This window comes from Xylocopa sonorina, chromosome 12 (assembly GCF_050948175.1).
Source record: "Xylocopa sonorina isolate GNS202 chromosome 12, iyXylSono1_principal, whole genome shotgun sequence".
Taxonomy (NCBI): Eukaryota; Metazoa; Arthropoda; class Insecta; order Hymenoptera; family Apidae; genus Xylocopa; species Xylocopa sonorina.
Genome location: NC_135204.1, coordinates 9,976,346 through 10,223,023, shown reverse-complemented (window position 1 = coordinate 10,223,023; position 246,678 = coordinate 9,976,346). Strand labels below are relative to the sequence as shown.

At 51.2% G+C, this 246,678-nt stretch overlaps 2 protein-coding genes across 4 annotated transcripts; one reads left to right on the top strand and one right to left on the bottom strand.

The window, feature by feature from the left end:
• Positions 1–4,111: 4,111 nt before the first annotated feature.
• On the bottom strand, positions 4,112–83,934 carry LOC143429940 (uncharacterized). Of its 3 annotated transcripts, none has more exons than XM_076905808.1 (5): positions 83,891–83,934; positions 8,718–9,048; positions 5,345–8,437; positions 4,926–5,263; positions 4,112–4,822 (listed from the first exon to the last, which is right to left on the bottom strand). In XM_076905808.1, exons 2-5 carry the CDS (start codon positions 8,959–8,961, stop codon positions 4,244–4,246), a joined length of 4,254 nt encoding a protein of 1,417 aa, XP_076761923.1. In that variant the 5' UTR covers positions 8,962–9,048; positions 83,891–83,934; the 3' UTR covers positions 4,112–4,243. The 3 variants fall into 3 exon arrangements, with proteins under 3 accessions (XP_076761923.1, XP_076761925.1, XP_076761924.1); XM_076905810.1 differs by having other exon boundaries at positions 4,112–4,816; XM_076905809.1 differs by lacking the exon at positions 83,891–83,934 and adding an exon at positions 69,470–69,541.
• Hbg2 (alpha-glucosidase) lies at positions 37,766–117,483 on the top strand. The gene is made up of 2 exons (XM_076905831.1): positions 37,766–39,471; positions 117,474–117,483. The coding sequence occupies exons 1-2, from the start codon at positions 37,787–37,789 to the stop codon at positions 117,475–117,477; spliced, it is 1,689 nt and encodes a 562-aa protein (XP_076761946.1). The 5' UTR covers positions 37,766–37,786; the 3' UTR covers positions 117,478–117,483.
• Positions 117,484–246,678: the final 129,195 nt, after the last annotated feature.

Below are 246,678 nucleotides of genomic sequence, written 5' to 3'. Positions count from 1 at the left end.
TGGAAACGTTGCATGTAACAACGTTTCCAACCGGGAGCCCAGCATTTCAACCAGGATCGAATCCCGTCTTACAGCGGAAGGGTAATTCCGTTCGCTGGGACTTAATCGCGGCAAAGCACGTGCTGCAACCGAAACAACATCTACCCAGCTTGAATTCGAAGGGATCGACCACTCTCCGACGACTCTCGTCCCTCCGCCGCCGCTCCCCGGCTGTCTGTCTGTCTCGTCTCCGAGGCGTCGAACGGAAGGGCGGGCCATCGATCAAATTCGAGGAATCTAACTTGTCGCTGGTGTCGGTGAAACTTCGGAAGTCGGTGCGAAATTCAAAGCTCTGAACCGAACTAATACACTTAACGGGGCAAAACTGAGGGGGTGGTTGCCGTAACGGGGGAGCGAAGATTGTCTGGTTTCTAACGGTAAACTGACAGCAGCCTCGAGACTGTAATCAGTCTTCGCTCGATGCTGATTTCGTGGTTCCAGTTTTCCGATTGCTGGGTAATCCGGTTTGCGGGGATCCAGCGGCCGCGTTAATTACCCGATTCGAGTTTGATCTCGCGGCGAGAAAGAGCGCGCGGTTGCTTCGATATTCTTGCTACGTCCGAGTTTTCCAGGCACCCAGGCAAAACTCGAATCGCACCGATCGAAATCGGGAACGCGATAAACGGTCGAAGTACGTGATTTCGAACGAGGCCGCGTAATCTCACCCGGAGGAGGCCTCTCAGTCAGCCAGCCAGCGGAAAAGTCCCGGGACGTAATCGTGATTCGAAGGGAGAAGAGTAATTCGGTATCGAAACGGCGAGCGGACGAGACATCGATCGGTTGGTCGTCGAGCAGCAGCTAACCGAGTTGGCGTCGAACACGGCCCGACGCCGAAGACAATCGCGCGTTGCATCCGTTCGTTCCCTCTGCGGTTCGAGGATTCTTTCCGAGAGAAGTTCCAACCTCTCCGGCGAAAACAAAGGACGTTTGAAAAAGTTTCCCAGAGTTTTTCACGTCCGACGGGAGAAATCCGAACGAGAGCTCGCTAATTTCATCGCACGCGCTGGCTCGTGAAAATAAGTAGCCGACTTTGCCGGCTATTTTTTACCCATCCCAGAGAAGGGGCGAATCTATGTGTATATCGTATATATCGCGACGGGACGATCGATTTCCTGAGCCGGGTAAATATTCTACGATGTCAAGGGGCGGTTCATCAAAATTTCATCGACGAGGAGGGATAATATGTGACGCTCGGAGGTATCGTTATTTTCGTCGCGCCATGTCGAGATAGTTGTAGATCTTGGTATCGGGCGATGCTTCTATCGGCTCGTTTCTATTCAGCCCGGCTGGCACGATAGACCGGCTTATTCGTGCTTCGACCAAGTTCGGATCAAGCGATTAAGGCCGACCTCAAACCGGGATCAACCCACGGTTACCGGTATAATTGGTACTCGCTTGAATTTTTATGAGATACGAGGGAACGCCTCGAGCTTAGTCGAGTCTTGTTCGCATCGTAACAAACGGAACAGAAGAAACGACACGTTCAGACGGGGAAAAACTACGACTTCTTGGAACCACGGCTGCAATTTCCCAGTGAAACGAACGCGTTATTTTCAAACGGTCTCGTTAAATCGCGTGTTATGTTGCCTCGCAAAGCAAATTCCCGGTTTTAAAAACGCGCGGAGCACGATGGCTTAAACAGTTTCAATTTGCGTTAAATGCGATGCCGCGGCTGGTTTTTCTTTGAAAGTAACTCCTCGCGCTTTTACTTGCTTTAATCTGTATAGATCTTGTTGTAACAGACGCGCTGTGTTTTAACCTGTTTCCACTCTCGACTTTCCGTGCGACGCGACGCTTCTAAAGCACAACGACTCGAGTGGGTTTCTTCCGACGCTGTTTCCCGATTCCCCCTGTCGCGCGTCCTCTCGCCGCGCAATCCAAACCTGGTTGCTTGTCCCGCGGCCTTTCACCGTAAGCGCTTCTAACAACATTGCAATTTCACCGCGAGTTTCGCGCAGCTACACGTGTCTAAATAAACCGAGAGATACCAGCGTACACGAAATCGAATCCGAGTCGAAATCGGTGGATGCTCCTCTGCGCGGTCCATCCGATTGCGGGATCACCCCTCCAGAAATCTGAAATCCGTCCTTCTGCTCGCGAGACCGTCGTGCTCGAGCAATCGAGCACAGCTCTCGACTCTCTTGACACTGTCGGTGCATTTTTCGCGCGCGGCATCCGCGCATTTGAACGTATAGCCACGATTAATGATCCCCATTTGGAACGCGGCGGCACAGAATGGTGGCCGACCGATGAAGCGCCGCGTCAAACGAGATTAAAGAGCGAAACGAGAGACGTTTGGACAGGTCTATCAGTCGAGAAAAATATGTACACTGGCCGTGATTTTCGTGCCAGTTTTTGCCCGTTTATTTCGCGCAATTTCCCTTCCTCCCGCTTCCCCTCATCCTTTCTCCCGCCATTCATTTCGATCGTACAACTTTACGATTTCCGATCGATCGAACTCGGGAACACCTTGGGATTCGGGAGGAATAAAATATAGGTTAATCAGCGAGAAATATAGCAGAGAGTACGGGGGTGAGTGAGATTTTTCGCGGAGACGTTGGAGAATTTATACGGGGCCAGGAAGAATCCGGTTCGAGTTGCAGATATTCCTACGCCCCGTTTATTTCTGGGATTCCAAAGGTCCACGATGTTTCAGGCGTCTTTCTTCACGAGTGTTCGCCGCGGACTTTTACGGAATTCTTCTCTCGTATTCTCCGTTCTGTGCTGCGTTAGAGGGATTCGCGCGAACCTGTTGAACAAATAACGTGTAAACAGAAATGACAACTTATGGGATTGAACACCGCACCCTCCTTAGCTAAATCGTTCTACGAAGCGCACGAGATATCGGCGGATAGAACGTTCTAGCTAAACGAGAGGCGACAGATAAGTAGAAGCGCGAAGAAGGTGGTTAGAAAAGAATTTGCATTTTTATTACAGTGACGTACGTACGTATATGTTACAGTAGTACACAGTGTGTGGTACATCTGAGATCCGTCGCGATGCAATTACAAACATCGACGATGCAGAAGCGCGGATCCTACTCCGTTACCTCCGTTCAGAGCAGAGGTTTACTCTTCGCCGCTTGGACTGCAATTCGCTGGATGTTACGCGTCGCGGGGATCTAATTTCCAATGTATTCCTGATAACATCCGTGTGTGGTTAGCCTATGGTACATAGCAAAGAGACGAGAACGCTCGTCTCGAGGAGTCGCGGGTACGGGTGTCCCGATGTGACGAAGGGACGCTATCGAATCGGGAATCGCCACCTCGAAGGTATCGTCGTCGACGAAAACCCGCGCACTCTCTCTCTCTCTCTCTCTCTCTCTCTCTCTCTCTCTCTCTCTCTCTCCCTCTCTCTGGGCTTGATTCGCTCCTACTAGGTCGGGCCAAGCGGAATCGATGCGCTTTCGATCCTAATTGAACTACGTATCGCTAAATGATGAACCCTTCGAAACAGTTCACATCCTATGTACAATAGAAACGCGGCACGTTGCCATTGGCGGCCCCGAGCGATCCCTGAACGACACGCGCGCCCTGTTTCATCGCTCGACCGGCGAACAGCGAGCGGGTCCGATCCAAGAATGCACTTGCGCGAAACGACGCGTCGCATTGTCCGTGTTGCAGAGGGGAAGCCCGGTTTGCCGGGCCATTTAGAAAACACAATGCACCGATGCGCCGTTCCGCGTGTCCGAACGCGCGCCGCTACCGCGACGACGCTCGCTCGTAAATCGCTCGGAGGACGTGACGGTGCCGCGTGACAAACTTCTCCGCTGATCGTCCGTGGTACCGTTTCGCGGGACAACTCGCACTGAACACGCACTCGCCGGCCGCGCTGCCTCCTCGCGGCTCGCCGGCTAAAGCTACATCGAGAGTAAAGTATTAAGATCCGTAGAAAATCACATATAAAATGCTCGGTTAACTAGATCGATCGTTCACTTGGCATTGTTCGCGCGCGCCACGGCGCGCGTCGATTGGCTGGTTTCGCGACGCTCGCGTCGCGATTCGTTGGAAATCTTCGTTCCTCGTTGATCGTCCCTCGGACGAGGGGTCGTTAGGCTGATGGATCGCGAGAGGGTGTGAAAAACTACCGCGAGTCGCGAGTGTTTCGCGTTCGACGACAGACCGCAGACGGTGAGTGGAACCGGGCCGGCTGGGTCTGCTCAAACGTTCGAAACCTCCACGAGTCGGGAGTTTTTTGGCTTGTCTCATACGTTCAGGTTCGTGTTCCCCATGTTGTTGACGAAGTTCGAGTGTTGCCCCTCCTGGCTGACCTGGCTGGCCTGTCTGGCGGCGTGCCCGGCCTCCCCGCTCTGTATGCTGAAGTGCCTGTAGGAAATGTACTCCGGTGGGATCGGTTGGTCCCGTTTCACCGTCTCCCGTTGCTTCTTCACCTTGAGATACCCGAGGACGGACACGAGTAGCAGGAAGACGACGAATCCCATGCAGCAGCCGACGATCAGGCCCAGACGCCTGGTCAGGAAGCTGCTGACGCTACCGACGTCGCCCATCGACGATCCGTCGCTGCTGATCACCGCGTCCGGTGCCTCGAGGGTCTTCACCTCGGTGCAACGGCTGGTGGACGAGTCGACCATTTGCGTGTCTGACGATGGTTCGAACGTCTCGTGGTTCGAGAAGTTGAACTGGTCCACCGTGTCCTCTTCGAGGCGTTGGTTCATCCAATTGCCCAAACCGAACACGCAGATCAGGTAGCGGGTGTTCGGAGACAGCTTCGACAGTTTCGTGGATCGTGAATTCGGCTCGAGGATCTTCGCTCGTATCTGAAACTTATTAACGATCGCGGGGAAAAACGCGTCGGTGTCGTTAAAACGGTCGAGCATCGGATAGGTGTTTAAGAACGCGGGAAGGGCGGAAAAGAGTTCGTACTACCTCCTCGACGTCCTCCACGGTGTGGTAGGCCACCTGGTAGCCGCGAATACCCGAGTGATTTCTGCTCTGCCACGATACGAGAACGGAGAACGGTTGGATGTCCTGAATGGCCAGTTTCAAGACGAGGGGGGCAGAGCAGAAAGCGTGCGGGTCCAGCTCGAGGAACACCAACCCCCTCAGTTCCGGTGGCTGTTGGCACCTGAGCAATCCGCTGTCCACGTCGTTCATTCGCAATCCGCCTCCTCGATTCCGACCCACCCCGCCGCCCACCAGCTTCTGATGATCTCGCAGCCATTCCCAGAGCTCTTGGGACTCGCAGTCGCAATGCAGCGGATTCTCTGTAGCCGAAAGAAAGTTTAACGCTCGCGACGCGCAGCGATCAGAAAAGAAAAGCGGGTAACGATATCGACGAGAGTTACCTTCGGCGCGCAGGCTTCGTATTTGCGTCTCGAGCGGTCGAAAGGCGTTCAGTGGTAAATTCGCTAAATAATTCCTACTAAGATCGAGGATTCGCAACTTCTTCAATGGCTTGAACGCGTCCGGTGAAATTGAGGATATCCAGTTCCCGTAGAGATGAAGCTCGGCCAGATTCTCCAGATGCTGGAACGTACTTTTACCGACACCGCTGATCTGATTGTACGATAGATCGAGCACCTGGAGAGCCTTCAAGTCCGGCGGGAAGTCCTCCAGTTCTTTCAGACGATTGTGCGTGAGATTCAGTAGCCTGAGATGCTCCAGGCCCTTCAGTCTCTCTTGTGGCAACAGCTCCAACTCGTTCATGCTCAGGTCCAAGGTCAGCAGCTCGAGCAGGCTTCGAAACGCGCTAGGCGACACCCTCGAGATCATGTTGTTGCCCATGAACAGATGCATCAACGCTGGGAACGCTTCGAAGTCCTGGCTGGTGACGATCGTTAGATTCGTTCCGGATATGTGTATCTCTTGCAGAGCGGGATATCTGGCCTTGGAACTGATCTCGTGTATCCTGACCAGAGGATTGGCAGTGATGTTCAGCCAGGCCAGGTTCGGAATATTCTGCGCGGACAGGGCGACCGCGGGTATCTGGTGGAATTTGTTCGCGGCGAGTTCGACCTTGCGGAGGAAGTTCGAGCGGGCGAAGAAGTTCGCCGGGAGGGCGGTTAGGTGATTGTGGCTGAGGTCCACCGATATCAGCCGTGAGAAATTGACGCCGGCGAACCCCGAAAGGGACATGACGTAGTTACCGCGCAGATCGAGTTCCTGGAGGCTGGTCAGTCCGTTCAGCCGTGAAACGTCCACGTTCAGGATCACGTTGTTCGCCAGCGAGAGGAACTCGATCGTGGTGGCGTTAGTGAACACATCGTACGGTATCTCCTGGAATCTGTTTCCGTCCAATCTGACCTCTTTCAACGAGTCCAAACCGAGGAACAGCAGCCCGGGTAGCATTCGAAGCAGATTGTTGCTCAGGAAAAGTTTGCCGAGATTCTTGTTCTTCGAGAATATCTCCGGCGGCATTCTGTAAAGCTGAGACGAGTCCATGGCCAGATGTTGGAGGGACGGCAGTCCGTCCAACGAGTTCCCGTTGATCTGGCTGAAATTGTTGTAGGATATCCTCAAGACCCTCAGTCCCGGGATGTCGAGGCGATCCAACGCGGAGGCGGTCAGGTGGTTGTGGTCCAAGTTCAATTCGTAGAGGTTGTTCAGTCCCCTGAATGCCCCGTTCTCGATCACGCTGACGGTGCAGTTCTTCAGGTTCAACGTTCTGATCGGCAGACCCTCTTGGAAGATCTTGTCGTGCAGCACGTTCAAATGATTGTTGGCCAGGTCGAGGACACGGAGCCGTTTCAGAGCGGTCAACGAGTACGGGTCCAAGCGTCGCAGGCCATTGTCCTGTAGGTAAAGCTCCTCGAGCTCGTGCAGCTCCGAGAAAGTTCTCGCTGTCACGTGGCTCAAGCGATTCATGCTCAGCTCGAGGAACTTGAGCGCCTGCATCGGCTGAAAGGCCGTGTCCTCGATTCTCGAGATGGAGTTATTCGTCAGATATAATCGCTCGACCAGCAACAGGTCCCGGAACAACGGCGCCTGGAGCCGGGTTAATCTGTTGTGGCCGAGCCACATGATTCTGACGGACGCTTGCCCTCTTAAAGAGTCATTGTGCAGGACACCGAGGCCGTTGTTGTCTAATTGAATAGAGACCAACGAGCTGCCGCTGTTCCCGTTTTGTCCCACGTCGTTCGACACTTGAAACACGTCGCCCAACACCGCCAGTAGATTACCCTGAAGGTTCACGTGCTGCAGGCTGTGCAGGGACCTCAGGGCGCCCGTTTCCATGTCGGTTATCGCGTTGTTCTGCAGATGCAGCTCCAACAGAGACGGCAGAGGCGCGAAGACGCCCCGTTTCACTTCCGTAATCTGATTGTCCTGGAGCCGCAGCTCTTTCAACGACTTCGCCTTCGCGAACGTCCCGACTTCCAGCTCGCGAATGTTGTTACCGTCCAGCGACAACGTGGATAGGTTCTCGCAGTGCTCGAGAAAGTCTCGCGGCACCTTCTCGATGTAGTTCCCGCTCAAATGTAGCTGCGCGAGTTGGCTCAACGTGGCCAGACCCCTCGCGTCGATCCTTCTGATCGCGTTCTGCTGGAGATACACCACCGACAAACTCGTGCTGCCTGCGAACGTCTCCGCCGGTATCTCGAGAATGTTGTTCTCCGCCAGGAACAGCTCCTTCAACTCGGGCAACTTGGAGAACACGCCGCGGATGTAATGGATGTGATTGTGGCTGAGATCGATCGACCGTAGCCTCTGGTTCGCTCTGAACGTCGACACGTCCAGCGACACGATCTTGTTGTGGCTCAGATCGATCGACTCGAGATCGATCAACGATATGAACGCGTCCTTGTCGACGAACTCGACCGCGTTGTAGTAGAGCGACAACGTTTTCAGGGACGGACAGCACCGGAAGCAATTCAACGGGATCTTCTTGAAATTGTTGCTGCTCAGATCGAGAAAGTTGAGGGCGTCCAGCCTCGAGTAGCCGTCTTCCGGTAGCTCGGACACCTCGTTCCAGGCGAGTCTCAGCGACGTCAGATGTTCCAACCTTCTCAGCGAAGTCATGGGGAACACTCTGATCTTGTTCTCGGCCAGATCCAGGTCCGTCAGGGTCTCCTCGAGGCCGGCGAACGCGTACTCCGATATTTTTATTATCTGATTACCCTTCAAGTTCAGCTTGATCAGGGAGAGCCCGTAAAAGCTGTAGCTGGGCAGCTCGTGCACCAGATTCGTCTCCAAGTTGAGCGCCTTCAGCGAGCTGAGGGTCGCCATCGCCTTCTGCGGCACGTGGGGCAGTCGACCGGACACCAGTGCCAACGATTCCAGACTTTTGCTCAGCCGTTTGAACGCGTCCTCGCTTATCTCGCGGATCGCCGAATGGGATATCTGCAGATGCCTGATCTGAGAGCCGGCTGGGAAAGCGGCTGCTCGCAGTTCCTCCACCTTTCTGTCTAGCTCGTAAACGCTTAGCGATTGAACTATCGCTCCTGGAACAACGACGGGAAACATGATTTTTTTCCGTAGGAAAACACGCGACTCGAGAACGACCGCTTAAATACGAGGACACAGTCCCTGAACGTACTCGGACAATTACATCAGCCGCGTTGAACGCGGTCTCCGGTCAGGAGAAAGGACAGGAAAATCCCGTCCGGCGGAAACGAAATCCCTTGTTTGTCCGAACGCGTATTCCATCCCGTCATAAAGCATGCCCGTATATATATATATGTGTATGTATATATGTACGCGAGTACATGCAGAGGTACATACCTTCCCCATCAGCGGCGTGTATTACACCGGACAAAGCGGTCCTGAGGGACTCCTCGGTGGCCCCGGTGCATTCCAGGAACAGTTCGTCCTCGAAATTGTAGCAAGGACAGCCGGGTATCGTGTCTGGCGGCGGGCACTTGGCGCTCCTTGTCTCCTGGGCCGCCATGCAGGCCGCCAACACCACCGAATAGATCAAACGAAAGTCCCACCACTTGCGTCTCGTCCGCGGCCACGTCGTCCACATATTAATATTATCGCGCCGCTCCGTTCCCGGCTCGTCCCGATCCGCTCATCGTTTCTCGCGACGACCCTCGGTGTTGTTTCCGCGCCCCTGTAAAACGAGCATCGATGACACTTTGTTCATCAGCGATCGTTAAATAACAGCTGTCGAAATATTGGACGAAGATCGTTACGAGAGGTAACGGTTAGCGTGCGCGTACGGTGGCTCGAAGCCAAACATCGTCGCGAGGCTGATTTCCGTTTTTCACGCGTCGCGTTTGCTCTCGCACGCAGACTGGGGTTGATCGCCCCGCAAATGGCGGGTTAACCGTTCCTGTCGCGTGCTACGCGACGTCGGATACATTCGCGGGACCCGTGTCTTCTTTCAACCTCGGTCTTCCATCTCGCGTTTCGCGCGCGCGCCGCGTCGACTAAGAATTCGGTACGAGTGGAGTTTGGGCTCGAGGCGGGACAATGAATTCCCCGGTAGCCTGGTTGAATCGCGAACCGCGTGTCGGTAAACGATTTTCGCACGAGCACGCGCCGTTCCCGTGGAATGGAAAGAAGCACGCGTTATCGACGAGCGAATGCAAATGCGGGGTTTCGTGACGATATTAACGGCTCGGTCGCAGCGTGCTTTCACTTTTATCCGCGTACTCGAGATCTCCGCTTTTTCTCTGGCAATCTATACGAGCGGGGGAAAGAGAGGAAGAGAAAAATAAAAAAAGAAGAAAGAACTCGCGTGGCCTAGATGGATGGCTGGTGTGCGTGAAGAAATATTCCGAGAAAATGTTAATGCGTCGATAGGGTTGATAAAAACAGTCGGCGTAATACACGCACGCGAACTCTCTCATGCGTAATTCCCCAACCCGCGGCGTATACTTTATTTTATTTCGCAGAGTCGACGATAAGTGAAACGATCAATAACGTTCGGTAATTGGAGTACAATCGGGGTAACGTCGAGGTTACGAACCCGCGTGTACTACGTTTAATAAGATACTAGCCGTGTATCGCGCATTTGCATAATGACGATGCCAATGGCTGGATAGCGAGCGTGTGCGACGCGAAAAGTAGAATAAATCCATTATTGCTCGGACGGCCCTGAAACGAAGTTAATGCCCGAAAGTAGATCGAGGTCGCAGCGCAACCGAGGTGGAAAGGTGAGAGAGCGGAGCGCGATCCGCTCGGTGGTACGAATTGAATCATACCCGGCGAGCGGGATTGGTTTCCTCGATGAGTCGAGTTACAGAGATTTCAGTAGGATCCCACCGTTCAGACAAATACCGAAACGAGAGCTGTACTTGACACGACACAGAGGTACAAACGGGACTGTACTCTTCGAACTGGTCTATCGACGCGAGCTGTGTATAACCATTCGTTGTTAGGCAAATAGACCCGGCTTACGCTTCATCCGGGGGAATAAAGCTTCGAAGCGCGCGATACGAATACAAAAGTTACTCTTACCCGGCACGAATAAATACATTCGCCGGCAATGATATTCTAGTCGGCGTCCCGGGTTTCATATATCAGACACGGGCTCGTGCGCTTTCGGTTCCTTCGGGTCGTGCGAAGAATCATGATCCCCGAAGATCAGCCGTTCGTAATTTAATGTCCGTGGTAAATCTTCGGATGCCGTCGCGAGCACGGTGACCGGCTCGAAAAAATATGGCCAGCTCGGTTGAACGTCGGACAGAGTTTTCGGGCGGACCGCTGCTCGCCAAGGGGTGGCTGGGACGGGGTGGCGTCGCGCGAAAGGTTACACGTAAGGGCGTGTTCGGGAATACGGGGACGGGCTCGTTGTAAGTTTCCTCCAGGTTATGTTCTACATCGAGTTACGGCGAGGCAAGTTTGTTAGGCGGCGTGCTTACCGCCGGGTTAGCTCCGCTAGGTCAGAGACGGCGGTGAAGTAGAAAAATCAATATATCCTCCGCCGCTTCGTTCTCCGGCTCCGCGCGTTTTAATTAATGCACACGCGTAATGCCAGTTTTTAATCATTAACGCTCGCGTGCGACTGCGACCGAGGCCTAATTACGCACTGCAACCTGCTGTTTATTTAATACGACGTTTCTTTTCCCTCCCCCCCCCCCCGCTTACCTTTCCTCTTCTCGGAGCGGCTCTCGCGTGACCGCGATGCTCGACGTTGCTCGAGACGCAAAGTGTTTCCTATAAATTTCGCATCCAAGCGGAATCCGGATGGATCTTAAGTTTCCCTCTTTTACGTCGCGCCTTCGAATTTCGCACCCCTTTCTCGCGCAGCGAGTTCGCGAAGTTTTTTACGATCACGAGCTGGTCGGAGTCGTTAGCAGGCGTTAAAAATTACGAATAGGAAGAGTCTCTATCGACGAGAGGGGAAAAAGGAAATCGTGGACGGTTAGTTCGCAGTTCGTAGACGGTCAAGTAGAAATTGGTAACCGAGAGTTTCTCGTCCAACCACGACGAAGAAACGCGCACTCTTCCTGGAGCGTTTAGAGTTGAAGCCGTAGCCAGGACTTGGTCGGGCAGTTTTGAATAAAAATTTTCCAGCCAAAGTACCTCGACGGGGAGCTGTTTAACTTCACCGTAGCAACGCGAGCTACGCTAACCGGATTTCCATAAAGTTGTACTCGTCCTCGCGGATTTCAGCGACGCGCGGCGTGGCGCGCCGCGTCTCAGTTTCTGGGGCTTGATTACAATTATTTAGGAGAGCCGAGGACCGTTCCGACTGGCACACGCACGCTGCCCGCACACGCGGCCGTCTTAATGGCCGTGTTATTACATTCCTCGTTTCGCTGGCTATTAATGCTAGCAGAAGTGTACAGGTGTCGCGGGAGCCAGGGCGATACGCAGGGGGCACCTCGTCGTAGCTTGTTTCGCGTCGAGAATGCGCATCGTATAGGGACGGACCGAAATATGGCAGGATTTAATAAAGGACACCGGGCTTCCTGCGTGCACGTGTGCGCGCGACGGTGAACCCAGGCAGAGGCTACATTGCGAGAGACACTAGTGGCGCATTTAATTAAGCGTCGCTGCGACGCTTAATCTCTAAACTGCATTCGCCAAGTCGAAACGCTCCCGGACGAAATTCTGTGTTTTCGTAGCGGTGTCTTCGGTCAGCGGTCGGCAATCCCGGTTGTTCCCGATTCGAATCTGACCCAGGACGACTTACAACCTATCCGTACAGCCGTCCAGCGACTCCCGAATGGAGAGATCGATAAATATTGACGCGATATACTGCACTTCGACGGGGGGTCCTCCGTACGAAACGTAAATTTTAATATGTGCCAGCTCGACGTTCCTGATAGACTCGCCTATCTTCGTCTCGCCGTTATGAATATTGTCCCGAAGGTAAACCTATCGATCCTCGTCGAGTAGGCGCATAAAACACAGCTGAGATTCTTATGGCAGGTACTCTGTTGCGCGAGAACGAAGTGCATCTCCGACAGCTTGCATAATTCATCGGGCGATACAGAGGAATGGTAGCAACGGTTACGAAAATCAAGGCGGGACGAATCGCGCGCGGGCGAAAACAGAAATTCCCGGCTGCAGAATAAACGGTAAGTTTTATTTAGGCGGTGATTCATCGAGGTATCGAAGTGCACTTGAGCTTCCATTACCAGAGAGTTTCGTGAACCGGGATTGACTTTGCGTCGGAGGAGCAAGTTTCAAACTGATTGGAATTAGGAAACACCGGATGAGCCTCTACATTCACGGGAGCGGAATTCATTACTGGAATTTCGATCGATCGACGCGGGGCCTCGCGCCCTTCGCGGCGTAATCGGTACTCCTGGACAAACCTACGCGACAGAAAGAACCGACGAACGTCGTGACGATCGATCAGCGTCGTCTCGTGTCCCCGTTGTCTCGATCTTCTTATCCGCCACCCGTTTCATCCCGTATCGATCTCGCGCACGGTTGAATCCGCGAGCGTTTCCCCACAATACACGCTGCTCATCTTCGCTACTCCAGCGTCCCGAGTGCGTCGAGTGCTGTGCAAACTTCTCGGTTACTTCTCAGTACCCGGTGAACTAGTTTCACCAGCGATAGATTATTAGAATCCCGGTACGGCAGCCGAGTTACAACCCCTCGCGTAATCGGGGCAACGTTAGCAGCGTCGTTGCCGCAGCCGATTGTTAATGGCCCGCGATCGTTCCAGGACGCATCGTATCGATAAAAATCGAGGGAACCAGCGGGGTGTACGTTTCGATCAATCGACGAGACGATTTCCACGTGGAACGGGGGGGTGATAGTTGAAAGGGCGAATGGAAAATCGGGAACACGAGGGCGGTATCGGATACGCGCGGGTAACTTTGCCGAAATCCTTGATCCTCTTCATCGCGGGCGAGCATTCTCGATGAAACCGGCTCGTCCATTGTATCCACTTGAACGTTCGACCGCGCCCACGTTCTCGTTCGGGCGCAAGCTTCTCAATTACTTTCCGATCAAAGCTCGCGGCGGAGGTCCATCGCCGATTCGCTCGTGTGATCAGGGGGGCATCGATTCGCGTCGCGGCGCTGGGTCCGCCTAGTCGCGGTCTCGGGACGTTTCGGTCCATTAAGGCCGCAGGAAAATTGAATTCCGGCGCGGCGACGAGCGCGCAAGCTCGGATTAAATCGTTGCGGTGCACGGTCGAAACCGCGTTCGCTAATGAAGCGCTCCGCGTTGAATATAAAAGAGGCGGTACCCGACTACCCTCCCGACCTTTCCGCGACATCTTCGAAACCCTCGACGCTGAAAGAAAGCGCAATTAACTTGCTCGCCTTTGCGCGGTCGATTCGCCGCGATAACGGGTGCCCCCGTTAATGGAACGTTTCAGAATTTGTCGTGCAATAATTGTCGGGGCAAGAGGAGCGAATGTACCGTTCGCCGCGACGACGATTCCCTTTTCTCCAGGTCCCATGCTTTAACGTCAGCTTAACCGCCGCCAGCGTTCCTCGCGCTGTCGGCCCTTTCGAGAGGGCGACGTACTCTTTTAACGTCTCGCCGACGAAACGCGTCTCGCGGACGAGCCGCCGCGCGCAGAGACGTCTGACGAGCCACCGAGTGGCTCGCAGTTGTTCACCTATTTAAATAAGGTCGACGATGGTAATGAGAATGCAAATGCGACGGCACGGTCGAGCAGGCACCCCGGCGCACGTCACGGGATAATAAAAGGGAATGTCGCGGTCCCTCTTCCGGGTTCACGGGTACCCGAAGACGCGTGTCTCTTGTCGAGGGGGGGGGGGGGGGGGGGGTGCAGGGTGGCGTAGCCCTGCGAGCTCGACCGTGGAATTTCAATGGGGAACGGCTGGAATCGAACGTTCGTAGACCTGAATCCGGGCAGCCTCCGCGTCGGTTCAGCGCGGCCATTCTCTCGTATCGAGATCACTGGGACGTCGGTCTTTGTTGCGATCGGAATTATTAGCGGAACGTATAGTCGCGGGTCAGTGGTGCGGGTCTTTTCACTGTCGTAGAAATTAGCCGGTTTTCCGAGCTCGAGGAGGGAACAATTATCGGTGGTCGCGGTTGAAATTGTTGGAGGATATCCTCGATACCGTGGAGGATGCAACGCGGAAACGGTGATCGAGTTCCGAGTTTGATTCGCGCGGATTGTTCCAACCTCTGTTCCATCGATTATTACGGGAACCAATTGGTGGGAATAAACAGTGAGGGGGGAGGGGGAGGAGTTAAGTAATAGCCTGGCGAGCAAACTCGGTACGATCAGCCGCACAGCGGTTTAGAGCGTGGCTCGCGGGCTCGCTCGAGGTACGGAATTTAAGAGATCCGTCGCGCCGGTTCCCGTAGCCAATATCACCGGCACACCCGTAAGCGATGGCGAAAAACCGGTTTTCCAGGCCACGGGACACGATTATCCTCTTAGGGGGAACGAATCCTTACGACACCGGCGAAAGCAACCTTCGCGAACGTCGACACGAAGCTCGCAGCTCGCGCCGGCTGGCCGATTATTAAAAGTTAAATGGTACTCCTCGACAGACGGTCAGAGGACGGGATGGCGAAAAAGGTGGGGCGTGGCCTGGATAGGACGGAGGTGGGCTGGCTGTAACTTCCTTAACCTCTTTGCATAAAATTAAAGCTAATCATATTCATTTCGCTAGCGCAGTTCCTCGAAATTCTTGAAACGCTGCCGGGACATTACGGGAGCCTGAATTTATAATGACGGCAATGAAAATTTGTACGGAGAGCTCCGCGGCGGGGGGTTAGTTTTCTTGCTGGAATTTCGGTCCCGCCGTTGCGACGATAATTAGGTTGGAGTCTCTAGACGCGACGGATAGCCGAGAAGCTCGCAGTGTTTGTCACGGAGATTTCTAACGAGCAAACGCGCGCGTTCCGCGCACGGTTGCGTATACCTGTTCTCCGGGTACCGTAATCCGTCGCGAAGTTCGAGCCATTCGCCGCGCTTGTCGCGCGATCAACATTTCGCGGATATATTCTTCGGAGGTTACCACGCGAGGCGTCGACACTTTGAAGGCGGCTCGAGGAGGACCGAACACTGGACGCGAGCGAGGCCTCGAAATTCGGGAAAAAGATACGAGGACGCCACACGGTCTTTGAAGTCCGTCCGTGGAAGCTCCTTTGAGGCGCGGCAGGCACGCGCGGCAGACGCGACGGAATTCCATCGGGAAGACGCGCCGCGCGGAATTATGAAAAATATTCCTTTCGTTAGCCATCCGTGTCGGTCGTGGCTTTTCACGTGAAAGCTGCTTGGGATTCTTCAAAGGGGCGTAGACAGCGCCAAGTTAATACGCGAATCTTCTTACCGTCCGTCCGTAGGAGGAATTTGTGTATTCCCGTTAATAAGAAAAAGGAAACGGGAGAGCGAGGGCTGGTCGCGCCGAAACGGTTCGCTCGCTCGAGAAAACCGGAACGGGGCGAGGATAATTGGAAAGAAAGAGGAGGGATATCGGCTGATCTCGATTTCGAGAGGCCAAGTAAAGGAAACTGCCGTTTGAATAATTTCAACGGAGGAACGGATCGACCGTGGAGGAATTCTTTATAATTTCCCTTTTGTGCGCCGTTATTTCGACGATGGAATTTACTTAGGTACGCGCGCGCAGCTATCGTGAATTAGCGGCGTTAATTGAACATTTTCTTGCGAGCCGTGGAAGCTGTCGGGCTGGGACGAAGGGGAGAAAAAAGGAGTCGAATCAATCGTTCCGAGTGCGACGCCGGGCGAGGAGAGGGGAAGGGTTTTCTGATTCCTCCCGAGTCCGTTTCGTCATGGCCGTCGTTAGCTAGCGATAAATAAAAAATCATTCTCACCGGGGACTGCCAGCCAGCGAAAGGTGAATTAAAAGCATCGCCGAGAGGAACATTTATCACCATCCGGGAAAATAATTCGCGTTCCACGACGTTGCTACCGATCGATCTCGCATTTTCCGACGGAACAAAAAGTTACAGCTTCTTCGTCGTGCTTTACCGTTCAGTTACGACTCCTTCGACACGATCCCGGCCCCTTTCCATCCGATTTAGAAGGGAGAAAACGTCGAGATACGGAAAATGTAGCGGCGCAGCCGGAGTAGTAGTAACCGTAATTGGTCAGACGAAGTAGGCTTCCTTTTGAAACGAGAGACTCCAAAATCGATCGAAAATTACACGTTTCTCTTTGTTCCCTCAACTTTTTATCATCAGACGTGGCAAAGCATGCAGCTGACGTCTTGTCCGCGCGACCTTTCAACCGTTGCGCCACCATCGAGGAACAAAGGGTACGTTTGTACTCGGGGAAAAGTAAAAACGCGAGGGACGATGTTTTAAAGAACAATTAATTCGGTTCGTTTTGCGAAAAGGCTCGAACCCGTGAAGTTAATGGAAGAGGTTTTATTACTCGATAATCGAACAACTTTAAAGGCAATTAACGTAGCAAAAGTGGGTCGCGATATTGTAACGACGTTAGCCTCGGACGATGGCCCGGTGGAGCGCGTAGAATTTTTATTCCGCGGTCGAAAGTTGTTAGCTCCGGTACAGGGAGCACGTTTGAATCGCAGAAAAACATCGTTCGACGCGTGTAATTTTTTCATTCTACCTTAATAGGTGTCCTACTTCCCGTTGCTTTTTACACCCTCTGACCACACGGCCTAGATCGGGTAGGCCGCGCCTGGCGCGAGATATTATTTCGCCGCGAGCTCGAGGTAAAAATTTACGAAACGTACGCGTGGTGGAAGTTGTACGGTTCTCGGTTTTCTTCGTTCGACACGAACGTACTACGCTGTACGAAACCAATGTTTCACGCGTTCCGCGAGAAACAATGATATTTATCGCGACCTCCGACCCGGTTATTCTATTTACTCGCTCCTTCTCTTTATTCGTTGCCTTCCGCCACGGCCCAAGTAATTATCGCATTCTTCTTTTCCTTTTACTCCTTTTTGTTTTAACTCCAGTTGAGTAATGGCGTCGCAGACCGTCGACGTTATCGTACGTAAACGCGACAGGGAGGTTCTCAACGTTGGCAGCTCGAAATCATGAACTACCCGGTGACAGGTATTAAAATTTCATTTGACAAAGGACGAGTTAGTTAGAGGGGAACCGAGACCGTTGTTATCGTGCGGAACTTTGTTGCGGGTTTGTTCAATGGGACATCCGTTTACGAATTTTCAACTAGACGGAGGAACGTTTCCTCAACTTCGGGGCAGGTGAAGGATACCCAGCTGGCTGTATCGATTTTCCATGCCGTGTCTTCGGGCGTGCATTAATAATATAACCCCGATCTCTCTCGCCCTTTTTAAACCGCGCGTAGAAGCTTTCTCGTTTATTCGTGGAACGTTGACACGACGAAACTTTCGGAACGGTTCGATGGGAACGAACGTTGTAATTGCCGGGCGAAGTGGTTAACTTTCCCTCTTTTTTTTTTTTTTTTTTTTTTTCACGGCGCAACGAAACGGGTTGCGTTGTAACGCGTCACGATGCAGCTGCACAGCTGATCCCACGATGGTGACACGTTGATACCGCGTATCCTCCATGTTACGCTGAAAACAATCGTTGCCCGTGATTCGCTTTGAATAATGGCTGTCCCCGTGAACGCTCGACACAGGTTCTACACGATCGGGCCGAGTAGAATGATATGGGATCGGGAACAGCTGTTGCGGAGGCTTCGCGTGTGCGATGAGCAGAATTCGAAAACTTGGTCGCTGCCAATTGAGGCTCGCTTGATGCACGTATTCAACGAATGAATCCCGGAGTAACGGTGAGGGTCGAGTGAAAGAAGACGTCGGGATATCAGCGCGATGGGTTAGGAGATCCTGACTTACGTTGTATCCGATTTCTCGGTCGCACAAAGCCTTTCACTCGCAACCCATCAGCCACCGGAACCAAAGCCAAATTCAACCTCTCCCCAGCTATCGCTGGGAGAGCCCCGTGTTACCATTCCAGAGAAGGTATTAACCGTACGTTCGTAATTCATACGGAGCGGTGCTCGATGAAAGGCTTAAGTAATCCCACTGAATAGCCGGCAATTTACCGGACCGACGTATCCTCCCTAAGGACGGGGCTGGAAAATAGTTTCGCGGGATTTAATAGATGCACCGGAAACCGTATAAAACAGCGGGCGTGCGACCAACGGTTGTACCCGGCTCGGCTGAATGCGTAATTTCACCGGAGATTCAACGCGCGGTTCAACTCGCAGCCGCACTCGTACGGGTAGGGGGCTAATAAAATTACGGAGCACTTTGGCGACGATTTTTACACAAGTTTAAGGAATCGCGAACGATAGATTTGTGCAGTCTTAACGCGGCCGTGCCAAGATCGATATACCAAGAGTTCGTAGACGTTTGGCGACCTTATCTCCGGTACGTGTTGAAATTTAATCATCCCGGACTACGGCTAAAGCTTACCGATCCTGGTGTTTGCGCGCGAGATTCATACAGGCAGTTCCGTCGGTTATTTGCCCCTCGATCTTTGTCATCGATATTACATTAACCCGTAGCGGAGCCGGAGGCCCGTCCAAGCCGAATCCCGTCGACGTTGTTCCACGCGTATTACAAACGGCGAGGCTCCCCGAACGCTCAGCCAACCTCCCGACGCGTCGACGCTTTTATTTCTCGATTCCTTCCACGGACGAAGCTATCGCGTCCCGACGAGACAATCGCAGATCGATGGGATCGTTCGCGTCGAACGAGAGAAACAGAAATTCGCTTCGGAAGACGGAATCCAGGGGGGAAGAAAGGTTCTCGCCAACCGTTCATTCACGAACCGCAGCCGTTCGCCGCGATCAGAGTGTATCTGCGGACTTTACGAGTGTCGGAAATTTTGTCGACTTTTCCCAGTAGATGTTCCGCGAGGTAGAGATAGAGAGAGAGAGAGAGAGAGAGAGAGAGACAGAGGGCTTAGGGAACCGAAGGGCGGCGGTGGTGGCGGCGGCGTCTCGCGATCCTGGCCAGGCGGGCGTGAAATCCTGGAAGGACCGGATCCAATCTGCTTGTAAAAGCAGAAACGCCACAGAGTGTGCAGTCAGTCTTCCTCCTCTGCGCGGTCCTCTCTCTCTCCTTTCTCTTTGGCCCTCTTCCACTCGTAAATCCGAGACGAGCCCGCAATCTCGATGGATTACGTACACTCCGGCGCGATTTTACAGTGCAACAGGGAGCCGGGAGGTCCGCAGATATCCCTCGAAACTTCCTAAGTCCGGCGACGTTGAGTCCTTGTCCAGTAAATTTCCAAGGATCCACTCGCGTTTCCGCCCCGATGCCCGCCGCACGGGGATGACCTATTCCGCAGCCGTTCCGCGTACGCGATACTTTCCGCGTGGCCGTATCGTTGCGCGATTCGAGGCCAACCCCCCCACGGGGGATACGTGTCGGGTCGGAGCGTTATTATGTAGAAAACTGGGTGGTTTAATTGCGAGGAAGAGAAACTGGGCCTCCTCGTTTCATCGACGCCGGCAGCGATCACTCGTTTCCACCGATCGAGCTTCGAGTGCGCGCCCCGTCCAATTAATCCTCGCTTCTTTCCGGCCCAGGGGATCCGATCGGCCGCCTTGCTTCGTTATCCGCCCTTTTTATGCCTGCCTTCGTTATAATTCGATAATTCCCGTGTTTGCCCTGCCACGGCTTCGAAAGCGTTCCCTCCGCCGTCTGGATAGAAAACTTTCCACGTAATCGTAGAAGGGCTTTGCTCGCGGGAAAAGAATTATCTCTGACGATCGTGCCGAGGACAGTCGTTAGATACGAGAGGGATTGTTTTGCGACCAAGATTCTCTCACCCCTCCCCGCCATCGTGTATCCCGGATTCACCGGTTAGATTGGAAGGGATTTTCGAAACAGGATGGCCCTAGTGGAATCCTTTGGTCGCTCGTGATTCGATTTTGTCCCGGCGTGTCTCTGATACGATCCCGTAGAAATTATCTCTTTCCGTACAACGGTCCGTCGCGGAGTTATTTACAGAGAGAAGAACGTCACTCGTGCCGGCGGATCGAAGTGGGATACGTAGGTATATTTGGAAGCTCGACGAGCAATCGTGTCAAGTATCTCGGAATGTTTCCCTGTTTTATGGATCCGTAAAAGGAACGAGAGAGAAAAAAAAAAGAAGGGAGAAGGAAAGAAATATCGCGGAACGATAAAGTCGAGCACGTAGAATCGCTGACGGCGACGTGAACGTGGTTATCGTAAAAATTGCGGCCAGTCGAACGCAAAGATATTGAATCCGTGGACGTGGCGCTGTTCGAGGACCGACTGATTAACGCAATTAGGTCGTAATTGTTGTGCAACCGCGAATAATTTATAATTCGAACGTAGGCAGTGCCCGGCCGAAAGCTTAAGTATTCATTCCGCGCGCGCGCGCGCGCAATTTAAGCGCGTTTTAATTAAAACTTTCAACCGGGCGACCTGTAATTTAAACTTTTATATTCAGAAGCGGTGGGCAAAAATGTGTTTCATCGTCGAAGAAAAAAACGTCGGCCGCGAACGGTTAAACGAGAGAGCCAAGGAAACTGGTCGTTTCCAACGAAATCTCTTCCTCCATCGTGCACGTTTGATTGTACGTTTCAATTCGCGCGTGTTAATTACTCGCCATGATAAACGACGAGTGTGTACGGCTCTTCGTTTCCTATGCAGGATCCATCCGAGGACAGACATTTTATTCCCGTTCGTATCGCGCTAATGACGCGCGTCATTTGGCGTTGTCGTAAAAAAAAATTCACGCTCGTTAGAGGCTCTCCTCGTTTTGCGAAACTTTCCCCAAATTCGACTCCCTCTTCGTCGAGTCCTCGCCGCTGGTTAAACTCCCCGTGTCGTTTGTCGCGAAACGCACGTGTTCCACGCGATCGCGTGATAAAGTTGGAACGATTCGTAGACAAATAGTTTTGCAAAGTAATCGAGGAACAATTGGGAGCGATATAATTTCGTTGGGAATATCGTTGAACACTCGTCGCGAGGTAGAAATAAATTCGTTAGGACGCGTTGCGTTCCGAAGGCGCAACTTTATCGTTTAGAGGGTTCTGAGCTTTGGAGCTAGCTTATTTTCCAGCCAGTGGAAGATTAAAAATTGCTTTGTGCTCGATGCGGGAACTTTTTCGTATAATGCGCGGAACGCTCGAATGCGTAACGAACATCCGCGCCCGTCCCAACTGACGGGAAGAAAGTTTAAATCCCTTTTCCTATAAAGAATCCCATTCGATGGATTAACAACGATTAATACTCGATCCGGTTCGCCTCGAGCTGCTATCCTGCAGATTTTTATCGAACGCATCCAACGAGCCACTAATGGTAATTACTGAAATCGATCACGAATGTCTGGTTAGCGAAATGCACGCGATATTATCGAAACATTATCGGGTTGATCAGATTTCCATTAGCAAGAGAGAAGTAAAAGTACCGCAGTCGGGGACACTTTCGACGGAATGGCGCGGTGAAGTCCACTTTGAACAAAAAGGCTTTCCCAACGAAGACCCATCGAACGATCCCGTAAGAGGGATCCAACGAACGCGGACGTGAAATTAAAAACACCGTCAGCAAGTGTTTGGCGTTCTTCCGGCTCCACGACCCTCGGAATCCTCCTCGAGCTGCCAAACAAAACCGAAAGAGCGTCCTTAAATGCGCAGCCTTTCAAGCGACCGTTTCAACTGTTCCTGTTTGGGTGGCTGCGGATGGTCCGTCGCACCCTGCCACGAGCAGAGGGCTCGGTTCCCTATCGTCGGACAAGATCAGCGCCGGCAGATGGCTCCCGTGTCCTTCTTCGCTGTAGTCATGTTTTCGCGGTGGCGTGCGATATTTACGGGAAGGGAGAGAAGAGAGAAAAAAAAGAGATGCGGCTCCATTTTAGATTTAGGTCGCGATAGAACGCGCGATGCTCGGACGCTTCTCTCGCCGGCCTGGTTGTTTCCTCGCGCGCTGCTTATCTTCGCGGCAAACGATCTTCCCTTCGGACGCGCGTCGGGGGGGGTGAGTTTCTTTCACGCGGAGAACGGAAGAGACAAGAAAGTGGCAAGAAAGAGGAAGCTCGTCGGAGCGGAGTCCCCGCATGGAAAACATCCGTGAAACATCCGGCCGCGAGTCTTTTATATGCGCGCGGCGTAAGCACCGGCCCGGAAACCGTCCGATTTCCGTCGCGATAACATGTTTTCATCGAGCCTCCTCGTGGACGTGGACCGGTTGAAAGGATCGGGACGAGAGATTCGGAATCCGCGCGGAATATCTAACGATTTTAGTGCTTTCGGATTTCAGCCTCGATCTCAGCCGAGAAGAGAGAGATACGCGTACGCGTAAGTACCGGTGGGTGCAATTCCTTTTTCGTGCTCGTACAGACTTGACCGGCGAGTGTAGCTTCATTTTTTTTAATCGAAAATTGGATTCTCCAGCGAAACCTGACCTCCTCGTACGATAATAATCCGAGGGTTCGTCGAGGGCTGGCTTCATCCACGGGCTGGTTCGTATTCGCCGGTGGAAATTACGAAAATCATTACGGCTCCGTATCTCTTTGATCTCGTTAACGAGACGCGACTAAAACCGCGACTGCTCGGCGCTCGCTAACAAATTAATAGGAATCCGCAACCGTGTTATCGATTTTTCGTAGCAGGCCACCCTCGCTCCTCGTCGCTCCTCGTCCTTCGTCGGTTACAAAGTAACGCGTCTCAATTTCGCCGCGCGGCTATTCTCAAAACGCCGAATCGTCCCAGCGGATCGATCAACTTCACCCGATCCCGCTCTATTCATCATCTCGAGCTTCCTGGCTATCGGACGCCGCGGGAATTCAATTTATTCTCGCAAATCGCGCGTCGCGGCGGCAACGGATTGACAAACGAATAAATGAGCATCGAGAGATGTCCTTTGATGCGAATCGATTCCCGTTTCACCGGGCCGCTGTGACGCGCGTCGAAATTTTAAATAACCACCGATGCCGTTTATCGAACTCGATACGACACGCGTTGTTCGTCAATTATCGAACGATTAATTACTCTTATTAACAGGCGGCGGTGTCCCGGCACCCGCTCGTGTCATTATCAGAATCGATCGTTCCTATCGGTCCCGGTAAAGTATGAACGAATCATCCGACAGAGCTCCACTTTCCACCTTTCGTATCGCGGGAGGCGAGTAACTTTAGAAGATTTAACGGCACCATTAGCGGAGAAGTAAATTAGCCGCTAAGAGGTCGGTTGGCTGGGAGCGTGGCCTCCCCTTTGTCACGGATCGCTTAATCCGGGATGCCTTCTCCACCGATCCAACGAAAAAAGGATATTAATTAAGCATCGTTATCGACGCGAACCTGTTATCATCCGACTGTCGACGGGGAAATTGTCGAATGATCTCGTTTCCAAGAAGGTTTAAGTCCCCCGCGGAGGACGAGACAAAGTCCCCTCTATCCCGGTATCGGTTCGCGAGCATCTTTGAGATAGTTGGCGCCTGCGACGAACCGAAAGTTTATTAGCGGTCGATGAACCCTGCGACAAGCTCATCCTCGTTAATTACCATCCGACACAGTTTAATTGTTCGAAACGTGTCGGCTACCTCGGATAGTTTGAACCGCCGGGGAGTTTTAAAAGGATTGGATAATAGTTGTAATCGGCGAGAGACGCGCGGGGTAAACAGGGGTTGGGATCTTACAATTCGAGGCAGTCGCTGTTAACGATGCTGGCGCGGCCGCGCGGGGGTCGCTTTTAATTCCCCGATAATTATCTAAAACTTTGCCCAATTAAGAACGGCGAGTTTAACTTGGGCTTAATTCTCCAAGTGAGCAATTGCAGCGGCTGAGAATCGCCAGATACGTCAACCGGAAACTAGTCCAATTTTCCGGGCAGATGTTACGAGTCGCCCGTAAACACCCTCTAACGACCAACTAACCGGAGTATCTGTCAACCGAGTTAACTATAAAGTATTAACTCCGCACCGGGCTCCAATTCCATCTCGGCTGGTTTTATTCGGCTGTTAAAACGAAACGCGAACTCGTTGCCACGCCTCTGCCCACGCCATAATTCCTCATGATCGTCCCGTTGCCCCACCGGCGCTTCGGTGTCGTCCGAAATGTAGCATTAATTGAACACAGCCGCGGCAATCGTAAACGTGTCCATTCTCCCGCGTGCTTCCGCGTACCCGGAGGATAAGCCAACGCCGCGGTGGATGGTCACCGAGAGACCATGGCGCGCGGGTTCTAGGCGGGTAAGATGGAGCAAGTGTTCTCGCTTGGATCATCCCTTATGCTCCACCCGCCCCTCTCTAAACGCCGTTGGCTCTGAATCATCGGACACGTGTGCCAACCGATAGATCCGTGCACCGTCTTCCAGCGCGGGGTTTTACGCGATAGATTCGATTTGTACCAGCGAATAAGTCAGCGGCAGTGTCGATGTAAGGCGCGCTATCGGCGCCATACGTTTCCGGGCGCGACGGCGGAATGTAAATTTCGCGCGGCGCCCCGTCGCGATACGCAACGGATGTCTTTAATTTATAACGCTGCTCGCGGTCGCGAGATTTACGGGGGGGCCGCCAGACGCTGGAAAATTCTCCCCGCGAGCCGGCAATTAATTAGTTAATTCCGTGGGAAGCTGCCGGGTCGCTCGATTGCCCATCGACGATCTCTCTTTTCGAACTGGATCCGAATCGCCGCGAATTAAGACGTCCTCGTCGGACATTGAAGAATACTCGACCGATCGGAGTGCTTGTCTTGATCTTCGCCAGGCTCGCCTGCCTCGACGTCCCGATCCATTTCGTTCGACCTCGATCCCTTTGCTCCGCGTACGATGATCGGTGCCTGGAAAAACGAGCGAGCGCTCGACGCCTCGAACCAATTCCGCCAAGCTGCAGCACGTGACGCGTCGGTTCGCCGAGTTTAATTAGTAAATTTGCATGGAACCGGCTTCCATTTTAATCATTCGAGACCGAAGTTCTCGTCCGTATCGCGGAGGAAATAATCTTCGATGCGATATACCGCTCGCTTGTATTAGTCTTTGATTACCGGATGGTCGGATCCGTGGTACCTCCGTGACGGTTTTACGGGGCCGTATAACCCGACCGGACCGTGGCGCCTCCTCTTTCGCGACAAAGTTCCCACCGAATCTAGAACGCTGTAAAATAATGGACGTCAACGGAGGAAGGTTTATCACCTGTTTTACAGCGTCGGACGTGGAACTCGCCCCCTGGCAATTGAATCTTAACTGGCGCGCCATCAACGATTCACGAGCGTGGAAAAAAGCTCGGACGAAAGTGGACGATTATTCGAATCGGCCGGTGAAAAGTGTGTGCCTGTTTCATTTGAACGTCCTTTCAAAATCGCTTCCGAGTTTCAATTTAATTGCGCCAGCTAATTCCACCCAGCTGGACGTCGAACGTTTCGCTCTGCAGACAGAAACGGGGTTACCAGAATCGAGGTGGATAATCCCGGAATGCATCTTCGCGGTTCGCTCTCGCTGGCAATCGGTGACGATAAATCAATCGATCGGCGACGTCGGTTCGATCGATTCGCGAAACGTTTGCCGCGTCGAAACGCGTCGGAGCCGGACTAGTCGGTGGATGGACAAATTACAGGGTTGGATTAATAAAGGGTGATGTAGCATCTTGGTAAACACTTGGAATTAAATTCCCCTTGTAAACTGTAGGTATAGTTTGCATAGCCATTACGGATCCTCCCGAGCCACTTTGCCGTTTCGCCTCAGCGTCGTCCCATCCCGGTTCCACTCTCCCGCGCCTGTATTAAATTAGTAGCCATTGCTTTATAGCTTCCGTAGCTGCGCGCTGCGTGCTTGCGATTGTTAACCCCCGCGATGATATTTGCCCCAGACAGACTCTCGACGACGATTCGGGGCGTCGATTTAAGAATTCGACCGCTCGTCGACTCGATCGTAATCGAATCGCGTATCGTTTAAAAGCTGCGCAGATTTTCGTTCGCAACCTGCACAGGATTAAATCCGTGCCTCGAATCTGTCAGAGACGCGACCGTATTCCGCGATGGAAACATTTGCCTAACGGTCATCGGCGCGCGAGTCCCATAAATCTCGACGGGGGGTTCCAACCCTTTCACTGGCCGCGCGCACCCGGTTCGACAAAGACGAGCGCGCCCGTGTACGCGGAGAAATACGAGGCCCGGGTTCCTGGATATATCGCGATCTCGATGATCTATCCGCCGTCCGTCGCACTGGCCGAAAACTTTTTTCGCTCCCGTCGTTCTTTCGTGAATAACGATTATTCCGCGCGGGACGAGCCGTTCTCTTTGAAACGCGTAATAAATGCCGGTTAAACAGCGCCGCGCGACGGTAATACAATTCCCCTCGAAATTGTGTTTCGTCGTGCAAATTGAACGGGCGCGATCCGCGTGTTTACGCGGGGCGTTAAAACAAATGCTCGGAATAAGTTGCTCCATCGGTGTCATAGCTCGCTATTAATTTCCAGTTATAAAGTGCGCACGGTTTTGTCCACGGGCGGCGAGTAAACAAGTCGGGTAATATCCCGAATGAAAATCCGCGGTTTTACGATCGTCGTTAAACGAAACGGAGAATAAGAGCGCCGGGCATCTATTCAGACAGCGATTGCGGGAGTACAAGGCTCGCTTTGCATTCAGATTGCGCGTCCGCGGGTGGTTCACCGAGCCGAAGACACCAGCCCCGAGTTTGTTTCCGGTTATGAGGGCCCTACCCCGCCGCGCGTCCGAATTCAAACCTCGCGGGCCATTGTTCGAATTCCACTCGAACGCGTTACTTTCCCAGCCGGTCTACTGGCTGGCTGGCTGGCTGACTTTCCATCTTCCGCTTGATCATCTCGTTTCCGCGCGTATCGCCAAACGAAATTAGAATTCTCCGGTGAAATTGGTGACCTCATCGTGGCGAAGTAAATTACGATCGACGCAAAGAGAGGTTAGACTAGATTGGCATCGATTCTCGAGGGAATCACAGTTTTATTGGGTCGACAATGAATGCCATTGTTAATGAAAATATCGCTGCTACGAGCAGTGGGTCCTGTTTGCTCGCCGTTGCAATCTCTTAGGCGAGCTTCGAGCGAGGGAATAAGAAAATACTACGCGCACAGCCGTTCAAAAGTATATCCCGTTTCGATCGATGGTTCGCGTTAAAGCGAACCTCCCGCGAATTCGAACAATCCCGCGCGTCGAAGCCGCAGGAATCCTCCAGCGGTCGTAAATTTCGCTCGCGCAATTAAAATTCCGCGGGACGCGCGGAGAGGAGTTTGCGATGAAAATTGTCCCATTACCCTCGTTGAACGAGCCGTGGCTGGTCGTCGCGGTGGTTTTTAAAAGGTACTTCTAATCGAAAAGATCCGACTTGCAGTTTTTACTCGACCGCGTAAATAACGCGCTCGAACGGTGCCGCGAGTTACGCGCACGTCCTCCGACGGAGGCCGACCGGAGGCGCGATCATTAAAAATTCCAGCGGTGTAAGCGGAGATTAGCGTCGCGGGCAAACCGCGCGGCATTTCGTATGCAAACTAGAAAAAAATGTAACTGCAAAAGTAAAAAGTTTATTGGAGCCAGCCACGAGTGGCGGCGGCTCCCCCGCGTGCGCGTCTACGTATGGCCGTGCGTGCCAGCCGACCTGTTTCCTGGGGAGATCTCCATTCCTCGAACGATCGTTCGTTAAAACCGGCGAATAATAAAACGAGCAACTTTGTTTCGCCGTGGAAAAAGGACGTGGCCCGATAAAAAACGATAGCGTTTTAACCGGCGCATCGATCACCGATCGAGTGGTAGGTTATCGAGGACCGATATCGTTTCGGAATCTCATCGAGGAGCGTAGCCGTCCCGCTAAAAAATTGCGAATAATTCATGGCCACGCGATCGACTCGACCAGCTGCAAATATCGGTGGGGGTGGCCGCGGACGAAACAAAGCATCGTTCTCCACGGCAGTCCACTATTTTCCGCCGCTAGTTTCATCGCGTGCAATCTCCGTAATTATCTTGCCGTCGGTCGGTTTCGCGCCGGTCGATCGATGCCATCGACACCGATTGTTGCCGGTTGAAACGACCGCGTGGATCCGCGCGACGAAATGAATGAACGACGATTACGAGACGAGCGACGAACAGAGCCCCTCCCCCCTCGCCGCCCCTGGTTAAATCGATCATCGACCTTTTCTTTTTCCTCTCTTCCCTTTTCCCTCGCTTTTTTTTTCGTTTTTCTTTTTTTTCTTTTTTTTTTCGTCGAGCGTTAACCAGACGATCCGACAGTGAGTTCCAACCGCCACGTGCGAGTGTCACGCACCATCGGTATCGCTAATTGCGCCAACCATTAAGGATTCTCCAATTTGCACAATAAATGGTCGTTACGAGTGCCGAGGTTACGCCGCGCGGCGGCGTTATTTAAAGCGCACTTCATCAACCGGCGAGGCTTCCTCTTTTATCGCAAATTAATTAATCCCAGCCAGTTTCCATTAAAACCGCGGGAGCCACGGGGAGCCTGCTTTGCACCGATCCGGGTTCAAAGCCTCTGGCCGCGGCGTGGCGCCCGCGCTCGCCTCCGTATGTTAATGTTTCCCGTGGGGTTCGATTAATTTCTTCGATGCCTGCGGTCGACTCGCGGAGGATCAGACACGCGCGTGTTCCGCGTCGTTTTCCCAGCGCCTTTCACCTCCTACGCTCTCCTGCGTAATACCGTGTAATCGACGCTTCATCTTTTACCGTCAGCCTACCCCGTCCCCATCCCCATCCCCTTCGACTCGTTTAAGGCGCTCCCGATTTATCTTCGATCCGTTCTACGAATCATTTCCGCGACGTTGAAAGAGCACGTTTGATATCTAGAATACGCGAGAGTGGCGATCAGTGGCGCGGAAATGAAAGCCCGATTAATTATCGGAAATAAGCACCGCTATTCGTTCGGCTGTTGAAACCTGAAACGCTAACAGAGTGGGTTACTGGGTGTATAATGTCTCTCCCACCGCGGACGCGTCGGTCGCCTTTCGTTGCGCCTCGGTCGTTGTTTCATTAATAAATTCGTTTCGTAAATTTGATTGGTCCCGAACCGATTAATCAAATATGTCACGCGATATATCCATAATGCGTCGCATATTTTATTAAGCATTAAACGCGTATTTATATTTCCTCCCCGATCGCCATATTAAGCATGCAGCATCCTATTTATCAAAATTTATCGGGCTTTAATCAATACCGTGAACGAATTTACATCGGGAGTTGTCATTAATTTAACGTGTCCATTCCACTCGACCCGAACGCGCACCCGTCGTCGTTTTATCGTACCGTTCACTTCATTATCTCTTATCGAGCTCTCTTATCTCTTTAATCCGCGTAATCGGTATCGCTCGAAAGGATATTTTTTAATCCGCCATTAAATCTCGCAACTATCGTACGGTAAATTCTCGTTAACCCCGGGCTAATTGGACGGACGAGGGTTTTCCAAACATCCGGCGTAACAGGACCTCGCGAGTTACCCCCGAGAGAGGCGCGTGCACGAGAAAACCAGCGCGTCTGTTTGTCTCGCGCGAACGTAACAGCACGCGCACAGGAATTTCATACGTAAGAGAAGAAGAATCAGCGGAACAGTCCCACTTGCTTCGCCTCGTCCGGGCTTCAAGGGTGTACCTTTTTACCCACACCCCTCTTTCATTTTTCCGCTGGCGCACTGAAAACAACCGTAGTTCCCGATTACGCAACTTCAACCCACCTCTGGCAGCCCTCTGATCTCTGTTCCCGACTCAGTGGTTCGTTGTTTGAAACCGCTGCCCAAGACGGATGAAAGGATGGTAGAGCGAAAATCTTGCGGCGAGCTTACCCCGTGGATCCGATTGCCAGGTTCAAAGTTTCGAGGGGCCGGCTGTTTTAAACGTTCGAAACGCGAAGTCGAACGGATTTCAAAAGCAAAAAGGGAACGATCGATCTCGAGTGCACCTCGAACTAGTTTCACCGTTTCACGTGGATCGGCAGTAAGTCGCGCCGCTGTTGCGTTCGACTCGCGGGTCGCGGCTTACGAGACTGCTCGATATCCGAAGGATAGCACCCTCCCCTTTATTCGCTCGGCTGATCGATAGCGATTTCCTTCCGCGCGGCAGCTTCGACCGCGACCGTTTATGCAAATTACCCGCAGCCTTTAAAAGCCCGCGAAATTGGGTTAGCCTCGCGGGGGCATCTAACGATTTCGCCGTCACGAAACCCTTGCTGCTTATTTCTCAACGTCGTAAACCCATTCGGGTTAAACGGATCTCCCTTTTGTGCTTCGCCGCGCGTTTTCTCGCTGCGCGAACAATTCTCGTCTCAGCCGCGAACACGTATATTCTTATTCGAAAACGTCGAATAACGTCGGAGACATCAAAGGCCGCGTTACGTTGTGGAGCTGTCTGCGAAACGTTCCCGCAGACGTAACTGCAATTTCGTTCGACGAAATCGATCGAGAGGTTCGCGTACGCGTACCACGGAACGCCCGGAAACGTCCAAGTTGCAGCTCGACGCGTATTCCCAGCGGCGCGAGCGGTCCCAAAATGACTACGTGCGCGATTCAGTCGCTCCTATTGCATCGGATACAGTGCCGCGTTCGCGGAAGATATTTCCGCCATAACGAAACGATTCGCGCGTTTGCAACCCTAACCAGAGGCTGGTTACGCGCGCCCACCCTCGCCCGCCTTCACCCGCCGGTTGCCAGCAGCGTTTCGGGAGCAGGGTATTGTTTAATTAGAACGCTAACTTGCAAGGACGTTTATGAGAGCCAATCTCTATCCAACAATGCGATTGTGCCTAATAATCGCCCGATCTCGTTTGCAAACGGCGAGGAGCACGCGTGGAATAGGAGAGATCGGGAGACTGCGCGTGTTCTACAACTCTCAAAGGGTGCAAGCGACGCTTAATTAAATCGTGATCAGTCTTTTTTACGCGTCGTTCGATGAGAAGAAATTATTGTCGATTACTCGCGCGCAGAGAGAAATCGATGCCGGTACTTCCCATTCGGGAACGAGAACGCGAAACGATCGAAAAGAAAAGCCGACGCCGGAGAGAGAGAGAGAGAGAGAGAGAGGGAGGAGGTGAATTAGAGGTCCGCGAGGAACAAAAAGACGAGGAAGAAGCTTTAATTTGAACTCGATATAAAAAAGAGTACAATTGCTAACGATGTACGTTTGGCTGGTTGTTAGGAAAACGCCCTGCAATCAACAGCTTCGAGCTACGCCGTGGGACCGGGGAAATCGAGCGCGATGGCTCGTCGGGCGATTTCGATTTTTGCCCACCCGGTTAAATGAGCCGCGGCGCATCGGGCGTCTTTTCGGAACGATCAGCGTCAGTGAATGGGAGGGTGGCGGCTGTTGGCCATGGCTAATTGCCTTTTCCACGGCTGCTTTCCTACCCCTAAATGGTATTAACGTTTGCCTTGATGTCCGCCGATTGACGGATGCGCAGCGAATTCCGTTTGACGTCCGGCACCTACCGTGCTGGAATGCCAGTTCGCAGCCTGGAATCCGACCATTTTACGCTGCAACAGTAATCGCGTGCTCCTCTTAACTACCAGCCACGATCGATGATTACCGTTCGATCTTCTTAGTCTCGACGGCTCCCGGTGATTTGTCCGATCACGCGAGTTACGATTGATTACGTATCGATGAAAGAATCGCGACAAGAAATTCCTGATACTCGAACGACACTCGAACGATAATCACGCGCGAAGCTTCTACCTTTAATCCGATTGTGTAGTCGACGATATCATCGAGTGTTCGTAGTTAAGCGGAACGATGATTAAGAAATTGTTTATTCGTAGATAAAACACGGATAACGGCGGAAATCAGGCACTTCCCGACAGTGTGATTTAAAAATCCTCGCTCTCGACCGGAGAAAAGCTGATAGGCGCGTTGGACGCGATTGAAAGCGAGCGCGAAGTGGAGTTGCAAGGTTTCAGTCGACGGGAAGGGAAATCTTTTCCGCGAGGACAGAACGAACCGAAGGGCGTTAAGGTATAGGGCACGGTTCGCCAAGGTGGCTCGTCGAGCAGCAAAAATGCGTGAACAGGCCTGGTAGCCGCGGGGTGGTTCAAGTGTTGCACCGGCAGTGCGTTTTAATTATGGCCAGCGTGCACTCCTCTAGCAGCACCGACTCTGCACTCCCCTGTCGCGCATACCTCGCCATTAGACCCGAGATTATTCTTACTAATTATTTTAATTACGCGTGCCTGCGAACGGCGCCGCGAAACTGAATAGGTGAATAATCCACCGAGCTTCGGTTAAATGCAGGCTTAGCGATACAGCAGGCTAAACTCGCAATTGGTCCCTTTCAAACGCGAGACGCAATCCACCTCTCACCGAAGAACGAGTACTTAACGCGTCAAAGAAATCGACCATCGCTGTACGCTTTTCGTTCGTTCGATACGATATCGGTCCCGAGTTACACGTGAAATCGACGAGGCGGAAGTTTCGATGCCGAGTACCCTCGGATCCCGTCTCGATATTACTTTTCTTGCGTTAAAGCGGTGCCTGCGATGCAAGAAGTTTCTTAATTACGCGTTTCTCGGATCCCCGCGTGATCCATTCACGGTTCGAAGATATTTTCGCCGTTGCCTCGGGGAGTTGCCTGTTAAATACGCGTAATTTTCGGTGTCTAATTAGTGGGCGAAATTTCATTCCGCGTACGCTGCGTAACATTCTTTCGTACGCTGTGTACATTTCTCAAACCTCGTTAATTCCAACGCGAAAATGTATGTATATTTTTCTCTCTCTCTCTCTCTCTCTGTCTTTCTCTCTTTACCAACACCGTACTCGAAGTTAAACTCCAATTAGATGAAAACGTAACGCGGGTATCGCTCGACACAGTCAGCCGGCAGCGAGGTGCAAAATTTTCGAGATGAAAACCTCCGCGGTCGGAACGAGGCGGGCCAACCTGGAGGAGTCTTCGCGACCGGTGTTCACGATCGAACAAATCCATACGCGGGTAGGGGGGGATCGATTCGTCTCGATCGACGCATCGCGACGCTCCAGCTTTTTGCGAACGCGACGATCGACGCCCGTGTAGTGGTTTTATCCCGCGAAATGTCTCATCCCGGCCGCGGGAAGCGATCCCGCAAACCCATTCAGACGCAATTCCGTCCCCCTCGAGTAAGCGGGAGAGCCCCCACGAGCATCGCCCAGCATTTTTCGCCGGTGGCTCATAAATATCAAGCTTCGCACTCTCCTACTCCAGCCGCGAGCAAAATTGACGGACGACGAGAGAAAATGCTCCGCTGAGCGAAGGAGCGTTTCGTTTAATCCACGTCGAACGACGCGTCGTTGAACGGTGTCGATTTTCGCGACTTCTGTTTCGTCGAATATTGAAAATCGACCGGGTGGGCCCCGAAAGTTGCTTCGTCGCGACGTCGGAGAGCGCAATGGCGAGGAACCGAGGTAACAGTGCGAAGAGGGTAAAATTGGAACCGCGACTGCGTCAAGAACCGCTGTATAAAGGACTGGCAATATTCGCGGCTCCTCGAAGAAGCCGCGTTATCGTGGAATTACGGTGGACGCCCGTTATTCGTACGGTGGCCACTTCGCCGGCACAATGTCTCGTCCCAGCCGGCGAGAGAGGTTTTGCGGCGAGGAATTCTTCGCAGGTAACGAAAGCCCCGCGAAACGGTCGGAGGAGGCATTGCGCTCGCCGCCGTCGCCGTCTCATTTCCCTCGGCTACGAAATTCTCCTGTGCCGCTACTCGCGCGCGTCGCCCGAGTCCGACCCGGGTGTAATGAGCTGCCAGACATTGCTTTAGAGTCACTTAGAACCAGTCCTGATGAAATACCGGGGAACAACGACCGCCAGCTGTCTCTGATGAGCTACGGACACAGACCCAGCCTCTTTACCCTGAATGGGGAACGTAATTCGCGTACCGAGCGCAGCCTCGCGCATCGGTACCGACGAACGCTGCCAGGCAAACGGACGGGAGAATGGTATTCCGTGCATCGTCGAAGATTCCCGGGGAACCTACCGTAGCGAGTTATTCGGTTACCGGACCCCTGACGACGTCACGTTTCCTCGCAGGTTTCGCAGTCTTTCAGCTGGCTCGCATCGTATATTCCTCTTGCTTCGCACGAGCTAGTAGCGCGGTGCTTGTTAAAATTGCCGACGGATTGGACGGCGGATTCGCTGTTTCTCGTCTAGTTTACGAAGGCGATCGGAGTTTGCCAATTGTCAGAGGATACCGGTAACAGGTTACACGGTCCCGCGTACGCCGTTGCAATCATTCGAAGAACGTGCTTTCATTTAATTTCATGGCATTCCAACTATGTTGACTCACCGGATGGACTAGCGCGTACTGAAAATTTAATTGGGATCGCATTGCCCGGCTGCGTGTTGTGCTTCCGATAATAATGCATGCACGGGTTAATTAATTTGTAGCCTGCGAATGCTGGACTGTTTAGCATTACGCGTGTAACGAGTCGACGGTTTTCCGCGTGCACAGCCACGGGGACATTCTCTTTCGTTCCTGGCAATTTGTTCGATGTCGATCGGGTCGTTAAATACGTTTCATTCGTTCTACGTACGCGCAGTCGGAACGGTTTCAATTTTTCCGAGTGGTTTCCTCCGACATCGTCCAGGTGCCCCTGAGAATCTGTCTTCGTTTCTAATACACCGACCATCGTTTCGCTTGTTACGCTCTCTTTTAATCGGCGATTATTCAATTTCACGTCGTCACGCGATAACCATGGGTTGGCGACCGCTTGGAAGTTCATCGAAAAATGCCTGGTCTGCGGTGGATGAGAGCGCCGGCGGAAAAAGGGGAGACGCAGGGCAAGCGAGAGTAGGAAAGGGAGGATTCCCCCTGGAAAGAGTCGTGAGACAGAGTCCTGTGGAGTAGCTGGCTACAACCGCGAACGAGGGCTAATAACCTAGGAAGTTAATTACGGCCGTAAACTGCGAGGGGGTTGTTTGACTACCCCTCCGTAGCGAGGGTGGCTGACATAACGTGGCCTCGTTACAACGGAGCCACGCCAATCCCTCGTCTGCGTTGCGCCCCTTTGCGAGGCGATCGGGCATCTCCAAGACCAATTTCTACGCCGCTCTGCGCGCCGTAAATCTATGAAAATCGACTCTTGCATTTTTCAATTGAACAACAACGAAAGCGTTGCGAAATGATTTTCTCTTTCCCCGCGGTATGGAACGAAATCGCGCGGATTAACGGATAATTGGAACGAGAAAGAACATACAGTGGATGGGAAACTGATAGTTACGGGGTTGAGCGCGAACGCTTACGGTATGAATGATTCATCGTTCCAGTGAAATTATCCCAAGCACCGGCGTGAACAATAAATGCACGCAGTTCGCAATAAGCCGCGAAGAAAATTACGCGCATAAATAATACCGGGGGTGGAGGCGGAAGTTTGCTACCGTACCGCAACGCCGTTTCCACGGGGGTATCGCGTTGGTCTTTACCAGCCGCAGCGTCTACGTACGCGCATCTTTCAGCGTAAATCACGCGTGTACGAGTGTCGTTCGGCGATGCGCATGCGGCCCCGTTTTATCGTTTCCGTATACCGTGCCCAAAAATTTATTAAAAGCCGTGGAAGCGTTCGCGGTCGAAAAACTAACGTCCTCTACCGTGGACGTACGATCTCAGCGAGCTAATTAACCGAGAGAGAATGAGTGAGAGAGAGAGAGAGAAAAGAAGAGGTCTAATTAAGTTAAGAAAATCTACTCGTCCGGCGAGTGTTATCCGTATCTACAGAATTCATCTTCCGTTCTTCCGGCCCGTCTAAATGAAATCCCTGCGGACGAACCTTCGCGTAACCGTAGAAAAAGATCACTTTTCCGACAAGGGAAAAAGGTTTCCCGCGCGCCGAACCGTATTTCCGGTAATCGACACGGGCCGTGTTCCTGTGGATCGAAAAAAAAAAACAACACATACAACGCGTGTCAAAGAATACTTTGCGAGCGGTTCAAAAAACCGTTTCCTTTATTCACGGCGAGCGAACCGGTTCGACGCGGGAAAAATAGGCGGCGGATCGTTTTTTTTTTTCTCCTTCCTTCCCCATCGCGACTGGACCGCGATACCGTTCAAATTTGATGAATATTGGCAGGCGTGTAGGCGCGGGACTATCTTTTTGCGTGGATTGTTTTAAACTGCTCGTACAGCATCGCGCGAAAGAAGGAAAATCGATCGAAAATTTCGGTTTTATCGGGGGGGCCGGACATTTTGATGAATCGTTTCGGGGGCGTTGCGCCGATCGAAAACCGTGCTACGCGGCTCGGCACCGCGAGCCTTTAAAATCGATCAAACCTTTTCAGTTTTTCTATCGAACAACTTTCATCGGATTCTTTGTTTCCACCGCGATAGTACCAACGATCGGTTCATTGTTTCCTTTTTCTGTTCAATTAAGGAGAATTGTTATTGATAATACCATCCGCGGTACGCCTCTGTTTGGAATGCGCATGGAAATTGGTTTCGTTTTTAATCCATCTCCCGTACGCTGCATTTCATTCAAGGTTGTTACCCTTCTCCTCGTTACCAATTTTGATCGTCCAATATCTACATGACGAAACATAAACAACAGTTATTCCGTTCGATTGAATACCTTTTTTTAAATCCATTTTTTGAAATGACGCGCGATTTCCATTATCTTTTCCGGGGGACGATCTATCCATTGAATTTATTCAGAGCGTACCTAAACACATTAAAATTAATTTCTCGCTCGGATCGCATCGATTTCGCCGAAGGTGAAGCTGTGTTCGTGATTCATAATAAAAGCTGCCGCTTCTATTATCATACGAAATCCTTCGATCTCGAGGCCACCGCCACCGCCACGTTCGATCAGAGACATCATTGTTACATCGCCGGATTCGATGTTTCGTGCTATACCGGTCGAACCGCGTGAATTTCCGGTTCACGCGCCGATAATCGATTCCCCGCGGAGCCCGAGGGGGTGGAATACGGCAAGTGACGGTGACGGATGGCGAATTTATTCGCGACAGCGGTTCCCGTGTCGTGTCTCGCGCGAGAGAGACTTAAATTGGCCCCGTCAGAACGAAAGTAAGAAACTGGCTCGCTCGGAGAACGTGCCCGCCCGTATAATTAGCCACGGGCTGCGATAACAGTTACGGGGCTGGCACGCATAAGCACCCCGTACACGGGCTAGATCGCGCTGGCTTGCCTGTTTACCGCTCCTCAAGTGGCCTCGCGCACCTTGAAAAGCCTTACCCGCTAGTCGATGTTGCACTTCGTCTACCGTTGCCACCGTCGTCGAGGAAAACCGAGACACTCTGCACGCGTTACTGCACCCTTACTCCGTGCTCTTAACGAAAGGATCAACCACGACGATGTAATGGAAACAGCCGCGAAGGCGATTGGTTTCGCAAAAAATGCCACGCGAACTCTCGATACCGTTTGAAAATAACAAGCGAGCACTCGAGCCAGTTTCGATTGCACGATTCCCTGACAATCGTCGAAAACAAAGATATCTTATCGATGACAGTGGAAGAAACCTGGCATCTCCGCGTGATTATTCCGTTTATCCTCGTTTCTCCGAGTGTTATAAAAGATCGATCGTGTCCGTGCTTCGGTCAGTCCGTCTACCATGCTTCGATTAACGATCATCGCGTGCCTGCTGATCGCCGGCAGCAACGCCAGCTACGGCTGGTGGAAGAACAGCCTGGTGTACCAAATCTATCCCCGTAGCTTCAAGGACAGCAATGGAGACGGTATCGGTGATCTGAACGGGATTACCAGCAAGCTCGAGCACATCGCCGACATCGGCGCGGACGCGATATGGCTCTCGCCGATCTACACGAGCCCGCAGGTCGATTTCGGTTACGACATAGCAAACTTCACCGACGTGGACCCGTCTTACGGCACGTTGGCGGACTTCGACAAGCTGGTGTTCAAAGCGAAGTCGCTCCGGCTGAAAGTGATGCTGGACTTTGTGCCTAATCACAGCTCTCACCAGCATCCTTGGTTCAAGAAGAGTATACAGAGGATCAAGCCGTATGACGAGTACTACGTGTGGCGCGACGCCAGGATCGTAAACGGGAGTAGGCAGCCGCCGAACAATTGGCTGAGCAACTTCCAGGGCTCTGCTTGGGAATGGAACGACGTCCGCAAACAGTACTACCTGCATCAATTCGCCGCTGGCCAGCCAGACTTGAACTACCGCAGCCCAGCGCTGAACCAGGAGATGAAGAACGTGTTGAGCTTCTGGCTTAACCGCGGTGTCGATGGTTTCCGCGTCGACGCCATCAACGTTCTGGTCGAGGATCCGAGATTCCTCGACGAGCCAAGCGCGAACAGGACCGACGTTCCCAAGGACGACTACGACAGCTTGGTTCACGTCTACACGGCAGATCAGGACGGTACCTACGACGTCGTGAGCAGTTGGAGGAAGCTACTGAACGATTTCTCGAACAGAACCCATTCCCAGTTGAAGCTGCTACTGACCGAGGCGTACACCTCGCACAATTACACGCTCAAATACTACAAAGCCGGCTCGGTTCCCTTCAATTTTATGTTCATAGCGAGTCTGAACAATCAGTCCACCGCGGCGGACTTCCAGAAACAGATCCTCGATTGGGTGAACGATCTGCCAGCGGATAACGTGGCGAACTGGGTCGTGGGCAATCACGACAACCACCGAGTATCCGCGAGATTCGGCAGCAAACGGGCCGATCAGATCTACATGCTGGCGATGATGCTGCCCGGCGTTTCTGTCGTCTACAACGGCGACGAGATCGGTATGGAGGACAGATGGTTCACGTACAACGAGACCGTCGACCCGGCTGGCCGCAACGCCGGACCCGCCAGGTACTATCTCAAGTCCAGGGATCCGGAACGAACGCCGTTCCAATGGGACAACACCACCAGCGCTGGATTCTCCAGCAATCCGCGCACCTGGCTACCCGTCAACAGTAATTACAAGGTCTTGAACTTGGCGCGTCAGAAACAGGATGTCATTTCCCATTACAAGGTGTTCAAGGCGATGTCAGCGCTGAAGGCGAGGCCTGAGATCTCCGACGGGAGCTATAAAGTGGTCGTGCTCAAGGATAAGGTTTTGGGTGTTGCGCGCAGATTGGGCAACAACTTCGCCGCCCTTTTAATCAACTTCGCCGACTATCCGATCAACGTAGATGCTAGGTACGCGTTGAATCTTCCCAATGTCGTAAAGACTTACACTGCCAGCGTTGGTTCCAATCTTCGTCCAGGTGCCTTCGAATTCTCGAATTCTATAACTCTTCCTGGATCTGCATCCGTCGTCTACGTGAACAGCCAGTAATTTTCGTCAACTATCTCACGTTCGATAAACCGTAACGTTGTTCACATTGTCTGTAATAAGTAAAATAAAAGTATTTTTTCCGTGAAATTTCTTCCCTTTAGATTTGCTTCTATTTTAGCGTCTAATTCCGAGATCGATAATATATTTGCGATCCGTTCCCTGATAAATCCACACACTGTTCGAAAGTGGCTGGGAACTTTTGACGGTGTATCGGAACTTGCACGAAAATTTAACGATCCCCCAGCACCGCAAGTAACAAACTTCCATAATTATTTGCACCACGAACGACAAAGCTCGTACAAGTTCGTAGATGCATTAGCGATGCCCATCGACCCTTAAATGAACCGCTTCGACCATCCAACGGGTCTATTATTATTTTAAAATGTTGATTAATCGGGCATTATAATTTTTATCGCCCCGCGTCGCGTGAGAGTCTAGACATCGTCGAGACACGAACTATCGAAATTATAATATAAAAAACCATACTTTACTGCGTTCTCATTCTGCGTTGATCGCTCTGGCGATAGCGGTAATGACGATGACGACGACGACGGTGGTGGTGAAAATAGAATTTTTTTTTGCCTGCTACCTTTGGGGTTCGCGGTGGCTGAAAAACCCATTTCGACGACCAATCCGCGGCCTGTTGATCGACTGTTCTCTTTCGAATTCGACGTGATCGAATTATTTATCAGGGTGCTTTTATATCGAGGCTTTCATGAATTTCCAAACATTCGTAGAATAATTATTAGGGGGATGTTAATTCCGGCGCTATCGCTCGATCGTGTCTTCGAAGATTTCTCCTGGCTCCGCGAAATCGTTATCTTCGAACGGCATTCCCCGTCAGATTTTCACGGTTGAACCCTTCGTCCGTAAAGTGCAACCCTTTCAGATAGTTAACGACGCTGGGGTGCGGAATAAACCAGTCGAATAAGTTGCCGGTGCCGCGCGAACAGCCTGAATTCCTAGGAATTTTCCATGAAGTCGGCTAGCCGTAGAGAGAGAGTGGAGAGCATTGTTTGGTCGTTCTTGGAAGATGCCACCAGCGACCGAGAGTGAGAAAGAGAGGGGGAGAGGGAGCGAGGCCGCGTACGCACACGAGTGGAAATTCTCAAGTTTTCATGCAGACAGCCTCCAGTGTGTACAGCCGTGGAGCCGCGGCGCTGCGCCAATCACGTTGAGTGCACATTCTTCAACCTATCCTCCTGTTCCTTGTTCCCGTTATTTCTCTTCCTCTTTCAGACGTCGCCGAGACACTCGGAAGAGATGCGCCCCCGTGCACACCATCGGCTTCATTTGTGTACACGCCGCGTGTACATATATTCGCATCGTGCTCTCCGCTCGCTCCTGTTCAGAATCGACGTAGACGTCTCCTTCTCTCCTCTCTTCATTTTTCTCTCCTCGTCTCTCTCTCTCTCTCTCTCTCTCTCTCCCTTTCCCTCGCGCTGCTCCTTTCCTCGTCGTCCATATTTTTCCAGCATCGCAACTTGCTTCGACGTTCCTCCTCGAGATCCATCCTGACACATGAGTGCTTTGTCTTCCATCCCCCTCGGGACATTAAGTAGCAATCGTCGCGATGATCGCATTCTCTCGATCGTCGTTAGAATCGTCAGCTCGTCTCGCCCATTTGCGAGGATAAAATCGCACGCCTAGACGACCGATATAATAACGCGAACGCTTCTACTTGCGCGTATAGCTATACATATTTAAACACGGCCCGCAAAATTTCATCCCCGCCGGACCTGGTCGGATCGCAGTCATCGCTGGCGTTCCAGCGTACGCTCGGCAATCTGTATCAAATATTTTCACGCTGAATGTCCCGGAAGTTTCGTCTTATTTGCCGCGCGGTAACTTACAGGTTCTTAATTAATTCGCGGTCTCGTCCCCGGGACTTCGCCGTATCCGGGTGACGCCGGCGGCGTCTTCCTCTCTTTGCAGTTGCTTTCGACGCCTGTTTCCTTCCACTCACCCCGCGGACCGTGAATTTTCGCCCAAGAACTCGCCCTTTCAAAGGATTACCAGTCGCTGTGCAATCTTCCACCCCTTCGTTCTTTCCCGCCTCCGCCTTCGCCTTCTTTTAATTTCATCGCTCTCGCTCAAATAAGGGGCGGGTGTCGCGCGACGGCTACGCGTAATTCAGAAAAGTGTCCACGTAGAAACGCTTGGAACCGATTTCACGGCAGATCGAGTAACCCTAAGAAGATAGCCGAACTCACCCCTGCGCGGATCCTATTCGGGGATGATCGTGCTTCGCAGGTCGAACGAGTCGTCGTGTTGCTCGACGCACGCTCCGCGACGTATCTGTAACATTGACACCGGGTGTACAGCTTCTCACGAAATCTGGAGTCACCGTTGCCTAAGCGGCGGTAAAATTTCGTCGACACATCGACGCGAACAAGGCGAGGCTCGTCGTTGGAACAACAATGGCACGGCAACGGGACAAGTTTACCTTTCAGCCGCTCTGTATAATCGCGGCCGGTTCATTCCCCCCTACTGCTTCGAACTGCAAAATCCATCAGGGTGAAATTCATCGCGACGATCGTCGACCAGAGCACGTGCCCCCACGCGTTTTCCAGGATTCAGCGACACCTTCGGCACGGTTCGACGATAAGCTATCGTCATATCGACAAATAGTAAACATCGATCCCTCGATTGTACGCCGGTGGTCCGCAAGCGTGCGAAACCGTCCCCCGCGATAGCCTCCGGCTAGGCTTGTTCGTTTCCCCGATCGCGGCTACGGCCCGGCACGGACGGTATTGGCCAAGCGGATTTTATGCCCGCCATCCGAATCCAATTACGCTGAATAATTTATCGGCGAATCACAGACGTTAATGACGTCGGCCCGAATTAAGCGAGCTTTCGAAAAGTGCGACGAGGATCCGGAGCTGTCGCCAATTAGTATTCATGTCGCGGATAAAGTTCCCATTTTTACGTCGATCCGCGGCCAGCTCGATTATCCGCGCTGCCACGCGCATTTTCGATGCCCGCTGCCCAATAACCGGCGATCCGTGCTCGCGCGTTCTTTATTGCTTTCTGATCGCCATCCCAGCCCTGCTTTTCACCAACGTTACGCTTTCCCTCATCCATTTTCTACGGCGTATTACCGCTTCGAAGTGTACACGTCGCTCCAGATGCCCTACGAGCATCCACAGTTCCGAGAGAAATAAAGTAGACCCTTAGTTTTTCGTAGTTGTTGCGAAATCACGAGTTTCTTAACGCGAAATCACCCGTCATTTTCGAAGCCCATCCGGACAGGGGTAGAAGGGGCGCAAGAAGTTTGCCAGGGCGCGGAAGCGATCGTTCAATGTCGTCGACAGGGTGCGAGGGGGCCCTGGCGCAAAAACCACGCGGCGGATGCACCGCGCCCGTTAAACCGGAAACGTTTCAGCGGAATTCGGCGAAACCTGGCCTCCTTCCCGGGCCAACCGAGCTAAGTGGCCCCGAAATTGTACCGAACACCTCCCGCTGAAGTATTGGCCGCTATTTATCAGTTAACTTCTCGGTTCCGTCCGACGCCATCCCCGAAAATATCGCTTAGTCAGGGCTATGTCGAGGGACGCGGGTTAGTCGGTAGTTCCAGGCAGATATATCTTTGCGCTTCTTTCGTTTGACGTCGCACCGGAGGATGCCTGGTTCGGAAAGTTTTAATGATTCCTGGCGAGCAATCTGCTCGGCTCTGCGACAGGACGATGCTCCAGGGAGCTGATGGACTTTCGCTGAACAAACGGTTTGATTTTCCTTCGAGCTGCCTCCGCCACTCGACCGTCCTCCGACCGATTGTCTTTGGATTTTTAATCCTACGATTGTTGAGGAAAAGGAAAAAAAAAAAAAGAAAGAGAGTTTCTCTCATCGTGGATTATATTGCGTTTCCATCGAAAAATGTTCCAATTCCGTGACAGGATTAAATCGAATTGATTAATGTCCCACCGTCCGGTTATTTCCCCGTATCTCGTCTGGTTGTAATAAATATTTTTTTTAATCTCGCTCGGGATAGAATCGAAGTCTCTGCCCGGGAAATGCAACAGCTTTTTATATGTACAGAAATGTACCCCGGGGAATTGAAACGTTCCCGCGGATACGCGGTAACTAGCGGAACGCGCTCAGTGATTTTTGCGGATCCCGGCACGCGCAAACGTTTTTCTCATTAATGAAATTCAATTTCTCCCCTGTCGCCCGGTTCATTATTTCTCCTGGCCGAGTGCCGCGCGTTCGCGCGCTTTGATTGAACCCGCGCGACCGATAAGAGCGGCCGATATTTTTAACGCGTTTAAACATCGCTCGTACGCGGGTGTTCGCGCGTAAACACGTTCGCGTCGTACGATTCCGCTCGCTCCTCTACCAGGTTTATTAGCCGATCGGGAAGGTAACGAAATATCGATACTCCGTCGTGTTTCAGCGGCGACGCGGCTCATCGGTAACGAGCAAAAGAAATTCCTGGCAACGTTCGCCGTTCCATCCGATCGTAACGCAAAGCAATATCGACGCGTACAACATGCCAATTAACCGGCTAATTGAAAGCGTCACGTGATGCATTTCGTATGGCTTATCGCGGGGAAGAAAATAGACGGACGGGTGGAAACGGTAGCCGGAAACGATCGTACGGAATATAGCTCCGCGCGGCCGTTTTTCAATTCGCTTTGTTCGCATGAGAGCACGCACGAGCGGCCCGTTAACGAACTTTCCTATCGCGTTAAAACATTATCAGTCTCGCTCTCGTAATGTCGTAAAGCAACTTCGGGGCACGGCGCGTGCATATTGTCGCTCCGACGCTTTTATGGTTAATAGCCTCTCATTTAATTATCATAAACGCTGGGAGGCCAGCGAATTGCCAGACGCGGGGAACTTTTGTTTCGAACGTCGTGTAACGAAGTTACGGCTGTTCACTGAATGGTCTTCCTTTCTCTCACCCCCCCCCCCCCCCCTCTCTCTCTCTCACGGTCTCTTTGAACATCGCCGTTTGTTTCGACGGGATACGAACGAGCAACTACCGACAATTTCATCCGACGATTCCGCTTTCCGTCATTTCGTTACTTTAATCTCGGCTTGGCGGGGGCGTTCGTTACAATTCGCGAAACGCGGTTTGTTAACGGACTCGCGAAATCATTGTTCTCCCATTTTTGGTTAGATAACGTGAAACGTTTCGCGTCGCGCTCTCTTCAGGATCAAGGGAAACACGGAAATACCACGGTACAAAATGTGCGAGTCGATCGAACGCGCGAACGAATCGGTTCTCCCGCGACCGCAGAAAAAAAAAACGCCCCCAATCAATGCCGGGGATTTCCCCAGCGCGTGGTAAAAACGGCATTGTTGCAAGGGGACGGGGGAGCGGTAGGAAATTTGCGAACGTGCCCGATCTAGACGCGGAGCGGGACGCGTGCAACTGGACGCAGACGTGGTGGCTAACTGCATTAGCTCCGTTCCCGGCGGCCAGAGGGTCCTTTGAGGGTGGCGTGACAGCCGAATACCAATCAGTTATGTCAATTGGCCCCAACAAAGTAATGAATGGTAATTGCGAGTCACCGTCCGCTCGCACGTCCGTCCGTTCCCATCTCGCGGCCACCCGTTTCGCACCCTTCCACGCGCGATTCCATCAGCCAGCCTGTTTCCACCCCTTTTCATCGGGGGCCCTCTCATCGATTTTAAATCGTCTAATCGGATTCCGCTGGGAACCAGCCGGGGCAAAGGGCACGGTAATCGTTGGCACGGGCGCGGCCGTACGATCGAGGCCACCTTCGAGCCGGCCATCGTGAAAAGTTTCTCCGCTAACTGTTCGCGCCGTTCTACCCCCTTTCTGCTCGACGCGACGCGACGTTTTATTCCGCCGGGAACTCGTTTAAATATCGGTTAAGGCAGTGACACAGCCGCCAGCCACGTTCCACTCGTTACGTCGAGGAACAGAGGGCCACGTTTGGTAACTTTATGACAACGTAGGAAATTAGGACTGGCTGCGGGAAGGGGGTGACGCGAGGCACGTCTGATCTCTTTCAAGGGTATATATCACTTGGCTGGGAAGAGCCGAGAGCTTTAGGTTGATCGATACGTTCAGCTTTCGAAGAGCGACCGCCCGTTCGAAATCGCGGAGCAACCGTATACTTCGTTCCATTTATTTCGCTACGCAACGCTGTCCCGCGTAATCCTCCACCGGATTCGTAATTGCCGACGCTTCTCTGAATTACGCGCGCAACGATAATTTACGCGGCCGGGGTAATCTCTGGCCGCGTCGAGTTAAAATCTTACCGCGGAAAAGAGTAATCGAGGACGCGCTCGTTATTCCCGCATTACACCCCGTGGTTGGTAAAAGCAACCGTACACGCGCGCCGCGCGTTGGATACAAGGGAGAGCAAGGTCGCTGCTCCTCTGCCTACCTGTTATCTGCTAATTACGCGAGGTAATTACGCGTCTTGCATGTCCAGCGGTCGCGTGGCGTGGAAGAAAAACACGATCTCGTCTGGGTGATTACGCGTGTCGCACCTGTACGCAACTACCCCGGTGTTTTACCGCTGGCAGCGAAGCGCGAGTAACGCGTGCGAGAGCATTTTTTTGATCCCCAACCTCGCACCGAACGCGCTCTCTCTATCTTCCCCCTGGCCAAGGGTGCGGCGAAGCGTTTGATACTTTGTTCGCACTTTTTTCTTACGTTCCTTTCGTTTTTCGTTGGAACTCGGCCACGTAATTACGCGGGCAGAACTTCTTAGTTTAATCGGGGTAATTAACGCCCGCGGGGTAACCGTCTAATAATTGTTTAACAGCCACTCGCGCGGCTTCTACGCACCGCCGGGCCACCCCGTTAATTGTAAACAACGGTTCCATCGCGGTTTTTCTCCCGGGAGTGTGTGTGTTTTTTTTGTTTTTTTTTCTCTCTCATCGCTCCGTACGTCCCAAGCATCGGTGATTGCTCGTGGGTATTGATTTTGTACACGCGGAAAACTGGTCAGAATTCCCGATGAATTTCCTTTTTTCCATCGGGATGATTGGATCCAATACGCGGCTTTCCTAAAAACTCGAAACGAATTCACTGCTCGCTCGCAAAAAGCTACTTACCGCGCCAGCAAAACTTCGCCAATAAAGCTTAACGTCGAATCAATCGAAGGCTCGATCGTGGTTCGGTAGAATCGATCCGGAGCCACTTAGCAGTCGACACTGTTTCAATTAATCCCCCTTTTTTTCTACTCTTCCGAGATGATCGAGACTGCGTGGAGAAAGAAACGTTCGTTTCGTCCCCATCGCCAGGAGGGGGTTGAAGATTTCGGTGGAGTTTCCGGTGTTCCTCGTAGTTTGCGCGTCTTACGGGCCATCCCCTATCCTAGAGGACGACGTCTCACCTCGTTTACCGACGTCTCGAAAGGCATCGAGACGATAACGCGGCACCTGAGCCACCGAGATTCTCGTGATTGCTTGCCAGCCACTCGATTTACCGATCAACGCTCGTCCTCCGTTTGTTTCTTACGTCCTCCCGATCGAGGCTCGTTTCTTCGTCGACCGCTCTCCTCTCGCACATCTCCCGTTTCGCGACGAATGGAAAAGAGGCGCGCGATTTACCTCTCGCTGAACGATTTAATGCAATTGTACTATTTTCATAGTCGAGCTGGATCCGTTTCAGGAATTACGTGGCGAAGTTACGTTGAGAGCCACTCGAGCATTCAGACTTTTATCTAATCAAGGGTCTTAGAATTCGCAAATCTTACCGTTCCGTTAATTAATACTCCATTCACATTGCGTAACGAGGCTCGAGTGCCGAGCGAGCAAGGAAACAATCGATTTTTACTTTCAATCGTGCTGATAATAGCACGGAGGGAATTTTCGTTCCTTTGAAGTATATTCCGGGACTCGCTGCTCGAGTGTCGGGTTGACCCAGATCAGAGGAAAAATGCAACGTTTCTCTTTTTAATGTTCTCGCGTGCCACGATTAACCCTCGTCGTACGTTTCGTGTTCGAATCTCGCCAAAGCGTTAGATCGAATCGCGCGTTTCTAGAAATAATTCAGCTTTAAATCCCGACATTCTTTTTTTTAACGCGCCGCTCTACGAGCATCCGTCTCGCGGAAAATGTCACGACGACCGGCGAGAGTACACAAATCGAAATATCGAATGGATTCGATCCCACCCTGTATACGAATTAGCGCGAGCATTGGGACGCGAAATTCCACCCGGCCGTGATTCGTTCGAACGAAACTCATGAATTTCCACGGGCTGTCGCGAGATAATTACCCGAACCGTTTCGTTTCGACACTTTCCCCTGGCGCGGGAAGGAATCGGAATCAACGAAATGCGGTCCGCAGGCTTTTTCACCGATCGGACGGTAACGCTGATAACGGCAGCGTCGATCGAGAGAGCAAAAAAAAAAAAAAAAATCGTAAAACCCGTATCGCTCGCTGGGATCGAGTCGCGTTATCGATAACACGATGCTTACGCAACGACAACGCGACGTCTATCGGCCGTGCGTTGTTTGTCGTTCGACCGAATAAACAACGCCGCGATAAGATCGCCGCGATAGCGATTCTGGCGTACTACACGCGATATCGCGCGGAAATCTTGTCAGCCCGCTCGCGATCGCGATCGGTGTCCGTTTAATTGCCAGAACACCGGAATCAATTTATCGAATCGCGAATCTGTCGACATCTAAACTCGGAGTTAGATCGATTCTCCCAGATCGAAGGAGTCGACGAAATTTTCGATGACCAAGCTTTTTTTTCCAGCGCAACGCGATTATCAACCGATTTAATCGGACCGTTTACGCGCGATTGTTTCTAACGTACAGACCGCCAGGTTGGTCGAGTCGGTGAAATTGGCCGGACGTTCAGAATTCGGGAAAAATGTAACGCTGCCAACGCGGACGGACCTGGTTTTCGGTGATATCCGTAATATTGCGGTGAATTACCGGGATGGGAAACGCGAAATTGCGGTGCGTTAATCCATTTACAATCGGAGCGAATTTCGCGGCCATTTTTGTTTGATGAAAGCAACAACGAGTAAATCAACGGCCGGGGATCGTATCAACCGGATCGATCTGCGTTTCGATCACGATTACAATAAATATCGTCCAGTTATAATTGTACATTGGAAAATTACGCAATGTTATCGCTGCGGGAGCACTTTCCACTTGCGGGAAATCCCGTCGATATCACGCCGCGGACGACAGAATTATGTTTGTGTATTATCTCCGGCCGATATTTATAAAATTACGCGCTGGTATCGATTTTCCGCCTCGCCTCGAGAAAAATACGGGATCGTATTTGTATTCGAATGCGCGGCTGAATCGCGATCGTTGATACACCGTAATAGTCGGAGCAATGTCGGCTGTCTCGTTTCCCGGGATGAAAATAGGGAATCACGGCCAGGGACGGGTCTCAGCCAGCTCCGGAGGAGGAACACATTGTCGCGATCAATTTACCGTTTTCACTTCGGTCCCTTGGAACGTCGTAGAAAAAAATTCATGGAACGGCCCCGTGGAATCCGTCGCGCGATCGTTCCGAGCCAGTCCAATCTCGTCAGTACGAATTCGAAACGTTGAAACGCGCAAAAAAAGGGGCCGTAAAGTTCGCGCGGGCTAGCCCCGGGGAAGAGTATCGTTTCTTTAAATCTTGAGCGCGCTCCAGACCCGACAGCGGTGGATTTTCGTCGACGGAGATTTCACCCGTTCGGAATCGTCGTTCCTTTTTACGCGCGCGGCTCGTACCCCGGCTTGATCCCCGTAACGGCCGACCAGGATCGCTAAACCTTATCGAGCACCGTTCGCTTTATAAACATAGACTCCGTCGAGTGTACCTTCGCGTGAAATACCGTACGACCGAGGGCAGAACGAGGAATGACGTGTAATTTGTACGGGTTCCGTGTAAGCGAGGATCGCGTTGCCGCGCCGGTTTGCTAATTTCGGTTCGAGACCGTGACGAGGAAAAGGCACGGTGGTGCTGTTGCTGCTCTCGAAGCCAATATCCAAGTTTCGTAGGCCTCGTATTTCTCGGGTCCCGGCTGTGCGCTAGGAAAAATGGGTGGTCCGTAATGAAAAAGGAACGCGAACGTACACCTATGACAGAGGGCGGTTTGTACAGTTTGGGAGACGCGTAGGCGTGTGAGAGTGGCACGCATACTTGGCACCTGGTACCCCGGGTGAAACCGTCGCGAGAGCGAGCGGGTCGACGGTAAGTGCAGCCGTTCGACGGCAATCCCCCTATCGAGTAGCTGGGTTCGTGTAAAGTGCTCGCAAATCAGACCCGATAAAATGGTAATCGCGGCCTTGGAAGGAGCGGCGCGTTAGACGGGGGCTGGCGAGAGAAAAGAAAACGGGGGTGCGAGGTCCTCGCCCGTCGACAATTCCTTCCGACACGCTGCCAATCAATGCTGCGGCGGAAAGTTCCTGCTTTTAAGAACACGCCACACTCTTGCACGAGCTGCATGGGAAACGCACGAACGCTTTCACACGGGTTCCTCTCCCCCTTACTTTTTTCCATCGCGAGGAAAAGAAAAAGAGCGGTTATGATGGCCATGATGGATGCGTGTTCGAGGATTGTTTGTACATTGGAATTACAGCGGGCATGCCACCGTGTCGGCGCTGGTGAAAACGGGAACGGTAACGGGGATGGGAAACGCTGACGTTTTTCGAGCGGAGGAAACGCGATGGAACCGAAGAAGTCGCTGGAAATATAGAGGTCCGGTTAAATAGCCCCTCGCTGCGAATCGAGCCGGTATGGAGTGGCCAACAATGGATACTCTTTCTCGTTTCGGGCGTGTTCCCTCAGCGGGCGGAGTGAAATATCGTGCGGGAGTAATGAAAAGCGACCAAGGATTGCGGGGAAATTCTCGAGGGGACGCGTACGTGCGATGAACTCGGGCTCGTGCAACGAGGGAAGCTCTCCTCGCCACTCGGACCGAGGGAAAATTTCCATTTTTTTCATCGCTTCCACGAACGCTTTCCCGTGCCTGGTTTCTAACGGTCGACGAAATCGCGACTAATTTCTCGCGTTAGCAGCAGAGTTCCAGAAATTCCAGCGTTAATCTCGCGGCGTACGGATCGAGCGGAAAGTTCGGGACGCAACTATTTCACCGAGTGCAACGTGAAACTCGAGCAGCCGGTACGTACACGTAAGGAGCGATGTACGTTGGCGGCATCGTAGCGGCAAGTTGGACAAGTTCTATCGGCGGTCGGGTTAACGCGTGCATCTATATGCGGTGTGCATGCACGACGCGTTGCATCGCGGTTACTGCCGTTGGTGGTGGTGTTGCACGCGCGTGTCGAGCGGGCATGGCAGATCGGGCCCGGGCTATGACAATCACCGTCAAATTGCGCGCGACGCGAAACAGGCGTGGCACCCCGTTCGGTTAACTATAACTAATTCCTTGATAATTGTCGGGGCTTTGATCTGCACGCCTACACTCAACTTCCGGCCTGACGAGATCGCCATTTACGTACCGCGCCATACGCCCGCCAAATTTACGACCCTTTTTCGTTCAGTTCGTTCCCTTTGCCGTGCTAATCGCTCGATTAGTTTTAAACGATGACACAAATTTATGGGGGCCAGCGGCGTATAAACGTCGCGCATAGAAAATTGCAGCTCCGACTAGTTTCACCGTCGAAATAGAAGTGTCTGCGATAAAAATACAGGCAGATTTTCGTTGCTCGTCCGTGGTATTTTAGGTATTAATCGATAGAGCGTCGCGTTGAGGAACGTTGCAATTTGCCCGGTGTGCTCGCGGATTGAAACAACAGATGGACCGTTGTGTTTAAACCGGTGCGAAAAAGATCGAATTGTTTTTATATTTGTTTCCCGCCGGCGGGTTACGAGGAAATTGAATGAAAATATCAATTCCGCCGAGAACGGCTCGCCTCGATCATTAGGTCGGCCAGCGAACTGCTCGCCGACATTCTTATCGCGCCCCTTAATTCGATGGAGTTCAATTTTTTCCCCGATGAACCTCCGACCTGAATTTTCGACGATAAATTCGTTTTCACGGCGTGACTGTAACAAGTTCGAAGGTTTCATTTGTTCGAAGGTTTCTTCGTTCTTCGAGGGTAGAAGGGGAGAGAATCAGAGAGAGAGAGAGAGAGTGAGAGAGGGAAAAGAAGTTGAGGGTTGATTTGTTAGGAGTCGCTGAAGTAACCACCGCACAGACTCATGTAGCACATTTTTCATTTCACGGAACGCTTTCTTCGATTCCCCTTGAAATTTCATCTCGATAACTCGATCAATTAATGAAGTTGAGATCGATCGAATCCCCGAGATAAGCTCGTCACGATCAATGAACCAGTCGGTGAACCGGTTGCGCAATCGTGCAGTAATCATTTAAGAAATATCGCGCTGCGTCACGTAATTGTTCGACGCGAATTAATTCGATATCGAGCATGCACGATAACAAGATGGGTTATTTATTCCGGAAGCGCGGAATTCATCGCTCGGACGGTTCGTTTCCATTCCGTCGTGGAAAATTCTCATCAACGAGGGGAGCGGTTCTTAATCGTGATCCACGGGCGACGCGACGTGGTTCTGGACCCGACGTAACCCGATCAGAGGCAATCGGAAGCGGCGTTTATCAAGGTGAATTGCTTTCGATTGGAACGGAACGAGCAGGCAGAGAAACAGGGCTCCTTCTTATCTAAGCGAGAATTTCCGAATGAGTTGAGACGAATGGCTCGGTGGCTTCTGTCAGAATTGCGCGGGGAAAGGGGCTGGGCACCGCGGGTCAGGGTGAACGAACGTACACCCACCGCGAACAGTCTCGCCGGATGAGACCCTCGTGGACCTCGACGGGAAGTGTTCATCGACGGAACGAGGCTAACGCGTTCGTCGCACGTGCGCTGGTTGTATAGTTTATGGGCTGTGCATAAGTTGCACGTACGTGCTCCTACGCAAATTTCGTGCCGAAGGTGATGACGAAGCAACCCCTCGCGGGTGCTGCCAATGAAAATTTTACAAACCGACCCCGCCTGGACCGTCTTTCATTCGTAATCGAGGCTCCCTCGCCTACGAAACTTTCCCTATAAATCAGACACAAGTGGATTCTAGCGCGGGTTTTTATTTCGTCAAATTACACTTGTTTCTATCAATTTTACAGAGACGACGCTTTTCGAAACAATACCTGCCAAGCGAAATAACGATTCCCATTATTTGAACCGCGTTCCGGTGCAACGTTTATTGGTTTTCACTTCGTCCACGGTAGAATATATATCTCTATGCTTTCTACCTTCTCCTTAGCACGTTCGTTCTCAGCGTTTTCTCCATGATTTATGCATAATTTTCTACGATTCGATATCTTTATTACGAGAGTTTCGGCAATCTGGTTGATTGATCGCGGCCGAAAGCACACACCTGCCGGCTTATACGAGTGGCCGCTTTAAATAATCGCAAAATTATTCGCGATATATATATACATGTATATACGTATAAATTATCGATCACCGGATCGCTGCCAGTTACTGGCGTCTCGCTGCGATTCGGGTCACCACTCGGATACAACGTTTCTACCCGGGGTCAGTTTGTACGGTGAGCGTCAGCGTATTCCAGCGGATACACGGTTCCAAGTCGATGAAATGTCTGTAATTTCCGGCCACTATCGATCCTTATGTTTCTGCCGAAGGTATGTTTACAAGAACGCCGGAAACCTGGATAGAGAATCTTGCCGGGTAACCGCGAAATCGAACCGTTACATTTTCTCGAATCGTTTGTCTCGAAACGGAAAATCGAACCCCGTTTCGTCGTCCACTCGCGTCGCTCTCGAGAACCAACCGCGTTCCCCGTGGATTTGTCAATATCTCTTTCGAACGTTCGAGAGCCGATCGCGAGAAATAACGGGCCTCGAGTCGGTGAAAGGCATAGAAAGTTGTCTAATCCGAACGGGGGTTTATCGAGGGACGGGAATCGAGGTCGAACGCATGAAAGTGACAGCGGATTATCGAGCGTTAAAACGTGGGAACGCGATCAACGGCGCAATACCGGTATAATCTCGATCGATACCGCGGGAACGAGCAATAATTCACGATCGGAGATCGCCCAGTCAGCCCTAACACAATAACCACGCGTCGCGACTCGCGGATCGAATAATACTCACCCCCTCGGCGTATTCCGCCCCTCGCACCCGGTCCGTCCAGCTACCTCTATTAAATTCCCGATTAAAACGCGCGAATACAGCGTTTAATATTTTCCCAGCGCGCGGAATATTCATAATTCTCGCCGGTTCGACTGGTCTAGGAATTATTTGCCGAGCAAATTCTACCGACCATCGGCGTTTCGCGATATTATCTCGCGGCCAAATTGGCCGCCACGGGAGAGTGGTGTTTAAGGGATATCGAGAGAACTGGATGGCTCTTGTTCCTCTCGCGGGAGACGCGGTTCGCCCTCGTCGAGCGAATTACGTGCCGCGTAAACAGCCCGTGGAATTGTCGGATGCAACTCGCCTACCCATCCTGGACATCAATTACGCAAACTCCACCGATCTCTGGATATTGCTCCTTGGAATTCAGCTACGCTCGTCAAACGCCCGACAGGTTAACGCGAAGGATTCAACGATCGGCTATGCTCGCAGAGGGGGAACGCGTTTTTTACAATTATCGCTATTTAATTAATCCAGCCGCCCCCCCTCGATGCTACCCTTAAACGGCGCCGTGTTCTCTCGAATTCGCCGGCGATTTCTCGAGGACGGCGGCACGTTCGTCCGGTTAAATTGAAATTTGTTTGCTACGAAACGAATGAGTCGGTTTGGCCTGAAATTAATCGGGTCGGACCCATCCCCGATGCCGGGCATTCAATTACACAAATTCAATTACGCGGCTGATATTTCAAATAATCGGTTGAACGGAAGACAATATCAATCGCGCGCCTTGCTTTAGCATTCCTGAATCGCTGTCCCATATCGAGTATAAACTCGATCGGTACGGCCGCACGTGAAACGACCCCGCGCTTTAATCGTCCTCGTAATCTATCCCTTCCCGTCGCGAGCCCTGTTTTCTCGCTTAATCGCGTTAAAAGCGCACGATGTATTGACACACCGGAAACGGTACCCACTTATTCTGTCCTTTGCACAGCGTCGAGCGCGCTGTACAGAGAAGGAGACGTAATGCTACGTAAATAGCTCGATCGCAGGAACTTTGACGAGGGCCTCGAGGGCTCTATTCGTGACCGATTCGCGCACGGAAAGGATTTCTTTATCAGCCCGGAATTACGATACTCTCGACTAAGGGGAGAACGTTCCGCGCGACGATCCGATTTTTGCATAAACGCGACACGATAGAGCGTAATTTACGCGATACGACGTCCGCGGTCAAGACAGTAGAAAAAAACCTTACCCCTCCACGGGGCACGAGGGATATGAATAATGCAACGACCGAATCGTAATTCATGAAATTCAGATGTGTTTATGTAAAGAACATATTACGTATTAAATTTCGCTTATTCGGTTATTAATATTCCAGGGCACGCGGAATTCGCCCCCTCCTTTCCTCCCTTTCTCTCGCTCTATCCAACCCCCGCCTCTAACGGATAAAATAGACCGCATGATTTGAATAATTTTAGAATACCATCGACCGGGCACGGTCGCTGTCATATTTTCCGATCGAATCGACGTTCCACGGACGTTCGTCGCGCTGGTAGTCGCGTTAATAATCGCTCTTCGCCCTATTCGTCCCTCTAATTGACATCAAGACAGTGACACGTTTCGCTCGACGAGCTTCCGATACTTATCATTCAATCACGCTCTAGATTCGATTTGTCTCCGCGCAGGTAAGGTCGTCGTGGGGGAGGGGAATTCGTGACGATAACCGCGGATTTATTACCTGGAAATAAATCGAGGAATAAACGAGGACGGTGGACGAGGAGCCCGTCCGTGGCGAGCCGGTATCGGAGGACCTCGGATGGCCATTAAATCGCCAGCAGGTGGCGGAAGGGGCGGTCGATGATCGTTAACGAGACGCAAACGTGTCGAGCAAACAGCGGGAGAACATAGCGGAGGCGGCACGACGCGAGAAACAATGACCGTCTGTCGGTTGCTGCTTACTTTTCAGCCAATTCGAGCGCGACGGTGTTCCCCTCGAGGGGCGACGGCTCGTCGCGTGAATCAAATATCCAGGGAGACAGGGCGAGCTCGCGCGAGGGGTGGCTCGGTTCGTCGAGGAGACACGCGTACAGTGGAACACACCTTGTCGAAGGTTCCGTGCGAAACGTCTACACCTCGAGCCCGGGAACGCGATAATGTCGCGTGTAATTAATTCGACGAAGGGGGTGCTGCGATACGTTGTACCGATCCGCGAGGACGCAGGCGGGGGTTGGATCGATTCCGTTGGGTCGGTCGCCGCGCGGGTTTGCGGAGTATGGATTTTGAAGTTCGCGGTGTTTGCCGCGCGAGCGTCGATGCACTAATAATGGGTGCTTATTAAGGCTGATCGAGGTGTGGCTGATCGGAAGGAGTCGGCTGCCTTCGCCCCTTTGTGTAACCCTGCATTAGTAGCACGACGCACTCCGCCCTACGTGCTCCCTCGGGCTGCCGCCTCGGTTCTCCAGCGCACTATCCATGCAAATGATTCTATTCCAGACTCGGGAGATCATTGTCCGTTTCCGTTCAATTCTATCGGCTGAGAAAAATAACGTTGCCCGTGTCCACGGGATTATCCTCTAGCGCGACGATACTGAAAATTTCACGGGGTTTCCAATTTGCGGATCGTTTCATAAATTTGCCACGGCTCGAACGGATGCGTTGGCAGACTCGACGAGAACGCGTGGAAAGTATTATTTGTCTTACGTAAGAGAGAGAGAGAGAGAGAGAGGTCCTCGAGACACATCGCCGCGTGCATTCTTGTCTGTTTGCGCAACAATTCTCTTTTCACAGGAGACGGCCGGGCTCCCAGCGAACGATGCGACCGTGATATCGCGGCTCTTTCACTCCCCCTGCTGTACACATCGTCATTTGCGATATTACAGTTCACAAACTGTCCGGTAGCGAGGTCCTTTGAGATGTCATTGTTCCAAAGCAGTTCTATGCGGAATCGTGTGAACAAAAGGGGGCCGTATTCGCTTGCGCGCTGTTTGCGATAACAGTATTTGCCTGCGGCCTTACTTCGCCGTCGTGTATTTCACCGTGGCACGGATCAGTTCGAGGGGAAGAGAAATTGAAAGAGAGAAGAAAGAAGGACGGGGGTTTGAATCGCTGGGGTATCGAGCTCGCAACCAACGCCAGAGATTAAGAGAGTTCTGATTCCTTCGACCAACGACCGTGCACCTTCCGTAGCGAGGGGTCTCTCCCTTTAGAATCCATCGACGTATTTTCCGACATGACCGGCTGAAAAGTGAAAATTAATGAACGCCGGTGCTATCCGAAGAGTAACTAAAGCTACCCAGATGTATCGCGTGACACTGGGTAGCGTTACCCGGGAAATCCGATTAAATAAAAATCACCGAGTATCCGATGCGAGATGAAAAGAAAAATGAAAAAAAGTGGGAGTCTGCAAACTGATCAAAAGCAAGATTATCGGATCGAAAAAAAAAGCAAAAATCACGACAACGCGGAAATCCGATTTCACGTTAAAGTGGGAAAAAATCGCGCTCAAATATCGTAGAATCGGGCGACGGCGTTAAATCTCGATATTTCAAGTTTTACAAACATCGCGACGGAGTCTTAACGGGAAGTAGACCACCGGCAAGCTCGCCGCTTTAAAAACGGACGAACACGACCCAGTTTCGGCTCGCAGACCCCATTTCTCGGCGTTCTCGAGGTGGACAAAACCGGTTGCACCGCGGCTCGCGTAGTTGGACCGTGGATTCGAAGCGCGTGAAATCGGAACTGGTCCGTCCCCGTCCCGCGGAAGCAATTTTCGAGGTTTTAGGAATTCTCTGCGCGCGCGCGCGCCTCCGGGCGTGCCCTTCTAAGCGCGGAAGTTATTAAAGTTTTTGCAAAAGGCAATTACTGTCCGGCTAATTTTCGTTCCTTCCACCTGTGCTCGTCGAGAGGCGCGGGTTCTTGCGCGACAAAGAATCGAGCGCGAGTCCTAGCTGCTGAAAAAGGCTAGAGATTGTTTCACCGGCAAACTTTTAATGCCGGATAATTGCGCGACGGTCACTCGACGGCCCTTTCGGCCACGTTTCTTATTTCGAAATTGCTAATCCGTTTAAAAGTTCGCTGTCCGCCGGAGATTCATCGGCGTAAAATCACAGGTGCGAGTTTTTTGCTCGGCCGACCGTTTCCTCTCGGTTTTGCGCAGCCCCGTACCGCCGTCCGATGGAAACTGTGTCGGGCAATTATTTATTTCGCCAACCGGCTGTGTCGCGTAACACAGCTACATCAGGTCGATACGGTCCCAGCGATTTGCGTGAAAGAGCGCAGATTGCGTCGCGTTCGCGTTCCAAGACGCTTAACGCTGAATGCTTTCGGTAGCCGTCGAGAAAAAATCGCGCATCGATTAATTAATTGCTCGCGGGAGTGGAGCGGAAGCGAGAAACGCGGTACGCTGCGAGAGTACTATAGAGATTCCGGGAATATCCGTGGAGTGGGCGGGGAAATTTATATTATAGATATTTAACGTCGGTAAAAGCTGCGTAGCAGATGCATTCCGGCCGGATCGGAAGATTAAAACGAAGATTAAACGCTCCGTCTACGGTGGAGTACGCCGTTACACCCGGCAGCTGGCCCTTTATTCCCTTATTATTATCCTAAGCGGGATCGCGATATTTTAGAAACGTCCGATAAGGTCGGGGTAATTCGCGTTAATGTTCGTGGGCCGTCGTTAAAACGATCCGTGCAAAGATACAACTAAATACTCGCGGTGCCTGTGCGACCTCGAGTCCCCCTAGAAGCTCCTTACACCGAGTTTTATCCAAATTAAGTTATTATCCGCAAACACCGATGGGACAGCAGCATGGCGGGTCAACTTAACGACGTTCTTAGAGCCTGGCGAGTTCGTAGCCCGCTTAATTTCTCGCGAGCATGCGGCGCGTCGCTGCAGAAATCGTCGCCAGATTGGAGGGACGCGCGACGCCGCGTCGACCCTTGGCGCGAGGACGAGTTCGTCCGGTCGCGCGAAAATAACCGCTCGACGAAAAAGGGCCGGGAGGAATAGTCGTCGGTCGACTAGGTCTGGTTAATCGAATCAGAAACTAATTTTACGGCAGGCGAGCCGGTTATTATTGGCCTTGCTGCGCTCGCCTGGGGAGCTAAACGACTGTCGTTCGCTCTCGTCTCGCGAACCTCGCCTGCGCCAGGACGGTCGACGCGCAATACCGGCTCGTAAGAGGCAGGCAAATGAGATTTGACGGATGTCCCGGACCAGGAGAGCCACTCCGTCGCATTAGTACCGGCTGTCTGACTGTCAGAGGGTGCGCGAGGGGCTTGGTAATTAGTCGACAGGAACTTTGACGTCTCTAGACGGATCGCGTCATTGCTACCGCGGCCCTCTTTGGTCGGCTTACGCGGTGGCACACGCCGTGGGAAACGGAGTGCGAGAGCCGCGGAGGTTTCCACGAGGGCTCTACGGGTCGCGTTCAACGACTCGTCGAGAACGCGGCATCACCTGACGCGGTGGTGAACGTGGAAAACGTTTTCCCGGCTGGTTTCGGGAGTCGACGTGTTCGAGGGATCGGCTCCGTTTTGTTCGCTGTCCGTTCGCAGTCGATGGAGCCCCGTCGAGCATCGAACTTAGAGGCAGGCGCCACGTAATCCCATGGGTGTTCCACTTTTCGGTGTACCTTCGCTCTAAAGTCGTAAAGCGTTCGACGATTCATTTTGTCCCTGAGCCGGAGGGAAAGTATGGTAATTGATAGCCGATGGCTCGGAAGTTTAGTGAAAATGTTCGAGTTTCAAATATATGGCCGCGTGTGTGTGTGCGACATGTGGTATAATCCGGGCCAGGGAGTGTTTCCTGAATCTTATCATATTATGGCACGATATCGGAAATTCGACGGTCTGTAATTTGTCGTGCTGAATTATGCATGTAAGCGCAGGGGAGAGCAATCTCAATATTTGCCGGAGATCGGATGTGATGCATTTCGCTGATTTTTATTACGTTTAACGGGGCCGAGCGCGAACTTCGTGGGGGTTATTTGCATAGCGTCAATACCGTGTGCCGTAGAAAAAAAAAAAAAAAAAAAAAACGAGCAGAAGAGTGAGAACAAATGTCAAGTTTGCATTATACATATTTTCGTAACGTCGATTTAGCATCGGTTAAACTGTTGGAATGGAAAGTTGGAGCGCAGCTCGTTCGAAAGTTTGCAAATCGCACGTCTACGGGGGTAGAGTGGAAAGGTAAGAAAGTTGTCGGCCCGTCCAACGGAAGGAAGGAAATTGAATCGCTGTCCATCGGGCAGGTTCGCGTTCGGCCAGCAGCTTTGTCTATTACGGAATTTCCCGCACGACCGGTGCAATTTCTACGGTCGTCCCATGAATATGCAAAATCCACGCTCAAACAGCTCGATGGCTAGACGACCGGAGGGAGGGAATCACGGTTCTCGCGGAATATTTTCGAAAATGGGCCGCGACGCGGGCAAATAAAACCTGCACCAAAAGCGCGAACTATGTTTTTATTCGTAGCAAATTCACGATTTGAGTTGGCCTCGCGCGAGCAGGCCGTTCGACGGGAGTTGATAAATGATATTTTCAGTCGCAAATTTACAGAATGTCAGTTGACGCGAGGGAAATCTAGCGCGATACGTACGCTGTACCTCGTTCCCCGTACGATGGAAGAGAAAAGGCGAAACTTTTATTCCGCTTCTCTCTTTTAATACCGTGGAACTCTAAATATAATGCCCTCCTTGGACGTGCTTCCGGGCAGGACTCTCCCCGGAATCTTAACTTCCGCCCGTGTGATCTTCCACCCTCCTCCGGCCGGCGTACAATATTCGCCGAACCCCCTGTATATTTACGGGCAGCCCCTATCGTCGCGAACTTCCCGTGGAAAATCGGGGAGAAAACTTTCTTAATTATCGACGGATGAGCTATAAAAGGAGCGGGGTGTAAGTTTCGGGGGTTGGCCGGACAATCGAGGCTCGGGCAGTGACCGTGCGGGTTTCACGGAGCGCGAATTTCACCCCCGTGCCCGGTGAGAGCCACGAAATTAAAGAGCGGCCGTGGCACCGAAAGGCGGCCGGGGGAACAGAAAAAAAGAAGAGAAAAAAGAGAGGCGAGCGGGCGAGTTCGTTGAAGCGAGAAGGGCGGGAAAAAGGGAAGGGCAAAATCTCGCGGCAGTCAGCATCCGTGAGGAATAGATCGCGCGCTTTTGGTGGGGGTACATTATAATGAAATCGGTTTTCGCTTAGCGCGCTTTCAAGCAGCCTTTATTAAATCTGTGATTCCGCCGTTTTCCTTTCTCTCCTCCGTTTTTCACCTCTCCGTCTCCGTCTCTCCTCGCAGGCCAGGCACTCTTCTTTTTTCATTATTATTCTCGACTACATTCTCGATAGACGATGAGAAAGAGCAAGAGAGAGAGAGAGAGAGAGATGGAGAGAGGTGAGCAGGTCTTTCGAACTGTCTTTCACCTCCCTCCAAAGTCGGCCCAGCTCGTCTTCTCGAGGATCTTCGTCCGGATTTACAATGGGAATTCGTATTATACCTTCCCTGCCTTTCGCCTGTTTCCCCGGCGGATTGTCGTCGGAACGACGAACAGAGCCGCGAATATACGACTCTCCGAGAGATTGTACCTGACTTGCGATTTTTATGACCTTCCGGTCCTCTCAAAAATGAAAAAAGGGCGTGGGGATGGGGGTGGAACATAAGCGCCACGGTACGAGGGTATCCTTCAACGGGGCCGGTTGTGATAACTTATTAAAAGCCAGGAGAGGAAGTCGTCGCGAACGAAGCGCGTTCCCACCCGCTTTTTCCCCTACTTCTTTTCCATCGACCAAAACGATCCTCTTTCTCAGCCGCGAAGCAACCTTTCCGCGACACGACTCGAGAATTACCAGGCTTTCGCTGGCAGACTGTTCGCGGCGTGTCGCTAAACCAACCCTTACGCATCGCCCTCGCGCTTTCGTACGCGGCAGACGCGATGCCAAGAAACTCGAGGACCGCGCGAGGAAGACGTTCCATCGCGACACGGCGTGGTGAAATTTCCCAGACAGAAAGATGGGGAAAGAGGGAGGAGGGGAGGGGCCAATGCGAGGCAGCTAAGTGTTTGGCGGAACAATGCGTTCGCTTATTGAATCCGGCCGTGATTTATGCATATCGGGGGACCGTTTGTCGCTTTCCAATTTGCGCGTTCGCGCGGACAGCCGTGCGCGAGCCGGGAACGCGCAAATCATTCCGCGTTGGCGTGGAAAAACTGCACGCGAAATCTGTAGCTTTCCGGCCTCCAGACGGTGCTTAACGTGTCGAAGGATATGAGAACGTGGCCCGATATTAAACGTCCGCTTAACGAACCTTTATTAAAATCCAATGAAACCCCGATCGTTTCGCGCCGCCGTAGCAGCGGTACGCGCGTGCGACAGCAGGGGATCAAATTGGTTTCGCTGGAGGGCGCAGTTGCTTTTTAAATTCCGCAGGAGTCTGCTCGACGACTAGTCGGACGGTTCGCGCGCGAATACATAAATAACGAAGGCGAACGTGCCGGTTGTTGGGAAGCGACACGACAATTGTCGCCGGCTTTTATTCCCTTTCTTTCCGCGTCGATCTTATTACCGTATCCCGTCGCTTTTCATTTTTAACCGATGCCGGTAATTGGCGGTCTTTTTCATTCGCCTCCGTTTCGCGCTCTAACTTTTTCCCTTTCACAGAGTTCACCCGGTTTCTGCCTTTCGATCTTATCGCGCACGCTTACAGCTGTTCGCGCTACGAACGCGCGCGTACAGCCTTCGATTTATTATTGTTGCTCGCGTTTACCGCAAATTCGGTACAGATTACTCGGGATTATCGCTAGCGAGCCGCGTGACCATTTTGTCACGCGCGTAGCCAGGTCCGCGCAGCGTGTATTTATCATTTTGCCAGGGAAACCCATAACGGGGCGTGAAACGCGCGCCATACTTAAAATTCTGCTGACGCGCGTCCCGTTCCTCCTCGGCGACAAATTCTTCCGTGGATCCTTGACGTTCGGGGTTAATCGAGCACGTCGTGTCACGGCAGTCGCGGAATACTGTTAACTGCAACAACGACGCGGCCAGCCCCGCCGCACCCTTTCTGTCCGCGCGGGGGTGTCCGCTATTATACGGGCGGTCGCGTGCGCGTCCAAGCCGGCGCGCATCTCCGTTACTCGTGATTTAATGGAAAGTGAAGCAATCTCGACGTTCACCTTTGTCGGTATCATCGCACTGTCCCCCCCCCCCCCCCCAGACTATGTCTTTCCTGCTCTCTGTGAAACGATACACAATTTTCTCCCATCGTCTATCCACGGTGCCTTTCCACGGTCCCCTCGTTTCGCTTCGTTCGTTTGCCTTACCTTTTCCAACTTTCTCTCTCTCTCTCTGCCTCCCTCTGTTTCCATCTTCCTCTAAGTACGGGCTTAACTCGATGCGAGCGTTGTTCGCCGAGAGATGCGACTTAGCCTACGAGTACGGTAGATTAGTTCTGAATATATTTGGCCAAGCTAGAGCCCGCGAGACTCTTCTGATTGCCTTGAATATTTGACAGCGTACAACCCCGAAGGAGTTGCGCCATCGTCGCGTTGTATGCACCAGTCGCGAAACCTATTGGCACGCATCCATATTTCATTTCGAGGACACAATTTGCATACGATAACTTCGTTACACGGCGGATCGTTTGGAAATGGAAAAAGGTGTCCCGACCCATCGATAAACCTGGACGATCGCGCGACGCGTTCCGTTCGCGGTTCTCCGCAGAAACGCGCGGCGTTAAAAGCTTTCCTTCGTCACGCGACATATTCGTCATTGAGAGATCGTTAATTAGGTTTAATGAACGCGTTAACGCAGGCAAATGCGCGGCCAGGCGCACCGTGCACAATGCGGGATACTATATACCATTTCCCGGGTATACGTAATCGCTTTAATCTTTCTGGCACATTAAATATTCCGAATTACCCCGTATTTCTCATCTCCCGACGATGAACCGCGAAGGGTCGCAACCGACTACATTCTTCAGTGTCTCGCACCAGGATCGTTTAAGCGTTCTAATATACACCCTGTGAACAATGCCGAAATCCTCTCCACGGCTATTCAAAGAATGCTTTAATCTCACCGTTCTGACCCGAATATCTTTTTTTCCGCCCCGTCTCTCGCCGGACCGCGGATTTCAGAACGAATTAAAGGACGCAACGTGGCAGCATTAAAAGGAATCCGCGATTCTCACCCGCGGTGTCTCCTGACCGCGGTCACAAAGTTCTCGAATATTAATAGGCGGGTGTCGGGGTTTCCGCGGAACTTTTATAATCTGCTCGCCGTATAATATTATACCAGGTTGAACCGCGGACATTTATCGAACGCGAATTTCGACCCGCCTCTCTACCCGCTCGCGTTTAAAATTTCAGCAACCAGGCTTGAACGAGTTTAAAAATGACCAGGTATTACCGGAACGCATCGGAACCAGGACAATGGTTTCCCACGGTGATTCAGCCGTTTCGGATTCTTCGCGAGAGCCACGCGCCATTATCTATCCAAACGGAAATGGATCCTACTGAATATCTCTCGGCATCGCGAAAGATTTTCCTCGCGGACACACACCGGCGGGGGGTGTCGTTGCTCCTTCGAGCGTGATGAGAGGACGCCTCCGAGTGTGACGCGAACGGAAGGAGGCCAACGCGAGAACGCTATTCACGGGTTTTTCATAAAAACGATCGATCATCCGTCCAGCAATTTGTGTTGACTGAACACTCTCGGTGTTAAGGTGCGCGCTGGCATTCGGCGCCCGGGCAGGCTTTGCCGTTCGCGTAACAAAGAAACGCGATCCGCCGCGGCGGTTCAATTTCTCGGCGTCTTAGCGATTCAGTTTTCGTGCAATTAACTCAGATTTATGCGATGGAAGCTTTTTCCTTTCCCCTTTGAATCAATTTCGCGTTCAGGGTGGGCGTCCCCGGCGCGGCAAAAAGCGGCCGCAAAATGCGAGCCTTTTAACGGGATAATGCCGACGGTTTCCCCCGATATTATCGTTAGACGTTAATGCCCGTCAACGTTTGCCCGCGCTGGGCAACGCTTAATAACACAGTCTGCTGGCTGCGCGCCGCGGCAGAAAAGAATCGTCTAATGACGTAATTAAGAAATTTCAGCCGTAAGCGAACCCACCCCGAGCGTGGCTCGAGACGGGGACCGAGGCGCGCGCACTTCGCCCTTTTCCTCGGACCCTATTTACGCGCGCGCACGACGCGCAAACTTCTCGCCGTTGTTACTTAAAGCGGAGCTTTTAAACAGCCACGAAGAGAATGGAACGGACGGTTCGACGGTATTTTCCGTGCGGACCAGTATTTCTCCGACTGGGCCGATTGTCTGTCAGTGGAACGAACACGCCGGACGCCCTTTCACCATACCGTACCCCTTTGTCCCGCCGATTCTTCTTGGGTTCCGCGCTACGCGTCGATGCTCTGAAAGGTCCTCGTACATTCCGTCAGACGGGAAACAATGCCCCCCAGCATCGACGCCGGGCTATCGTACGATAAATGAGTCTCGCCGCGGTTCTCGCTGCAATTTTTCTCGTTCACCCCTTCCGTTACGAGCACCGCGACGTTCCCTCTCGCCCCTGCCGCGCCTCTCGTCCCCACGAGAAATCAAGAAGTCAGAATTTTCACGGGGATCTAAAGTCCCCGCTGGAATCTTGACGGATGGCGACGGGTCGATGCGACTGCATATCGATCTCTTCGACGGCCGTTGCCACAGGCGTACGTGCCAGCGACGAATTTACAGCGTACAGGAGTGTACTCGTGCCCGAAAACGGCGAGTCGGGAAAAGACCGCTTCCCACCAACCGGCATTATCATCGAAATCGAGCGCAGACGGCGTTAGGAACAAGAACGCCTCCTTCCACGGGATTATCATTTAAATTGGCAATCGATACTAGTCCTGGATTATTCGTATTCGTCCTCTGTCCCCGCCCTGTTACTCACCCTCTCTCTCTCTCTCTCTCTGCCCTTCTCTCGCCTAGGTTTCGTTCAGCCTACCCGCAACCCGTTCCCTTTTTCTTTTCGCTCGTTTCCCGCGTACGTACCGGGCCAGCTGACCGTGTACTTATTCTTCATCTTGTCGGATTAGATGTTGTCGCGGCTAGAATTTATCGTCGCGACGTTTCCGAAACAGGCAAGATAAATCTTTCCACCGTGGAAACGTTAACGGGGTCCTAGTCCGTGGGATTCGATGTATCGCGCACGCTCCATTAATCGGCGAGTCGCGCAAACGATTGCTCGCGTTCCTTTCCGAGTTCTTTCGCGATTTACCCACGGATGAACGCTCGGTCGGTGTCACGATTCGGCTATTTTTCGCGTTCACGACTGCATTTGCGCCGCTCGTTGTTTCGAATTAACCGTCCAGCGACGCGATTCGCCGTCGTTCTTCACCCTCCGATTCGGAACGTTCTCCAGCGCGTCTGTCAAAGGGTCGGTTCTCCAATTAACCGTGAAAGGCGAGGTTCGCGGCCAAGGCATACGCGTGACAAAGCCGCCGTATCGCTGCTGCTATGCGCGCGATGCCAGGACAAATCTGAGCTCGAGCACTGCAATCGGTACCGGTAGCATTTGATCCGGTTACTGCCAGACCACGCTGACGAATTCCATCTTCCGTCCTGTAATTCCGCGACCGATACCAGTCGACCGTTTGGTCGCCTTTCCACGACGAACATTAATTTGGGGGATTACATTTCGTTCCGTTCCTCTTCCGCTGCATTTATCCGGTTTTGTTTCGCGCGAGACATTTATCAGTGCGGCGGCGGCGGCACACGTACGAGCTAAGCGGGCCGCGTATTGTTTAGCGGAACGAATCAGGTATTCCCGATAAAATCGGCATTAAGTTCTTATTTTTATACCGCCGTAACTTTTATAGGGTTTTTTTCCTTTTTTTTTTTAATACCGAAATAAACTCTCCTTGAATGGAGCCTGGTAAAATATGAAATTCGAACAGTTGGAGCGGTGTAAATGGGCTTTGCGGAACTTGCGGTATAAAACCGCTCGGGAGCGTTCGAAAAAATAGCGCCCCTTCTAAATACGAAGATAGAAAAACAGATAAAAAAGAGTGAACGGTTAACGATCCCACGTTCCCGGAGCTAATACGCGCTGTGTAACATTCTGTATGAATTAATGGTACTGCGGCAAAACGTTTGAATATTTATAATCGACGAATAAATTATTGTCGCTTAAATACCGGCGTTTCATACGTGTAACGAATACCGACGACTAATTTGCGATTGTAATTACCGGCGCATCGGGAGGGTTGTCCATTAAAGCCCTTAATTCGTTTCCCGTTTGTTTCGTTTCATCTTTACGATCGGTTCTATTCGCCAGCCGTGAAAGGGCAATTATTTCGATTTCGCGACCGGTGGATACCGTCTAATGGGATGATAATTTGTTAAAAAATCTCGCGTGAACGCGCTCGTTCGCTGGTGGGTGTAGGGAGAGCGTGGAACAAATGAGGCGAGATTCGCAATTTATTGATATCGTGGAAACGGTATCGTGAAAAATTCGCGTTTCACGCGCGAAGGATCTTCATCGAAAGAAAGGTGCTGCTTCGCTACGAAGTCGCGAAGAAAGGTGCGAAAAAATGATCCGTTCGCGGTTCGCCAGTTTCCACCTTGAACGAGGTGCACGTGGTCGGCAAAATATATTACAACTTTTTAAATTACAATTCTTATCGCCGCTGTGTACGCGGCAGGGTATCATTAATCCAGGCGCGAAGTAAAATTCTGTCCAATTATTTCGTCGGCGGTTCGTATTTCCCGACTTATTATTTCTTTCGCCGCGAAACTTTCAGTTCATTCTGCGTTAACGTCGTTGCGATTCTTCCTTCCTGTCCATGAATAATTCCAGCGGAAGAGGCGCGGGGCAGGAGAGAAAGAAATCTGATCTTGCGTCAACGGTCGACCCCCCTCGGTTTGCAATTATTCAAAAGATTTTATTACTTGAACGAGGCTGGGGAAAAAAAATTCGATCGAGCACGGGCGGAAGTTCCGTCGACAAGGCTTCCGCCATGCGTTTTACGAGTTCGTTGGGGAATTATTGATGGCGAGACGCTGCGAATAAATTCGTTCTGGGGATTAGTTGCTCCGAGTTTTGAACCAGGAACGTTTCTCGCCGCACTGCCGGAACTCGAATAATTAATGACATTTAGAAACATTTTTCCGTCGCAACTTTTTCGACCGACACGATTCGTAACACGCTTTCGCGAGTGAAACCGTTTCATTGTTTTAATACCAACAGACGCGACGACGAAAGTTGCTAGCATAAAGGTAGAGACGATTTCCGTTTCGATTTCTACGGGCACCGATGGTGCCTTACACCGCCAGGGTTCTCGCGAGTTCTTTTTCTCCGCAGGATTAGGTCAACATTTTTATCGGCAATGCATCACCACCGTCCGCACTGCGATCGAACGGCTCGAAGGCTGCAGTGATTTGTGTTTCTAATCTCGGGGAGGTGCCCCGAACAAAACGGGTGGATAGACGTATCGACTGTAACGTGGAGCGCCAGGCAAAAAGCACCGTCGATAGAATTGCGTTGTCAACTTTTTTCGCGATCGGACGAGAGCCCGCCGCGTTCTTCGTTCCCTTCGATCGACCTGCTTGAAAACGGTCCCGCGTCCACCCCGCGCGGACTGTCCGATGCTTCTAATTGCCCAGACTTCGTCCAGTCGATACCCGTTTGCGAACCGTTCGAACGAACGGATCAACCGAGCAGCGGAAGAAAAGCGGTGGCCGACCGCGGCTGTCACGAGAATTGCGTTCTCGCGTGCGGCTCGATAACGCGGTCCCAGGTACGCCGTGACAGATACGAATCGCTATCGGCGGAGATCGAGGAATGTCTCGCGGTGCCCAGAAACCGGCTGGTTTATTCCATTCAGATCGGTAGGGAAAAAGCGGCGGGGCTCGAGAGGAGGGTGACTTTGAAGGGAAACACGGCCAAGAAAGTGTGTCAGTGTTGAATGTGTATCGGACTGAAGGAACCGGGGCCGGTTGGATTATTTCTCCTCCCTCGGTTGCGTTTAATAAACTCTGATCACGCGACGCAATTACTTCCTTCCGAAAGTGGAGGCACGAGAAAGCAGAAGTGGAAACGGAGAAAGGAAAAAACGGGTTACCGTCGAACGAAGGAATGTTTCAACGTTCGAAATTCAATTCGTCGAGAGGCTCGCGTCGACGGTGGATCTCGCACGAGTGCGCGAGATCTAAATAGCAAGTCTAGCGGGAGTAGGTTAAAAATTGGCAAGTGGTACGAGTCAGGCACGGGAGGGTCACGGGTTTCGCTGGTTACGTAACCAGCCCACTTGAATTGATTTTTTAAACCGTGTATTTATAGCGTAATCGTCTATAAAGTCGAGCACTGGGTAAAAGTTCGAGGAAGCTCGAACGTGGAAGGGATACGCTTGCGAAGCTAGTGGTACGAGTCAACCATCTCGTAGGAAATCAGAGGCCGCTTCGCTTGCCGCGGATCGTGCCATTTTCTTCCACCGATCGACAGCTAACGGTGGAAAAGTTTCGCGACGAGCGAAACGAGGAACGCGAAACCCCGACCGTGGAACGATTCTCTTCAAAGGAAATGGAAAAACCAGTCGCGGATCGGATGGCGTCGAACGCGTCGCGTCCCGACGCGCTTCCTCGCCCTCCATCGTCACCGAATTCGAGACAGGCCTAGGCTAAAACCACGATAACTCGTTGCACAGGCTAATCAAATCCCGGAAATGGAGCAGCGAATTTCGTTAGAGCAATTTCCTAGCCAGCTGACGGGGTTTTTAATCAAAATATCACCACAAGTCACCACCACTGGCGGCGTTCGCCACCTTCCTTCGACCCTCCATCTAGAATCGAACGGGGGCGACATCGATAACCAGGTTTAACCGGTAACCGCAATTCGTCGCACAGCACGTGTTCGTTTCGCTACGCGAGACGCGTGAACGCGTTCGCGTACAGAAAATCCGTAACGGCGGAAATCGTATCGATACCTCGTCGAATAGAGCCATTACCTCCAGTGGTCGTCGATGGTAGGGAACTCGCGTACACAAGCAACCTCGATTAAGCACAACACCATCCACTCGAACGATCGAAAATCCGGCGATCGTCCGTACTATACGTCGGATGTACCGTTTAATTCGACATTTCCCGCGGTTCGACGGTAGGGGTCCGCGATCTCGAGGGGTGCACGTGGTGCCGCGTCGCGCGCCCACGCTAGACTGGCGCTCGCTCGGTCGCTCGCTCGGCCGTCTGACTCGTCGCTGACTCTCCCTACTGCGTGGTTGGCCGACCGGCTGGATGGCGGGGTGGGTGGGTGACTGCATGGCAGGAACGCTTGCCGGAGCAACCCTTTCCCTCTGTGTTCTCTCCTTTCGCGGGCCTGGATGTTGCACTCGGTCGCTCCCGTGTTTCGAGTTCACTGGAAAAACTTTTCGATTCGATCCGCCGCCGTTGTTTCGCCTACGAACCGGCGGGGTGTTCGTTCCGGATTTTTCTGCGCGCACCTCGACCGTGCTCGCCCCCGATTCTCGTCGAGCGCACGTACGCACGCACGCACGCACGCAATTTTTCTATCGACCAAAGTACATTCGAGAGAGAGAGAGAGAAAGAGAGAGGGAGATAACCACGGTAGGCGACGGAGCTACTTTTGAACCGGCAGCAGCGCGCATTACCATTCAGATCATTATCCACGAGAACGTGGCTAGGATTTGTACGGAGATCTTCGTGCGTGCCTCAGCGTCGCGATCGAATTGACTTAATGACACTTTGATCTCGCTGCTCCCCGGAATTTAGTTTCGCAGAATTTCGACGATGTTGCGGCGATGTTGAGTGCGGCTGCCGCACCCCCGCACCACTCGTGTGCACCGGTGGCTGGATTTTGGTACGCCGTCGCGATGCTCGCGCTGTTACAAGCGAACGCGTTGGGAATCGCGTTGCATTCGTCTCTTCTAAGTGGCATGCAAATTATTGACTGCAAGACGGGGATGGGGCAGGGGGATTAATTAACGCTCGTGCGAGAGTTGCGTTTTGGTAATCTATCCTAGGAGGAAAAATTTAGCGAACGGTCCGTGTTGAAATAATCGCCGGCGACGGAAGGTGGAACTTTCCTTGGGCGAACGTTCTTTCGACTACATCTCCATCGAATTAACCGCGCTCGCAAAGAGGAAACAGTGGAGCGGAACAGGAAGTCGTACAATAGAAACTAGCCCTGTCTCGTGCACCGACTCTGCTGAACTCGCAATTCCCATTACTTTGAAGTCTCTCGCGGAAGGATATTTGCCTGTCTGCCGCGCGTCACTCAGCCCCTTTACTATTCCACGGCTCCTTAACGCTTTTCGCCGAGCTGATCGTCGATCAACGTAGTAACCTTTCACCCGATCCAACCTATTCTACCTGGCGTCGATTCGCGTGGCTTCTGAGAGGCTGTTGCCCGTTCCTGATACGATTCCCAGTTCGCTGCAACAGCCGTCGAAACGATTCGCGTCTTTAATCGGAGTCATCGATGGCAATTGGACATACGATAACGTGGAATTAAAGGGAACCGTGGTTGAAACGATTACTGGCCTTTCAGGGTTTCGCGGGGACGAAAGAACATCGCCTCGTCCTTTCGCGAGGGCTTTTATTAACTGCGAGAAGACACGAACTGCAACTGTTAGAAATCTTCCTTTGGAATGCAACGTGATCGAATCAGAAATTAACGAAACTATCTCGGATGGATACTCGTCACAGGGATCGTAACGGTACGTTGCTCCTCGAGCTTGCAAAGTTCCCTTAAGTTATCGACGATCGTCAGATACCTAGTGCCTCCGTCGTCCCCGCGTTAAATTAGAATTCCACGGTGATAAAATCGTCCCGTAACAGCATTTTTACGCGTCGAATCTCGTCGCGGCGAGATCGAGATCTCGGTGGATCTCGTTCGCCAGGGGAGATCGCGACAGGGTGCTACGAGCGCTGCCAGTCAGAGTTAAGCGACCCCACAGCCGCGTTCCTCGATTATCGATGGCAACGCGATCGTGAAATATTCAACGTGCAATTACCGACCCGACGTTTTATCATGCAAAAATACTTGTTCGTCCGTCGATCGACACGAATATTGCGACGTCGTCCGTCAAGATCGGGGGATCGCATTGATGTTTCAATCGCGATCGTCCTCCCTGCCACCCCGGCAGAAACGTGTTTTTCCATCGCGCGGCATGTACCAACGACTCCCGAGACTCTTTTCCATAAATTACACCGTTCCAAGTGGCTAGGGAATTGTTGCCACGTACGGTTACGGAAAATCGATAGAATATTGACGAAATGTCAACCGGGACGGCTGAGAGACTAAGGTCTAAGGCCTGGGGTCGATCAGGGTGCAAGTCTGCGAAGTTTGATGACTTCGTCCGCGCCTATCGTCCCGCGAACGAAACCCTTCGCGTCGAAAACGGTGAAAATAATCCGGGCATCGTCGAAATCGTACGGACTTGAAATTCGTCGGTCGGTGTCATCTGGGAACGGAAACAGCAGTTTTTCAGGGGATCGGGACGGGGCGCCATAAATCGCGAGGATTTCGCGGGAGGTGGACGGCGGACGTGTTCGTTTCGGGGGACTTCCGTCGCGGTGTAGAAGAAGGACCGCGGTTTGACGCCTTGATTTCGACCGGCTCGATGATCGTCGCGTGACAAATGGCCGTGACGCGGGCCCGGTTCGCGCCTGGCCGCACGCACACGCCGGCACAATTAATGGGAATCCTTGGGGTGGTCGGGCGTGAGGCGCGCGCGTGGCCCATCGAAAATATATCGCGGACGAATACGAATCGGTGACGCGAGGCGCGACGTAGCGCGACGCGTGATTTACGGGTATTCGGGAATTCGAGGAAAGGAGGATTCCAGCAGTGTCCGCGTTGTGCACGAACCTCGATCCCCTACTGCATTCGAATCCCCTACTGGTCGTGACTTCTCGTGTAACACCATGGATTAGCGAGAATCGAATCGTTCGACTTGGAAAACTTAAATCGCGCCCGACTATGCGTCGAGTCGTACTACTTAGGAGCGTCACGCGTGTATTCCATGGGTCGCGCGCGTCGTCGCCGTGAAATCGGTGTCACTGGTACGTTACCGTTATGGCTGTCACGCGGTTGAACAACGGTGTTCCAGCTGACGAGCGGTATTAATGGCTGACAGGGGTAAATTAGCAGGCAATTCAGGAGGACTCGTACAGCGGGACGGCGATACGTTCGACACGCGAATTAATCACGAGCAAAACATTCGATGGGTCTCGGTACCGATGTCGATGCATTCAGCGCGACAAGCACAGGATGAAATGCGGAAATGGAAAGGATCGACCCCCCGTTCAGCCGCTATAGTTGCAACGGTACCGCTGCGTTCCTTTGCCGGGGAGGGTTCAAAGCGGCGAACCTCTGAAAGCAACGAGAAAAAAACAAGCTGAAAAGCGGTAAATACACTGCCGCATCGGGATCATTATCAAACAGCTGCTGCTGCTGCTGCTGCTACTGCTGTTGCTGCTCGAGTCCCGCTATTCACTAGCCCATGAATGCGCCCTCTGCAAAACCTTGCGATAATCCTATGGCTTATATCGATTACCCTCCGTGGACCCCGCGGTATATCGTTCGCGCTTGTTTCTCAGGGCGTGAAACAACCGGCCTAAGAAGGATTTGTAATCCGAGAGCACGGATTTTAAGGCAATCTCCGGACCGTCTACCCTTGATTAGCTCCACGGTCGGGGACAGGATCGTACTACCGAGATCCGTTTAAAAGTTGATTCAACCGGCTAGTTACCACCCTCTCCGATTTCGTTTCACCTCGCGCGAAACCGTAGAACCGGTTACCCGTCTCGAATTCCCATTGACCGTGGAAACGCGGCGACTTATGGGGAAAATGTGTCGCCCCGTTACCGGTTAAAGCTCCCGCGGACCGAAATTTTTCATCCCTTCGCTCGCGGTCCAGTTCTGCCATTTAAAGCTAATCAATTTGGCATTGTTACCGCGGAAAATTGACGCGCCTCGCGGTTTAATCAATATTTGAGGATTATTGGATATGAAACGGCTCTTGCTCGTATTTACTCGCGCACTGTAAACGATAAATATTTACGGTACTGTTATTTTATTGATACGCCTGTGCATGGCGCGCGGCGGACCCCTCGATTGGCCGATCGAGTTCGAACCGTGTATTCCAGAAATGCCGATTCCAATATAGGGAGAGAGGGAGGGAGCCGGCGGAAAAATTACAAAAATTCGCCGCTGGAATCTAAAATCAGGTGAACGCGGGCGCGCAATTAACGCGGGACGGGGGAGCGGAATCGCCTCGATGGAATACTGATTCGTCTAATCAACGGAGACAACGTCCGAACTCTTAGAACACGGATACAAACACGACGGGTGTTTAATCACAGGCGTGTTACACGAAACGCCCTGGGACTCGAGCGCTAATCCTTAACAAACAAGAGAATCGTTTGCGTTGCGTCTTCTCGCGCACCTAAGGCGCGGATTTAAGTTTGCACGAAGCTTGATTGTCCCCACCCCCCGGGGCAATTAAGCGACGCTAATTTTCCCAACGATACCCACTCCGTCCCCGTACCTTTTATCGTATCCATGTATTTCTTAACTTCTCCCTCTTTGAATCTCCGCCTCGCTTTTTATTTCGTTTCGCCGTTCTCTCTTCCCTTCAACAGTTTTACCGCGGTGAAACGCGATCCAAAGAGCGAAACTTTGCAAGTCTCCCCCGCTCGCACCCGCTCGAGGTGTACGTACACGTTAAACGCCGGCAGATTTCCAGTCGGGTTTCCGAGTTTAATTCTAATGCGCCGAATATCGGGAAACAGGGATACCGGCGTCGCGAAATTTCACCGGGATGGCAACGATCCGGGGAGTAACTGCATCGAAAACACTTGGGAAATTTAGCTAACGGCGGATTTCGCGACTCGATCTGGTTTAAGATTCGCGTTTAATTTAGCGCGCTTTCAACAGACACGACGGGGGAACTTAGCAGCGAGAATACCTGGGACGCGAGACACGCTCGCGGAATCGTTCCGCGTTCGATGAAATACGAGCAACGATGAATTCAATAGCGCGGCGCCGTGAATGGGTTTCATCGAAACTGGCAAATAAATAGATGTTTTTGGTCGACGTAGTTTTCCTATCCCCCGTCCACGAGGACGCGTATCGTTCGATATTTCGAGAGCACCTGGGTTCCACTTTCATTTACATAATACCCGGAATGAACGAATTTAGGAAAACATTCGGCGGATTACAATTTTTCAGCCCGATTGTCGCAAATGTTGCGCCGTTCGTTCGCGTTCTCCGATCGAGCATTTTTGCCACTGGCATTTATACTTAAAATGTCGTCTGATCCAATGGGAACGGTGAGATATGATGGGCAACGATTTCGATTTAATTCCATTCCGGCCGCGATTATTTTCGCTCTGATAAAAATAAAAATGTGTACGCTGGAAGACGGAAAGTAATTCCTGGAATAAACTCTGCAGAACTATGTCATTCGGAGCCGAAAATATCGCGGTCTAATTACGTTAGATCGCGCGAAAAAACACGTCGTTACGTTATGTATACACGGTTCGATGTAGGATTTTCTAGACGCCCGGGTAGTGGTAACTGCGACTCGGAAATAAGATAAGACAATTAACGTCAGTTCTCCTGTCCATAAGAAGGGGTTCAAGAATCCCGGAATTAATGGAAAATCACGGCGATGGTATCTCTGGGATGCGTGGAAACCATTTTGAGAAGCAGTTGGACTAATTTCCCGAGGCTGCCGGAACGGTGCTCGACTTCGGGCACGGCGAGATGCGAGGTGCTCGAAAACGGCACGTCCGTAATACGGGTAACCGCGAAATCCAGTTTCGTTAATACAAGAAACCGCAAATTTCACTCCGGCGGGCAAGAAATCGCGCGCTTTAATCCGCCGTTACCCGCGGAGCCCCGAAATTTTACGAGTCGCGCGAAATAATCCCGATCCTCCCCCGGAAACCGATGCAATTCTTCGAGGACGCGGCTCGCAGCCGAGCGGACCACGAAACCGAACCAGCGTCAAAAAGCGTTCCTACCCTGAATTTAGACTTCTCTTGGTCGTCGAGAGAGTCGTTTCATCGACGACGCTGCTCTCGCGCTTTCCACTTTAAAAACTATTCACGTCCAAGGCTGAGGTTTCCCGGCCGTGGGCGGCGATATTCTTCGCGGTCAGCCGTGGAACCGTTCGGCATCCGTGTCAAGGATGCGCGCGTCATCTCCGCGCGCACACGTCGCTGGTTGGATCCAACGGTCGTGATCGCGTATAATGCGTTCCAGGCAGCGGGTATACGACCCGAAATCTGGACGCCGATAACATACGTACACGTACATCGGGCGTACACACGGCCGACTGCACACGCATTTGCATCTGGCATCCGTGGGCGCAGCCCGCGCGCTACCCCTACCTCGTGGATATGCATGAGGGACAGAGGGTGAAATTTCGGGCAGACTCGAAGCGCTCTCGTGAGCCACGGTACAACGTCAAGGACACGTGTCCGACCACCCTCGAAATTGCATCGCCCGCGTTTGCTTCCGTCCCGATGCTCCGACGGTTCAACCCTTCGTCTGACCTTTTTTGTATTTACGGCGTAACGTCGCGTCAGTCGCCAGTCGTTCGCTCGAGAAGGGGAGGGAACCACCCCCGGCTGCTCCACTCGTTCGTGACTTTCGAACATTCCGCCGAGCCACTTCACCCGGGAACTTGTTTCGGTAATCCTGAGGCGAGCCGCTGCGTCGTTCGCGTCCTTGATTAGTTGTTTAGGGAACAGAGGCACGAATTCGGGATCGGTTCATTTTTCGATGCGGTTGGCGTACGTCCTCGGTGTCGTCGCTCGTTCCCCGGGCTTTGGGGCGGATTCGAAAACGGTCACGACACGGACGAAAGGGACGGGAGCGTTTTGCAGATGGGTTGACCAGTTTATCGTCTCGTTTTCCGTGAACGTTCATGATATTATACTAATTAAACTAAACGGGACGAGGGTAGTTTAGCAGGAGGACGCGCACGCAATCTCAGAGAACGATTTATCGTTATATCTTTCGTCCGACTAAATCGACCGACTTATAATTACGTTAGCCAGGCAATCGGTTCGTTTCGTGCCAAGGTTCATAAAAATTTATTCGAAATAACTCTTCAACCTTCCGCATCGGCATAAGCGTTCCTTCCACGAATTGAATGGACGAACCGATGAAAATTTATTTCCTCGTATTTTTCCGTAATTTTTAATACCAAGCTATCTTCTCTCTCTCTCTTTTCCTCTCTCTCTCTCTCTCTCTCTCTAGCTAGCATCGAACGCGAACGTCGACGAGGATTTTTGGATGCGTCACGTTCGTCCCGGATACCGTTCAAATTCAATTTGCAAGGTTCTCGTCCGATTCCCGGGGATAAAACTTATGCCATTACAGGACTCTTCAAGAGTACTTGCAGAATACACGGTACATTTACTCGTCCCGTCACGGTCACGGAACAGCAATACCGACGTCCATTCTTTCCCTCGAGCCTCCTACGGGGGAGTCTCGATTCGTTTCCGGCGGATTCGAAAATTGTGCATTTCGGGCAAGCGAACGCAGAATGTTCCGGTAGGGTCCGGTCGATTTTATTCCGAGTTAGCAGCCGGAGAAATATCGAAAGCTTCGAGTATCGCCTCGAGGTAATTAATTATTTTCTGATACCGGAAATTATTTAGCAAGTTTAACTTAGGTTCAGCTGATACCGGCAATTATTTACTGGCGTCAAGCGGCAAAGTCCGCGAATCCACGAGTTAGTTTCGGCTTAGGATTCCGAAGGGATCGACTAAATCAAGTGAAGCTAATTCCAAAGATGCCGAGGTAAATAATCGAGGAGTTTGCCTTGGCGATAAATATTGAAATCCGCGAGATTTCTAATTCAGACTCGCGGCTCGCGCGCTAATAGAGAAACTCGGAAGAAAATCGAACGAGCGACGTCGACGTCCCCGCAGCGTTCGCAGTCGTCCAATAAACCGTGACGATCGTAAAAGGCTGGCGTACGACGAGCGAACTTGGACGAATATTCGTACGCGATATCGTATCCTTTTTCATCGCCGCGATTCTACGGTAGCCCCTCCTTCACCCGGCTGGCTGCTAGGACAGGAAGTTTCCTTGACTCGTTTACCGACCGGCGAAAGTTTTCGCTCGCGTCTGCAAAAGTATTCGCCACGGGACCAGTGGAAAGACTCCGCCACTCTCCGCTGGGATTTGATTTTCCGGCGTGCTCGCGGTCAGGGTAAATTCGTGGCCGGCATCTTCAAGAAGTTCCGGATCTCCTCGATTTCCAGCGGCCGGTGCTTCCTCTTTACGGTCATCCCTGCCGTCCCGAACGCGCCCTCGAATGCTTTGCTCTGCCCGTTTAGAAAGGTGTTTGCACGCGACAATTCAAGTGGCACGTTCTCTGCGTCGTTTAAAAAGAGCACGCGCAGAGAGAAAGGGAGAGAGAGAGAGAGGGAGAGCGAGTGAATGCTTTGTCGTTAGCTGTTTCTGTTAGCGGTGCATCGGATCTCAGTCACTTTCATTATTGGAGCTGCGCGACGGCCGAGTGACGTTTCAGCGAGAATAAAACCAGCAAAAAGGACAACGTATCGTTTTTCAGTGATGCATTGTGAGAATCTCCGTCTCTGGTTCCTCTCTGCGCGTCATACACGCGCGTGGCCCTCATTTCCAGTGAATGTCCCAAGATCGCTAGCTCGCTGTCGGCCCTCGGGCGACACCGTTTAGGCAGATGCGCCAGATGGTCCATTGAGGATGGACGTCCATTACTTGATATCGCGAGGCGAACTGTGTCAAATAAAAATATACGAGCCTCGCTGTACGCGACACCGCGGCTCGATGAAAAGAAAGCCGAAGAAACGACTGCTCCGCGCTCAGCGGTGTGGCGCTACTTTTATAGAGCGAGCCTACCGTTTCACCCTTCGCTCGCGCGGCTTATCAACCGACCAGGTTATCGGTCGTCTCGGTTCATTCATCATCGCAATCTTGCCGCGGACGGTCGATGAAGAAACTCGATCTCCGCGATACCGAATAGAGCATCGTCTGGAACCTTTCGTAAGAGGATTGTCAGGACGCGTTCGCAACCACTGGGCCACTTGAAACGACGAAGAGCGAGAGCGTGGAGGAACAGCTTCGCCGACACGACGGGGCACGGCTATATACATGCTCCTCTTGAATTAGTCGTGCTCGAGACAAGGAAACAGTTGAATAAAATCGAGGCTATAGAGCTAACAACGCTTGTCCCCGTTCAACTTGGCTGGCGTTCGCTGTCGTCGCAGAGCCAGTCGCCAGTCGTCGAGATACGAAATTTTACGAGGGCGCGTGCGCGCGCGGACCCGTCCCGGTTACGGAAGGGGTTGCATTACCGGATGTCGTGGCACGGCCCGGCCGCGATAAGGGTAACGCGCGCTCCACCCGCACGTTCCGCGCGCGTTTGCCTTGCTACGTACGAGCTTTGATGCCAACCGGCGAACACCGCGCAGGCTACGTGCGCACTCTGAATAGGAGATGAATGCACGGGAGCCGGATACGAAATTCGGAGATGAGAATTACGTACGAGCCACCGATACCGCTCCGCTCCCGTCCTCCATTAACGCGCCTTTTTTTCCACGCTGACAAATCAACCTCGCCTCGTCGCCGTTCTCCTCCTCTCTCGCCCCGGGGAATTTAATTTGTCCGCGCGTAAAGGACGGACGGAACCGGTAGCAGTTTCCCGACGTCGATGCTTTGAAACATTCATCCCCTTACGCGAGCAGACAGCCACCCGAAATAGACTCTGATCGATTTTTACCCGGATGCGAATGAAATGATTTACCGGCCGGCGGGATTAAAACGGTCGGGGGTTCGCAAATAGAAATGCAACAGCGCGCCCTGCGATCTACAAAGGTCGCGATAACGAGTCGAGAGGCAAGCCAGGGGTAGCAGTGCCCCTTTCACGGCCTCGCGCCGTCGTTGCCCACTTAAATTAAAGACAGCTCCGCGGGAAGGACACCCGATAACAGGAGGAAACGTGCAGGTTTGCCCCTACTGATTAATTGCAATTACCGCGCTATTCGAAGAGGCGATCAGACCCGCCTAGGGTACCTTTGACAATTAAGTTAGTTAATGCGCACAGTCGTCCGTGAAATCGTCCCTTACCGATGCACGCGTAACCTCGTCGCTGCGGATGAAACGATAACAATAATTAATGTTCATGGAACGCAGCAGCTCGCTATCCATCAAGGGAGGGTCTTCTGTCGAGAGACAGTGAGAGAGAGAGAGAAATCAAATTAAATCGTGTCTACGTAATGCATCAAAGAAATCCCGAAGGCGGTGCATCCCGGGTACTTTGTTCATGTTATTGCGCGAGCCGTGTACTCGATTCGCCGCTCTACGGCGCACTTCACCGACATTCGATTTTATCGACACTTATTCTCGTTCGATCAAAATGCTTGTCTACAATCGTAAAACATAATTACCGGCGTGATTCCACGTTGTACAGCTTGCTATCTCTTCCTATAAGCGTCCCACTCTAGGCGACGTTCTGGGTTTATTTAAAAGCGCAATTATCGTGGTCGCTCGTAAACATTTGATGGAACCACTCGCATCGATCCATCCCCGCGATTTATCACCGATGAGCGAAGATAAACGAACCGGTTGCATACTTTACGCTGTTTTTTCTTTTCGTTCAGCGGACGAATCGTCGGTGGAACGATCGATCATACTCTTCGCCTTCGAGCGTTCGGAAGCCGCACCGCGAAACCGGGACGAAGAAACCCGTGGCGAACAGTGCAGCATCGGAGGACTACTCATCATGGATCCCCGTGAAGTATATCTTGACGCGTGTATATTAGGGAGTCAGCCAGCAGATCTGACTTTCAGATCTTCCCCTGGTGGAGGGAGGCAACGGACGCGAAGGGGTTAATCGCCCCGCTATAAATTACTAGGCTTGATGCATTGCTGCGTGGTTCGCCGGTCTACCGAGCACCGACGTTGGTCTTTGATATATGCATATATGCCTGTCCGTGCACACATGCACCGAAATGCACGCGCGCACCCTCGAGGGCGCATGGCCAGCGTGACGACGTAAGACGCGTAACGCGCGCCCTGCCTACGTGTCTCTATTCGAACGCGAAGCCCAGGTGCGAGGTTGGCCGACATCGGGAACGAACACGGGACGCCACTTTCTCGATCTCGATTTTCCACGCCTCGAGGCTCTCAATGGCGCCGTATCGGGGAACAAATTGATCGTTCGTCGATCGTGATAGGCGACGGTTTTTCACGGAATCGATTTTGCTAGAATCGGCCGTGATTCGTACAATTTAGTTCTCTGTTGGCTGTTCACACCTTCCCATTGCGTCTCGCGGTAAATGCCATCGATATAATATTTATTTTCCCCGTCGAAAGTTGCCTTCCGCGTTCCACCTTCTCCCCGTTGCGACGGTTCCCTCCGATATCACTTTACCCTATAGAAAACCACGACGACGTCGATTTCCCGCGTCGAGATCTCTCTTGATATCGTTCCTCCGTACAGGGAACCGTCGCTTTAATGGTGTTTCGTTCTACGAGAAGCCCGAAACTGCTCGGTAAGTTGTGGGGTGCCAGTGAAATAAATATTATCTCCTTTGCAACTAACTGCGTGTCCTTCTTCTTCTTCTCTCTCTCGTTCTCTTTATTCTAAATTCTTTTAATCTTGTTTGGAGCTCGATGGAAAAGTAGAGATTTCACGGGGCGAGCGTTAAGTGTGAAATTATTCAGAAAACTCGATACGATCTTGGCGCGCGTGTACAGCACGGTAAGATTGCGTCCCGAGCATTATGTAGCCAGGTGCGTGATGTACGAGAATGTACGATTGCTTTTGCACGGGGACCCGGGAAACTCGATGTCTCCCTCGGCGCTTTCGGTGCATTACAGGAAGCAATTATGACTGCACGTTCTTTCCGGTCGTAGATAACGACGATTCGCTCGTACGTGAAGAATGATCGCCACCTTCGACCCCGTTTAACCGCTGCGAGCGTGACACCGTGTACGGTTCCAATTTCTCAGCGAGCGAGCATTGTACGCTGCGATCTCTCGGGCATTGCGAACCTTCGAAAATCTTGGGAAACCGTTTAAGTAGCTAATAGAGGCGAGCCAATTCGTACTCGATATCAGAGTCGTGCGATCTACGCCCCCGTAACGTGACGCGAGCAGCCGTAAAAAGTTTTAGGATCGTTCGTTTCCCCGAAATGGCCCAGTCCCGCGGCCTCCGGCTGGCATGGCGTGGCGAAATGTTTAAAACGCGTGAATCACCGTATAATCAACCGTGAATCCGTTCTCCACGGATGAATTTTCCCGAGCCTACCAACGGTGTCGCGTGAGACGCGTGTCACGGAAGTGCTCGCGGTCACGTTTCGCGTGTCTCCATTTTTTCCCCTTTTTTTATCCCCCGTGCAGACGTGGCTCGCGTTTTCGAGCGCGCGGGCTCAACGTTTATCCGTCGGAAAAACGGGGTAAATTGTGTCGGTTGCCGAGTGGAATATAAAATTCACTCTCTAAGAGGAGAGGACAGAGGTGCGTTTCATGGAAACGCTGACTCGTTCGAGATGATAATTAATGGCGTTGTTGCCGTTGGTTCGTCGAGAATACGTTCGACGCGATACGACGGCGAACGAGGTCCATTCGACGCTGGAAATTCGATGCCATTTCGTTCGGATGTTCGCGAAAGTACACGTTCCGCGCGCGTCGGGAGAAAAGGCTTTCTGGGCGGGTGGAAGAACATTTTCGAGGAAGGAAAACACACGTCCCGACGCTGTACCATCCACGAAAATCGTCGCGGTTGTACCGTGCGATTTTTACGATTTATCGATGGAAACGAAAGGCTCGTAATTAGTCGCGCGGCAGCGTAGCGTCGATTCATGAGCAAGAAATGCGCGGAATGTTTAATACATTTCATAATTTGGCGATTCCCATGCGCGGTAATGGGAGGGTTGTATGAAAATTAGTGGGCTCTGGTATTCGTATTACTTTTGATCAATTACGCGGCATTAATATCACTTTTGTCGCCAACGTTGGACAGCCGGGAAGAGCCATTCGACGGTGAATATTTTTTTTTTTCTACCTTGATGAATTGCTAGTTTCGCGCGATGATACACCGGACGGTACGTTGTGAATTTTCGCGATGGTACCGAAGCGCACCGGCTACCGTGAAGATGCGCCCCATTCCAAACCCCGCCTAAACAGCTCCGAGTCCTGCACATCCTCGTTTGCACAGCTATTCACGAAATGCTCTCGCCTCTTCATTTTTTACAGTTCGCAGGTCTCTGTACACTATTTACACGTTTTTTACGCTTTGCAAACGCGCGCGATCCTGCCAGCCAGACTGTCTGGACGCCAGGTTTCATCACGCTCGACCCCTTTTCCCAGCCCAGACTTCGAGTGCATTTTCGAAAAACATTCCGCAAATTCGACGGGCAAGTGGCGCAAAAATTTCTGCGAGAATCTTCGGACTCGGTGAAGGGCGAGAAATTGGAAACGCGGCAGCAAAGACGGAGAGGCTGTCGGGAGTCGGTGAACGTCTGGGAAATAAGAGCGCGACGGCGCGCGTTGTTTCAACGGCCAAGTCAAAATTTCCCCGACCCGTCATCCCTCAAATTCCATTTTCAATGTCCAGCAGCTTTACGATCCGAATCGCGCGCGCCGGATTTCTATAACTTCCGAGGCGCTCGTGTATGGAAAACGATATATGCACGGGTACACGGCCCTCGCTGAAAGGGCCACCCACACGAACGCGGCCGTATTGACGCGAATTTCCATCTGGACGATTCAATTTCTCGACGTCGTCTACCGTCCCCTCTCCGCGCTCTCCGGTTGCAAAAAAGAGAGTAAGAAAAGAAGAAAAAAAAACGGAGAAGAGAGGAAATAAAAAAGAGCGACGCTTCGCGATACGAACGCGTGTTGGCGAACGCTTCCTCGCGATTCTTAGGGATCGAACGGGACGTCCGACGCAACGAAGAAGCTGCTTTCATGCGAAGAAATTCAAACACGGTAAAAGAATGCGACTCGATCCACCCTTTTCGCCAGTCTCTTTGCGACTCTACGAGCTCTATCTCTACTTTATTAATTTTTCATACCATACGCGGAGCGACAAAAAAAACCGGATACAATCGGATCGAACGATCCGTTATTGCAGTTTTATTTAGTCGATGCATTTTTCACGACTGGTGAATAGATCGTGGAAGTATCGAGAATTAGGCCATTTCCATGGACGCGTATCGCGTCGATATCGATCACGCGACCACGTCAAATTACCTCGTTGCGTCGATTGCCAGCCGAGACGCTATTAATTAAATCCAGCCCCCCGGTCCTCTAACCGTAACCAACGAGATTTGTGGCTCTCGCAATCCACCCGTATGCGTACGCTTCTCTTCTGCATCGATATTTTTCTTTCACTCACCGATAAATGCAGGTCGATTCGAGGCTGCTCCGCGCCAAGGAGGCTGTACACCGCCTGCGTGTATATCTATAACAGAAGATTCGATTCACGTTTAGTCGTAGCGGAAGGGGAATATTCTATTTCGAGTATTATTTCGCGAATCCCCGCGTCGATGAAACGTAGTATCGCTTTCGAGAAACGGCGGCTCGGGAATAAAGTTGTTGGTCCGCGAATCTCCACGTCGCTACGCGATACTCGAATGTCGCCAGATCGCGTCGGACTATCTCCTCTAACGAAGTTGGGGAACGAAATTAAAGAGGTGCAGCGTTTCCAGGCGAGGTATAAATTCGAGACTTCATGGGGGACGTCGATTAGCGACAGCAGACGTCGGGGCGAATTTCTGAAAATTTAAACTAGCTGTCGCCGCGCGACTTAATGCCAGCGAAACACGCCAGGAGCGGATAGAACGCGACGTGGACGTAAAAAGAGATCCTCTTCAGGCGGACGTTTGCCGAGGGACTCGATAAAGCGTTTTCTTGCCGTCGTTCAGGAAACTTACCAAACGCTTGTGCTTCGACTCCTTATTTCACGGTTTCGGAACAGTTCCAGTCATGCGCAATACGTTTCAAGGATTTCCGTTTTCCGTTTCCTCCTTTTTTCTTCGTTTCTTTTTACAACTACTTTCCCGAGCTTTGCTTTCCTTCGGAAATATTTCATCCCGGCGTCCCGGGACGGTGCAACGAGTAATCGAACGTCCGCGATTGATCCTGCGCAGTCCTAGGCGAGCGACGCGGATCCAAGAATATCAAACGAATTCTCCTGCTCGAACCTCTTGGCTCGTTAATTTTTGCCGTGCATTCCGTCGCGGAAAGGGCGTCCGAAGTATCCAACGGCGAAATTCGATCGAGGAGGACGCAGCCGGCCGTGCACCGTGAGTCGCGCAAAGACGTACACGGTGCACAATTTTCTAAAAGTGGAATGCTCCGACGTCGTCTCTCTTTTGTGCCAGCGATCGACCGTGAATGACATTAACACGGAATTTCGCTAGGACGGTGAAACCCGCTCTTATTTCCTCATCCTCTACCCACTTATCATCCCCGTCTCCAACCCCATGGCTCGTCGCCACTTCACGCTGCCTCCAACAACCCATCCCCCACCGAGCCACGCTCGGTCCTTGTCCGTTTCCTTGGCTTTGTTTCTCCCTTTATCAAGTCGCTTCCTTCCCCTCGCATCGCAGCCGGCAATTTCGCTGGCCGGGACTCGGGTCGACCAAAGGAATTCCGTGAGTCGGTCTTTTATATCCCTTAAAAAGATTTTCTGTACTTTAATGAAAAAAGCTTTTCCATAGGACCGCCGCTACTTGAGACACCATCTTCTTCCTCCAGCCTCGCCTCCTTCTCCGTTACCACGGCCAAAGATCTCTCTTTCCCCCCGCTACCTCTTCAATTTCTCTTATTTTCTCTCTCCCCGGTGTCCACCCTCGACGTCCCTATCGCCGATCTCCACCCTCCGCACCCTAACTGTTTCTCTCTGTAAATTTCAACCCGGCTTTGTTTCCCGGTATCTACCGTATCATCTACCTATGTTCGTTTGTCCGTTTTCACCGCGGTACTTCCTGCTCGCGTACCCTACCTCGCCGTCTCTGTTTACGTTTGCCCTTTTCCCGCGCCCTGTTTTTACAGGTAGAAATTAGAGAGGAGGATCTTCCTCGGCGTCACGCTCCTCTGTGTCTTCATTCCTTCGACGTGTATTCTTTTCTCCACCGGCGTCCCTCGTTTCTTTATTCGCGTACCTCCCTCGGGGCTTCCACCCCTCTTCGCGTCCCTTTGCTCTCTCGCGGCTTTCGTCGAACCTCTTCATTTATATATTCCGGTTCTCCTCTGTGGTCGTCTCGCCTTTTCACGCTCTCGTAGTAGTAACATCCTGTATTTATATTCAGATTTTTCTTACGTATTCCTAATATTCGCGCGACGCTCTCGACGACTTAACCACGCTCCAGCTGATTTCTGCCGCGAGAGATTCGTCTAGAATCTCGCTGTCCCGACTCGCCCTCCTTTATTCCCGTCTCTCCTCGTTCGTCTCGCGTTCAGTAATTGCGAGCAACGACGCTTTCCTCAGCCCCGGATACCAACTTTTTCCCCGTCACCGTTGCATACTTATCGCTGAAAAAAGTGGCTCGCTGATAGCGTCCAGCTGGGGACAACGGGACGGTTGTTTCGTCGACAATGAACGCGATACCGTGAAACTTTTTGATAACAAATTTTCACTCCGTTAAAGGAGATACCTTTCGAGCAAAAATAGTTCCACGCGAAAACTTTCGCATCTCGGACCACGGTACCGTGGGCGTCGAGATGTCGAAAGGTGCCAGGGTCCTTTCGAGGCGGTCGCTCGATCGGTTGCGCGGGGCCGCACAGCCAGCAATTTCGACGATAACTCGCCGACCCGACTCGGAAAACGGGAATTCACGGGTATTGGCCTCGGTCAGACTGGTGATTCATGAATAGGAAAATCTGTAGGAGCGTCCACCTTGATACGGATAACTGTTGCCGATACCCGGTAGTTCCCGGGGCTAGTAATTCGTGAGAGGGATCCGTTTTGGTTGAAGGAAGACATACGGTATCGCGCTTCCAGGGGCCATCCGGTCGGTGTATTACGTTGAATGGCGGCGCGCTAATGACGAATGTGCTTTAACAACCGTTTACCGTGGGGCCGTTGCAGGAATTGCCCCAAGCGGCGGCCGTGATCGCTGGCAATTTTTACCGCCGCTAGCGCAAAGGAAGATTTGTGGCGCGAAGTAACGGAACGAAGGGGATACTTTAAGTTCCCTCTCGTGCGATCTCTTCCTGTTGACGATTCGCAGGGAGAACCGTGGCAGGCTGCGAGCGTCTAGTTGATACGCGGAGCGGCCAGTTATTGCTGATCCGTGCCAGCTAATTCAAGATCCGTTTCAGACGATACCGCGGACAGGTTGTGCAATCCTGCTGGATAGATACGTTATCGGCGGACCCGGTCGCAGCGGCGTGAACGGTCGAGATACCGGTTGCATAAGCAGCGTCAGGGTAAAGACGAGCCAGGTAGCCTGGCTGGCGCGAGAGGGGTTCGAGGATCTAGCCGGTTGTCACAAACCATGCCGAGTGATCTATGGCTCTAATTAATGGCAATCTCCGGAGTGGGCTGGCTTTACGCGTGGATTTCAATTATCTCCCATCGGTTCGCTCGAGCGGTTCGGCTGAGCCGATTAAACTTTTTTTGCGATTCGTGTACCCTCGTCCGATAAGGCGCGGGTCTGGTGGTTCACGGTGGCGTGTCGTCGAACGAAGGACCTCGAATTTGCGCAAGGTTGGATGATCGATCTTCCGACGTGCCTGCGCGGCCGATAGCCCTTTAAGGAACGATGCGTGCGATTGAAATTCGGTTGAGCTCGATGGGATGACAGATGTTGCAGACAGTTGGCCAACTTTTGATGATGTATCGCTTTCCGTCGTCGCTGGAGCGTTGGCCTCTCTCGATCTCGCGCACCCGGCTCGCTCGTTGCCGAAAGCGGCGGCAAATGATGTTTGCGCGCGGTAACTTTAATGATTAGAATGGTACCAAGATGGCTGCTGGGAGCGAACGGACGCGAATCGAGCGGCGGATGAAATATTCATGAGCGCTCCCTATGACGCGTTATCAGCTAGGCGTAACGGGGGAACGACGACAAGTTTCACGTAATTAACGCGTATCAGATTCCCTCGCTCTCTTCCTCGCGCGTGTACCGCGTACACCGTTTAACTCCTGTAAAACCGGTGAAGAAGCAGCGGCGCTCGCTGCGCGCGTCGAGGCATAATGCGTTTACGAAGGCGGAGAGAGGGGGTGGGATCGCTCTGTGCACCGGCACTCTGCTGTTTTCAAAATTACTTAGCCGCGGATAGGGGGGAAATGCCCGGGGCAGAGATGAAAAATAGCCATAGCGCGTGGAACGCGAGGCGAAACTACCGCCGGGTCAGCGCGTAATCCTCTTCACGAGACACGCCGCGCGAACGCCATTACACGGGGCGCTGGCCAACTTTTCCGAAAGGAAACCACGCTGCGGCCATAATACACGCCATAAGAATAATTCAGTTTTCCGTCTGCGTTCGAGCTGTTTCCCTTTCCTGCCGCCACCCCTCGCGCCGTTTCCGCGTTCGAGCTCTATGGGGCGTGCGAATCCGGCTGTTTCGCGGAAAAAAAACCTCTTCGTGCGGAACCTTGCGCTCTCCCTTCGATACCACGGTTGGCCACAACAGCCAGACCCGTTTTCACCGCCACACGGACCATTCGGTGGGTTTTGTCTCTCAGAGCTCTCGAGACTCGCGTAAAGATCCTCTTTGCCCGGAACGTGACGTTTCAATTTCCCTCGAACCATCCACGTCCCGAGGTTTTCGTCCTAAAATCTTGAGAGTGCTTGGACGTAGCGGCTGATTAATCTGAGAATTACCTGAGTTCCCGCCACGTTAAGGCAGAGTCCGACCGAGAAGCTGGAACGCCAAACTGTGACTGCCGTCGTCGGGGACAGTCGATCCGAATGCAAGAATAATCCAGGCTCGAGCGCGGACGATTAGACTGGAATTATTCGGGAACCCGGGACACGGTTGGCCGTGTACCCGCGGTACGGCGGAGCGGTTCTTCGCCGATGCGATTGCAATTGCCAGACGCGACGCAACGGGGTGCAACCACGGAACGGGCGGATAAACCGGGCTAGACCGGCGGATCCTTGCCACGGAAAGATTCTCGGCGGTGGCGAGGCTTTGGCAAGTTGCCCGGTCGCTCCGAGCCCTGGCCTCGGTTCTATTTACCGGAGGAATTCCAGTGATTATCGGCAAAGGATTTACGTTTCCCTCTCTCGTCCGCCGTCTCTGTGTCGTTGCTGATTAGAAGTTTACATTCGACGGAGCGACCTCGCGCACGAAGAAATCGTGCTATCCTTTGGATTAATGTCGTGGGCTCCGACGTCATCCAATATCTCTGCTCGAAGCCCCTTGGACGTTTTCAAAATTTTACGTTGGACGAATGAAACGACGCGGGGTGAGCTTCCTGGGTTGCGAAGTTTTCCTCGTCGCGATCCATCTTGTCCCTCGTATCCGTGCTCGCTTCAATCATTCACGCGTTGCGTTTCTTCGTGGTTTCACGCGTGAACCATCCCCTGGTTTGCCTCGCTGCATCGGATGCTGGTTATTTGCCGGTGAATTTAAAACGCATTGCGACAACGCTCGCCTCGTTTGGAATGTAGGTGCGTATTATAAATTGTTGGCGCAAGTGGACGGTGAACAAGCAAGGGAAAAAATTCAGCTAACCTGCGCGAGAAGATATACGGTATGCTTTATTGCTCCGCGTAAGCGAAACGGAGAATGAAGAAAATTTATTGCTGAAAATGTGTATATCTTTCGTTCGTGAAAAGATCGAACGGATATGCGGGACTGAATTAAATCGCATCCGGAGTGTAAACGTAACCTAACCGGTGAGCTAAATCGGATGGACGATTAATCTCCCTTAAATCTTGCTCGTCTGCCGCGAGGCTCGATCGCTCTCCAAACAAAGCGCTCCATCAGCAACGAATCCGCGTCTGTTCCCCTATGTGGGTCAACCATCATCGAGCCTAAAGACGAACGCGCGTTCGAAGGACTCGCTCGCACGTCCAGACGACAAAACGCGAACGGTTCAAGCGGTTCGACACCACTTCCAAACCAATCGACATTCGGCAACCGATCCAATTACTCGGGTCAAACTGTAATTAGCTAGTTGAAAAGCGGTCGAAACATAGTTCTCGATCATTAATTATTGAACCGGGGCGCGGGCCGCGTGGTCCTTCGAAGTGGCTGGCATAAATTTGTCGAGAGTTTCGTTTAGCACCCAGCACGTCAATGTATCCGGTAACTTTCTAATCTGATAAAAATTTATTAACGATTCGCGTAAGCGAAATAGGTTCGCACGGTCGTTACGCGAAACTTTGCCTGCCCCCTTCAACTTTTGCGATAGTTTCTTGGCTAACAGTTTAGTTGCGGTCGCGGGGCGCATTTAACAAGTTCGTTAACGAATTAATTAACCGCGATATAATACAGTTAGTCGAACGTTACCGGGCGGGAATGAAAATTGAACGAAACGGTCGTCGTTTCCGTCCTCGCAGAAGCCAATCTCCCGCAGCTGAGAGCAGCTACCCCCACGAATCGATGGTCAGTCGAAATTTGCAGATCGCGCAGTCGATGCGCGAGCGACGCTCGAGTATAAGGGCACACTTATCGGGTGAAGACGAAAACCACTGTACGAGTAATTCACCGCTACCGGATAGCTCGGTTCGTTCATTACCAGTCGTATGAATGGCGTTCTCGTGTAACCGTGTTCTCCCCGTTTTCGATGAACTGCGAGCATCATCAAAGGATACGAGAATCAATTTTATTTTTTTCGCTGTCGACGATGAACGAGAAAAAAAATTTGTTCGATTTGCGTATACGGAAAAACATTTGAAAAATGCTCACTAACTTCACTTATCTCTGCAACACCGCTTTGTCACGCAATTTCGATCTTTTTTTTTTCTCTAGCGGACAAAGGGAGGTGCAACCGTTATGTTTTCGACGGTATCGCGATTTTTGGCGCATCGAACATGTGCGATACGTAGCAGCGAAAAATCGATGGAAACTAATTGGGAACGTTATCGTCGCGAAACGATTTTTGATTTTATTACAGCGCGCGACCCTCGATAGAGGCTGGAATTACAGCGCGCGTTAAAAAACTGCGCGCGTACGAATTTTCAATTAATATCGGCATTGAAATTAAGTTAATTAATATTCGTCGAAATGGACGGTGGAAGTGACGAGGCGGCGTCGAAGGGTGGCTGAAACGTAATACCCACTCGTGTTCGAACTATACCGTACGTTCTGTCAATATTGAGTTAATTGATAATTCAAGATGAGAATTTCAATTTCCGCGACGACGGGAGGAGAGGACGCGAGGAGAACGGGCATTAAAGAACTGTTTCGAACGGAGACGGGTGTAAGACGGTGTCCATTTCCGTGCAAAATCCTCGCGAGCTCGCGCCGCTGGAGGGTTAATTGAAAGAGGGATTCCTTGTCAGTTCAAGTTCTGTCAACTCTAATATCCACCGCGGCGGAACAAACTCGTCAACGTGAAACGAAGTAATTCTCGTGCAATCTCCGCGAGGGATTCTCCCGCGAACTTGCCAATTTTTCATTCGACAGGAAATGTGAACCTTGTCTCCTCTGCTCCGCATCGACACTTTCGCCAGCCACCCCCTGGCTGCCCTACCTGTTTGCGAATGCTCGAAATTACTCCGAGTTCCCTCGTTCCAAGCTGGTATCATCGTAACCGTCCTCTCTAACGACGCTACGGGCGTTCGTCTCTGTTACTTTGGCCGCTTGACAATACTCCTCGACGGAGTATTTACGAGAATTCCGAGGCGACTTCGGGGGTGTCGGCGCGAGTGAAATTGCGTTGCGACGGGCTAACGGAATACGAAATTACAGCCGAGTCTGACCGCTGATAAGCTCGAACGGATTCTAACGTGGTGCGTGACTCGACGAGGTTAATGCCGATAGCTCGCAGAGACCCTTCGCGATCCAGGGACAACGGTGCGATCATGAATATTCCTCGATCACGTGGGCCCCGCGAAACCGGTAGCTGCATCCGAATAGAATCGTCAATCTAGCCAATGGGTAGACGGTTCTATAGGGTCGTTTATTAGTTTCGAACCGAGCTTCGTCGATGAATACCCCCTCGTGTACAACGCTACGCTCGCAAAGCTTGTTACGCGATCTTTAGAAATCGCAGCGATTTAATCGCGAGAAGATAACATAATTTCGCGAGAAACTGGCGTCGTTAAAATTCTGTTCGAGCCACGGGGATCGGGTTCGAGGCAGGGAATCGGATACGAATACGAGGAAACGTTCGACGCGGAACAGCGCCGTTTGAAATTAACGCGTCCCGTGATATTTGCAAGTTTACTGGCCACTTTAAGGCGCGCGACGGAAACCGTTCGAATAACGAAGAAGGGATATTTAACGGGATTCCGCTATAAAAAGTACGCCCGTTTGATGTATCGAATCATTCCGTTATCGAGCAACCCATAAAAGTTACGGTGAACAACCGTTATCACCGACCGGGGCATTTGCGGGACAAGAAACGCACGCGACCATTCCCCGGTTAATTAATCAATTTGCATGATCGATGCAGTCAACCCGAACTGGCTATGATTTTTCTGCGTCAAATAGAAACGAGCTCGTTTCTTCCTCGTACGTCGTCAACGAGGAGAACTTTGAATTCTGATCGAGCTAACCCCCTTTTCTCTGTCTCAATCTGCAGCGTTAATTTGAGAAGAGAGAGGGTGGAAATGGAGAGGAGATTCGACGTTCGCGTTGCGTTTACTTTAGTTTACGAACAGAGAGAGAGAGAGAGGGTAAAAAGTGCCTCAGGAGGGAAAGGAGCTGGAGGGAGCGGGTGTTAGACGCGGAAGTTAATCCGTGCGAATCTAAATTAAGGGTCGCGGGCCACGTTGGACGGATAGAGCACCGTAGCGGAGTCTAGTTCCGGTGGTGCAGTTAGCCGGGGTGTAAATCTGCCGTTCTAACCTCCGCGGGGAAACATTCGTAGACTCGGGCCAATTTCAAATTATCCCGCCAGCTACACCTGATTACCTGACACCGTCCCGGAAAAGAACACCGCCGTTTCCGCCGGCTATCAACGCGCGTCTTCCTGTTCCTTCCACTTTTCCACGGTTCCGGCGTGCCGCGAGCATCCACGTTCGTCCGAAGGATCGCGAGAAATTCAATAGACGGCGCTGTGTTTTCAGAAATATTTGTATACGGGGGCGTCGAGGAGAAAAATTGCGCGGATAAACCGTAGGAAATGCTTACAATTTTTTCACCGACCGAGTGATCCGGAGGTAAGTATTTTTACAGTTTGAAACGCTGAAAACGCTGAATGGGCAGCTTTTCGATGGTTTGATTAATGGTCGCCGGCGATAGTTCAGAGCTGACGTTCTGATTGAAATAAACGACGGAAGGATGACCAGGAATTTTTTCAATTTCCCAGGAACGGTCGACCATCTGTTGTGTGCGTCTAGTATTATCGGCAATCCCTATCGAATACCACTGTAAAATCTTCCCGTCGGAATATCGTACACGCAGTTGGAACACGATTAATTACCAGGCACGAAAATGAATGGCGGAATTATGGTTCAGGTGTACCACTACCTATTAAAGGTGCGCTATTATAGTTTCATTCTAATACTCGTGATACTAGTATCAGTCGAGCTCGATACGTTTAATCGTGCGCGCCTGATTCTATCCCAGGCTGAAGGCATTACGTCCACCCGTGAGTCCTCTGGTTTTTATCATAATAGAACGCGTAACGCCATTACGCGTATCGCGCTGTTAGTACTCTTAAGAATTTCTTAAACGCTCGCCAGATGAGTATCGCTGTTGAAGAGGGTGCGGCGGGTTCGCGAGAACGCCAGCCACGCTGGGGCCGTTCAGCACGGACCCAATTTCCCTGGGCGACGGTAGTCGTCTGCGATGGTCCCAGAGCGACGCGCAATAATAATGCGGAGTGCATGCTGCCGCGTCGTCGATACGGCGCCGAGGGATGCGTCATCAATCATGCGGGGGCCGATGTTCGTATAAGTATACACGCGTCGTACGTTGCGCGGTGCGTTGCACTCGACAAGATGAGCGGCGTGTTGCCCTTCCCTTGGTGGAGGCGTTCATCGACAGAGACCGGGAACGCTGCTAATTGCTATCGATCACTATTACCATTATCGCGGAGCCATCTGTAACGCATTATGCCCGGTGCTTGTGGCCCGAATCCAGCGAAACCACGATTCACTCGGCCATGGTCGCCGCGAGTCGTCCACGCTGACGTCCCAAAGAGAAGACCCGCCGCTGGCGAAAGGATTAATAAGTTTCCGCGTCTAATTGAAAGCGATATTCAATTAGGACGGTCTGAATGCAGTTCGCATGATACGCCGGAATCGTACACGTCGGTAGGTAGTTCATTATCGTTTCTATTTCCTGGCAGGCCGTTTCAACTCCGAGCAATATCGCGGCGTTAACGTGTAATACTCGTCCGACAACGTATAATCGAAACTGGGCTATTCAATCTGCCCCACGAGCACGATCCGAGGCCCTGTCAATGGGACGCGAACAGCGAAATTAATTAATTATCGACCCGCATTAAGATAGCCACGGTCCGGTCAGAAGCGACAACTAGACGCGACGAATTAATCCGCCACGCGTTCAGAAATCGGTAAAACGTCTCGTCGAAGCGAAGAGTGCTCGACGTATCGGCTCGTGATTAATTATTCTTCGACCTATCCCCGTGCATCCATCTTCCGAACCGTAACCGCCGCGCGAAACTTTCTTGATCCCGTATGGAACGCACGGGTGAAAAGTTTCCGATCCAGCTAATTATAGCCTACCTACAACCAACTGCCGTAACAGTACGCGACTAATGATCCGAAATTATACCCGGCCTGATTAAGTAACGGGATACCGATACCCTCGATACTGGAATCGCCCCTGTCGACGTATTTCCTCATTTCGCCGAAACAAGCCCCCGGAAACTCGTCCATATATCGTAACCCCCATAATCGTTCGAATGTACAAACTTATCCCCCGGTGGTCTCAAGATACCGCGCGATACACCAGTCCGCTGTAATTGTAAAGGGTTTCACCCCAGCCGGAGGATAAGGATAAGAGAGAGCCGCGTGCAAGTAACAAGGGACACCCAGGAACGCGATTATCCGACCGCGAAATTGTCCCGAATACCGCTTCCTAACGTTTCATTTCGCCCGGCCTTTCCGCCCTCCGCTGGCCACTGATCCCACCCGCGCCCGCTTTTTACCACCCCGCGTTCTCCAACTCTGGCTGCCCCCCTCGGCTGCATCGTGTTCGACCGCGTCGCGAAACGATGGCACGTCGGCCGAAAGGAAGATAGCGGGGACGAGCGAGGGGCGAAACGAAGGGCGCGAACTGGAACAAGGGAGGAACGGTAGGCGGACAGCGCGAGCTTTCGCGGAACGGTACAAAGCTGCGCAAACAATGCCCGCGGATTTAGACAATTGGCGCGATCGAAATGGCCGCGCAACCCCCGCGTGTTACGAGGGTTGAAAAAAACCGGCGCGCAACACGCTTTCGGTTTTATGGCCGCGAGTGGCCGGAAAAGCGATTTTCCGCGTAGGGGAGGGCGGTGAATAAAAAAAAAAAGGGACGGGGGAGTAAAATAAAACGCATGGAAACACGAAGAAAGAGAAATTGTTCGCGTTGCGAGTCAGAGGCGAGACTCGTGATCGCGGCTGCGCCACATCGAAGCGTACTGCTCGCTACTTTCATCCTCCTGACTTTCATCCCTTTTGACGACGAAAATCTCGGTCGCCCGCTTTTTCCACGCTCGCGGATACGTAGATCGGGCTGCGCGCCACTCTGCCTATCGAAAATTGTCTTTGTCGCTGCTAAAAGTTAATATTAGCATTCGTCCAGGTTCCGTTGTAATCTCTTTATTGTATTCGATCATTTGATCGATTAACCTCTTATTTTTACGCGTACCTTTCGTCTGAGACACGACGGAACATAGTCGTCGTTTCTGGAAGAGGACCGTTCAAGGGAAATGGCGTCGTTCCGCTCTCCTTCTCGCGACGAAGTAAAAACTGCTTAAGTTTCGTTTACTTCGCAACGCGAGTAACGAGAATTCCGGCCGACGTCGTTCAAGCGACTTTAATTTCGTCATTAGCAGGCTCCAGCCAACGTGGGCTTCGATCGTAACGGACCCAAACGTAACGAGTTCCGTAGAACCCTTTGGAATCAAGTCGAAGTTGGTAATAAGTGGTACGCGAGGCTGCTTGGTTCATTTCGTTGCTGGTAGTTGAGAAATATCGGGATTCGGTGTTCCTCGCGATGATCTCGCGAGCTCGTAATTGAACGTTTCATGAAAATCAAGCGTCAAGAGAGAGGGAAAGCTTTCATCATCCGTGGTAGTTATTCAGTTTCAATTCGCACAATTGACAAAAGACGAATCACAGCCGAGTCGACTGGCGCACAGAAAGCGTACGAGGTATAAATACTGCGGGAGTTGAAATATATATTTCTTCAATTTTTTTCGCCCATTGTGCGGTCCCCCTTTTGTGGCGTGGAAGCAAAGAGGAGATTGGGGTGCGTTTGTGGCTGAAGAAAATTCAGTTCCTCCCATTAATTTTCCCTGGCTGGCTTCTTAAAAGACGCGTTGCTTCCTCGCCTCCATTCAACACCAATCCCCTTTACGGATAACGAGTCACGTTCAGAGTTGCCGCAGCCTCGGTTCACACACGACGCTCTCTCCTCCTGGAAGCGGTCGGGATCGGCTTACGTGTCGCAACTTAGAAGCAGTTTACCATCGGAAACTGCCGGGCTGGCTTGAGATCGCCTGTACACCGAAAAGATGTCGCGGCGCGGAGACGCGATCAGTTTCGCCGGGGAAACTTCCCGTGTCGCGGGTGCCATTACCGTCTGAATACAAAGTGTACCAGGGGAGTCTTAAAACGCGCGAATGACGGCCAAGCGTCGTCCCAGCGCTCTATCCGCGAATTGAAATTCGAGTCTTGGCCACTGGTAAGTTTAGAGAAAGAGTACTCGACCTAATTACCCGTCCCGGAATCTTTGAAAGCAACACCAGAGATATAGTAACGATGGAAAATGAATTGTCTGATAAATTTTGCAATCTTCTCGGTCGCGGACTGAAAAGATCCGGGTACTTCATCTAAATTGCATGATTCGCGAGTGTGACATTTCAAATCTCTATTCTATCTCAAGCTGGACACATGTCGCTGTGCGATCGCTACCAGAAAACTAATTTCAGCGGAACTCGTCGAAAATAGTACCCGCTGTTCTTCCTCCTTTTTTCCTTATTTCAAGTATTAATTCGCGAAACGAATTATTTATTCGCGTCGCATGCACGTCGCGAGCGAGACGGGAAGACGGTTCGATATCGGTGGAAGACGAGCAGATCAGCTAGCAAGGTGTTTTATCGGGAAAGGAGCAGAGGTGTCTGATCGCGATCTAGGCTAAGTTGTTTTCGGTGTTTCGAAGCGGCGAGCGAAATTGTACGTGGTATTAAAGCGTAACGAGGGTAAAGTAGGCGAGTGCTCGAGGGCTCTCTTTCGGAAGAGGGTGGAGCGAACCGGAACTTTTCAAGTGCGCGAGCTTGAATTTGTCGAGACGGTAGAATAATTATTCGTTAACCGCTCGGGATGATTGGATGGTTATTTGGGTCAAATCGTCTGTGGTAGATAACCTCGCCTAACAATTCGCCAGAGCCGTGCCCGTGAAGTAAGCATCGATTTGCAATAATTAACGAACCTACAAAGGCGTCCGCACTCAAGTCTGTCCAAGTAACCGAAACGTGGGTGGTGGTCGGCGAGGGGGAGTCGTTCGCATTACTAGGAAGTACGATTACGGCCGCGCAACGAACCCTCGAATTTTCCAGATGGTAACTGGCGCCCAGCTGCACCATCCAAATTGAGTTCATCCTTTCGGAGCGTACACCGCAAATTGAACGACGCTCTAATGATTTCGCGTTCTCCCCTGGCGGTGTTTACGCCGTATTTATGGCGGCTACGTGCCTTCCGCTGACCCACGAACCCGCGTCCCCCTACTCATAAACTATCGTCGTTTCGATTATTTTCCAATCTATATCGGCCTTCTTCTTCCGCGTAACAGAAACGCCAAGACGGAAACGAGATCCAACCGCGAGAACGAGAGGGAACGACTCGTTCCACGGCTACGATCGCGGTTAATCGTAACGGTGAATCGTGCTATTCAAATTAGCTATGTCGCTTAACAATTTATCATGGGCATATATATTGGATGGGCATTTAATGGACACTGCATTTCGAACGATTTAGTATCGGGTCAACGATCGCAGGTAATACAATACGGACGAAAAAGTCTATCGGATTGTTCATGAATATTATATCCGATGGTTAATCGTCGAACCGAACTGTCAGGAACTATCAGCCATTCAATCAACTTCAACGGTTTCAACGAGGTAATTCCAACAAATTAATGAATTATTCCATAAACGAAGCTACAGTTACAGAAAATAAATTGACCAGATCGACGTCAGCGAGTAACTAAACGATATCGCACTCTTCCACGAAGGCGAGCCATGCTCTCTATATCGCATGGAATATTTTTATATACCGGTTATCGACCGCTTTTAATTATAGCACACCCTCTGCCATGCAACGCGTTAAAAAAAAAGACCCGTCGAACTATGCCCTGCAACGTAACCTGAGGTTCCCGACGAGGCAGCTGTACTATGCACCACCCTAACTTCGAACCCCTGTTTTCCAGCTTTTCACCCTCGACGCGTTAACGCGCCGCACGTGTGATTCATCTTTTAATCTTACTGCCTGGTAATTGCTCGAGCGCTCGACGAAGCGACACGGACCGGTCGTTCGCGTAAAAAAGCGAGCGATCCAAAAGCCATATTCACGTAAACTGAGAGACGATCGCGACAAGGGTGGTGCTCTGTTCCCTGCGACGCTGTTGTTCCATCGTTAATCGACGATCGACCGGTGACGAGGGCGACCGATTCGACGTATCCGCGCTGACAAAAAGACCGCGCCCCGAGGGAGAACAGGCCGTGGTGTTCAGTAGTTACGTTATTTCGCGACGCGGCAACCTTCGTAGCCCCGACAATCGATCGTCGAACGACAACGGGTCAGGCGGCGCACGAAATTTCCGCGGCCCAGGCGAAACAAAAGCGCGCACAGACGGCTGCGCTCTTTGAACGAACGAGCGAGGCGCTTTTGCACGATCGAGAATCCACGCGCGGCATTGTAGCCGCGAGGTCCTGTCGATCGAGGGGTAGGAACGACCACGATCGACGTCTACCGTCCTTCCGATCGCGACTCGCAACGATACTAATGAAATACATCGCGCGTCATTTACCTGTGTTTCCTTCTATCTCTCCTGGTTACTTTTCCATCCACCGTCGACGAACAGATGCGAATCGAAGTTTCCGTTCGAACGCGTGAAAAATAAGGGACGAGAGTCACGTCAGGTGTCGAGCAAGGGGTGGAACGCGAAAGGGTTATCGCGTTGAGAACGATGCAAAGTGTACGATGGACGTGTTTCCACCGCGACTTGGTTCGCGGGTGACGTTCCACGCGGACGTTTGGCCCAGACCTAGGGAAAGTGGAACGAGTGAAACGATACGTACGAACACAAGAAGTTAGTTGTAACGAGCGACACGACCTCGACATGTAGGCCGAGCTCTGACGCATACCTGCGCTTCCTACGGGCGATCGCCAGGCTCGTTAAAGTGCGAACGATCAGGAAGGGACGGGGTTCGCGAAAGGGCGACGCTTTACGCTTCGTCGAGGGCGAGCCATTATCCATGCGCTGCAGCCTTCGACCCGCTCGTTTCGGCCATTCGACGGGTTTTCGCTTTTATACGGTTCTGGGAAACGGTTAATGCCAATCTCAGTTATTAATAGGAGCAGCGGTTGGAATGGTAGTTTGTTGAACCTTGTCTATTTCAAGAATCGCTGTGTAGACGCTCGTAAAAAACCGGCAAGTTAATTAACCCGCGTTTCATAATTGAATAGCAGCGCCGCGGTTGTTCCAGCGGCGTTATTAAATTAAAAAATGGCCCGAGAGCAACGAGTTAAACGGAACGGCGGGCCAAAGTGCTCGAGTGTCAGTTCGGAAGTTAGGTTGTTAAATATCCAGCGTTACATTAACGCGCGGATTCAGCGGAACCTTTCGAAAAATATGGACCGATTAAATCCGGTGTAATTTCCGGGACAATTAATCGCGATCCAGGACAAACACGGAGCCCGCGTTCGGTGCGTCGGTTTGTATTATGTGTTTGTACAATGGCCGGCGCAGTTCGCGTACGAGTGGTTGATTGAAACGTTAAATACCGCGGATATTAAATGTAATCCGATGGCGTTTAACTTTTTAAACGCGTGCACGCGAATTATGAACGGGGTGTCGCGTGGCTGTAAACTGGTGGCCGTTTTAATGGAATCGATGAAATCGGGGGACGAGGATGTTTGTAACAGGGCTACGAATTATTCAGGTCGCGGGACCAGTCGAACGACAACTCTTCCTCGTTCTTCCCGCTCTTCCCGTTCAACAGCTGTGCATAATTTAATAATTGCCAAGCGGAAAATGTTCGTCTTCATCTCTACGGCTCCTTTGTCCCGGTAGCGAAACGATTTCGAGCGTGGAAAGAGCGAGGGGGACGTCGTTAATTAAACATTCAGACGATGTACAGCGCGCGATTCCATCCGGAAAGGTTAATATTTCGTTTCATTGTGCCATTAATTTACGTAATGGTTCCCGCCCGTTACTTTTCACGTCGCTGGGACGTCGCTTGTTAATACGAGCGAAATTTAATTGCGTCTAAACGTCGAGGCGAGGGACGATGCTTGTCAATAAATGTTTTCGCATTGTTTCGAACGTAATAAGCCTGTTTACGCGCCAATCAGTCGATCCGCGAGCGGAACGAGTGAAAAGGGATTACCCAATCCGCGGGAATTTGTTGCCCGTTTGATAACAACGATAAATTATCCTTTCCAAGGAATTGACGATCATCCAACGAATATCGGTAATTACCGTGGTGACGCGTGTGCACGCAGATTGAACGTGCCTGGCGCATCGAGCGACATATTCGAATCGACGCGAAACGTAGCTCGACGACGGAAAAATCAACCCGTCGCCGTGACGCGTTCAAACTTTGACTCGTTAAAGTACCGGGTTATCAAGAGGCGGAGGAGAAACTGGAGCGATGGAAGCGATACGTTTTCTTCGTTTGAAACTGGAAGAAAGTCCCGGGGCGAGGGGAACCGTCGACTTATAACCGTCGTCTGAGGCATCGAGCAATTAAACGGAGTTGTAACTTAGGATCGGTCCCGATGACGAGGCTCTCCTCGTAGCGAACTTCTCAAAGTCGTAGCAGCGGCAAGATTACGGGGAACGAACGATGCATATCGACCGGATTTTCAACGAGGGACGAAGATTCGCGTTCGTCGCTAGGGCGCATCAAAGACTCCTTTAAAGAGGATCCCTTCGAGGGAAACTCGGTGGCGCAATGGTATTCGATTTCAAGTCGCACCGTTGTTTAACTTGTTCGCAACTCGGTTGATCCGATGACGCACGGATTCGCCGTTCGACGTATTCATGCGTCGATACGGTCTACGGGAAGATTCGAACGAATTTGCATTAGTTTTCTAGCAGCCGCTCCAAGTTTCCCATCTGGTCAGGTATTATCGGTTTCGCGAAGATGTCATCTCGTCTGGCATAATGCCCTCTTTGAACGCTGCTCGACGAAAACTTGTCGTAAGCAGCGATAATACTTTGCGAACTTCAATCCTGTCGCGATTAAATCGAGTAAATGTTATGACACTCGTCGAGGAATTAGATATTAATTGATACTCGTGACTGCGCGAGCGATCGCAAGAACTCGGGGACGCGTCGCGCCGTCCAAGAAGTTATTTTCAATTACAGTCGAAATATCCGGTAAACTCGCTGGAAAATATTTCGTTCGCGCGGAGTTAAATATTCCCCGGTATATTTGTTGGCGGAAATTTTTTGTCCGCCAGGAATTATATACACGCCGGATATTTTTTTAAGTTCGAATTTCGATGCAACGCGGCGGTAGCGTATATCAATCATTCGTCTGTCCTGTTACCGAATTCGAATCGTACATCAGTTCGCCGAGTGGTGCAAAATCTCTATTGCATAACACACGCGCGGAAGGATCGTGCAATTACGGCTGTAATTGCATCGATAGGTTGCATTGTAAACGAGCAACGATAGAGCAAGTAGTACAAGTCAACGGTTTAGTTTGCCCGACTCGAGCGTTGCGCGACCTGTATGTATCCAAGGATCCTACGGAAAGTTGCACGCTAGCGCTCCATCAATATTTACCGAACTCTATAAACAGTGATAGCCGGCTGGAAGAACATTGTATAAATACGTTAAAGCTGGCGATACTTTTTTATTCATGCCGGCCGGCTGCGCTGGAACGCCGATCGATGTCCGATCGATAATACGAAATAATTTGGCGAATATCGCCGGGACGTATGGAATGGCAGAAGCTGCGCGTTCCGTCGGACGATGCGCTTTGTTAATTTACACGCGTCGCGTCCGGAACGTTTCTTGCTTCGATAAATATTTCGCGCGATAGATTTTAAACGCGCCACGTCGATACCGTCCGTTCCGATTAATTGATTCTGTCGCGTAGGTAGTAATAAACGTTCAGCGCCGAAAAACTCCGTTAACCATCGAATCGAGGTTCGCGTTTAAAGCGAGAAAAACGACACGATCGATGAACCGCGCGGTTTCGAGCGAGGAGTTCGCAAAGAACGTTTCACTTCTCGCATTCTCTTTCTCCATTTGCATCACGGCTCCCCGCGCTCTCTTATTTGTCCGCTTTTCTTCTGGATTTTTCCGCAGATCTCCGCGACGTTCTTGTCACACCTGTCACTGGTTCCAGTCATCTGGTAAACACTCCATATTTCAGCCAGTGCGGCTCGACGCCTCCGCGCGCACCCTCGACGATCCTCCGGGGTTCGCGCGGATTTTCTCGTCCTTTCGTTCGCCACGAATTTCGTCGCTACAAAATTCACCCGCGCCAACTCCTGTCGGCGGTGTTTTAAACTCGTTCTACTCGACGCCCCCTGATCGGATGCAAATTGAGCTTGTCGCATAACAGGAATGCCGGCCGGCCAATTGATAGTTCAAACAGGCCCGTGTGTCGGCTGCCACGCAACTCGTACAACTCGTTCAATTACCGGCGATTCGCGAAGCAGTTTTATCGGACGGTGGGCGGAGGCGACGGTGGGGCTGGTGAAAACGGGAAAGTTGCACGCACAGAACCTCCGTCCGGTCCGCAATTATTCCGCTATCACCGTGTAAACCGTACGTCGCGACGTCGAGTTTCGTTCGTACGAAACCCGTTCGCGGGGCCACCCACCACCGACTGTCACATATGCCTGCGAGCGGGTTATTATTCTGGTCATTTGCTTAACAGAGTTATGCAAAATCGCGCGAAACTTTGGGCAACCCCCGTCGTCGAAGCGTGGGTAGGGGTAGAACGGGACCCCAGCGATCTCGTGTTCCGTTATAAGTATTTGTACGCGTTAAAAATCGTCGAATAAGCCCCTCTTCGATAACTTTGTTTGCCAGAGGGTACCCTGACAGGCTGGCTGTCTCGTCTGCGAAGCAGCTGAACGAGTGGATGCGCTTCGATGGCGACGCGTGGAACTTGAGTTTTAAAGATACGAACAGAGACGCGCGAGCAATTAGCGTGTCCGGTTTTAAGACGCGGGCGCGATTGAAAGCAGTCCCGCGGGAATGAAATATTCAGCAGTTTAGACGGCAACAAATTCTTTTCTGGCACTGTCCCGTTCCTGGCGCCAGGCCAGTGGTTGGTTAACCGAGACCGTCGCTCCGGAGATCGTTGTTATCTCTCGGATAGACATCGCATCGCGGGGGGTTTACAACCAGTTAAACCTCGCAGCGTTTCGTTCGAGCAACCGATGCGAATTCAGCCCGCTTCGTCCACCGACGAGGCGAAGCCGACTTCTTCGTTCGAGTTAAAATTTGCTTTCCCGATAATTGCGTTGAAAAACAAGCAGATCTTCCGAGGGATCCCTCGTCCTTCCTCTCCACCCGATCTCATGAATATTCCATGACGCGTTCGCGTATTTTAAGGATCGTACTTCAGCGATATTTACCTAATCTCGAAGTCGTCGAGAGGTTCCTTCGAAAAAGTTGCAGCAAGTGGAAATTCGTTTTTCGCGTTCGGGACGAGGGCGCACGCTGCCCCTCTGGTACCAACCCCAACGGCGACCCAGAATTCCCGTGGAATTCTTAATGTCCGCGCCGTGAATCTACCCGCTCCTCGAACCAGGCCAGGTATTCATCTCGAAGATTATCGGTGGCCCAAGTCAGCAGGTCAGGGAATCAACGCTTGCCGAACGATCGCTACTTCTGCGAATCGCGCGATTAATCATCATATTCGGCGACTCTATAATTCGATTACCAGGGAGTCTGATTAAGCTGTCGGATTATCGTCTTATCGAGCGCAGAGTGTGGATTTCGCTCGAGACAGTACAGCAAAACGTTTCAGCGAGAGTCTGGAGGAACGAGAAACAAAATTGGATGGACGGAAAAGTCGGTCGAGCGATAACGCCGCGATTTTATCTAGCCAGTGGACGGTGGAGCGGTGTGAACGCAACGAAAAACTTGTTAGACTCTCGTACCTGCAGGAGAATTAATGGCTGTTCCGATCAGTTCGACGACAGTTCTTTGTTTTCCACCGTGGCGTCTGTTCCGTGACTCTCTCTCTCTCTCGATATTATCCGGGGGCATTCTCTGGCAACTCTCGATCGCGACAGTATCGTTAATTGCCAACGCTTCGCGATATCGTGGATCCGCTATCCGATTCGTTCACTCGCGTTTCGAGCGCGCGATTTAATCCCCGCGTGTTTGCGGCTCGAATCGTAGACGGATCGGGAGGAGGCGTAAATCACTCGTCGGAACGTCGATTCCAAGGGTGTTACCGCCTAGATAAATAACGGCGATATTCAACTCACAGTAAAATTGGATGGTAACTCGAGCGTAGACAGCCGTTCGATGGTAGGCGGTGCGGCACAGCCGCGGCATCGACGTTCTGTTGCGCGCGGTATGGAATCCGGCAAATGATGCGGAACAGACCATTTGTACAAGCCAGACTCCATCCTCTCTCCAACCACTGCGCCCCGTTGCTAACTTTTGCTCGGCTACCGTATCGCGTTGACGGGCGAACCAGCGACTTCGTTCTCGCGAAACGACACAAAATGATCGGCTGTTTCGAGGATATCGTTGTTTCGCGTTTAAAAAAAAAAATTGGTCGACCGAAGGCGGCTGGTACGGATCGTAAAATTCGCAGCCACCCTTCGAGATGGCTGGTTCGAGCGGAGGAGGATTCCATTTTCTCGAGAGGAAGGGAAACGGCGGGTGAAAAACAAGAATCGTCCGGCCGGTGCTCGCGTAATTGGCCGCGTTTAATATCTGCAATTCTCCCCCGGAGTGGATAGGCGGTCGGCGGCCGCGGCCGGAAGTTCGTTATTGTACCCGTGGCAAAGGGAACCGCAATGGAACGACGCCCGCGGTCACCTATAGAGAGAGAAACACACCTTTTGACCGGGGACTTTCGGTAATTGGCGCGAGTTTGCAGCCGAGTTTCGTGTTCCTTCGGTACGGCTTTCGAAGTTGAGCGGCGAGTTCCGGCCAGACGGACGACAATTAACACGCATCCGTAACCCCGAAAACTTTGAACGTGTCCCCGGGTCGCGGGCGCTCGGAAACTTTTAAGAAGGATTGTTATTGGCCCCTTTGTTTCGTCCGGCGTCTCCACGAGCCGGACCAGAGAAACCAAGCCTTTGGACGGCTGGCTAAAGTACCCGCTTCCATCGGTGTTTCCACGCGACAAACGAGGTCTCTCCTTTGCCAAGTTCCCGCTCGGATACCGCAGCTCTACGTGCCCGGCGTTCGCGCGTACTTTTCGATCTCGCGGCCACATCCTTCGCCTCCTCCGTTCTTTCGACGTTTCGCGTTTTCGTACACGAGCAGGATAATCATTCCCGCGGCGACGTGACGTTCGCGTTGTCAGCGGTCCCCGTTTCACCGTCCTGTCTAGGATTACCGATGTTTGCGAACGTGAAAATCGCGCCGGCATAAATTTCCGGCAAACTTTTAATTGAAAACGTCTACGTCGGAATATCCGGCCGCGGCGGTAACGAACAACCGGGCCGGCCGTTAAACACGTTCCACGGGACCGGGTCGGTTTGTACGTCGCGCCAGCGGTGGGGTTGAAAAATATATTTACCGTTACAAACGAACCACCGCTAATCCATTTATGGCGGCAGATTAAAATCGAACTCCATTAATTATCGTCCGCTGGATACGAGTTCGGTGCCGATAATGCGCTCGGAACGAAGACAACTCTCGTGGAATCGGTTTAACGAGCAAACGAATTATATCGACCATTGGGGGGGGGGGGGGGAGAGGAGCTGAGGGAACGAATTCATCGGATCCCCGTCGCCTCGGTTCTGTAAAATACTCTCCCCTGATTGCTTCGGAAATTATTCAAAAGCCTCCCCAAATTGCCAATGAATATTCTATTCACCGTCATCTGGTTCTATCTGAATTTATTCCAGGCTACTTCCGCTAGGAAACATTCGAGTCTCGAGTCGAAAATCTTCCAGACTCGATCAACGATCGATAAATATTCCACGCGGGTCTCATCGAACGAATGCCAGAGGACAATCGCGGCCACGATCTCTGTTCACGGTGCACCCGGCAATTAATTAATAAAGTCGTCGACGATGATGGAAATAGAGAGAGAGAGAGAGAGAAAGAGAGAGAGAGAGAGAAAGAGAGAGAGAGAGAGAAAGAGAGCTTTCGTTCACACGTCGAGACTTCCCCATGGTTTTGATCGTAGACGGCTTTAATATCGACGGCGGAGCGTGATTCGGGTGGTGATCGCGAATTAACGGGGTCCTCGATTGAAACGAAGGCAGCTCGTGCTCATCTGGAAGAGCGCTTTGTGCTGCGACGCGGATGTCCAAATAAATGGAGAACGGACGAGCGATGCAGCGGACAATTACGCACGCTTTGTCGTCTCGCGAATAAGAGCGCCGCTTGGGGAGAGTCTGCTTTCTTTCGCGAACGCCTCGATTCAGACGCGATCGTTCCGTTACACGCGAGTCGAACGAGAGTCGCGATTATTCCTGCTGAAAGGATGAGAATTTATAATAACCGCTAATAGCTCCGTGCTCGTCTCCCGCTGCCTCCCCGTCATCCTCGTTACGGTCAAAGAGTATTTTCTCGTTTTCAATGTGTTGCTACGGTGGAAGAGACAGAGGCGAGGCAAACGATTCGAGTAACGATAAATTTATCGAATGGGTGGTACGTACACCAAGGAAATGGTCTGTGAATACGCGGGAATTGGAACGTTCCAGTTATTCGAGCCGGAGAATGAATAGCCGTAAAGTCGAGGCACCCTCGGATGGTGCTTCTCGAAAATATGGCACGCCTGTGACACTGAATATTGATTAGGGAACAAGCGGGAGAATCGTAATCGATCACCGAATAATGCGCGTCCGAACGTAATAATTCGCGCAGCTGCGACCGGGAAATAAAGGCTGGTCACGCGATACAGAAATTTCCACCTGACAATGGGACGATTCTCTGGTAAAGAAACCGCCGCGAGAGCTAGGGACTCTTTTTACCATCGTTCGTACGATGTATCGTCGACGCGTGCTACTAAAGTTCGATCGGCAAGTTTTGTCTTCATCGCCTTCGAGCCGTTTTTCCGCGCCGCACGTCGTCGAGCGATCGTTCCGGTGAAATTGGAGAGCCGAGCGTGTCCGCTAATGAAATCTATGTGGGACACTCGAATGGGGCGGAAAAACCGTGGGAGAGAGGATTGAAATTCGAAAAGAAACGGCGCCAGCGACCAGCCACGTGTCTAACGAATCGTCTAACGCCGGGAAACTACCCTCCGCCATGGGGTTGCGGAGGGATCGAGCTGGGTTGAAGTGGAAGAAAGCATATTCCGTTCTCGGGACGGAGAAAAGGCGACGTGGATAATGATACTCTTCGAGTCGCGGCCGAAGACAATGGCGGTGGAAAAAATTAATTGCTCCTAGCATTATTCGAACAGCCGTGCGCGATAGCCGAGTGGATGGTATCTCGTGACGTAATTGTTTTCCCGGACCATTACGCGTGAAGAATCGGTCGATTCAAGATCTCGCGGCCGGTAATCTTGCGGCCCTCCTATTTGTTGCGCGTTACCTATGAATATTAATTAACGCGACCGCCAATTTATTCCTTATTCCGTTTACCGCGACGTCCGAATTCCATTTCTCGTGGAAATTATCTTTGAAGATTTGAATCTGACCGTGTTCTCACGAGGAAGTTCAAGTCGAAAAGCGTGATAAGGAACAGCTAAAATTCATTTATAGCCTGGTCTCTGAAAAAAACTTTTTAACACGGTACAGCTATTCCACGTTACTGCGCGATACTTTTACGGCGTCCTCGTAGAAAGCAATGCCTTTCCATAGAATGTTCGACTCATCAAGATCGTAGGATTATCGATTTTTTATAGCACGAATTCCAAAGTACCCGAGGTTATTACCGCGGGGAGCGTTCGGGAGCAGCTAACGGCACTGATAAAAATTCTGGCTGCCATCTAATGGCACGTCGAATTTCAATGAAGTTCTCGAGCGGGATTTCGCGATGCTCTGTCACGGTCTTGTTCGAAAGTCGCCTCGAAACGAAAGGGACACTCGCGACCCTTTACAGACGACACGTTTTGTAACGGATAATATCGCGACGCGCCCGCTCGAGTGGAGTTTGGTTATTTCATTAACTCGAGTGGGGATTTGCGAACGAAGTTACTTCCGACGGGACTTCGCATTACTGTAAATTGACTGGAAGTTGCGTTCGAGAAATAAGAAATCCTGCAAATACGAAAATTTTACCCTCGGAAATCCTCTTACCCGAGGAGTTGCATCCCGCTGAGGACTCGCCCGGAGTTTGTAGATTTCTCGACTCCATTCGAGCAGTTTTCGTAAAAGTTTCGTGTTCCTCCGAGTAAAAGCTCCCCAAGTTTTTAGCAACCGGCGTACACTTCGGAAAATTGCTGGTTTTATAATTTCCAAAATATAACCGGAAACGGTGGGTTTCGTTCATCACATTCGTACACGGATTACGTTGTAAATCGGATCGCAGCGCGAACCTTGGTTTAATAGATATCCGAGGAATTCCGTATCTCCGTTTACCCCGCCGTAACACATCAATATCGTAATTATTATCGAATTACAAACCACGCGCGCGAGCTTTCGCCTGAGCGGGTGGGGAAAAAAAAGCGCAGCAACCCGGAAGGAGAACGATCGGCATTGTTTCGACCGCGCGCGCCGATCCATCACCATCCCGAAATTTGGTTACGCGCACAATATGGGGCATCGTTATTGAAATGGCAGAGAGCTTAGTTAGGTTAATAATTTGTTTGCTAAGCCAATTATTATTATCAACCGAGTGCGGATGCGGTAACGTTCGACGAATTAATATTAATCACTTTCCGCGCGTAATTGCGTTCACCGCGAAATGGATATTCTCAATCCGTCATGTTAATTGAAATTACAACGTATTAGTTCACGCGAAACGTTCCCGTTCTCGACGATAAACGGAATCGACGAAATGGGACAATCGTAAGAACGTAATCATTCCAGACTTCGGTAATCGAAAACGTGACGACGGTGGTCGTTCGCCGAGGAGCGAAATGGCCCCTGCCGACCTAAACTCCGTAACAATCTGTTAGTCGACGAACGTTGCTCGAGCTTTTTTTTTCACAAAGCTTGATCTCTCGACAAGTTTGACGGACTCGTTATAATGTTTATTGTGCCAGCGTGTAATACCAGCGGAACAGCGAAAGAACGCTCGGGTTGCGCCTGAAAGTTCTGATGGGAAACGGCGCACTCGAACCGTCATCGACAAATATTGGCCTCGAGGAAAAGAAACTTGATTCATCGCGGCAACTTCCCGCTGCTCCGGGCAAGTTTTTAGTGGCTTTCGACTAGCAGCTACTTAAACGTCAGGCGGCTATCCGAAAGAGATCCGAGTGCGATCGCGATTTTGACCGATTAGGCAGAAACCGCTCGGGCTCTTAAATACGCGTCGAAAGACACGAACGCCAGAAGCTGTTTCGGCGACGAAACCAGTTTGATTTTACGCTCGAAATACGATAAATTATGGGGACGTTGCCTCGCAGCGGCGAGCCCGTTGCGTCTAGCGGTCGTGTCGTTTCTGGCTGCATACAAGTTCCAATTTTAGGGATGAGAGCACTGCAATGCGACACTCGCGTACCACCTTTAACCATTGAAACACACGCACCCCGGTAGAAAGGAGCCGATCGAACGCGATCCTGGCTCTATCGGGACGCTTTTCCGCCTCGAAATTCGTTCCGTCCTCTTACGCGTGGGTAGTTTATACGTAGATTCGTTCGGAGGGTTAACCAAAATTGCGCATCCGAACGCACGCGGAAGTTTCGTTTCACACGTCCCAGCTCGGATGGGACGTAAAGCAAAGTTGGCTCCGCGACGAGCAAAAATCGGGATTTGCCGTCGCGTAGTTGGACCGATCGTAAATCGCAATCTCTCGGTAATCACGCGGACGCGGTCTCCTTTGGCGGAGGCAGCGTCGAGCCAAGTGGATCCCGTAGAATACCCCGAGACGTCTCCGGAGACCTCTAAACGCGCGACAGATATTAACTCCCGTGGAAAACCGACCTCTGTTTTCCTACAATTTCAGCTCAACGACCGGCAAAGTGAATCCCAGATAAGTTTGTCCCACGATTCACAGCCGCGCTCTCTATCCGACAATGAGATCCTCGCGCGAGACGTTTACGAGCTGATCCCAGACCGAGACGCGTCCAACAGTCTCCACGTACCGATTCGACGGCCACTGGGGTCTCGACACCCTCCAAGATTCCTCGATTCACACGTGTCGCGCCCCTATCCGTACCAGCGTTATTTCCACGCGGCAACCCTCCTAATAGATTTTTAAAGACTGTTCATCGCCGGTACACGGCGTAATATATTTTTACCGGTATCGTATTAAACGTCACCTGCGCCTGGGCTAGCAGGAAGGCGAGGCGTCCGCGGGGAGGGCCGCGCGAAAGGGGAACAACGATCGCTAAGGCGAAAACGGGACGATAAGAAATAGGGGGTTGGGTGGGCATTGTTGGTGGTCGGGTATCTCGTGGCAGGCGACGTTCGAAAAATATCTCGACAATGCCGATGACAAGCGGCTTCTGAGCGGCGTTATCTGGCTGCTGTAAGGGTGGTGCCGAAGTAAAGCGAGGAAACGAACGGCACCTGACACCCTCGCGGCCGTGGTCGGCCGTGCGCCCTGCCCGGGACTAAAAGGGGGGGGGGGGGAGGGTCCTTCGAGTTTACGACCTGTTCCCGGTGTTTAACGGACCCTGGATACGCGTACGTCCGCGTGTCTTCGCCCCGGCCCGCAGCTGGCGCACGCGCTCGTAAATGTTCCAGGGGTTGTTCTCCGCGTCCCACCGGTGCCGAGCTCCCCCGGATGTTTCGAATTAATTGGCGGGGATTTCGAGCGGCTGCGAACTGCGCTCGCGGCCCTCTGCGCGCTTGTACGCGAGAGATTAAACGGGGACGTTTCAGACGGCGGCTGTTCTCGGCCACCCTCCTGGGAAATTTCAAGGGGGTGATTATTCGAAGGAAAATAAGATGGATATATCGGGAAACGCGATCCAGCGATTTTCGTCTCCTCTCGTCCTTCCCCGTGACCCTCTCGAGGTCCCCTGCAGGGTGGCTAGCCGAACGGTCCACGTGGGCGTGTCGGAAGAGGCACGTAAGCTGCTTATCGAATCGGGACTAACCGCTACAATCAGATATGAACACGTGTCGCGACGATTACCCAGGCTGGGCTGTGCAACTAAGATTACCCTGGAAATTGGATACCGGAGCCAGATATAGATGCATTATAATAATTACACACCGAGTCTGACGTATACTTTAACCTTGACGTCACGCAATGTTTGCACAAAGGTAGCTTTTCTGCGCGCGTGGCAGGCGGTGCTTTCTATCGCCACGATTATCGTCTGTCCCGTTAAAAAAGGGTAACCCTGAACGCCAAAATGTACATCCCCCTCCCCCCGAACGGTGCATACTTCGCGAGTACTTTTCTTCAGCTGCTCGAGTGTCTATCCTCGTTCGTGTATCGCGATGCAGACAGTACGTGGCAGAGGGAGAGGAAAAAGGGAGGCTTTTCGGCCGACTCAAGGTTTCCATCAGCTTTCAAATCGGTCGACATCGCTGTAAAGAGCGTCGAGCGACGTGTAGCTCGAGGCGAACGCGAAACGATCCTTGGTTCGCGCTGCACGGCAAGTGTCACGGCCTCCGTATCGATCAGGCCTGGGTGAATGCCGCGAAAGTAGCACGCTCCGCATCGCAGTTGGTGGCTCTGGTTTCTTTTTTCGTGTCCGCGGATACGAACGGGGCAGCCAGGCAGGCACAGTATCGGCCCGAGGAGAACTCGGCTACGAACGCTTGGTAAACACGATTTCGCGGCGGCCTAGGCCCCCGGCTAACTCGTTAAATAGTGCACGCGTCATGGAACGACGACCCATTGTGTGTCTGTACATCGCCCAAGCGATTCGCGATTCTTTTTCCTTTTTTGCGAGGGGTGAGGTCAGTTCGCTTCGTTACAAACCGAGGCCTGTGTTATTCGTGCGGCTCGCCCGTGAGAAAAGTCACGATTGTGCGGCTGAAACGCGGCTGGAATCGAACGAGCGGTCTTTCCGCGGAGTGCTCTTATTCGCTTTAAAAGGTTAAAGAAAAAAAAAATAAAAGAAACAAGAAAACACGGAAGGAAAAGGAGAAATGGTAGAGAAAGAGGGAGGGAGAAAGAGAGGAAAATGACGACGAGTAGACTGGACAAGGATTTAAAAGTTGAACGTTTCCATCGCGTGTTTTAAAAGAGACAGGTAAGAGTATCTCGAAGGAGATAAACGGGAAGAAGAATCGGTGGCTGCCAGCTCGGGCTACGTTGACGAGTAATTTATGATCTCCCGCGGTTCTAATTTCGCGGATAAGAAAAGTCTCTGGTATAAGGCGAGCTATTGTATTTGTAAGTGATTGATACTGGGCTGCAAGACGGGAAGCAGCGAAATAACGAGACCCCGCGCCATTTTTCCAGTAAAAATTAATTTATAGAGTATCTCCGATGCAGGACCGTTCCTTGACCCGATTCCGTGCTCGTTTAAAAAAAGGAGACCCTCCACTGTTCCGCATAAATATTGCATCGAACCCTAGGTCCCCGGTAGATTTCGTGGAAGCACGAGTAACAAAAAAACGGACCTGCAATAAATCCTCCGAGCGAAGCTTTCATCCGGATCAGAAGTCCGGCGAGCAAAAACCGAGCGGGGAAGAAGCGACAGATCGGATCGCGGGATCTCTCGATGACGCGATGGATAGCGTCGTTCTCCGTGACGAAGCGATCTCCATAGATCGGTGACCCCATTGGCTTTCCCTCGTCCCAACGTCGCGGAATGCACAGCTCGTTTGTGTCGAGAAACCAGCGATGCGCACGAAAACTCAATGCTCGCGATCGAGATCGGCAAACGTATCGCACCCGCCCTCTCGCTTCTTCCACTTTAAACTTTCCATCAGTCATTTTCGAGGAGCGTACAGGGTAGACGCGCGTCGAGAAACCTTTTTCCCTCGGTTCTGTGCTCCTCGCTGGTGGTATCCGAGACGCCTCTATTTACTGGAACGCTTGCTTATCTCGTAGCCGGTCTGCGATTCCGACGAGAACGTGGGCCACGCTCGCGCGCGCGCGCGCACCGGATCCGCCTGGACCCAGGCAAGATGCGCCGTCTGCGACGTGGATGCAAGAATGCTTGGTAATAAGCGTGATGAAATATACGGGTACGCGACTCCGCTCGCGGGACAATGGGTACGCGGGTCCTCTGTTGGTTTTAGCCACGTCTCCAGAGGTAAATGTAACAACGTGGACGGTAAGCAGAGTAGCTTCCCTTTGACGTAGCGCCAAGATGATATATCAGTCGGCGCTGCTGGCCTATCCCCGGGTTAGGTTGCGTTGTATTCGCCAGGAACGCTGCCCCGTTCCGATTGCGAGCATCGCGCAACGAAACGGCTGGAACGGGTTCAACGTTTCGAACGCCGTTTTAAAATATTGAAACGACTGGCCCGGTTGGCAATTAAACGGACGCCGGGCATCGTTAAAGCATTAGCGAATATGGAGCAGCGGCGCCAAGTGATAAGCTGCGCGAGGCGAAACCGCGCCGCGTTAATACGAGCAATTAACGGTCGAATTAAAATTAATACCCCGATACCGACCTGCTAACTAGTCGGGGAGTTCGTCGGACGGGGTTGGTACGAATTCCATTCGTTCGTCGCGGTGAAACGCCAAGGTTCCTCCGCGAACGTTCCGCGAGACGCGGTTGATAGACGCCGCTAATTAGACGCCGTATTAATTAATTAATGCTCGGGGCGGGGACGATAAACGATGATAACGAATTTGTTCGGACAACAAGCCCTGGTGGCTCGAGTAGCAATGGTTGCTGGCAATAGACATTTGAAACGGACAAATAGCTGAAGCTTCGGTATTGTCGATGTCTCGCGCAAACAAGAGAGACTACCCGAAGCAACGAGGCGGGCTGCTGGTTTATCCGACAATAATGGAGCCGGAGCTTTCAACCTCTTAAGCCACTTGTTTCATTGTTAGGGAACACGTGGCTCGGGGAAGTTGCTCTAGACGCTGGTCTCTCGATACGCGTTCACGTTCAGACAGCTCCGTTTATACTCGTCTTGGAAACGCGTTTCCATTCGCTCGATCGGGAACAGAGAGATTCTTTCGCTTAACGGATGTTGTCCATCGACGTTAAACGCGACTGTTCGCGAGTTTTTCGTTTCTAACGAACGTTAGATTTTGTCGCCTGTTGTTAGATACTTCTGATACCGCGACGAGGAGTTTCACGCTCTGTATCACGATCGACGATCTGCATTTAACGCGTTCCCATCGGGAATTCAACTCTGGAGAGGTTTCACGGTAACATTGGTATCCAGCGTGAAGCATCTTCCGGAAATATAATCGGCGAACGGATCCGTTCCAGGGCCGCTAGCGATGATCAGCTTGGCAAGAAAAATATTTAGCGAAATGCAGCCACGGTTCTGTATCGGTCGAGGCTCGATGCGGCGCGTTCTGCGACCGAAACGTTGGAGAACCCAATGTTCAACGAGCATTAATTTCCATTCCACCCGAGTTAAACTTCGCTCCGAAGTTGGCGGTGGGAATTGGCTTGCGTCGCGGCGTTGTAAATCGTGTTAAAAATCGCGCGGCTCTGCACTAGCGACAGTCGCGTTACTTGCTTTGGTTTCGCGTTCGTCGCGCGTGATTTTCAGTCGAGATTTTAATTTTCGGTAAATTTCTTTTTCGCGAGATCGCATGGACACGCGGACGGTGGAAACGGCGACGTGGAAATTCAAGAGTTCGCCGCAGCGAATACACGGAATTACATCGAAGTGGAATAAAGGGCAACGTTTGGCGGAACAATTTAATCTTGCCTCGAAGTTTGATCACGAGGCTCGCTTTGTTACCGTTCTGTAACCGATAAACGATCGTCATGATCAATAGCAGACCGGCCCGCCTGACGTTTCGATTAATTCCGGTTTTAATTACGCGCAACCGTTGCTCTACTTTCGCCCTGTAACAAGTAAATGCAATTATTGGCACTTTTACGGTATCCTCGGGGGCTGGCAAAAAATTGAACGTTACTTTATCCCGGTTTTCCTTCGGTTCCGCGTTCCCCACGCGTATTTACCGATTTACGAACGAAAACTGCGGCTGAATTTCGGGAAACTTTCATCGTAACTAGGTCACTTTTCCAGTGCCATTCTTTTTCGGACTTTCCAAGCGAAAAATCGAATCAGAAGTCACTTCTCTCCGCGATGTAAATTCATATTTTCGACGAACAAATAAACGTCTCGCGAACAAATCTCGTCGTACACGACGAAACGTACGTTCGACTGCTACGATCGGCGTTGCCACACCCTGCAGGAAGGTCATGGATCACTCGTAACGGGGTGAACTGAAAATAAGAGGTGTCCTACCCCGTCGTGTGCTTGGGACGCATCCAACTTTCTCTAAGCACAATTTAAGCGAAGAATTACAACAAATAACGAACCTTTGAAAGAATCAGCATTTAGATAGCGTATTAGCGGCGGAACTGCGGCCGAGTTGGCTTAATACTTTCGTGATACGATTTCGCCAGTCACCTGGCGAAGGTGGTTCCTTCGGGGACTTCTTTCCACGATAAGACGTTCGCGGGATTTGCAAGAGTCCGCGCGGGGCTGTTCGTCGTAGTCGAAACGCGCGTTTAATAGTGCCACTCGAACAACCCGCTTCCGGGTAGCAGGGTGGGAAGAACGTATTAAACTTGTATTTCACCACCAGGAACCGGTAGTTCCGCCAAACTTAAACAGGCGGACTTTTTCCGCTCGTCTAACTCATTTCGCAATAAAAGGAGAAGAAGGGTGGTTAAGGGTTTCGAAATGGGGTGCTGGAAGACAAGCCCTTAAAATAAGCCGTTAAACGAACTAGTGGAAAAAACTTTCCCTCGCAGTGTCTAACGCGGGATTTACTTAGTTTATTAAATAGCAGAGGAGGAAGAATCCTCGTTCCGTTATGGAAGTTCCCTCGCTCGGTTTCGAACCGGGCCCCCTCGTATCAACCATCAACAGCCCCGCCAGGAGGAGGTGTAGCCTCGTGTAACCGCGGGGCGGTAAATTTCCGAAATAAACGAAAAATCCGAAGCTGTCGGGCGCACACGGTGGTCTGGTACGAGCTGGTGGAAATCAATTGTAGTCTCGTGTCCGGCGGGTCGCCAGAATCGAAACACTGGCCGCGTTGCTCTCGAACGAGAAGCTCACGAACCAGATGTTCGAGCGTACCGAACAATGCCCGGGGTCCATTGTAGCGGAACCTGTTTCACTGATTGTTCAAAGTCCCACGATTTTCAACGCCTTTCGAATCGATGCTCTTCTGAGGTTTTCTCGTTTCGTTTCCTGCCGCTTCTTCGGCGTGTACCTATCTGTCTCTCTCTCTCTCGCTCTCACTCTCTCTTCCTTTCAACGATCCAAGTTTTAAGCATGCGAGATAGTAATTAGAACGTCTCGCAGACTCTCTGTTCGATCGTAGATTCCTAGACAATGGTGGAATGGTCCGTGATAGTTCTGGGTAAGGGTGCTCTCTCGCTGCATCGCTTAGCCGTACAACTCTGCGACGTCTTCCGTTCTCGACGTTGTACATCGACGAAAAGCGATTCGAAGACGGTGACGCGACCGGCATTATTTCGCCACTGCTATATCAGCGCTCGATACAATTCACGAGCCATGGTTCCCGTTTCGAGCGGTGAACAAGTCAGGCCAATCTCGTCCGGGGAAAGTTCGGCGAGCGCGAGAAGTCGAACGATCTGGCCGTTCGCTGCTCGATCCCGTGTAACTCGTTCAATCCGATACTGCGAAATCGTAGGATCTCGCAAACGTGCATTACGCACCGCGATTTTTCGAAAAAAAGGCTGTCGTGTCGCGCAACGATTCGATCGGGGGCTAATTAGTCCGAGAGGGGTTTCGATTCAGGGATTAACGCGGACACACGTGTCCGCGTGCTCGTCCAATTTTCTTTTCGCCTCGCGACAGATGGAATGACGCGAACGACGTGGATTCGTTGGCCGCGCTCGGAAATGAGATTTGTCCTTTCAATCAAACGCACGCTCTCTGACGCTGGGACGAAGAAATTTTCCGATTGCGGTTCAGGGGGGGGGGGGGGCGCAAATATTTCCTCGCGCAGAATTCGAGGTTAACGCAAACGTGACCGATTCCGAGGGCGAAAGAATTTATTGGCAGCGGGAGTACACGAACCGTGAAACAGTTAATTATCAGTTAATGTATTAGGGGGATACAAAGCGAGCTAATTACTGCGCAAACTAGTTAATTTTAGTAAACTAGTTACACGGACGCTCACCCTTCCGCCGCACCGTGACAGTCGTACGTTGTCGTTGCGTTTCGAGTTCTGTTTGACTCGATTGCCGACGACTAACTGATCGAAAAACAGAGCTGATTTTGTAGCTCGCGCGAGGGATACGCTGGTGAAAAATGCGGGTCAAGCTTTTCGAAACTCCCCTGGCGATCGCAACCCGAGAGGGAACCCCTCGCGCATTTTTATTACCCCGAAAATTACGGACACAGATCCCTCGCAGTTAAGAATAATTGTAATTCCATACATGTAACACGAAATGGCAATTTCTGGTGTACGATAATCCGAGCACGCGCACGCAACACGAGAGGGCGGTAATTTCGAATGAAAGGGTTCCACCCTCCACGGGAGGTAACGGCGTGCGCGGCCGTCCAAGGATATTTTTCCGTTCCCGTTAAGCGCGCGGCGTTTCACCGCGAATGCACGTCGTTCGCCCCGCTCGCTGCGTTCCTCTTTATTGCGATACAATTTCGCCTTATCTTGATCGATCGCTTCCCTCCATTATGCATGTGCGCACGTGAGCTATGAAATACGTTTTCCTGAGAAACGCGGTTAGCCGAGCGAGTTATAGGCGCATTCCGCCACGATCCGTCTCGGGGGTTCGCTGGAATCGGCCGCTCGCGGCGTCGAGCTCCGAATTCTCTGGGAGGCGCGCTGGGGATCAACGCGCCCGGTAGCGCGCCGAACAAATTACGAGTGCCGCGAACCGATTCGTACCCGTGGGTAGGGGTTGAATCGAGCCGAAGGCTCGAGTGCATCGCATGCAACGACGCGCAATAAAACGTCGACGGGTGGTACACCTTCGATTCCGCCGCACTTCCCGTTCGCGTCTCGAGCGACCCTCGTCTTATTCGGTTCCCTCGGCTATCAACCCCTCCCTTCCTCTCACTCTCTCTCTCTGTGCCGTTCTTTTTATTTTATTTTCACCGCGGGTCGAACGATCGTTCGCAATTTTTCCTGGCCGGCTCGGTCCCGATAAAATCTTTAATTGCGGAACGTGCGTTTTTAACCTCCCCAGCGTTGAAAAGAAATTTCTCGCTCGGTGCACGCTCGGTTTCCATGCGACGCGGGATAATTTAGGTCTCGCGTGAAATATCGCGGATGGCGCGGGACGCGACCAGAGACCGAGATCGGCCAGTTACGACACGAACCAGACCGCCGTTTAAAGAACGTCAAAGGATTCCCCTCCGCTGTACTTCCTTTTCTACTTTCTAACGAAGGATAATTTAATATCGCGCCGAGACGAGGGTAAATAAATCAACCTGGAAGAGCGAGTTCCCGGGGCAACGTTCAGAACCGACCAGACATCCGCGGCTGAACAGAAACCGGTCTAATAGTCTGAGTGGAGCATGGTCACGTAGGTAAACCGTCCTGCCTTATCTCTCTGACCATGACTCGCGCCTCCCATCGTGCTTCATTTAAAAGGGTTGGCGGAAATTTTTTGGCGGATAAAAATTTCGCGTCGCTCTTCTTTCTCCGTCCGTGCGGAGAGGAAGATCGCGGGGACAGTTGATCGATAATTTATCAGCCACGGAGGCGCAATCGCGAGCCACGATTAAACGTTTTGCATTTGACAACTGCGCCGCTTCGATACACCGTTCCGGTCAAATTGCAACGCGGTGAGTTTTGCGGGTTATCGATGTATTTATGCGTCAATGCCGCCTACCGTTTCGAGCCAGCCAATAACCCCTCCGCCTCTGCTCGCCTGCTACCGATCAGGGTACGACATGTTTGCTCAGCGTTGCTTGTTATTGGTATAATACTCTGTCGATGGCTGGTAGATATATTCCGTTGCGCGATTGTATTTCCCACGACTTTGAGCCTCGATCGCGGTGCGGCTGATTATACAGACTCGCTGCAAACACGATCCCGCGGTTACCGCGGACGAAAAATTCGATTAGAATCGCTACGTAACGCTCCCCCTGATTTATGCGACTCGTTGGAACGCGAGAAGAAACTGGCGGAACTTCGTTAGCGTTCGTGGCCGTCGCGACGCGTTGAAACGTATCTGCCTCAACATCTCCGCGACCGAACCGCGTTTACTACACTCTGGAACATTACGTAAACTCGTTAGCCCTGCCGCGGTGCTGATTATCTTTGTGGGACAATCTGACACACCTTTCGTTATGAGTAATCAAATTTTACGTCCGTCGTTGGAGCACGCCAATGCGTTTACGATGTTTAATTCGATTGCCAGCTGGGGGAAGGGGTCGCGCGCGTGGTGTCTCGTTAAACACACGGTATGCTCGATTTACAAAGCTTTGCGATACCCGACGCCCACGGTAATTTGTACCTTTTTTTTTTGCCTCTCCCCTTTCGCTTCTGCCAGTGACAATTTTAATTAGCGTGGGAGTGAAAAATTGAAGTAACGCATCGCGAGCACGCGCTCCCGTAGAACGGCGATACGCGTCGCGTGACGTTTCCAGCCGTTTAATTATCCGGGATCATTCTAATTCGCGAAAAACGCCCGCTGCCCGATAAAATCGCGCGGCGCGCGACCAATTCCCACTCGATGGCCAGGTGTCGGGTGTACTCATTAACCAGAGAGCCACGACGGACGCGACGTTGCGCACGACGTTTCGTGACGAATGATTATAATATTTGCCCGTAACCCGTGTCCCTTTTACCACGTTTGCTTTTGATCCCCTTTGTCAGCGATCGGGGACAACGAGAACGGGACAATGTGTGTGAGAGAGAGAGAGAGAGAGAGAGAGAGAGATATTTATCCAACGTTCACCATGAAATCGTTGAACCGGAAGTCAGTCATTGAGTTTCATTAAAACTGTCATTTCGTCCGGTGGCATCCACGCTCACGAGTACAGAGCAATCCAGCACGGAAAATATTTGTCGGCCATCCCTTTGACTCTTTTGTCACCCCGCCGTTTTATGCTCATAATTTCCCCTTTACGCGATAATGTGTCACACTGCATTACGCGATAATTAATGTCACGCGGGCCCATCGGACGGAAAACGGCTGTTACGATTACTGGCCTGATTCAAACCCCCATCCCGTACCAACGACGGGGGGATTAATTTTCTACGTTCGTATCGATTCGCGGCATTTTATTTAGTCGCCGTCGCTCGTTTCCGTTTCCTGTTCATTCGTCGGGAGTACAACAGACGTCGAACTCGATCGAGTCCTCTATTTTCGTTTTCGGTTTTACTTTTTCCCTCCGCGCCCCTCTTTTCTCTCTCTTTTTTTTCCGAACTCGCGCGTCGGGTTTTAGTGGCACTTCGCGAGGGTTTACGTGCCCGATCGGGCATATAAATTTCGCGTTTTGGCGCAAAACCCCGCATCGGACCGACGCGGCAGCCGGAGTTAAACTTGTAATCTTCTAATCTGGTTTATTAATGGAGTTATATCGGGGAGGTCCAAGTTATTGGCCGGGCTCGAACTAGGACGATTTGTCACATCCTCGGATGCGCCCGTAATTGCCCCAAAGTCACGGTAATTTCGTCCGCGAGATTAAAATCCACTGTCGCCACGGCCGCGGTTGAACTTTCCCCTCGGATTCAATCGACGCAGGCTGGGAAGCGGAGGCTGGCGGGACGTACGGCTCGCTTGTATCTTATACAGGTCCCAGCGAGCACCGACTCTCGCCTGTCACGGCTGATTTATAACGACCACGACTACTGCGAGTCTATCGTAGGCTAACCCAGGCTAAGCTAGCCTATTCGGAGGCTACTAGTAATAGCACGGGTGGATTACACGGATCAACCGCTGGGCTTGTCGTCCATTTTTCTTTCCGCTTCCCTTTTCTCTCTTTCCCTCGGACGGCAGTTATACAGATATATCTCATTCGTAAATTGTACACTTTGCCGCCGCTGTTTTGTATCGATTGCGCAGATTACAGACGGCGCAGTCTCGTTCCCTCCATCATCGCGCGAGAGAGAAACGAACTTAATCCAGCGAGGAATTATCCGTTCTCCGGCCGTTGCCGAGAAAATGGCCTGCCAGAATCGGCGGGCGGGTTCTTCCAAAACAAACTTCGCCGCTCCGACGTTTCCTTTACGGTTCTCTCGGTTGTCAAAACGGAGGCGGGCGTTAAATCACGCCGGGCAGAAATGATACGGCGAGGGCGCGCGGGAAACATGCGATTCCGAGGACGGTACGTGTCTCACTCTCGTCCCGGCCGTTTCAGAGTTATAATTGAGGGGCGTCGACCAAAAGTGGAATCCACTTTTACAAGTTCCCGCGGAGAAGTAGCGTTCGCAGACAAACTGCTGACGTTTATTCTTGCCGGGAGAGTGGTAACTGCAAATTACACCTTTCGCCGTCTACGAGGCGTTCGCTCGAACACGTGAACGACCCTGGGACGGTCCTGTATACTTTTCACCGTGTAAACGGCCCGTCCGAAGTCCCGCGGACGGGTGTCGCGAGTCTGGCTCGCGGCGATCGTGTCACGCGTTCCAGACGAAACGCGTGATTACGGTCACGAATGAGCTTCCTTCGAGGAACGATTCAATTTCTCGCTTCCGGTGCAACCGACGACCCTTCATTCGCCCACCGTCGGAGGCTGCTTAACGACTCACGTAAATAATAGCCGGCGTGGTTATTTTATCGCGGTCGACCAGCCACGCGTGCTCGATGGGCTCGAACGGTGCAAGGGAAAGTGGTCTGGTTTTGCTCGGCTAATGCTAACTTTAAACGATGACCACTTAGCGTACACGGACGCGTCTATTTCAATGTTCGACGTTCTTAAACGTTCGTTATCGCGTCGAACAAAAATGTTCAGCTCACGGCATACGCTGTGGTATATTTTACACTTCCACACGGACGTATGAGTTGCGAGAGGAGACGCGAAAATTGGAAATCGAATAGCAATCGAACCGTTTCCGTACCGCCGCGGGGATCGCGTCGGTTTCCTTACCGCGAGAATCCTGGGAAAATCTGTCTGGTTGGGTAAAGATCGAGACCAGGGATGGTTTACGAGGCGAAGGGTGGTGCTCTCATCGGTCGCAGTGTATTTACGCGAGCTGGTAAATCCTGGTATTGTTTTAGCGAGGACGATGACGACTCGTATTATTTTTTTGTTTGTTTGTTTTCCACGTGTTCCGCGGTGAAACATCCAGGGAGAACTCGCGGACGGAAGCGAACGCGAGGGCAGCGCGTCGACTGCTCGCGAAACTTCCGCCTTCCGTCGAGAGGCCCTCGCAGCAACGCCGGCTTTCAGACCGATGGAGTACGCACTCCACCGGCTCGGTGATGCATATCCTCCGCTGCGAGCATTTTCACTTGGCTCGTACGCAGTATCCTCGAGCATTCTAATCGCGCCGCTAACTCGCCGACTTCCGTCCGCGGTGCTCGCGAAGAACACGCGCGATGCGAGCTTTTTGTTTTCCTTGCGCGAAGGGTTTTCCCCCGGCAATTGGACGCGAACGCTCGAAATCGCTACGAGCCATCTACGCTAACGGCGTGACCCGAATGTGCCACGAAAAGAGAAAAATCTGAAGCTCGCGCGAAAAAAAAATGTTATTCATAGCGGCGGAGTATATCGCGGGAGATTCGAGGCGGAGATCGAGAGGGCCGCCGTACCAGCGAAATTGCTGGGATTCGTTTTTCACGACGGCGAGCGGAACACGTTCCGCGCAGGTGCTCTTTTTTCTTCGTCTCTCCAGTGTTCCTTTTTTTTTTTGGAGAAAAGTGAATTCGAAAGTAAGAAATGTGGGGAGGGTAGGGCAATGTTTCAGATATCGAAGGGAAATCTGTTTCGCGAAGGAAAGTTGCAGCGTACCCGATGGAACATGAAATTTGATCATCCCTCGCAAGAATTCTCGGTGAAATTTGCTGGAAGGTATACAAAATGAGAGGGAGTGTCTTGAATTTTGTATGAGGGCACGTTTCAAAGAACTTGAAAGTGAATCCTTTAGTTTTAACAACCGCGAGCCCCGAGGGCACCGCGTGAATTTTGCAAAAGTTCGCCTGATTTCGCCTGGCTGGCGAAATATAGAAAAGAATTATTCACCATCCGCTGAAGGTACGACAATCTCTGATAAACCGTGCGAAACGTACGTAGAACGGGGTGTAGGGATCGAGGGTCGCGCGCGAAATCTCGAGACCGCTGTGTACGTGAGTGGTGGTAACCTTGTTCGACAAAGACAGTTTCCACTTGGCCAAACCTGTCGTCACCCTCGACGAAGTTAATTGGAATTCTTGCAGTACGAGACAGCGGCAGTGTCTTAGCAGTGTTCAAGAAAACCGAGACGTCGCCGCTGAACACCTCATTCCGCTTGAATCCACCGGCAATCCGACGGGTCCGCCTCTTTAAGTGGTCGCCAAGCTGTTCGAGGAGCCTGCCAACTTCCGCCTCCGCGTTACACGCTGCTGGGAGAATCTCGGAATTATCGCGTAGACGAAACAGAGAGCTAGAGAGCGAATTAAAGACAGCGTTCAACTAACACCAATCTATGCCGAGTGTCCACTAACTTTCGCTTAATTTCGCATTCCACGATCGTTTCTACGATTTCCTGCTGACAGTTGCCAACGATCGCGGGCGTTGAAAGCCCTTGATAATTCGTCGAACGCCACGCGAGAGTTTCGCGACAGTGGGGCACAGTTTAACCCCGCGCTCGGGAAACGACGAGCGCCCCGAAACTCTCTAACGCCTTTAATTTTTCCACCGTTCACCGTGGAAGCTTTTCACGGCGCAGGGAGTGGGGAGTGACGGAGGGACAGGAAAAAAGAGCCGTCGCGGCGGCTGGTTTCCCGACGAGTAGAAAAAAAAAGAGAAGAAAAAAAAGCAGCCACCGGTCGAAAAAAGAAAGGAGAAAAAAACCGGCGACGATCTCGATAACTCCATCGGTAGTCGCGGAAAACAATGACGCAATCAGCGTGTGTGGCGTGTTCGTCCCTCTGACAAAGAACCGTATCTCGGGGAGCATCGGGTTAGCAGCCCAGATTGGGAAAGGGCGGGGGTGGAGTCGCTCAAACAGACCCTTTCGAAGCATTGTTCCCGTGTCGACAAACTTGATCGAACATTCGTCACCGGTGTTCGACGTACCGAGACAGACATTATTCGTGCGAAAAGAGTGATACGCGGAATCCCAGTACCGTTTAAGACGAGGATCCGTCATCGAGACACAGGATTTCGGTCCCGTTTCTCCGCACGATCCGTTTCCACGATGGACTGAACGCCGTCCTCCTCTCTCTCTCTCTCTCTCTCTCTTCTCTCTCTCTCTCTCTCTTCTCTCTCTCTCTCTCTCTCTCTCTCTCTCTCTCTCTCTCTCTCTCTCTCTGTCTGTCTCCTCGCGTATTATACATCACCGAAAGTTCCGCGTAGAATATCGTGGGACGTCCGACTGCTCGTCGATCATCCCCTCGGGTCGCGGCGTTCGATCTATCTTTGTAAAGCGAGCCGCCCTCGATGATGGTCCTGTCACTAGGTCCGCTTTAAACCGGCTTCCGTGGGTTGACAAACGCCCGACGACACGCGCGATCGGGTTCCTGATCGAGCGTCCCGACGCCACGCTTTCCGGCTCGAGGGTGGGAAAGGCGACGCGGTCGCGACGCGATCTCTCGTCTCACCGTTACGCGCAACTGGAAGCGATTTGTCCGGGATTTTCAAAAGGAATCGAAAGGTTTAGGTAGCGCTGTACGCGACGATCGTATCGTTCGAAGAGAACCGGTTCCACGGAGAGCTTCCTCTTCGATCGAGAATATAGTAACCGTGGAGCCTGTTAATTCGTTAATCCGTCGCGAGACACTCGAAATCGAGCAGCCACTTCTGCGTCTCGACGGGGCAATTCCGTCGTAAGAAACATCTCCGTTTAAGACGCAATCTGGATCGCGGCCAACGACTGGGCCGGTCCGCAATGGTCTTTAAACGATGAAAAGTTTTCCACCGCGGAACACCAACCCGGTTCTTTACATAATGCTGATATACGGTGGGCAATTTTTCGCGAAATATTCGCGTCGAACGGTAAATCGCCGCCGCGTTCCTGTCTCCGCGTAGATAGGACAATCGCGGAAATTACGCCCTACCACCGTCGCAGCCAAGTGTACAAGCCAATTACTCGAGGAATAAATCTCGTTGCGTAAACGGCCGACAAACCCGTCTCTCCCTTGGGAATGAAAACGCGTAAGGGGGGACACAAATGAACTGTTCACCGGCGGAATTCCGGCAAAATGCGGCTCCGTTTCGAGCAAACGCCTCCGCCGGTTAATGAAAATGGGACTCGAAATTCAATTCCGCCCGTTGTATATTCAGTCCAGGTAAATAAAACTTTCTCAAGTTTTCAACCGCCCGCTATGCATATTCATTAAACAAAAGCGGCATTTCTTTGCGCTGTACCTCCCGACGCGAGAACTTCGAGCGTCTCAAGATTGCACCCGATCTAATGATCATCTCTGCAGACGGTTCGTCCACGTTGAATCGACGAGTTGAACGCGGAACCAACGCTTCGCCTCGAAAGATTGCGCTCTCGTTTCTACCTGGATACAAAACACCGCGCACTTGTTTCGCGTATACAACGCGTTTACGCGAAACCACAAGAACAAAGAGAATCCTAACGGTGGTCGCGTTGTAAACGACGCGATCCTCGCAGACGATTTTCCGTCGCGTGCAGTCGATCCTCGTGAAAGCGCCGGTGGATCTCGCCCGGTTTTGTCTGCGCGTCAGTGGACGTACATAATTCACGGTGGAAAAAGTGTGTCGTTCAAACGGGCGCGAGACCGTGGCGGCGTTTTAGTTCAAGTATAAACCATTTTTCTCCGACTGAAAAACAACGCGGCCCCGGTTCGCCCAGAGATGAAACGCGACTCACGCACAGACCGCTATTTACGCGTCTGAAAAAAGTTCGCGCAACGCGTTTCGTCCTACCGCACGGACACCTTTTACCTACCAGTCAGGGTTTAATTCACGTCAGCCACGCAGACGCTTATTTTGAATTCGCTCTGATGTAAACTCCAATCGCGTGGTTCCAGGCTTGGGTCTTTTTTCACCTGGCCGCTCGTTGAGTTTATCTCCTCCAGCACCCCTACATACGGGGCAATTAAAATTATTTACGAACCGCACTCTCTATCCGTTTGAACACTTGCGCCAGATTAATTAAGTGCGAGTACATTAAATTTCCCACTGTTGTGAAACTGACGCGTTTCATCGAGACAAGAATCGCCTCAGCGAGCAGGAAGACGTAGACGCCTTCGTCGACTGTTTCGAAACGGCACGTCGGGAGGCTGCCAGGGTAATTAATACCCGCGTTATCGAGCACGCGACGAATAGTCGTACCTGTTCCTCCGTAGGTATAGAAAATTCTTGAAACGCGAACAGATCCGTACTTCGTTCCCGTTCGACTCGATGTTCCTGGAGCCGCGTAAGTGCTCTCGACGGGGAAACGCGCGTGGCAATAGAAACACACAACGCTTGCCAGGAGTCGTCGAGGTCGATGCCAAGAGTGGACGCGGACGAGGGTGAAATTGAATTGACGACACAAACGGGGGGAAAATTGTTCGACGGCTCTCTCCCCCTTTCTCTATGTTCGCGGGGAGGGCGGAGGACGGAGAAGAGCTGGAGGAGCAGAGCAAGGTCTCCATCGCGGAAGAACGAAATCGATCCACCGATACGACGCGACCCGTGGCTCGAAAAAACACGCACTGTATTATTCACGAACGTATTTTCATCCCCCGGTCCCGTGTAACGCGTCTTTTTCGCGGAGTAAATATTTACTCGGGCCAGGGGATGAAATGCCTGGCCGGGTCTCGCGGACCCTTTTACCTCCGCGCAATCGTTTCCCTTTTACCTCTCTGCCAAGTCGATATCGATGCGCTTATTCCGTGTCCCGACTTCTTTAATGTTACATCGCGTGCCTTGGAGCTCGCGGCGCCGGTATTAGATATTCCCGCCAGACACACGGGCCACCCTGCGCACGTACGTACCGATCCACCCGCCGGGTGTTTTCTACATTTCCGGGGGCATTAAAAACACTCGTCGGAGCCTCGACTGCGATCCCACGTAGCCGCGTACGATCGAGAATACAAAGGCACGGGAGCGTAGCCGTTTTTGATTGGCCGCGCGTGGGGTCGACCCTCCTGGACGATGAGAGCGGAAAGGATCGAAAGTAGGTTTTCCAAAATATCGTTCCCGCGGAATCGCTGCGAATCGAGTTCTCCGAAAAAGCTCCACGGGCCGCGAGATTGCCCGTGACGTTCGATTCGAGTTTAACCGGCTGCCCGGCGTATCTATTAACAATTTCGTTCGTACTGTTCGAGTGAGGTGAGGCTGAAAAATAAAAAAAAAAAAAAGGAAAATAGGGCGAACAAAAAAAGGGGAGAGAGAGAAAAAAGAAGAGGAGAGGCAAGGGAGGAGGGGGTCGAAATTTGTTGGAAACGGTAGAAAGCTAGTGGACGAAACCGCGTGACTCGAATAAAACGGCCACGAAATTCCATCTGTCCACCGTTTCAAGCGCACGGTCGAATGGAACTTTTCATTTCCATATTATCTCTTTCTATTTCCTTTGATGTCGAGATTCGCGCCTGCATCATATTCGTAGAGGTTGGGAATCGATGAACGAGACACCGTGGGGAATCGTGACCGTGCGGTAATGGCGACACGCGTCCATCCGGAGGCGTACCGCACCAGGAACGGGGGTGAGGGCAGCGAGTCACGCGTTACAGGCTTCGTCGAGCTGGCGAGGATCACTTGGCGAAGTAACAAACGGAATAGGCAAGGGGCGCAAGGGTGGCCCGGCGAAGAGGCGAAATAAGGGAACAGGGTGAGACGAGAGAAGCTCCAAGTGGAGGCCTTTGATTCTCTCTCGCGGGCTAAATTCAAGGCGCGCCCCGACGTTTCAAGCGTTTACGGTGGTCGCGCAGAAACCGACCGCCCCGATGCCGTAGCCGCGCTCCTCTCTACGCCGCGCTACACAAAATACGCGCGTAATAATGTCTTCGTGCTCGTGCCTCGGTGAAAAGTAATGAAACGGCCCGCTCGTGAAAACTTTTCCGCCGTGGCTAGCGAGTGTGTCCTATCTCTCTCTCTCTCCCTCTCTGTTTCTGTCCGTCTATCCTCTCTTCGCCGCCCAGTCGGCCCGCGAATCGATATTTTTAGAGAGAAGCCTTTCATCCTATCGCCAACAGCTCGTCGTTGGCTTTCACCGACTTTCGATTTGTCGCGCCGCGTTTGCACACTCGGAGATGCGCTCGTCGCCTCTATCCGTTCGATCTCGTGATTAAACGTGCTCGCTGCGCGATCGCTCGACGTTTCGTCGAGACGAAAATTTCAAAAGTCATTAGGCAACTCGACGCGTGACGAGTGCGAACGCGATCGCAGCGCGTGGAGTTACGCGAGTCTCGTCCGCGCGGCAAGAGACACGGGGAAGAGACTTACGGGGGACAATTAAACGTTGAGTGCGCCCAAGACGAATCTGGCGCGTAGCTACGGGCCGGAAGTTATCGAGCGAGTTGACGCGAGTCACGAGGAGCACTCGAGGGTCCGTGGCGCGGATCGCGAGCGCTAATTGTAAGTGCTCGATAAGGGCGGCCGTTAATTAGCGGTCCGCGTTTTCACCTCGAGAATGTACAGCCCTTCTCCTTAGTTTACCGCTCGTTACTCCAACTTCTCGCCCGGGCCCACGGCGGGGCTGAATTTTTAATCGAGTTACATTCTTCTCCATTATTCATGCGGCTCAATATGGATCGAGCTGTTTCCATTATTCATACATCGGTACTTACGCGCGCGATCCGACGTCGATAAATATGTCGCGGAAATGTCTACTAATACATTTGCTTTGCAAAAATGCGCCAGGGCGGCGTGTTTCGGCGAGCCAACACGGCGACCGGAGCCAACGGTTTGTTCGTCGATAACCGCCCAGCATCGACGCGACGCACCCCGTGTGCACCAGTGAGATCGAAATACATTAATGAGCTACGCGTCGGTTACGCAAATTATGGGGGAATTTGTTTTATGAACGTTATCGATGGCTCGTCGTGGTAGCTCGCGCAACTTTCCTAAATTTCAACGGGGAACGTGGAATGACCCTGGAGGGAAAAGCTTAAACAATTTAAGCGAGGAAGTTTCCGCGAGTAGCAGCACCACCGTTGTACAGGCTTCCTACGATGAGAGACGACGCTGGAGGAAAACGCGGAGTCGACGCGCGAATAGAGGGGACGATCCAGAAGAACCGGGGTTTAAACATTAAAACCCACTGACGAGCGTGTTAGAAAAAGTGCAAAGGGGTGGAGCGTGTCCGTCCGCGAAAGGAACCGGCGCGAGCGTTTCGATGAACCACCTGACAGACGATCCCTTCAGCGAGCCATCCCATTCAAGTTCCGTGTAGTTCAATCCAGGGATTATCAATCGGAATGGCGGCTCGAAAGAGCGTGTTCACCTGCTGCGTAAGCCGCCGCTAGCTCCAGGTAGCGCTTTGTGTTTCGTAGGAGCGGGGGGCGAGCCGCCTTAAAAGTTTTCCCATTTCCGTGGTACACTATCGCGCGGCAGCCGACAGTCAAACCGGAAATCCAGCCGGTATTCCATTGCTGGGTACTACTGGAGGGTTACGGGACTACCTGTGCTCGAGTACGTTAAGCTCTCGCCCCGAATTGCCTCGCGGTTTTTTCCGCAGACGATTCATGTGCCGTGAATCGAATTGCGCGTCTGAACCGAGGGAAAGAAAGGAAGAGAGTGGGAGAGAGAGAGAGAGAGAGGGAGAAACGGTGCCACGCACGTATTTCCGGGAATTCAGCGAGATTTCCCAGACGCCTCATCGAAGGCGCAACCCGGGGTTGATCTCATCGTTCCGCCTTTTCCTTTATTTTCACAGACACGCGAGAATGGTTCTGGGTCTATTATTCATGGCGCTGCAAAGTGGCGTCGCGTCGACGTCGATAGCTCCGATGGAAATCAGAACAGAAGCATCGGAAGGGAAATCTTCTCGGCGGCTCTGTTCGGTTGGCGAACCGCGGGGGACTCGCGCCAAGAGACGATTCCGAGAAAAATCGGTAGGCATGAATTAAAGAATACGCGGAGAAGAGTGTCGTTTGGAGCAGTGAAAGCGACGAGGAGCCGATTAAAAGCGTTGCGTCGTATTTTTTCGTCGTTACACACTCGAGGGACCAAGCATCGCAGAATTCGCGCGATATTTCTATCGCAAGAGTCTAGAGAAACAGAAGTGGGGTTGATCCAAGGTACAGCGAAATCACTGCTGGCATTGTCAAAAAGTGAACTTTCCCTGCTTTCAAGGGGGACCGACCGTCTCTCCGCTTATACACGAGCAGCTGAATAAATTCATGAGACGAGCGGGGTCGCGAGTGTGTACGGTTCATCGATTTGAAATTCGTATTCTATGTAACTTGGCCGAATGACCCGGGAATAAGAGGGTATCTGGAAAATTCTCTTACGGTGTTACAACCGCATCGTATCAGTCGTTGTCGTCTGTACGGGTCGTTGGAAGTTTGTCCGAGCGTGCTCGGCATTCGCGCGACGCCGTCAAACGCGATCCTCGCATAATTTTCGCACCGCGATTCATCGTATGGGTTGGCGAACCGTAATTCGTACCGTGACGAGTCTACTAAAAAAAAAAAAAAAGAAAAAAAGAAAACGCAAACAAAAGTCACCTGCGCGACCGTAAATACTCACGTGCGATTCTTTCGCACGCGCTCGCGCCCATCTCGCACCCCTGATAATTGTCGCGTCGAACCGGATTTCATTTCCGCGTCGCGCTTCCAATTATCAAAATGCGCACCTCAGCACGTACAACATATCCGGCCGCGAATATTTCCTACCGTCTGGACCGATGCACAGCGGTGGGTATACGCGTATCGGATTTGTTGCGATTTTCGCTTGTTAACGCCCTTAAATAACGAGGAATCGGTCTACGGTTTTTAATGACGCCTCTCTCCGCGAGCGTGCTCCGCAGCCGGCGTTCTGCTCAAGGAATAGCTCCGGGATCGTGTAATTACATCGTTAGAACGCACGGCGACTTAACGAGTGTCAAGTTAACGAACTGTGTCAAGAATGGATCGCACCTAATTAGAAATTCGGCGGGCATCGTTCAGACATGGATATACCTCGCCCGCGATACCGACTTTCATCCTATAAATAATATCGCTTTTTACCCCCGCTGGGCGAGATACAATGGTACACGCTCGTGAAATGTTCGTCGTACAAAAAACTGTTGGCATTAATTAGTTGGTTATAGCGCGAGCTGATATAAATTTCCCTCTTTTACGCCGCGATGCCATTATTCGCCCGATGGCGGACGTTTCGTTCCGCTTTCTTTCCAACGGCTCTTTAAATAACTAACAAGACATGATGGCTCGTCATTACGCGTGAATATTTGAGGAGAAAGGTGTGCTCTCGCGATTCTCATCCGAGCAATTCAAACAGCGGGCGCCGCGTTCTTGCTCCTTCAATCACCCGGTTACAATCCCGCTGGCCAAATAGTTCGGATTGCGAGTTAATATTTCATCCCGCCGGCTCTTTAAACAGGGAAATCGATTTCTCGGACACCTGGTTTTCCGCGACCGTGTCACACCGCGCTGCTTCGGGTATATTAAGACATCGGGCGCGACCGTTCCATAAACGTTAGTCGATTAATCGATCATCGAAAGAAAGTCGTTAACTGCCAGCAGGGAAATTGCTTCGATTAACCAGCCTTTTCCTCTCTCGCAAATTGAAATATTATATAATAACGAGGGGAACGTCAGCAGTCGAAAGATTTCGAATTACTCTCTCTCTCTCTCTCTTGGATAAGGGAACTGCGTTGAGGGTGGAGAGAACGTCGAGGAACAACCGCTGCTCGAGTGCGTCGAGGGGGAAAAGAATTTCGAGGAACAATGTTAACTTCGTCGACTGTTTTCGAAATGGCGCGCCACCTCGTATGTACCTCAATCTCGAGGTACTGATTAAAGGCAAAGCGGGACGAACGAGCGGAGCCGGGACAGAGACGGAAAGCTGTTCAAAGTTTCGTAATTTGAAAGCGGAGAACGGAATATCCCTGTTAACTGGTATTGTCGATATTGAAATGAGACTTCTGTATTCAGTCATCTCTCTGTCTCCCGTTCATTTGCTCGGCAAAGTCATTCGCTCGCAGGCCTCGTTCGCGTACCGGCTATCGATCCTCCCCCTCCCCGTAGAGCCGCCCGATAAATCCTGTATTTTTCTCGATACGTGCTTCAGACGAGCTTTCATTATTCGCCACCCCATTTTTGTCCTATTATTATCCATTATCTACGTTTCATTTATTAATTCCCCCCGTTCAGATCGGCGCGTTCATTCATTCGCCTCGTCAACTCATCGGAGATTTCGTTCGCCCATTTATTCACGCGGCTGCTCGCTCGTTCGTTAATTCGTTAACTTATTCAACTCCTTTCTCTCTCTCCCTCTCTCGTCCACTATTCGCCACCCCCCCCCCCCTCATTTATTTTCCGTCAAACGACTCGCCTTCCTTCCTATCCCCGCCGATCCATCAAATCCGTCGCTCTCCCTCCTCGTCCCTCGCCTATGTACGCGTCAGCCTTTCTCACCCACCCTGCTTGGTGGTCCTCGCGTTGTGTTCTTCCCCTCGCACGGTTCTATTACACATCTCGGTACATATCATCGAATCGCCAGGGACAGCTCGGCGACGTTACACGAAATGTTCTCGGAGGGTTAACGCGAGCTGACATTATGGTACCGGTTATGGAGCACGGCGCGCAACCGTGTCAAATGCACGCGGAGGAACACTGGCTCGCGAATTGGCCGAATTTCGGAATCCTCCTGCTTCGTTCGCCGCCCGTTCTCATCTCCGCGCTACACGTCTCTCGCTTTCGGCGAAATTAAACCTCGGCTCCTGGAATTTCGTGGAAAATATTCGGCTCCGTCCGCGAGGGAACGACGCAATGGCTGTCTAACATATAGTAAACGCGGCACGCATTATCTTCGGAATTTAGTTTACAAGTTTCTTCTAAACGTGTCAATCGAGGCGAACTCGATTCATTGCTCGTAAAATACGCGTGAACGCGACAGTCGATGCGAGGATCGGCGCGAGGATCGCGAGGGAAAGGGGTGCGAGCGGCCTCCCGTGGAAAGTCGTTCGAGAAACCCCGTAACGTGGCTCCTTTGTTATGTAAATTGAATCGTACGACTCCGTTCCTCCCTGCCGATTCGAATTTTCCACGAACACACTTCGTCGAGGAACTTACCCGGAGGTCTCGCTAAATATTGTCTCAACGAGGGAGTTGAATCGATACGAATTATTCAATTTCAAACGTTCACCCCGCCATGTGGCGCGTCCTTTTATTTCTGCTCCCCCTTCGGAGAACTTCCGTTTCCTACTCTACTACAATGTATCGTCACTGTTCACCATTCACTCACCGTTACTGAAGCTCGGTTCGTTGGATCCGCACACTCGAACGACTCGTTCCCTCGAAGACGTGGTCCGTCTTACATCCTGTCCAGTCCAGCGCGTCGATCATCGTCCGCGCGAACGGCGAAGGGGATGAAACTCGTCGGAAGATCCCAGCACATGGTCACAACAATAAAATAGAACACACTTGTCTGGAAACGCGTGGAACAATCGACTCGTTGGCAGCGCGATCGGTGGCTTGACAATAAGAGTATCTCGCGATACCTGGCCGTGGCGGCGACTAACTCTCAAGTTCGACCACGCGACTCGTGCTTACAACGCGCAATTGCATTGCGCAGTCGAACAGGGACGAGGACGGTCAGGCAGCGACGACGCGACAGCTCGAGGCACGCAGTTCTTCGAAATCTATGGAAACGGAAACGAACGATAACAGGACGAGGAGGATTCGCTGGGATTCACGACGGATCTTCGCCGCGTCACGCAATGACCGCGAGTTTGTACCCGATATAAGATGGCTGCGCCCGCGGGAGTGGTTCTCGCGTTGATACGCGGTCGACGTGTTACCCTACATCGCGGAAACCGGTCACGTGTGAAACGCGAGCGAGCAATTTTGTTTTGTTTTGTTTCTGTTCACCGCTCGGTAGCGCGACGAAGACTGATGAGAGCGTGCGTTCGTCGGTCGATGATATAGCTCCACTCGGAGAGGGGAGGATTAAAGTTTCTCGTTACTTCGTACAGTCGATGTTTCTGGTGTTCTCGTTGTACACGTAATAATCTGATCATTTTACTCCCATCTATCATACTCTTAAATTAATTTCTTATTCCTTCCTCGATATATCATTGTACGTTGTGGGGGTACGCGTATACCCTTTGCGAATTAATAAAGTACAATTAGAACACTGAAGTTCGCCGCACGTTCGTATCAAAGGGGTTCCAAAGAAATTAATATACTCCCGGTTACGAAACAACCCCGTGGAAATGGCGAACGAGTCGTAACACGAGGTATCACCCACAGCGTTAGTCGATCAAGGGTTGATCGCGATTAATCATCAAGGATTCGCGCATGGCGGTGGTATCGCATGATTGGCGACATCCTGGAGCGGGTAATCCGATTTGAAGCCAGCCGAGGGGTTCATTATGGTACACAGACAGTTTAGCAGTTCACCGTCTTTCGGGTGTTAGAGTTCTTCAGCGGGAGGCAGTCGGTAGGGTTTACACAGGATTTTCTGGGATTCAAACGTCGCGGCTGTCGGTGTGGTGGAAAACTTAGCCGACGTGCCCCGCCGTTTGGCTTCCGTTTCGCGCGGCAGAGATTTCTCGAAATGTAAATTTAGAGCCGGGTCTTCCGTCCGGCGCAAATTTCACCACCCGGAGCCTCGATCCGCCGGATCCACCTTAACAACCCACTCGCACACCCTTCCGCCCCTTGTTGAGTCGAATCGCTGGATTCACGCGTTGTCGCTTACTCCATTCGCAGACGTAAACCAAGGTTTCCCGACAACGATCGAGAAACGGGCGCTCTTTCACTGCTACGTCGCAAACCCCGAATCAAAGTATTTCCCAAGACGTAACAACGTTTATCCGGGAATCACAGGGAAGAGAATAGTCTCGAGCACGCTTTACAAGTCGAAACTTTGTTCGAATACTTTCGCCAGCGGTTGCAACGAATTTCGTAGCCGCTTGTCCGCATTCTCGGTGTGGCCACCGGAAGACCGGCTTAACGAACCGGAATTTGTTTACGAGACAACGGTTGCGTTAGACAAACCGGTTAAAATGAATTCCTCATTGAGAACACAGACCGTTGAAACGTATATCGAGTTTCATATTTACGGACGATTAGCATTCCACGATCGTGGTGTTCGTCGCGTCAATAGAGACAGGGATCGATTCGCCGGATGTCCGTTATAAGACGAAACGTTAAGAACGGCTGGACGTAGCCGGGGCGGACGAATAATTTGCCTGGTAACGCGATTTATCAAGTGGCCCGTTCGAGGACCTTTTGTATTTCCTCTCGTTCTTTTCCCGTGTTACGTTTCCTTGCCTCGAACGCTCGTTCGGCGTGGCCGCGCACAGGGGATATACCTGCACGTCTGTGCGCAACGTTCCGGAACACGAGCGGTCATGAGAAGTTTCCTTCTTTCTCGACTTCCATTCCGAGACTATGATAAATTGTTTTCCCGGTAGTTAACTCGTGGTCCCGGGGCTGCGAGCGGCTACAGCGGAAATCTTTTCGACGGTAAGAATGCGCGCGTCTGTCTTACGAAGGGATTTGGACCTACAGATCGTTCGAGTTCACGAATTTTCGACGGATTTCGATCGTTCTCGATTCGCGGATTGCTCCCCATCGCGTAGAGAATTTTTGCGACGCTCGAAGGTAAGATAACAATTGCTAAGTGGTGTGCCATCTCGTTACGGAATGATTAAATTTTCGTTGTTGGTTTAGAGCGTGTATAAATAACGTTCGTCTCGAGTCTCGAATTCCGCTCGCTTTGCGGAAGCGTTCCTAGGTGTTCTTCGAGGAGAAATAGGAAAAATCGGACAGCTTTTAAACGTTCCCAAGAATCTCCCGTAATTTACCAGCGCTGGCTTAGAGAGGAACGAAGAAACACTCTGCACCGTAAAATCGAGATAAAATGTAACGCATTAATCACCCCTCCCTGGACCAGTGTACACATCTATCAACCGCGCTCTTGGCTGCCCACCTTCGGCTAAAAATGTCTCATCCGTCAATTTTTCTTCTCGAGAAAGATATTCCGGAACACGCGACGGTTCACGCGCGACGTCGATCTTCGATTTTAAACTACAATTACGTGAAGCTTCGCGTGACATCCGGTAGGATGAATCGTCCGTCGCAAACCGGGCGCAATTCATCGTTCCCTTAATCACCGTAAGAATGAGCATCGTGGTACCACGCGATCGTTATAATATTAAACGGCCGCGTTCTAGCAATTAGCGTAATTAATCGACTGCTCGAAAAACCGGCGCGAAGCGGGGGCGGTCGAGTCGCGTCGCCGGGGTGGACGGTGCGTTAAAGCCCGCCTCGCGTTTCTCCTCGCAATTTTCAGCCTGCCTCTGGCAATTTGCGACAACCCGTACGCGTCATTTCACCGCGAACGAAATTACCAAGGCGGGACGCCCCCTCCCTGCACCCGCCGTCTGCGGCAGAAGGAAAAACATCGTTGCCGCACGCGAGCACACGAACGCGGTTACGAGCGGTGCTCGCTGTTAATTAAACCGAAAGAGAGGCCAGCGTCGAAAGGTTACGAGGGTGGATGGTTGAAGGAGAGCGAGATAGAGGGGGGGTGAGAGGGAGGCAGGAAAGGGGATGAAGATAATTTTTAAGGGAACGGAAACGAAGGAAGCGAGAAACGGAAGACGAACCGCGCCGGGGGTTCGAGAAACCGGATGAGGGAGGGGTTGTCCCGCGTAACTGCGAGATGTCTTCGTCTGCTCGTTCGCTCTTCTGGCACGAACTGTTGCTCTCGAGCGGAGGATCTCGTGAAAGAAAGGGAAATCACGCGTTTCTGGTGATTTTCGGCATTGTAAGAACCGGATCGGACGTTTGAATAGCGTTCTCCCTTTTACCGTCTGCCTCTCCTCGAAGAATTCTCCCGCGAGAACCGCGTCAACGTTGGTCCCGTCCGAGTTTGTCGGACCGATTTTAGTATAAAATTATTCCACGTTCCTTGGCGTTGAAACGTGGCGCCATTAACGTCGCGACGATGACCCGCTGTGAGAGTGGAGCGGTACGAATTCGTAGGAAAAAAAGATTTTACGTTTGAGGCGGGTAAAAAACGGTGGCGGCACGGGAATAAGGGCTGCGCGAAGGAAATTGTGTCCGGAATAACAGCGTATAGCGGCGGTATGAATGAGTCGTGCAAATAAAGGAAAAAAAGAGGTGTGTATCTCTCGCGGTGTCTGAGAGACCTCTCTCTCTCTCTCCCTCGTCGGTGCTTTTTTCACCGGGTTTCATTCGCATAATATACGCGGGGCTCTCGCATTACCCCGGCAACGTGGTAACGTTGGAGTGCGCTCTGGGTCACCGGGATACGTCCACTTTGCAGGAACATCGGCCCGGCTCTTTCAGCGGTTTTCGTCCAAATTGGTGGTTTTTGTTCCCACCAGGCCACGACCGCGCTTCGGATTAGATTTCCGCCGGTGAAAGTTTCCCAGCCAGCTAATTATACCGGCGCCGCGGCCCGGTCTACCGCGCGCACAGTTTTCAGCTGGTATTTTCGCGCGAGCCTCGACCCGATATTTCATTGGGAGCCGTTTTCTGTCGCCGGACGGGTTCGTTGACGACGACGAAAATTACTTTCCCGATCGACGCACCCTGGCCCTCGAGAAGAACCCTCCGGTTCTCGATTTCGAATCGAATCCAACGTCGACGCTCGATGCCCGCCGTGTATATTTCCGGATCCGATCGAGCGATCTACGAACGAGGCAAACGCGAGGAACAAATTACCGGGTCCGGTATAAAATTAGCGGATAAAAGAGTCACGAGATCCGATCGCGAGGAAATTCATAGCGAGAGCGTGGAACGGAAGTGGGAGCGTCGCGAGAGCAGAGCGCATCGAAGTCATCGGGGGGGGATCTTAGAGATCCGGGGGTTACCTTTGATCTGATAATCCGGCCGGAAATTTAAGCAGATTTAAGCAGATAGAGAGACGCTCGGTGAATTTCGTATTGAAACTGAGCGCGAGGAGCGCCGTTTGCCGAGATGTGATTATACATCCGATTCAATGCGAGATACGTACAAACCGACGAGGATGGAGATTACGCTTGCACATTTTCATCCCGCCTCTGCGGCACGATTCCGCTCGTAACCGGGTATATATCCGTGGGACGATATTCTTCGCGTGTTAGCTACCTTATTCACGGGGTCCATCGTTGATACTCGGGCTAATGAACGAATCAATGCCCACGTCTAAACTCCATGATCCCAAACATGACGTTTGATAATGCTGTCAATTAGGAGCCGGTTATACTATTACCATCGATCAGCGATAGTCTTGCCTGAAGCGGGTTGATGTTTCCATGCCTCGTACGGCCGCGTAATAATTTCATCATTGTAATTATCGGGCGCATCGGTAATGACGGTTGGATTATGCTACTCGTAGCCGCGTGGCTGATTATGATATAATCGGAACGATATGGTCGCGTCTGTCGCGTATATTAATAATCCCATTATGATTCGTCACGTTTGTAGCGGTGTTTGCCCGACGAGTAGAACGCGCGAGTACTCGCATGAAGTTCGTAAGAAGCTGATTTCTGAAACTCGAGCCAGCTTAATCGAACGGAAGCAACGAAACGGAGACGAACCTCGCGACGATTCGATCTTTCCCTCCGCTCGATTGCACGCGCATAACATTATCCTCGGGGTAAAAGTCCCTGGGCTGATTACATGAAACAAACATTTATCCGGATGCGTCGCGTGATCCACGATCCGTGCGAAACGACAGGGCGCTCTCTCGAAAGGAACGGGTTCGTCGTTCCCGACGTGGCGTGTCAAGAATGAAGAAGAGGCGAAACCGGCGGTCCTTTCATCCGAGCGACTGTTGCCTGGCCCGCTCACGGAATTACCCTTCAAATTGAATTGCAAAGGGTAACCTCATTCGCATCCATCCTCGGCCATTGACACGTATGACCGTTCCCCGGGTAGCCGCGCGCGATTGGTATCGAAAAATTACACGGTCTCGCGCCGCCCTTCGCCCACAGGGCGTAAAACGCAATCCGTGATCCTTTATTTTCACACGATCTCCTCGAGTCTCTCTAACCAGCCCCTCCTCCGCCTCCTTTTCTATTTCCTTCGCCGAGTCCATTACCGAGAATGGTGTCCTGGATTTGATCAGACGGTATGCCTTTCTTCGCCCCGGCCCAGAGCTCGCAGAGAGAGAGAGAAAGAGAGAGAGAGAGAGAGAGAGAGAGAGAGAGCCACTTCTATCCCCGTGACACGTCAGAATTCTTTCCGACGGTTTCACCCGACACGGAACCTAACGAATTTCAACAGCTCGCCCAGCTTTCTTACCCTCCGGGTTTTTCCTACCAATTTTTTCCAGCTGCGAGCGGGAAAACGCTGCGACGAACGGTTCCTACGATTCCCTGCGAGATATTCGGGACGACGGGAGAGAGAGAGAGAGCACCGCGAGGCGGTCGGTCGATTTGGTCGGACGATGAAACGGGACGCTCGTGTAATTTTGTAGCGTACGAGACGCTCGTATTGTCGTCGAGGCGGGGGGAAGAGCAAAGGGTAACGCGAGTCGACCGTAAAAGCAGTCCGATCGATCCCAGTTCGCCGCGCTCCATTGAATTAGGTAAGCCAATTTCGTTGTAATACGGAAATCATCGGAATTTATAGGACTTTAATCCGGGCGGAGATCAGATTCGTCTCACCTCGTTTCTCAAACATCGAGGGCCCGCCGATGACGGGCATTAATCAGCGCCGACAGAAGGTCAATTACCAGCGGAGGGTCGTTAATAACGACCTTAATCCGGGGGTGGTCTTACAGGGTTGGTAACAGTGAAGTTTGATGGGGAAAAAAGATTAAATTAAATGTACCACGGCCGTTTCGACTGGCCTACGGCGCTATTATACGCTCGTAGAAACTTTTCATTGCCGCTATAAATCGAGCGGCTTACCATCGCCCTCGGGGCTTAATTAAGGATACTGTAAACATGCTCGGATTCGTACATAAAATTCCCATTAAAGTTGTCGTTCCATCCAGCCGGGCCGGCACTGGCCTCGATTCTTCGACTCGCTCCTGATAAATCCCCCCCGCTGATTTACGGCCACGGCCTATCGGCCTCGAGTTCGATTTAATTTGTTGCTCGTTCAGCTTTGATAACCCGCGAGTCGTTTAACGGCACGCTTGCGGCGCAAAAAGCATACGCCGCGCATCCTCTACGTTTCGCCAGCAGCTCGATGAATACTCGATCGCGCGAGCGAGGAGGCCAGGTACGTCTGACCATACGCTCGCATCTTCCCCTTAATCCGGTCGAGTTTTCGCAGCATTCGAAACTCGCGCGTCCCGTCAGCTATATCCGAGACTTATCAAGTTACTTGTACACACGTACCCGTATACGTACACGCTTAACACGGTATCTCTAATCCCGTCCCGTGTCCCTAATCCTCGAGGAAGGAGGAAGTTCCCTTGTGCTAGCGAGAGGAGAATCGAGATACTGATTATGGCCGGGTTCAACGAACGGTTCGGCGATACTCGGCACGCGTTGAAAACAGTGGTCTTATCCGTCCTGGCGGGACTTAGCTGCGAGTGGGAACAGTGTCCCTTGTGCAGTCACTCGAGCGGACACCGGGAGGAGTAGCCCGGATTCTGACGCGATCGCGATATCCAGCAGCCGGTGCACATACGCAGCCACGCGCGACAATTACGCGAGATTAATGGACCCAGGTATTTCCCTCTCTTGTAACCGGTCCCTCCTTCCAGGAACGGTGCCAGCGACGTTCACGATCTCCTGCCAGCGCTGGTGAACCTTTGTTTCGTGCCACGGGACGATCGGTTTTAGGCGGCTGCCGATCGATTTTGGCACACCGTGTAGATCCGCCGGGTATGCCAGCCGCGATAGCGGAACAGAGAATGCCGCAGCGCGTTCGGTTTCAACTAATGTCGCCAGAGTATTATTCGAGCGCGTTCTTGTCGGAGGACGATCGAAACACGACGAGCCGTGGGGGGCCGTGCGGTTGTCTTGATTAATTCACCGGTTTCCCGTTCGGTTTGGATTAAGTAGCGCGAGTCGGGGAATGGTCAGACAAGAACGGGGGCTTCCGTGATTTCAGCGGTATCGACTGTTTATAGCCCCGATCCCACCGCGTTAAAATGATTGTTCCAAACAATGGCCGACCTTCTATGCCGGATTTGTGTTCCGAGAGCGAACTGAAACCGTCATGGCCGGGCACGGCCGGGTTTTGCGGCGCCGCCGTTTCAAACGGACCGTGCGACAAATGGCGAGATATCGACGATGAACTAACGATCGTCGCCTAACAAATATGATTTGTGTAATTAGCGCGGCAATAATGACGATATCGTACGACACATTAATCGCATTATGCTCTCGAACGGCGTCATTTAAATGCGGTCCGACGGCCGATAGTTCGACCGCGTGTAAATTTCAATCCCGTTCCTCTCGCCTGTCCGCTGTTTTATTGTCGCCTCGCGTAAATCAACCGCCGACGCGGTTCCCCGGCGCAGGCGGAGGGCGAGCCGATTCCGAGCCACGACGGTTACGAGGCTTTTTACGAGACGTTAATTCCGTGTATCGTCGAGCGACCCATTTGCCACGAGGGCGTCGCGTAAAAAGGGGACGATAAGTAACCGGGACTCGGACCAGCGGTGTCGCTGGCCTGCAGTCTGTTTAAACTCGCTCGAGCCACCCGCGTCGTCCGTCTATAATGCAACCAATTTAAAATGTATACAGAACCGTGCCAATATTTGATCGTACGTCGATCGTTATCGTAGAACTGCGACACTGGCTGGCTCTCGATTCTATCGTCCGTTGATCGCGTCGATTCGTTCCCAGCTAGACCCACCCGCAATGAATCCCGTTGCCTCGACGCACCTCTAAATGCATCCTGGTGCAACACCGGCGCGACCAGCTACAAATGGATCGCAGAATTGAATTTCTCGAACTTATACACTGACTCGCGACGACTCGGTTCTTTATTATACCTCGCGCGCGCTGTTTAAGAATCGATTTTCAACTGACGCCCTCGGCAACCTGTTGTAACGTATTCTCCAGTCGAGAATGAACGTTTCACGGGTGAAATCAGCCGATGATCCACAGGTGAGCGATCAAAGGACGGGTCAGGCGGACAGGATATCGCCGCGGCTTGGGAGAAGAACGGTTCTAGCCACGGGAGGACTTGCGAACCGAGGGAATTCCTCGTTTCGTTGCCAACCGACTATTGCCCCGGCTCTCTACGTGTCCCGAATGCCTGTTCAACGTTTCGTCCGCGTCTTCGAGACCTATGTTCCGGCTCCTCGCTGCTTTGCACATTGGTATTCCCACTATTTCCACCCGGCTGGCACACAGACACACAAACGACGCTCTCTCTCCTCCGGCGGATCGCAATTTCCTCGCGTTCCCCGGATCCTCTCCGCTCCTGTCCGATCCGCGCTTTTCGGTTCTTCCGCGTCGATTCTGACCGGCTTCTTCCTCGGGAACCGCCGTACGTGGGCTCACGAGGGCTCTCCACGCCCCGTGGAACAACAATCGGGATACCGTCCGTGCCGCGAACACCGCTCCTCCTCTTTCACGACCGTTTCATTATGTGCCGCGCCACGCACCCTGCTACAGCAATTAGGGAAAGAAATAAAGCTTCCGGAGCGAACGACTTCTCGTAGAAGGTAATTGAATTCCGCCAAGCTGACGACTTGAACGGCGTTGAAATTTTTTCCCCCCTTTACTTACCACAGATGGCGAAAGGTGGTGGATGGTCCGATCGTGTATTTACGTGGCTATGAAAATTAGATGTTTTTCGAGAAGCTGGTCAAAGAGTGTCGGATTGGAAAATATGATTATACGCGAATGATTCTCGCAGTCGCTGCACGTTACGATTTATACGGGGTTTCGCTATGTGTTATAGATACGTTTATACATATTATATGGTGTCTCTACGTCGGTGTTGCAATATTCGTAGCCTTCGCCGGTATGAATATCGGAATTATCGTTCGGCGAGGGGAAAGCAGATTACACCGTCCGGTAAACAGAGAAATTATTGGCGCGACTGGTTTTTATTCATAAAGATTATTAATTCATCGTTCCGCGCGTGTCGCGCTGGAAAACGCGAAAGAGACTCGCGTGTCCGTCGTATGAATTTCAATAAAATTTATACAACCTTATTAACGGCGCGGCTATCGATATCTCTGATGAATATCGCGCAACCGATAACTCATCGAAATCAAATCGAAAGCGTAAACATTTGCATTCGCCGATCGCACGAAACGAATTACGCCCGGCTGTATTTCTCGCGAGCTTTCAATTTGTTAAATAGAATTCTCACCGGCTAGAACAGAATTCCTGTTCACCGTGCGCATTAACGTTGTTTCGCGAGTGTTCGAAGAGATCGAGCTAGGCTATCCGAAACGAAGCGAATCGTTGGTTCCAAGGAAAATCTTAAATGCGAGAGAAGGGATCGTCATGGTGGTGGTGATACGAAATGGAGCAGGACGAAAGGGGAACGAAAATGCATCGAAATGGTAAACTTTCCCTCTCGCAACTTTTCGAGACATCGATGCAATAACCCGGAATAAGACGTCGATCGCAATCTGGTCGCTCGAAAACTTGCCCCGACTCATTCGACGACGATACTTCCCCAATAACTCCGATAATCGAGGGACGAGTCGCGCCTTAATCGAGGTTTAGTGGATCTAATCGAAATTATAGCCGTGGAGTGGTTAAAACAATCGGGAAACGATCGCCGTTGTTGTTCGTGGGTGACACGAATAAACCGTTATCGAACCCAGTTGGAAATTACCAGGAGGAGTGCAACTTCGCACCAGATGTTTGATCTTTACGAGACCAGGGGACTAAGTTTCCCGAGCGGAGGAGACTCGTCGTGGTTCCCACGAATCCGGTGTTCGAGGATTTCACGAGAAATTTCGTAGATTCGATTCGAATAAAGGTAACAATTTCCTGCGATATAAAGGCACCGATATTTCCTCGACGACCGAAACTTTGTTCCCATCAACCGAGACGACCGCGAAACTGCACCCGGAGGCAGCAGCCTGGCTTTCGACGATCCCTCGAGCGCGCCTGGTCCCACCGCCGCCCACGGTTCACGATGGCTTCCTCCATCCATCCGCTCTAACCGCGTATCGCTTCCTCATTAACTGCGCCCTCGATTAAACGCGACGCTTTCGCTCGATAACCTCGATTCACCGATCGATCTTCTCATCGAACTCGAGACAGAATCGTCTCGACGGTGCACGGGCATCGTCTTTCTATATATAAATTAGTCGAACGAGAAAAACAGAGAGGAGAAAAACGGAAGGATACACTCGTGCTCGGAATGGAGGCGACGGTTTCGAGTCGGATCCCTCGATGGCGAACGTAGACGAAAGATCTCGGAGGTATCCGCGCGACGCGATCGCCTAGCGACAAAGCCCAAGTTCGGGCGTGTAAGCCCGCGGAGATATTTGGTCGTTACAGCGGCGGAGCCGCCTCATGAATTTTACATGACCGCGACGAGCCATTATCAAATTCCGATAGACAATTGGGGCTCTCTCCTCGGTACGGAGCGAAGGCTGGAAAACGAGAGGGGTGCCGGTGAACGTTCGGGAACGTGCCGCGTGCAGGGATGCCTCCGTGTGGAACCAGGCCACCTCCAGGCTTCCCAAGTTTAAGACTAGACCAGGCGCATCCTAGCCCATCCCGTCGAGGGAGCTTTCGAGGAATCGAACCGCGCCTCGCCGCGCCTCGCCGCGCCGCGCACCGTCCGAGACGTGTACCGGCCTATAATAGATGCAGCCTGCATTCCGGTTGCCTCCGCAAACCAATCGACTCTCTCACGTGAAATTTCTGCCTCCGCGAGCCGCATTCGAACGCGTACACACACACACGCGCGCACACACGCGCGCGACGACTACGTACACGTGCGAGAGCGTACAAGGGATGGGTGTGTCGCTTCGTCGATCAGAATTTAAATAATGCAAGCCATAATTATCGCGTTGGAATCGACTTTACGAACCGTCGACTCGTCATCGATCGTTCAGGGACTCGGTTCGACGATGAATTTATATAGCCAATAATAGGCTGTCATCGTTCGCGGACTTGATTATTCGAGTTGCATGCACGCTTTGAGAGGAGTCGATAAACGCGCCCTCACTGGAGGTTACGTCATCTTCCTCCCTTCCGAGCTTTTTATGTTTGCCAGAGTACTTTTTCGCGGAGTTTGCCAATCAAACAAAGTTGCCACGGTATCAAAGTGTCTCCAAACCCTCCCCGGTTCCCGCTCGTATAATCGAAGAAACCGGATTTAGCCAGCGCTGTTTCAAAGGAATGTTTACTACTAATTGCATCTTTGAACGACGTTCCTCCGCGAAAGATAGATCCTACGTCAAAATTAATTTCCCTCCAGCGGAAGCGCATCGATATTTGCGAAAGAATACGTTCCCAAACAGCTGACGTTTGATCGCATCGAAATACGCGAGCGTCGTTCGATAGCTGGTAGGATCGCCGATCAGACCGACGAGGAACGAGATAGGACGAAAGGAACGAGGATCTGACGAACCCTTTTGTCGTCGATGGCGCAACAACTCGGAGGGGGCGAACAGCCGGGAACAGTTCGTCCCCGCAATGCGTCTCAATAAATTGCTGGAAGAGTTATCGGAGGTACGGGGTGGGCAGTAGGAGCGTTGTTCGAGGATCGTGACGTCGGATCCGTGACACGGTCCTTCTCATCGTGGATGCACGCTCGTGACAAGGGCGAGCGCACGACGCCTCGATCGATGGCCGTGGCTCGAGAAAAACGAGCCCTGCGGCACGATTACCACCGGGACCATTGCCTGTTGCGGAAGCCGGCCACCGCTAACTGCCACCAGGCACGAGAAGATCGAACGGGCCCAGCTCGCCACCGTGTCACGTGTTACACGACGAGAGAGAGAGAGAGAGAGAGAGAGAGGATAGAGAGCCGATGATAATGGGCCGGCCGTTATTAGCTGGTGATAAGCCCGCGACGACCCGGGAAACATACGCAAGACGTGCCTTTGATGCCTTAACGCGATATGCAGATCGACGATGTAAATGCGAGGCGACACCATGGACGTCTTGTTGCTTAATTTATTACCCCGGTCACGTTGCTTGAACGGCTCCTCGAGAGATTGAACGGTATCTCCTTCGAGTAAATTGAAATTATTCGAGTTTTCCGTCTTCTTCGATACATCGAAGCTTGCACACGCGCGCGAGCTTCCATTTTCTACGCGGCGTCCTCTGAATATGCATAACCTACACGCGCGCACGTGCGCGGCTGCGAGTCGCGTTTCAATTGCACCGATGCACAATGGCCCCTACATCGGTGCATCCACGAGGATCGTATCCCGACTAATCTCTTCGACCTCTCCGTCTCACGGTCGCTATCCCGTTATCCTTGTTGAGAAACAAAAAAAGACAAAAAAACTACAAAAAACGTCTAACGCCTCAGGGGTAAATCCTACCCTGGCTAAACGTGATCGGAAAAAAAGGAGGCGCTCGAGCGTGAGCAGTTGGTAGGATCCGTGAAACGGTCTCTCGCGAGAAGTCCAAGTGGCCAAGGGACAGAGAGAGGAGAAAAAAAGGAAGAGGGAGGCGAGAAACAAATTTCGGAAACATTAAGAAAGTTGCTCGACTCTGGCCGGGTCCTCGAACGAACTTATCCACCCCTATTGGAGTGGAAGTCGAGGAAGCGCCACGGGGAAAAGTGTTTAGCAAGGTAGCCAGGCTGGCGTCGTGAATGGGACGGGGTGGAAACAAGTTTTTGGTACGGTCTTAGTGTCACGTACCCTCGGCACCGGGTCACTCTGCGCGGAGGACTACGTGCGGACACGCGCGCGCGTTCGCGCAATCTCGTGATCGCGATCACGGTGTGCACAGGTGCTGGGCAGGTTGTACAGGTGTGGCTGTGTGCGGAACGGCCTCGACTAGGCACGTACCAACGTACAGACCGGCCGTACGTTTTCACACATATTGAACGAGAGTATATTTTAACGGCGGGAGTGTTCTCTCGCCGCGTCTGGCTACTGGAAGCCTTCCAACCGGCACGAAAAACTAAAACGGTTCGCAAAGTCGGCAGAAATATGGCAACCGTACAGCCACCGTCCCGTATATCAAATATTACCGGGAGCCTGCTGGCCGTCTCGTACAACCCGTGGTAACCTGACCGTGGTAGACCGGGGTTGCAGCTTCTCGCTTTGGACCGCGCGAATCTCGATGTTAATCCGGCGGAAGTTCGCGTAAATACCGGATTAGAGAACGAATACGTTCCCTTTGATTCTGTTTACGTCGATGTCGTAACAATTTCTCGACTCGTTCCAAACTGTTCGCCCGCGCAAGCGAACGGAAGCGTCGATCGTGCGAGATTTCGATAGCGTTGGATGCGATCGAGCGATAATGTTTCACTTAAGGTGGGTGTCGAGAACGAAAGGACGACGGAACGAACGTTTCCCCCTGACGTTTCATTCTCTCGGAAGCTTATACCGTGAAGTGTCTGGCGTTGCGCAACGCTACGAGGGTACGTGCGATAGGGTGCACGCGTGTGAGCAAGTTTGACGAATGCAATCAACGTTCCACGTTCTCAAAGCTTTCACCGTTCGAAGTCTTCGCGCCGCAGGGATTAAAGGTCTGCTATTTCCTGCGGGGCTAAAGAGCTCGATAAAGCGGCTGGAAATTAGTTACAAGATGGAACTCGATAAATCTCTTTACTCCGTCGCGATGGTTACACATACCAGTTACCGCCGTCAATCCGCGTGGTTTGAAAATATTTTTGACGTATATTCAATATCCGCGGCCAGTACCAGAAACGTCTCGGCTGACAACAACCGAGGCAGGAACTGCCATTCGATGTTTTATCTCGAGCCAGCCGTCACCGATCGTTCGATTTATCCGTTAACCATAGTCGTTCGTATCTGGTTGAAAGGGCCGAAAATTTCGATCGATCCGCGAGACACGAAGGAATCACGGATGGCGACTCGCGCGACGGCCGCTCGCGAGGAGGGACGTTAGCCGCCGGGGGCGTCGTTCGCCGGCAGAAATTCGATTCGGTGTTCCGCAATCGAAGCTGGATGGAGTGGACGTGAAAGGAAGTGGCGGGCAAACAGGAAGAGGGGCGATCGCGCACGAAATAAAAAAGAAGAAGGAAGGAAAAAACGAGGAAAAAGAGGGGCAAAAGAGTAATTAACGGTGGAGAATTAGCCGGCGGTTTATTGGTTTCACGGCGTGATGGATCGCGTGCGCGAAATTGCATTATTTACAGAGGGCGCGCGGGCGGACTGAATATTTTCCGCGCCCACGTCTGTAATCGGATTAAGGCCACGCCGGTGAAAACCGTTCAGAGAACGGTGGAGTCGAACGATCGGGGCCGAATTTGTCGGGTTTCGATCCGGATCTCTGCCGTCGAGCCGCGAAATCCTCGGCCCCGCGCTCTTTGCCTAAGCGGCCAAGACTTATGCCGCGGTGTCCAACTTTTCGGGAAGCTTATCAAGCTCACCCCGGGGAAATCTAGCCGGTGCCGTGGAGTTTTCGCGGGCCACTACCTCCTGGACGATATTTTCTCCTGCTTAATTCTCGCTACGGTGTAACTGGTATCAAGCGAGAACAACTGGCTTCCGCGTGCAATCTCTTCGCGAACGCCCTGCGAATGTCATCCCCTTTCGAGGTTATCTGTTTCTCGTAGAAGGATGGATTAATTGGCCATTCGAACTTCTGGACCGCTTCGAGTAATCACGATGACTCGTGGCATGTGAGTTATCTAAATGAATCGCAAGCTCGAGCTTGAAAGACAGAACGATTTGTTTAGGATCCGATGGCGGGAATAAAAACGATGAAAAGAGACACTTGACGATGCGTCGTTGCGAATGACAGATGACTTTCGCCACCGTCGACGTGTCCTTCCGATGGCTCGCTCGGGGATTTTTACGACAACGGCCTCCTGCAATCTCCGCGACCGGAAATAATGAAATTTATGGCAGCCTTCAGCGAAAGGGATAATAAAATCATGGGGACACGCCCCTGGGGGCGCGTAAGGATCGTATCGATGGTAAGATCCCTGGTAAAAAGAAAAAAAAAGAAAGAAGAGAAGAAAGAAATTCGTTCCCTCGGCTGTTCCTCCGCGAGAATTATTTACAGCCCGCTGAAAGGCGCTGAAACGACGACGAGCGTTCGAAGGAATTGTTTCACGGATTAGTGGTATAGATCGATGGAATCACCGGCGATGTCTGCGGCAGTAAATTCGCTTGATATCCCAGCCCGTTCTGAAAGATACGTGTCCCGAGTTATCCCCCTGATCCCTGAAAGACTTCTGAGGCGAGACGTCCTGTTTCCGTGAAACCTCGGATAAGGATTGCCTTTCGCATCGAGTTACCGTCTTTGCCAGCCTTTTCCTTTCATCAACCGGCTCATCGATCGAATTTGTTCCGCCTGTGTCCGTTCGTGCGCGACGGGGCTTCTCCTCTCGGTGTATTCATACGCAACCGTTCGGATCGAGAAACATTCGCAGTCGCGTACGATATCGTTCCAATCAAAAATTAAACCTCCAACGAACGGGAGGTATCCTCTGTTGTTCGTCGACGATCTCATCGGCGAAATCGCGTTCCTGTTACGCGAGCGGATGCCACGACGGACCATTTCCGAGGCGACGCGTGATCGATAATCATTTAACAATCGCCGCGCGGGCTGGCTCTTCTTACCCACGGGAGTCGGCAGACGTTGTAACTGGAACGGAAGCAAATTCCGCGAAATAACGATTTCCACGTCGCCCGGAGAAATATCATCTCCAATTCGTTCGTACTGTTTTATTGCTTGATTGAAAAAGGTCCGTGTGTATTCAGGGGCCGTGTCGCGCATACAAGGGACCGACTTGGAGAGACACAGAAGCCAGCCGATATACATGTCGGGAGCATTAATTCTGCCCGTTGGTCCTTTTTCCCGTTTTGCTCGGCGCTAGACGGCCGGGGGCCATCGTGCAAGTTTATTGTCGTGCATCGACTGTTCTTTTCTCCCTCTCTTTCCTTCCTTTTCTCGCTCGCCCTCTACGTGTGCCTGTTCGTGCGCATACCCGGTGGCACCGGGATCGCGTTCCACCGATTATTTATGTATCGTCCCTGAGCACGGAGTATCGATTCGACCGGCTAGGAATGCGAAACGAAAATTAAGGAACGTCACGAAGATCCTCGACGCAACGTCCGTCCCCCCAACGCGAGGAATTCGACAAGAAATTCGCGGAACTGGGCCGAGTCTTATCGTTAGCACGAGTACTCGTGTCCAAGAGTCTGGTTTCTTTCTGCTTAGATTATCGCGATAATCGCGTTAGATCGTCATCTCGCGATGCGTTTTCAATTTCATTTTTTTCACTGCTGTTTATCAGAACCGGTTGCAGTTATCGCAACGAGGATAACTGCATCGGTATTCCCGGGGGAAATAGCGGTACGGCGTTAATTCTAACGTGTTCGTAGATAATTGAATTTTTCGCCATTCGTCGGCAGTGGGTTAGCCCCGCGGGACTAATTTCGCCGACTATCCCCTGCCTCGGTTCGGCTGCTATTTATTTCTCCAGTCAGCAAATTTTCAATGCGATTTGCGGCATAAACCGGCCCTCTAACCGTTCCGTGCCGCCCCCGCGAAGAAAGAAAGGAAATCACGGATAGAATCGAACACGATTGGAAAGGAATCCAGCTGTCTGTAATAACCGAGCATCACGTGTTTCCCAGGCGCTCGGTACGACTCTTTCATCCGGTTCCTCGGCGCGCTTTAATACCGCGTTGGGAACCCGACGATATCTGTCGGTAAAAATATATATTTTCCCTCGAACGAACGACGGTGAGAAATAATTCTCGCGAGTCAGACAGAGGCAAGGTGTCCACTATCCGAGAGGAGATAACACTTTCGTTCGTTCGCCGGCATTTATCAACCCTTCGCGTCGCCCGCGAACGAAGGACAGAGAATTTATTGCGTTTCGGTTGTCGCTCGAGCGGTTAATAGCCGCGAACAATGTCCCGAAAGGACAGAGACGCGAGGGTAAAGAGGGGAGCGGGTGTCGGTTTGGAAAAAGTCCCGTCAAACTTTCCAGTTCCGTCGGATATCTGTAGGTACGCGTTTTTTTTCGCGCCATCTAACCCCGCGCGGCGGTCGTGGGCGCCAGAGGGGGAAGAAATAAATCCCGGGAATCCTTCATCTGGAAAGCCAGCGGCAAAGACAGGAAAGGAAGTGGCATTGTTCCGCGGGGCGACTGACGGCCGCGGAAATAAAAATCCGCGACCAACGGCCTCGGTCAACCGATCGATTCGTCGTGTTTTTCAACGTTTGAAAAAGCTTTCGGCGAGCTCGAGTCTGGTCGAGGCGGACGAGTGGGTCTTCAGGTTGTGGAGAGGGTTCGAGGTCGTCGTTCATTCGATTGCGAGGCACGCGAACGCCGTCGAGATCAGTGCCTCGATAAATTCGCGTCATTGTACGAATTGTTCGAATCATCCTCCTAAGAAAAATCGGTTTAAATCGTTAAGTTACAGCCGCGACCGAATGGCGCATCGATCGTTTCGGGTAGGAGGGATTTGAGGGGCTGTTGAATTTTGCATGGAAATAACTCGAGATGCCCTTTTGTTTCTTTTAATCCCTCTTGCCTGCGCGAACTTGAAAGATCCACCTCGACGACTTGGTTGTGAAAAATTGCACCTTCAACGAACTACAGTTTCGAATCAGAACCGTAAACATCGCGTGCATCGACGGGCTATGTATGCGCAGTCGAACGTAGAGAAGAAACGGGAGTAAAAAGGAGCAGGTTTGCTTACGACGGTATTGCAATATCGCTTGTTCGACGCGTTTCTCTAGGGGACGACAACCCGGATTTTTATGTAAATATTACACGTCTCCGTGCGATGGAGCGAGCATTCCTTTTTCGAATCTTGGAACGGCGTTCTCAATAACTAACTATTGTTAAATAAATCCCTTTGTACGGTGAATCTCGTTCGTGCCAATTACCGGAGAGAACTCGCGTGTCGTGTACAACATAGAGAGCACACTTGAGGGAAAGTCGCCGCAAAGGGGTTGCATACTATTCTGTCCCTCTCTCTCTCTCTCTCCTTCGCTTTCTTTCTCGTCGTACTCGCGTGCGTCATAAATCCTAAATCAGCCGTGAATGCGGGAAATAGTTTGAGACATTGCGGGGCGCATGCTCGTATAGCAGCGCGGTGTTCCACTTTTGTGGAAACTCACGATATGAATTTCGTAACCAGGTTGCACAATGCATCTCCCTTATCGAGGCGTTGTTAAGTTTCCACCGCTGCTGTTTCCTTCCGCTTTAGCGTTCATCTCGTACCGAATAAAAGTAGATCTACGGACAACGAAACGCTGTCTTCGAGGATCGAGAAAGAACCGAGCGGAGGAAGGTACGTAAGTAGAAGATCGATATAGACGCGATAGCGTATTCCCAGGAGTGCTGGCGACGATCCGATAAAATTTACATACAGAAATATTTATCGCGTTCCGTTTCCATCCAATTGTCGACCGAATTATTTTGAGGCTCGTTGGAATCCTCGGGTGGTAAACACCGCGCCAATCGATCCGATCCCGAAATCCCAGGCCATTACGAACGGATATGGACGTATACAATCGGTATTGCGGGGGTTGAAATTTTCATTAACTCCAGATGTGCGAATTCCCTGCTCCAATTAAATCGATCGGCTCTTGGCGGGAACTTAACGCGGTCGTTGTTTAGTTCACATCGAACGACGAAACTTCTATTCGGTGGATATAATCTGCCACGTGTGATTGTCGCATTACGCCTGGACGGTGGATCGATGAACCTCTTCGACTGTTATCAACGAGCGGAGTTCCCTCGTTAAAGAGAAATGTCTATCGTCGAATAACTCGTTATCCAGTTCGCGCCCTCCTTCGACGATTGTAGAATTTTAATATCGTTCGAAATAAAATCCTTCGTACTCTGGGAGTCATGGACACCGTATCAAGCGGACCGAAAGCGAGCATAGCGTTTCGCGCGACGCTTCCTGTCCCGAGATACCCTTCCCACGACTAGAGAAAGCTGGTACCCGGCAAACAAGATATTCGGTTTCAAAGAACGTCTTGTGTAATCCGGTGACGCGAAATTAGCAAGTGGATGAAAGGGTCCGGCGAGAATTGAATCAATATCACGGCGGATTGCGCCGACTAGACGCTAAACGGCTGTCAAAGGCTGCGTTTGGGAGATTGCACGTTACGTGTTTCATCAAACGAGTTTGCTAAGCCTTTTCCCACCATTTACCCCGACGTCGCCCGAAAATATTCAACCACTTTGCATTCAATATCGCCGCTGATAATGCCGAACGTGTGCGCCCATCGACATTAATCAATATTCACCGATTTTCTTCCCTTCTCCCTTCGCCATTCCTTTTTCCCCCGTTTAACGAGCCGTCAGCCCGATAAATTATTCACGCAGCTTTTAAAACGTTGCTCCTTTTTCCGCGAACGTTATTAAGTCCCCCCGTGTGTACCCACGATTCTTAACGGCCGCCCCAAGATTCCGTCCGACGGTGAACTTTGTATTCGAAATTCAAATTGGCTAATACGTCACACCTCTCATCCGCGAGGAAATTACACCCCGCGTCAGACACCGGCGAAACGTCTTCCCTATTTTCACCGAGGAATTAATCGAGCATCCCTCGCGTCCGCCAGTTATCACCCTCGCGCACGGGTAACGCGTGCAAACTTTTTATACCAAGAGGATCTTGCATTTTCTCGCGGTGCAAAAAATGTGTTGCGCGAAAAGTATCCGCATTTTCCTGAGAAGCGTATAAAAAGAAAAAAGAAAAATTCGTTAACGACGACGAACAAGAGTACCCGTGGTCTTCCAGGCGAAGCCAACGCGTTCCGTCAACGAAAATATCCATCGTTCGGCCACCACGGAAACGCGTCGCCTCCTAGCTCGAAAACTTCTTGGACACTCGCGTTACACACCGTATCCTCCTAGTAATCCAGGGGCTCCAGCCACCGGATCGACCAAACTTTCTCAATTAAATCGCGTGCCCGTCGATGTCAATTTCCCTTTCCCGGCTAATTAAAAGGGACACAACAATCTTTTCCAGGGCCGCTCGATGGGCTCGTATTGTCGACGTCACACGAGAACCTGAACCGATCGCTCGCGACGATCCTACAGGCTGTGGGGTCAATTTTTTCTTCTCGTTCGATATCGGATGGTGGGCTCGCTCGAAGATGGGTCGAACGTCGCGCGGCATCCGCAGGATTCGGGTCGTGGAACGAGGGCTGACGGATGGAAGCGACGACAGGCACGGCCAACTTCCATGCTCGTCACGTAGAGAGCCGGTGACAAGCTACAACTATTGGGATACTTCTGGGAGGGAAAAGAATCGTTGACGAACGAAGATGTTGCAGCGTCGAGAACGTACGTGTTCGAGGAAAGAGGCGCGGGACAAGGGGATGGTCGATTGAACGAACAGTGGAACGAGAGGGGGGCGTTGTAAATAGGAGATCGGTTTATGAACTACGACTTCTTCAGCGACGATCTATTCTGTCGGCGACTTTTTTACGTCGCCTTCTCATCGAGACAGATCGATGAAACGGGACGCTGAATCCGCGATTTTTCGACGATGCATAGCTATCGCGACGAAAGTTACTGCTGCCGGTTTTTGGGGCTGTCCGTAACGATGTTCGGTCTTTAACGCTTTGTAAATCGTTGGAACGTATTCTCGAGTGTTTACTCGAAATATTCCAAGAGTGTACGTAAAAATATCAGACCGGTCTTGCATAAATATCTTTGTTTTTCTGGGTGCACGCAATTCAACTCCGTACTTCTCTTTTCGTTCCTCGCGGACTAGTTCATTTATTTTCCATCGGTTATTCAAGCGTACGCTTCCTTCGTATCGCGAGAGCCCTCGCGAGTTCTCGTTTTATTTTCAAATATTGTTTTTGAGAGACACGACGCTGCGCAGCCTCCAGCGAGGAGTTAAGATACATTCGCGGACGAGCAGGGGATAAAAATTCGCCGTATTAATGGGAAATTTGTTTGTCTAGCGACGCCCGGGCAGGATGTCGGACGAGATTGCACGGCAAATTAAAGGGGCACAAATATTGACGCTTACGTTATCCCCCATTATATTTGCGCGACGCGCGTTCCGCGTTCCTCGAACAATCGTGCGAATCTAACTGGGAACGCGAAAAAGGGAGGCAAGCCCCGCTGCGCTCACGGTATCGATGATCGAAACCACTTCTGCCTCGGAATCGGTTCAATTTTAGCCCGCGAACGGGTGCGCCGCCCTCGTATAAGACCCATCGAAACAGGCTGGGAAAAAGCTACAAATTAAGGGGAACAGCTCGGCACAGTGGAGTGCGCCACTGTCAACGCGACCAACTGAATCAGTTTGTCCAATCGAATCCCGTGACCTCGTACAACCGTGCGCAAACTTTCTATTGACAGGCCGCGTATACGAGCGTACGAGAGGAGACGCCTCGTGGACAGCCGCGCGGGTATACCCGTTCCTATCGATTCCAATCGCGTCGACGATTTAGGAATGTCGTCCTGGTTATGTCAGTCTGAAATACTGCCAGTTTCAACGTTAAATGTCACTTGTCACGTCCTCCTCCATTTACTGGGGTTATCATATTTAGGCTACCGTTCACGATTCTGGCTCGCGACGTGCCGATTCCTCGCCAGCTGAAAACCTATCGAAAGAACAACACATCGAACGGTAACGCTGAAGCGATCACGGTGTCGAAGACGTTTATCGTCGGACAGAGTGCCTCTGTCACCGGATAGGAATTCGAAGAGTCAAAAGATATCGGTCCGATCGTCGAGAGGGTAGCTCTATGCAAACTTTGCTCGCGCCCCCGCTCGAATTCAATGACGCAATAACGCCGGCAAAGGGATCGCCGGCTTCCTCCGTTTGACTGGTCCACTTAGCAAGTTATTAAAGGCAGAAAAGCCCGTCAGGGTTCCGGTCCGTTCGAACGGATCGAAATTCGTATCCCGGTGATTTATATTCGCCGAACGGGGCGAGCGCGATGGAGCATCCCCGTCGCCCTGTCTCGTTCCCGTTACCGTCCGAGAGGCGAGAGAACCGGCGGACGCTGGTTAAGTGCTTCTGGGAAACTTTCCTTGAGATGCAAATCGCAATGCGCGCCGCCACTCAAGAAGACACGGGACGGCGAAGTTAAATTGCGAGGCGAGGAGACGAGGCGAGGGGGCAGGCGAAGAGAGAAAGAGAGAGAGAGACAGAGGACAAGAACAACTGGCCCCTAGCTCCGATTGAAACCGTCGTCTAATGAACTGTAATTGTCACGGGACAGAAATCGATGGCCAGCCTGGCGATCGCTTGACCTAGCCGGCTCGGCTGCATCGACTTTTCGTAGCCCCGTCCCGTCCTGTCCCGTCCGACGATACACCTGTTATCTGTTTAATTCCTCTTATCTGCCAGCTCGCAAGCGACCCTGCAAACGTTCACGGTCGGCTCAAGACGCGTATGGCGGGCGTTTCGGAGGGTAGTTCCCGCTAACAGGGGATCGTTTGGCCGAAAGTAAGCCGTGGAATCGTCGACCGCGCTGCCGGATTTTCCACGGGAACGCGCGGGGTTGTCGCGATGCTATCTGCCCGCCGCTCTGGGTCCGACATTTTGGTATACTAAACGGAAGGGTTGCGAAATGCGGCGTTAATCCGCGATGCGGAGTTAGCGCGCGTCCACTCGAGCGGAAAGGCACCCCCCGCTTCGATGTGCGAGTAGAATGGCGCACAGTTTCGACGAACGCGTCGGACTTCGCTTTCCGTTACGCGTTGCGTCTGCGACGATTCGCTGGGAACGCGACTGCACCATCGTTCCCTGAACACGTTCGAACGACGTTTTCAATACGCTGGCGCGATGCGTCCACCGGAAAACCGGCATCTCCAACAGTATTGGATGGAGAACAATCGAGCGTGGTTTGGTGCGCCGCAAGACGTTGCCCGGGATGCATTTGTCCAGATACGTTCGGAATCCTCCGAATATCATGTGCGGGGCGTTCAACTTTTACGGCCCTCCCGAAAGTGCTTTCCATAAAGAAACGTAGGAAATAGATTCAGCTCGCGGGATACGCTCGCTGCCCGGGAAGAAGGGAGCTCACGGTCGAATCCCGGCCGTTATCCTTTAACCACGTCCCCGGTGTTTGCCCTTCGCGGTTGAATCGATGGTAGAGCGGCGTGTCGACGCGATCCACCGTCGTGTACACGGATAGCGGGTAAACGTATCGAATGGGAAACAAAACCGGAAACGATGGAGACCGGATAGTGAAAAGAGGATGGTGGAACGCGTGTCGAGGATGTAGCCCACCGTCTTCTTAACCCAATCTTCGGTGATCTTGGCCTCTGCCATCGTTTCCACTGATCGTCTGCGGCAACGAGATGCAACCGCGAGAAGTGCAGGTGCGAGTCTGGGTCGCTAAATCGTGGACTGAGCGGTGGTATTCCTTGGTCGTAGCGATATCAAACGATAATGGCGGTGGCAGCTGCTACGGGGATGGCCGTCGTAGTCGAGACGAAGGGGTGTCGGTAGCTTAATTAACATCGCCGGAACGACTCGAAAACTCGAGTGGGAATGGGGCGCGCCCGTCTGAGTTCACGGCTTCTTCTTTAGTGCGTCGTAAACCGTTAAAACGCCGTGAGAAATTCCCGTTTCTGATCCGTATTTTTCACGGCGCGAGCCCCATGTGCGGCTGACGTTAATGACGCTCTAGTTTCAATCTATTTATCTTCGTCGTTCGCGAGAACTTGAAATCCTATTCATAGAGCTAACGGATAAAGTTACCGTGCCGTGAAAACTACTCCCATTCAGCTGACCGTATCTCTTTTTCCGCGCGATCTGTCGTCCTACGAAAAATCTAATCCGATTCCAGTTGGAGTTCAAGCGTTTTATACACGATTCCTGTAACTGACTGTTCACGCTCAGCGGGGGCTACGCGAGGGAACTGTTCGTAAAATTGTAAAACTAGTGATTAATTAGTTCGAAAAAGTTCCCTGATACGCGATAGGGAAGATAATTGAATCTGATCCGGAAATCACTGGCTGCTTCCTGAATTTCCGGCTGTTCCTTGACGCAGGCATCGCGAACGCGTGCACGCAGCAGGGCTTCATCGCGCCGAGAGGATTCGCTTAAGGCGCGGTGGATATCCGATCTTGAGATATGATCCCAACGCGAAGCAACGAGAAACCGTGTTATCGTCACGGGGGAGACTCGTTTCAGCGGAACCATTAGCGCATCCGCGAACGTCAAAACTTTGCGTATCCGGCACACGCTCCACTTCCCGGCAAGTAGTTGCGTAGATAACCACTTAGCGAGGCTTCGCCGGAACGCCACAAGATCCGTCATCCCCTTGATGAACGTTCGAGGACCGATCGTGCCCGATAAATCGCCCAGAGCAGAAGACCGCACGGTTCAACGAAACGCGTTGCCTCGAGGAGAGGCCATTGTCGATCGGTTAACGCGATCGCTTCGATAATGCTCCTGCGCGTCCCTCGATCGAGGCTGTCTCTTCAAATTTTCTAGAGTCTTACCGATGAGACGAGAGCGACGAGAATGGAAAACTACCGCGCAAGATTACGGGAGCAGACGTATATTCAAAGGCTATGGAAATCTCGCGAATGGAACATTCGCTCCACCCTTCTCCTTCTGTTCGAGATCGACGCGACACGGATGGAGAGGCACGAGCCGAGTTTCCCTCGAAACTTCCACCAGATCCATAAACTGGCGATTTTCCATGACACGTGTACAGGGGATGCTCGACGTCTCTTTATCATCGAAGCAAAGAAGAAGAAAGGAAGCCGCTGAGATGTTTGTCTCTGTGTTTCGTCGTTGGCGAAGAAGCGGCGCTGCTCCCTTAAGGTTCGTTGGACAAAAGAAACGGTCCTGGCGGAACTAATGTAATGGAAAGATCTCTCCTCGTAATTATTTCGAGAGATGTTTCGGTTGTCGTGGAACGCGGATAAAGATGAGTGTCGTTTCGGTAATTCCGTTGCGGATGCGTTATCGTTGGAGTATTCGCGGCCATTGCGTCCAGTGATCGAGGCGCGTGTATGGTCAGACAGAGCGACAGATTCTAATTAAAGTCACACGCAATAGAATCGAACGTAATAACGAATACGGATCGAACCTTGTTCGCGAATCAGTAAACGTGCGTATCGAAAATTTGCGTCGACACTTTTTACATACCGCGCGTTAACGAGTAACAATAATTGCACTTTGAGGAAAGCTCTCGAAAGGTGCGAAGGCAAATAGACCATCGGCACTGTCGGTTCTACTTGGCACGTGGAACGAAATCAAAACTTTTGACCTAATTAAAGCGATTTTGATGAGCCGGACGAGTCTGCAGAGCGAATGAAGAGGCCGTAAATCCACGGTTAATTACCATTCTTTCTGAAAGCAACCGAGAGGAAGGATTTCTGACCCTAGAAGAGTCGCTTACCCGATGACTCCTTTCAACTTTCCTCTTCAATCCCTCGTTCCAGCCATCTTCCCATTTACGAACACTCCCCAGTCGTGCCATCTCGTTCCATAATCATATTTTTATGAGCGTCTTTGAAGATGAACAGCAGTCGGATCGGCTGTCGACAAACATTTCTCTATGGCGAGCTACCGCGGCACTTTTCCGTCCTCGAAGGATCGAGAACACCGTGCTCGTCCATTTCGCTGATTGACTGGCCCGTTAATCCGCGCGCCTTTAACGGGGCATCGAAAAACTGGCGAACATTCTCCGTAATTGAAGTCCCGCCTTGTCTTCCCTGCGCGTGGCTAAATCTTGAAAAGCTGCGGTTTCCGGTCAAACGAGGGACAGACGAAACGAAACCAGCAGAGAAGCTCCGGGGGGTGAAAGAAGCTTTTCACTCGACAGGAGGGTCGGCTCCCGCGATCCGTGCGATTCAACATTTTCGAAAGACAGACCACTTCCGGCCGCGAGCCTTACGCGCGTGTACGACGGCAAGCGCGAGGAATTGTCGCTGCGAAATTCTCGTTCGCCGAGCCGTCTCAAAGCACCCTCTGAACTCTCTACTTTCACCGGCGGTCTTCTTTGCACGCGTATACGTATGGGATAAGCACTCGTTATTGCACCGAGTACTCGCCGTCTAAGAGTAATTGCGGAATCCTCTGCGGTGTCGCCCTGGTGCCGACTAGGGGCGGCGGACGGTTTTCATTGCTAATGAAAGGCGAGAGACGCAGAGATACGCGAACGAACCGTCCATGAAAACAACCCTGGAAGGTGTTTCGAGAGACTGTATTACGAGAACAATCGATACGTCGACCTTTTCGTTACGCCACGATTCATAGTACGATGATATCGCATCGTATCAAGAGGGCGGCGATCGGATAACCGAACAGGTTAACCTGCAGAGACGTCCAGGCGTGGAAAAACGGAGGGACAAACGAGAGTTCGCCAGGCTGTATTCGAAACAGAGAGACGCGGAGTATCGAGCAGCGTCTCGATTACGTGCTCGTCGGGAGCGATCTTTTCCGGAACTGCGTCGGCTCGGAAAGTGGGGACAATACTGGAAAAAGTTCAACAATACTGGACGCTAGTTAATCGGTTTAATTGCGAGAAAGTTCGCCGTCGCTCTCCTCTCTCTTCCTGAGGCAATTCCAGCTGGCTACTTTGCAACGGGATCCGGATGTGTATCATCGTCCGCTTGGAGGAAGAAAAGGACCGATGCTTGCTGAAAACGTTTACGACTCGTATACATTAGCACTCCGGATATTTCCGGATTCTAGAAGGGAAACGAGGAGAATCGTGTCGTCTTCGTGAAAAATGAAATGCACACAGGTGTTCGAAAAGAATGCTAGAGGCAGTTGGTACTCGATCGCGGAAGTCGTAGCCACGCGTGCACAAAACTTCGACTCGAGGGAGCTGAGAAACGAAGCGACAAAGGGAGATCATTTTTGTCCTGCCTCGGTTAGATTTTCGCTTACGAATCATTCTCATTAATCAGCCCATTGGAAGTAGCTATCAGTAACAACTTTGGTGAAGCAGTGTTTCTTAATCTGCTGCGCAAAGGGTACAAGGGTTACATCTTTCCTTTCCACAAATTCCTGGCAACTTCCAACGCTGAAGATTTCCACCCAGCGCCGACAAGTTTGTTTCCTCTGCTTAGCCGCGGCGCATTAAACGTTTTAAAGCGAAAATTTGGCTGCGAGTTCGCAGAGGGGGGGGAAGACGAAAAGTTCACCGAGCAATTACTCAAATTTTTCCGGCAGGATAAACTCGCCGTCGCGGAAGAAGCATCCGCGGTGGTCCGCAACGCGGCGACATATTTCAATGGGGGAACGTAATCCCTGTTCAGCGTGAAATCGAGCCGTAACGCACGCGTAACCGGCTACGGCCAATTGATAACTGCGCACGGACAAATCCCGTGGTCACTGAAAAACGAACACGGTGGATCGCTCTAAACCGGCCTCCGCCTCGAACCCTCCAACCCCCTCCCGCCCGCTATTTACCAACACGTGAACTGAATAATTAAATACTCGGAAGTGATTCACGCGATTCATTGTGCGCGCTCGTTCAGCAGGGGCGATCTCCTCTCGCGCGCTGAACACGCCGGAAGCGCAAATACCAGATACCACGACGGGTCGGCCATCGAAATGTCAATAGCTCTTGCGCGAGATTAAATGTCATGCTGACGCACCGAGTAATCGAGAGAATGGCGTCTTTCCCGTGCATGCACTGTCTCTCTCTCTCTCTCTCTCTTCCTCTGCATCCCTCTGCCTCTGTCTTACGTACCCTCGCCAAGTGTACGTGTTCCTAAGAAGCATCCTTCGCTGTGGTATGTCGCGGAACGACTTATGGCTTCTTACGCGACTTATTGTTGGCTGATAAGAGGCTGTCGACGGAATCCAAGATTTCTTTCGACCGATACGCCGCTCCACGTACGGTGTACAAACGTTTCTGTTCGCGTATCCGGCACGAGAGGTTGCGATCGCGGTTACGGAGTGTCTCGTCGATGTATTTCGCGTCAGCCGGTGAGGATCGAACGGGCGGATAGTTGGATAGGACTCGAGGTCGCAGGCAGCCTTTCCACCCACGCTCTGGATCTCGGCATGAACTTAATTTGAAAGATGTCTGCGAGGGCTAAAAGTTCCGCGACACTAAGATAGTCGGGTATCAGAGAGTTGGGGCAAGTCTCGGTTAGTAAGAAAATTTCAAGCTTGACGTCAGACCGCCGCCGCATCACGGTAAGCTACTTATGAAATAAGTAATGGACATATCACGGTGACCCAGTTTTAAGCCCGTGGTACGGGAATAACGTGAATCCCGCGATGGAGATAGAATGCCCGCCAGGATGTATCAGTCGAGTGGTGCTCTCGCGAGCTTCTTTCTTCCTTATTATGGGGGGGGGGGGGGGGGGGGGAGGGCGGGTTTCTGCCAAAACTGCGGCGAAACGTCTAAATATCCGACCAACGAATCCTAGGATGGAAAGCCGGCTAGCAAAAGTTCATATATAAGAAAGCCCTGAGAGGCGCGTTAATACACAATTAGAATGCAAGAGTTTGGAACGCCTTGGTTGCATCCGCGCGGTACCGTCCCTGTGAACTCGTTTTCATTAATAACATTCATTCGTTTAGCAAGGGTCGTCCGCGTAATTGCGCCGCCTCACAAAGCAGAAACACCACCCGCTCCCCTTCCCCGCGTTCTCCTTGGTCTTGATGAATATCGCTTCGTTTAGCCGCGTTGCATCGCGCTTTATATCGTCAGGCGAAATTGCCATAACGATTGATATTAATTTCGTTTCCCTCTCGCGGCGAACCATCGCCCGTTACGGCGTTCCCCGTAATGGCGAAGGATTCGTGCCGGCTGGCTGTGACTCAGCCACCTTCGTGTCCGGCAATTTGATACTGGTCACGTCCCGAATACATTTCGAAAGAATGTAAGGCGCCACGGGGTAGCAGCACAGCAGACTGTCCATGTGCGCGCACGCCTGCCCCTTCCTCTCGGTCTAATGGCGCTTTAATTTCGCCGAGTGACCGTCCCACCAGTTAATGGAAGAAGTTTGGCCAGGCAGTAATAACGCCGCGAAAAATTTCTAGTTCCACGACTGGTCCTACATTTTGAGAAGCACCGTTACCCCGGTTGACTGCGAATCGAGTTCAACCCCCTTGCGAACATTTTCGCGCGCCACCTTTGTTTCGTTGCTCGAAGGCAAACATTTTTTTTTTATGGGAACCCCTTCTCATTAAAAAAGAGAGATTTAAGTAGTGTAATTCGTGTACGAGCCGACCCAGAGTTTATAAGGGTACGCGTGTAATAATGTTGTAAACAGTAGGATAATGGTAGTAGGACCACCTTAAAATCCGTAATGGTTTGCGTGGACAAGGGGCTGTACCGCCACTTGAAGGTCGTTGGTGCATTCGTTCCAACAAGTTGATCACGCTAATTGCGTCAGTCGAGAGAGTTGCCCTCGGAAATCGAATTATTCGGTTCACAAATTCCCGGAGTCAAAACAGGATCCATAATGGAGGATGCTGAAAGCTTTCGACTGTTGTTTCTGACGTTTTCTGTTTTTGGCGCACCCACGGCACACCTATATCTTGTTCACCGGTGCATTAGTGACTTTCAAACCAGTTATGCCAGAGCAGTAAAGCTTTGTTCACCGTAGTTAGATGTTCCGCCCTCGCATTTCCCTTTTTCATCTTTTCATCGTTACCCCTCTGTCCCTTACGCTTTTTGGGATTACGCTATTTTTGTGTCGACGTTACTATTACCTCTCCTCTGTTCATTCACGCCCTGGCTTCTTTATGCCCATGTTGACTCACATTGTTGCGCAAGCATTCCTTTTTGGATCTCTTGTCGGTATTCACAACACAATTGCAATCGTTCCGTGGAAATTGTTCCGCGCGAACGTTTCCGTTCGTTCCAAATTTTCTGTCCTTTGAAGGATCGTAATATTTTCGACTTGTTCAGCCTTTCTAGTACTCGTTTTTGTTCCTCTCGTGCGAAGCTCTTCTGCTTCCGACTAATGAACCGCTTGTTCAATACACGGATTTAATTAATCGGAAAATTCCCGGATATTAATGCCCCTCATTTTTATCGTTGCAATAATTTCACCAACTTCCTACACCCGTCTCATCTCGAGCGCAGACGGACGTCGTTCGTCGCGACGGCTTCACGAGTGTAATTTCGAGGCTGAGGCGGAGCAATCTGTCAAGAATCGAGATAGTTACGCGGATAGTGGCGATCTTATACACGTGGCAGTTAGTCTGGCCGAGGGCGACCGACAGGGGATCGATTCGCTGACGCCAGTTATCGAATGTTCCGGCCGATGTCTGTTAAAAAAGGTCGTCGTCGCGGTCGTCTCGAAGGCTGTTGAGAGGGTTGGTTCTTTTTTCAGGGTGGACGACATCTCGTTAGCTGGTAGACTCGCGAGCAGTTTTTAAGTCCCTCCGCCGCCTACGATGGTAATAACGCTCCAGTTTTTTTACCGTGATGTAAGTAATTGGACGACGCCCGGGGCTTCATAAAACAGCGGCAACAGACGAGGCATTGGCTGCAGGTGCAGCTCAGTGTCTGTGGGATCCCGTGTTCGTGTGTCGCGCTGAAGAACGCTTAATTGACTTTCATCGAATAATTAAATAATACCGTGATATTATTCAACAGAGATTGAAGCGAGCCCACCTTTCAGGAACAATGGTTCTTCATTGAATACGCTTTGCCGTTTGATTTCAGTGTGACTACGCAGATATCTCGGGGTATTCAGATTTTATGGCATTCAACTTTCCACCCTTGCATAACTATTACCTCTGACATCTTACATTCTTAACTGCAAGGTATCGCGCACGGCGGAGAGCTTACATCTGTTCTCTTTTACAACGCAGAGGCGGCTGTTTCCTTTCAAAGAAATTCGCGTGAACATTTCCGTGCGACTCTTTCCGCTAAATCTACTGCTCCAGCCTGCATCGTGAACGATCTCAAAGAGAATTCGGCTAGCGTTGGCGTTTAACGAGTTTAAAAATTGAACGTGCCGTATTTCAAAAGCTTGGGGAACCACTCCATCGAAAGGGAGCCAAAATAATTCCCGCGATATGAAACATCAGGCCCTTTCCTCTACCCCGGTGTAGGTCTTAGAAAAAAAGAAATCGAGTTACCCTCTGGATTTTATGGGGCGCCACGGGGTGACGCGATCGTATTACATAATACACCAGGTGGAACGTAATTATCGAGGAGCGGCGAGGGATAGATGGTTATTTTAATGCTGTTCGGCTCGTCGTTTTTCATCTGGACCACTCTCGCAATTGAATTAAGAACCGAGTCGATGAGGGAGCCCAGGAGCGGAGAGTGATTGTAATTTAATTCATTTGTAAGGTCTAGGCCCCGCGATCATAAAATTCTGGTACAGTTCATTAATCCCTCTTCCGGCGGCTTCATTGAATTAACTTCCCTCCTTTTTTTTTCTTCTCTTCCCGTGGACCGCCGTTCCAGATGTGGGCTTCCATAACGAAACTTATTGCCTCGATTGTTAATAGTTACTCTTTCAGCCAGCTTAGCTCGCGATCGGATCAGCTATATTAAAAGCACCGTTCTCGTAAAATCGATAGTCATCTCTCCTCGCGAGTTACCATCAATTTCAAATACGAGCGCACGATGATACGGATTTAATTTATTATTTAAATTTAAAAGCACGATGGAGAACTTCGAATGGAACGCGAAAATAATCTATAGCGTATTTCCCGCGAAATTCAGAAGCGCGTTCTATCGATCCCGGTGAAACCACCCCCGTCGTAACAGGGATACTTTCATCGCCCTCTGTGAGGGTAACGCAGCAAACTCGTCCTGAAATCTACGTTATCTCTGCTACCAGAAATACCTGCCACCCGGTAGCGTTCGTAAGTTCGGCTCGACTCGCGTCTTCCAGCTTGTTACGGGCAGTTGGGACGAAAGGGCGTTGCGATCTGCTTCCCAGTCGCACGGGGCGCGACGTTCAATTTTCCGATTAGCCCTCTGTTATTCGCTTAGTCGAGTAGACACATTGAAAAATAGCGCAAGGTAATGAAATACGAAAACAACGTTTCGTTTAAATGCTAATTCACCGCGAAATCCAACATCCTCGCGTCCAATTATCCTCTGTTCAATGGCGCGATATCGAGGATTTAATTTCTATGAACTTCCGCCTGAGAAAATCCATGCTCGCGATATAAACGGTCAATTTCGAAACAATTGGATCATTTTTTCGGCTGGCGAAATGGAGGTCGGCTGTTCCGCGCAGGCTGACGGGAGAGGGGCAGATCATAGCCGGCGGCGGTTGTGTATCCGAGTGCCATAGCTGGGGAAATTAAATTTCCCATGGCGCGGGCACGCGGCTACCAGGACCGATGGACGGCTGCATTGCAGTCGGCGGTTTGGCAATCCAACTGCGGTCGGATCGATGTGTGTGTTTCGCCGTGAAACTCGCGCTCTCGCCCTACGCTTCCGGCGCTGCGCTTCTTCCGCAGAGCACAAATAATGCAGTGCCGCCTGGGCACTGTAAGCGCGACGTTAATTGCGCGTGCTCTGCTCTCCCACATTCGCATCGTTCGGGACTCGTCCAGGATTATTCATTTCGTTTCTACGATCTGATAATTCGATCTCTCGAATTTTGAGGACGCCAATGGAAGCGAGCATTAATTCAATGAAAGGAGGAATGGTGGTTTAAAGCGAGTTGCGGGTATTCCACGAGCTGAGAAGATCAGAGACGAGCGATCAAAACGCTGGCGAAATCGAACTTTTGGCGATCGACGAGCGAAAGCTGAGCGAAGAGTGTCTGCAGGATTGGCAGGTGCGATTCGAAAGGAATCGTTGATGAATTTTCATTGGTTCGTTTGAACGAAAAAGAAAGGACGCGGAAGTCAACCGTGGTCTGTTCATAAACGTTTCGAATTTTTCTCGGGCAAAAAATGGAATTTCGATTACGACGGGGAGTCGAATTCGTTTCGTTGATCGAATCGAATTCGTTGAAACGTAGCCGGGACAGCCGGCGGTGCACTGTGCACGCGAATTGAGAAATGACGCTGGAAACGAGCTTTCGGCTGTTGATCGAAAGGAGCGTCCGTGAGAATAAGCGAACCCATCGGTACCGTATAATTTTCCGACGTCTCGTGGAAACTGTATCTCACGCTCGTGCGACGTGGATACTTTGGAAAAAGCAGAAAAAGAAAGAAAAAAAAAAATAGGAAAAGAATTATTCACCTCGCGATGTATAAATAAAGATAGCATATTTTCCATGATACATAAACCCGATTCTGCTTATGGAAATTCACGTGTGTAACGTGTTGCACGCCCAAGAACACGTCCACCACCCTTACTCCCCGAAATTGATTCTGCTTCGATGGATTCAGCAGCGATGAAAATAAAAACTGAACGACGCACTCGAGACTTAAGGGGGAGAAACAGCCCAGGAACCCTTTCGATCGTTGCGGAGGCGGAGAACGTTTTAACATCGATGACACTAGAGAGATGATCGTTTCAACGACCACGCGTGCCACTCAATCGCCATCGAGCGCGGGATATCCCGGGGAGAGGGTGAAAAAAAAAAAAGATCACATGTTTCACGTTCCCATCGGGCGCGTTCGGTCAGAAATCAGCAGATTTTCGTTCGGGACCCGCGGTTTTCCCGGCCGCTTTCCACCTCGTAAAATCCCGGTCCCGTTGGCCCGGCGGATTATTCTGGTTGATCAGCGGGAATCCGGGATGATCGAATCGGTCGTTCGCGTGAAAACGAAAATTCCCATTAAATTTGATACGCGATCCGAGCCATCTTGTCGCGGTAGAGTATCTTGGCGGTGGGTAATACATTTTTTTTTACCACCACTGAGAGGGTGGATGAAGGGAACAGGGGATGGAGGGACACAGGGGGCAAGAGACACACAGTTGGGATATTCTGGCGTTGGCGGAGGCTCGCGCTATTTTCTGGCATTGTTCTTGATTTACGAGCCCCCCGGCGATTCTTCTTTCGGTCGCTAATTAACGAGGGGCCCGACTGAATTCGCGACTGTAACTCAGGAAAATTTAGCGGCCGCGAGATAACGCCACTCTCTCTCTGCCAGGCATGTGCGGGAACAAAGAGAGCTCGCGGCCCAGGGAATTCTTGCATTCAAATGCGATGATAAAGAAATCTTAATTACGCAGCGGTGCGACGCGTGACCGGGCCCGAGGTCCCTCTGCGTGCCTGCTATTCGTGTCGTTGCGAGGAAACGCGCACGTGCGAGCAGCACCGTCACGGTTCATGGACTACTGAACGATAGAAAACACCGGAGCAGCTGTGCAGAAGCGATTTGAGATATCGTATCGTCGTATCGACGAGGTATTTATGTCCGGGCCGATCCACCCGCGATCGTTTCGAAGACGCGATTGTAAGACAGGGATGAGTTACGTGAGAAAAATTCAAGCCGAAACGAAAAGAGCGAGCTTATAGTATCGGCAGAAAGTTGGAGAAAATACTTCCACTTGTTTGACGTTCCTCTTTGTGTCGTCTCCTGCGACATACATCGCGAGAGATCCGTAGACCAAACAAAAAGCTTCCGCTCGTGCCTCCATTCGATCGATAAGGAGATCGCAACTGTGTATCGAGAGATTGCCAGAAAGCTTCTTATCGCGAGACAAATTATATCGTCCCGTGCGTGCGAGGGAACTTCGTTCTTTATTTTTATTTTTTATTTTCTGCTGAATATACAGTTTCGACAGGGACGCAAAGAGCTTCTCACGCAATTACCGTCGACGCGGTTTATAGTTTTCAACGCGCGGCGTCGCTTTTAAAGCGGGACCAGCTGGTGTTACTCGTCTACGGTAACAGGCAGCGGTTTCTCATCAAACACCTATTTGTTTCTCATTTTTTTTTCACCCCCTGGAGAAGTACACGGAAAATTCCGCGGCAACGGCGGTGGTAGTTTGCACGATGGTGGTTCGTAGTGTCCAGTTTCAAGCAGCCGGCGGAAAAGCCGACGAAAACGCGCTCGTCGCGTGCTCTCTGATTACTCCCCGCTAAGCGCATTACCGAAAGCTGCGGGCTTCGATGAAAAGTGCGCCGCTGTTCCGTGTTTCCTCGTCGCTGATTAAACATTCCGCCGCGAAATACAATACAATTAAAAGTTCGTCGCTTAATCCCGAGTAATCCAGCGGAATTCGCGTGCGTCCCCGCGCGTACGTACGCGTCCGTCGTCGACGGAAGGTAAATTCCCGCTCGTCGATGCTCGCCGCCTGAATTTTTCCAGAGGCTCGACTCGACGCCTCGCGACGCATCGCGACACGGCGCGGCGTCGAGCTCGTTCGACGAAGATCCATCGACTCGAAACAGGTCGAACATTTACCTTACGTTAATGCAACGTCGCTTAAGCCTATGCAGCGTTAATTACTCGCGCAAGTTCGTTGTCGGGCCGCGTCGTAGGCGGCGTTAATTACGTAGGCGCTAAATTAGATCCACGCGCGATGCCGGAAAAGAGCAGCCTTAATTCTCGCGAAAGCCGATTGGATTAGCGGTCAGAGCCATTTTCCGCGCGTAGTACGCTCTTTCCTGTTCCGCTCCCACCCTCTCGCGGTCTGAACCCATGTCGAATCGAATGGCGGGAGGCAGGAAAGAGTCGCCGTCTGCATAAAATTAACGGGCTAAAAGTCCCTGCTCTTTCGTCCGAGAAATGGCCGACCTATACCATTCCCGCCAGCCCTCCCTTTTCTTCCCTCTGTTTCCCTCTTATTCCAACTGACGCTCTGTCAGTTTCGTGCCCTTCCACCTCCGGCTCCTTTCATTTTGACCCTTTTCCATCCCTTCTGACGGTCACCCGCACCCCTTCTGCCACCTTTTCGTCCCTGCTTCCACCGTCCATAGCTTCTCCTGTCTTCCTTTCACCGATCTCGCTTCTCTCCGCTCTCCCGTCCCTCTCTGCTCTCTTCACCTCGCAGCTATCTGCCTCTTTCTACCATCGCGTCACGCTTGAACCCCTTCTGTCACCTCTTTATCCGGCTTCTTATTCCTCTAAGCTCCCCACTCCCTTCAATCTTTTTGCTCGCCCTTCCTACTTATTCTGATTTTCCGTTAGTTTTCCTTCTTTTCGTTCTTGATTCGCGTCTCTTAGCCTTTCGAGGGTGACCCCGTGTCTCTCCGCCTGTCATTTCCTCCTTCCTTTTTCCACCACCCCAGGTGTACCCTCCCTTCCCACGGCATTTGTAACTTCAGCTTTTTCCAACTCCGCGTCACTGTCTCGTTTTACGCCCTCCCAGCACGCATCCCTCTCCCCAAGCATTTCCGTATCCTGCTCCAACCAATTCCGTCATCCTTTCAACCCTTTTCTCCCCCACGCGCCACTACCCTTGCGCCCCTTAACGCGTCTGACGCGTAATCCACTTTCTCTACTTATTCTAATTTCCCGCCGCTTTCTTTCCCATCCCCCCTAGCCGATCCCATTTCCATCGTCGTTTTTCACTCACCCCCTGATCCCTCCTTTTACCCTTCCAATTGTCGACCATTTCCGCGAACCCGGCCGCGCAATCTCTCACCCTTAATTTCCGGCCGCCTGAATATTCCGATCGCGTAATGATTTTTCTGTGTACATTTAACAAGCCGCGAAACGTTCCGGGCCAGTGTCAATATTGTCGCAGAAAAAAAGCACCGCTGGTCATTTCACACGCTTCGACTGGCGGCTCGCACGACGCGCGTATCGGGCAACGAAACAGGTTGGCGAGGCTAACCAGGATCAAACACCGGGACAATCGTTGTCGAAATGACCAATACGAGCTCCCCTTCTCACGCTGTTACGCACTGTACGTGCGCTGGCAGCCGTGGCAAAAAATCTCGTCCGTCCGCCCCTCGCAACAATGCTTGAATCAGGAGTTTTCGAGATCGCTCGCTCGCGAACTCACGCTGCGAGAAGCTATCGCAACGTTTCCGTTCCGAATAGCATCCGAGCGGAACGATCCGATCGAACGTCTGGCGAGAAGCTCGCGCTTTATCCGTACCTACTGGGGAGCAGAGCGGTTCGAAATAATTTTCTGGATAACGGTTGTTCCTCTTTCGCGCGGGACGTAATCCAAGCGGCGAGATAACGGGAAACGTTCGTACATTACGCCGGGGCTGCCTCGTAAATTGTATTTGCGAATCGCGCAAGGATTTCGGCTCTTTTCGCCCACCCCCCAGCTTGCTTTCGAAGAAATTCGCGCGGACGTTAAGCGTTGTCGCTTTAAACGGGAATAAGATCTAATTCGAGATCCATTGCGAAGTGGAAATCTGGCGAAGCGTTCGACTATAAAAGAGAATCGCTCGACGCTGGCGATGTTTAATGGGAGGACAGCGGTCCTTGCAATTTACCAGCCTGCAATCTTTGGATTTAGTTCGACTGCCTCGTCGAACGATGACGCGCGTTACTATTTCCAACTACTACTAGAGAGATTCACCTGTAACTAATTGGCAGAGAGAAATTAAGCGCGGTAAAATGAACAGTTTCATCAATTTGTATGGTATCTCGATGTCTCTAGGTTGTCCATGACGCGCGACGGACATGCGGGGTTGCTTTGACGCCAGTGAAGGGGAACTCCGCAAACAGTGTACACGGGACCTTCGCGGCGGTGCACTTAGGGGTTTCACAGAGTTACACGACGCGGGTTTAGGCGGTCGCTGAGACGAGGGTCTCGGCCAGCAGCGGGTACGAGTATCGTCGTTGGAGTTGAACAAGGTAATGGATGGCTCATAACCGAGTTACTTACGTACCGCAACTCTTGCGTCTCGCGCCATCGCCGAGACACTCGCGCCATTTCCCGTCTAGCCACGGCTGGGCTTGCAAAAATTCGTGTCAATGTTTGCGCTCGTGTCGCGAGATAATGCGCCCGCGCCGTCTCGTAGAACGCCACGTTTCGCGATGCACTTTTCAAAACGCGAAGGCGAGATGCAACGAATTCTCGAGGAATAATCGAAGGTTATCGATATTTCAAGGGATCAGGGTCTTCGAAGAGGGCGGATTGTTCGGCAAGTAGTACAAGTCGGAATTAAGCGGACAAACTAAGAACTTTTCCATTATTTAGCATAATTCCTGTATAATTCTTGTTCGGAAGTCTCACATCGAGAAAAGTTGATCCTCTTAATTTCTCGAAGCGGTGCAGCAGTCCACGGTATCGCTTGATTAATTTCCAGCACTCGCTACGTAAACCATTTCGAAGCGAATAATTTTTCGTATTCCTCTCTGGCAGGGAGACGTTGATTAACGCGGCTATGAGCGATTGTCGTGGGCGTAACTATTTTCTGATTCAACGCCGCGAAATGACCACCGAGTAAGGACCCTCGTGAAACATTCGCGTACGCCCGCGTAGTATCGAGTCAAGCGTAATTAAATATATTTAATTACGTCCGCATCGAGCGAATTTTTTTGTCCTAACGTGATACATTCCCACGGCTTTGGTACATGGGTCACGTATGCCCGGCAGCATAAGTAGACAAGAAAAGTTGGCGAGCGGCGTTACGCGGTAACGCCCTTCGTATAATGCGACCGCTAACTGGTGGCGGAATTAATTACGTATGTTTAATTATTCAAGTGACATTTGCAACGCCGCGGCGCGTTGTTACGACGGACGCAAATGAATCTCGATTACAGAGAGCCGTTCTCGTCGCGGGCGTTGATATTTCAATGGCCGTCCAACCTTCTCTCTTTTTTCCCCCGCGGCAAAAAAGAATTATCCTCTGTCCCGCGATCCGATAAATCAAAAGGAGAACTATGTCCTTCGCGATACCTGCAACGCGACCAAAATAACACGCCACTCGAGCGGCCAGGTCAGCAATAAATCCCGTACCGAGGAACAGCGGTGCGCGAAACGAATCCGTGTCGAGTGCCAGGGCGCTCTGATTGTTTATGAAATTCTTCAGCGAGTGTCCGCTGGAGGTGCGTTGGTCGTGATCGTGCAACGAAGAAGCGCGAAAGAGGTGACAAAGTGGAGGAGAAAAGTTGGCTGGCGACAGGAACGGAAGCTACTTACGAATCTAATTCGTCAGATAGCCAATCCAGGGGGAAGGTAACAGCAATCTCGAAGTGGAGGCCCCTTCAGCCACGGTAAACGCGTTCTCTGACCAAAGCGATCGGAATGAAGTCTACGGGAGTCGTGAGCGGAAAGCTATCTCCGTCCTCGCCGTCGTCTCGGTCGAACCCCTTCTCCACCGGAATATGTTTCGCCTCCTTCGATCTCGTCCCCTTTCGCTCTCTCTCCGCGGCATTCCCAGGCAATCTTTCGAAGTCGATTCGTCTTGGAGCAGATCGGGGCGGCGAGCAAAGAGAACCTAGTCAAAGGTAGGGAACATCAAAAGCCCGTGGCGTCTCTGAAGGCGCGACACGCGACGTTTTCTCGCGCTATGTAATTTCACATGATGCGTACGGCCGTGCGCTAACACAAAGCTGACACGGTGCCTTCCGCTGGGACTGGTTTCGACAACACGCTAAAATCGCTGAATCTGGAGCAGCACACCGCGCGGTCCTGTTCGCGATCAAACAAGAACAGTTCCTTTTGTTCGCGATCCCTTTCTGGCAGTCTTTTGCCTTCGACTGCGTCCAGAGAAATTGCTCGATTATTTTTAACTTCAACCGGTGCTCCCGCATAAATGAAGATAAATTCCCGCGATCTTCGCCTACGGATCTTCCATGGTATTCGGTGTCGTTTAACAGCTGCTTATTGCAGTAATCCTTCTCGAGAGCTCCAAGAATTCACCACTTTTCTCTCCTGTTTGTCTTTGAAATTGTAGCGGAAAGGAGACGCGCAATTGGACCGAGTTATCCGGCTCGGTATGCGCCGATGGAATTGCCTCATTTGTTTCCGCGAGGACGTCCAGGATCTAAACAAATTGTATTATATTCACACTGCGGAGCAAGCTCGTTCCCCGGGAAAAGTCTTCGAGGATCGGACGATCTTTCACTGGAATTCCTCGAGGGTACTTTTACGATCCTGTACGCGCGTTGATCCATCCATTTCCATCCACGGATTCACGCGCGACGGTATAAGATCGTTGTCGCGGGCAGCTGGTCCTCGTCCTCGATATAAATCACGTCCACGATTATCAAACCGCGATATCCTTTGTAGCTGAATTCCGTCGCTGAAGTGGCACGTCCGGTCCTTTCTGACACGCGTCTCTGTTACGCAAATGCGATCCCATTCTAGCGGTAATCCGTGGCTAACGGGACACGAGCGGTATTATATACTGCAGGCCAGGGATCGGGACTGGCCCAGTCTTCGTGACACACATTCATATGATAACCACGCTATTAGCGCGACTGTGTTAACATTAATTCCGTTGGGTGGCGGTCCACCGAGTACCGCGTCCGTTGAATACCCATTAACGTACATTGTGAAAAGTGTTCACGCGTCGATATCGTCGAGATATCGTCGTTTCGCGTATCGCAACCGCTTCTAACGAGAAGCTTCTCGATCGTTCCTTCTATCGACGCACGTTTCTCGGTTGCACGCGCGTAAGTAACCCCGTAAAAGGCGTGTCAAACGTTCAAGACGCCGTGCAACGTAGTAGCCCGGGTACGAATTTAAATGGGGCACGAATGGTCTACATTCGGTTATCGAAACTTTCGCGATAAATTCGACGGTTAGAAAGGATCAGTCTATTTCTGCCCGTCGTGCTGCTTAATAATCCTCGATACTCCTGATCGGGTGCCAACAAACTTGCAGAAACTGATCCCGTTCGCCGAGCTTTCGTGAACTCGCAGAAATTGATCGAACAACGTCGCCATCGAAATTGCAACGGAGTCCCGTATACTTTTTATCTACCGCGTGCTTCCTCCCTCGTTCAATTTTAATCAATGGACACGAGCGTATCCCGATATTCGTGTCGATCGTTGGATCAATTTTCAATCGGTCGCTGGCTCGACGCGACAGACAACTTCCGGCTACGCGGAGATCACCCCATAAAGGTTCGAACGGTGGCTTAACAGCTATAGACACCGTGAAAGGTGTGGACGCGTCGTAGCAAGAGCTAGCTGGCAAGGTTAGCACGGCTTATACTAAACGCTAATTTGCATCGCATCTGTATGCGCCATCGTGCATATCCCCGGCTTACGCAGAGTACTCTGCTCTTAATACTTCGTTAATCTGCGCCTATATCTCGGCATACATAACGCCCTCGGTGACTCCTTCCGTCGCTTTCCGTGTCCGTCCACGTGGAAAACTCATAAGTCCCGTCCTCGATTGATCCGCGATCGGCACTCTTGCTCCTGTTGCGTTTCCATGGAACCGTCTTAAAAATTAGATTCGCTACTAATAAGCATCGACTTGCCTCGAGAACTCCTCTCAGCATGCTAATTCCGAGCTCCTCAACTCGAGCCAAACTTTCTCAGCGTTTGATACGCCGAACGAAAGAATTTAAGAGATACAGATAGGATCAGTGTTTACCCGATGCGGACGGTTCGCGCGGAAGGCTGGAAGTTTGTAATTGACTCGCGGCTAAATGCGCTCGCTTTGAGTCGAACGCTCCAGGAAGAGCGCAAGGACCTCATTAAAAACTGTAGCTTCGAAAAGAAATATGGAAATCGCGGCTCCGCGTTAAGGAATTTTAAAGTTCCGGCAAGAATCCGCCGTGATTTCCCGCGGATTCGTCTCGCTTCCTAGTCCAACCAGATGTTCTCGTTCCTCTTCATCCCCCTTTTTTTCTGTTCTCTCGATTCTCCCATTCTCCCCCTCATCTCCTCTTTTTTGGCGGAACAAATTTTCTAACAGGACGCTCGAATCTCGTCAGGCGTACGGTGATTTTCGGTGGAGACTCGAAACTTCGCGGCGTATCATTCCTCGTCGCGTCTCGCGTTTCCGGAAGAGAAGTTTTCGCGAGTAGTCGTCGAACGTTCTTTCGACACTTATGGGGAACTTTAAACGAGCCGTTTATTTCGTGGACTCTGCTGCACCCCTGCAAAGGGGGTGCAAAGAAATGTAGGTACCGCACTTTATCCGCGCGACAAGTAGTACTGGTCAATATTTCACTCGACGTACGTCTTCTAACGTCCTTAAGGAACAGCTGTTGAACGCTTGAATCGAACTGCGGTTAAATCCGCTAAATTAAATCCTAATTAACCTCTGAATCGTGTCGCGTCAGGCGACTCGGGTCGACAGTCAAAGTTGCAATTTGCGGGGCGTCTGGAGCGCTTTAAGACGATTTTCCGGCGCGCTTCAAACAGCAAACGGTCGTCGGCGAACCGACGACTTTGTTGCGCTCTGAGACGCGCGCAATTCAGAACGCCCCGTTCTGCGGCTGTCGCCGATCGTTTATTCCCTGTTTCCATCGCGTCCGTCCGAAAAGTGCACTCAGACGGAAGCGGACGGCGCGTGATATCGATGCCGGTAGATCAAAGCCCGCATCCTACCGCGAAACTCTCTCGCGGTAGGAGGAAGAGCAAGCGTACGGGCGACCGGTTTCCTACGTTAGAACCTATCGAACCGCTATCCTGTCCATCCCCTCGGGAGGATCGCGGCGGCGCGACGTGCCGCTCGAACAAACGACCTGGAGCTGCTGCTGCTGCTATCCGCTCAGCACTCTCTCTCTGCTCGTCGCGTCCTCGAAATTACCCAACGCGCGTCCGAATCTGTCATTTATCTTCTCCAAAATTTTTCTCGCCCACCTCCAAAAGGTACCATTTCCGCGCGCGCGATATTCTCTACGTCCATCTGCTGGCTTTACGAATGGCCACGGGAACATCTGACAGAATACACGCGGGGCCATTCTCCCCTTGAACGGCACCGTACGACTGACGTGTACGCGGTTGAAGCTGGATTTTCCGCGCGGGTCAGACCGGTGATGCGCCAAGATTGATAGAATAGATGCAGCCCCGGCGATCAATATCGCATGACCGTATCAGCATTATAATCGAGCGGGGATAATGGATCGGTAGCCTTGTCGTTAATTAATCGTGTCCACGGAAGTCGCTCCCTGACGTTGGGGGAAGCGGATCGTGCACCGTTCGAGGCTAATAATTGGCGAATTACCCGCTGGCGGATGGCGCGGCCGGTTTCAGCGAATGCGATTAAACGGGAGGGACACCTCGCTGCGTCTGACGGAAGCGTCGCGCGGCTGTCACGTTCGTTTCGTAAAGACGGACACGTTCCGTTTTGCAAATGTCGAACGGATCCATTCTCAACGATCAGCGAGCGAAACGCCTTCGAAATAAGCGAAACAGGAGCGAGAAAGGACCGAATTGTCGAAGTTAAAGTTTGCAGGAGGAGGGTTGCAGCGAAGCAATTAGGGTAGTTATGAAATTGGCTAGGCCGTCTCGGTTTATGCACCGCTTTGGTTTTTCGATTGAACGCGCGTTGCCTTGGTGCACCTTAACTTGGTGAGCTCATAAAAAATTCATGGTTGACTTTTCCAGCGAGTTACCAGGGCCGTGGAGAGGGTAGAATTGATTATCCTCCTTAAAGTTGCGCCAGTTTCGCAAGAACAGCAACGCAAGAACGCTCTAATGAGCCTGCACGACCGAAGATAAGCTATTAATATGAAATCACCGCGTTCGCGGTGGGTAAATCTGAAAGTTCGCGGCTCGCCGGAGTTACTCGTGAATGGTAATCGGAATTACGACTGGCGGGGGTTCCAGTGTAGAAGCCGTTAATTTCCCGTTCGACACTGAACATTTCTCGAATCCTCGAGGAAGCCTGACGGTTTGATAACACGTCCGCTTGGCGAAGCTACGTCGACGCGATTAATTCCGTTAGACGAAATTTCTACCCTGCCTCACCCTGCCCCACCCCCCCAATTTGATTGGCGGTAATTTCGCGGGGTCCATAATGTTGTCCAAGCATCGATGGTGTCCAGGACCGCCACCATGATTCCGATCGATTCGACAGGATGCAAATCAACGACGGCGACGAGCGTCACGCCGCCGCTAAATTCTATCTAGATAAATCCGTGAATACGTCGCACCGGCCGCTGTTACCTCGAATACAGCTAGCAATTAACTGAAATTAGTCGAAATGTTTTATGGATGCGCCTGCTGGACAGAAACGACCGACTATTTATGCTTTATAACGAACGTTTATCAACTGTATCGCGTAAACGTGACTAATGGGACGACGCTGCGAAACCGGGGGATTTAAAATGATTCGACGCGTCGACATGAAATTGATTTCGAGTGACGTCTTGTTCGATGAATAAAATTAACTCGCGTTCACGCGTGACTCTCTCGCGTATTCCAAGACGTTTCGAAAGAAATCGATAGAGTTTCGATTCAATGGCGGACATTATTACCAAGCCATTCACAGTATCTTTCTCCGCGAGCGTTTAACAACGCCTGAAACGGTTCCTTTGACTGACCGATCCGCGTTGACAGAAGCTTTTACCACGTCTTAAATGGCCGGACCGTCAACGCCGCTTCGACGGATCAACCGGCGGAATATTTATGGCGGCTCCCGTGGCAGGGCAGCCGAAAGAAAAATGGAGAAAGATGCGGGAACGTGCTCGCATGTACACGCGCGTCATTATTTGGCCGGCATGAATATTCATATCGACGGCTTTGACACGTTTAACTCGCAAAAAGTCGCGAGCTTTTTTAACCGACGTTCCGACCGATGCACGATGTCACGCGTTGCTTACGCGTCTTTATTAAACCCGTTTCGCGACCTGATTCCATGCCAAGCGCTGTTCGTCACCACGTTCCAGTTATCGTTTCCTCCCTCGCCCTTCGATAAAATCGATACGCAGAACTGCGCGCGTAGTGCCGACGAGCTTAGAACGGCGTAAAGAAACATCGATCGATCGTCGAGGGCCCACGGAGATCTCGAACGAAGAGACGATTTAATTTCGGAAAATTCGCTGAAAGCAACATCATTAAACACACTCGGATGGTATCGCAGAGGTGTTCTGCGCGGTCATTAAAAAGGTTGCTGGCAGGTCCCCGCGGCAATATCGGATAAACGCGTTCCTCGTCCTTCAGACAGGAGTTTCAGTTAACCGACTCTATCTACTCGCAGCCATTGTTCTTCGCCAATAATTTGCACATGACGGACAATCGTGTCGCGATGAAGCGTAATGGTTGAGAAGACCCTAAGTGCAACCACCCCGGAAATGCATCTGGTAGTAAGGACCGTCGTAAAAGGTCGGAACGAAAGGAGGACGTAAAGACGATGAACGCCTTCCGCGCTGCTCTCCGCTCTTGAAAATCTCGTAATATAACCACGACTGGATATTTTTAGGAAATCTTCTCGATATATTCAGATACGTGTATCTTTAATTTCGTCGAGAAAATTTCGCATTCCGCGAGTCACACATGGGACAATTCTAAAGAAAGAATCGCTACCATAGCCAAGTAACACCGTGACGATTTCAATGAACGAGCATCGCCGCGAAAACTTCGCCGCAGCGACCCCCAGCGCGTTATACAGCGGCGAAGTTCGTTTAAATGTGCTTTGAGAAAAGTCGCGGGGCCATTATCGTACCAGAGGAGAGGAGATCTGTTCAGTTGTATCCGACTTGGAGAACTCGGCTCGTGCCTCGGGGTTACATAAGGGGGAAGTTAAAAACCTGAAGAGAAACGCGCGTAGCGTCGTGTCGCGCTCGAAGGGAACGTCGAGGAGCAACATTTTCGGCGGTCGTAAAGGGAGGCTGAATAAAACATCAGCCAGCGCGCGATTCGAGGCGACAGGTTGAATCTTTCATTCGAGCCGAAGCGTCGCGGGTTCGGAAGGGTGGAGGGTAGGTTCGATACGCGAAAACCGAGCGCGATACTCGATGACAACCGGGGCTCGTTATTGGCACGAGTAGAAAGGGGGTGGCGGTTCACGCCCTCTCGACTGGTATAAGCTGGCGCGAGAGGCAAAGGGTTTCGAGAGAACGGGTGATGGGACCCTCTAGACCGGACCATGCTAATGAACTTGGCCTGCCATTATCTAAACTGCAGTCAGCACGCCACTTCGACCGACCCTCCATCGAACTAGGAATAACTACCACTCGCCTCTCTGTCCGAGCATCGGTTCGTCTGAACTGGGGAATCCATTGTCTCCTCGATATAATGCTGATTGCGCGAACAGTACGAAATTTTGAGCAATCACCAAACTTCTGCCCTCTTAACGAGTGGCCACTTTCGTTTGACCATCGCCAGGCGTACGCGGAGTTTTGAATGTATAATTATTTGATCGTTTCAAAGTCTCGCGGCCCGGTGAAGTTAGTTTGATTTAATTGCTCGCGTTACCGTCGGCTTTGCCTGAAACTGTCGGCCCATTGGATCACGAAAGGAATATCCAATTAGACAAATTTCTCGGCGATTCGCGCGCGGATTGCCGTACCCACGCGAAGACGGGGACAGACACAAGAGGGAACACCCGTTGTACGCGCTATTGACAGTCCAATAAATTCATCGCATTGACTTTCATAGTCTGGCGCCATTTTTCATTCGTATCTCGTGAAAAGTGTTGCTCTCGTAGGTAGAATGGCGCTGGGGCTGCCACGAAAATGGCAGGACGTGCGTTGTTATTCATTCACTGTCGTCTGAATAAACACTATACGTCATTTCACCTGAAAGCTGCTAATAGAACAAAACCCCGTGTAGTGCGCGTTTACGATGAAAGGAGATATTCACCTGGTAAAAAAAATCCCAGCAACGATCGACGAGGGATCGATCGACGGCGGCGAAAAATTCGTGGGACAATTTTTCGAACGAGATTCGAGGAAGAGGGGTGCGAAATCGGCTCGTCGACGGACCGCGATAATTGTCGGGAAATCGTCGAACCGTAATGGACCGTACGAATGGACCGGATGGGATCGAAGCTCGTTTCTTTCCTCGAGCGTTTCGTAGTTAGCGGCGCGCTCGAGAGTCAGACGTATCGCCGCGTTACGCGCCGTTTCGCTATGCGAAATTTCCGGTAGGCACGGCGTGGCGGTCTAATTGAAGCTAATCGAAAATCGATCGATCCGCCCTGCGGTCTGCGAGGCAGTGGCCACCGCCGCCACGCCGCTGCTGCTCTATAACTCTGCACTTCGGTGACTAACGGATTATCGAAGTATGCAAATGCGGAGTGTACAATACTTCACGGTCCGACGGTCGGAAATTAATAAACGCATTGTACTCCGTTCGGACGTCCAGTTTTATTCGCCGTGGAAATACCAGCGCCGTGAAAAGGACCCGCGTTTCGATCGTCCATTCGTCGGTGGAAAAAGGACCACGGTGGGGTAAAAGCCGTGACTGTGCGTCCGTGAACGTGTACTTCCTAGGGATAAAAGAGGTGAACATTTTCACGGACGAAGTAGCAGTCATAAGTGAAAGTCCGTGAAACGCTGTCGTCCATGATTTTCACTTTACCGCGCTCAGATGCGCGATCCTGCTGTCCGAGCAACGCTGCTGTTACATCACTGACGCTTGCTCGCGGTCGATTTTACGTTCCGCGGAATTTTGCGAACCTACGTTACTCGATGATGAACGACAGTGGGCGCGCGCAGGAATTATTTCAAAACGAAATGTCCATTATGAAAATGGAATCTGATATTGTAAACGTGTAGCTGTCGTTGCGCCGCTGTCGCGCCGAGATGTTTATTGTTTTTCAATGGAACGTAATACATTGAATTGCATTAATAATGCGTTTAATCTTAAATACGGAAATCATAAACCGTCCTCGCGCCCTATAAAATAGTCCGGGTGTGTCGGTGCGTTCATACATTATTACTGAGTTGATTTCCCCGATTTACCGTACGCGTAATTACAAACGACTCGAGCAATTTATTGTTCTTACTAAATGCAACGCCATTAAAATGTACAGTTGACACGGCCCGGTTCCATTAAGTACGATACAAGCGAATAAAGCGGGCATTCGAAATTTTACGCGAGGGCCGTGTCTGGTTCGAAACTTCGCGTCTGACCATAACCGTTTATTCTACTTACCGCGACATCAACCGCGCTGGAACGACCGAATAAATCACGGCTAATTTAATGACATCTGCGTTTCTTGTATTATTGATGGCCGTGCGCCCTTTTTTCCTTCGATTTCATAGAATTCATGGATGCACCTAGCGGCCCGCGTTCCTAAGAGATCCACTAAATCAGCGTCAACGAAATAACGCATTCCCGGATAAAGTTGGTACGTGACGGGCAATATTCAAGTCGCGGAAGTTTAAAGATGAAAAAAAGGGGAACGGGGGACGCGTGTCTATTAGCATCGAGTAATGAGTCCCTAGAAAGTAATTAAAGTTTTCGCAGAGAAAATTTCCCGTCCAGAACTCAAGGCGAATCTGGGATGCTGCGCATTTTTCACCGTCCTCGCGCGACTTACGCCCCCCCTTCGCGGCGGTCCTTCTAAATTCCACGTATCCCGAGTCTCTTTTACATCCCTCCAGCGTTCGCCCCTCCTCGCTTCTTCGCGGGGAACCCGCGTACGTGCAGCTGAGGTGTACAATATTAATTAGACACGCGGAAGAAAAAATCCCTCTCGAAGGCGCATCTGCGGCTACATCCTTAGAGAAGAATAACCGCTGGCTTTAGAAGGAATTCTCGTAAACAGATCTCCCTCGAGGATATTATAAAACTGTCCTCTTCTGATATTTCAGAATCTACTCGTTCGGTTGTTCGTTCGCGTTACTTTCGCGCCTCCGTAGTTCTTCGTACGGAAAAGTTTTCGCTCGCTGGCAACCGCGAGCTAATCTCGCGCGTATCCCTTGCCTCGGTTAATTGCAATCAAAGCATTTCCCTGGGGAACGCGTTGATAATTCATAACCACGGTCTACGTTGTTGCTCTTGCTCCTGCTTAGGGGGGGATTAAAGCGAACTGGTTACACAGGGGTGAATTAAAACGCGCGTCACGATTCTACCGTGGAAGTTTCTTAAAGTGGCTTCCAAGCTTAATTTTGTTCACGGTTGCGCTAAAACGCGCCCCAGAAGAAGCGCTAGCCGAGGACGCTTCAATTTTGGTAGCTCTGTACAACGTGACGCGTATTGAACCGTATCGCGCGTGAAAGTTAATCGACGACCTCTCTCGTTCGTCTCCCCAGCGTGCGTTTCGTATAGGCAAGATTCTCCAGCAATGGAAAAGTGCAAAGAATCTCGTCGACGACCCTCGCGTCAGAAGGACTAACTCGCGCACCCCTACAATCAACCGCGTGGTAAGTCTTGATTTCTGCTAGGACGCATGTCGCATCCCGTCGGTTCGTGGAAGGGGAGCAGGCTCGTCTCAAGAGCGTCATGGGAAAAGGGTATAACATTTTTCTCTGCGACGCACGTCGACGACGGTCGGACGAGAACGCCGTCGAGAGAGGAATCCACGGATAATTGAACCCTTAAAAAGCTGGTTCCACGGCGTCAAAGACGCGTCTCGGGCGGCGGAGTGGGCGAACAGGGCGAAGACGAAGGAGAATACGACAGGCCGTAAAGTCCACGGTACGCGGAGTAGATAACAGCGTCAAGGGTGGCAAGTAGGATCCTGTAGGGTGGCAGGGGCGTGGGAGTGGTCGAGGAGTCGACGTTTAATCTAGGAGAGAGCCTCGAAGATCGAGGTGTACGTTTTGCTTTTATATTCTATCGCTTTTGTCTCGAGTCCTGCTGGCCGTGAGTTCGCAGCGCGCGCGCGTTTTCGGCTACCTGATCGTTCGACGACTGGAAATAGGGGTTGACGAGGAGAGCGACGTGCCCCGGTGTAGCGAGAACAAAAAACCGTGTATGGAACGAACGAAGCCCGCGCGGTCCACGCCCTGACTGGTATTTATGGGCTCGCTGGGAAGGAAGAGAACGAGGTGAAATTCTTTCGGTGTTGCTCGGTAGTACGAGTCGACGATAAAGGAGCAGAGCACTCGGAGGACCGTATTACGTTACGAGAACGGGAAAGAAATAGATGTTGAGGAACTATGGTCGTAGGTTGTAAGTCTCCGAGCGAATTCCGACGAGATGAAATGGGATTAGAGAGAAAGTCGGCTAGAATAAGATGATTGGATGCTCGTGATACGTAGCGTGAGGCATTCGAAACATACGATCCGATCGATCAACCGCGGTGACGAACTTCGACGTAGTTGCTCGACGAGGAACAGTTGCCTCTGCTTGTTCCTCGCGCGACGATCGTGGCGTTAACTTAAATACTGATTTATGGCTAAGGATTAACCGGTCGACGGGAGAAGGAGGAAATAAGATTATAGAAGTTCGAGGTGGGGAGATTCCGCGGTATTCAGACCGACGAGATCGCTATAATTAATGCTCGAGTGACGAGGACCCTGCAAACAATCGCGGGGGATCCTTTCAACGTGAAACCCCGGCGACAGTATCAGGGCCGTCACGTGAAACGGAAGCGGCAGGCGGATCTTAATAAAAGCACGTCAGGGTTATCTCTCGAGCGCTATTCTTTTTCTCAATAGTCGAACACTTAAGGGTCCATTATTCCGATGATACTCCACCAGCACGAAGGTTCTTGCCTCGTCCTGGGGCCGCGGCCTCCTTTGAGAGTTTGATGAAGATTAAAGAACTTCCTTCGTAGGATCGGTCGCGACACTGTGTAGACGGTTCTCGGACCCGTGGAAGTGCCTTCCCGACGTTCTCAACCTCGCCAGACCGAGCAACCATTCCTCGATGCAAATTCTGCGCAAACTGTGCGATTTAAAAATTTGACGCGACACTAAAAGGCGATCGATCGATCGGAAACTCGGCGGAACGGTGATTGCGGCTTCAGCAGAATCGCAAAGGTAAACCGGGACCTAAATTGGGAGCAGCTTTGAAAGCAACTGGTGAAACGAGCCACAACGGAGCCTGAAAGCTTTGTCTAATAACAACACGCGAGGAACGGATTGGCGTGGAATAAAATTACGCGATAAACAATCACGCGACCCTCTCTGATCGGTGCGGCCGATTCGCTGGCGCGGAGGCGGTCGAGCCGGTTTGGGATTTCACCGAAACCGGTTTTCGGATTGTTATTCACCTGAGGGAGCGAAGTTCTGGGTCAGCGGATGTAGAGATTTGCCAGGCGAAATGTTAACCGGAACTTTCCCGTAGTTACGATGAATTTGCCCCGTGAAAGCTCGTGTTCGGACTTATGGTGTCTTGGCTGGCTCGCCGTCCTCGCGAAATCTGTAATATGTATCTATTTAATACTGGCAAGCGTACGCGCGGCGTAAGGCGAATGTAATAAGTTCGGGGTTCGGAACTTTGAGTTGAACTCGGATCCAACGGTTACAGGGCTAATATCCTCCTCGTCTAAGGATGTTGCGGGCACGAAGCAAGCCTGTTATCTCTGTCTATCGTTTTACCGAGTTTGCAACCCCCGTTTGAGCCGGCTACGAATAGCTGTTCAACTATAACTTTCGCCCCTTATTGTTCCAAGATTCGTCGAGCAAGAAGATTACAGAAACGATCGTCCGACGAACGAGTGGCATTTTTTTTTATGGATAGGCGGAGCAGTAGATTTTCGAGTTCACTCGATTTCCCGTTAATAAATCGCGTACTCTACTTGGGAGAATTCACGCAAACCGAGTTAAAGCGGCGAACTTTCGAGACAGGTGGAGGCTCTTTCGCGTGAGTTTCGAGCAAAGGAAGAGATTTCAAGTGAAATTTACGGGTTCGTGCGTCCCAAAGTGTGGAGTTAAGAACGAGAATTCCAGACGGAAGCTCAACGACCTTTCAGGACACCTGAATACGTCAGAAACCCGACGCGACGAACCTGGTTTCCCTTCGCGAATCCCAAAAAGTGTCTAAGAGTGTTAAAGAAATTTTCAAAACAATTTTTATCAATAGGGCGCGCAAGCACCCCTTACTGTTGCGAATCGTGCTTATCGTTTGCGCCGTGAATGCGAACGTTTAAATTCCCGGGTGGTTTTCATAGTCAACGTAACGCTTCGATTCAGCGATTCTGCACCCCCTTTGCGTTGTACCTTGAAGGGTCTCGTGTGGACATTTTTGTTTCGCTTTCCGTATAATGGCGCGCGCGCTCGAAATTTTTCGAACCCTTTCACACACGAATCACCCCCCGCCGCGAACGCTTTTTCTCCTTTGATGGCCGGGACAAAAGTGTTTTAATTGAAACGCGGTGTAACGTGGATATCATTATGAGAAACCGCCCGCGTTCATAATGTTGTTGTGTCTGAAGCGCGTTTCTCATTGCGTCCCGCCGCGGAGTACACCGCGAGGCAGTCTTTACAATTTGGAGAACCTTTCTGACAATTCACGGTGAACAATAACTGTTGTAGAATCCAGTCCGAGCGCGCGGACCAACGTCCCCGTGTCGGCAGGATGAAAAAAGCTCGCAAACACTTTTGGTTCACCTTCCATTCGCGCGAGGGAACGTAATCTAATGAAAACCACCGCTCGAGGAGCGATCGTCAGACACTCGTGGGCAAAGCGTCGAGTTCTTCCGAACGCGAAACGCTCTCTCGATGGATTTGTAAAGGGCGAGCGAGCGTCGAGAGCGGGCAGGGGGTGGCGGCGAGAGAAAGGGTGGAGGAACGAGCCACTTTAACGGGGCTGGCCGGGTCGAGGCTTCGCTCGAAAAATACACGAGGCGTCCCGGTGAAAAACTCGGGTGGACCGATTCGATGCATTTCGATGATAAACCGTTGCAACAGAATTCGCGCGGCGAATATATTGCATTTGTCGAGCGTGCCGGCCGATGTCCAAACGGATTAAGGTATTTTTCAGCCGGATCCAATAAATTCGATCGTCGAACACTGGACGAGAGAAGGGGCGCGCGAACACGAGTAACCGCGCTGGTCCTCTCTCGCCCTTTGAAATTATTCCCGTAACCCCCCCTGCCGCTGCGAGGCGAGGCTGATCAGACACCCAAGATTGATTGATCGCGTTGCGTCGTCGGGCGAGCATCACCGAGGAATCAGAACGTGGATACACAAAGGTGCACCTCTCTATCGGGTGTGAGCGTAGTTTACACTGCAACGAAAATTGAATAACCTCTCCCCGTAGCGAGGAGCAAGTTTTAACAGCTGCTACACACCGATCGCGTTTAACCACTCGATCAATTAGGGGGACTGATAACGGTTCGCAGTATCACCCGCAAGATGATAGATACTTCTCGAAAGTAATACCTGATAATAGCGTTCGAGGCTCGCGCTCGCCATAGCTAGGGAATATCGAGCCTGTCCACCCCGTGGAGTAGCGTGTCGAAGCAAATTAAGGTATTTGCTATCGAGCTGCCATAAATTTGATCCATACGAGGGTTGAGAGGCGGGTGAAGGGAACGCGATATCGGCACCCTTCGCGAGGCTGCAGAAATTATCTGGAACTCGACAGCCCCCTGGCCGTGCGAGGGGAAAAATCCAGTGTAATCCTTCGAACAATCGGCAAGCAAATTACCGTAATATTTTCGCGCGAGTTAATCCGAGGCTGGTCCCTTTCACGCGGTACCCGCCTGCACCACCTGGCGTCCCCTTTCCGGTCCTCGTTCAATGGCTCCATTGCCTTCTCGTACGAGCCTGTGCAAGCAGACGACCGGGCCGAGTTCCTGTATTTAATTTGGCGCGAGGCTTTTAATCAGACGACGCTTCAGACGGCCACTCGGCCCCTGGAAACCGGCCGGGGTCGACTTAAAGCGAGCTTTTTGAAGATTCGTCGTCCCCCGGCTCGAGCCGGCGGTCGTAGCCGCGTTTCAAGTGGCAGACAGGAATTTCGCCGGGCGTTACACGACGGCGGGACGCCCGCGTCGGTAATTTCAGTCGGATTAGAACACGCGCGACGGTTGATGAACGAGTTTAATTGAATAAATTATATGTATATAATGGATGAGCGGGACGAGAGTGTGCGCGCGGCTCTGCGAGTTAAGAGAAGCGAAACGTTTGTCTGGCGCGCTCGAGAGCCCCAAAGAGAGTGCGAAGGTGGCAAGTAGGTTTATTCAATGGGACTTCACCGCGGAAAATGGAATGCGGGATGTACGAGGGATCTCAGTTTTCAGTTCGAGACCCGAAAGCGACCGTGCTAATAATCAAGAAAGTAGGGAAAGCGTGTGCGTGTGTGTGTGTGTGTCACGTTGCATGGAACTTTTAAGCACCGGTGGAGAAATTTTCAGAAGAACGGTTCGCAAGTAGCGAACGTGCAGGTCGTAAGTAATCCAGCGAGCTAACGAGTTAAAAGATTAGGTTAAGATTGTGCGCGCAATAAAACTGCGAGCTAACGACTCCAGCATGGGGGATGAAATAAAAATGTTATAAGGGGGCGACAAAGAGGAGATGCCGATAAAACTTTATTGGCTCGTTAAATAGCGAAATTATTAAACGCACGCCTGGATGGAGTTCCTGTGGTAAAATATTCTTAGCTGCTCAATAATTAAACGTAGTTCCCGCACGGCGCAACCAGTTCTCAACCCCCCCTTCAAATAGTGGACCAGAGTGCGTCCAAGTGAAAGTCTATGTTGTAACGAGCATAATCTGATCGCGTTCGTGGTCGATGACGCTACGGACAGCTTCTACGAAAACGATGATTAAATTGAGAATGGAAAAAGCGAAGCGAAACAAGAGCATACTTCCTCTTCTGGCTGCGCTACAGTAGTTCATTCGAATTAGCGTCTCTTTAACCGGTCGTAATTCCGCAATGTTTTCCGCGCGGAGGGGAAAAGTTCGCGCGGGATATTACGCGGCGCATAGATCACGCTTAGCATTAATTAGCACGGTTCCCGTTCGTAAATGGTCGAGGCGAAGGGGCAAAGTTGCGAGACGTCTCGCGTGAAAATTCGCGCGCCTCAGGTTCGCGTCGAACGATCGAAACGATGGACGCGCGACGTATAAGGACGAGGGGGGGTGAAATTCAACAATTGATCGCGTGGAGACGGTGTCGCATTTTACTCTTTGTCGAGCTAGATTAACGAAGCAGGTTTCGGTTTTCCTTTTGGGAAATTCATTTTCACCCGGGGCGCAGCACGGCGGCGCGCACTTTAAATCAACCGGCGGTAGACAGGATCGGCGCGTAACGCGGCACATGCGGCAGATGTTTCAGTTAAATCAACTGCCTTCGAATAGCAAGCCGCAGAAACTATCTGTTCCGGTGTCAAAACAGCTGTGCTTAATTAAACGCACACAATAAGCGTGTTGTTGCGGCGCGCTACGGACTCCCGTCTCGAACAATCGGCTCAATTGCGAGTGATTAGCGCCTTCTGCTTACCGACGGCGTCCTTATTAACGAAATTCAGGCGTATCGTTATCGTTCAACGACTTTCAAATTACATAGAGACCGCGATATCCCTTCGACGATATAAAGCACGAAGATACGATGGTACTGGGGACTTGCAAGCTTGCGACGTCGACGATTTCTATCCAGCTTCCCATTTTCCTCCATCGTTCAGCCAGCAATTCGTGAAGACTGAAAACGTTCGAGGAGACGAGAGAACCGTTCGGTTTGTTCGCAGCGTGAAGCACCACGAGGATGCGACGACGAAATCCCGCGGGTACTGTAAATCACACCGGCGGCTACTCGATCTACCGGCAGAACGGCAATTATCGTCATGGGATCGGAAAAACCGGGCCACATACGTACAACTTTAAATCACCGTCAACCGGATCCGCTGATCGTTCCTGTTGCTCGAGGAATCAGCAGAGTAGAAAGAAAGGGGATCCACTTTTTTCCACTTGTCGTTACGTCTCCGACACGTACGACACGACGTACGTCCGTTTGGGACCTCGTCAGTCGTTGCCCTCGGATCGAACTTCCTGCTGGATCGTACGACGCGAACTTCGTTCCGGTTGCTCGCCCAGTATATACTAATTATCGATCGAACGTTCGATTTAATCGTTGCACAAAACGTGGACGATTTATTGCTCAGAGAAGCTCGAATTCTGAAGCGTTTCGCGCAGTGAGTAAACAGATTTCAAATCGTCCGACCGTACGTATGGTTGCGCTACTGAAAACGGTGCCGTTCCAGCAAGAGCTGTAAAACCAATCGCGCACGGACAATTCAACGAACGGAATGAGCCGGCGGTCAACTACTTAAATCAGCCCGCTAATGGATCCCTATTTATCGGGGCATTTATAATCGGGATTAATTAAATCGCGGCCGGTTTGATCGGGCATAATTGGCGCGGCGATCCGATAAATTCGATACGCCTAAATTCGTTTCGCCTGTAACTTGCGGGCCACGCGACGACGACGCCGCGGATCGCGAACAATTACGCTAATTAGCGTGGGATCGATACCCGTAACCCCCGCAGCGCGCCCCTCCGTCAGCCGTGCTGGCCACGGATTTGTCATCTAGCACCCCGTGCCCGTGTCTCTCTGTCCCGTGGCCCGCGGGCCGCGTCCCAGGACTTTTAATGAATTACAAAACAAAGCACCGCCCCGGGGATCGAGAAAGTTTCGCGTCGCCCTCGTCCGTAACACAGGCCGCAGCCGTCTGGATTTTCCCTTTCGAGCACAGACGTGGAAAGTGGCGAGTAATTCTTGCCGTTTCCGAAACTTTCCAGCCAAAACTGAGCTGTTCCGAACGCGGAGAAGCATCGCGCTACCGAAGCCCATTTTCTCGAGATATTCACCGCGGACAGACCAAAGGAAACGAGTCGTTGGCTTCTGATTTGATTCGCGGTTAAATAACGAGACGTCAGGGCGGCTATCGAAGGCGACGGCTCCTTAGAATTTTGGTATTCATCGAACGTTGTTGCGAGGGCGGTGAAAGAAGAAAAAAGTGGACGGACGTTGATCGTGACGAGGGAGGAAGAGGAGAGGTAGGAAAACGAGGCTGGTAATCACGATGGGTATTAGGTGGAATAATATTACTCCGCGAGCGAACGGCAGATCGTCGTGAAAATGGGGTGTTGACCGTCAGTGGCCTAGGTAATCGGTGGGTAATTAATTAATGCGCCGAGCCGTCAGACCCTCTTCCAATATCCAGCAGGCTAGCGTGCGCATCGCTGCAAACCACTGATAACTAAAGCAACCCGCCAGACGGCCTTGTATTCCACGGACACGCCGATGGTTGACGTATTCCCGTTAATAATAATAACAATAAATCTTTCTCTGATAAAACCATATTCCCCAGCGTTGGCAAGCGACCGCCGTGTTACAAAACATACGCGCGAGAGACGGAACGCAGCGAAATACAAGAAAACGCGGCGAGTACAAAAGAGTAGGCAACGGGGGCGGAAAATCTATCCGTGCCTCGCGTCTAGCCGGTTAGTACGCTTGAAAGGAGGGTGTTATACGAGCAAACTCGCGAATATTATAACAAAAGAGAGGACAAGAATTAACTTCGTTCTTTTGCGACGCTCTCTGGCCTATAAAATGAAATTCAAATCTCTCTGTTGGCACATTAAAATAGGGCCGTATCTGAAGCCAGTTATAGTAATAAAAAAGAAAGTCAGTTGCCAGGTGAAACGTAACCGTTTCAATGCCAGCCTCAGAGCCAGGGCGGATCTCGCGCTCATTCAACGATAGAATCCATTTACGTTTCCCTTCCAACGGCTCATGGCCTCTGGCTGGAAAAAGAGTCCGCTACATTGTGGCGGCTTTAATAATTTCCCGAACTAGATAGCGCGGCGCAAGTTCGCCTGAGAGCCGCTTAATCCCTCGTCACTTCGAGGGCGGCTGTGTCTTAGCAGGATGCTCGAGGGTCCTGGAAAGTTGTAGACGGTGGAGCGCGCCGAGTTCGAGGTACATCGTGTAATTCGCGTTCGTATTTTGTCCTCGCGCAAGTTTCGGCTGAGCGGTGGCTCGCGAGTCAGGGATAACACGCTCAGAGTGGTTATTATTCGGTACACGCGAGCCAACTGCGGAGCACTCGAACGCTATCGTCCGTGACGAAAAATAGAAACGAGGACGAAGGCGAACCAGGGACGAGGGACACTGAATCGCGAGTGAAATAATCGCGAGCCTTGGGTCCCGCGCTACGATTCACTCTCCGTGGAACGAACGACGGAATTTGTCGGCCATTAGCGAGCAATTTATCGCGAGGCAGCGCGCCCCTTTTTTTTTTTCACCAGAGTGGTGGAATATTCGCAGCACCCCGTCTGGAGACTATCTTAGATTACGGACTACTTTAGTTTCCATTCTTAAAGAGAGGCTGAAAGCGAGCATTTCTCCGCGAGCAATCTTCCGGTGAGAATTTTGAGAAGCACTCGGCGTCGATCGAATGCCGGGAGTTCGTTGATAAAAAGCAGAGCGGCTTCTGATCGGGGACGGTCGCAAATTAAGTTCCGATCTTGTTTCTACCGGAAGCGATAGCATCGCTAACGAGGCGACGCCGAGGCTAACTCATCCGAGTCGCCGCGTAAATTTCCGGCGCGTATCCAACTGGGTCTTTTCTAAACCGGGAACATCCGATCCCGGATTTATGTCCCGCGGAAGAGGGACTTTTAACGAAGGCGAGGGCGAGATCGATTGATGGCCGCCACGGATTCGCCCGCCCGCTCAGGAGAGCCGGTCGCGTCTACAACGGGATCCTCGCGGAAACATCCTGTTTCGTCCGAATGTAATCTGCTGATAGCGAAGCGATTTCTGCCGGCGACAGCTTATAAATTACGTTTGCGCTCGAAGAGTGCAGAGGGATGCGCGCGGGCGAGTTTCGCGAATGAGAATCAACCCCGCGTGTATATCGCTCTTTTCCCTGCGACGACAGCTTATGAATTACCGTTCCCGTTTCGTTACGATCGGTAACGCTATTTCGTTAAGTCCCACGTTTTACCGCCCGATAACATCGCGCGCCAGCTTCTGAATCGGTCGTTCTTCGAGCCATTCCCATGTCTGATCCTCCTGAATCGTGCGTTTCGATCGTTCGAGAAGATATGGCCAGCAGACGCGTAGCTGCATAGTTTCGCGTATTCGAGAAGGTAATTGGCACGGAACGCGCGACTTTCGCGGGTCCACTATAGCGTCATTCAGGCGAAAAGTATGTTCGAGTTGACTACGCGGACGCGTCAGTCTCTCTGGTACCGTCCTGGCAGGAAGGAGACACTTGGTCGTCGGAAGGTGTAGCAGCACCTCGCAATTTCCTACACAACTTCCACGGTTCGTTCCAACTTCCGGGACACTTATAATTGGTTTCCTGCCGTGGCTTTGGAAGTCCTCAGCGGGGGGGGGGGGGGGGGGGGGGTGGAATATCCGGATGCAAAATCGGGAAATTACAGACGAAAAGGAGGAGGATGAACGCGTCCACGCGGCTTGGACCTTAGGTCCTGGATCTTCATTACGCGCGAGGGAAGCTGTCAAAGTGGCCGAGTTCGAAATTAATTAATTTCCTGCACCGACGAATGCGCTCCTCGAAACGTAGCTGAATCTACCGCGCGGTTTGCGCTTCGACCCGTCGAACGCGTCAAAGTAAAAGAAGCCAAACGTGTAAACGACAAATTAAACATTGTAAACTTCTGGAATTATTCTCGCTACAATATCGTAGTGAAAAAGACGAGAAGTGAATGTCCCCGCTGGATTACTCGAGGGTATCGCTAAACGCGGATAATGAAGATTCTGGTTTATAAATTACTTGTTTGCTCGTTACCGGAGCAATTCCTCGGCAGCGAGAAACTTTTTAATTATTTAAACTCGTTCGACCCGTCGTTTTATCATCCACGCTGGAAACTTTAACCAAGACACGGTACATTTCTTGCGGGATAAGGGCTCTCTTCGAACGGCACCGCCGACGGCACGGTCGATCTATTTAAAACTACATCGATCGACTCGTACACTTTACGATATCAGCCTATATTACGAAGGAAGCTGTTCGAATTCTACCGATCCGCATTACTTATCCAGCGTTTTAACGTTTCACCGCGCTCAAGCTACGCGCAACGATTCAAAATATCTCGTTACCATTTTCGTTCGTCGAGCAACCGATGCGAGACATTACTTCGCGCGGGAAATTCAATTCAGAACATTTATTAATCAGACACGCCTCATTTTCCTGTCTGTCATAAACGGTCTCGATTTTACGGTATCCGCCACCGGTTCAGTCGTCGACGGTTTCAATAATTTATCGAGCACTGGCACGTTTCACGGCTGACAACCGAGCAACACATCAGAGACAATTAAAAATAATCTCTCTGTTAATCGAGACGCGGCACACCTGTCGCGAGAATTTCCCATACCAAATGGATTTTCGTCGGTGATATTTAAAAAAAAAAAAATATCAATTCCCCGTGGAAAAGGTCGAGCGTCATCTTTTATTCATCGACGAGGGGCGAGTTCTTCGCAATCAGAGTTCAACACGGCCTATCGGCGATCGCAGAGCCCGATCGAGCGTTAAGCCACGTCCACGCGTGACGACGCCTGTCCCTCGACTCTCTCCTCTGATGAGTCGAGAACGAGAGTCGCGGGCGTCCATCGATCGGCATCATAATGCCGTCGAATCAGCAGGTAACGAGCTCCGTCGCAAAGCGACCCGGTCGAGCCCAGCCATCGGGCGAGCGTGCGCTCGTTTTCAATACGCGCTCGTCACGCGACGAAAGGCATCTCCGGCTGCATCCACGCCCAGCCTGTGTAAAGCCGACTTAACGATGCCCCTAAATCGAACGCGACGCGTATCTATGCGAAACGATTCGAGCGGAGCGTGTCGCCCCTTGCTCTCTGAACTGCGCCAACTATCGATTATGAATCACTCGACGAATGTATAACAGAAGCGACTGGGTCTTCGATTACAGCGTCGAGCAGAGCTCTGAGCGCCCTGATTCGAACGTGTCGCGAGTACTTTAATCCCATTTAACTTAGCATGTAACAGTGACATTTGACCAGTCCACGTTTCTTCCATCGATTATAAAATCCAGGCGACGAAGTCGAGGAGGGACGTGGCTCGCGAAATTCACCGCCGCTGGGCGGGGCAGATTAATCGGTTCGGAAATTCCTCAATGTAATCGAATTAAAGGGAGCCGACCGCTCGGGGAGCAAGAAATAGATTGGAGTTCAGCTGGACGTAACCTCCGCACCGGTTCAGGCTCCAACCTGGAGCGACTCTGGATTTTCTTCGTTAAATACGTCTCGTGGAATTAATCGCGACGCTTTGTCGCCGCCAGGTTCATTCACGGCTGCGTTTACGCTTGCTGATGAGGTCCGATCGGACGACACACCTTTCTGGTGGGACGAGGAATTCGCAAAACCGAACGATAACCGTTCGAGTCGCAACTGTCGCGACTTCTCTACCTCCGCGCGCGATAAGATCGTTCATTTTACGAAGAATTAAACGATACTAGCGACTTAAGATGCAATTCAACCGTCGCGAAGGAAGGTATAGGTCTACTGGGTAGTAAAGTTAATTTTTTGGCACGGCTGTGCTTTACAGCTTCCTTCGGATTCGCGACAGCGCGCCAGCGTCACGGTTTATCTTTCTATTATGCCTAACTTACGGCCTCGACGGTAGTTTAGGAGGGCATAACGCGTGCCTAGCAACGAAAGCCGCCGACACCCTCGCGAGAGCACCGGGTGAATAAAAGAATTTCCTTCGAACGCGTCCTACGTGCCGTCGACTCGCTCGCACCCCTTGTGTTTCCTTTAAGCGGTCGAGCGAACTTCGCGGCGAGTTCCACGAGGCCGTATATCCTCCCTCGCGCAGCTTCGCGCTGCACGTTTTCAGCTGGCAAGAAACTGAACAGCGAAGAAGGCATCGCTCGTTAATTGTTTAAAAATCTATACGTGCTTCGCCGCGAGGGGGTGGGCGCAGCGGCTTTCAACGCCCTCGCAACTTTACTGCCGCGGCTCCTACGCTACTTTCCGTATAAAACGTGGCTTTATACCGTGGCAGGCGAAAGTAACTTTACACTTCGCTTTTACGGGGCCAACCGGAATAACAGGACAGGCTCACGTGCCGGCCGGCTTTAAATACCAATGAAATTTACGAGCGCGAAAGCAGGCGTCCCGCGAATTTACGAAACATTAATCCCCGGGTCCCAGTTCTCTTCTCGAGACCCACCGTCCGCCGATTTAACGCGTCCGCGTCTTCCTTTCTCGATCGTCCTGTTCTTTCGTCCGTCGACCAGGTGGTAGTCGCGACAACGTTCACGATACACGCGTTAAACTACGGTTAATCGAGCGTGTCTCGCTGCCACGATTTCTACTCGGCTCTTCTTCCCACCGGAAACTGGGTGTCGCATCGACTGGGGCCGCTACGGAACTACCCTGCGCTTCTGGCGCAGTTCAGAATCATTTAGTGCTGTTGGGAATGACTTTGGAACAGTGGTAACTACCTCGTACCAGGTAACACGCTGGCGACAGATGGCGAGAGACGAAGTTTACATCGTCCAAGTTGAAGGAGGGAGGAAAAAGGGGTATAAAGTCGCCAAGTGGCAGACACTTGTCGTCATCCTACTTCGGTACGACGTGTCCTTCTTGGTATTTCGAACGTTTTCGAGAGCTCCGCTGTCCACGTCGATCTCGTCGATCTTCGACAGATTTTTCCAAGACATCGAACCACCCCGTTTTCCTATCTCTCGTCCGAGCTCGACGAACAGAGAACCAGGTAATCGCATCGTGATTCGTTGCTCCGGTAAGATCCTCAGGGTTAATCGCGCGAGGGCAAAGTGCCAAGTAATTATCCGGCTTCTAAGGGCAGGAGAGCATCTTGTATCGCACGGGGGTAACGGTAAACAGATCCGTCTAAAGCGCGTGCCGATGGACTTTGCTGACGCGCTTAATTAGGCGCTGATTAACGGATGTCCGCGGTGGTTCCACGTAACTCCCATCCTTCCTCCCTCTCTCTCTCTATGTATGTGTGGATGCAATTGCATAGCAGGCTGATGGGAGGGAGATCTCAGAGATTGCTCGATCGGATTAGTATGTTCGCTAAACCGACTGGCCCTATACCTGCGTTATCGATCCCGCAGCGATTAATTTCCGTTTAGTTGCCAGTCTCAGGTGCATCAGGATCTGTCTGTGTATGCGCGCGCAAACATGCAAGATAAACGATCGGTGACTACCGATAGACGTCGCATCGAGTTACTGATCGTCGAATGTACGCCTTCTGATTCGTAGCCAGAACGGAGAAATTGACAATTTTTTTATTTTTTACAATATATTTTTTTGCTAACATTAAATCGAACTCCACGATCGACGAAGATGCCTTTTCGTACCTGAGGAAAAGCGGCGGGAAACGCGTAGGAACGCGTTTACCTATACTGGAATAACTTGCGAACTGTCCGAGACAGAGAATCGTTCGCCGTGCAGCTGCTGGGAAATAGGGGTGGGAACACTATCGAAACACCGTGGCGGTAATCGACGGATTGGCCAAGTTGGCTCGGGTCGAGTTTGTTTATCGCCGTTAGAACCGCTCGAGCAGTTACCAACATTACGGTAAATTACCAAGCAATTGGGTTGCATCTGCGGTATATTTGCATTCGAGAGGGGCGGCTCCTCCCGTTCGGTGGAACCAATTTCTCTGGTCCGCGGCCTGCACTTGACCCGAATCAACCGCGAATTAATACGTTCGGTCCTGTAGGAATATTCCATTTTCTTGGCCGATAAACAGAGGTCCGTGGAATGGCCATTGTCTCGCTCTAATTGCTGATCTTCGCCGGCGAACTTCGATCGTTTCCTGCCTTGATTGCGGCCATCTAGTGTGCTCCAGCGGATTTCGAATTCAGATCCGAAATAACCAACAACCGTCGTCGGGAATTAACTCTTTCAGTGAGCGAGAGCTAGCTCGCTGGTCTCGGGGTAATCCATCGCTTTCGATGCAAAGTAGATCGATCGCACTTGAAATTATTTAACCGGGATATTTGTCCGCGTCTATGGATTCATGGCGCGAACGACGTTTCGAAATTCATAAATCATTCGCGCTTAATCGCTGTCTACAGATATTTTTCTAAATTCTATCGTCACTGTCGATTCTACGTGGTTGGCTAAGAGTATAACTTGCTATTCTCACGACAAACGAGAATATCGATACCTATTGTCCAGTTCGCTGTTAAATTCGATGAACAGACCCTCTCGAGCATCGCGAAATTGACCGTAAAAGCTAGCCAACCTCCCTCGTCTTACTTTCCAGCGGAATGCGAGGAGAATTCGAGCGTCTCGTTCTGAAATCAGCTGCAACCTCGCCGTTACCGTTCCGCGTGAATAAGCCGTTCACATCGCGCGGTAATCGCCGCTGCTGGCAGTCGAGAATTACCTCAGGTGAACACCCGAACCGCTGTGTCGCGCGGCTACCGCAGGGGCGAGCCATCGCTTCTCATTATCGGTAGATCGATTCCGAGTGAAGAGCGGAGATTGGCAGCTGCAGTATGGCTGATTCGTTCGTTTGAACTCTGGTCACCGTTCGAGCAGTCTATTTGCGAAAGTGGCCACTAATAGCGGCCTTGTAAGACGGCCGTGATTGCTGCAAATTACACGTCGGATGCGTCCAGAAAGATTCGAACTGTACCCCAACCGACGGCAGAATTTATCGAGTGTTCTGATTCACGTTGCCTCTGTTAATTGCAAATTCCTCGAAATCACTTGGGAACGGAATATGAAATCAATCGAATATCCTCCTCCCGATGAAATACAAGCGTTTATCCGGATTTGCCGATCTAGCATGCACGAGGCGACGAAGAAAAATAAATGGCTGGTCTCCGTCACCGAAGTGGTTGAAGCCCTGTCGATCTGCGGTGACCGAACTGCCGGATCGAGTCACGTCCACCGACACCAGCCTTCGGTTCTACGGTTTTCCTGTCCCCGCTTGTTGTTACACGAACCGATGGCGAACGATTATCGAAGTCGCCGCAGGCTGGTCGGCGTAATTAGTTTCGTAACGCGATAGATTATTTCCCGTTGCTATCGTTCGGTATCCATCGATACGCCAGCGAACGATAGTCGTCAAGTGCAATAAAGTTCGCGCATGCAAATCGATCTATCGACGGGGTAGGGTGGACTCCCACGGGGATGAAAAAAAATTCATCCCTCTCTCATCGAAGTTTAGAATAACGCGGCGTTATTATGAAACAGCGTGAAAGCTTTATGAGCCTCCGGGTTCCTATAAACGCTACCCTATTAGTTTAGAGCTATTCTGTTTCCCGTCGCCACCCCTTCTCAGCCTGTTCCTTTGTGTCTCCGTTGGAAAAAACAGAGGAGCGACGAAGTCCGCGCCGCTTTTATTAAATTTCCACGGCGAAGATCAACTCGCAAAGCTGATCGTGCGATAAAAAAATAACACTCCCCCGTTTCGTGTTGATATCGTGGCGGATAGAAAAACAAAAATGATTGAAATTCAACGCGTGCTCTAAAGTAAAAAAAAAAAATAAAAAAATAAAAAAAGTGTGTCCCTTAAAAAAAAGCGAGGGAATTGAAAGGCATTCGAGGTAATTAACGCGACAATAATGAAATCCCGGCACCCAATAACGCCGAATTATTATTCGATCAACGTTACAGCGCAATTACCCTTGCCAATATCCAATTAACTCGGAACAATAAGGGGTTGAACGCGACTCGCGTTTGACTCCGCGGCGGGTTCGGCCATGGAAGAGCTATCGCTGCGTGAAATAAGCGAATTCACGAATGAAAAGGACGAAGAAAAGCCTCGTCAGTAGCAAGTCCAAGCGGTTCCCTTCCGGGATTTATGATTGCCCTACCCCGGCTGTATGATGCTCTACGTGACCAGGATTTCCGATGGCCCTGTGTGTAATAGCAAAAACCACCCCCTGCGTCCACTAGCTGCCCTTTCTCTCCTTCTCTCCTCCTGCCTTTCCATCCCGCGTGAGAAACCGACAGAAGAGCCATTTCGTGTCGTCGCTGGTCCGTATACCAGTCGCGAGAGGCATCGTGGTTTATTCTCGATGCCAGGTATCATGGTAAATACCTTGTGAGTAATAAACCGCTGGAAACATCAGGAGTTTCGAAGAACACGATAGATCAAAGAGGCGAATGTATGCCACGTACGATTCGAGATTATAGAATTTGAGGGATGGAGAGGGCTGCGTTGAATAATGCACTCACAATTGTCACCTGGAAAGAAGGCGTCGCGAAGTTCAAGGGTTCGCGAGAGAGGTGACTGGAAACGAAATTCGAGTTCCCGTACTTTCCCAAGGCGACGAGGAACAGAGGTGAACTGCCAACAGCTCTAACCCGCTTTCGAAGACTTATAACTGCACCCTCGTACCAATTTCGTGCTACAATCGCGACTATTGACTAGCTCCATCAGCTCGTGGTGTTCGCCAGGCGAGCGTAAAAATGTGAGCCGATTACTACACCTGACTGTGAACGTTCTTGCTGTAATTTCGGATATTCGTCCATCGATTTCGATTCGAACGAAGGCAAGTGAGGCGCTAGAGTCGCGAGATCGCGTAGGACGGAGCAACATCCAGACGATGTGTCCGTGATAATACAGGGCCGGCTAATAATTCGAGTAATGCCGGGTCCGATAAGTGAACCGGACGGAAATACGAGAGGTGCGCGCGCCCTGGTTGGGCCGCATCCGTTTGGACCACGTTGCGCATGGTGCGGACCAGATAGCCGGAAACTATTTCATGGCTAATGGCAGAGTTATGCACTTACGAATCATAAATTCCGCAATGGAGCGCATCTGCGCAGCTCCTGGCTGCCTAACTATCCGCCTGCCCTGCGATCTGATCAATTTCCCGCCGTTTCCACAACCTTCCGGCTGATTGGCCACCCCCCAGAACTCGTCATCGATCCCGCGCTGCCTTTATTAAGATTCCTGGTTGTTTTCTGGAAATTCGTACGAGTTTCAATGACGAAATAATTTTCTCCACGATTTTGAAGAACACATGCATATAGCCCAACTAATGCTACTCGTATTTTGTGATTTAGATGGTGAATCGAATTGGAAGCACGAGGTGCAAAGATCCGTTTGTAATTCCGCACGAGCTCGTGATGGTAAGTCGAGAAAGTTTTTTAACAATCGCGCGGTACGTTACCACCCCCGTCTGTTTAAATATTCCGCGGGGAAGTTGCACTGTCCGGCCGGGACATAAAAATCTGCTCGAACGACGTGTACCAGATACAGGGGTTCCTTTCTACATTAATCTCCGCGGTGTCATCTCCCTTTAGAATTACGGCGTACGGGCCGACTTCGTTTCCATATTTTTATTTTCTTAATTTAAGCGGACTGGCGGCCACGGAGCTTTCTTATTAGATATATGGTAATTCCGTAGCCCCGTAGCGACAAGATTTATTCAACGTGGCCCACGTTGCTGTCTAAACGGGAATTAGGAGATGTCGCGAAGGAGCGTCACCAGAAACCGTACGAAACCTCCCAGGCTAGGTACGATCGTAATTGCGAGAGCAACTTCGACGCGCGTTCATATTTCCCGTTCGCTTCGTAAATTACGTTACGGCAACGGGAATTACGTACGATGCTCGACGGGATGGTACAAAAGCCAAAGTGGCTTCGTTGCTTGTTCGATGCTGGCTCGATAATGGAGGCAGAGTCGCGGAAAAAGGGAACCTGAGGCTGGCACGGGGCTAAATCACACGGGGACGCGCCGTTCGACTAATCGTCGGGATAAACAGAACAAATTGCAGCAACCACCGTGTCGCGAACCGCCTAATTGTACTCGCACACTGCGACTGCGGTTCGTCGCACGCTTCAGTGAAAACGATCGCTTATAAAACACCACTAACGAGTGAATTTAAAGATAAAAGATCAAGAAAACGCGTCGGGAAACGTACCTTGCGTAGTCTCGAATTCACGAACCAAGGAGAACGAGAAGGAAAGAACGTTTCGAGGAATACCCTCGACGTTGAATCGCGTCGAGTCCGCGATGAAAAGTGAGAAAACGTATCCCAAGCTGGACGGCAGCGAGGTCCACGAGATGAAAATTGAAATTCCTCCGAAACGATGGCCCCTCGCGCGCGTCTGACCAGCGAACTTCCTCTACCGCTCGCTTACGAAAGATCGCTCTAACGAGCTCTCACCGGCTACAGTATCTGGCTCCTATTCTTGCGAGAAGTTTCCGCGTTCAAGGAACGAGCAAACGTAAAAGAGCTAACGCGTTCGTTTTTATTGGCAACGAGTCGAGTTTCAGTGCGGAGCAACGCGAGACTGCCGCAAAAGTTTCACTCTTCGGCCGCTGCCTTGGAATTATCGGGGTTGCGGAGGAGAGGGTGGGCATTCTGACCGAGAGATTTATGATATCCGATGTCCGCGAGGGGACGAAACGGGGGCTGGGACAGAGCGCGCGAATAATACTGGAGAGATTGGAAACAATTTCTGAATTACTTGTACGAGGAGATTAGAAAGTTTTATATTTACAAGGGGGATGAAAACGATCGCCTCACCGCGTGACCCGTGATAATTTACCGGCGTGCCGCGGTTATAATATATCACGTGGCACTGATATACGGGGAAACGAGGAGCGGGGAAGGGCTATTCATCGCGGAAAGGGTGAAAATTGGAACGCACAGCTCGATGGCTCGCCGGTGGTTCGCGGTGGCTCTAATTCCTTTTCAAAAAGAGCCGGCCCGTCGGAAAGGAAAACAGCGAACGGAAAAAGGAGGAAGAATAAACAAAAATGTTGGAATGAAACTTCAGTTGTAATTCATTCCCGGCCGCGATGCGATTTAATTAAAATTGCGGCCCGGCCGGAATAAAGGGGAACGAAAGGGTAGGGGGGAAAAAAATGCGGCGGCCGCGAGCATGAAGCGCGCTCGCCTCCTCAATGAACTCGGCTCGCCCCGTTTCGTTCCTACCCCCGCGCTACCCCAGCCTCCTATTCTCCGTTCTCCGTGAAATTTTGTAAAAACACACGGCCCGCTTGTAATCGTGTTTTCTAACCTAATTCGAATTTAATTCAAAGCCAACCTAAACCCACTACGCGGGAGAAATCCACGCGTTGATTCTAATTTAGACGACGGGCTCTCCAACGTGCTGGAGTCTAGGCACCCTCAATTTTATCCGGGTTAAATCTAACTCCGGTCTAGCCCCGGTTCTCTCTGTGGAGAAAGAAAAACGAAGAACCTGGAGTTAGAGGGGCTCGAAGATGCAAACGGGGGACCCCGGCGTCAGGTGCGCGAAACTCGAAACGGTGGATTAAAGCGACAGGGATGAGGGGCGGATAGGGGCGGGCGTCGAGGGGGAAATGTCTGGCGCGGAGGATGCAACAACGATTGGCCGTGGCTGTCTTTGCGACGGGACAATCATTTCCACGGGGTCTGTTTCTTTTGATTGAACCAGCTCGAGCGTGTTAATTGCTTTCGTGCCATCCTCTCGCTTTATTCCGATCCCCAGCTTTGAACAGTATCCAGCGCAGGCCGCTTTGTTCATATCCCTTTTATTTTATTCCCGTCGCAGCCAAATCGGACGCATGTAAAATCGATCAAAGGAGCCTCGAGCCCGGCGTTGTACTTCCCTCGTCGCGTTCTTGTTTACCAAAAAAATTCAGCATAATATTTGAGAGGCATTTACGGATTAAATGGGAATTGATTAAATTGTAGACGAGAGACCCGGGGCGTTCTCGATGGAATTTGCATGATTCCCAACGGCGGGTTGCGCATTCTGGACTCGCAAGAAGGTCCTCCGGTTCGCGCAATTTGCCGCAGATAAAAGCTGAAGTCGGGACGGAACACCTCACGTACGTTCCGACCGCATGATTTATCGTGCAGCAGGTATTCGTGGAATCGCGGTAACGCGCTATGTTGGTTCGCTCCTCCAATGGACAGAATTGCAGTGTTTGCGGCACCTGCACTTTAAGGGCTTCCAAATGCACCGCTGGACACTTCCTGTCTCATTTCGAACCGCGAAATAACTTCAACGCGATACTCCATCGAATTCATTCCGGGCGAGGGAACGAACGAGAGAGCGTAACGGTGGAATTTTAACCGAATCGTGACGGACCCGGCGATTTTTTGATTCCCAAGCGAGATTCGAGCGAACGTAAGACAAAAATAATGGATGGCAGGCAGACAATCCAACAGTGGCGTGGTCGAGCGCGTCGCGTCAGAACGTCCGTGTCAAAATATGGGTCGCAGCAGTGCAATCAGCAACGAACGAGCCTTTTCGTTTTGGCGGATGGACCGGCTGGCTTGGCCAAGGGGGTGTGTTCGCAGCAGAAAGGTCAGGGATGGGATGGGGGCGGGTTCGCGCGATGGGAACACCGACATCGGTGGACAAGTTCTCGTTTTTCCATCGACTGCGAAGCGAAACGTCGCCGTTCGATGGGAAAACAGCGACGCACGCTACGAGATTTTTCATTTTTCCTGCCCGATTGTTCGTGCTTCATCTTTTCTTTCGCAGTCTTGTTCGGCTAGAGACAGAACAGTTCCATTGTTGTTTCAACAAATTATGCCATCCTGTATCGTTGATTGCGCCACTTGAGTTTTCAGAAATTTCGAAAAAAATAAAAATCAAGCGCGCACGAAACGGAATGGCAAGGGTCAAAAGCGAAGAGTTCGAAACAAGCGGAACCGGAAAGGTAAGAAACAATAGCGCGCATTCTCGCCTTGCGAGTTGGGAAATGGAATTCGTATCGAAGCGGACAAACCGGTCAAAACGCGATTTCATAGTCCATCAAAACTCGATCTGGCCCGTGGCGGCGGCTAGTACCGTAAATTTTGAAATCCCGGACCGAAACCCGCTGGCACCGTGTTTTCCATGCACGCACGCACACGCGCAAAGTCAGTCGATACGTTTCACCCGCTTTCCTCCGCCTTTGCCCTCGCTCCTTGCCCCCGCGTCACCGCTGGGTTGCCTTCGGCTACCTGATTCCATTTTTCGCCGCTCCAAGTGCCATCGATTCTTTCTTCGCTCAAATTTTTATCGTCGTATCCGCGGCCAGTTTCCGGGGTGTTTCGCAAAAATATACGTTTCCACGGTTGGATTAATTTTCCACGATTCCTCAGAGAATTATAAACCTGCAGCGGCTGAAATAAGTGCTCGAACGTTGCCAACTGTTGACTTTTACTGAAAATATCATCTCCAGAACGCGGGAGAAGATATTAGCAATAAAAATCTGAAATTCGCGTCGGACGAAGTAATTTTATCAGCCGGTTTATCATCTCATGAATTAATTCCTTCTATTTCATTTTACCTCCTAGGAGGGCGATTTTATCCGATGGGAAACCCGATAGAAATATAATAACGGAAGGTTGGGAGGGGCAGATCTACGAACGATTGGCAAGAATAAAAAATTAATTTAAAAAATGTTCAATCTCTAACAGAGAAAGGGTGGGTGTTCTAATTTCGTGTTCCCATTTATCGAACACTCCCGCATAATGACCCTCCTCGTTCCCCGGGAATTTAGTTTACGACGGTAGGCGACTCTTTTCATTCCCCTATCCACCGTCTGGCTGAGCGTTATGCCTTTATATTTAGAAGGGCGCATAATAAATTCCGGTGGTTGCTGCTGGAAAAACGGATCGAGTTTGTCGCCGTTTCTAGACGAACTCGCGTCGCGATTCTGCGAGATATAAAAGCCGGAGGGAGGCCTGTAAAATTTCCATCTCGAAGGCGATTCAGAAACGCGGACGTTAAATGTCTCTAGGCGTGACTCGGTTGTCTTCAAAGTGTCGAGACTTCAATCGTCGCTTGCATTCACACGGAAATTAAATAAGAGCCCTCGGAAAGTATCAGAGGCCCTTTAAAGATCGAGAATGAAATCGCGCGGCGCGTTGCGCGCTGTCGTGCGAAATTAATGTCCACCTTCTCGTTGTCTAATAGCGGAGAAGCCTCGAAAAATGCGTGGACGCTGTAACAGGGCGGGGACGATACGTCGACGCGGAATGCCGACGTTTTGCTCGAGCGCCCCCGTCGGGAATTCTGAAATTCTGCATTACCATGTATATTGAGTTTCTCGATACGCGACGATTTCAACAATATTTCATCGAACATCCACTGATTCGACGATTCTACGCGCGTGCGAGCGTACGCGACGTATTCGAGCCATGGAAAATTAGACGAGAGTTTCCAATTTTTTACCTCGTTCCCGCCTAATTGCTCGATTTTACCGCGACGCGTTGCCCTGCTCGATCCCGCCGCTTTTCAAATCCTCGTATTCCCCGTGATGACGCGTATCGACGTAGAATTGCGCTTGGTGGCTCTGAAATAAAAAAAGGACAAACTTCTCTCGTCGTCGACGACGATTCGAATAAAAGAATAAAAGAATAAAAGGGAGAAAGATACATCGCCGCCATTAAACATTAAAAGCAACAGGGACGCGAAGGCTGCGGTCTCGTCGGCTGGAGAACGCGGGGGGAGGGTACAAAAGCACTCTCGAACGCGATCGAACGGAAAGTTTGTTCGTCGATGCCCAGGCTGGGGATCCTCGAAATCAAGGAACCAAGACACGCGACCAATACGCGCGTTCGTGATTTAATGCCCGGGAACTAATCCCGAATCAGTGAGATTCCAGCGACGCGGCGAGATCTCACGCCGGACGGCGATAAAGCAGAGGCTACTTAATCCGGCGAGGTACACGAGATTTATGGGTCAAGGATCGGTGGAATCGCCAGGGGCTGCGTTTCGAACAGTATCCTTGAGCTTAATCGGACGCGTTACGACGCCCACGTAAGGACAGAAGCGTAACTGTTACCGTGTCCACTGTCATCGAGACCTTTAATATTATGCTGATTTACGAATGTGTAACTTCGCGTGTCCATCCACAGTAATACCAGTTCGCCTTTCGAACAGAACAGAATCGTTGGCATGGGAAAGCCCTTTACTAGCGAAGATGAAAGGAACTGTACGATTTTAAAAAATATTAGATCATTTTTGTGGCCTCAGACGCGAAGCTCCACCGTCGAACGATTGATCTTCGAACATAACTTCGCGAGCGGGACGGGGGAGGACAAGGAATTTGCAAGAATTTTCATTTAGATCGAGTGCTAACTCTTTCCGCGCGGCGGATCAAACGAGAGAGGCAATTCCTTTGGGGTGAGAAAATCCCAGGCAGGGCGGCACACTTTCATCCCGCGGAAGACGTATTACTTAAAATCTTGGTGGTCGAACGGTCCCCGGGATCGATAAGGTCGAAAGCTGCGCCGGGTGGAGAAATCCTCGAGGCTGCACACGTCTGACCGGGGACGTGGCGAAGGCCGCTGCCCGCGAAGGGGACGCTCCCTCCTCGCTCCGCAACGCCCCTGCATTTTCGCCAGCTGACAACCGTTTCCGTTCCCGCGGTACCTCGCGGACCATCGAGCCCTCCGTTAAAACGTGTAACCCATCGGTGTATTCGCTGGTACGGCCGTGGCGTCGACCGGTGATGGATGAACGGCGAACCGCCAAAAGCACCGCGCAGCCACGCGAAAACTTCGAGGACCGTTCAGATAAGGGGCCGAGAAAAAGGAGCACGGCACTTCCGCAGGAACGTGAGCGACTTCTTCCATCGGCGCCGACCACTTCTTGCGAACGACACTTTGTTCAGGGGATCGATCTTCCATTAACTTCGTCTCCGCGGATTCTAATTAATTACGGCTCTACGAACGAGAATTTCGAGCATCCGCGATGCTCGTGACGCGTGTACGGTACACGGTACATCGAGTCTAGCAGGATCCTCTGAAGATAGGTGAACATCGAGCAAGATGAAGAACGCGAGCGTCGAGGGAAGTTGTTCCATCTCGATCATGCTCAGGCTGTTCGATCTCAGCTACAGAGGGGTGCGAAATGGCTAGGACGTGGGGACGGGTTGGGCGGTGCCCGTGGAGCATCGGGAAAGGAAAAAAACGGGAGCGTCGAGGTGGCGTTCGAACGGGCGCACACGCGTTGTCTGCGCGGCCTGTCCATTATTTACGTGGGTCGCAGCCGGCTGGAATTGTCATTGTCTGAAAATGTGTTTACGCGCCCGTGAAATACAGCCGAGATTCGGTCCAGCGATGCTCGCCTTCATTTTTCCAGCGCGCGTCAGTGTTTCACGCTTAGTCTGAACCGTGGACGGGTAAGGGAGGACGGAGGATTCCTTCCCTCCCGTCTCTTCCACGGTAAGACGGCTGGATCTCGAGGACCGTTTTTCATCGCGTGTCTTTCCGCTTTAACGTGGATTACCCTTGCACTCGTTTTCGCTCGAACGAACGGCCGTGAATCGTCGACACGGGCAATTTACCGCGTAAACAGTTCCATTCCCTCTCTGTCGGGGCTGCAGTCGAGCTCTTTGAACGACTGTCAACGATGGACTAATCGCGTAGCACCGCGAAAGAGTTCGAGTTCTTGCGATCACTAGGAAATTTCGCAGGCGAATTTTCGCGACGCTTCTCGACCAAGCTGTTTCTGGCGAACGTGGCGTAGCGTTGCGAGGACACACGGGTGTCGTTGGAGGGCTGAGAGAATTATGGCGAGCAATCCGCGGCGTGAAAATAAGTAATATATTTGGTCGGTTCCTGCGGTGGGAATAATCGGCTGTCGGCTGTCTCCACGCAGAAAGGAGAACCGCGGGATACGCGGCGAGCGCGGCCCTCGTCACCGTGGATACCGGAGATTAATGAATCGAAAAAACGGTTTTAGCATCGCCTCCGACTAAGGAACGTCTATACGAGCGCGCTAAAAAATGCCCAGACGTTACTTTCAACGGGTGGTACCTACGCCGGGTACCCGCGAGGCTTTTCGAAATTTATTGGCCGTGCTAAACGCGGCGATAAATCACGTTACGCGACGCATTCCTACGTAGACGATTGTTGCGGTTCATACAGCGGGAACGAGATCCCAGCACCCTTTCCCCGTCCCTACAGCTTTATCGACAAAGAAATCAATCGCGTGATTCTTGAATTTTCCGCCACGAGGACCGTCGCGCTGTTGCTCCGGCTAATTTAGAGCGCAGCCAATTAATTTGCGTTATTAATGGAAGCTCGGTTGGGCACCAGCCTGCAGTTATTCCGCGTATCGATGCTGATAAATTTACAATTATTCCGCTCTATTGCACGATATGCTCGCTAAATTGAATCGGTACCAAAAACATTGTAAGAACGCGTCTCTAGCGATTAATCCATCGGTGCTCCGCGTCCGTTGCCCGACAAAGGTTCCAAGGATTTCCCCGGGGATATTTCGTTACGTTGGACGTCTGAAATGGTACATAATACTCGTTGAAGCATCTCCTCGAGGATGAGGCGTCGTTCTGAGCACTCTCCCGTCTGCGAGAGCATCGACGAAGGGAGAAAGAACGTGGCTGGGGGACGAACCGCTGAAGGGAACAGGAATTCCCGCGTGACTCGTTGCTGGTCACGACTCGGGCTCGTGATGGAGCTACAAGGCTGAGGAGTTAGCCACCCACCTTCCATTGGGTCTTGTTCCGCTCTCTTCGCTTCTGCGACTCCATTTTTGGAAACATTCGAGGACGAGCCTTTTTATCGTAATGTCTTGGGGGCTGAAACCGAAGAGAGATTTGAAGAGCGCAGACAAGATCTTTGAGACGGACCATCGAGACTCCTCTTCGCGTCTGTTTTCTTCTCGCGTTTGCTTGCACACTCCCTGGTTCTTCAAACGTGATATTTCCTGGTCTTGTTGATCCTAAGAATGCACGGTCATGGAGTATATAAGGCTCGCGAGCAATTTACATATACAGGAGGCGCCCCGAACGAGGGAGGACTTGGCCGACTCTGGACCTGTCGCGTCCCGTTCAATTAAGGGAAAAAGTTTGCTCGCGTGTGACGAAGTCCAAAGCGGAGGGGGGGTGTACCTGCAGCAGCGAGTCGTTTCAGCATTCTTCTTTCTGCATATTGCACGCCGTGAATCACAAAAGACCGGGAAACGCAATAAACCTCCCTTGCCCGGACGGGATATCTCGCAGATGGGAAACGAGATACAACTGAACGAGGTTACACGTCAAAGCGGGCAAAGTTGTACAAAGTTTCATATATCCCAAAGCCCTGTCTGCGCGTCGTTTCTCCTCGCCAATTACTCGCAGGCGGTTCGCTCCCCCCTCCGCGAAATCTGCTAATTTACGAAGAAAGCGTCCGGGGTGACAAAATGGCGATCGAGTTCTTCGCGGCTGTCCTCGTAATCGGGCTCGCGAACGATCCTCGAGAATTACTGTCACGCTTATCGAACAAAAACTCGACGCTCGCTGGAATCGCCAGGTGAGGGCTGCGCACAGAGTCCAAAACTCTTGGAGAACCGAAAGGAATTGTCTGAGCGACGCGATCGTTTCGTCCGCGCGGCAGAAAGAAGGAGCAACGCGTTCTGGAAGGGAAGCAATTATGTCAGCGGAAGGTCCTGCGTTGGCAACTTTCGTCAATCGTGCAATTATCGGGCTGTCCGTTCGAATTGGAGTTTCTTTCATTGTCAGTGGCAATTCGATGCGACGTCTGTGCGATAAGACGAGAGCCTCCACTGACGGGGAACTAAACGACCCGGATAAAGCCTCCCTTTTTCTCCTCGCGCTGGGTCCTCGCGTCAAGAACGACGGAGGACTATCGCAGAATCAACTTGATCTTGGCGAACGTTCGCGTCTATAGTCTTCGCAATATGAAAACACGATCGTCGATTACATTCGAGCCGCTGTCGAGGATCCAATTGTCGATTAGAGAAAGGCTTTCCCGTTCCCCTCAAGGACTATGGAAACGAAACTCCGCGAACGGTTTTTAATCGCAATTTTTTCCGCGGCACGTCGAAATCGATATTGTTCTGAACGAAAGCTCTCTCTCTCAGGAAGGTTCCCGGCGTTTATTTTCAATTTATAGTTATTCTCCATTGAAACACGACCCATCTCCCGTTCCGCTGTCTTTGTTTCATCGAACGGCTCGGAATTCCGTGCTCGGGAACGTCCGAAAAGTTCTCTCGCTCGTTCAATTTTCATTATCGAAGGAAAATATTCGCTCGTTTCGGAACGACCGCACCCGCGTACCGCGTGCCCGTGTCCATTAACTTCAGGCGGAAATAATCTACGCGAGGCGAGCGAATCGCTGGAAACGGTGGGGACGATAACATTCGAAGGACCCGGGGTTCCCTGGGAGAACGAAACTTCTCAGATTTCGCGATCGTGTAATGGGAAGCTATTCCGTTGCTCGTGGCCGAGGCAAAAGTGTGGCCTGTTAAATAATGCCGCGGTGGCGGGAAAGTTACGCCCCCTCTTTTCCCACCCCGCGAACTTTCCTAACGAATAGAAATTCCGGTCACAATTTCGATAGCGGCGCTCTTTTAATTATTACGTCAGAATTTGTTGGTACCCGAGGGCGAGACGGTGGCCGGTGGTTTGATAGTCGAACTCTGTCGACTTGGCCCCGCGCTGATCTGCCGGCTAATCTCGTTTAGAAACTCGCCTCGACATTTTATACGAACCTTCTACCCGACAAGGTATAACGAGATTACGATATCCAATTACTTCACCAGCGACGACGACGACGACGACGGGTGGTGGCGGCTACAAAATTTCACGTCCTCCGTCCGGTTGGACCAGGCACGGAGAGGGGCTCGATAAGTACCCAGCGGCTGGTGGAATTGAAAAATTACGCGATCAGGTTGAGCGATCCGAACGCGACGAGGTGAAACGTCAAGTCGAAAAAGTATAAATCGTTCGCGAAAAAACTGAGGCTCGTCCTCCGTGACCCGATTACTTGGGAAAGTAAAACCAACCCCCTCGATCCGTGCGCCGCACCGACTACCGTTCGCGGAGATATTTAAAAATACCACGAGCAGCGGGAAAAAGTCGACGGACCGAGGAAGGCAAAGAAATAGGTCGGACAAGACCAGTGGTCGGTTCATTCGGAACCGGCGAGACAAATTGCACAACTGGCGTCACTTCAAAGCAATCCGTCAAGCTGGTGCCCATAAAAGTCAGCGTGTAATTTCCAACGATTTCCACCGGTCGGTTTCGCAACGAAGTTCGCGAGAATCGTAGCCGGCGAGATACGATCGTCCATCGTCTGGAAAAGAAACGGGGCAGCAGCTCCTCGACGCTATCAAGAGGCTGTGCTCGCGCGATAAGAATGCGAGTAGAAACGCAGGGGGCCCGTGGATCGTCGCTGAAACGTTTCTTCTATAAGGAAGCGGCTGGATATATACCGCTACGGGGTTTTTGCACGATTTCACCGTAATATGCGCGGCGGCAACAGTCGCCGATTAATCACCGGATGACACTGGTTGTCGTCGAGCGCCGTGTCTTCGCCCGTTATGGAAGGCTGAATTTACGGGTCGGGGGTTTTTCGCCGACAGAGGGAACGAGTCCGCGAGGAATCCCGTTGGAACGGCGCGCCAAAGAAGGCGAGGTGAAAGTGAAGGGAGATATGGAGGAAGGAAGAAAAAAATGCGGGGGGAAAAAAGAGGCAACCGGACGGCACGGTGCGCCGCTATTGGTCAGTCTTGGTTATTTGTGCCAGCGGGTCGCGTAGCTTGTGAAACAATGCGATGAATCACCGGGACCCGCCGCGCTATCGATTCTCCGTGCACGGTCGCTTTCGCGACTTCTTCGCCGCGTGTTCCTCTCGAACGGACCCCCTCGGTCCGTTGGATCGGTAGAGGGATCGAAAAGGAATCTCACCGCGGTGGAATTCCATCGCTAAACGCACCAGCGAGACACCTCATCGATACCTAATCGAGGGTACTCGCAGACCGTCTACGGACCCGTTCGACGACAAAGGGACGAGCGCGAAGAATGGCCCCGGCCATACGGGGGTGGAAGCGTGAAGCGAAATGAACGGAGCGACAAAAGAACTTCGAACCGAGGCGGGAGAGGAGTCAACGAGGTGTACACAGGTCGTTCTCCAAGTAAATTCAAGTTTAAAGTTGGCCGGGTACGCGTGGTAAAAGAAAAGGGTCTCGAGTTGAGGGGACGACTCGAGTTTCATGCGAGTTCGAGCATGGTGGACCACATTTTTCTAACTTAATTATCGGGAACGAGCGCGGGAGAAGAGTCGCCGTAGGAAGTTTGCCCTATCAAGAGGGCGTCGAAAAGTTTTGCGGTCCGGTCCGCGCCTCTCGTGTCCCCCTACGCTTCTCTCTCCGCCTCTCTGTTTGCCCATCTCGGTCACTTTCCCGTCGCTTCTCTTCTCCATTAGCCGCGACCCGCCTTGAATCGCGAGCACATCGAGTTACAACGCGATATCCCGAGGTCGCGACGGAACCTCGATAACATGGCCGCCGCGAAGACCATGTCGTTTCGTTGCGCGAGCAACCCCTCGTCCCGCGGTTACCTTGTTGTTCATTCTAGACGGGAACGATCGACTCCAACGTTCCGGACCAACGTACCGGCGGGCTCGTTCGTTAGCCCGGCGAATTACGAGCGCTCGTATGGACGGTGTCCCGCTTCGACCAAGTTTCGCAGGCCTTTTATTTTCCAGCCGGGACCGTAATTGTCCCGTGTGTGATTGCAGTTTCGAAAGTTGCCAACTCGAAAGCGCTGTCGCGTATGTCTTGGACGCGAAACTACCGCTGTCGCGGTAAAAGGTACCATCGATGGGGCCCCCGTTGCTTTCAGAACTCGGTGTAGACAGAAAACATTGCAGCCGTGTCACTTTGATTGCCTCTAGCTGCTGGTGCATCGATTCTTTCGTTCTATCGTTTCTTTCTCTTTTCTCTCGATCGCAAAATAGGCTCCCTCCGAGCCCCGCGTGAACGAGAAACCGGTCGATCATTTATAAACGCCAGGATCCGGCCCCGATCCCCTCGATTACTCTCTCAACGGCTCCAGACGTGTCTGACGCTCGTAAATTGCGAACGGCTCCCCTTGTAAACCCCGCGTTCGAGCTAATATACGCGGCTCTCGTCGCGATTCCTTTCACGCGAGCGCCGCCCGTCAGCTCGTGTTTGCCCACAGGTAGAAAGCGTCAGGTCCCCGCGACAACCGTTTCAAGGAACTTTCAGCCCCGTCCGCGGCTCGTCTGACAAGGGTTCGTCCTGCGGGGAATTCGCTCGCGGGAAGACGCGCGTTCGAAACGGGGACATAAATCCGTGGAAACGGTCGCGGCCAGCCGGGCCCCGCTGACGTATTGTATAATCGAGATCGAGATTTTATACACGACTCGAGTGCACCCCAAGACGAGAGGATCCCTCGTCACGGGGGATGGCGAACAGTTTCCGCCCGTGGACCGGTGTTCCCGGGGTGTCTGATGTTTGATAAATTTATTTCAACTCCTCGCGGAAGAGGCTCCGAATGGTTCTTGCGATTTCAAAATGGGCAAAGTGTTTGGACCTTGGGGTAACGCTGCTCAGGAATGGTTGCGATTTATGATCTCCATCGAGGGTGATATTTTTAGTTCCCTTCGCGGTTGTTGCCCGTGCGAGTTTTATTCGACGACTGCGTGCCTTGAAAATTATACACGTAGGCTACGCGTCAATCGATCTAGGAATGTTTTTCATTGGACAAGTTACTCTTTCTGTTGCACGTTGGGGATAACATACAGGCTTAGAGCTCGTCCCGTAAGGGTAGACGAGGGACTGGGTGTCGGATTAGCTGTCCGATTCCGTGAAGAGATTGCTCTTTCCAGTCAGGTGGCGAGGAGAAGCTCGAGATCGATCAGCTTCTCCGTTCGAATACGTATAAATCATTAAGCGTCCTAACAGCGAGGCACGTGAATGATCAAAACGAGAAAATTTGAAACAAACGCGATAGCATAGCCTTTCTCGACGTATTCCTAGACCGTAAAGCGGTTCAATCGGCCTGGCATATTTTCGATTCGACGCGAAACTGGCTGTCGATCGTCGTTTCCGCTTGGCCACGGTCGTATCGCAACCGAGGACAATAAGAAGGGACCCGTCGGGAATTTATTCCCGACGAATTCTGGTGTCGTAAAGTCGGGCATAAATAAAAACATGAATAAATGCATCAAACTCCCCCGTTCACCTCGATCGGTACCCGTGCTCGGCCAACCGGAGGGTCCAAGGCGGGGATCGCATTAAAATTCAAATATAATCCTGCTGAAAGCGAAACTCGCATGACTGCGATCCGACGACCGCGCAACAGCTACGGTTGTTATTGAAAATAAGACCGTCTCGAAGGTTCGTTGCGAAGGGTCCCGGAGTAAAGGGTGGAGAATCGCCGAGTACCCAATTTAAGTAACAATTCGACTTCGCGATCGAAGTTCCTTTTAGAGTGTAAAGAACTAGCTGACATTCTCGTGTATAAAAGTATTTCTAAGAACATTTTTCGCAGCCACTGTACAATTGCGTTCTATGTTCGGTAATTCAATAAGACGATTACGATACTCGTTTGAGGTAAGATTCTAGTGTCGGGAACAGTATTGGGACCCGTATTAGCGACTCAATTTGCGACGTTCTCCAATTTCCATTTCTGTCGCGGTAAATCTTCCGCCACCCCTTTTCGGGGTGGTCGGTTCAACGATTCCGACGGTACAAATGTGAAATTTATGGCGTCCAGCATCGTCGAATGGGCGATCTTTAAGAGGATCGTGCGCGAAAAGTAAATCACTGAGAGAGAAAGAGAAAGAGAGAGAGACAGTTCCTCCGAATGTTTCACCCCCTCGCCCTGTATCGGTGCGATAAGAAGTTTCATAGCGACTCCTCCCTTTGTTCACCGGAATCGATGAACTTGTCTGGCCCGTGTGTATAACTCATTCACTTTTCCATCTTTGGAAAGCCAATTTCGTTCGATCGTCCCGCGGGAGGAGCCGCTGTCCCGAGATATCTGGCTCGCTGGAAGGCTCGTGGTGAATCCAGCCGGGTAAAAAACGTCTGAAAACTTGAGGGACGATTTTCGATAATTTTCCATGAACCGTTATCGATGTATAAACTCACGACGCGATGATAACCGAGCAAAACGTGGCTCTCTGTTTCTTAAATCACGGAAGCAGAGCTCATACGGCTGACGCGAGGCTCGCACATGATCGAAGCCCGCGGTAGCAACGATCCGAAAGCAGGCTATCGATTATTGGTTCAAAAGTACCGCAAGCCGGCCATTAATCTCCCTGATCCGGGCGATTCTCTTTCCGGAACTACCGCGTTACTTCGCCGGAGGATCACCGATAGCTTTGTACGAGCTTCACTCTCGCCGTATCCTATCCGCTCGCTGTACGACCGCCTCTATAGAATTCCGCAATTATCTTAATCCGAAAACTTGCGAAGAAACCGCGAATCCGCTCGCGTTGGTTCAGCGTCGCGCGTGTTCCCGTCGTCGTGTTATCTTCGATGGGAAGACGCGTCTACCCAGAGCTGCACGGATTTCTCTCCAGAAATCCGAGCAACCTGTCAGGAACGTCGGGCATAACGCGGGGCGTGTTTCCGCCAGGTATAACGTGTATTTGTTCGGGGCGCAGGTAAATGAACCGACGTGGAACCGACGTGACTGGGAGATCCGATCGATCCCGTCGCTACGCGCCTCGCGGGCATGTTCGCTCGTAATGAACCGCGCATATACTTGAAAAATATGAACGCACGCGGATCGCGATGATCCCGGACGAGCCGCGGAAAAGTTGCCAACATCGGTCATCGTTTCGCTGTTCGATGTTGGGCGTGAACGAGGAGGAGCATCGACGTGTTCGATCGGGGTTGGAAAAAAATTGCGCAGAAAATTCGACGACAGACAGCAGCTCGCCAATCGAATCTAGGTTAATCTGCATATAATTTAAACTGTCAGACGAAGAGAGAGGCAGGGGGAACGAAACGTGACGAGACGATCGATGGCGGCCGGATCCATTCATCATCTCGAGTGAAACAGACTTCCTTCAATTAGTCCATCGATCGTCCGACATTGTTGCCCGTTCGAATCGCGTGGTACCCGGCTCGATTAGGAAACAATGAGAGGGGGACGAGAAGCGAAAAAACGGAAGACGTCGGAGAAGAAGCGTTGGGGATCATCGAGGCAACGTAGGAGAGTCAAATAGGGGGCGCTGATCCAGGGAGCCGGCCGACGGACTATCAGATATTGGAAAGTCTTTAGGATTAGAGGCGATCACGGAGGCTGTTACCAAGTTGTCGGAGCGACTTAACTTCCGGACAAGGAGAAGTCTCTTGATGCGTTTTCGATCGTCCATCGGCGGCCACGTGACGGCAATTCCATAATAATACGTCAGCCCGGGGGCTAATACCGGCGATGAAACGACTTTTCGATTTTACGGCCCGGACCCTACCTCCGGGACGATTAATTTTCCACTGCGGATGGCCGTGTCCGTCCGTGTCGCGACCAGCGAGGGTAGGAACGGTGGGTGGAGAGGGGTAGTTTCCTCGAGGCGTGAGAGAGATTTCAACGCGTCGATGGCTGACGTACTGCCCGTACGGACGTTACTCCCGTGAATTCGGTATATCAGGATTTCGGGAATAGTAAAATGGAGGCACGTCTGGGAATCGAATTCGCGCGGATATCGTCACGTACCCGTTGCTGGAATGCACCGCTGCAGATAAGACGGGGAATCGAGTTTTTCGTTTGATTGTACTCGAAAATTGGCGGTGAAAAAATATCCGCTAACCCCTCCGGGGCCGTTCTCAGGCGTACGAAAGGTTGGAAGCCGTCGAGGCTCGTTCGAGAAATTCTTGACTGTATAGAACGCAGCGACACGATCTAAACGACGTGCCCGGTGTCGCGGGAAAAAGGTAGAAAAATTCAGGCCTCGGAGAAATTCCCGACAACGCGAAAGGACCGGCGGGCGTGTAACGCCGGTTGACAGCGGCTTGATTCATGGCGACGAACTTTTTTAACAAGCGGCGCGCACACGGAATGCGGTAAACAATGAGAACGCACGAGCCGATGCCACCGCGGGGAGAATTTTAGCGCGACTTGCAGCCGCGCACGCCGCTCGTAACTTTGTCTTTCGTGCCGCGCGACCAATGGTGTGCACCGTACGGAAGCCTCCTATGTCACCCTCTCTCACCCCTTCGCGCGTACAGCTACGCGGGAATTCTGAAGACATAAAAACCCACTGGGCTGTGGAAAAAAATTATGCACTCTTATTCTCTTCATCATGGATCTTAATTTTCCTTCGCGAACTTCATTTTTGTGCTACTGAAAATCGACATGAGATCGCAGTGCGACATCGTCGAGGGGGTCGAGCAATTGCGATATTTTATTACGTTCTCGTGGCGAACGGTTGAGCGTTTCGAGGGAGCGTCGCGAGGCGCGAAGGAAATGGGTTCCTATATTTATCGCGGTGCAATGGAAATACGAGGCGATGGTTTCTCCGGCACCCTTCGTTTCGAACGGCTGAGCCGCGCGGAGGAAATCGCGCTGGGCCGCCGTGACGCAACGTGACCGATCCTCGTAGAATTTTTCGCATTCCGGCCCCTCCGCGGGCCATTACAAAATGGCTCGCGGAGAACGTGCCGAACATAATACGCCTCCGTTGGCGTCGCGGAGGCACGTTCGCCGGAACGAAATTTCTCGCTCCGGCAGGAATCAGTGTTGGTGCGGGCCAGGAAAATAGAGGAAGTCGGGCCGGGAGTATTGTGGCGTCCAAACTTGGCAAACGATGCGAGACCGGGTGGCTGCCAAAACACGATTAGGGGGAGTCGTTACTTTTGCCGTGGCTCTAATGCGACGATGTAACCATCGCGACGTGTCGATGGTGATAATCGACGCAATCGATGGGAAAGTAATCGTGTCGAGTGATTCTTCCGTGAAGGAGTGGCTGGACTTTGAGAAATCCTCTTACGATGGTATAGAAATTCGAATATCGATCTCTACGGATACGCTAAAATCGTAGAGAAGTGGCCGTAACGTACACTACAAAGCGTTCCAGCAACACAGATATTTCTCCTATGAAAAGGGACCCTTTTTTGCTTGCCCTTTCAGCGGGTGAAATCGCGTTCTCGATTTTCAATGGACTACTCTTCGCAGTCCGCTTGAATCGCGGGGCTTCCGGTGGAAACACCGACCCACTTTTCGCGATGACTTCGCGGAACGATAACACGATCGCGGCAGCCGAGGTATTAGCAACTGGCACCGCGGAGCGTGCACTTGAGAGCGTGATGCGAGCACGGATGCGAGCTAACGACGACCGTTTCAATAAGGGAATAATGGAAAATCCAACGGGTCTAATAACAGCGTTCAAAAAACGGCGCGCGTGGACGATACTATAAATAACAAAAATTACTGACACCGGTGGAAACGGAATTTATACTCGCCCTGATTGAAATTTATCTAACGCGGGATCGAAACAGGCGCAACAAATTTCTGCGGAATCATGGTCCGTGTCACTGGCGGTAAAACAAACCAGATCGCGGTGTTCGATAAAGTTAGCGTCCAACAAAAGCGTGGACGAGTGGAGACGAGTTTTCTGTCGCGGTAATAACGAGCGTTACGCGGACAGATGATGCGATTGCCTCCTAGCGTTTGATAATTCAACGAAATCGCACCCCAAATCCTCCGCACGCGAGGCTGCGCGTCCTCTTCGGCAAGAGTCACTGGTGAAAAATGCAGCCAGCTTTCCATCGTTCGGTACACCAACAAGCGTGGCAGGAAACAGAGGACTCGATTGCCTCCTAGCACCCGGTAATTCAAAGGAAAGAGGCCGCAATCTGATTCCGTGGTGGCAGCGCCGTCGAAATTAGTCGGCGGAGGATCGCCGGAGGTGCGGGGCGGGTAAAGAGAAATATTAAAAGGGCGTCGCAGGAGGCATTGTTCCGGTTGTGACTCGCGATGGAAGAAGAGAAAAAAAAGGACGCGAATGTAGAACGGGAACGGGAGCCAATAGATTTTTATCCGGCGTATGTAGGCCGCGTCTCGCGTCGCTCTTCGCCGATAGAATTGTTTCTAGCAGAAGAAAGGGTCGCGGGATCTCCCGGAGGGGGTTGCTCGAGCGCGTTTCTCTGGATACCACCGAGGCAGTGTCGCGAGACGCTCGCCGCCAGTAATTAGGTTGTTGAAAATTTTGTCGAACGGACCCGTGAAACTTTATCAGGTAAAACAGACGCGGTATTATTACAAAGGCTGACGACACAGAGAGGAAGGGAAGGAAGAAAAGGGGTGGAGTGTTTAACCTGCGAGATAGAAATCTTCTTATTCAAAGCGAGTAATTAGTTCGTTGATAACGCGGCTCTCCGATAAGTTGCTAAAGTATTTACCCGGAGTGCTCGTATAAAGTATCGAGGCTTGACCGAGTTTCAGCGAAGGAGCCGGGATGAAATGACTCCGCCACGACGGTCCTCGACGCCGTTAGAGACGTAATGGCGCATTCATAAGACCGTGATAAAAATGGAAGACGACGGCGTGAAACGATCGACCGTTCGGATCGCTTAATTTTATATGCACGCGCGTTAGAACGCCGCGTATAGAATAAATCGCCTCTGGCGGTTATCGAAATTATTGCTCGAGCGTACAATTAGGTTGCTGCGATTGGACAGGCGCATAATAGGAATTGCGACGGGGAATTTCTGCGAAGTGAGCGACAACGAGCTCGCTCGAACGTCGAGTCGAAAGTATCAGCGAAGAAAGAAGTCGTCGGACGGGTCTCGAAGAACCGTTCGGTATCTTTTCCGATAAGCTCGAGAACTTGGCTGCGCGAAAGGTTCCATTAGAAATTATCGAAGCCCGTAAGGCTCGCGCGGCCCAAGTATTAATCCCGAATTAACGGGGTGTGCCTACGGCGGTTGCATTAAGAGACGCGGTCGCCTTCAACGGCGGCGTAGTCGCGAAAACTTACGCACCCGTGGTTCCCGTATATCGGGGAAGTTTCTGCGAAGTGTCTGGGCGACGGTGCCGCGCAGCCAGACCCCGGAAGTTCAAGCAGCCAGAACCCGCGACTAGCGATAATTGGATATTAACGCGGAGAGAAGAACCCGCCAACCGCTCTCTCCGTGTAACAGTTAACTTTCTAATTTAGGGGCTGACCGAGGAGCGTTAAGCGACGTTAACTCTTCCACTCTCTGAATTGCTGCGCCCTGCATGAAAATGCATTTTTATCCTCTTCTCTTAAAAAAAAAAATAAAGGGGGGGAAACTCCAATCCCCAAGGGAGCGTCTTTACGTCTAATTTTTAGTTGGAAACGAGTCGAGCGCGTTGAAAACGGGCAGCTGACAAAAGAGATGTAAATTCTCGCGTTTCTGGACGATGAATCGAACGCATAATTTTTAATCTCATCGACTCGCGCGTACGAGTTATGTTAAACTCGTAAAGGATTTACGATGATAGCAGCCGGACGTGCAACAATTTGGTAACGTCGCGCACGCACTCCCCGCAACGCGGCAATAATTTACAGAACCTACCGCCGTCCCGGTTCCGGGCCGTTGAATTACGGGGAAAACAGGAAGAACGCGTAATCGCTTTCGCGATCCCGCGAAATCTTGGATTCCATATGATAAAACCGTGCCGCTAGCCGTGGAGTGCGTCACGTATAGTTTTGTTCGAAATGTACGCCCCGGACGGAACCAGGCCACCGTAGGTTTAACTCCGCCGCCCGTAAGAATCACGTACGGAAAATACGTGCGGTGAAATTATACACTGTAGAACCGTGGTCGAACGTAGCCCCCGTCACGATAATAAAATATCGAATTTAACAGCGATCCCTGGGAAATCCTTTTGCTCGATTCGATATCGCAACAAAGTGCTACCATCGGATGCCTTTCACGGTGCCGACGATATTTGTCGAAACTTTTTAATAAAAGGATTCGAACGTTATCCCCCGTCGTTCCATCTCTTCCCTCTCGCGTGGCTCGCGTAGCGAACGAGAAGGAGAAACACGGGGCAGGGAAAAGAGAAAGGAAAGGAGGCACGGGGAACGGGTCGAAAATGGACAACAACGGTCCTCTGTTCGGGGCGCAGTTCCCGCTAACACATCGAAACCGGAATAAGTAAATTGCACGCGCTTCAATTTACATAATTGCTGCCGTTTGATTATCACACGTGGTCGCACGTTAAACCGTGCTCCCTGCGCGTGTAGATCGCTATCTGACTTGTGTGCATTCGATTTAAACCGGAAACGGTAGGTCGCAATCATTTCAGCCGGCCATTTGCTCGATTTAAAATCCCGTCCCGCGAGTTATTGCCTTTTGTGGGACACCGGCCGAAATCGTTTCGCGTTATGGAAATTGCCTCTTTAACGATTTTCGACCCGGCACGAAACGCACTCGCGCACGCTTCGTTACGATTAATATTCACCGGTGGATCTCATTTTTTTTTTTTTTCCACCGCCACCCTCCTCCCTCCGAGCGACAGCGCAGACCATCGGATCGCAATTTCCGTTTACGAGATGAGATGATTTACGGGGGATAAACTAAACACCAAACCGACGCTCACTTTTGATCCTTTTACGCGCTGCTGCTCGCGAGACCGATACGCTTGTCCGCTTGGACATTCGACCCCGGGTCACGCGTTCGTCAAATGCGTCTCGAACACTGTTAATTGCCACGACTCGTATCGAATTCCATTGGCGCACTTAAAACAACATCGTAGCTACCAAAACACTGGAAATATTCGAGCATAACTTGACGGAAATTGTTCGCATTTTTCAATTCGATCCTACCAAAATTCTTCCGAAATTTGCTTCTAGTATCGCGCGAAGAATTCGCTGGAATTCGTCCCTTGGGTGTAATGGATTATTAAAACATCCCCCTTCGACACGAGACCCGCATACTTCCTGGAAATTAGAATCCTTTTTTACAGTTTCGCAAACTGGAAAGCTTGTCGCGATAGTGGAATAAGAAAGGGGGATGGAATTGGTGGTTCTGATATCGTACAAGTATCAGTAGGTTATCGAGTTTTCGATAGTCGAGGGCTCGCATTGGCCGCCTTCGAAACCAGAGGTCCCGAGTTCGAACTCTGGTCTCTCTGTCTATCCCCGACATTTTTCGTTATTTCGAAATTTATTTCGCAAATTCCTCCACTTCCCACGTATCATTACAATCCATTGCGCCCGCGAAAGCGGTCGCTCGCAGCGGTACAAAAATACCGGACAATGTTTTACACGCGTCCCTCTAAATCTTTCCCTCCTATTGTCCGAAAAATGTACCTTCGTTATTTTCCAATCGACCCATCGCGTGCACGGTTTCAAAAATTCGAAAGGAAACAAAGCGAAAAAAAAATGGAAAGAAAAAAACAGAGAGACAATATTTAACGGAATAATTGGACGATAAACTTTCGAAATTGTGTGTCGAGCCGTAGCAGGAATTGCGCTCGTGTACGGAGTAAAGGGAGATGTTGTCTCGGAATTGGGAAAAAAACCGAACGTGTAACAGGGTACGCGAATTCCCGGTGGACTTCTAGTAACAGCAAACGACGCGCGATCGAAGTCAATAAAACGTGAGGTGATGTCCTCGCTGAGCGCGCACGCGTTCTCTTCGAAATGCAACGGCGAAAAACAGAAAAAAAGGGGGGGGGGGGGGGGCACAGTCTCCCTTGCAAGAAAAACGAACCGTTAATTGTTGCGTACAGCCGTCGAATGTTTAGGGCGCGTCGGACACGGCCGCGTAACAAACGTTGATTCGATAAACTCTCAAAGGCAGGTATCCCTCGTGGGCGTTGGTACGGGTTTTATACCGTCGAATCGAATATCACGTCGGAAAAACGTGGCCCCCGGGCAATTTTCCCTGGCGCGCGTCGCCCCGTGCGCCAAACACGACAAATTGTTGATGAATTCAGAAACGAGAGGGGAAACAGATGCGTAGCCGGCCTGTTGAACCGGGGCTTGCTTGTTGTTTGCGAAACGATGACGGTGTCCGTGTTTCGCCGATCGCGTTACGCTTTGTAATTTCTCCGTTCACTTTCCAATACCAGCTTTAAACACACCGTGGCCGCGTGGACCGCGAGAATAATTGCGGCGTCGAACGTGGATACGAGTTTCAACAGCCTCGCGTCTCATCTTCGTACGTTCCCCTTTTACCAACGTTCGGGATTTAGAAGCTTAGAGACAGCTAGGTAGCTGATTAAAAATATAATATTGATACGAAAAATATTGACCGAACCGGAGACTAGCTTTGGGAGCGATGCAGCGATTTAATGTCAACGCGACGCGTGCATACTGCAAACTGGTCTGTTTGTGAAGGCAAGTATTTACCAGCCGCGACTACTGGCCGAGGATCAATGTTTAACGTGCGAAATTAGACTGTAAACACGATCGGAAGAGGCGTTAATATTTCGATGGGAATATTCGGAGAGGTCGAAGGAAAACGCGAGCTGAAAACACCACCGAATGATTACTTTCTTAATCGTGTTTAGAATTACGAGAATTAGAAACGGTGTCTTCCATGAAGGAGATACAGTTCTCTGCTTGAACCTTACACTGAGGTCGTCGAGTTGCTCGTTCCTTCCTTTCTCGTCTCCAGGCGTTCCTCGCAGACAGCCACTGTAGCTTCTGAATTTATTATTCGCCGCGTCGAATTATTTTTCCGTCGTGTAATCTCCTAAGCTGACTCGTTGTCCGGGGCGCGTCCTCCCCGGCGGATTGGATAGACTTTTCGCGTTTAACTCGCCTACGTAGGTGTGCACGCGCCGCGACGTGCAATTTATGCCCCTGCGAGCCGCCCTCCCGTAGCTAGGGCGAAGAAACGAGAGAGGGAAACGCATTCAGCCCTGCACTCGTTCTCTTCAATTTCATCAGAAATACACCTGGCGCCACGTGCCGCCGCTGCTGTTCGAGCCATGCAAATTGGATGAAACGATCTGGCCTCTTTCGTTGACTTTAATGCGCACACGTGTGCAATTACCTTGGGGAGCGAAGAGAGGAAATGTTGCGCTTGATAAGCGACCGATCCTCGCCCTCGTGGTGGTCGCGAGTGGTGTATTCGAAGGCTGTTTAAAGCTGCGTCCGACTCGGCTGAAGATTTCGCGGAAAAAGTCGTGGAAAGTCGTATAGGAATAGTTGGAGAGAAACCTGTCGAGGACGATCCTCTGGAAAATTCATAATTCCACGGGAAAATTGATGGGTATGGTAGGTCGAATAGAGACTCCCCGCGAAGTGCTCGTTAAAGTCGTTAATTCGAAGCAAAAAGTGGCGAAAGGAATTTTTGCATTTAACAAGAAAACGGGACGAGGGATGAAATGAAATCTGTCGAGCTCTCGTCGGTGAACAGCGAGCTAAAACCTTTCGTATAACATTGAAATATTTTTCGAGAACGGGGCCAGATGAGAACTGCTTGGTTACGGGTTCATATTCTGCGAGATTGAAGACCGAAATCGCCCTCTCTGAGTCTCGTATTGTTCTCCGATGGCGAATGAAGGTTTACGTCGGAATAACAATCATTACGGGGCTATTCGATTCTCTGACGGACCACAGGATGCAACCAGATATGATTAATTGTACATTGAAATTAGATTGCAGCTACCTTTACGTTTTCAATGAAACGAAATCGAACGACGAGGGAACTGCGGTTCTCGTCAGAGCTGCGGAATCCATCCGCAGACTTATCAGGATGCGCTGGTATAATCCTCGAGGTCGAATAAAATATTCCAGCTCGGGTCGACCATAGGGATCACGGGGAACGTGGACCCTTTTCAAACTTTACGACAATTCCATACGAAAATCCGTGCGATTTGCGCGTTGACGTTGAAAGTTGCAAGCCGCTCGAAAAGTTGACGAGAATCGCCCGCTTAATTTCCAAACAGTCAGCTGTTACTTGAGTATACGCCAAGCGATTTTCTTCAGCGGGTTCTTCAGGATTTGATAAACACCAGGAGCGTGGAATGTTTCACGGCCAGGCAGATTGATGCAGGTAGCGGTGGTTTATATCGCGGGTCCGTCAGTGAACCACCGTTTCCGCGAGTACCCCCGCGGAATGACCGAGCGGGAGGCGGCGATGATATTACTTTTCATGGCGTCCCATTAATCACTCGGCTATCTAGCCAGAGTTACGTGATGCAATTCGACGTCAGAAGCGTATACAGAGGAAAAAGGAAGAAGGCGCAAATGTACAGGCAAATACAGAGGGAGCTTCCGGGGATGTTGCTCGAAATTATACGAAACCACACACGCGCATACACACGCTGTACCCACGATGAAAAAACGAGAGGTCGCTTTGGCATCGCGCGTTGCACTAACCAAATTTTTTTTCGATTCCGCCACCGGCTTATCAACGCTGAGTAATTCCGTCTCTTTCACTCGGAGTCGTGCATAATGTGTTTTATATCTGAAATATATCCGAATCGAAAGCAGACGGGCATTACGGAGACACTTTAGAAGCGGCAGAGAGTTCCCGTATCGCTTCGTGTTCATACGTGAATCCGTCGACTGTAAAGCTCGACGATCGTTTGCACCCATTAGACTTAAAACTCCGGTACCATCGCGAGACATTAGGGGAACTCGAAACTCGTTAGACTTTGTCGAACGTTGGTATTTCTCGCGAGCATTCAGGAACCCGTCGAGAATTAGAAGTTTATCGAAGCGTGTGACGAGCCCTGAACACACACACACGTGTACACACAAAGCTTGAGAGACAACGAGCGAGACAGTGAGAGAGAAGAGAAGAGAGATCAACTGCGCTTGCATCCAGCCAAAACCAAAACGAGAAACTTCCCGCGAGAACTATCAGCTACACCGCCACCTCGATCCCCAATCCGAATCCGGAACTTTGCCTGGCCGTTAAACGCTTTTCGAATATACCTGTCTCCCGCTTCCACCCTGTTCTTCGTGCTCCCGCAAAATATCCAGAAAGAGCCAGCCGACGTCATCCATCACGCGACACCGCGCGTAAGAACATCCCGCACGATTTCTCCGACGATTGTTTCTCGCGACTCTGGGTCAGGCGCGTAGGATTTACTCTCCTTTTGTCGTGCGGCGGTCTTCTTTTATTATGCAAATCCCCGAGCCGTCGCCGGTCCCCAGTGCTCGCACGAACGACGCATAAGGGGTTTTAATATTAACGGAGAGCGCTGAGAGGGGGAAACAGGGACGAGTAACATACGCCTTCCTCTTCTGCTGCACGAAACACAGGGGGTGGTTGGTCCATGGGACGAGTCACTGCGGGAACTCGTTGGTATGCCACCCTATCCCTTCCCATCGGCTTCTTTGCTTCGTGTTGAACATGACGAGACTTCGCAGCTGCTGCTTCCGAAGATACACCCGTTCGAAACTAATCGCCCTTGCCTCTGTATCCCATAACTGGACGACTCTCCCTTCGCGAGAGGAGGATCGCGTGTCTCGTTCGCGAGGGATGGTCAGAGTGTTCGTCGCGTTTAATTCATAGTTCGCGCGGGGTAAGTCTACGCGTTTATATCGGGAAAGCCAGGGCTATCCATCAATGTCCTGTCAGTGGCTGAGCGCTCGCATCGATTTTGCACTTAGGTTATCGCCGGTTCGCTGTTTAGCGAGTTTCACAAAGGCGATACAGCTTTATTCTCCCGTAGGCTGAACGGCTCGCGCATCAGCGAGTGTTTTCGCGGGAGATTATCGTCGGCCCGGCTGTACACTCTCGTGGACGGTGTTCGAGTAAAAATGGCAAGTTTGCTAGACACGTCTCACGTTCGGCTGTTGCCGAAGTTGCCGCGCGGAAGAAAAATAAGAGACTCTTGGCACGAGTTGCCCCCGCCGGAAGTTTGAAGAGCTCCCGGCGAGCGTGAGCAGAAGAAATCAATCCTCGGAAGTAAAGTTCCCGATATTGTGGACCGGCTGAGCGGAAAACCGACGACGCGCTGCCGGCAACAATTTCTTTAACCGCGTATTCTAATCTTCGAGCGCGTTGAGAAATACTCAACGCCTGTGGAGTGGCTGCGCGTGTCAAGGACGTGAAAAAAAGGGGTGACCAAGGGATGGTTCGGTTAGTCCACGCGCTATCGAGTCGATACACGATCCACGTAAACGAACGGGGCCGTAAATTTCCCACTCAATCTCGAGGGTATACACCGTCGATGTGTTTGTCGAGTCGGCATCATCGTCATCCCTCTCCCCTGGCGACGTTGCGACTCTGTCAATCGGCACGGCTTGGACGATGGTCGAAACGAGACGGACGAACGAACGAAGCGCCGCATTTTTGCTACATGTGCACACGCTAGAATACGCATCCACGGCAGAGCTAGCTAGCCCACAAATCACGCTCCATTCCCATGCTAATATCTGATGGAATTGGCATCTAGCCATTTCCACGCGCGTCCCGATTTTTCTGCTTTTTCCCCTTATCTCCCGTATCGGACTCGTTCCTTACGAATCCGTGGAAGTTTCTGTATCGAAAACTGAGAGCACGATTCGTCGATAACTGGAAAGAGTTACCGGATGAAAATCGTCGCACGCGATTCGATCGAGCTTGTTGCGCGCCGTGTCAATACGGTTTCTTCTTCCGTGGACGGAATTAACAGCCGGATAGGTCCCGTGGCGCCGTCGCGATCTCGAAACTTGCCAGCTGTCTACGACGAGAGACTTCACCAGTCAATCCGTTCCACCCTCGGGCGAAGTTAAACGCGTTTACTCACCGTCTGTCTCGCCCGCGGACTCATTTGCTACGTCCGGGACGTTCGCGTAAAAAGAACGCGGACACGCTGTATCCGGGGAAAATAGTTGAAACGTCGACCGTCGGGGTATAAAAACGAACGGCGATTCGTACGATACCCGTGGCGAGTAGTTAAAGGGCCATTTGTAACGGCGGATAAGTCGACGTGTCTGCGGAGCGACGCGGGCGAAACGAGGTATCGGAAATCAGGAGGTCGCGGGAAATTTATCAGGCTGTGCGTCGCGTGCTCGACAACGGGAAAAACAAAAGATGCTGACTCGATAAGCAATTTACCGAGAACAGAGGAGAAATAACCGGGTCCAGCCGGGTGGAAAACGGACGAGCAGAGGGGGCGGATGGGCGAGGAGGGATAGCTCTCTCGCCCCTGCCCCGGCCAAATTGATTAGAAGCCTCGTACACGGACCGGTCGTCCGGTCGCGACCGGTACACGAACAGAAGGAAGAAGTTTGAACGACTCGATTTTCGATCTGGCCCACGGTGGACGGCGAGTGGGACGGAACGGGGGAACCGGAACGACCGGCCCTATTTCGTTTTAGCATCTCTCGATCAGTATTTCCCGGGGATAAGCATATTTCCCTGGAGTTTCGAGATATCGTGGAAGTTCTTACCCCACGGATCCCAGGGGATTCGGCCGTAATGCAAACGACCCACCCTCGGAATTGTTTGCCCGCAATGCACGCGTTTCCATGTTTGTTTCAGACACTGAAAACTTTTTCACTACCGGCCGTGTTCGCCCGTTGGACAAGCACTGGATAAACCTACCTATCGAGGTATCGGCGTCCTAATCGCTGCGTTTAACGCTCGCCTCGGCGTTGTTTGCGCTCGATAACGACGTTGCTGAACGGCAGTGCAACCAGTTCCCTCTTACTCTTTCGCCGTCGAGCTAGTCGGTACCAGCGCCTGTTCGATGGATACAGACAGGCGCGCGCGGTAAAGCAATTTAAATATCTTAAAAGACAAGCGCACTCGGAAATCTGCCGACTCTGGAGATTCTTCAATTCGCTCGTCGTTATAAAATTCCTTCTATCCCGCGGTTTAATCTCAAACCTTCCTGCTAGCGCGACATTTAAAATTCATCGCCGTTCGTTCGGCTAAACACACGTTCATCCCTGGTCGGTTTATTCAGCGCCAAGAAAGCATTGGACCTGGTGTCTTTCAATTTTCAGCACTCGGCTGCGGAGAAATCCGGATTACGCGTTTCGCGCGGCTGAATTTTATGACGGTGGCGGTGATGTTTTAATTTCATTCATCCCGGCGGCCGGTCGATCCCAACGGGCGGCATAAGGCGCGTAAGATCCATTGTGCGTCCAGGTTATGGCGTGTCCCATCCAACGGCGGGACAATAGGTTGCTCCGTTGCGGACGGGACGCAAACTTTTATTTATTGTTACCAGTCGCGAGCGCGCGCCGCCACCGCCGTTCGCTTTTTACCTCCACCCTCGCGACCACACGCGGCACGCTCTCTTGCAACGAAGGAACAATATTTACATGCGTGAATAATGGCCGCGGTTTCAGCGCCTCTTATTTTCCCGGCGAATTTATGTCGCGAAACAGCCCCGGTTTTGAGAGTGGAACAGGAAAAAAGCTGCTTAAACACGGATTGCCGATTCCGGGTGTGCGCGGTTCTGATAGTTCACCTGCCGTTCCACGGATCCACGCGGTACACGTCCTGAACTGCGAAATTCGGACGTGAAATGACTTTCGGAAGATTTGCTTCAATTTGTAACGCTTGCCTCTGACAACCGTTCTTTATGGAAAGCGTTCCAAACGAATTGTTCGTTTCAAAAAGTTCCGAGCGGCTGGTATAAACGACATCACTCGCTCGAGAAAGCCTCTGCTCGCCCTTTACCTGGCTCACTCTCTCTCTCTCTCTCACTTATCGAAAGAAGTTTAAGCTTTCGCGCGAAGCATTTAACACCGTACTTCAAAGGTATCCACTTCCAAAAAAAAGTTTCCCCGCTCGCTGCTCTCAATTAACAGGATGGAATATTAAACAACCCCTTGTCGTTTACAAACTATTATCAATCCAATGTCGTATACGCATCTGCACTCGTAATCCCACGATTGTCTTCGAGAGTGTATTTCACTTCGATGCAAGACGCTCACGAGATGAAAACACTCTCATCAGCGTTTTATCAGCGAGATCGATAAACGTTTATAGAAACCATCGAAAAATCTCGGTTCTTGCCGATGTACTCTAATTCTCCCCCTAATCCTTGGTTATAGGGGAAGGCAGTCGCGCGGAACGGCGCAAGTAAATCCAAGCAAGCGATCTGGCCCAGCCTAGGCTGGCTGGTTGTCAGCAGTTTTGAAAACGAAACAGGCGAAACGGACGCGAGTCCGCCGTTAGGTATTACGGGTCGGTTCGCGCCGGATCCCGTTTATGGCGCTAGGCGACGACCCTGTATGGCGATGAACCACCATTCGAAGGGAACGTAACGACTGGGCCAGGATTAATTTATGGCCGCGTTACGGCGCTGCCGGTGGCGGGCCATTAGCGCCCGCCCCGGCGGAATGACTCCTACCGGGATTAATTTAACACCGCGGCGACGCGGTGACTTTTGACACCGCCACGCGAGCTAATGAGCTATGTTAGGGCGTCTACGGCAAAAAGAGGAAAAGCTGGGAAAAGCGAAACGGAGAAAGCTTTCACGGCCGCCGTTGCTACTCGAGACCGTGTCTGTACGTATCCCACTGGCCGTTTCCACGCTTTGAGAAGCCTTCCTCGAGGGTCAACGGACCCTAATCTCGCGATTCGAACGCGCGGCGAGACAATATTCTTAGACGCGATGAAGGGAGAGCCGAATAAGGGGCGTGATTGAAATCGATCGCGACTTCGAAAGGCAGTTTAATTAGTCCGCCTCGGTTTCGCCGTGCCTCTTCCCGCGCACGGAAACCGCAGCTACCACCCCCGCAAAGGAAATCAATCGAGACGCGGCGTAAACCGCGGCGTATCGGTCGACGACTCGTTTGTGATATATTTCCGGGGGATTCCAGGGGATTATCGGACCCTGAGGCCAATTCGGTAGACCAAATTCTCGGTTTGTCGAACCGTTTGTCTCTCGTCCGCGTCCGCTTGCCGTTTGCTAGCCGTGAAACAATCGGGACGGCCAGGCGTTACTCGCGACCGATTGAAAAGCGAGGTGAACGCGTGCTGAACGGTTAGAATGCAATGAGACGCGGGATTTCTGCGTAAGAGGGAATCACAAGGAAGGCGCGACTGTTTAATTCCCTTTGGTGTTATTAGAGAGTTGAGCAGGTAACGCTGTTACGCCGCCAGTGTCGCCTGACGCCAACGGCAGATACTTTTAATTAAGCGCGCGCCGAGTTTGTTCCGAAGAAAGAGAAACTGTAGCCGGTAAATTGAACCAGCCGTGCGAGGGTTCCCGCTTTGAAAGACAGATTTTCGTTTCGAGGTAAATGGTAAATCTTTCGAACAATTCGACGAACGGGCTGCTCGGGGAATTAAACACCCGGCGGTTGAACCGAGCTCGGGAAATTTCGTACAGCGCGTCGAGCCGGCGAGTTCGCGACGAAATATTACTCGCGATTAATAAAAGAGAAGAACGCGGGATTGAAACAAATACGAACCGGAAGGCGGCGCGACCGAAGTTTATCTAGGGACATTTCGCGCTCGTTCTTTCTTTTTTTTTTTCTCCCGGTGTCACGGCACGCAAGCGTGAAACAATATCCAGACCATTTTCCTGCAAATAATTCGCGGCTACAATTTCCCCCCATTTTCACACGGCGTCCGTGCAATTCATCTAATTTATCTGTGGCGGTAAAAAAGAAAAAAAAAGAAATGGAAACGAGAAAAAATACAGCATCGAGCCGTCTATAGAGCAACGCTCGAAAAGTGGTCCGCGTGAACACTCTTGGCCGCTCACTTTATTTAGGCTGGCCAATATATTTCCACGGGTACTTTCTCACTAATGGCGGACAATTCATCATGGAATAGCGCATACGTGCCCCGCAAACCCTCTTTATTGTGCCTTCGCCCGGCTGGCTGCTCGTAAACCCTCGAACGTTGTCCGCTCGCTACGCGGCAGCGTATAGTTTCAACGTATGACAGGTTCCAATTAAAACTTTCGAGTTCCCTGCCCGGCGTCCCGGCGAAATTATTGCTACGATTACAGTTGCTATTGCTGCGTCAAACTGCACCTGGCCGAGGTTATGGATATTCAATTGTACGAGCAGGTCGCGCGGCACTGAGCGCGTTCCGTCCCATCTCTGATTGTTATTTCGACGTCAGGACCTCCGATCCGAGTACTTCGAGCACGGAAAAGTGTACATTTTGGGTTACGCCGGTTGTAATTCCGGTTACAGCCTCGTTCCAAACCGAATTACTCGTCCAGTTTTAGTTTACGACGTTACAACTTCCACGATGACGAGATGCCGGTTGTTGCGACAACCGGTCGTAACTTTAACTGAAACTCGCCGTCTTTGCATCTTTCCTACTACTCTCCAACCGTGTATGCACTTCGTAAGGTGATCTCGTTGGCCATTTTTCTCGAGAACCCAATATATGAATCGAACGAAAACTAACGAGAGAGAGAAGCAGCGTTAAGCTTTGCTCGAGGATCGAAATAATTTAGTAGCTTAGTCCAAGTAGCCGAAGGGAGCGGTTGCAATTCAGCGGGCGAAATTGCGAGAGCACAGATTTCGCAGACGTTATCTGATAACGGTAGAGACGATTGCTCTGGCGCGGAATCGGGTGAACAGCGACGTATTGAACAGGATTCACGAGGCGTGGGATCAGATAAGCCGTTCGTTGGTAAGCTCGCAACTTCATAGATCAAACCCACGGAAATACGATGCCGAATACGCGGCATTTAAATTTTCGAGAACCACAGTGGTCTGGTTTGGGGCGCAGCGTTGGGGTGCAGCGTTGGGGTGCGAGAAACGGCCGCGCTTGCAACGCCTCGCCTCGGCTGTCCCTCGATCGCATCAATAACACCCCCCGTAAACTGGAATTATAGCGATATTAACTTGTCATCACGAATCGCGTCTTTGTGTCGCCGTGGAAACTCTGCTGTTTATTCCCGCTGGCGCGTATTGCTGAGAATGTACAGAAGTGTTCGCCGTCCGTGGATAGAAAATGTCACGTTCGATTCTCGAACCGGGAATAAAGCGAGAATTGTGTCCCAGGCTTACTACGAGAGAAACGTAATTTTGTTATTCTCGGTTTTCGTCTTGTTTCCTCTCCCTTCTACTGGTTTCTTAAATTTTCTATCGATGGTTATCGACGTACACATCGTCGTACACGGTCGAGCGGAGGAACCCGGTAAAATCATCCTGAATTCCGTTATCCTCGCGCTCGCGTAGAGAATATTTCTCATGAATACCTTAGCAGGTTATTCTTTCGTGAACTGCAGGCGGCAGGTTGCGACTCTCGATCCCGTTACTTTTCGGTTAGGCGACTGCCAAAGTTTCGATCGAAACGAATTACGCGGAGCAAAGTGCGAGAAAGTTGGTTCCACCGTTGAGACCGCGTTCGAGACCAGCACTCATTGGAAGGAGACGCGTGTTTCCGGTGAACACCGTGGAGCGAGGGAGAGATCGATGCGCCTGGCGAACCTCGCGGCCGCGTTCTCGCCGTGCTTTTTTAATTAATCGCGCGGAAGGATTACTTAATCGCGCGTCGATTGTTTCGTAATTGACGGGCTCGATGAATTGGCCGAACGGGATGAACGGCGGGTGATAAATTAGCAGGCAGGAACTTCGAGGCGGAGCACGCGGGGCCTCGAGCGTTCAGACTGGCCTTGTTTAAGCCGTATTCATAGCTCGTTCCGCTGGCTGACACGCGCTACACTTTCACGCGAGAAATGAACGGCTGTTTTTCCGACTTGTTTGTCTGTTTTTTCTTTCTTCTTTTCTTTTTTTTTTTTATTTTCTACACGATCGCACAGTCTCACTTGAAAAATTACCGCGCACTCTTTACCACCGCAGCGAATAATTGCAAGGGCGTCGCTCGAACGTTTCATTGCGAGAATTTTAATAAATTTCATCCCGCAATTACGAATTAAGTTTCCGATTTATCGAACGTATTTCCATTTATTTGACTTCGCGTGATATTTTGGAGATCAGCTCAAAGGGGACGCGATAAAAATGAAATTCCCAGCGATACGCAATTTCGAAATTATTCGAATCGTTTATTAATGACCGAGTCAGTGCAAAATATCTACGCGTGGCACAAGCATCGATGAAATATAAAAATATCCAAACTAGCTCTTGAAAAAGTAAATGAAATTTCGAACATTGAAATTTCTTTTTACTATTAAACCATTAAGAAGACGTAAAAGAAGTCGTTGAATTTACTCCCGCCCATGTTTGGAGGAGAAAAAGTAATTCGAGTTTGTGGAACCGGATATCTAACGTCGATCTCGCCCTCTCCGCTTTAACCAGGAAAAGAATATAGCTCGAGGAGAAAAAAAAAAACAGGAACCCGACGGAATTCAGACGCGTCTGAAGACTTTTGACCAGCGCCGTGCTAAAAATCCATTAATTATGAGCGTGGGGCTTCGTTTCGTTCGGGTTTAATTATCTCCTCCCTACGGTGTTCGTCTCGCGTCACTATTTAACTAGCCGCTGGCAATTATCGACGCCCGAAAAATCGCATCGCGAAAGAACGAGCCGAGCCTGACGACCGTCCAGCCGCCCATCGACATCGGATTCCACGAATTAAAGCGCGAGAAACGGGAAATTATCCAAATGCCACGTCGGCGCGCGACGTGAACAAATGAGTCGGTCGAAGGAGAAGGGATATCCGCGGCGGGAGTTCGGGTCTGCTGGAAAAACTGGGGCGTCGAGGAGGAAAAACGCGCGAACAAAGACCCTTCCGCGAAGACGAATGGAAGAAGGGTCGGAAGAAATCGGTGAAAAGAATCGCGCTTGCTTCTGAAATAAATTCCCCTCTCTGTTCGATGCTTAACTAGCCTAAAATATGCTCGAAACATAAATCTCCTCTCGCGCAAATATATTCCCTCCGACAGAGTCGATCTTCCTTTACGACTGTTACTATTAACCGTATCTGATTTTCTTCAGAACTAGTTGAACGCGCGGAACGCTTTCCAAACTTAGTTTTATCGCGAGAAGAGAGATTCGATCGCGGTGGAAAACACGGAGACATATCCTTTACTGCGAGGCGTCAACCTTCCTTTTACAACCGTCGCTACTTATTATAATTTATATAAAAGAAGAGATCGTAAAACCAGGCCATCCGGTCCATTAGCAGTGTTTCTGCGATACAAACGAGCCGTTCTAAACAACTCGACCGACGGGACTTCCCTTTACCGGCTTTTATCAGCGCCATAACCGCGCCAGATAAGAACATTATCTCCGCGACGAGCGTAAAGACCGTCGTCGAACGTCCCGCGGGCTTTCCTTTCGAGGCGACTCGAAATAAGAACGGGCGAGGACCGGTTCGTTCCGATCGTCCCGTGGGAACGTCTCGAGTTTCCGGGTTTCCTCGATCGAATCCAACACCCTGGCGAGCAACGCCGCTTTCGCGTCGTCCCGCTATCTGGAAGCAAAGGGCTCTCAGGGTGAAACTGTGCGCGAGCCCTCGAGTGTTCCGCCGTAGTTACGTCGAGGCTGCCTCGCCCCTTCGAGATCCGGCTATTATCTGCCTCGCGATTATTAATTTTCACCTACAATGCCGTCAGGACCCGTCGTGTGTGTCGGTGGTCCTGGTTTCCCGCGTGGATCCCCTCGCGAACGCAACCTCGAGACCTCTTAATTATTGTCGTATTCAACCCCTCGCCGCTCGTACGCTCCGCCATCTTTGGTTCACGGTTAGCTTCTCCTCGCGTATTATTGGAGTGCGGCTCTGTGCCTTCCCGTGTAATCGACGATTGCGCAGCCTGACGATTCTGCCCTTCCAGAGGCCAACCACTGATGATTTCTGATCGTTCATACGCGATTTCCGTATGTCCTGTACTTTATCAGGTTCATTTTTCAGCAGGTTTAAGCTTTGACGCGTTTTTCAGCTCGCGGATGAATAACGATTATGATCCCCGAGTGTGGCGCGCTGAATGGGATATGCATCGATTTTAACTTTCGTGGTTTCGTTGACTTTCCCAGCTGTAATTCGATATTCGAATGGTTAATCTCGTTCCATCGATGTAATCGTTGAATAGAAATGCGCACGATTTATCAATGCCTTTTTATGGTTTCGGAAATGTGTCTCGAAATTTTCAGTTCTCGATGATGAATCATTTCGAGGGATAACGCGATACGCTAATACACTTCTTAATCTATCTCTCTCTTTCTCTCTCCATTTCTTTGTTCTTCATATATCGTTTCAGATACTAATAAATAATACGCGTACTGTAATTACACTAATTGGGAATGACTCTTCGTTCGTTTGACGTTCGAGGCATTTTCCGTATCGTACGAATTCCACGTAAAATGAGATCGGGCATGACGAGATGAAATTGAATCGTTCAAAACGCATCCCGTAATTGAAACGTCATGCTACCACTAATAATATAAATTCCACTTTATGATTTTCTGTTATCGAGAATGCATTTTTTAACCCGGTGGTGTCACCCCGTTATGCAACCGGCTGTTCGTTCGAAAGCGCCATCGTCGTCGTAAATTTATAGGCAAACGAAACCTCTCGAATGAAACACAATCGCGCAAATTTCACTCTCATCGTTCAGCCCCTTCAACTTTTTACAGCAAAGCATACCATGGAAGTATATGCTCGCGAAATAATTATCATTTCCTCCCGTCTATCCACGACATTCGCCCCGGAAATTTTCCTACACTTGAAAATTCTTTACGCCCCGTTGAAATCCTTCGTTCTTCTGCTGCATGTTAATTCTGAGAACCACGCAGCTGGCTTAAACACTGGCTCGATATTAAATTCAATTTAGAAATTTCTTAGCCAACGTTGCCGCGTGCTTGCAGAGTGAAGTGTAGCTGTTGCGTAAATAAAACAGTAGCCGTTCCGCGGAACGAAGAAAAATCACTATCAAACTCGTTTCTCGCCTGGCTGATTAAATCGGCAGGATTCCCTCGGCTATGTTTGCACGATCAGCCGAATCGAACATACGCTAACCTCGCGCATCCAGGCTGCAAACGATAATTCAATTCGAGTACCATCGAATCCGGCCAGAACGCAATCATCGACTCGAATAGAATCAGCTTGCATTCCTAATTTCGACTTAGTTTCAGCTCGATTTGCTATCATTCGTGTTTTATCGGGAGAATAAGATCGATAGTACCACTGGAAAATTACCCAAGCGACGAATTAAGCTGAAAATATTCACGTGCGCCGTATCATCAGCTCTGAAAAGAACGCACTTCGCGTTCGTTATTGATAGGGTACATAAAATTTCTCTGTAGATTATTATCTCACGAGGCATCTATTATACCATCGTAGATTATAGATTCCTGGGTTCGTGTTCAATTTTCTCCGACTGGGTCATAAATTTCACCGCGAAAATTGAAGGCACTATTCTGGTTAGTTCGATCGGTCCGCGGAGAGTGGCTACGGCGAACCACACCGCGGCGTATCTTGAAAAAGTCTTGGAGAATTTCAACTAAATTGCAAATGACTTAAATCTACGTGCGTAGTCCTTTGCATGATACCGTTTTCGAGAGACCAGACTCTCGAAAACGATACCAAGTGCCCAGGTCCACCAACGAGGAGGTGACTACGCAGGGACCCATCCCTATTTCCCTAGTCCCATCCACCCTCCATTACATCTGTGTGTTCTCGGTACAGAAGGTACCGAGGACTGACTCTACTTCTCAATTTCAAACAACCGGAATCCATAATACATTCTCCTTACATAGATTTTAGAGATTGCAGTATGGACTTTACGATAGGGATATAAGGAAGGGAATATTAGGGAATTACATACATATACATATAATATACATATAATATACATATAATATACAAAAATATACATATAATATACAAAAATATACAAAAATATACAAAAGTATACAAGAATATACAAAAATGTACAAAAATATATAAAAATATATAAAAATATCTAATTAATATCCCTCGGCGATCCATCGGCGCTCCATCGGCGCTCCATCGGCGATCCAACGGCGATCCAACGGCGAGAACCTAAGCTTAACTTAACTTAAACTATAAAAGAATTAATTATACAATTACAAACAATCAGAACTTAAATCTAAGTACGTAGTCCTTAGCATGATACTGTTTTCGAAAGACCGGTCTTTCGAAAACGGTACCAAGTGTCCAGGCCCACCCCGTGGAGGTGACTACGCAGGGACCCATCCCTATTTCCCTAGTCCCATCCACCCTCCATTACATCCAGGTGTTCTCGGTACAGAAGGTACCGAGGACTGACTCTACTTCTGAATTTAAAACCGAAATCCATACTACATTTTCCAAAATCTAATATAAATCTTAGAAATTGCAGTATGGATTCTTACGACAGGGATGATGAGAAATACCATTCTCTTACCCAAAGTGAAATTTCTAAAATGACTCTACAAACACCTTAGAAAAATCAAAGTGTTTCTCAAAAGGGAATACGATGCGATATACTAAACTGTACTGAACTATTTAAGACTCGAAACTTGATGAAAATTGAGAAAAGTTACGATTGAAAGTTAAACTAATGAAAATGAAAGAAAATTAAAATTCGCGACGCGACCGGAACGAACAAGTACCAATGAACCTGCATTACAATCTCGCGAGAGTATTCTACCCCGATGGTTCAGCACTAGTCACTAGGCGAACCATACCCGACGCGAATCGCGAACAAGTTATGCCACGTCTTACGATGAAACAATCGAAACCACGCTCTCCCCAATGGTGAATGCGGCTACCATCAAAATCTCAGCGAGACTTAGCATTAGGACGCATTGCTCAACGAAAGAACGAACTTCGTAGACCGCCCCAAGTCGTCTTACAGCAGGTCTAGGACCCCAGCGACACGGGGTAGGAGCTACTCGGAACGAACTCGCGAAGAGCGCGTCCAATGTACTAAGCCTATACCCAAGTCGAGTACCCAACGGGCGTACCAATCGACAAGGGCTGCGAGATCTCAATGGGCTCCGAAAACCACATCAGTTTGATTGAGTCTCGTCTGTTTCACTGCGTGGCGATGGAAGACGGAATTTCGAACGACTAAAGAAAAACTACGTGAAGCGATTTCACGTAGGAGAAATGTAGAAAGCTCAAGAGAGTTTGTAATGCATTTCCATCAGTAATGACTAAACGCGAACCGGCAGAACAATTTGTTCTGTTTGTATAAACGGGCGGTAACGGGTTATGCAGATGCCTCTCACTTCGGGTAAGAAAATGTATTCCTTTACAATTTTATTATAAGGAGGATGAAGAAAGGAATAGGGGAATTACATACATATAAAACAAATAAAACGAATAAAACAAATAAAAAGATCAATAATTAAAATCCCTCGGCGTTCCATCGGCGATCCAACGGCGTTCCAGCGGCGATCCAACGGCGATCCATCGGCGAAAACCTAAGCTTAACTTAACTTATACTATAATTTAATTAATAATACAATTTGCAATGCAATTGAAAGTTTCAAAGTCCTGAAAAGGACTTGGAAAATCTCAAATGTATTGCGAATGACTCAACGCTAGAACCACCCGCGATAAAAGTATCAATTGGAGAAAGTATTTAATAATGAATGTACAAAATGATGATCGAAGCTACAGAATAAAAATTATTTTGATCGATTTGGTGGTTCTAGCGTTGAATCTACAATTATACTTATATCTACGTGCGTAGTCCTTAGCTTGATACCGTTTTCGAGAGACCGGTCTCTGGAAAATGGTATCAAGGGCCCAGGCCCACCCCGTGGAGGTGACTACGCAGGGACCCATCCCTATTTCCCTAGTCCCATCCACCCTCCATTACATCTGTGTGTTCTCGGTACAGAAGGTACCGAGGACTGACTCTACTTTGATAATATAAACGCGGAATCCATATTACATTCTCTGAAATCTAACATAGATTTTAGAAATTGTAGTATGGACTTTACGAAAGGGATGAAGAGGAATGCCATTGTCTTATCAAAAGTGAAATACTTAAAGTGACACTCTAGAAAAATTCAAGTGTCTCAAATAAGATTATACGATACGATAATCTATTATTTTACTGTCAAACAAAATGGATACTACTACTAAATGGAAAGTTAAACTAAAGTTAGGAAAAGGAACTAAGTTGAAGTAAAAATTGAATAAAATTCGCGACGCGACCGAAACGAACAAGTACCGATAAACCTGCGTTAATTCTCGCGAGAGCATTCTATCCCGATGGTTCAGCACTAGTCACTAAGCGAACCATACCCGACGCGAATCGCGAACAAGTTATGCCACGTCTTACATCGAAACAATTGATACCACGCTCTCCCCAATGGTGAATGCGGCTACCATCAAGAATTCAGCAAGGCTTAGCAGTAGGACGCATTGCCCACCGACGAGAACGAACTTCGCAGACCGCCCCAAGTCGTCTTACAGCAGGTCTAGGACCCCAGCGACACGGGGTAGGAGCTACTCGGAACGAACCGCGATGAGCGCGTCCAATGTGCTAAGCCTATACCCAAGTCGAGTACCCAACGGGCGTACCAATCGACAAGGGCTGCGAGATCTCAATGGGCTCCGAAAACCACATCAGTTTGATTGAGTATCGACTATTTCGCTGCGTGACCATGGAAGACGAAATCTCGAACAAATAAGGAAAAGAGAAACTACGTGAAGCGATTCCACGTAGCAGAAAATAAGAATGCTCAAGGGAGTATGTAACGCATTTTTATCAGTACAGACTAAACGCGAACCGATTTATGCGAGAACAATATGTTCTCCTTTGATAAACGGGCAGTAACGGATTATAGAAATGGCTCTCTCACTTTGGATAAGAAAATGTATTCCTTTACAATTTTATTAGAAGGATGAAGAAAGGAGTAGGGGAATTACATACATATAAAACAAATAAAACAAATAAAACAAATAAAACGAATAAAACAAATAAAACAAGTAAAAAAATCAATAATTAAAATCCCTCGGCGCTCCATCGGCGATCCAACGGCGTTCCAGCGGCGATCCAACGGCGATCCATCGGCGAAAACCTAAGCTTAACTTAACTTATACTATAATTTAATTAATAATACAATTTGCAATGCAATTGAAAGTTTCAAAGTCCTGAAAAGGACTTGGAAAATGTCAAATGTATTGCGAATGACTCAACGCTAGGATCACCCGCGATAAAAGTATGAATTGAAGAAAATTTTTAATAATGAATGCACAAAATAATGATCGAATCTACAGAATAAAAGTGAATTTGTGTCGATTGAATAGTACTAGCGTTAAATCTACAATTATGCTTATGTCTACGTGCGTAGTCCTTAGCATGATATCGTTTGCGAGAGACCGGTCTCTCGCAAACGATACCAAGTGGCCAGGCCCACCCCGTGGAGGTGACTACGCAGGGACCCATTCTTTGTTCACTTACCAATCAGCAGGCAAAAGTAGTTGTCGTCACTGTCCACTGCCGTCCACAGTCGTCCATCAGTGTCCACAACTATCCATCAGTGTCCACAAGTATTCACCAGTATCCACAAGTATCCACCAGTATCCACAAGTATCCACCAGTGTCCACAGGTATGCACCAGTATCCACAAGTATTCACCAGTGTCCACAGGTATGCACCAGTGTCCACAGATATGCACCAGTGTCTACAAGTATCCACCACTGGCCACAAGTATCCATCAGTGTCCACAAGTATCCACCACTGGCCACAAGTATCCATCAGTGTCCACAAGTATCCACCACTGGCCACAAGTATCCATCAGTGTCCACAAGTATCCCCACTGGCCACAAGTATCCATCAGTGTCCACAAGTATCCACCATTGGCCACAAGTATCCACCAGTGCCCACAAGTATCCACCAGTGTCCACAAGTATCCACCAGTGTCCACAAGTATCCATTAGTGTCCACAAGTATCCACCAGTATCCGCTAGCCTTGGCTCCTCCACCGTCGTCCACTACTGTCCACCACCGTCCACAAGCGTCCATCAGTGTCCACTACCCTTGGCTCGTCCACAACTAGCCATCAACAGCGACCACACTTATCCCGACTCAGACCTTCTTGCCACGGCGTCCAAACGGCCAAAGGGTCTTAATGAGGCTCACACTGTTTATATATACCCGCCCCCACTATCGTCAACCCCCCTTCTCCTCAAGCTTACGAGCTGATAAAAACAATTTTCATACTATACCAACCCGTAATTTATTAATTTTCATATTTTTATTATAAATTTATGCTCTTTGCAGCTTATTGCAGTTGTATATATAATTTTTTTATCAATTTTTTACCAATTGAACCTACATTCATACTGTTATAAGAGGTAATTTTCTATCAATCATCAAATATTTTGGCGCGCCATGGAGAGTCAGTTTAACAACTTTGAAATGCAACATTTCTACACTTTCCGATGTTTTCGCTTGTTTGCGGCTGTCCAAGCTGCACGCTGGAAAATGTAAATTAACCAAGATCTCGTTTCTCCGTATTCTTAATCCCCTGCCGTGCTTCTTCACGGCAATTTGTCTTCTGCGACTGTTCTCCAGATGTCTGACCGCGAATTCCAAACGCGGTTGCATCGCAACGGGATACTCTTGAAATAGCCATTTCGCACCAAATCGATCACTCGCATTGCTTGACTTTTCGTTCGATCCTATCGCTCCGAGGAAAAAAGAGAAAGGCTTTGTCATCGAGGAAGCTTAGTCCCTCTTTTCTTCTGTCATTGCTTCGGAAGAAATCGGTGTAACTCGAATAATTCTGACATTGTCGACCCAGACAGGTTTGTTAAGACAATTAAACTACTTCGACGCGAGTCTAACAACGTTTCTGGCAACTCGCGAATCGCGTTTCCTAGAGCTTCCTTACCTCGTGCATTCAATTGGATTGATGGCTGGGTTAATAGCGGACCTGTTCGACAGTCAACAGCAACCGATTCGATCGCGCTCGATCGAACGGTGGAATTAATCGTGAACCGATAGACCGACGTGGACGGTGAATTAATTATGAGAGCCGCTCGCAACGCGAATTTCGACGGGATAGAAAATTCGGGCTGAACACTCGTTTTCGTTCTCCTCTTCTACCCTCGAAATTTCGTTGCGTGAATTTCCACGGTAATAATAGCAACGTCGAAAACGCGCGACAAGCTTTTGGCGGCAGCAGGAACGAGCATCAATTTCGCGCGAAATTTTTCAGCCGTTTCCTGAAGCGCAGAAATCTGGAAATTTTCACGAGCGCACCGTTTCGCTTCTGAGATCAAAGTTTCGAGGGGATGTGAAAAAATATCCAGGGGGCTCCGTATCGAGCATTTTTGGGGTTACCGGTCGAGCGAATTTTTATCCGCCGCTCCCGCAGGCGACGGAAAGGAAAATAAAGGAAGGGGCGAGCGGGAAACAAGTTTGCGTGGTACTGACGGGTCACGTCGCGACGCGCGTAGCTTTCGAAAATGGAATAGTCGAGCCGCGATTTTCCAAGGTCGCAACGAAACGAAACGAAACATCGCGTCTCTCATGGTCCGGGTTAAAAATATATTTCAGCCTCCTTCTGGAACACGGACGAAACGTGTGCACCTTTTCAGGCTGCTCGCAACAGAAGCCGCATCGGAGGAGGTCCGTGGCGGGACACACGGTATCCAGTGGCGCATGATAAACGTGTCCGCGATGTTTATTGTTTCCTCTCGCCGGGTCTCTTCTTCGGGGCTCGTTCCATTGGTACAAAACGGGACGAACGCCGGGTCATCGTACGAGAGGAAGAAAAAGAGATCGACCGTCGGAGACGGCGGAATGGAAGAATGGCTGGGAGCGGTGGGTGGCGGTGGTGGAGAGGCGGAAGGTGCCTCTGGCGTAGCTGCGGGTGTACGAATCGCATATTCAATCGTGGACGAAAAGAATGTCTTTTGTCGGGTGGGTCGGCGCGCACCACTCCAACAGCGTGGATTCCCGTGCCGTTTGAATAACAGCAGCGCCTTCCATGCCGCGATTCAACCCCTTGCTCCGTCGCTCTTTCTACCTTTGCTCTTCCTCTCCCCTTATTGTTAGTCCGTTTCATCCTCCGTCGGATGGCTGTTCTCCTCTGCCTCCGAGTCGACCCGTTTGAACGTCTATCGAGGATCTAGTTGAAAGATCCGTCACGACCGCTGCGTTGCTCCTCTCCTCGCGACCACTCGCGACTACCAGATTGACGCTGAGTTTCGTTCGTGATCGAGCGTTGCATCCTGCGCTTGTCTCGTTACACGCGTGACACGCGTGGGACGCTAAAGCTTTGTTTGCAATTTAACAGCACGCAACGTCTTTCATAAACATTTCTGAATAAATTGTCAACGAAGAGCAGAGCATATTTTCCTCTATATTTTCAGCGCGAGGAGGGCAGGAGAAATTTTGTTTTATTCTCTTTTTCTCGTTTTTTTTTTTATTTTTCGCGACAAGCGCGGTTTCTGACGCGCGCGAGCGCAATTAGAGGCGGGCCACGAGGTATAAACGACGCGGACGAAATTGAATTTGGCCCGGGGCGGACACAAAGGCGTGACAGAACGCGGTAGAATTTATTACCGCGGGTATATAACCCCGTGGTCCCCTTGCTCTCGCCGCGGACCTCGCGCGAATTAACATTATAATAAGCTAACGTAAATTCGTTTCGCAAATGCCCGGGAATAATCGCGAGCACGTTTAATTGGCGTTTCGCATTGATTATTGTAGGTCACCGAGCTGACCAGCTTATATGTATTTACTCGGCAAACACGCGGATCGACGCTTTGCGCGGATGACACTGCCACCCCCTTCGCCGTATCACAAACACTCGCCTACGCGTAGTAAATTACGCGCGTAACATATCGAACGAGCGCTAGCCAGACGATAACGTTTACCAATTTCAAATTATGCCCTCGTCCAAATCTTCGCGTTGCCTTGCGAATGATTCTCGCCACCAAACGATCGGATCGAATCGCTAGTTCCTCGATAAACGAATCCAGCGAGAGATCTTCAGGTTACTCGACACTTTGCGCTCGACGACATTTTCGATATGGTGGCAATGCAACTCGAGAGTCGCCGTTCGAAGAAAAGGTTAATTATTCGAGTCCCAGCGAAAATAAAGAATACGAACGCTCGCTAACCCCGTTACCGCCCCAAAAATGACTTAATGCCCCGAGTAATGCTCGGTTAATAGAACAGTTCATCGCGTTCCTGCGAGCACCGCCGACAAATAAGCCTGGGGGCGTCAAATTTCGTCCAATTTAAGCGGTTCACGCGAGAGCCAGCCAGCGTAAAATGAGTCTGTACGAAGGAAGAAGGTACCGGGTCGCTCCTCTGCCCGCCTTATTTTCACCGAGGGTATTACAGCGCCTCACGTCCCGTTGAATCACTAAAGAGCCCCCCGTTTACCTGGCCCGCGAAATCGAGGCGCGTTCGAGCGTGGTCCCTTTATCGCCCGTAGGAAAGACGATCCCCGTCGTCTTTCTCCTCCCACGGTCCTTTATTCTCCGATGCAACCACCGTTTAGAGCGCGGAATTCGTTTGCGGACGTTAATTCGCCCGCTAATGTCCGGGTTCCCTCTTGATCGCGATCTTCGCCAGCGAGCGAGACTAGCGAACTAACCGAGAACGAGAGCGAGCAGACGACGAGAATCGCCACGCCAGGGGGTGAGACGAGTCTCTTCCGGACGTCTGGCGGAAACGCGACCACTTTCTTGCTCGAAACTTCCCGGGGAATGGGCTCGCGGTGTCGCTTGACGAGCCACCACCCCTTCGACCGTCGAGATTCCCTATTTTTCGCTCTCTATTTCGGTCCTACCGTGCGTCACCGAGACTGATAGCGGCCGACGAACTTGCGACCGCAAGGGGAAGAAGTTCGTCGTCTCTGGAAAACTAAGATCCAGAGGATGGAAGTAACGACGGCAGCTCCGACGGTCTCGTTTACCCTTTATGGGGCTGACTTATACCACCTTTCTCTCTCTCTCTCTCTCTCTCTCTCTCTCTCTCTCTCTACCCCTAAATTTCGTTCCGTGGCCAAGGCAATCTTTATCCCCTCGTCGGTCCACGGACTCGCGTCCATTCTTTTCCCCGGTGTCTACGTCTCGCGTAACCCAACTCGGACGACCGTCTTAATTGCGTAATCACGGTGTTTGCGACCGAACGAGGCACCGAGATTTCGGGGATTTGCATATAGATTGCGACTTAACCGGCCCTCCAGGCGCGGCGGAAAATTTCTTAGCCGCCGGGAGCCAGGTCTGACCCAGGTCCCC

Excerpts from the sequence above, each read along its gene's own strand:
- Hbg2 (XM_076905831.1), top strand. The coding sequence starts at position 37,787 with ATGCTTCGATTAACGATCATCGCGTGCCTGCTGATCGCCGGCAGCAAC.
- LOC143429940 (XM_076905808.1), bottom strand. The coding sequence starts at position 8,961 with ATGTGGACGACGTGGCCGCGGACGAGACGCAAGTGGTGGGACTTTCGT. Across the intron at positions 5,264-5,344 it reads ACGAAGCCTGCGCGCCGAAG|AGAATCCGCTGCATTGCGAC; the intron begins GTAACTCTCGTC and ends TTTCGGCTACAG. Across the intron at positions 4,823-4,925 it reads CCGTGGAGGACGTCGAGGAG|TTTCAGATACGAGCGAAGAT; the intron begins GTAGTACGAACT and ends ATCGTTAATAAG.